The following is a 212,777-nucleotide window of genomic DNA, read 5'->3' as shown; positions in this document are numbered from 1 at the left end:
TGGCTTTCAGTGTGTCAAGGTCGTGGCATATGCTTAAAATTAGATATATTGGCGGGTTTGGAAGTTAACCAAAGATCAGTAGGCCGGTTGGCTTTGGGAGCCCACGGTAATACCACAAATGAGGCAGTGCAGGGTGACATGGGTTGGGCCTCTTTTGAAGTCAGAGAAGCACAGAGCAAAATTAGTTTTGAAGAAAGGCTCAGGAACATGGATGAAAATAAATGGGCGGCTAAAGTGCACAAGTATCTCTACATGAAAAGCGTAGACACAGAATGGAGGAAGAGGTCAAGGAAGTTGGCAACCAAGTACAGGATAATCGAAACTGCAAATAGACAACCAGGAGTCATCAGAAAGAAAGTGAGAGAAATAGAGACCGTGAATTGGATGCAAAGAATGGAAACAAAAGGACAATGGAGATTTACAAGAATGAGAAGAAAGAAATTAGAAGGGAAAATCTGTACGATAACACAAAGGGCAGTGCCTTGCTATTTGAGGCTCGAGCCGGTTGCCTAAGGACGAAAACATATCGGAACAAATATTCGGAACTAGATGAGACATGTGCATGCTGCAGTAAAGATCCAGAAACCACTCAGCACATCCTGATGGAATGCGACGGGATCCACCCAGCGAGAACCGTAGGTAACGTGCAACTCCCAGAAGCGCTTGGTTTCAAAGTGGAAGGAAACATAAACAGATCAGCCGTAGAGATCAGCAAGAGACGATTGGAGTACTGATGGGAAAAAAGCAGGGAAAAGATGGATACGACCTGATCTCTTAAAATCATAGGCAGCGACACAAGGTAAATTTTTGAAAAAGAAAAATAATAATGAGAGGTATACAAAAATGCTAGATAAAGAACATGTATAGTATACCTGATTAAATCAAGCAGGCTAGGTGACTATTTGTCGCCGCCCCGTTTCAAAGGGGATGCCAATAAATCATCATCATCGTAGGGTGCCTCGATGCCAGCGCCGCCGTTCAGGGTGGTGCCATCCTTTGACCGCACCCGCGCCGCCGCTTTCTCGCTGCGATGCCATCTTGAGTCACAGCGAGCGGTTGCGAGTGCTTGGTGCCGGTGCTTAGTTCGAGACACAGTGCGCGCGGATGCTTCGCTGACGCTTCTACTTGCTGGACAGTGTTCAGCTGCATGAATGACAAGCTTGTCAAGTGCATCGAGTCGACATGACGGGCTGTTGTGTTCCCAAGTACACTGGATTGACGCGTATAGGGGCTTCGTTGTTTACGCTTCCCCCGGGACCCAGAGCGAAGGAAGAGATGGGAAGCCCAAGTAAAGCGGTATCACTGGAAGGCAACGGATAGCTCCTACATTTGCGAGGTAAGTGTCAAGAAAGTTTAGACTATCGCATCGTGTTTTTCATAAATAAGAAAGTATTCTCTGATCCTCGCTCACGTACCTACGTTCGCTCACGAACTAAGCACTGCACCGATGCTGAGTAGCCTATGGTTTGCGAGCGCGCGTCGCATAGGCTTTTGCCGTTTTGATCAGCGCAGTCTATGCGAGTAGTACCCTTATTTCAAGAACTGACGAAAATGCTTCGCCGCGAAATAGCCTTACATTAGCTACAAATCGTCATGTAAACCACCTATTTTACTTATTCACGGGAAGCACGCATGGTGTGTCTCCTGTTTCTTTTTTTTTTTTTTCCATCAGTTTCTTTTTTCGCTACTGGTTATTTGGGACTAAAGAACGCAGTGCTGCTTCTGGGGAGAGCGGCTGTTGTTTACGTGGCAAGCGAAGCATTGTGATTTTCTCTATTCTCAGCAGATATCTTGCGGATATCAGGTTGTTACGTTATATAGCTGATTTTTTTTAGACGAATATATTTGTAGCGTGGTGCTCGTAAGCCGATGGTCATTCGTGCTCATTCCCGATCGTAATGGGTACTGTGACGGTCTTTAAATGTCTGTGCACGGTATGCGGAGGTGTAGTAGAGTTAAGGGGCATCATGGGACCAAAATGTTTCGGCGCTTTCTGGCATGGTGTCTGTTGTAGCCTGTGCATTTCTTCGAAACGTGTGAAGCGAGGTAATACAGCATTACTTCTGCGAAAATTTATTTTTAAGCACTGTAATGGGTTCTCTAGCTGTATTTACAAGGCAACTTTTCATATCAATAATCACTTTTGTTGTTTTACTTGTACTTAGAAACACTTTGAAGAGGACCAGTACGAGGAAAATCGACAGGATGGGCGCCATCTGTTAAAGTCAACAGCCTTACATCATCATGGACTATATTTTGGAAGTGAAAAACATTGCTAATCTGTATTTGACTGTCTTAGTTTCATTTACGGTTTTTGTATGCGATATGTATGCAGTGTTTATTTTTTCAATGTAGTTATCAGTGTTATAATGGTTATTTATAAAATGTTCTGTACTCGCCATCGATGTGTTTGGCTGATGCGACGTATTCGATGGTAGCTGATGCATTCTGGCTGGATATCTTGATTAATATTACCCGCGGTGCGTTTTCTTGTTTGCATTCTTGTTTTCAATTTATATTGTGTGTAATAAGGTTGATGTACTCACTTGAACCCCCCCCCCCCCCCCCCCCCCCCCATGTAATGAATAAATTAAAAAAAAAACTCTCACTATCCCGAATTGTGTGTCGAGCCTACCTTGCGAATTTTTTTTTATCTCGTCTTTCAACATAACCTTCAGGCGCCACACAGTACATATAATTTTTCATGTACATATCTCTTTCATGATTGATTGTACTAGACATTATAAGTAAATGTATTTTGTGCATCGTTTGGTTTCTTGTGTGTACTACGCAAGATTGACACAGACAAGTTACGTTACATGTTTCTCTACAGCACTAACTAAACCTTATTTTCAGATCGCAGTTATTTTTACACCAGCTTAATCCTGTCAGCACACAGTTTTGTGGTAAAAAAAAGCAAAATTGCGCGTAGATATCGTCAAATAATTGCAACGAACGCGAAGAGCACGCGCAACGCAAGGGAAACTAACCGCCGTGGCCGAGTGGCTGGCTACGGTAAAGGAGGCGTGACGTGTAAACCAAAATACAACAGCGAAAAAGAAAAACTTCCACACACAGGGGGTCGCAAACCTTATATACCAAGCATCTAAGCGCAAAAAAAAAAAAAATAGTGCGTATTTCAAGCATACACACGGCATGTTAAATGTAAATTGAATTAGGCAACTTGGGGCATGTTCCCGGCGCCATACATTTACGTCTTGGACCTTCGACGAGTTAACGGCTATTTGTTATAAAGATGTGCAGATGCGATACCGATAAAAAAATCCTCATCAAGGCAAAGCACTTGGAAGTGCGCCGCGAGTAACACTATTTATGAACGCAAGCGTAGCTGAGTCTCAGCTCGTGTGACTCAATATGGCGGCGCCAGCGGGGTTGTCTCCACCCTGGACGGCGGCGCTGGGCATCGAGGCACCCTATGGAGTCGCGAATAGTTTCCAGTGTGGAAGATGGCTCACGTCCGTATAGGAGAAAGAAAGGGGAAAATCTAGTGGTGGCTTGTGTGGCTGTATTGTAGGCTTATGTCACAAAAGGAAGCACCAAGTCCCAATTAGAATGGTCGGAGGCTATGTACATGGAGAGCATATCACCAAGTGTTCGGTTAAAGCGCTCCGTCAAGCCATTAGTCTGTGGATGATAATTTGTAGTGGTGCGATGAATAGTATTGCACGCACTCAGAAGCTCTTGGACGACTTGCGAAAGAAACGCACGCCCTCGGTCGCTCAGCAGCTCGCGTGGCGCGCCGTGGTGAAGAACGAAGCTGCGCAAGATGAACAAGGCAACATCACGAGTTGAAGCTGTTGGAAGAGCAGCGGTTTCGGCATAACGAGTGAGATGGTCGACGGCCACAATAATCCACCGATTGCCCGCAGGGGAGGAAGGAGGGGGCCCGTACCGGTCTATGCCGATTCTATCAAACGGGCGAGCGGGGCAGGGTAAAGGTTGTAATGGGCCAGCGTGTGACAAGTTCTCTTGCGGCGTTGACACTCAATGCAGGAGCGAATGTGCTTGCGGATGTATGTGCACATTCCCCGCCAGTAGAATCGCTGGCGAAGTCTATCATAGGTTTTCAAAACGCTAGCGTGCGCGTTTTGTGGGTCGGCGTGGAAGTGGGTGCACAGATCGGAGCGTAAATGGCGAGGTATGACAAGAAGCCATTTTCGACCATCTGGCTGATAGTTGCGGCGGTACAACATGGCGTCCCGGAGCGTATAATGAGCTACCTGGCGACGAAGGGCACGAGAGAGCCGTGGGGCAGGTGTCGTCGAACGCGCAGCTAGAGCGTCGATCAGCGAGGCGATCCAGGGATCCTTGCGTTGTTCGGAAGGCATGTCAGATATTGATGCTGGCGAAGGAAGTTGCGGAAAGGGAAACAGGCGCAACGTCAGAAGACACCGGCGAGCGGGAAAGTGCGTCGGCGTCGGCGTGCTTGCGTCCGGAGCGGTAAAGAACGCGAATATCAAATTCTTGTAAACGTAGCGCCCAGCGTCCAAGTCGACCCGACGGATCCTTCAATGAAGCCAACCAGCAGAGCGAATGGTGATCGGTGACGACATCAAACGAATGGCCGTACAAGTAAGGGCGAAATTTCTGCAACGCCCAAACAATGGTCAAACATTCCTTTTCGGTAACCGAGTACTTGTACTCTGCTTTCGTGAGGGCACGAGTAGCATATGCAACTACGTACTCAGAGAAGCCCGGCTTTCGTTGGGCAAGTACAGCGCCAAGTCCGATCCCACTAGCATCCGTGTGTACCTCGGTTGGAGCGGTAGGGTCGAAGTGACGTAAAATGGGCGGTGAAGTCAAGAGATGACGTAATTTTGCGAAAGCCTCATCACATGCCGTCGACCAACCAGACAGAGAGCTATCGCCGGTGAGCAGCTTCATTAGTGGTGCTATAATAGAAGCGAAGTTCTTCACAAAGCGGCGAAAGTATGAACAGAGACCAATGAAGCTGCGAAGCGCTTTCACGGTGGTAGGCTTCGGGAATTCAGCAACGGTACGAAGTTTCTGCGGATCGGGAAGGACGCCGTCCTTCGAGACTACGTGGCCCAGGATGGTGAGTTTGCGAGCTCCGAATCGGCACTTCTTGATGTTAAGCTGAAGTCCTGCGCGCGTCAAGCAGCTCCGTACTTCGCAAAGACGATGCAGGTGGCTATCGAAATCAGGGGAGAAAACAACGACGTCATCCAGATAGCACAGGCATGTCTTCCATTTTAACCCACGCAAGACACTGTCCATCATCCGTTCGAATGTGGCTGGGGCATTACATAGACTGAAGGGCATGACATTGAATTTGTACAGCCCATCGGGAGTTAATTACGAAGGCACTTTTCGGGCCATCGGATGGCGCCATAGGGACCTGCCAATAGCCGGATCTTAAGTCTAGTGATGAAAAGAATTCGGCTCTTTGCAAGCAGTCCAGGGCATCATCGATTCGTGGCAGAGGATACACATATTAGCACGTAACTGTTTAATCGGCGGTAATCGATGCAGAAGCGTATCGAGGCGTCCTTTTTCTTGACGAGGACAACAGGCGACGACCAGGGACTGCAGGAGGGCTGAATGATGCCGCGCTAAAGCATGTCGTCGACTTGTTCGGAGATCACACGACGCTCAGCAGGGGATACGCGGTAAGGACGCTGTCGGAGAGGCGCTTGTGAGCCGGTGTCGATCGGATGGAGAACAGTGTGCGTGCGGCCTAGTGACTTCTGCTGGCAATCAAACGAGCCACGAAACTGGTGTAGAAGTGCAAGAAGTTTCTCGCGGTGCGCCTCTGTAAGTTCGTTGTCGATGGCGGAGCCTAACATGCTTAACGGTGGGCGATAGGCGTACCAGCAGAAGGTGTCAGGACACTAAGTTTAAAGTTGTCGTCAAGGCAGAAGATGGAGGATACATCGAATGCCTGAAGTGTGCCTATACACTCTCCACGGAGTAAGGTTAAGGGAACTGGCAACGGATTCATAACAAACAACGATGTAGCGCCGTTGGGCATGTCGAGAACGGCAAATGGCAATGTGAGATTCCTGCGGCGTTGAACGGTCTCGGAGGGGGTAAATAGAACTGTGTATTCACCAATGGCGGCACAGGACACGGGGACAAGGGCTGCACTATAGGGTGGGATGTTCGTATCATCGGCGACAAACAACTTCTCCAACCTAGGGGCAGACGACGCGGAACACAACGTAGAGAACGCCACCTCGGCACGAGCACAGTCAATAACGGCATGATGGTGAGAGAGAAAATCCCATCCGAGGATGACATCATGCGAACAGGCCGGTAACACAAGAAACTCAATGGGATCGATACACAACATTTTGAATGACGACGCGGGCTGTGCAGGCAGCTGATGGCTGAATATGGTCTGCGCTGGCGGTACGGAGGGACAATCCCTTTGATGTCTTTGTAACTTTCCTAAGCAAGCGGCAAAGTTTCATGTCTATCACTGAAACTGCAGCACCAGTGTCCACAAGCGCAAGGGTATGAACGCCATCCACAAAAACGTCGATGAGGTTGGCCGGAGAAATGCGAGGACTTGAATTGATCGACGACGACGCAGTTCCTGCCGCGGGAACTGCGGCATCTAGTTTTCCGCGTCAGAAGGGCAGGGCCGACCGCGCATAGGTGACAAGGAGCGACGTCGAGGGGATGGAGATCGGTGGGTAGCGGACGGCAGGGGCTCGGGCAGGCGCTCGGGCGAAGAAGATTGTTGGAGCCGCGCTATGCCACCAAAGCGTCTAGAATCGTACGCAGACGGTCGCATGGCGTCCATTTGAACAGGATGGCGACGGCGGCAGAAGCGTGCCACATGTCCTGCATAACCGCAAGAATACATGGCTTGCACTGACGTCACTTCCGCCAATGCTGGGTTAGGTTTCCGCCATACCGGAGCACCCGGAGCACCACCATATGGCACCACGCTGTTACTCGTATACGAATGGCACTGTTTTGCAATGGCTATTTGCGCAGTTGTTGGGTGTTGCAACCACAGTAAAAGCAGCTCGAGGAAGGAGTCGGCAAACACGAACCTTTTTCGGCTTCCGAAGGTTGTGGAAAGGCAAGACGAACGAACGAAAGCACTTAGCTCGAAGCGGCGCAGCCTGTCGCTTGCGCGTATCAAGCGTGCTGATCTCAAGGGCGATCTCCCAAACATTCGAGTGTGCGGCGCCCACTTCGTAACAGCTAAGCCTGCGCAATATTACACAATGCGCACTTAACGCTGCACTAGAATCACATTTGTTTGCATTTGTAGGAAGACCGTCCAAGCTCTGTGAAGAAACGAACCCGGACTGGGCGCCAACGCTTTTGCTAGGCTACAAAGCAAATAATGAAGACACTGCGCGCTACGAGCGTGCTACAAGGCGATGGTTTAAACGAACGACTCCCGAGGTCGACGCGGTGACCGCTGCACCGGCAAGAGCTTTTGGAGTCGGCGCAACGCCACCTGAAAACCGCTACGACGACGGTGACGACGACCGCACATACACAGACAGCCCGTTGAAAACTGTTGAAATCAAAACATACATGTAAACAATGCAGAAATATCGATCCAAATAAAGCATGGAAAGTACGCACATCATTCTCCCAGCCACAAAACACTCGCGCAAGCTGCATATCCTGTTTGAACATTTTCAGACCCTAGCACATAAACTCCGCTTTTGCGTGATTGTTAAATGGACAGTATCAGTTCGTTTCTTCTCTGCACCAAGCTCCAATCTTGCGTGTCTCCTGCACGCACCACTGACTAACCAAGGAATGCCTCTGAATGTTATAAACAAAATGCGGCATGGAAAACGGGGCTGCAGCCTGCATCTCCTAGTAGGAGCACCTTTTCTCCTTGCAGCCGCTTCGCCGACAGTGTTTTCACCCAACCGCTTGTGAAGTAGTTGTGGGATTCAAGCGATTTATAAGCCTTCATTTCCTCCACTATCGCGAAGCTTGAAGAGAAAACTAGGCAGTTTACAATGCATCCGTGCGAGACCTCGGGGAAAGCGCTAACGTCCATCGTCGTATCCGCACTCAGTCGCAACGTGTACGGGTCCACATCGTCGCACAGTTTCACTTTTTCTTGATATCGTGCACGCGCCGAACCGATCAGTCCTGCGTAAAATGCCTCGTTAAACGCAGGCCTATACTGTAAACGGGTGGCATTTCTCGCGAGGAGCGGTGAAATCCGCTTAGAAAACACAGTGAGACCGCATAAGCGCACGCGATCAGATGCGAAGGCGGAGCGGAGCGCGCGGTGCTCCGGCATGGCGCGGACGCAGCGGCGCGGGCGGACGTGACGTCACGTGCAAGCCATGTATAGCATATAGGGCGATTGCCCGCAGTGCGCCATGGATTTGAAAACGTGGGGACTGCTCGGCTGAACAGAACAGGTGGTGGTCGAACGGCTGCCGGCGCGGAAGAATAGGTTGGCTGATGATGCGACCCGGCAGCGACGACTTGCGCGTACGTCAAGGGGGCAGACTCCGGAGGTGGCGGACGAGCGAAAGGCAAAGCGTCAGCGACCTCTTCCTGGATAACCTAGCGTATGACTGGGGCCAGACGTTGTGCCTGTGCTGGCTCGGGCGTGCTTGATAAAATAGAGAGTTGTCTGGCGACCTCCTCACGCACGAACTGCTTGATCTGAATCAACAGCGCACTCTGGTCACCCAGAGTCAAGGCCGCGATCGAGTCGTGCTGTTCCAGAGTGCGTCAAGTTTGGGCGCGTTGCTTGCGCAATTCGTCGAAACTCTGGCACAAGCTGACAACATCTGCGACGGTTTGTGGGTCTTTGACCAATAACATCTGAAATGCGTCATCGGCGATTCCTTTCAGGATTTGTTTGATCTTATCCGACTCGTGCATCGACGGGTTGATACGCTTACACAAGTCGACGACGTCTTTAATATAACTGGTGAAGTTCTCGCCGGGTTGTTGAGCGCGTTCACGAAGTCGCCGTTCTGTGCGGAGCTTGCGCACTGCGGGGCGACCGCAGATTTCTGAAAAAGTGGTCTTGAACGAGGCCCAGTTATGAAACTCCGCTTCGTGATTGCGGAACCAGAAACTGGCGACGCCGGTCAAGTAAAATATGACATTGGTCAGCCTAGTGATAAGTTACCAACCAGTCCTCGACGTCTTGGTCGTCAGTCGCGCTGAATATCGGCGGGTGACGCTGAAGCAGCACGCCGGGACAGACGGTGGGTTGAGTCTGAGAGGGGCCTTGGGTGGTGGTTTCTTCAGCCATCGCTGGCACTGGAGGCAGGGTACGGCTTCGTAGTTCCAGGTTGGGAGACTAGGAGACTACCCAGCACCTTTCCACCAAACTGTAAGGGGGTTTATTTACAAGCACGGGCTACGTAACAACAGCCTTTGCCCGAGAGCGTTGGTCGCTGTCTCGCGCTCTCCGGGCTGCCGGACCTCGTCGTCCTCTCTCGGTAGTTCTTGACCCTCTTCCCCACTACACTTTATATATTTTTTTCCCGCCTCAGAGCCATGTTGAAAGTCACTCTGCGCAGCCGCAGTCGCCGGCGGCGGCGCGCGCCCGGCCTGAAAGCTTCAACGTGGGCTTTCGAGGAGCGCCACCGTCGACTTGCTTTCGCAAGCAAGAAGTAAAGAAAAAAACAAAACAAGCGCTTTAGGGGAGGATAGAGTAGATGGCGGTACTTTTACTATATATGGACTAATAGGGACTTTAGGAGCACGTATACAGCAGCACGCAAACTTCGTGTTACTCCACTCATCCGACTGGAGACTGGGGAACGTGACATGGCGGGTGTTACGGACCGGGGTTTGGTGAACCTTCAACAGCGTCTGCTTGGAGCTCGAACCAGGGTGACCATCGGAGAGGGTCCGGCAGGGAAGACGATGCAACGTAAAAACAAATAACACAAGTTTAATACATATTTACGGGTGAGCGGTGTGCTCCAAAGAAAATATAAAAGAAACGTTCAGCGAGCAAGCTCCTGCACGCTATAGGGCAAAGCAAAAATGTTCTCCGCGTGGCTGCTTGCTGGCTTTCTTATACCCTCCACAATCCGGGCACTCTCCCCCTCTCCTGCCCCCACTGCAGGACAAGGCAAATCAGACGAAATAGTGAGGGTGGGTGACAACAGTGAAGGTTGGTGGTGGTAGCGGAGTGAACGTCCCCAGAGGAGGTGAGCTGGCCGCAAAGCGGCACGCCAGGTTTCGCACATTTCTCGAACCAACGCGACGGACACGTCTGTTCATGTTGATCAGCGAGATCGTTAGGCACGCCGTTTCCCATGCGTTTGCACGTGTTCTGGGCATGGCCGCTCAAAGTGAATCGTAACACGGGGCAGTGACACGAAAACGTACCAGTACGTCAGTGACACTGAAAGAGTTAAGTTAGCCTCCTTGCAGAGCCCGATTGAGCCCCAAAACTCTCGTTCACGGACAACAACCCTACGTGAAACTGAAATGCAGAACTCTCATGGTAAAAACCTGCTGCGGCTGTCGCGATGCCTACGGTTATTATTTGCTTTCTTCGCGTACTATACTGGCTGTCGCGGCTTCGCACACGGCTGAAGTAAACATTCGCAGATACACGCAAAGTCATCTCCTGTTGAGAGGTGTGGGGATCGAGGTGCCTTCCCGAGCCTCGTCCCCCAGCTCGCGCGTGGCGCTTAGCTCGATCCCCGGGAACCGCCGCCGTAACGGCAACATGGCGGACATGGCGAGCGCGCCGGACTTACTTTCCCGCGCAAACCGTGCTTCTCCCCCCCCCCCCGGGATTGGACTTGCCCCGCGAGACACGTCACCGGGACGCGCCCTGATTGGCCTCTCGCGCGGCGGCCCCCGGGCACCCTCTCCACCCGAGCTCTCGTCCGCTGAGCGCTTCCTCGCCGCGGCAGAGGGAGAGAGGCTCACAGGCTCGCAACGAGGTGGTTACATGAGACCTTTGTTCTCGCGACTCCTCGTTATCGCGCTTGGCGGACCGCTACCCGGTTAGCCCTAGCGCAGCGGGCGCGCGTACTCGATCGGTCTTGCGGCGAGCCTTGGCCCGTAAGCGCCGTGACTGTAGCACTGAGCTGTACCTTGGGTGAATAAACCCGTGTTTGTTAGCGATCTGACTCCGGAGCCTTCTCTGCGCCGTGTCGGAGAGTCGACGAACCCTGCCGTAGCGCCTTTGTGCGTTGCGGAGTGGAGGAGCGTCGTGCCCTTTCCTGACCGTCGCTCGGGGGTAAGCCTTGTGCAAACCCATCTCCACATAACTGGCGCCCAACGTGGTTTCGGCATGGCATCAGTGCAGGCCCCTTCACGGCCCTCGTTCCTGCCTCACCCCCTGGCTGCGGACTTATCGTCCTTCGGAGCGAACGACACCGATAGCACGAGGTAGGTTCGCCTTCGCGACCCTCTGCTTTCGGCCACCGGGAGCGATCCCTTCCTTGGAGCGCCCTAGGTGATGTCGACAGCTCGGATGTGTACGCTAGTCCTATATAGCCACTCCAGTTACGGGTTTTATCAACTGTGTGAGACGCGCGGGGAGCAGGTGCCTACTAGCCCCTCCGGCGTGCTGTCTCCGCTCGCTGGCCTTTGTCCCGAGCTCAGTTGTGCCCAACGTGCCGCATCGCAGCCACCCCGCTTAGATGCCGGTACGAATACGCTCGCCGGCCTCCCTTTGTCCCGAGCGTCGTTCGCCGCGCCATGTGCCGCATCGGAGCCACCCTGCTTAGATGCCGGTACGAATACGCTCGCCGGCCTCCCTTTGTCCCGAGCGTCATTCGCCGCGCCATGTGCCGCATCGGAGCCACCCTGCTTAGATGCTCGCACGCATACGCTCGCTGGCCCACCGTTGTCCCGAGCGCATTTCTCGGACGGATACGCCGCGGTGCAGCCTTCCCGCTACGCCGTAGGCGCGAGCTCGCTCGCTGGCCTTCCTTTGTCCCGAGCGCAGTTCAGTGTCCCGTGCGCCGCAGCTGAGCCTCCCTGCCTCGCTGTTGGTGCAAATTGCTCGCTGGCCTCTCCTTGTCCCGAGCGCAGCTGGGAAGCAATGTCGAGCGCGAGCCACCCCGCTCAGCCGACAAAGTCGCCGCGTTTTCCGCCTACCGCTTGTCTCACGCGCATCCGAGCGACATTTTCGACGTGCGTGAGTCACCCCGCTCCGCTGTCGATCCGTCTGCCGGTCATGTGAGGCCTCATGCGCCTGTCGGAGCGGCAGCCCAGCTCTTCTCTTTGCCATTTACTGCCCCCATTCGGTCGGTCGTGCATTGAGCGGACCACCTGTCCGTTGGTCCTTTTTGCTCTCCGGAAGTTGGCGTTAGCGTACGTGCTGTTTGCCGTGGAGACGTACAATCCGGCTTAAGCGCTCGTGCGAGCCATCGGGCCGCCTCGCGCGCTGGGCGTTGACATGGCAGTGGTACCTTGTTATGCGCTACCGGAAAGGGAGTTCAAACGTGGTGGCGGACGCCTTGTCGCGAGCCCCCGTTTCGGCGTTTGATCCTTTGGTCCGCCACTCCCGTGAGCATTCGCACCAAGTAGAAGCCGGAGCCTCAGTCTCCAATGGCTCAAAAGGCGCGAACCTCATGCACTTAGTAGAGACCGGAGCCTGTGTCTCCAATGGCTCGAAAGGCGCGACCCCCGACGGCGAAGCGATCCTCGGATTGCCAGCCCCGGGAGAGGACGTTTACCTGGTGGATCCCGTTACCTCATCGGGTATTGTCTTCAGCAAGCAAGAGCTGCTAAAGGCTCAGCAGAGCGATCCATTTTGTAAATAGCAATCGTTGACGGGCTCAAAGAGCCGAGCTCCCATGAGGAGCGGGGCGGCAAAGCCGCCGGGCGCACCCGGACAGCTTGTATTGCTGTTGGCGCCGAGTGTCACGCAGCTTGTATTGTTGCGGGCACGTGGGATCCGTATCTGCTTGAGCAGAACGAGCCGTTTTGTAAATAGAAATTCTTGACAGGCTCCAAGAGCCGAGCTCCCAAGAGGAGTGGGGCGGCAAAGCCGCCGGGCGTACCCGGACAGCTAGCATTGCTGCGGGCACGTTGGATACGTATCTGCTTGACGCCGATAAAGCTCTCATGCGCTATATCCCATCTGAGGAGGCTCCCCAGGAGTCTTTCAAGGTGGTGATACCCCGCAGTCTAAGGAAAGCCACCCTGAGCTATTTCCACGACTCGCGGGTGGCCGGACATGCGAGTGGCCTTAAGACTTTCCAAAAGTTGTGCCGCTCCGCTACCTGGCCAGGCATGAAGCGTGACACTCGGGCGCCATAGTTGGGCGCCAGTTATGTGGAGATGGGTTTGCACAAGGCTTACCCTACGAGCGACGGTCAGGAAAGGGCACGACGCTCCTCCACTCCGCAACGCACAAAGGCGCTACGGCAGGGTTCGTCGACTCTCCGACACGGCGCAGAGAAGGCTCCGGAGTCAGATCGCCAACAAACACGGGTTTATTCACCCAAGGTACAGCTCAGTGCTACAGTCACGGCGCTTACGGGCCAAGGCTCGCCGCAAGACCGATCGAGTACGCGCGCCCGCTGCGCTAGGGCTAACCGGGTAGCGGTCCGCCAAGCGCGATAACGAGGAGTCGCGAGAACAAAGGTCTCATGTAACCACCTCGTTGCGAGCCTGTGAGCCTCTCTCCCTCTGCCGCGGCGAGGAAGCGCTCAGCGGACGAGAGCTCGGGTGGAGAGGGTGCCCGGGGGCCGCCGCGCGGGAGGCCAATCAGGGCGCGTCCTGGTGACGTGTCTCGCGGGGCAAGTCCAATCCCGGGGGGGAGAAGCACGGTTTGCGCGGGAAAGTAAGTCCGGCGCGCTCGCCATGTCCGCTATGTTGCCGTTACGGCGGCGGTTCCCGGGGATCGAGCTAAGCGCCACGCGCGAGCTGGGGGACGAGGCGCGGGAAGGCACCTCGATCCTCACAGAGGAAAACTTGATTCGCTAGGGTGCCTCCGCATCGAGGCACCCTAGATTCGCTGTGGAGGTAGCGTTCCCTGGTGGTGCAGCGGAGAGGCACGTACGGCTGTTTCTTCCTCTTTCGTATCCTGCTTATCGCATGCACTGTACCTCTTTCAGCCCATCATAGCAGCTAGCGGCGTGACCGCACTCTCCAGGCGCAGCATTTCTCTCTTCTGTAGCACTAAAATGTAAACCTGTACATTTGTGTTCATGTATGTGATATATATATATATATATATATATATATATATATATATATATATATATATATATATATATATATATATATATCGAGCTCCGCCAACAAAGAACAAAAAAAAACAGAGTGGCTGAGATGCAAATTTCCGAGTGTTATTCTCTGGTACCATAATTCGAATCCACTCGGGACACTGCGCATTTTTACAGCATAGGTGTATATGCATAGGCTGAAACACTCGTGATCCGACCAGAGGAACCCTCCTGTTGGAAATAAACCTATCGAAAACCTATCGAAAACTCGCGCTTCGTTCACCCAAAATTGACATGGAAGGTCATGACATCAATAACATCACATGCTCGTCAGTTACGTTGCGATTAACGATAATAAAATCACGTATGGCGTATACCCGCTTTGGATATGCGGGCATGAGTCAGGTATATGAGGTTATGAACCAGGGACAAGAAAGGAAGAAATCACGTGTGGCTCATACCGGGGCCGCACATTTCAGCTTCGCTGGTTTACCATCTGTACGGGGTACATGGGCGGTGAAATTTTTGTTCATTTCCTCATGAACTGGAAAGTACTTTAGGAGTACAGCCACCAGTGTAAAACGCTTGTGCCGTTATTTGAGTGCACAATAAGGGTCCCCAGGTGGTAAAAATAAATCTGGAGTCAGATGGCTTGCAGTGACGTCATCCTATAGGCACCATGTTAGTGAACCTACACAAAGTGAGCAGCTGCGTCCGTTGGCGTCTCGCTCAACTTGAGTTAAGTAAATGCAGATTAAGAAAATCTGTTTTTAATTTGACTTTCCAGAATACTACTAAGTTACACGCCAGCTGTACGAACTAAATGGGGAGCAAAGTATAACCGAGGGCTTTACGCAAACGGTGCCCACTCTCTATGTTGATATAGGTTTTTGTCCATGCTAGACACGAGTATTTTTTTGTTTTTGTGCACCGATAACTAATATTTAAATTTATTTTGCTAACTTTCACTGACTTACTTAATCGACAATTTGTCAATGCAAAGGTTGCTAAGGGCGTCGAGTAATTATCGATAAAAGCGTATAAAGAAACCTAGATCTTGAGGGGCCCGCTTTATCTTAAAATAAATACAAAACAGGGCCAGCTAAAAATAGCAGCCATTCCACTCAGTGAATGTGGGCTACTAGCGGAAGCTGTTCTTCGGCAGTACGCACTACACGCGGCCTCCCCATACCAGCGCCTGCAGCATATTAACTGCCTATTCGGTTCTTTGCGCAGGCGCGGAAATGCAGCAGGTGGCTTGTTAGCGTGGATGAAGGAAAAAGATAATAGGGAGCATACCGCAACGTGATTGAAGCCGAGTGTGGTGGCCCAACACGTGATGAAAACGTCAGAACATGGAGGATACGTCAGAGCACGCGGTAGGTTTTAGTATACTCCCGGTGGATTTTTTTTCGATACCCATTCGAAACCATTTGAAACTCTTCAAATAAACAAAAACAAAATCAATGAAAAAAAAACTAGGAAAACCGAACGCGCTCCGAATAAAAACTACCGGTAACCAAACATCTCAGTACATCTCGATTCTCCGTGATCACAACGCAAGAGGTCACGTGTTGGGTCACCACTGCTGTACAGTATTCTAGTACACTGTAACTGCTGGCTACACGGAGCGTTCGCTTGCCAAGGCTGGCTGCGTGACGTAATGCTCCCTCCTATATTGTTTTCCTTCCTCCATGCTTGTTAGCAACCACCTGTCACACCAAATGATCGAAGGCGCTAAGGCCATTAGCGCTCCCTCAGCGCAGCCAAACCGAACAGCTGGCTGTTAAGAGCTGGGATAGCTGTCAAAACCGCATCACGTTCACGCTTCGCGACATCTCGAACGTTACCAGTCACTACCAAATCGTTCTCGTACCACAGTCTGTCGCACACCGCACAAGTGAATCCGAAATGTCTGTCCAGAAAATCCCTATGAAATTTCGCAAACGCACTCTTGTGCTCGTCCAATTTACGGACGTGGTACCTGCGTCCCTTCGCCACATTCTCCGCTTTGCGGCACCCGTCTTCCTGTAGGGCCCGCCGCTTACGGGTAGCCTCTCGGGCAGGATCTTCGCTGCTACTCGCCGCCACGAGCATATCATAATTGGATTTCTCCGCTCTTTCTGCGCATGCGCGATGAGCAGTGGTTGCGAGAGAGAAATGTGGGGACTTTCGGTCCTTGAGATTTCTTTTCGCCTAGGTACTACGGGGAAGAAAGTTGTAGTACCTAGGCGAAGAGAAATCTAAAGGACCAAAAGTCCCCATATTTCCCTCTCGCAACCACTGCACCTCGCGCATGCGCAGAAAGAGCAGAGAAATCCAATTATGATGTGCTCGTCTCGCCGCCCGTTTCCTAGCTTTCCTTTTGCTACGCCAGGTGTCAGCACATGCCTTACTGGTTTGCTTTGCCTCCTCATAGAGGGCGCGGGAGTTTTGAGGCATTGAAAAATATACTACAGCTCAGCCCATACCGTGACGTCATCCCACGGCAGTGACGTCGGCATTGAGAAGATGGTTTCCTCTGACTTTACACCTGCTCAAGCTGAAGCCATCTGCCGCGTTCTTGAAGGCTCTCGCGACATTTTTTACTTTGACAATCGACCCTTAGGTCACACGTCCGTCGTGACCCATCGCATAAATCCTGGCGATGCGAACCCTATTCACCGACGTCCATACCGTGTCTCTGCGTCGGAACGAGCTGTTATCCAACAGGAAGTAAAAAAGATGCCGGAAAAGGACATTATCGAGCCTTCCTGTAGACCCTGTGCTTCTCTCGTCGTAGTTCTCAAAAAAAAAAAAAAAAAAAAAAGGATGAGACGTGGCGCTTTTGTGTAGATAATCGCTCCCTGAACAAAATCACAACAAAGGACGTTTACCCTTTGCCACGTATTGATGACGCTCTAGACTGCCTGTACGGTGCCACCTATTTTGCTTCTATCGACTTACTGCCTACTGGCAGATATCCGTCGACGACATGGACCGAGAGAAGACTGCATTTGTTACTCATGACGGTCTTTATCGGTTCAAGGTGATGTCTTTCGGTCTCTGTAACGCGCCCGCCACCTTCGAACGAATGATGAACTCTTTGCTTCAGGGGTTCAAGTGGTCCACCTTTTTGTGCTACCTAGACGACGTCATCGTTCATTCGCCCACATTCGACACGCATCTAGACCATCTTTCGGTGATTCTTGACGTGTTCCGCCGGGCCGGTCTACAGTTAAACACGTCAAAATATGTCACTTCGCTCGCCGCCAAATCACCGTCCTTGGACACCTCGTGGATGCCAGAGGCGTTCGACCTGATCCAGACAAAATTGGCGCCCTTACGAATAGAGATGGGCAAAACGGCTCACTTCAGTGAGCGGCTCGGAACGGCTCAGCTCAATGAAATGAACCGGTTCATTTGAACGGCTCACCGGTTCACTTAAACGTGTAACCTGTGTTATGCCTATTCTATAGTTATCTGGCTTTGAAAAAAAAACGATATATACATTAATTAATAACGTGTTATTGGTATTTTCGCTATGTTTAGAGAATATTTTGCATATATGAAAAGCGTGAATTTTTATTTGTAATGAAACTTTCTTTTCTGATATTGGGGATAAAATGCTTATGATACTGTGACAGGCAGAATGCGACGTACTTTTTTCAGAAAAAAAAAATAATATGTAACTTCATCGTTATTACAGAAGCTTGTCTGTTTTTGTGGTATTTTAAATCAACTTTTGTCAAAATAAAAACACAAAATGATTGTACATTAGGTTTCAACTTTATTCATTTATTCACATACGTACGTTCACTATAATATGAGTAAGCTGTAACGCCATGCAAAATGAATGTAGAAATCATTTCTTGAAGTGATATACAAAAATCATACGAAAGTTCCACAATACTGCCGCACGTACCTTTCGTTTTTTTTTTTTTTTTTTTTTTTTCTCTTGAGTGCACGCGCGATACTGGCGATCATGCCATCATAAGCCAGGACAAAAAAAAAAAGAAAAAAAAAAAGAAATGAAGTTCTATTACAACACAACAGATCATTGGCCTCGTTTTAATGACGTGCTAATGATACACGCTCAGAACATGCACTGAAGTGGATGTCATAGGCAACATTTTCATGACTACACTAATTAGCACAAATGAAGACCAGGACGTAAAATGTACGTTCACCTGTTGTCTTTAAAGACACGGAAGACCATCTTCGAAGTGTTATTGGACAAGCGCACGATGTGCGATCGGTGAGAGTCGTGAGACATCGTTCGAACGGCAGCAGGAAACGAACGGTACCATCCTTTGCCAATTAAGACTTCTTTCCTTCTCCCCTCGGTGGCATCGGGTGCCACACCATAGGACGCACAAAAAACCAAAGGGACTGCTGCTCACACCACACACTGCGAGCGAGTACCCGTAGCGCGAGTCTGCCCACACCGGCCACCATTCGTCGGTCAGAAATCGAAACCTCGAAACCCAGCAGAAGACCCAGCTCTGACGGAACGGTTCGGCATGGCTCATTCAAGGAGAGCGAACCGGCTTCCTCACTCCGAAAAAAACGCCGCTCACTTACTGAACCACGGCTCAATCGCTCTTCAAAAGAGCGGCTCGAAAGATCCGGCTCGTTCCTGAGCGCTTTCTATAGGAACGGTTCCTCACGCTCACTGAACGAGAGAGAGCCCAGCCGGCTTCCTCTCTCCAAAAGAACCGCCGCTCACTTACTGAACCACAGCTCCCTCGCTCTTCAAAAGAGCGGCGCGCTCCTGAGCGCTCAGGAGCGAGCCGGATCTCTTGAAGAGCGAAGGAGCCGTGGCGAAAAGGGCCGCGCGCTCAGGAGCGAGCCGGATCTTATGAGCCGCTCTTTTATTGCGATAGCAATTATATGGACACTTCAACCGAATTTCTGCCGTCGGCGTCGCCGTCAGGTTCCCTATAGATAAAATCTTCGCCGCGCGCCGTATGCCCGAGCGGAAGCGTGCGGGGACGCGCGCTATCACGGAGAGCGAACGCACTCAATCTCCCACGCGCAAGCAAGGAAGCAGGAAGCCAGCGCCGGAATAAGCAGGGGGGGGGGGGGGGGGGGCGCACTTCTACTCCGCCAACAACCGCGCTCGTCCGCACCGTCTCTTATCTCCACATGGCTCTGACCTTTATGCGCCGTGCATTCGCCGCTCAGTTTCCGTTGAAGCGATAGACCGCACGTACCTTCGCCCGCAGCGGCGTATGCTTGCTGCCAGCGTTTTGACAGTCGTTGTCTGCAGTCATTCAGTGTGATCTATTCGTGTTTGTTTGTGCGCGCTCACACCACGCTTGTTCATCAGTTAGTAATAGTAGGGTCACATTTTCCAACGCACGCTACGCATGCAATGCTGCCCGGATTGGCAGTGCAGCACTACAGGTGTGTCCCTTCGCACGCGCTGCCCACTGGAAGCGCTTCTCATCAACACCACCGTTTCACACGCGCCTTCTCGTGGTCATCGAGCCTCTCTTCATGTCGGTCTACTTACGCCGCAGCACACCTGCTTACTTAATCAGCTCATGTTTACTACAATTCATATTGCTACCAAAGCCGCTCACCTTACTTCGTATGACATTGCTGTGTTGCTATCGCATTCATTGCTTCGCCCTTAGGGCGAAACTGTGACATTTTTTAAGAGCGAGGGAGCCGTGGTGAGCGGCGGTTCTTTCGTTCTTCAGCCGAAGGCGAGGGGGTGAACGCGACTCTTGCGAGGAAGGGTGGGAGGGCAGTTGCTTTCTCGTACCGCTAATAGATATAAAAGAGTCCAAGGTACTCACGAGGAAAAACAACTACGGCAACTTCGCGACACCACACCCCTACAGAAGACAGCTAAAGCTTGTGAGTGAGCTAGCTTTACTTCTACATGGCTGCTACCACTGGTACTCGCGAATACTTTTGGAGAATGCTGGTGGCCATATTTTTTGCAACAGGGCCATCACCCTGTCAGCGAGGAGCGATGCGGAAATCTGAGGGGGGGGGGGGGGGGGCGGCAGCGGTGAGGAGATCCAGCTAGATAGCCCGCCCCCTGGATCCGCGCCCGATTGTAAAGAGCCTTAATTGGCCATCAGCTACACGTAACAATATGATAGGGTAGACATATTGGCCCTTTTCGCGGAGCAGTTTGTTCTATAGAAACGAGATGGCGCTTTCGGCGGCGCACCGTACGTCGCCTCAGCGACCGCGCACGAATACGAAACCATTACCGCTTCTACCATGCTTCTGTGCGATCAGCTGTCGGAAATGCAACCGAGTTTTCGCTAACGCACTGTGCTCCAGTCATGCTGGCTTGAATCATGTGGATTGAAGACGTGTGCAGTAGTTGGCTGCAAAAACAGTGACTGGCATATTAAGGAATGTAATGAATATGTGTGGCCAAGTTCGCGGACCGCTGCTGCAACTGTCCGTACGTGTTTCCGGCACTTCGAGATGTACGGCTACCCTCGAGGATAAAGAAATTTGCCCATCCGCCAGCGTTGTACCCTTCATAGAAAGGGCTTCAGCCCCGGTACGTCGGCAAGAGTACCGCTCGTTAAACAATGATAAAAGGAGTAGCGCCGCTTCCTGTCATAGTGGGTTTCGCGCACAGTATCTACATCTACCCCAACTGGCGCGGAAACTTACGCCCACTCTTTCGCCAACGTATCAAGAATAAGTGAATGGGCGCACAGTTGAATATATGCGCACTGTAAGCACAATAAATGACGGTACTACACCGATATCGCACGAATGGCCGAAGCTGAATGTTTCGTGATGGTTCACAATAGTTAGCGAGTTACTAGCGATAATACGTCTTTGCTACACGGTATTACAATGTACGGAATAGCTACGTTTCAAGCCTTGTGCGCAGCAAAAACAATTCTAACGGAACTGAGCACACACTTGCGACTAGGCGAGGTCGCGCGACCAAGTTAGTCGCAAGTAGTCGCAAATAGTCACTTTTCTCGAAAGGCGACAGTTTCGTTTTAGTCGCTCACTGCTCGATTTTTCAGTCGCGTGACCGCAGTCGCAGAACAGCTGAACCAATCAGATGCGAAGGAACAGGACGTCCGTATACGCTGACGCTTATTTTACGCGGCGATGACATTGCAAGCAGACGTGAACGGCATATCTCGAGACATTTCGGTTTAGCGACTTGTCGGTCGCATTTGTCAGTGTGAACATCGCTCGTCTTGAGTAGCTTTCTGGTCGCCAGTCGCAATCGGTCGCGAGACGCCGTCGAGTCGCAAGTGTGAATTCGCCCTTACTGAGTGAGAAACATGATAAGCTGCTGCTTCAAAGTATTCCCAGTCAAAAAAATAATAATAATTAACTACAATTAGCTTTTCCAACTGGGAAATGCTTACTTCCAACTGGTTACGATTGGGTCAGAGGAGAAACCAATTGGAGTTGCCAGTTGGAATGAACTGAACTCAATTGGAACCGATTGGAAAATCCCTAGTTCCAACTGGTTACGACTGAGTCAAAATGAAACCAATTGAATCCAATTGGACTTACCAATTGGGAAATCATTACCGCCAATTGGTTACGATAGAGTCAGGGATGCAACCAATTGAGTACCAGGGGCCCACCTTACATACTCAACTGAGTCTGATTGAACTACCAATAGGAATAAACTAGAGCGTAACTAACTGGGAAATCATACAGTTTATGAACCCATTCAAAGAAACTGCAATGAGTTATAGCTATACGAGGTCTGTTGGAAAAGTATGCGACCTTTGTCCGAAGAAAAAAAAAGAAACTGGCATAACTGGAGCGTTGGAAACCTAATCACCCTTAAAGTAGTCTCCTTGGGACCCGACACACTACTCCCAGCGGTGCTGCCATTGTTGGAAGCATTCCGAGAAGGCCTCTTTCGGAATGAAGTTTAGCTCAGCTGTCGTTGCAGCCATAATGTCCTCTCTTGCAGGGGGCCATATCAGGAGAGTAAGGAGCCTGTTGAACTACAGGAGTCCTCTCTTGTCTGAAATCGCGCTCATTTCAATGGCCTCTGATTTTGGGAAACAGCCAGAAGTCGCAGGGGGCCATATCAAGAGAGTGAGGAGCCTGTTGAACTACAGGAGTCCGGTTTTTAGCAAAAAAAAAAAAAAAAAAAAAAGAAAAAAGAAAGTCTGAATCAAGTGCGAGGCATGTGCAGGAGCATTGTCGTGATGTATGCCCCAATTTCCTGTTGACCACAACTCCGGTCTCTTGCGCCGCACAGCATCACGTAGGCGACGGAGGACATCCCCGTAGTACTCTTTGGTGATTGTTTGACCCTGTGATGCGTACTCGTGCTGTACCACACCGCCGGAGTCAAAGAAAGCAGTCAGCATCACTTTGACGTTGCTGCGCACTTGGCGGGCCTTCTTTGGTCTTGGTGACGTGGAACGCTTCCACTGTGACGACTGGGATTTGGTTTCCGGGTCGTACCCGTACACCCAGGACTCGTCGCCAGTGATTATGGTGTTCATGAAGTCGGGGTCACTGTTTGTGGAATCCAGTATGTCCTGTGAGACATCTGCTTTTGCTCCACCGTGAGCAGATTCGGCACGAATTTCGCCGCAACTATTTTCATGGACAAATCTTCGGTCGTAATGGAATGTGCAGAAAAAAGTGCTGATGCCCACCTCTTCCGCAATTTCTCGGATAGTCACACGACGGTCCCGCATCACCTCTAATTATCTAACTCGATAAGTACTGCCTTAATTATCAAAGTGTCAATGAGAAAATTGTAGAGCAACATGAAAAACTCCCGATGCAGCTTTCTGTTGCTCAATACGTGCCACATAAATGTGTTTTTCCGAGTGTGAAAGGAGCCCGCGAATACACGCAGAATTACCGTGCGACTGGTCGCTCGAGGCACTTTGCGTGTATTCGCGGGCTTCTTTCACGCTCGGAAAAACACTTTTATGTAGCACGTACGGAGCAACAGAAAGCTGTATCGGTAGTTTTTCATGTCGCTCTACAATTTTCTCATTGACACTTTGATAATTAAGGCAGTACTTCTCGCGTTACATAATTACAATTAGCTAATTAAATCTCAGCAACGAAAAAATTACTGGCGGCTACTCCAGTGCACTAGGAAACAATACGCACTAGGCTTGCTTCGCGTAACGCCGTTCCTTTTTTAAATCGTGCTGCGTGAAAGCTGGGACACCCTGTATATGTGTATTGGTACTGCTTATTGGTGCAATTGGTTATTTCAACCAATTGGTAACCACTGGGTACAACTGGTCACTCCAACAAAAACCAATTGGTCACGTTCCAGTTAGTCCAATTATGTACTAATTTACGACTGGCAATATTTCAATTGGTGGCAATTGGAAATTTCCCAAGTGAAGTCTACTTTTTTTTTTTTTTACAGGGTTTAAAAAATAAAGAACGAAGAGCAACACACGCTAATCCTGATTCATGAGTGGAAAGTTTGGATAGCTTGGAATACATATTTAGCCCCCCCCCCCCCCCCCCCCCTTCCTCTAGAGCAAGCACCATATAGGTTGCTCGCGCCATTTGGACGCAGCTTAATCAGCTCCGAAAGCGCTCTTACATGTCCTCTGAAGCTGTGGTCAAAGCTTCGTGTCGTCCACCCAGTTACCGTCCACGATATCTCGCGAAACAGAGGTTTGCTAAGCCGCACCGGCGTCATACTCATCCATGGTAAACAAGGAGGCAGTTGAGGCAAGCAATGGACGTACGCGTCACCACGTGATCAAACATGGCAGCGCCCACGGGATCGCCGCGAGAAGGGTCAATAGTGCGGTCTTGCTGCGAGAACGTCTACAGTTCGACGCACTGGCGCAGCCAACGTAACCGGACGCGGCCAACGCGCTCCGACTTGCCCGCCGTTGAGATGCCTCTTGCGCGTTGGTCGCGCCGACCCACAATGCATTGGGCGAAGTGCCTCGAGCGGCTAGTCGCGCGGCAATTTTGTGTATTCGCGGGCTTACTTCACGCTCGGAAAAACACTTCTGTGTAGCACGTATTGAGCTACAGAAAGCTGTATCGGGAGTTTTTCATGTAGCTCTACAATTTTCTCATTGACACTGTTAATCTAATTATAATATTTTAGAAGTTGATTAATTAAATTATGTAATTAGGCGAAATTAAAAAAATAATCCGAGTATCTCCAAACGACGGCAAACAACATTACCTTGGCTAAACCGGCAATATATTTACCCCCGAACCAACCGACCATATGCAGCTTAGTTTACCTGGCCTCCGCACGGAAGGCCCATATCATTGTGCCGCCACTGTGGCAGCCACCCCAATACTACTAACATTTGAAGGCACCGCTCCCACACACTACACCCCATACCTGCCTCCACATCCCTCAGCTCTAATCACTGCAAAGTAGATGACCACAGCCATATCATACCAAGAACAAGACCAAAGGTATCGGCTGCTAGAGCCTGCCCGTCCGCGTATGCCCGTCCACCCTCCCAAACGCTCGAAATGGCGGTCGTAAACCAGCGTGCGTGACCCATCGAGTTTGGAATGACTAGCCACCCTAGGAATGACCTACCATCGTCGTCTGATCGTCCTAGTGCAGCACAATGTCGTCCGCTTTAAGCGTATTCCAAATGGTATGCTGTAGGCGAAATGCGTGTGACGCGATGCGCATTGCGCGTGACGTCACCTCGCTCGCGGCAGGAGCGCCTCCTCAGAGAAGAGCGGGCTTTTGTTTCAATATTTAGCTGTTTTCGCGGCGTACATCGGTGTTTGCAGACTCTTCACTTCGTGATCTACGCACCATGATCGTCTGTTTCCAATGGCCGAACCTGGTGAGGCAGATTTTCAGCTTTGCACTGCAGGAAAAAGCAATGCCCTTGTAGCAAGAGTTCTTTTCTCACTTTTCAGGGAAGTCTATGTGCTTCACTTAAATATTTCTTGCCGCTCTAATTGAATAAATTTTCGCTGAGTTATTCACAGTATACTGTCTAAGGCTATCAAAATATGTCAAAATACAAACTTCTCACCTTTGTGCTTTCAACATGTGCTTATAGGAATGGTGTGTCAGACTCTTGGACTGCACTGTCCCCATGTGAGAATGCAAAGTCTTGCCAAAGCTCTTTCGGGGCAGCTGCCCCGTGTGCAGTTGTGTTTAGAGTACGCGAAGGGAGCCACAAAGAAAAGGTATTTGAATCTGTTCAGCAATGACAGTACATGGCTAGTGGTAATGTCTCTGTGCGGAGAAAGCATGACATATCAAAAGCGCTAGATTGTGTAGCATTATTGGCAATACACAAGCCACCTTTGATAACCTAACTGCTGGCATGACTAAGTCACTGGAGTATCATTGTGAAATTTCATGCACTTGCATAACAAGCAATGTCCCTTCCAGTGACAAGTACAATCCAGTAGCATTGCATTTACCACTAGTCCACTAGCAAATGGAAGGTTATCTTAAAAAAGTCTTGCTACAGTACTGAAGTCAGTTACATGCTTTAGTGATGAACTCTCAAAACACTCCCTCTTTAATTGAAACAGTGAAAGTTGATGCACACCAGCTCACAACATGCCATGTAACATTCTCCAAATTTCACAGGCTGTTGTGTCTTTTTCACAAACTTGGTAGAAAAGTGTTATGGAAGAGCCATGTGCCCATTTTACAATCAAGGACTTAACGTGGCAAGAGACTTGCTGCAGAATGTGCCTTTGACAGGAGCTTGCGCACGACAGACAAGAACATAATAGAAATTCAGAGGAATGGTGTGGACACAAAGAGTCAATTTTAGTGCGTCATGGAGCTTGAAACAAAGGCAAGCAAATGTTCTTAAGAACAAACAAATAAGGCACTAATACAGTGCCACACACACACACACACACACACCAAAATAAAGGCATGCAAAGCATTTACTCACAATAAGTTTGTTCAAAGTTATTTACAACAATGAAGCTCCTTGATTTTGCAGAAAGCAATGACAAGCTTTTGGCAAAAGCTACAAAAATGTGCCTATTACTAATGGTTATGTAGCACTGGACGGGCCATGATGTGCACTAGTCTTAATATATCACCAAATGATCTCATATTTATAGACCAGAGCTTTTTTCCAACCACGTGCAAAGTAAAGAGATTTTATCTGCCACAAGTTGCTACCAAGCACAAAAACAGGACTTGACTGCCTACCCCTAATGATGTAATTTTCAGAAAAGCATAAACCAGGCCTAATAAATGAATGCGGCAATACATCTAACAGGGGTGCAGTAGCACATGCTGAAAATGCTAGACTAGATTACAGCATGAAACAGTTTTCAGAGATGAAATATTGCTGCTAGTCTGTTCCATTTAAGTGACATGTAATACCAACAAAAACGTTGACATGGTCTTCCAATTATTCAATATGTAGCTCTAATACAGCCGTAATTCAAGGCATCAAAGAAAATATAGATACTATAAACTATAAAAGAGTTCAAAATGTTAGCTAAAAGAAGCCAAAAGTTTAATAAAGCAGTTAGAAAAACTCTGCATAAGGTAGCAAGAAATCTAGTTTTTAGAACTTCTGATTTTAAATTTCATTAAGTTAAAAAAAGTATAAAAATGATACCACACTGATTAAATATCCAGCACTATGTGCAAGATTGCCACACAACATACGTGTATATTAAGAGTATATAAAGTATACATGTACAGCCTCCTGCATTTCAGCTATATCGTGCAAGAACACTATAATATGGTCGTACGTCGTCCTGAAGGAAACATCGCATGAGACAACTCTTGCACAGGAGAGTACTTCTGCCGGTCTTGCTGATTATTGCCACTTAAAGGCGCTAAAATGACACGTGGTGGACGCTCGCGCGATATAGCTAGAAATGCGGGAGGCTGTACATACATGTATACAGTAAACATGTACATATATAAAAACACCAACAAAAGATGGTGACAAAAAAAGGTGAAGCAGGATGGCTCAACAAAGCTAAACATCCTGCATTTGCGAGATATTAGAAATAAGTGATGCACAAATTGATTGCACACTGATTCCGAGGTCTTCTGTAGTGTGCCCTAGGATGACTTGGGGAAACACACCAAACGAACAGAAGACATCGAGTGACAATAATAAACACAACAGCAAGAAGAACAAAAAAGATAAAAATGCAGCTTTGGTAGAATGCCCACCAGGGTAAGATATTACTTCAGTGATGGTATCACTCTATACAAAGCACAAATTTACAAAAAAATATTTTAAAACCATGTAAACATTCCTGACCACCAAGCACTCCTTCAAAGCAGGCTAACTCATTTTCTACGACTTCACAAAATGACAACATTAAAGAAAAAAAAAAAGTGCTGAAGAAGACAACCAACACAATCATAGACCATAAACATAGCATGTCGACATTGTGGTGCTCAATCAATTGTTCATACGAGTGACACAACTAGGTTTGACATGGCAACAGTGGTGGAGTGGGTAGGAAGGCCTTTGTTCTCACAAAACTCATCATGCTGTTGCCATTAAGCATGCATGAATGAATCTTGCCGCAAAGGTAGCTCCAACAGTGTTCACGGGTGAAACTTTGGCTTGCCTTTGATAAGGCATGTGAACTTCACGGTGGATTTCAATGCTGCAGTGACTCCAGTAACGTGGAGCTATGGTATGGTCTCTCAGCAGGCAGACTGCACCCTTTTCTTTTTTTTTTTCACTCTTCGTTGCCCTTTTGCTTCCCCACTTGCACATGTCATTTGTTCTTGATGTTTGCTGGAAGTCTCTTGGTGACACGGCCACAAAACAATCCCCCTACAAAGATGATGCCTAATACACCCATTGCAACCACTACAAAATAGTTCCGTGAAGGAGAGTTGGCAATTTGTTGCACTACATCTCGAATGGACTCCACAGGGGCCACCTAAATGAGAAAAAGTAAGGAAGCCAAATCAGAAAGCCCACCAAAATTCAATTTGGCATCTCTATGTCTTCCTAAAACAAATGCTTCTCATTTTTTTTTTCCTACGTAAAAGTTTACTACTACTACTACTTCTTACAGCATGCAATAAAAACTTTCAAGATGAATAAAAATGGAAACTGTGGCCAAGGCTCTGGTAATAAAACAAACACACACACAAACCAACAAACAAACAAAGGAACATGCACCCCATGAACACCTTCTTGTTATACATATTCCTTTCATCTGCAATTTTTCGCACAGCCTTGACTGCTGTCTCATAATATGCAAGTCATTCCAGACCTACCTGAGCGGCATATTCAAACATTTCCACTCGTTTTGAAAGCAGGGTTCGACACTCCTCTGTCAAGGCAATTGTATCCGACTCTAAACCCGTCAGAAGGCAGGAAAGCACTAAGGAGGAAATGAGAAACAAGTGCCACAGTATCTGTAATTCCAGGCATGGCCAAAATTTCAATGCGGCATTGGACATATGTAAGGAAATGTAAATAACACACACACACACACACTTTTGGAGCAGTTTGGAGCATCCAGACACAGATTTCGGAGCACTTTGGAGCTAATAAATGCCAGATGCTGGACGCGTCCTAAGCTATTTTAAACACTTAAAATTGACAAGCGTTATTCCAGCAAGTATTTGCTTGCTGTAAAACAATGTTGCTCTGCCTCTAAATACATGAGTTTCCCTTTAATTTAAATGAAGACAACAAACCTGTTCACACAGTGTGCTGTAATTAGTATATTTCAAGTTTAATAAAGCTGCTCAGATGTTGGCTCTTACGTCGTACGATTTTTTTTCATTACAGCTGACACTTTGTTATATTTTCAGCAAGGCTCTAGCATCAGTCAGAAACACCTGGCCAGACAATGTCATCAATGCTTTTCTGAGCCAGGCCAGCCTTGATGAGTCCCTCGTAACGCTCAGTCATTGCTTCAAACGACAGCAGCTACTTTTCAACGGTCTGTTTTTCCTCGTAAAGCTCTGTTCCGCCTCTCGGTTCGGAAAAGCCTCAAAGCCTCTATTCGGCAACTGGCTGATTCACAACTGGCGTCGACCGATTATTCCGACACCAGCAATTCAAACAAGCTCGATTATTCGGACTACTTTGAGGCACCATCACTGGCCCATAAACTTAAAGTATAAGTACGACCGAAATTTCGGACACCTTAAGGTATGCCATTCTATATAATTCGGATTCTGCCTGCACGACTGCGTGCTAATTTGACCGCCGAGTTGAGCGGAAATAGCAATAATTTGGCGTTGATACGTCGCTGGCATCGCCACAGCATGGTGGTCGGCCATGTTGCTGACACCTCCTGGAAACCGAAACTTGCGAAGCCTAGTTAATCCAGCACCGACCGCGCCCAAACCGTCGGGCAAGCGAACTCCGGCAAGCCATTCGGGAGTGCATTCGGGTTGGCTCCACACGTCCACCGTTTATTCATTGACGTGTTAACTAGCGACACGGTCGCGGCGACTTAAGTTGTTTAAGTGGCGCCGACTACACCCTCGATGTCTCCGCCGACGAGGACAGTGACTGTTTCAAAAAAAAAAAATAATAATAATAATAACAAGCGCCGTCATTCGGCTATAATAGCGTGGTCGACTCCTGCGGTGCAATTTTGTAGCCATGCATTCCCCTCGATTCTATCCGCCGTCCTTATCATCCATCGTTCTCTGCCGGCTGATACCATATAACGCAGGCGGAGCTACCACTGAGGAGCCAAGGAGCGGCAGCGGAAAAGGCATCGCTACAAAATCGCGGTCCTGTTGCCAAATGTTGAAGATTCGGTGCATGCATTAATTGTACTTTCGTCTATTTCTGGCGACAGCATAACAATGGTAGAGATACCGACTGACCAGATCGTAGGCAAACGTACCTGCGCGCAGGACCGTGTTGACAAACTTCGGCTTTATTTTTGGACGATCCCCTTCCCGGGATACTTTCACTTTCGCGATATTTCGCACAACTAGCACTGGACACATCGACGGATGATAGCTTTCCTGGCACACTACCGAGTATGCCGACGCTGACGCGAAATCCCGCGAAAGTGAACCTATCCCCGAAAGTGGTCAATCGAGAATAATGTCTTTTTTAGCCACTGGGGGAATTAATCCAGTTATTTTCTTGCGAATTTGGATATTTCCGGCTCCTAATTATTTGTACTTTTAGGCGGTCCTGATCAAGCCCGAATTATCGGTCGCCATTTGATTTATGAAGCCGCTTTAGTCATGCGCGCTACGCACGTCTGCGGGCCACTGCGGCCACACACGTAATGCGCAGGTGCTAATTTTGGCTCACTTAGGCGCAAAATCGTGTGTTTTTATCAGGATGGCGCAAGAAATCTCGTATGGCGCAATCGGCGCAGGAGTGGGAGCACTGATATACATACATACATACATACATACATACATATACGAGGTGTGTTCAAAAAGAAACCGAACTTTTAATATAGCGCTTCAACCGGCAGAGGGACCCCGTGCTGTGGCTACTGTGCGCACGTAGTGGCATGTTTAGACAGCAAACTTCCATTTTCCACGTTTCGCTCTGACCGTTGGTGAGCTACAGCCGCTGAAGTGAGCACATGCACAAGCTTCTTCTTCTTTCGTCTTCTTTGTAGGGTTTTACGTGCTAAAACTAGTTCTGATTATGAGCCACACTGTAATAGAGGGCTCCGGATTAATTTTGACCACCTGGGGTTCTTTAACGTGCACTACAACGCAAGCACACAGGTGTTTTTGCATTTTCGCCTCCATCGAAATGCGGCCGCCGTGGCCGGGATACGATCCCGTGATCTCGTGCTCAGCAGCGCAACACCTTAGCTGACTGAGCCACCGCGGCGGGTCGTGCACAAGCTGTTCGTCTGGTTAGTGCCAAAGTGACAATGAAAGAGCTTGCAGAACAATGTGTGTGTGTGCAATTTTGCTACAAACTTGGAAAGACTTTCACAGAGACATTTCAGTTGCTTAGCTAAGCATACGGGGAGGACTGTACAAGTCGCACACAGTGCTATGAGTGGTTTAGGCGCTTTTATCACAGCAGAATGTTGGTCAGTGACGACCCCAAGCCTGGACGACTTTCCACATCAACAGATGATGAACATGTTGAGAGAGTTCATGCTGTGATTCGTGGAAATCATCGTTTAACTGTTCGAAAAGTTGCTGACGAAGTGGGCATCAGCATAGGATCATGCCATCAAATTTTGAGTGACAAACTTGAGATGCGTCGTGTCAGTGAAAAATTTGTGCCACGTTTGTTGACTGACAATCGGAAACAGACCCATGTTGAAATCAGCCAAGAACTGCTTGCCACTGCCAAAGACAACCAAAACTTCCTTAAGAATGCCATAACAGGCGATGAGACATGGGTTTATGGCTATGATATTGAAATGAAGGTGCAGTCGCAGTGGGCGGGCAAAGGGTCTCCTCGTCCAAAGAAAAGCATGCAATGAGTCGGTCAAATATCAAAGTAATGTTAGTTTTTGTTTTTTAACTGCAAAGGCATTGTCCAGGAATTTGTACCACGTCGTCAGATGGTAAACAAGGAAGTCTACCAGGGAATTCTAGTGCATTTGAGGGATGCTGTACGCAGCAAGAGGCCTGAATTGAGGGAAAACCAGACTTGGATGTTGCATCTTGACAATGCACCGGCTCGCGCATCGCTACTTGTCTGCAGCTATCTAGTGGAACATCACTCCCATTGTGCTCTATCCACCGTATTCTCTGGACCTAGCCCCAGCAGACTTTTTCCAGTTTCCTAAACTTAAAACCACGTTGAAAGGACATCGTTTCCAAACCATAGAGGAGACTCTGGACACTGTGACAAGAGACTTGTGCACCATCCCAGAAAGTGCATTCCTAGAGGCTTTCCAAAAACAGAAGAAACAAGGGGAACAGTGCATTGCCGGTAGAGGGGACTACATTGAGGGGACAGGACTTAAATTGTTGTACAATAAGCAATAAAAATTTTAAAGCAAAAGGTTGGTTTCTTTTTGAACACACCTCGTATATATTAGCGGATCTCCCTTTATGTGGGAATCTGTGTTAAGTGAAGCTTTCTTTGATGTTTGCACAAATGTCAAAGGCAATGTTATTCAAATGTAACACTAAATGGCCGTTTATAGTCGGAAGTTCGCGAAAACGACCCCCTCTATAGTCGGGTGCACCAGCGCAGCCAGCGTAACGGGCGGCTTCCGACGCGCCCCGACGGGCCCGGAGCCAAAATGGCTCCTGACCCATTTGCGTGTTGGAGGCGACGGCACCGTCAACCCATAATGCATCGTGCACGAAGAATGAAATGCGCCCACACCGCTTCGCCCACGATCACACACAGCTGTTTAAATTGGCGCGAGGGTTGGGGATCATTCTGCACATGCTCCGAAGATAGTTGCGGATGGTGCGCATGTTGAAGTATAGAGGGGATGGCATCTCGGCTGGCGCAGCGCAACTGGCGTAGCGTGACTGGCTGCAAACAATGCTGATCCCATTTTGTTCACTTTGGTTCTTTCTCCACACTTCATTTCTATGTAGCTCAGCGCTCCTTGATCAATGCATTCTCTGGTCCTACTTTGTTGTTGCCCATGTTAACTTCTTTCTCCACACTTTTTCGCTTCTTAGTAGCTCAATGCTCCTCACTCGATGCATAACTCTTGTTCCATTTTGTTCACTTCTCTCTCCACACTTCTTCGCTTCTCTGCAACTGATAACTGATTTCTTAAATTTTTTGTTGCTGACTTCTTCGCTTTTCTGTAGCTCAACGCTTCTCACTCAATGGATGCTCTGGTCCCATTTTCTTCACTTCCCTTTTTTTTCATACCTGGCTGCTTCTCTTGCCGACTTCATCACTTCTTGCCTCTCCTTGTCTATTCAGGCATATACCTGTCGAGTGCGTATTGTGCTCGAAGAGAGGGAGCAATGAGGCAGTCTCTACAGAACATAAACACACATTGCTTTGTTTCAGTATACTTTGACAAAGGCTTGCATAAGACAGCACCGCTGTGTTATGTGAGAACATGTTATGTTGGTGGTTTTAAGCTGGCACTCCTATAGTATTGTTGTTCCAGGCCCTGTACACTACAAATACCTAGTGGAACATACCATTCTGGGGTATTGGCCAAGAATGGACACATACCCAGTCACACATACCCAGTGACTCAAGTTGTCTATCGGCAAGACAGCACCCGCAAAGTGGGGGGGGGGGGGGGGGGGGGAGGCAAAGAAAGCTTCACTCTAAAGAACTGCTTTTGTTTTGTGCTGTTTAGAATGTGCTCTGCAGATCAACCCAAACACCAACTCCCTAATTCATGCAAACAATGCCCCAGTGCAGTCCCATAACACACAATGCCAATAACACATATTACATGCAGCTAGATGAAATTTCACTCTTAATTGCTGGCTAACAAGTCCAGTTAACAAGATCAATAACAAGTTAGACATTAAAGTGGCCTCTATAATTGGGTATCTATTCATAATTGACCCAATCCCCATACCACAGCAATTAAAGAAATGACAACAGATGTCCCTCAACTAGCCCAATAGCTTCAAAATATCGGCAAAAAATTCAGCATATAGAATCGACAATAGCACAACTCTTTTCAATATATAGTCATAGAGAACACAGCCTTTAAAAGTAGGTTATGCTAAAGATAAGAGGGCTGCATAACTTTGTCTATTTATTTCACTAAATGGTTTCAAGAAATTAAAAAAAAAAAAAAACTGCTTACTGAAAGGCATTCAGTCATAAGTTCACTAATGCAAGTCCCTTGAAGGTGCAACAAAGGGGCCCACTCCTTGCACAAAAACAGCATTTCACAAACCATAATGCACTGGCAATGCAAGTCAAATACAGACTGTTCAACTCTAAATAATGACACTAAAATGCAGTAAAGGTAATAAGGACTTACAGTGGCCCTGGCCAGGTGTGAGATCATGGCAGAAATGCTTGATGTCATGCAAACATGCTTTATACAGAATAGGATCGGCCTGAACGTCAGCCTTGCCTTCATGTATGAGACGAGCAACTTCCTGTAAACAAAATGAAGGAATGATTGAAGTCATCTCAGAAAAAAAGGAAGAATGCAAACAATGGAATTTTGGAAATCATGAGCCATACCTTTTTACAGTCTGGATTTTTGATGTCACGGTTTTGAAAGTGCGATTTTAAGCATTCCTCTATGTCACGGTCATCCTTGCAAGAACTCTGAATCTGAAAGTAAACAACAAAGCATCAGACTTGGCTGGAAAAATAGTACAGTAGAACCTCATTGATACGATCCCATTTCATACAATTGAACACAAAAATTGACCCAATACAGTTAAGGTTCTTTTTTACATCCCTGGAAAACGATATATTTTGGCACCAACATTCAGTACATCGCCAAACAGTGATCACTGTTTGGCGATGATATGCTTTCTGGCCGCTAGATCCCATGTGTGCAAGAGAAGGTACGAGGCACACGCGATTGAGAGCAGTAGACGCCTGCCACGGCATCTTCCCTGCAGCACTCGCCCGCCCATGTCATGTGGAAATAATGCCAGCACTCACTCACTTTCCTCTCCCGGTGGCAGCAAGTCTTCTTGCGGGTCATCGCATCTGGCATTCACAGCTGTCACCGCCAACCCTATTGTGTTAAGCATCTTCATCTATCTAGCTGTTTCACAGTGCATGTGGCGTAGTGCTGTTGGAAGCATATACTGTGTTTGCAATTTCCTTAAAAAGAGCCATGAATTGGATCAATGTTTTCACTGGAAACTTACAAATTTAAATTTCTAATGTTCATCAGGTGTTCATAATTAATGAACTTATTCAGTAGAATTAAATATGTCCTGCCTCGCAGAAATGTCACTGCACATGGCACAGTCCTAGCTTTTGTTTTTTAAATGCTCAGAACATTAAAAAAAAAAAAAAAAACATGGTTTCCTTAAGTCGTGTTTAACATATTGTATTAAAGCAAAACTTCACTTTAATTGGCTTAATGGAGATACTTTACTTATCTGAATCATGTGTACAACAGCATTTTATCAAAAACAAAAGCATATGAAGAACATACAAATTGAACTTAAAGTGTTCATTGAGCCTTCCATTACAATTTCTGTGATTTTCAGACTCTTTTCAGTGACCCACACAATCATGTGAAAAAAGAAAAGTTTTTTTGCACTCTCGCTTTTAACAAGACTTTTCTTTTCTGCTCTTGTGTTAGGAAATAGTTCTTGAAAAAAAAAAGCATAAACATGTAAGAGCTAGTTTCACTGAGCAGTATTACTGCCGGGAACTTCATAAACCAGGTCAGATGACCTTGTACAGGTGTCAATGTGGCAAACAAATTTTGGAAAGTACAAGCTGTCTTATGGTGAGTTTGTTCATCTGAAACTTTTGTGCACAAGATGTAAAGCCAGGAGGAAATTTTAGACATTATTTAACTGAAGTATTCGTTAAAGCAAAGTTTTAATGTATGTACAAAGTAAAAATAACCCTACAAGCCTAACCATTTCTTGTCACTTAGGGCTGAGCTGTGGTCTTTGGCATCACTGATGATGCACTAGCCAAATAGCCATGGGGGTGCCATAAGCATGTGTATTTGGGATTTATAGACAAAGCAGATAGTTCACACACATTTCTTGGCTGAGCTGGGACAAACGCACATTTTCCAATGAGCTCCTTACAACAACAAACAAGAGCTGTGGCCTAAAATGCTGCTGATACCATATAACGCAGGCGGAGCTACCACTGAGGAAGCGCCAAGGAGCGGCAGCGGAAAAGGCATCGCTACAAAATCGCGGTCCTGTTGCCAAATGTTGAAGATTCGGTGCATGCATTAATTGTACTTTCGTCTATTTCTGGCGACAGCATAACAATGGTAGAGATACCGACTGACCAGATCGTAGGCAAGCGTACCTGCGCGCAGGACCGTGTTGACAAACTTCGGCTTTATTTTTGGACGATCCCTTCCCGGGATACTTTCACTTTCGCGACATTTCGCGCAACTAGCACTGGACACGTCGAAGGATGATAGCGTTCCTGACACACTACCAAGTATGCCGACACTGGCGCTAGTGACGCGAAATCCCGCGAAAGTGAACGTATCCCCAAAAGTGGTCAACCGAGAATAATGGCATTGTTAGCCACTGGCAGAATATATTCAGTTATTTTCTGACGAATTTGGATATTTCCGACTCCCAATTTGGACCTTTAGGCAGTCTCCATCGAGCCCGAATTATCGCAGTCGCCGTTCGATTTATGAAGCCGCATTAGTCATGCACGCTACGCATGTCTGCAGGCCACTGCGGTCACACAAGTAATGCGCAGGCGCTAATTGTGGCGCACTTCGGCGCAAAATCGAGTATTTTTATCAGGATGGCGCAGGAGTGGGAGCCCTGTAAAAGACATAATTAGGAAGAGGTACAAACGTGAAGAGTACAGTACGCCCCTTCAGCAAAATAAGGACTGACATGAGTGAGCTCAATGGTCAAAATGCGTGGTTATTAATCATTATTAGTCCTGAGCACTGAATGGTACATCAAATTTCTGGCTATAACTAGATAACATAGTGCAGTCGGAGAACAAGAGAGTTTATAAGTGGAACTACCTACTCTTTAGTATGCAGTCATGACCATTGTGGCAAGGCTTGCACAAATGTTCCCTAGCAAAAATTCTAATAGAAGTTTCTATTACTCTAATACAGTTATGTATTAGTTGTATAAATTTTGTATTAGACTAATCGAAATTTCTATTCATTGTACTGATTTACATATAAGACCAATAGACACTGTGTATTTATACGAACAGTGTTGCGTGCCTACTAGTTTCTCTATTAGACTAATAGGTCCTATTGGTCTTACACAGATTTTTGCTGGTCTGTTAAACAACATGCATTGCTGGAATCCGCTGCTCGTTTCATCATCATCATCATATTTTTTTATATCAGGACGAAGACCTCTCCCTGTGATCTTCAATTACCCCTGTCTTGTACTAGCTGATTCCAACTTGTGCCAGTAAATTTTCTTGTTTTCCCCATTGGCACCCATTCTGTAATTCTAATGGTCTACCGGTTATCTATCCTATGCATTACATGGCCTGCCCAGCTCCATTTTTTTTCTCTTAATGTCAACTAGAATATCGACTATCCACGTTTGCTCTCTGATCCATACCGCTCTCTTCCCGTCTCTCAACAGTACGCCTAAAATGTTTAGTTCCATCGCGCTTTGCACAGTTTTTAACTTGTTCTCATACTTTTGTTAACCTCCAAGTTTCTGCCCCGTATGTTAGCACTGGTAGAATGCAATGATTGTACACTTTTTCAATGACAGTGGTAAGCTCCCTGTCAGGATCTGGTAATACCTGCCATATGCACTACAACCAATTTTTATTCCTCTGTAAATTTCGTAAGGTGGCTGACTGGGCTAGTTGGTTATCCATACTTGTAATACACAGCACAATAAGAAACACGGAAACGAATAGCAGATACGGACAACACGGAAATGAATAGCAGACATGGACAGCGTTTAGCAGACACGGACAGCGCTTGTCCGTGTCTGCTATTCGTCCCCGTGTTTCTTCTCGCGCTGTGTATTACCAGTGTAAATTTCCTTCTCATGCTCTTGTTTGCTGCTTGCTTAATGCGAGGGTGAAAGCTGATGAAAAATTACACTTGGGGAGCGTTTGTTTGAATGGAGAGTGTTTCTAATAGCTGAATCATTAAGAATTCTGCTGTACAAATGTGCAGCACACTGCATTCGCACGTTTGTATTAGTTTCAGCACACTAGGCTAGTGAAACTGGCCCCTATTTCTCAGCAGCATACATGAAAGTGATGCGCGCCTACATGTTCTTGCCAATTTTGCTTCGCTGACAACATTGCCTAATTAGGCCTCTGTTCAGCCTCGTTGTGAAGGAAACAGCTAGTGTTTCCTCAACGACCCATCAAAAAAAGAGAGAGAGAACAACTAGCCGTATTCTGCAAGGCAGAGTCGCGGTGCCCGGTGAGCTTATGAACCATAGCGCAACAGCGGCAATCATATATGTTTACCGCCACCACTGAAGTTTCGTTAGTCTCGTGTCTTCTTTTGAAGTGCGAATATAGTAATGTTAAACTTATAACCTAAATTTCTAACTTGCTACCACATATAAAAAGCCTTAATATTTATTGACATCAAGGAGCAGCATTTATTGACATCAAGGAGCAACATTTATTGACATCAAGGAGCAACATTTATTGACATCAAAGAGCAGCATCACAGAGATGGAAACATGGCAGGCGGGAAGAAAATAAAACTGTGACCATAGTTAGCCGTAGTTGCATACAGCATGTGTGCATTGGCGGCTGCCATGTAAAGGCAAGGCTTGCGTGCTTGTTAGTGAATAAACGATGTAGTTTAAGGAACCCATGGTGTTAGTGCCTGTACAATCTCCTTCGTGCAGTAGTATACTTGGATAGCTTCATCTATGGATGCCTGTTGTGACTTCAAAACAACACAACGCAACTGCTTTTACCCCTGTGCTTCGTGGCTTTGTAGATCCATCAGTGCGCATTAATACAGCCAGTCAACTATTTGCTCAGTGCAATTTTAGAGGCAGAACTGGCACCCCTGCTTTTAACTGTTTCTATATGTGTATTTTTGTGGCCAGGCTTTCTTAACCACTTCCTCAAAAGGACGTCCTCTGTTCTAGGTGGACCAAAGGCTCTGGCAATCAAGATTGCTGACCTGATGAAGATCTCGAAAGAAAATGTGTAAAAATACATAGTGTGCTAATAAATGCTTCTAGCAATTTTTGCAATTCTACCGGTTTTTCATTTTTATGTATATTGCCACCTAGCGTTTTGGGGAGAAAGCACATGGAGAAGACGAGAAAGTAGAGGATCTGACTGGACGGTTTTGAGCCAGGACTAAACCACCTTGTCATCTTGTTCTTGTCGTCCAACCGCGTGACAAAACTGGTGGAGGCGCTGGGTACGATGATGACGACGCATTTCATGCACAAGACCCCGTCTGGCAGCAGGAACACGAGTCCTACGCCTGTGAACACCCCAGTTCACAGAGCAAGCCGTCGACAACAAGGCTTACCACCAGAGACACCAGGACAGCCTGCTATGACGTCGTCTCAAATGACCACGGAAGTTCCGACGCTTCTTCCTCCGACATATTGTACCCTTCAGAACCCGCTGCTGCCCCCTGCCTTTCACGGAGATTTATATGAGGACATGGATGACTGGCTGAGCGAGTTTGAACACGTCGCTGCGACCAACTGCTGGGATGATGCCACAAAACTCCGGCGCGTGTACTTCAGCTTAAAGAACGCTGCCTGCACGTGGTTCCAAAATAGGGAAGACGCGTTAACATCCTGGCGTGAATTCCGACATCACCTTCTGGAGTGCTACAGGAACACCGACTGCCGCGAAAGTGCTGAGCGTGAACTACAATCCCGCGTTCAGATGCCGAATGAGTCCGTCACTATGTACGTCGAGGATATGACTCGACTTTTCAAACGAGCGGATCCTGCTATGCCAGAGGACAAAAAGTTACACCACCTGATGCATGGTGTGAAGGAGCAACTTTTTGCTGGTCTGGTGCGAAGCCCTCCAAAAAGTGTGGCCAAGTTCCTCACTGAAGCGGTCATGATGGAGAAAGTTCTTCATCAGCGGTCTGCCCTCTTCGACCGGCAGGTGAATGCCCCGTCAGCTCCCGAATTGTTGGCCACCTTCGGGAGCAGTAGCACCGAATGGGTTCGCAAAATTGTTCGCTCTGTCGTCCGCGAAGAAATAGAGAAGCTGTACGGAGTGAGACAGCCAATGGTTGGCTCCATCGCCAGTGCTATTTGCGATGAGGTTCAGCAAGCACTGCATAGCCACCGATACCCACAGATGCCCAACGTGGTGCCCACTGATGCGGGACCGCCCCCCATATTCGCAGATATTCAGCCCTGCACGTATGCGGACTGCTTGCAAAACTCCATGCCTGTTTCTCGCCCCGCAGTCTCAATTCAGACGACGCCGCCAGGCGCAATTCAAGCTGTGCACGCTGGCTTGGACGTCGACGGTCGCTGTGCACCCCCGCGGAAGTCTGATCTCTGGCGTACGTCAGACAGATGACCCCTCTGCTACCATTGCGGTGAGGCCGGTCACGTCTACCGTGAGTGTCCGTATCGACAACTTGGGCTGCGTGGTTTCTCCATCAACTCGCCTCGTCCTCAGGTTGGCCAGAGACTAAGGGAAATTGATGAGTATCTGGCCCAGCAACGGGTACCTTTCACACGACGACAATTGCGGTCACCATCTCCGAGGCGACCCTCACCCATTCGTCCACGTTTCGGGGCGACGGCACAGGGCCGCTCGCCAAGCCCCTGTCGAGAAAACTGAAGGCAGCGTCCTTCAGGGGCGAGGTCGCTGGAACTCAAAGTGCGGAAGACCTCTCATCGACGCTTGTACGGAATGTCGCAGATTCACTGAAAACGGCAAGTTCTACGCTTGAGGAAGACAACACATCGGTCACATCCCCGTATGAGTGCAGTGGCAAAGAATCGCCGGTTACCCCATCTGAACTTGGTGACCGAGTCTCGCTTGACATACCTGTGCTGATAGACGGTCTACAGGTCAGCGTATTGGTGGATACAGGTGCAGATTATTCAATTATTAGAGGGAAATTGGCAACGCTTCTTAAGAAAGTTATGACCCCTTGGAATGGAACACGCATTCGCACAGCTGGAGGTCACGTTGTTATTCCGCTGGGCCGCTGTACTGCAAGAGTTAAAATTCGTGCGTCGACGTTGGTAGTCACCTGCCTCATCCTCCAAGAGTGCTCGCGTCAACTCATCCTCGGTATGGACTTTCTTCGCGTGTACGGCACAATGATAAATCTTCGTGAGCGCAGCGTGACCTTCTCGACACTACGTGCCACAGAGCAAGACATCGATAGCTGCCGTAAACCTGCGCTGTGTGTTGCTGACGACAGCGTGACATTGCCGCCATGAGCGACTGTTCCAGTTGAAGCCACGTGCGAGAGCCTCTGAGACGGGGACGCGGTCGCCGAAAGCAACTTCTCTCTTTTGCTGCTTCAAGGTGTATGCGCTGCCTGAAGCCTGGTTCGTGTCCATGACGGACGGTCGCAAATACTCCTCACAAATTTGGCAGATTTGCGAACCATGGCCATATTGTTGACATTTTAAACATCTTTGGGGATTTGGGATGTAAGGTCTGACTCGAATTCTTGTGTATCCTGTTTCTAGGGTTTCCGGTAGCTCACTCGACGCAAATGTGAGGTTTAAATGTTTAGTTGGAATATCCTGGTTGTCCCGCTTGATCTTTATCCTTTGCACTTGAATCACGTTATGTTCTTTCCAGCCCTCCAGGAGCTCTTCCTCGCTTAGGCTTAAGAGATCTTCATCAGAGATAACTCCTTTACTTGTGTTCAGTGATCGATGCGGGCTAACAGTGATTGGCACATTACGGAATACTACAAGATTCGAGAGTTTGCCATGTTGTTGAGTGTTGCGAACCTCCAGAAGAAGGTCGCCACTGCTCATTTTCATCACTTTGTAGCCAGCACCTAGTGTGTTGGTGAGACATTTGGCCACAGTGAAAGGTGAAATAGTTCTTACTGTCTTTTCAGGATCTTGACTATGTATCACGTGGAAGCGGGGGAATGTTTCTTTGCGCTGGCTGAACAGTTGAAAGGTTTCTTTGGTGCGTCCTCTTTTGGAAAGAGGACGATCATGAAGTGGGGGGGAATGACGTCTTAGCCATAGAGAACTTATTTGATTTTGGCAGCTAGGCCTGCCGCCCACCATCGAGCCCAACATGGGGACGCTACGAGACCCGAAGGAAATGCAGACACCAGCTGTACGTAGCTACTATAACCAAATATGGTATACCCAAGGTTGGCTACCCACACAAGGTCAACCCTTGCTGCCTGGGAAATTGGAAGTAAAACGAAGCGGAAGAGAAGACAGGAGAGATGGAAAGTGAGAGAGAAAGACGAAGGTTGGAGGGAGAGAGAGACAGGAAAAGGCAACTACCGATTTCCCCCGGGTGGGTCAACCCGGGGGTGCCGTCTACGTGAAGCCGAGACCAAAGGGGTGTGTTGCCTCTGCCGAGGGGCCATAAAGGTCCAAGCACTCAGCATTGGCTCAACCCCCAGGATCCTCATTTCCCCGGACACGGCTAAGCCACACACGGTTAAGCGCGGGAGGGTTCAACCCTCGTGTGCTCGGGTCCGTGGTGTCGCCACACACCAAACGCCTGGTGACGCACACGCCCCTGCAGGGATTTATGGATCTCTTAGGTACTTGGTAAAGTTGTGAAGAAGTCACAATAATAGAGCCTGTGTCAGACATCAGGCATCTTAAAAATTTGTTGGCAACTGCTTTCTGGGCCCATCTGTTACACTGAACTTCTAATCCTTCAATTACATTTTCTAATTATCTCGATATCCCCGATCACTAATGCAAGCATGTGCTAACAAGATGCTGCTATGCCAGAAGCACAAAGGGCATACAGACCTCAGAAGAACAGGCTCTTGCCAAGACAGGATCTAGCTGATAGTCAAGTGCTGCATCACGCACTATGCCCATCACCACAGGCTCGCACGTTTTTGTCAGCTGATGCCGAACAAATTGTGCCTTGAGGCACTGAATGACCTACAAAACCAGGATAAAATACACACTCTTGTTATATAGGTCTGGTGTACATCATACATAATCACTAGATATGCTAAATGGAACAGCAGACTCGCAAAGCAGACATTGTTGTACATGCTATAACTGCAAAGGTAAAATAAATCTGCAGAGGTTTTCAAACACTCAGAACTCATCGCAAACATTGATATGGTGCATTATCATATAGAGAGCAAAATAAATGCAAAATTTCGTATACTTTATTTTAGTGGGCATTTTGCTGCTGAAGCAAAAAAAAAAAAAAAAAAACACACACACACACACACAGGATCCTTAATGTGCAAGTTAGAGCAACGAAATATTATGTTTGTGCTTTGTCTTTGCAAGTTATACATGCACTCTTCCAAGAATGTGAATTAGCTGACAAAAAAAAAAAAAAAAGTGGGCATCTTGCGCACTCAAGCTGCCCACGAAACAAAACACACGCTGTCAATACTATAATGCATATGGCATCCAATATTAACACGCTGTGCAACACCTCAGAGGTCAGCCATTGCCAACAACATGCAAAAATTATTTCCAAACAGGTCCTTAGACTTAATGGACCAACATTATGAAAGTCTAGCTGCATTGCACAGTGATAAGCTTTGATAAAGGAGAGGGTAGAGATGAAAATAAAACCTGCAGAAAGCTCATGATGGTGAAAGCTGTGACATGGTGTACACAAATCAGGACCAGGGAAAAAGCAAAAAATGGCATTCAAAGTTTCAGTCACACTTGTGGATCTCTTAGGTACTTGGTAAAGTTGTGAAGAAGTCAGAATAATAGAGCCTTTCAGACACCACTTTATCCTGTTGATTGAAAACTTGAAATGCAGAAAAGATTAAGAATTTTCAATTCTTTAGTGAGTTTTGTCAACTTTACAGAATGTGGACTCCACGCGAAAACTCGCTACAGGAACATCAAATATGACATCAACTATTTCGTGTATTGAAAACCTTGAAAAACACTTACCCAGCCGCTTGAAAATTATGCCTGGTGCATGACATTGTGAAAAACAATGAAAGAGGTGATCCCGCTACTTGTAACGACACACTCACACTGAGCAATAACACACAACCGTCTACCTTCCCACTCATTTTATTAAAACATTTGGCACATATTATCCAAAATTGCAGCACAATTCCAATCACAAGTGTTTCAAGATATAGGCGACACACTTTAAATATCATTACTTTCATCAGTGCTTTTACTGGTGATGCACTATCTTGGTGTACACAATTGTGTAAACAGCGTCTGAAAGGGTTAATACGACTCTGTTTCATCAATGCTGGAGACTGCAGTTGCTCCCCATGCTTCAGAGCATGGATATTGGATATGAAAAATGCATGTTTACTACCAATACTGCTTTCCTGTAACAAGGCTTGATGGTATTCCATTCAGGGTTTGCACAGAACATTTGCCTGAAAATTCAAGGACAATTCAAGGATGTCAAGGATGGCGAAGGCTGAAATTCTAGGAGGGGGAAATAAACCTTGATCCCACTCATTCAGTCATAAATAGTGAAATCTCTTAGCTGCAATTTCTTGTAGATAAACAGCTGCCGAGCTGGGCACGCTTCAAGCTCTTCAATTTGCTTTTAGGTTGACTTTCCCACTGTAATGATGTCAATCACCTTCTGGCATGGTGGTTAGTAGTGCCCGACTTCAGCCAAAGATACTCGTCGTGTTAAAGCCAAATAGCTGAACGTCACTTTCTGCCAGGCATTTCTAGAGCCTCGGTCTCAGAAATGGAGCCATGATGGCTGCGGTATGAACCAACTAGCAAAACAACAAAAATTGTCACATGGCCTGGTCGCTTGATCTGACTGTCTAGCTCCACCAATGCAACGGTGATTTAAACAAACTAAACTTTGGTGGCTGTGGACATGCCACACTGCAATTGTTTAGCGACACTCTCAGAAGGAAATATCTAGAATTGTTTCCCGATAGACAGTGTCTATGACATGAAGTCTCTGGGAGAAGAAGGCTAGTGGGCTGCTCGGCTCATGCTCAGCTAGCTTCCTGTCCTGGCTGCTGCAGGCGGCATGCCGTTGGAGAAGCTAGCCGAGCTCGCGGATCGCGTTGCGGAATGCTCCCGTGCTGGCCCTACGGTTGCGGCAGCGACCGCAGTGACACCGGATACCCAAGCGCGGCACTCTCGCCTCGAAAGCCTCAAAGAAAAAATAGAGCCGCTTGCTGCCTCCATCGCTGCGATGCGGACTTCGGCCCATAGTCGCTCTCACGGCAACACACGTTCGCGTTCTCCTTCCCACACTAGAAGCAACTGTGACGGCTACTGCTGGTATCATGCCCGTTTCGGCGCCAGCGTAAAGAAGTGTCGGGAGCAATGTCGCTGGCAGGAAAACACGGAACGCGAGTCACTAATGGTGGCGAGTGACGTGCTTGACCCCACAGCGACACGCAGCCGCCTGCTATACGTATCAGACAGAATAACGGGACGTCGTTTTCTGGTTGACACTGGCACTGAGGTGAGCGTTATTCCCGCCTCACGTCTCGACCGACAATGTGCTGAAAATTCAGCTGTAAATAGTTCCACAATCGCCACATTTTGACAGCGTTCGTTCACCATCGACTTGGAACTGCGCTGCACATTTCGATGGAATTTCATCATCGCGGATGTGCGCTTCATTATACTTGGAGCGGACTTTCTTAACAACTCCGGCCTGAACGTGGACATACGCTCACGTCGCCTTGTGGACTGTACGACCAGTTTGCCCGTGCAGGCAATCCTCGCGCCTGTGTCGACCCCTGTGCAAACGGCTCCGAACTTACAAGCACGCTCGTTTGGCTCAATTCTGTCCGATTTTCCTCAACTTACAAAGCCCAACAACTTAGAACTACCGGTGTGACACACAGTCACACACAACATTGTCACAACCGGACCTCCCGTGTTCAGCAAACCACGACGCCTCACGGGTGACCGCCTTGCCATGGCAATCAGGGAATTTTAACATATGCTGCAACTAGGCATCATTCACCTATCATCAAGCAGCTGGTCATCTGCCCTGCACATGGTTCCAAAGCATGACTCAGGTGATCGGTGCCCCTGTGGTGACTATTGTGCACTGAACGCGCGCACTCTCCCTGATCAGTATCCGCTTCCCCATAGTCACAACTTCGCCATCACACTAGCTGGTACGACCACATTCAGCAAGATTGACTTGGTCAAAGCTTATCACCACATTCCTGTTAAGCCATCGGACATACCAAAGACTGCCATTGCAACACCTTTTGGCCTCTTTGAGTACGTCCGCATGCCTTTCAGGTTGAGGAACGCCGCCCAAACGTTCCTAAGATTCATCAATGAGGTGACCCACGGCCTACACTTTGTCGTCGCCTACCTCGATGACTTACTTCTGGCTAGCTCTTCACCTGAACACCATGCCAATCATCTGCGATTGCTTTTTACACGCACCAGGAACACGGCTTGACCATTAACACAGCAAAGTGCGTTTTCGGCGTCAACAGTATCGCATTTCTTGGCCACCTCGTCACACCTGAAGGAGTCCAGCCCCTGGACGGCATAGTTCAAGCACTGCACGATTTTCCTCGTCCAGCTTCACGTCGAAAGCTGCGCGAGTTCCTAGGACTGCTAAACTTTCACCGTCGCTTTATACCTAATGTGGCTCGTATTGCGGTGGCTCGTATTTTTCTACAACTAATCGATATGCTCAAGTCAACTCAAGCACCATGAGCCCCTCTCGAGTGGACAGGTGCAGATGACGCAGCATTTGAGGAATCCAAGAATGCTCTGGCCAATGCAACAATGCTCGTGCATCCCTTACCCAATGCTTCCTCCAACGCCGTTGGTGCCATCTTTCAGCAGTTCCAGCAAGCCTTGTGGTGCCCGCTAGCCTATTCTCCCAGAAACTAAAGCCTGCCAAAACTCGCTACAGCACGTTCGACCGTGAACTTCTCGCCGTCTACCTCGGAATTAGGCACTATCGCCACCAACTGGAAGGTAGAGTATTCCACGTGCTGACCGACCATAAGTCACTGACATTCGTTTTCCGTGGAAACCACAGTGCTTATACATTCCGGCAAATTCGGCATCTAAGTTTCATTTGAGTTCACTGTAGAACTAAGATACATCGAAGGCCCATCAACGCTGCTGCCGACGCCCTTTCCCTGCGTAAGTGTCATAACATCTGATCCTGTGGACTTCGAGGCAATTGAAGAGGCACAGCGTAGTGAACTTCGCGACTTGCTCTAGTTCTTTCTCGCTGTCTGATGTGCCGCTGCCCTTCTCCTCTGGTACAATTTTGTGTGATGCGTCTTCTGGCCGCACGCGCCCTTTTGTGCCATCCACATATCGACGTCAGATCTTCACTAAGCTGCACGAAACAAGCTACCCTGACATCCGTGCCACTGAACACCTCATCACCTCTCGTTTTGTGTGGCCCGGCGTCAACAAAGACATCCGCCGCTGGGCTCGTGAGTGCTTACAGTGCCAACGTGCGAAGACGACGCATTACACCAAATCTCCCCTTCAAATCTTCTGCTCGCCAGACTGTCGTTTTGACCATGTGCACATTGACATCGTCGGTCCACTCCCGTCATCGCGCATAAAGCGCTACATACTCACTTCTGTAGATCGCTATACACAGTGGCCCGAGGCGCTCCCGCTTCACGACATCACGGCATCCACCGTAGCCTCATATTTCATTGTCGGATGGATCTCTCACTTCGGCTGCCCCAGCACTGTTACTACGGACCGTGGCCATCAGTTTGAGTCCGAAATATTCAGAACACCGACATGTATCCTCGGTGTACAACACGTCCACACAACGGCATACCACCCCTCTGCAAATGTAACGGCTGAACAACTGCACCGACAGTTGAAGGCTGCACTCATCGCTCGCGACGCCCAAACTTCATGGCTTGATGAGCTTCCCCTCATGACGCTTGGAATTCGCTCGGCGATTAAAGACGACCTCGGGTGCACTGCAGCTGAAATGGTGTATGGCACCTCCCTTCGCCTTAATAAATAATCCAACAAACAAACATACAAACAAATAAAAACCAACCTTTCCCTGGAGCTCTGTGCTTTCTGCTGCTTTGTCAAGCACAAGGGCTGAGCAGAACTTGGCAATGTCCATGCGACAGGCATGCTGTAACTGGGAATTGAGCCTGTAGTCTGTGTTTTGTTCCACCAGGCGGCGCTGCACCATAGTGCGGCACCGAACATCCATTGTTGGTTCTTTCCGATGGTCTGCCAGGCAGTGAAGAGCACGGGTGGGTTCGACCTAAAAAAATAGCATAGCTGCTTTATTTCTTTTAACACTTGCAATGACAGGTAGTGAGAACATAGTGCACAAGAGAAGCTGTTCTACAGAGGCAGAGAAAACATGTAGAGGCTTCTCTCACAGATGTCGACTAGTACTAAGCACTTCAATGCGTTAGCATCAGGAGTGTGAAAGAGTGTGTGTGTGTGTGTGTGTGTGTGTGTGAAGTGTGGGAAGCTGGTCAGTCACGTGGAAGAAGTAGAGGCGCGGAGAGCTTAGAAGAGTGTGCATACTCTTCTAAGCTCTCACACATACACGCGCACATGTGTGCATGTGTGATCAAGAAGAAAGGAAACCGAGGGGCCCAATTTTTATTAGTCAAATCATAAGACGCTAACAAACAATGACACAAAGGACAGCCTAGGGGATTAACTGTAGCTCTTAATTGAAGTGATGGCCATGAGTGGTGGCACTGGCTAACACTCCCAGGGTTAGTTCTAGTAGACAAACATAAATACCCAAGAAAGTAGATGGGAAAATGGTGCCGCAGTAGCTCAATTGGTAAGAGTATTGCAAGTATTGCATGTGTAATGCGAAGACGTGGTTTCATATCCCACCTGTAGGCAGTTGTTTTTTTCATCCACTTTCATTTTCATTTATATTTATCATTTATTTACTAAGAACTGCAGTTAATTTCCTCCATACTGTCCTTCGTGTCATTGTTTTTTGGCTTTCTATGATTTGACTAATAAAGATCAGGCCCCTCGGTTTCCTTTCTTCTCGTTCATTACATAACGAGGTCTCGAATCCAGCGCCTTTAATGCCTTCAGGTAGCATGTGTGGGTTTATTGACCAGTTGCCTTCACCCGAAAAGTTTGCGTACTATGTGACACCTGCGCTAGATAGGATGTTTTACATCCCCTACCATGACCATACACTCCCAGGGTTAGTTCTAATAGACAAACATAATTATCCAAGAAAGTTGAAGGGAAAACGACGCCACGGTAGCTCAATTCGTAAGAGCATCACACGCATAATGCGAAGATGTGGATTCGTACCCCACCTGCGGCCAGTTGTTTTTTTCATCCACTTTCATTTTCATTTATTTATAATTTCTTTACTTAAATAAGAACTACAGATAATTTCCCCTATGCTGTCATCCGTGTCACTGTTTGTTGCCTTATGATTTGACTATATATATATATATATAGAGTGCAACTGACGGTGATCTGCTCTGGACCACTGTCAGTTGCACTTCACTCCTCGAAGAGGCAGGATGTGTGTCGAGTGAGCACTTGAACAATACTATGCAGCGTGATGAACGCAGTTTAAATCATGGATCCAGGAGCTCAAGAGGTGCGGCGTAATGCTAACGTATTTCTCTCACATTTGCCGCTAAATCGCCACTGAAATACCTTGGCCACCCAGCAGGCATCTAAGACAGCAAACGGGAAGTACAAGGATTGGCAAGCAGCCTTGTACTGAGAGCGAGCACTGTCACTTCAGAAAGTTGCTTCACGAACGCCAATTGGTTGTCAATGTGCAAGTCACTTCAAGCACCAGAACTGAGACTTGGCATGCCTCGATCCACATGTTTCAACTGATCACTTCAATCCAGATGCTCCAAGTTGTCCCCGAATATTTCCAGGAGACCTTGCGCCAATTAACGACCGTGAAAATGCTCTATAATGTTGAGGCTTTATGTATATTGTGTACTTACGTGTTAGGAATATGAAGACTTGTCCATTTTTATAGACAGATACACAGATTCAGTAAATGAGGCCTGAACCATGGTAACATGGCTCTCGAACAACAAATGTTGCATTGGTGAGCTGTTAGCTTTTCGGCGAGTTTTAAAACCCCATCTTGGTTCGATATTTCTCTAAGGTTTCAAGAAACAATATGGCAGCTGACATGTGCCATGATGTCCGAAAACTGCACTGTTTACTTTTCATCAAAACTAAAGATACCACAAAGGAGACAATCACAAAGCTTTCTAACACAAGTTTTCTAGATTAATGACAGTGTTCTGGCTAGTGCTAGCAAGGTGCATTATGCTTTATAAATGCACCTGTCTGCAAGTAGGCTATTCTTGCAGGCTTAATTGATGCCTATCCACTGTCCCAAGATGTTTGGATGCCATAGGAGAAGCCACCGAACAGCACAGTTGTGCCAATTGGAAGGCAGAGGATACTCGGCTAATTCTCGCAGCTGTTTGCCCTAATACCCATTACTCATGGGCAGGCAAATTGCAAATGCAGCACTTTGGTGCAACTGGCCCAGCTGTCTCATCTCTGCTTAAAACTGAACATTAAATGTACAGTGTAGACCGCTTATAACGTAAGTCACCGGAGTCACAAATATCCGCACTATAAGCGGTACCGCACTATAACCAAAGAAACGGTTTTATTGCAATAGCAATTATATGGACACTCCAGGTGCATTTCTAGCTGCCGTAGCTGTTGCCGCGAGGTTCCGTATAAAGTCGAAGGGCAATAAAATCGTCGCAGCGCGCCGTATGCTGTATGTGCGAGTGAAAGCATGCGAGGGTGAGCCGGTGATCACATCTCAATCTCGCACACACAAGGGAAGAAAGCGGGAAGGAAGCGCACTGTCTTCCGTCGCGGGCAAGGCTCGGGGGGGGGTGTTTACTCTAAGCGCTCACGCCTGGCCACAGGGGCCACTGTATCTTGAAAGCCATCTGCGACGGGGACACAGTCCACCGTGCACTGTGTTTTTGCGGCTTAGTTCACTATGATGCGAGCGGAAGCACAAAGGTCAATTCGTTCACTGCTGCTGCCGCGCTTCGTCACCATAGGGTTCTGACAGCAAGTTTCCACAGTCATCGAGTGAGATGTGTTCATGTTTGCTTGTGCGTGCGTGACACCATGCTTGTTAATGCGCAGAGAGCCACAGCGACGAACGTGCTTTCGCGCACTCCCGCCATTGCATCATTCTGCCCGCTCCTTGCGAGGAATGCTGGGATGCGTGGCCGGCGTGGCTTGGTGCGCCGGGCGAAAAATATGAACGGAGCTATTCATGCGCCAGCAACGTTGGAACACGCCCGACGGCGCGAGACGCGCCGGTTGTTCACCACCATGACGTCACGGAGCTCGACGTGCGCACTCACATTACGTTGGAGTACATTTGCGGCTCGAGGGGAGCGTTCGCCGTCTCAGTTGAGTGCCGAACTTCCAGCCAGCCACACTGTAACCGGTACTTCGTCTCCCGCAACTGCACTATAAGCAATACGTGTATACCATTAAACCTGCTTATAACGAACCTCCATTTAAAGAATTCCTGGATATAACTAAGTTTTTCTATTCCCCGCCGTTACTCCATAGAAGCACATGTATTTGAGACCTCTACGTAACGAAGTGGCAGCGGGATACCCCCTCGATATAACGAATTTTCCCCTTCGACAACCTAGAGATTACGCCCCAACTTTTGTAATTTTTGTGCGAGCAGCAACCGGAAGCACCTTCTCCGCCGTGACGGAATGCGAAGCGAGCGCACGTGCGCGTGCGTGCGTGTGCGAGGCGGGCCTGCATCCCTCGACCCGGCAATCTTGCCGCCGCGGGCGTGACCTTTCCCCCTCCCTTCATTCAAACCTGATCCTGCCGCTTGCTGCAGATGGCCTAGCCCGCCAAGCCGGCACTCTCTCCTTTTCCCGTTGATGTTGCCGACGCACGCTGACAAACGCTGGCGGCGTGTGGAAGCGCCACTGGAGAAGCGAGCGAAGTGACCTTCATGCTGTTGTCTATCGCTTCAACGCAAACTGAGCGCCGAGAACACACAGCACGCACAAAGCTACGAGCCGCCGACGCACCTACACTGCTAGACTCTGCCCCAACGCAGAACACTTTCAAGATACGGCCCGCGCGACCGCGCGCCGCCGCGCAGTACGCAGTTGATGCCAGAGTACAGTACAACGCCGCCTCATTATCCCTCGCCCCTCGCCGGTGCCTCGAGCGCAACGGAAGAAGGCGCGCTTCCTCCCTGCTTTTCTTGCGCGTGCGAGATTTAGACGCGGTCTCGTTTTCACTCGCACATACAGAATACGGTGCGCGGCGACTGCGTTATTGCCCTTGGACTTTATACGGAATATCTGTGAGCCAAAACCAATTTTAGGGCCACAACGCGTCATAGATACCATCTTTATATAGTAAATACGGATCTCAAGGGTCATACTTTTGCTGGCGGAAACCGAAAATACGTCATAGTTGTCGCCCCCGGCACTTTGGGCGGCTAATGCCATCGTCAAGCCACCAAGCCAAGCAACATGAAAAGTCAAAATGGCCGCTCGGGCTGGCGCGGGGTGGCAGTTCGCAACGTATCATGCGGGAATGGTCCCACAGTTGCGACGCAACAGCGGGGTTACCAATGCATTGGGTTCTATGGGAGCTGTGCCGGGACTGGCCAAAAACAACGTAACAGCCGGGTAAACGCAGCCCCCGGGAACGTAACAGCGGGGTTCTACTGTAACACTATACGACGCTACGACGCCATCGTGACGCTCGCTCTTCGTTTCCGATGCCTCGCGCTTGTGCGAAACGACACGCGTCCACGCATCCGGTACCTGGTGCGACATTCCAAGGATGAGTGCTGCGACGAAAACGGAAAACGGGTGCGCGTTAGAATCGAGTAAATACGGTAAGCATTTCTTTTTCGAATTTTCGTGCCGAACCTGCATATAACGAAATCCTCTTTATAACGAAGTTTTTCGGGAATTTGTCAATTTCGTTATATTCAGATTTAACTGTACATGGAGTGCTATGGGAAAATTAACAGGAGTCTGAAAAGACCGTACTATATCCGGTCCTGCATTATAAGCGGTTACGTTATAAGTGGTCTATACTGTACTTAGTTTTAAAGATCATAAATGATAGGAATACCAAAATATTTTAACGACATATACAGAAGTATACACGAAATGATCAAGGAGGACCAGTCCGCAATTGACTTCGGCTTGTTGAAGCTTGCTGATGCAGCTGTTTCCGTTATTGCCCCCGTCATGGACGCTGAGACTATAGATGCAGCATCAGGTCGTCCTGATGAAGAGCTGGCAACAGATCAAGAACCTTGGCAGATACTGACAACGGCGAAGACACAGGTGTGCTTGGGTTTGCTTCGCAACAGAATTGAATGCAGCGGTGGTGACTATAGACTTGCACATTGGTTGAATAAATTGGAAGTGGCGTTGCGTGCACCCGGCAGAAACTTACAGGAAACTAAACTGACCTATTTTTTTTTTTTTTGGCGGAAGAAAAGACAAGGATGGCTGTCCCTGAGGTGGGAGTGCATGAGCATCTTTTTCTTTACTTCCACGGTGTTCTCAAACAGCTGGCACGCCATTATCAAAGCTTTTATGGGGCATCCGCTTTTATCGAAGCATCACTTATGTCGAAGTTTTTCGCCGTCCCATTCACTTTGTTATAACAAGGATCTACTGTACTTTCGGATACAACAAACCATTTTTATTTTGTTTGGCGTGCTGCCTAAATTACCCCTGCAACAAATTCTACTTTTAACAAGCCTAGTCATAACAAACTATCAGCTACAAGGGACAGAATTTTATGCAAATTTTGTCTAGATGGTGCATATACAACATACTTGCTGTGGCGATGCATGGAGCAGGGCACTGCATGCAACTTTTTCGAACCACTTGCAGAAAGTGCGAAAATACACTTCTTTAAAAAAATTAATGAGCACACTAACGACATGCTTCTCGCAACGGCGTACCACACATACTTTACCAGATAGTTTTCGGGCCGACCACGCAAGTGGATCACTACCGCCCACCACTGTCAGCTCAGTGCCAAGGATGCCATTAGGCCTAATCCGCTTCACTTTGATGGTGTAGCATATGGAGCTTCAAAAACAACCGTTGACGATCCCAAAATGCATTGTTTTGAGAGCACTTTATTTCTCATTGCATCAATTTGCACAAAAAAAGATAGGCTGCTATTCGTAAAATCTAGCAAGACTGCACCGTCTCGTGACTTCAGATCGTACATCTTAAGTCACTAAAACATTTGGCAGTCTCAACTGTAGTTGACATCTTTGTAATGCGAAGTGTTGTGCAAATTTTTGCAGTACGAGATGCCGATGCATGCAGAGCTTGCAGGCCCAAGTGGCACGAGGCGTGCATTGTCATATTTACGGCTTAGGCAAGCTTACGTTTGCGCTCCTTGAATTCGGTCTGGGTCAGCAGCTTCTTGGGTGAGATATTGAGTTTTCGCGGTTAGTATGTTTTTTCTCATATTTTTTTCCCAAGATGTATGCAAACGGTTCTTCCGTATAGGCATCTGGACAATGAGTCTTCTGCATGATAATGCAAGGTCATGCACTGTCCTGAGCATCACAAAGTTTCTCACCAAGCACAGCATAGTGCTTGAAATGTAGGGTGAATGCAGAAGCTGTGGAAGCACAGCTTCTGCATTCACCCTACTCCCCTGACTTTTCCACCTGTATTTTTTGTTTGTTTTATTTTACCTTGCGAAGAGAGCACTAAGAAGACGCTAGACGGAGAACTTTCAGTCCATTCAAGAAGCCACGACAAAGGAGTTAACAGCCGTGACAAAAGCAGTGTTCTCTAAATTGGTTCCAAGACCTCAAGAAGCATTGGAAGCTTTGCATAGAATGCAAGGAAGACTACTTCGAAGAGAGCTCCACAAATTATTTAAATGTTGAATGCCATTTTTTATGGACTCAAGACTCCAAACCTTATAAACAAAGGTCGTACATCACAACTGCTGACAACACCAAATGACATTAGAGGAGCAAACAAATTTTGCAGCTGCAAGAGCTACAGCTTCACTACTTACAAGGATTACCTCCATCAAGTAAAAGGGAGAGGAAGTCACTTAAAATTTTCAGGTATATTTATGAATTTAAGCTGACTCAAACTGCTGGGCCTGTAGTAAATGTAATTCTTGCACAGGAAATAATGTGGTGTAGCAAGTCCAAGGGCAGATGTATAAAACCTAAAGCATGACAGAATTTTGCCGCGTCAGGGTTAAGTAAGGAAGACAAACACTGATCACAAGAGTTAGTAGGGTTAATATTTTGGTTCCCCAACATAACTTTGTTCACAGCAGGTTGTGGTCAGTGCTTGTTAATTATAAATGCAAATGTGTGCCAGCTCGTGGTAGTCATCCTTTCTGGGCTACTTCACTTTCATTCTACACGCAACAGCTATGAATGCAATTAAACACCATGCTTTCAAGTATTTAGAGAAACAGCTGCACAGCAAAACTTTTCTTTTAACCTCTAGGAGGCGGTGCAAAATGTCCACTACTACAGTTTGCAAAGCTTTACATAGATTCTACGGTTCAAGAAATGAAAAATGTACAAATCAAAGCAGTTGTTGTACAAATCAAAGCAGTTGTCAGGCCGAGTACCATACCTCTGGGCAGAATTGGCGCAATGCGGACTTGCATGCCAATGTGAGACTGTAGTCCAAACCCACACTTTCTGCTTCTAAACGTTCTCGCTGGAATATTGCAATGTGGCATTCTCGAGTTAGCTTATTCTTATGTTCCTTGAGGCACTCGAGCATCTGAAAAAGAGGCAAACAATTAAAAAAAAGACAACTTTTGGGATGATGATTGATTGGTGGGGTTTAACATAAAGCAACATTTGGGCAGAACAGACAGTGTAGTGCAGCCCACTGAATTGATTTTTACCACCCTGAGTACTTTATGTGAACTGAAATCTCAATACACAAGCCATTCATGTACTGCCCATTCATAATACAGGCACTGCTGCAAAGAACCAAATCCATACAATGTACTTGACAGAATGCCACTTGCTCCCAAGCCACTATGGCATGTGGATTTTGGTGTAAAAAATATATATAATATACACTTGTACTATAAAGTCTCGCACTACACTTTTATTTGGTAGAACAAAGCTCTTGCAAAAAGACGTTGATAATGCATGCAGTCCGCTTTTTGTAAAATGCCACTAAAGGTGTCATGTCATGTCTACAGCACTAACTAAAGCTGAACAAATACCTGCACCACATCTGAACAACTAGTTACTCCTAGACATTAGCTCAACGGTGCAAACCCGCCGTGGCTGCTTAGTGGCTATGGCGTTAGGCTGCTAAGCACGAGGTTGTAGGATTGAATCCCTGCAACAGCGGCCGCATTACAATGAGGCAAAATGCGAAAACACCCGTGTACTTAGATTTAGATGCACGTTAAAGAACCCCAGGAGGTCCAAATTATTTCGGAGTCCACCACTACAGTATGCCTCATAATCAGATCGTGGTTTTGGCACATAAAACCGCATAATTTTTTTTTTCAACGGTGCAAGTTTGTAGCATTTATGAATAGTGATAAATAAGCGAGCCTGTCAATCATTTGGCTGTTTGAAAAATCTAGTTAAGGAAGGTTCAATGGCTAATAAAGTCTCCCTTGAATACTACAAACAAGATTTAGAACTCACTGCGCCTTCACCAGGATGAACATTGCCACACAGATTACGTTGGTCAGAGACACAAGCAGCATCCAGTTTTGGATCTAGCTTGATATTTTCTTCCTGTAAAGAATATCAAACACAAAACTTAGAATGCTTTATTAGCATTTACTGCAGGAACTCTAAAGGTGCTATAAGTTGACTTCATATGACATCATACTGGGTGTTTCATTTTAGCAGCACCAAATTTAAAAAATTGCCTGTGGCAGATAGCACAATTATAATCCTTGATCTAAACTACTCGATGAGGCGGTCATTACTTCAATGAGAAATCAAAATGCCTAATTGAATAATTAACATGATTACACTAATTAACTTTTCAATTAATTATTTTATGGCACATCTTTCAATCTTTGAATTATAGCCACTGAGTTCGCAAGGCGATACCCACTTGGAACGAATTCTCAGGACTGAACCAGTTTCGAGATATTCATTTTCAAAGTGTCCAACGAAATGCACAGGCATTCCAGTTAACTTTGTGCTTCAATGCATAAAACAGTGTTTTCCTCAATAAAACTAATAAAAAAAAAGCTTAACCTTGCACTTGGCCGCGCAACGCTTGAAACAGCGAAGCTGGGCGATCATAGCCCAGCATTTTCCGGAAGTGCCACGCGAAGTTTTCATCTTATTACTTTTCATAATTTTTTTTCGCGCGTCTCGGACTTACGGCCGTCACTGTGCGTTGCATAGCACAGTTTGCAACACTGACACCGCGTTCCAGGAGACCCGCTCCGTGAATATGTCTCTCTCTCTCTCTCTCGCACTCATAGCGCACAAAACCTCTTCACCTCGCAGAGCACGAGCGTACGAACGTGCCAGCTCTGGACAAAGATGACAACGCTCTAACGCAATCATATAGTTCGCATAAATGCATTTTCTGCAAGCATGGCTGTATAGCCTAGTGGTTACGATGCTCGCTTTGGGACCGGGGGTATGCGGGTTCGAATCCCGCTTCGGCAAGGAAGTTTATTTTATTTTCCTTCTTGGTAGTTTCTTGATATGCACCACAAATTACGGCTTGCTTAAACAGCTTCGCTGTTAAAATTATACACTAATGCTGATATATTTGATACACTTAATGACACCTATGCAATAAATGATGGTAAAAATTAACAGTAATATCGGAAAAAATTGCCTTTATTGTCTTTATTGCATAAAACTTTTTTTCAGTTCTTACTCCCTTTTGTAGAAATGTTGAATCATGAAAATTTTAATCGAAAATTGGCCCCTCTGTGCACTGTACTCCTTCCCTATCAGTAGATTCCTGCAGCACTATGGACGTTATAAGTATTGCTTGAAAATAGAGAGGGCAAACACCACCAAGAATGTGTTCATCCATGCCCCTTTATCTGTTTGCACCAGCAATGACTCTCTGCACGCAACATCAACACTCATACGTTATCTCTCTCGCAGAAGCTGCGAATGACATGCTGCAGCACCGACACAATGTAGTATTCAAGCTATGTTATGCGCTTTCTGTCTCTGCCGCCACGCCAGAGCTTTTCCCAGCTTGGTCGCGTCTGGCAACATAATGGTATATGAGCGTTCACTCACATTTGTAAGTTCTGCTGTCTTCTTGGTGACTGGACTAGTGGCTGCTTTGCTCCTGAGCTTTTTTCCAGAGTTCCCCTAGCTCATTTAAAGCTACTTGCTTAGCTGCCTTAGCATAATAACAGACTTTCGAGTGATCTCACACAGGCAACACTGCGGGTAACACACATGATGCTGCCATATTGCATGAGGTGATTTACTTAGCTGCCAACCGCTACTGCATGGGTTCTCAAAGTGGGTTCTGCAGAACCCAGGGGTTCCGAAAGCCTCTGCTCTCGGTTCCGCGAGCCACTAATAAATTTTCCCTGGTTCCGCGCTCGCCAAGTGGCTATAACGGCGAACACGAGGTGCGCTCGATCCAAAGAACCTCCATTACCCATACCCGAGTGTCAAAGAGCACATCACAGTACGTAACAGCAATGCGCAAACTGCGCAATAAATCTGCAACTAGCTTATAGCCATCCAACCTCCGAAAACGGGCAGCGCGCCTAAGCTTTCACAAGTGAATTTGGGAGGCTGTAATTTACCACCATGCGCCTTTCTCCCGCTTGTAGATAGGGTAGGTGCCGATAACGTGCACACTGACGTATGCGTCGGAGGAATAAAAAATAAATGCACGGAGCACCACAAGTGCGCGCCACAGAAGAGCTGAAATGGCGCTAGCATCCAACCCAAACAAAGCGGCGCAATCTGCGTCAATGTCCTCGCCAATGTCTTGGAAAGTCGGAAAGCACGACGCGTTGCATAATGCCGGTTTCCAAAAGTCAGTTTCGCCTCAAGACAGCAGTATTACACAGTGAAGCATACGTGAAGTATTGCGGTGAAGCATATCAAGAGTGAAAAGGAGCAATTGACACGGGACATGGTATGTATTCTTTTATTATACATGCGTGCACCCGCCGCCTCCTAGCACAGTATGAGCTCTGATACGCCTAATAAGTGTACTGGCAGGCTTTCATAGCTATTTCGGACGTTTTTGCGGCCCCTAGGGAGTCCAAAAAATCAGACGTTGACTGTAAACTATTTATGATTAATCTTTAAATTCATACTACCGTCTTTTTATCTCATACTATCATTTTCTGTTCTATTGCTTTGTTGAATGGTATTAACTTCCTTCGAAGTTCCTTTGTTAACCTACAAACTTTGGCACCACAGATCAGTACTGGAAGAGTGATATACTTTTATTAGTAAGCTGCCATTCATATGCCTTGAGATTGCTTGCCAAATAACCAATTTTTATTTTTCTGCTGATGCCCTCTTCATGATTTGTACCCCCATGCTACTAATTCCGAAACTCGTTTCCTCGCCTGGACATGGTCGACTGATTTCCTGCATAACAATTAAGTTTACCCTGTAATTGTATAATGGTGGTGAACTTGCCCCCGGCGGAGAGAAGGTTAACCACAATTGCACAAATTGGGCCATTTGCATAAATCTTACCAACCAAGCAGTGCTAATCACTGAACAACAAAAAATCTGCACCCTCCAATGAAGCTGCAGGAAGCTTGCAGTGCTTCAAAAGCATAAGTCTTCAGAACAAAATACTAACCCTTTGGAAAAGTTCTGCACGCAGCTGCTGCCTGCAACGTGAAGAGACTCGTGGTGTCTTCTCATCTGTGACATCATCCAGCACCAACTTGCTAAGACAGCTCACAACATCAGCACTGCATTGAATGAAGCAGTCACAACCGATTATTTCCCATATAAAAAAAAAAAATTCATAGCATAGCATTCCAGAGACACACAAGCAAATATTTGTCTTTAGAAGGGTGCCAATAAACTTAAAGAAGAAGAACAAGAAAAAATAAGAACACTGAGCTTGCAGTTTGTATGAATGTTCACAGATATGCAGAAAGGAGGTCGGAGGCTTAAAACTTCATAATTAGTGTACAGAATATTTATTGGAGAGGTTTATTACACAGCAATGCATTCATTAAAAACATCTTCAAAGCAACACAGCCGCCTTGATTAGTTCTGCACATGTTGCTATTTTAAGTAAGCAGTGAACAACAAGGTATATTTGTAAAATGCCAGCGCTGCCACATAAGTGTGTATTCCCCTCAACAATAATGATGTCATGCCATGCATGCAACTCTACAAATCAACAAAATCCACAGTGCTCAGTGCTCTATAGCAATGAAAATGCAATGATATGCACCCACTTCTAGGGCTCCAACAAATATAGAAGACTACTATTCAGAGCTGGATTTGCTACTATTATCTACAGTAGGTCTATAAAAAATGTCAAAATATACATCAAACTGAATCTATGCTAAATACAAATCACCGCCAATATATCCAACACCGCTTCCTGCAAACAAAATGATGTTCTTGTACCAGAATGTGCAAACATCTACAATAGCAAAAGAATCGTTCACTGAAATGTTTTGAAACCCTGTATACTATGAAGTGAGCTCATGCTTATAGTATTGTTCAGCTTAATTCGGGTACATATATAATTTACCCAGAAAGCAACTGTTTCCATTAATTGTTTTCAGTGAGAGGAAGCTTTGTGTCAAGAAGGCACAAAAATATAACTTGCTCCTTTCATGAGTGTATCAACTTTAGCGTTCTTTAAATGGATGCCAAAAACCAAGAACTTGCACTACTTCTTTCTGGGGTTTCACGTTCCAAAACCAATACTGATTATGAGGCATGCCGTAGTGGAGGGCTCCGGATTAATTTTGACCACCTGGGGTTCTTTTACGTGCACTATAACGCAAGCACACGGCCGTTTTTGCATTTCACCTCCATCGAAATGCGGCCGCCGCAGCCGGGATTCGATCCTGGAACCTCATCAAGAACTTATACTAAGTTTAAAAGTGGGCAAAGTTTGCCCTTGGACCTGTACCAAAAAAATTAACACAGATTTTTGTGCAGGTTATGTTCAATATGAGTAATAATCTCTAGCATTCAAGAAAAAAAGAAGTGCAACATTCACATATTTCTGAAAGTCGTATGACACTTGTGCTAAATGAGAGGTGCATTAATGAGGAGCTGGAGATGTACTAACTTAAAATCAACTAGAATAATGAGAGAACATGTTCATGTTTGAGGGCTCTACATAAGTACCTTCCCTTGATGGCTATGCTGCATGCTACTCCCTTACCAGACATATTTATAACACCTTAAAACTAGGTGGAGTGATGAAGTCAGGAATTTCGCAGGCGCAAGTGGGAATCAGCTAGCGCAACACAGGGGTAATTGGAGATCGCAGGGAGAGGCCTTCGTCCTGCAGTGGACATAAATATAGGCTGATGATGATGATGATACTACACAAATGCTGACAAACAAAAATTGGCTTTCTGAACTCAATGCAAAACATCAAGCAAGAACATGCAAACTTTCACACCTTGTAACCATGCACAGGGTGAGTACCAAAGTAAAATGAAATAAAGGTGTATAACGCTACGCATTGATTAAAACTGTAGAACTCTCAACCAACAGCTGACTTTAACAAGTTAGTATTTTGCTACTGAAAGTAGAGAAAAACTCCACTTAAAGCTGGAGCTGCTGGAGTGACACATATTCACACTATAAGCGATACTGCACTACAGTGTAGACTGTGTATAACGTAAGTCGCCAGAGTCGTGAATATCTGCACTATAAGCGGTACCACACTATAACCAAAATAGCGATTTTCAAGCCCTGCACGTATGCAAAACATGTAGACCAAGCAGCCGCGCGTATCCGCGAATCGAAGCGTGCGAATGGGAGTTTTGCATGCGTTTAAATTTACAAACGCCGAAAGGTCCAAGTACCCACGATCTTCGCATGAAGCAGACAAAGTAATATAATTTTAAAAATGTCTCAAGTTTCTCCCGAAACGCGAAGCATCAATTGCGATAGCAAATTGGTAGAGAGCTATAAAGAGTAGGGATAGTAGTTTTATCGGCTGCATAAACTTGACACATTCGCTTACTAACTGAATTAACAAGCGTGGTGTCAACGCGCACAAGCAAACATGAATAGACTCGATGACCGCAGACAACCACTGTCAAAACGCAGGCGTGGGGAAACGCGGCCGCCGCACCGAGAGAAGGTGCGTGCGGTGTATCGCTCTATCGCTTCAACGGAAACTGACCGGCGTAAGCACAGCGTATACAAAGGTCAGAGCCGTGTGGAGATGGCTTTCAAGATACGGTGCGCCCGACAACACCGACAGCCGGCACAGGCGCGAACGTATTTGTTGGCAGAGTAGAAATCCCCCCCCCCCCCCCTCCCTCCCTCCCGTGCTGCCTTCCCGCTATGCTACTTTCGCGTGGGAGATTGCGTTGCCAGTTCCCCTTGCGCCGGTTGCAAGATACGCATTTGGTGCTGCAGCGAAGCGTCCCCCCCCCCTGCGCGCTTTCACTTGCACACACGGCACACTCACTGCCTCGCTTGTCCTATTATAACCATAATTCGTCTCGTGCGGCTGCACAATAAGCGGTATGCATATGCATGGAGTTCTATGGGAGGGCAAATGGGAGCCACAAAAGACTGCGTTATAGCCGGCGATGCACTATGAGTGGTGACGTTAGAAGTGGCCTGAACTGTACTCACAACGTGAACAGAACACACAATATGCTTAAAACAGGAAGGCAATGACTGGATGAAAATAGTGTCAGCAAGCTTGGCATATTCAAGCAAAGCACACATGCCCTAAAATGTAATTTCTGAGCTTTCCTTCACTGCTTGGAAAAGGAAAACACTCTTGATACAAGCATAGTCCCTTAATACCTTTTTCTGGTCACGAAACTCCCGCCTCAGTTTAATATAAAGCCAGCGCCTGCCGCTAGGGGCGCCGTAGTAAAATAAAGGCCACCTAGCCGAGCGGCCGCCGCGGGAGGCAGCGGTATTTTATCTTCTCTGGTCATGTTGCGGCAGAAAGCCCAGCTTCTTTTCGATTTTATTTACATTCTATTTTGTCGTAGCAGTTACAGTATCCAAACATGAACATCTGAGAGTGTTTTCTAACCGAAATCAAGGCACGTACAAAAAGTAAAGAATCTCAAAGTCAGCTGGTGGCTCCCGTGCGTCAGCAGACGACGTGCATAGAATTCTTCTTACTGATAAATCTGTCGTTAGTTGGCCCAGCAGGCTTCGATTAAAAACTTTTAAGCGACATTTATGCACTGTACAAAGAATAAGACAGGGGAGTGGCGTTGCCAGTAAACAACAACCTGGGGTGGTATTCTGTAAGAATCCAATTAGTAGACTGTCCATTTTGGCTGTCGCTGATTGGCTGCTGCTTCACGTGCAGGAAGGCGACTGGCTGGCACCTTCCTGCACTTGAAGCAGCAGCCAATCAGCAACAGCCGAAATAGACAGTCCACTAATTGAACTCTTACAGAATACCGCCCCTGACTTCAATGTCGTGTGCTGTTACCGAATTCCGATTGCACTCGAGCCATTCAGACGATGGTGACGGATTCTAATCACACGTACCATAAAATGTTCTAGGATGTCAGAATTAGTTTCGAACAGGTACATCGGCAGATCGTAGCCGTGAATGAAACGCTTGCTTGAAGGAAAGTATTGCTATTTTCATGCATCGCAAGCTTTGCTAGTTTTCGTGCGTATTATTCCATATGTGCGACAAAGTTTTCAAACCCGATTGTCATTGCCAATATACCCTATAAATACACTAACGGACTAACATGCCCGACTGACTCAGCACTGCGCTTATTAATCTCTAACTTGCACGAGCAGAGTGACGAGGATTGACGGTCCGTTGCACTCAGTACCATGTATACCTCCTTGATGAACTGCGACGCATAATAGTATTTGAATCGCGAGCTTTATTTGAAGCAAATGTAGAATCTTGCATGCGCACGCGTGCACACACACACACGCAAGCACGCACGCACACACACATGCATGCACACACACGCACGCACACACATGCCTACACACACACACACACACACACACACACACACACACACACACACACACACACACACACACACACACACACACACACACACACACACAAATACAGTATAGACCACTTATAACGTAACCGCTTATAGTGCAGGACCGGATATAGTGCGGTCTTTTCAGACTCCCGTTAATTTTCCCATAGCACTCCATGTATACGCGTATCGCTTATAGTGCAGTTGCGAGAAACGAAATACCGGTTACAGTGCTGCTGCCAGGGAGTACGGAAGTCAGCGGAGACGGTGAACGCTCCCCTCAAACGGGCGCCCCAAGAAAGAGAGACGAAGTGGAGGAGAAGGGCGCGTGGTGCGAACGAACAGCCAGTGAGGCTGAAACTAGAATCTTGAGTGCGAATCGTGAACTGTCACGGCGCGCATAGCGAGCGAGGGCCATGAAACTGCCAATGCCGGCCAACGCTAGCTTCACGATAACGGCAGTAAACGAAACTTTAGGGAGCGGGCGGGGCCGGCACGGCACGGCCAAGGGCGCTCCAGCCGGCCCGGCGCCAGCTCTCCGAAGTTTCGTTTTCTGCCGTTATCGGGAAGCAGGCATTTGCCGGTGTGGGCAGTTTCGTTGGTCGGCCTGGGACAAGGCCGCTGCTTCCCTCTGCGCCGTAGCCGCACCGCGCAAGCCCAACATGAGACTAGAAAGTAGAGGAAGTATAAGGAGAAAGAAGGTTTCACTACCATTTTCTACGCGTGGCTACGGTAGCATGGCTAGACGTCGGCACGTACACGCATGTTCCGGCGCAACGCAGAATCGGCGACCTTGCCATTTGAGAGAGGGTGAAATTTCCGCCGCGTTTTTTTTCCTTTTTGCTCGCGCGCGACATTGAGGGGTCTCTTCTAAGCTTTTACTCTATGGCGGTGCCGGAGTAATGCCGGTCGGAGGCACCGCCACGTGATTTGGTTCGAATTAACGAGATTCGACTGTAAATTGAATGCAAACGTTCTAGCTGCATTCCTCGACTGTAGCATACGCGTGGCGGCTCGGTGCACATGTTTTGCTTATGTGCGGGCCTTGAAAATTGTTGCTTTGGTTATAGTGTGGTACCGCTTATAGTGCGGATATTCGCGACTCCGGCGACTTACGTTATAAGCGGTCTACACTGTATAGAGTACGCATCCAAACTTTCAGCCCGCGCCGGCCGGATCTGCAGTCTCTCTGGGTTTAACACAGAGAAAGGTGGCCTCTCAGCTGCGGTGGCGCCGCAGCGCGGCGGCTTCATGCGCCATATCAAACTCTCCCATAGAGTGACAGCGGAGTTTTGTGACCAGAAAAAGTATTAAGGGACTATGATAAAAGTTAGTATTCTTTTTAAACATGTAGTACAATCAAGTGTTTCATTTGATGATCTACAGCATGGGTTCTCAAAGTGGGTTCCGCGGAACCCTGGCGTTCCGCAGGCCCCTGCTCGGGGTTTCACGAGCCACTGATAAATTTTTCCGTGGTCCCGCTTTCACCAAGTGGCTAAAACGGCGAAATCGAGGTGCGCCCGATCCACAGAACGTCCATTACTCATGCCCAAGTGTCAAAAAGCACATCACAGCGCGTAACGGCAACACGCGAACTGCACAATAAATTCGCAAGCAGTTTGTAGCCACCCAACCTCCAAAAACGGGCAGCGCGCCTAAGCTTTAGCACTTAAATCTCGGAGGCCGTAATTTACCAACATGCGCATTTCTCCCGTTTGTAGATAGCGTAGGTTCCGATTGCGTGCACACTGGCGTATACGTTGGAGGAATAAAAAAAAAATGAAGAAAAAAAATGTGCGGAGCACTGCAAATACGCGCCGCGGAAGAGCAAGAACAGCGCTAGCGTCCAACCGAAACGAAGTGGCTCAGTCCGCATCACCATAGTCCTCAGCGCGTCGTGCGCGGCACGTGATTGACAGCTACGCCGAAGCGCTTCGTGCCTAATTGTGCCCTTAAAGACTTTATTCTTGCGTTTATCGCCGCGCGTAACACAGCGTTGGTGGCATGCCGCGTGCCTTCATAAGTGCGTAGTTGTCATCCAGGACCGCGTCGATAACCACCGCAGTTTCGTCCGCAGCGGTTGCGGCAAACAGTAGTTTCGTTTTCACTCGGTGCGCGCATCGGCTGCGTGCCTTCACAACTGCGTAGTCGTCTACCATGGTAGCGTTGACAGCGACTGCGGTTTCGTCCGCGCTTCTTGCAGCGAACGGTAGTTTCGTTTTGACTTGGTGCGTGCGTTGGCCACCTGCCTTCTGAACCGCAAGGTCGCCTTCCATGATCGCGTCGATAGCGGCAGCGGTTTCGTCTGCAGCGGTTGCGGCAAACAGTAGTTCTGCTTGGACTCGGTGCAAAGCTGTCGAAGATTAAGAGCACCAGCTACATTGCAATGGACGGACGATTTGTTGGCGAGCAGCTGACTGGCGAAAAAATAATCGGGAAAATAATCGGAAAAAATAAGCGCGTGAGGCCTTCACCGCTGCTAGCACTATTAAGTCATGAGATGACGCGAATTTCAGCTTCCGCACTGGTCTTGTGCTAAATATAAACAGGATTTGCTGATTCATTGAGTAAATAAAAGCCTGTTGACGTAGTTAAGCATTTGTTTATTGTTTTCTTGATACCCTCAATAATTCAACATTCGGTTAATTAGGACATTTTAATTCGGTTAATTCCGGGGGGGGGGGTTCCTTGGTGCTTCATGGAGCTTAGCAGGGTTCCCTGGAACGAACTTGCTTGAGAACCCCTGAATTCTACAGCTTCGTGATAATTTTTGCTATATCCCCAATAAATCTATGTAAAAAAAATCAGAAGACATTAACTAGTGAACTCAAGCTTAAAGGTACTCCTATTGGCACCAGACAGGTTCCAATGCATTTAAAGTTTGCAGAATGCAAGTGTCATTACACAAAGCCTTGTTCTGCTTGAGTGTGACAACCAGTATAAAGTAAGCAAGTCAGGAAGTAACACTCAATATACAGACTGCCAGATGCATCTTCGCAACAGTTCTCAGCAGCTCAGTTAAGGCAGCATATAATGGTTACCACTGAAAAAGCTTACCCAGACTTTGAGTTCCCACAGTATGTCTGAGCGTCCTTCCGGCAGGCTTCCTTAAAGGCATAGCTGAATTTGTAGTCTTTCAGTGAAATCTAAAAAGATATAAAGCATGGGTATGTTTTTTTTTTTATTTAAGAGTGAATAAAAATTTAGTTACATGCAAAGAAGCAAGCAGAAAACCTACTCACCAGCTGGAAGTGCTCGAGAGCAGCCCTGCAGCGTTGGTCCTCTTTCATGCGAAAGTCATTTTTATGTTGAACCAGACAGCCAAGAAGGTCTCCCTGATCAACATCCTTAGAAAGTAAGTCCTGCAAGAATGTGTTAAACTCAATTAAATCATAAAATCGAGAACAGATAAAGCTCAGTTGATTCATAGAACCATAAAAATGTGATCATTATGTAGACCACAACTTCTTTACTCAATAAGTAGACTTTCATTAATTCACCTCTGGCTATTTCAATTTTTCAGTTAATTAAATCCTGAGTGAAGGTCTGGGGGGTACCCATTGATTTATATGGGCCAAACCTTTTATTTCAACCCTGAATTTGGCCCTCACAGGATAAACTGAACTTGACTGGTCAGCACGAACACACTTAATCCCAATGAAGACCTCAATAGCTACAGTGTCCACCTTGACAGCAGTGATATTTAGTGACTCGAAGGCAGCACTGCAGTCTTTGCTATCAGCCCTGCGACGTGGACCACACGAACAACTGGTATTTGAGATTAGAGAACTAATCCACACCTTGACTGAGAAAGGATACCACGTGACATTTCAGTGGCTTCCAAGTCACTGCGGCGTCATAGGCAACGAACACGCCGATAACGCTGCTCGGTCGGCTCTTCAAGGCGACGAAGAGGAACCAATACCGCTATCAAGGACAGATGCCGCTCGAAAACTTCGAATGCTCACCCCAGATATCACGTTCTCCCTGTGGAATGCAGGAAGTATTCAAAGCAACCGGCTGCACAACTTAGACTCCTCTCTACGCCTTTGCATCCCAGCTGGACTCTGCCGTCGAGAAGCTACCCTACTTTTTCGAATATGGCTAGGAGTGGCTTTTACTAAGTCTTTTGCATTCCGAATTGGATGGGCCGACGACGCCATGTGTGATGACTGTGGTAGCGAGGAGACTCTTCAGCACCTTCTCTGTGACTGTCCTCGCTACATTTTACAGAGACGATCGCTCGTACACGCGATAGCACGTTTTGACCAAAGACCTCTAACAGAGGAACTTATTTTAGAATGCCAACCTCACAAGCCATCACAGCGGAGGGCGACGAGGGCACTGCTGCAGTTTTTAAGGGCAACAGACATGGATAAGCGGCTGTAGCCCGGACAGATGTGTATATAGTGATGCAAGTGCAACTGTGCTGTGCCACCTGTGACCGATTGTGATTGTGTATCTGTGCTCCTTTCTTTCTCTATCTCTACTTTCCTGTCACTTTACCTCCCCCTCCCCTCTCTCCCCAGCATAGGGTAGCAAACCGGATCTTCCCATCTGGTTAACCTCCCTGCCTTTCCCCTTTCTTCTGTCTCTCTCTCTTGACAGCAGTATTAAGAAACAGAATGCATTAAATACACGTCAAAAAAAAAAAAAAAAATCTCCCACCAAGAACAATTATTTTTAGCCTGCCCTAGGAAGATTTTCAAGTTAAAACGGTAGTTGATGAAAAATTATTACACTATTTACCCGATTCTAATGCATTCCTTCTTTCCAGGAAACTGGTCTGAAAATTGTCTACGCGATGCAATTGGATACGAAACCAAAACTGTGTTTCAGAGCCAGCACAAATGGCAAGAAAACAAGTTCTCGAATGAATGAATGAATGTGTGTGGTTTAGTGGCGCAAGGGCCAGGTATGGCCAAAGAGCGCCATGCCAGTGTTTGTTAGTTCACAGTGTAGTGATGAATTCTGAGAAGTAGGTGTGACGGGGCTGTAAAGGGGCCTAAAATAGTCGCTGTAAAGTGCGTAAAATCAACATACAGTAAGATAATGGCAATGACTAGTGACGTGTACTATGAACATAAAAAATGCATTGCTAAAGAATGATAATATATGCAAGATATGGATATGCAAGAAGCACTACTACCTGAACAGAGCCCTTGAAACACAAGGGCCTGGAGGCATGTGCTATACAGAACTACTATCACAGCGGCATCCTCTGGAGAGAGGATGCGCTACGAATGTATTGGGCTAAAAACATGTAACACAACTTCGTTCAAGAAACCGAGGACTGCTTTGGTGTTAAACAGTGGTTCTTCACCAAGAAACATAATGGGATGAAGAGGGATATGATATCGGTACGCTTGTGGAAAATATTTCTGTCTCTCTGTTTCGGCTTTCCGACACTCTAGAAGGACGTGGAGGACGGTCAGCCTCTCACCACATCTACCACAAGTTGGTGGTTCATCACCGGTCAGTAAAAAACTGTGGGTGCCATATGTATGTCCTATTCTGAGCCGACAGCAGAGGACATCAGTTCGCCATGTTTTTGTTGCGGACGGCCAGAAACCTATCTGTGGCTTTATCATGTGAAGCTTATTATTTGTTTCAGTGTCCCACAGGTGCTGCCAGTGGCCTCGCAGTTTCCTTCGCAAGAAAGGCTTCAGATCTGTGGACGGAATAGCAGCGGCAGGATTAATAGCTTGCGATTTAGTTGATGTGGCCAACTGGTCTGCTAGCACATTGCCCTCGATGCCTCTATGGCTAGGCACCCAGCATATAATGACATGCTGGTTTGAAATATACACTCTGCATAGAGTGGAATAGAGCTCAGTGAGTATAATATTTTTGTGTTTGCCGAGTGACACCAGGGCTTTAACGACGCTTAGGGAGTCCGTAAATAGAATTGCTTTTTGAAGTTTTGATTTCCTTATATGATTAACAGCCGACAATAGTGCACGGGCCTCAGCCGTAAAGATACTGGTTTCCGGGTGGAGTACACCGGATTCCGAGAAGGAGGGGCCGACGGCTGCATAAGACACCCCGGCACGTGACTTGGAAGCGTCTGTGTAAAACTCAGTACACGAGTACTTGGACTGGAGTTCGAAGAAATGCATTTGAATGTGTGCCTCTGGCGCGTGTTTAGTCACCTCTACAAACGATGTATCACAATCTATGAGTTGCCACTGCCACGGCGGTAACAGTTTCACTGGAGCCATAGGACGATGATCAAGCAGCGGAACACCCATTTCCTGACTGAGGTTCCTCACACGCAAAGAGAATGGCTTTCTCGCTGCAGGTCGATTATGGAAGAGTGTGGCAGCGGTCACGTAATTTATAGTTGAATAAGAAGGGTGTTCAATGTTCGCTTGGACTTTCAGAAAATATGTGAAACTCTACGTACAGGCTCTGGATTGGACTTGTTCTGAAAGCACCGGTCGCGAGACGGATACCCAGGTGGTGGATGGGGTCTAGGATTTTTAATGTACTTGGCGTTGCAGAATTATAAATTATAGACCCGTAATCAAAGCGCGAACGGACGAGACTGTTGTACAAGTTCAGGAGGCATTTTTGATCACTGCCCCAGGTTGTGCGCGAGAGAATTTTTAAAAGGTTCATCGTCTTCAGACATTTTTCCTTCAGATATTTAAGTTGGGGGATGAAGGTAAGCTTAGAGTCTAGAATTATTCCCAGGAATTTGTGTTCACTGCTCAAGGATAGTTTCTCTCGATTGATCGTGAGATTTGGCACTGGTGTCACACCTCTTTTGTTAGAGAAGAGAATGCATGTACTTTTCTGTACATTTATTTTAAACCCATTTACATCTGCCCACAATTTGTTTAATTCAAGCTGCACCTGTCGTTCACAGATAGCGATGTTACATGATTTGAAAGCTATCTGTACATCATCGACATACACAGAATAAAACATGCTATGTGGAATGACTGTATACAGCGAGTTCATTTTTACCATAAAGAGTGTGCAACTAAGCACACCCCCTTGTGGCACGCCAGCCTCCTGGGTGAATGTTCTAGATAAAACATTGCCCACTCTTACACGAAACGTGCGATGAGACAGGTAGCTTTCGACTGTGTTTAACATATTTCCACGGACCCCCATCGCGGCAAGATCTCGCAGAATCCCGAAGCGCCATGTAGTGTCGTATGCTTTCTCTAGATCTAGAACGACCGAGAGTAAAAACTGCTTATGTATAAAAGCATCTCTAATATAGGACTCAATACGAACTAGGTGGTCTATTGTCGATCTTCCCTTTCTGAAACCACATTGAAGGGGGTCTAGTAGGTTGTTATTTTCTAGGAAACAAATTAAGCGCCGATTTATCATTTTTTCAAATACTTTGCACAGACAGCTTGTTAGCGCTATTGGCCTGTAGCTGCTGGCTAAGGACAGGTCTTCGGCTTGTTTAAGTAACGGGATGACTATAGCTTCTTTCCATGCAGATGAAATATACCCAGCATCCCATGTGGCATTGTAGAGAGACAGGAGTGTTTTCAGTGTTTCAGAGTGTAGTTGCCTAATCGTTTCGTAAATGATATGATCGCCACCTGGCGCCGTGTTGTTGCAACAAGCTAGAGATGCCTTAAGTTCAGCTAAGGTAAATGGGCAATTGTAAGCCTCGCTCGAAGAACCTTTGCAGTCAAGGGGCTGCCGCTCTTCTCGTTCTTTGAATCTCAAGAATGTTTGTGTGTAATGAGATGTACTGGAGATGTATTCAAAGTGTTTGCCCAGACAATCTGCCTGATCTTCCAGGCAATCTCTTTGGGTACTCACTAAGGGCAGCGGGTTCGTCTGACGGCCTTTTAATTTATTCACTCTATTCCATACTTTCGCCTCGTCTGTGTAAGAATTTATACCAGAAAGGTACCTCTCCCAACTCTCTCTCTTCGCACGTCGACGTGTTCTCCTTCCTTGTGATTTGACCTGTTTAAAATTAATCAGATTTTCGGCTGTTGGAGAATTGCGAAGCAATCCCCAAGCTTTGTTCTGATTTTGGCGTGCTTTCCGACATTCTTCGTTCCACCATGGGATACGACGCTTATTAGTCAATCCGTTAGTTTGTTTAATACATTTCTTTGCAGCGTCAATAATAAAACCTGTTAAATATGCCACAGCGTCGTCTATACTAAAAGAGGCAATATCATCTTTCTTAAATATGTTAGTTCTTGGAAAAGTTCCCAATTAGCTGAGTCAACCTTCCAATGGGGAACGTGTGGGGAGCATTCATCTTGTTTTGTTAAGCTTATAATTGGGAAGTGGTCGCTTCCAAAGGGGTTCTTGAGAACAGACCACTCCAGATACGGAATTAATGTACTGGATACTACAGTTAGATCTATGGACGAGTATGTGTTATACGCCACGTTGTAGTACGTTGGCTCTTTCTTATTCAGTAAACATGCTCCTGAGGAAAAGATAAAGTTTTCAATTAGGTGACCTCTCGCATCGCACCGAGAGTCTCCCCACAAGGTGTTATGTGCGTTGAAATCTCCGAGAACTATGTATGGCCCCGGAAGTTCATTTATGTAGTTTTGAAATTCAGTTTTATGTAGTTCATAATTGGGAGGGATGTATATAGAGCTGATAGTGATCAGCTTGTCAAACAACACCCCTCGGACAGCAACTGCCTCTGGGGGCGTACGAAGTTTTAATTCCCGGCAGGCAATACCTCTATCGACTACAATAGCCACACCACCGGAAGACACGACTGTATCATCGCGGTCTTTATGAAAAATGGCGTATTGCCGGAGAAAGTTTGACTTGTGTAGATTTAAGGTGTGTCTCATTGAACACACAGCACCTTAGGATTAAACCTGTGTAGGATTTCTTTGACGTCATCGAGGTTGTGTAGGAGTCCTCTGACGTTCCATTGTATTATTTGTGTATTCATGTTGGAAGTGTTTTTATGTGCTGTGTGTTTAAAAGAGACTAATTTAACTTACAGAGCCCTTGTCGGGCCCTGTGATGCGGGCTTTTGCTTTTTTGGAGCGATCGCGAGATTCTCGCGGCTCCTTTGGCGCTTGCGGCGCTGTCTGGCAGGTTGTTGTGTCCATCGCCTCTTGCGAGGCGCTGGACACGCGCTCTTGCGAGCGGTTGGTTTGACGGGAAGGCCGCGTTTCGAGGGACGAGGCCCTTGAGGCCACCAGCCCGGAGGTCGATGGCCTCTTCTTGTGAGTTGGCGGAGCAGCGCGAGCTGCAGCCGCCGGGGGGGCGGATGGCGTCACTGCCGGCTCACTGTGTGTGGGCCGGACAGCCGCCGGAAGCCGTTGCGACGCTGCCCCCTGACACGCCACTTCGGCAAAAGTTTTCTTTGGCAGGTAGGATACCTGCCTGCGTGCCTCCTTGAACGTTAGATTTTCCTTTACTTTAATTGTTACAATTTCTTTTTCTTTTTTCCAGGATGGGCACGACCGCGAGTATGTGGCGTGCTCCCCATCACAGTTCACACAGTGGAGAGAGTTTTCGCATGATTCAGAGAGATGCTCAGTTGCACTGCATTTCGCACAAGTCTGACGGCCTCGGCAGTTCTGCGAACTGTGGCCGAATCTTTGGCATTTGAAGCATCGAAGAGGGTTTGGCACGTATGGCCTGACACGTAATTTAATGTATCCGGCTTCAATGGTCTCGGGTAGAACACTAGAACCAAAAGTAAGGATTATATGTTTTGTCTTTAGCTCCTTGCCATCGCGCCTCATCTTGATTCGTTTTACAGTCAAAACATTTTGTTCTTTGAATCCTTCCAAAAGTTCATCTTCGGTGAGCTCCAACAGGTCGTCATCAGAAATAACACCGCGAGTGGTGTTCATTGTGCGGTGCGGGGTCACAGTCACAGGAAAGTCTCCAAACGACACTAGATTCTGTAGTTTATCATGCTGTTTCTTATCGCGGAGTTCCAGGAGGAGGTCACCGCTGGCCATCCTCGTCGCCTTGTAACCTGGTCCTATAGTCTCTGTCAGAGTCTTTGCAACGATAAAGGGTGAGATCACTCTCACGGTCTTTTCAGTTTTCTCACTGTGTACCACGTGGTAGCGTGGAAAGTTCTCAACTTGTCGGCCAAAAAATTTAAAAACTTGTTCGGTGCGCCCCGTCTTTTGGGGGCGATCAGAAAGCGCGGGAAAAGAATTAGCCATGCAAATATTCATGTTTCGGCAGAAACGCCAGCCACCCACCATGGAGTCCTACTAGGGGACGCTGCAGTGCCTGTAAACATAGGCCCTGCAGACACCAGCTGTATGTCACCACTATAACCGAATATGAAATAACCTAGGCAGGCTACTCACACAGGGCTAACCCTCGCTGCCAAGAAGATCGGAAGGAGTATAGAAGAGAGGAGAAGACAGGAAAGATTAAAAGTAAGAGAGAAAGACGAAGGTTGGAGAGGAGGATAGGAAAAGGCAACTACCGATTTCTCCCGGATGGGTCAGTCCGGGAGTGCCGTCTACGTGAAGCCGAGGCCAAAGGGGTGTGTTGCCTCCGCCGAGGGGCCATAAAGGTCCAAGCACTCAGCATCGGCTCAACCCCCAGGATCCCCTTTTCCCCGGACACGGCTAAGCCACGCACGGTTAAACGTGGGAGGGTGCAACCCTCGTGTGCTCGGGTACGTGGTGGCGCAACTCACCAAACACCTGCTTGCGCAGACGCCCTTGCGGGGGAAAACAAGTTCTCGCATAGCATGAACACAATGCAGTGCTTTCAGTGTTTCAGCATTTCCGACTGCGTATCCGTTTTGCCAACAACCAACACTGTGGCAAGCAGGCGTGTAGCTCCTGTTGTTCAGTTTCTAAAGTCTGCTGGGTTGCGACTACTTCTGTCCGACAAGGAAGGTGGCTTCGCCGTGTTCAATGCCGCTGACTACCAAAGAAAATCCCAAGAAGCCGTAACAGAGAATTTTTGTCGATTCAAGGGAAAGAAACTGGAGGCACTCAAGAAGGAAGGTGTAGCAGTTGTGCAGCAGGGTGGGGTTGACCAAGCTCGCAGCTTCTTTGAAGAAAAGCGAACGCCTCACCTTTGTGGGGATTGAGGGTTGCGCCGGCATGATTGCGCGGGCTTCACTGCTCTGCCATCCCTCGCCATCGTTCCCTGCTGGCCTCCTTCTCCGCCCGCGCCGCCTAACCGGTTCCCGCGGTGGCGCTGCGCACGCGGCGGTTTGCGGTGAGGGCGGGGCGCTGACGTCACTACGCGGCCGGTTGTCGGCTGCTAGCGGCGAAGTGTGGACTTCTCTCAAGGACCAGCGCCCGGTACGTTCATGCTTTCCTCTCGTCCGCCGACACCTTTGTGACTAGGACTGAGCTCGCGCACGGTGCCTTTGCCCGTGCGGGGAGCGCGTACTTTGTGCTGGTCCGTTCCCGACGCTAAGCCAACGAGCAGTGCCATTAGTGCTCGCGCGAGGTCGTACTCCGCCGAGCCGCACTTGCCGAAAGCCTAAGCCGAAGGATATTGCCCGTGCTCTCGCGAGTTGACCCATTGGTTATTGCCAGAGCAAGTAGCATAGCCGCCGGGACTTTTCCTAGCAGCGTGTCATAGCTTGAGCCTGTGCTCTCGCCGCGACGTGCTATAGGTGCCTGTTATTGTATTTTCGCCCTGGTGCGGTACCCCTTTGGCTCCCCTCCGCGCGGGCGTTTGTGCAGTGCTGGTGCCGACGGTTTCAGTAAACGGTTTCCGTCAACTCAGGGCTTTACTGTGTTTTTTGCTTGCGTCGCTCGGTAGCCCCTTGCGGCCTCTGAGCTCGCGCGCGAGCGGTGCTGGAGGCGACGGCTGACGCGGCCCTGTGGCTCGCTAAGCTCGAACCCGCGGTGGTTGGTCTCCTGTGAGACACCAAGAACCCACATGGGCGCCCAACGTGGATTCAAAGGCTCATTAAGCCTTTGTCTGTGCTTAGCCGAGTCAATACGCCTTAGCGAATTGGACTCGCCGCGTTATGTCTGCTAGGCGTAGTGACCTTTGTCCTTTGTTAGTGCTAGCAGACGCCGCGTTGCTCGAGAACGGGGCCAGGGCCCCCCTTGAGCAGCGCACTCCTGCACCTTCGCTTGTAACGACCCCCTGTGGGGACGGCAACGCGAGGCGCTACGTACCAGCTCCCTTTGGAGCAGTAGCGTTGTGTGGAAACGGGGCCAGAGCCCTCTCCGAACAGTGCACACGGGCACATTCGTCTGCCACGGCTCCCTTTGGAATGCCAAGCAGTGCGATGTCGCAGCGCTCCCGATCATTGACTCCTTCGGGAGTAAACGAAGCGCAGCGCGGAAACGGGGCCTTAGCCCTCTCCGACTTTTGCCCGTTAGCTGCTTCTCAATTGAACAGCCAAAACCAGTGGTATGCCGCGGCCCCCTGTGGGGAACCTTCAATCACGGCGACCACGAATTCCGCTCATACGTCTCCCTTTCGAGTACACTCGGTGGCGCCCAGTGGCACACCGATCGAGCACACACCTGTTGTATCGACACTGGCTGCTTCTCAATTGAACAGCCAAAACCAGTGGTATGCCGCGGCCTCCTGTGGGGAACCTTCAATCACGGCGACCACGAATTACGCTCATACGTCTCCCTTTGGAGTACACTCGGTGGCGCCCAGTGGCACACCGATCGAGCACACACCTGTTGTATCGACACTGGCTGCTTCTCAATTGAACAGCCAAAACCAGTGGTATGCCGCGGCCCCCTGTGGGGATCCTTCAATCACGGCGACCACGAATTCCGCTCATACCTCTCCCTTTGGAGTACATTCGGTGGCGCCCCGTGGCACACCGATCGAGCACGCGCCTGTTTTGTCAACACTGGCTGCAAGCGGCCTAAGCAATTCACGTATAGCTGCCTCAAGTGGCAGCTGTGAACGACAGCAGGTGCACCCCGCTAGGAGCCCTTTTTGCTCTGGGGACGGCGGCGCGCCAGCCGGTATCCCTGTGGAAACCGCGCCACTGATCGAGCTAGACGTCAGTTCATCCTTGCTCGATCGCACCGCTGACGCGCCAACGGCTCCCTTTGGAGCAGGCGCACAGATGCTGTTGCATAACGCCGCCGAAATTATCCAGGCGCTCTCTGGGGCAGTTAAAACGCTGTCGGCTGTTCCGAAATGCGCTCACCCCGCTCCTACGCCTATTTGCTGGATCATGATGGGCTCCTGCTGAAATACATAGCCACCGATGATAACACTGTGGACCCGTTTAAGGTGGTTATCCCCAAAAGTCTGAGAAGCGCACTGTTGCGATGTTCTCATGACGAACCCTTGGCCGGTCACTTGAGTGGCTCTAAAGTTTTTGCGAAACTAAGCCAAACTGTGACCTGGCCTGGCATAAAGCGTGACATTTTTCGCTATTGCCGTTCCTGCCATGTCTGTCAAATGGTGAAATCAAGGGGTGGCAAGCCGCCCGGGCTGATGAAACCAATCGACAGTGAGCGTCCGTGGCAAGTGGCCACCTGCGATCTTATGGGGCCTTTCCCCAGGAGTAAGCAGGGGTTCACACACCTGATGGTAGTCGTTGATAATTTTTCTAAATGGGTGGAACTGTTTCCGCTTCGTAAAGTGACAGCGCGAGCGGTGCTGGAAAGGCTACAGGAAGTGCTTTGTCGGTTTGGCTTTCCGAAAAGACTGATTACGGACAATGCGTCCTATTTCACCGCTCGGGTGTTTGGTGCTGCGTGCCGTTCCCTGAGAATTAATCACTGCACCACTTCGCCCTACCATCCCCAGTCCAATTTGACGGAGAGACTCAATAGAACTCTTAAACCAATGTTAGTGGCCTTTGCCGAACGTCAAAAGGATTGGGCAGACCACTTGAGTGAGCTCGCGTTCGCAGTCCGAACCTCCGAGAATCGCTCAACTGGTTTCTCTCCCGCCTTTCTCAATTTTGGAAGGGAGTTGGCTAATCCGGTGACCAGTGTCATGCAATGCCAGCTCGGGGACGAGGAAGCGCCGGCAGACTGTTCTGCTTACGCTTCAGCACTTCGGGACAGGCTTTGTCGGGCTCTCTGTAGAGCAAGGCAGAGTTTGGCGTCGGCCAGGGCCCAGCAGAAGGCTCAATACGACCGGAAGCATCGCCATCTTTCATTTAAGGTAGGTGATCTTGTCCTGAAGCGCAACCACGCTCTTAGTGATGCGACCAAGGGGTTCTCAGCCTCGCACGCTCCTCAGTGGCCGTAGGAGAAAGTTTGGTCTCCACTCGCGTACTTGCTGAAGCATCCCTCTTCGGGAAAACTCAGCCGTGCCTATATCGCCGACCTGAAGGCCTTTGCGTCACGGTCCGACGAGCTCGCGCCAGTGCCCAGTGGCATTGCGCGCAAGCAACGGGGCACACCCGGAGCAACAGACCGCATTCGGACCACGCACCGGTACAATCTGAGGAAGCGGTCACCTGTGTGATTTCGCGCCGGACAACGGACTTTTCCGCAACCGAAGGCCTTCAGTAAAATGCGTAGCCTCAGTGGGCTAGCTTCTTTGCGGCCAGTGCACGAAAAGAAGCTAGTCCCAGCCCAGCGTATTGCAAGTGTGTTTAGGTAGTGTTTTAACAGTGTGCATTTTTCCCCCCATTTTTTTTAAGTACGTACGTTGAGTGTATTTTTTTTTTGAAAGTGTGTTTAATTTTCGCGTGTACAGCCTTATAGTTTAATTCATTACGATTTTATTTATTTTTTTCTTGTACGTAGACGGTGAAGATTTTTGTTTTTCTTGTTCTTTTCTTTTTCCTTTTTTTTTTCTTTTTGCCGAGGAGGGGGTTGTTGATTTGCGCGGTCGTCAGGCGCGGGGAGGACAATGGTCCGATTGACTCGTCGGTGTGAGGGGGGCGAAGGACGCTTTGCGCCTTCTATGGCGCGGCGCGTTGTGGACGGCGAGGAGCATTGCGGTGTTTGGGAGTGTTGCGCAGCCATGGAGAAAACCTCGAGGAGTGTGTGCGTGCGTGTGTGTGTGCGCGTGCGTGCGTGGTGCCTTTTGCTCTTCGAAGCAACCAGAAGTCGCACCAACTGCAGCATCGGATCGTCGTGGACACTGAAGGTGGACGGGGTCACTGACCCTCTGACGACAGACCGAGAGCCCGGCTCTCTGCGGTCGCCGCCGCTGTGCAAACGCCTTGCAGCCACGTTGGTGGCTGCCCCTTTTCATCTTGGCTCCGGCGGCGTGGCGAGCTGACCCGGCAGTGTCCTGCCCCATCCGGCTGGAGTTCGGGATCGCCACCACCACGAAAGCAACAACTCCGATCTGCCAACGGTGAGCCCGTTCCTGCTATCAAGACTGCCCTCGAGACTCCTACGTCTTCGGCCACCGCCCCTAGCCACAGAACTTTACGCGCCGTTTCCCCTTCGCACCTTGGACACTGTCCCGCGCCAGCGGCCGACTTTTTTTTGTTAATATTTCTTCCCCCTCTCGCGGCTTTTTGTATTATAGACTTTTTGTATTATAGAGTGTAGAGTTATATGATCCTTGTATATAATTATTATTATTATTATTATAGCGCATGAAATATGTAACGCGGTGTTTTAAGAGTACTTGCTGGGCTGAGGTTAGCATTTAGCTTGTGCATGAAAGACTCAATTGTCTTTGATGCATAAGCCCCTACTAGCTGTTTCGCCAGGCTGGTAGGGGGGCATTTAAGGAGAGGAGGATGTGGGGATTGAGGGTTGCGCCGGCATGATTGCGCGAGCTTCACTGCTCTGCCATCCCTCGCCATCGTTCCCCGCTGGCCTCCTTCACCGCCCGCGCCGCCTAACCGGTTCTCGCGGTGGCGCTGCGCACGCGGCGGTTGGCGGTGAGGGCAGGGCGCTGACGTCACTACGCGGCCGGTTGTCGGCTGCTAGCGGCGAAGCGTGGACTTCTCTCCGGGACCAGCGCACGGTACGTTCATGCTTTCCTCTCGTCCGCCGACACCTTTGTGACTAGGACTGAGCTCGCGCACGGTGCCTTTGCCCGTGCGGGGAGCGCGTACTTTGTGCTGGTCCTTTCCCGACGCTAAGCCGACGAGCGGTGCCATTAGTGCTCGCGCGAGGTTGTACCCCGCCGAGCCGCACTTGCCGAAAGCCTAAGCCGAAGGATATTGTCCGTGCTCTTGCGAGTTGACCCATTGGTTATTGCCAGAGCAAGTAGCATAGCCGCCGGGACTTTTCCTAGCGGCGTGTCCCAGCTTGAGCCTGTGCTCTCGCCGCGACTGTGCTATAGGCGCCTGTTATTGTATTTTCGCCCTGGTGTGGGACCCCTTTGGCTCCCCTCCGCGCGGGCGTTTGTTGTGCAGTGCTGGTGCCGACGGTTTCAGTAAACGGTTTCTGTCAACTCAGGGCTTTACTGTGTTTTTTGCGTGCGTTGCTCGGTAGCCCCTTGCGGCCTCTGAGCTCGCGCGCGAGCGGTGCTGGAGGCGACGGCTGACGCGGCCCTGTGGCTCGCTAAGCTCGAACCCGCGGTGGTTGGTCTCCTGTGAGACACCAAGAACCCACACCTTGAACATCTTTTTTTCTGCAAAAACTCACAAAGAAGGTTGCTCTTTTTGCGCTATCGTCTCCGGGTGAGGCACTTGGCAGCGGTTGCTGGGAAACTTTCTGCAGAAGCACCTAGGTGTACTTCCTGTTGATGATCCTTTTCTGATAAGGCACTCATTGACCGTCTCTGATTACTTGGCTAAGCAGCACACTGGTTCTTTGAATTTCTTCTCGATCGACGTCAAGGACCTATATTTTTCATTGCCCCAGGACATGATCTGCCAGGTCGATGAAGATGCCATCGACACGTATGGCGTCTTGAGATTTCAAAACGAATGTGCCATTTCTTCAACTGACTTCCTCGAAGCCCTGAAACTATACTTGTGTGCGACGGTGATCAACTTCATGGACCAACCACACATTCAGAAAAAGGGAGTTTGCATAAGCTCCTGTATTGCCCCCTTATTATGTGATCTGGTCTTGGCTAATTTTGACCGGCATTTGCACGCGTCGCTATCGTCTCTGCAGGTGTCTGTTCAGAAGGTTTTTCGTTATGTGGACAATTTTCTAATTGTTCTTGAACAAGGCCATCACGATGCCCCACTCAATTCCAGGAAGTTAACGCCAAGTTCTGTGAAGTCCTCAATGTCTTCACACTGACTAAGGAGTATCCTGAGAATGGCAGCCTTCGTTTCCTAGACCTCAAGCTAACGTGCAGGCAGGATCACGTTTGTTGGGAGTATGCTCCTAGCTCAAAGATGGGCCTTCTTCCGTTCAGCCTAGCCCGCAGCACGCTCATCAAGAGAGGTGTTGCCTCAGCCCCCCCACGCTGGGAAACGCTCTTCAGGGCTCCTGCTATCACCAGGTGCACACCAGCTTCTGTTGCCAAGTGGAGAGGCTGCTCAGTGCAGGATACCCGCGTCCACTCCTCACCGGCGTCGCGGAAAAACTTCTTGAAAAGTGTGCAAAGCTGTCACTCATGAAACAGCCAGATGGTGGCAGAAGCAGGTATGCCGTCATACCCTACATTCATGGCGTCTCCCACAGCATAAAGAGAATCCCGCAGCGTGCAGGTGTTCGTGTAGTTTTGTCCGCGCCTAACAAGCTAGGTCGACTTAGCCGTCAGGTCAACCAGGACAAATCCGAACAACCAGCTTGTAGAAAGAACCATGCCACACCATCCGTCCAGTGCAAAGCAGGAATGGTGTACGAGGTGCCTCTTCCCTGTGGACGCTCCTACATTGGACAGACTGGTCGTTGCCTAAACGTTCACTTAAGAGAGCATGCCTACAGCCTTCGCTCCGGTACTGGCAGCAACTTGGCCTTACACTAGAGTGTGTGTGATCTGTGCCGTAATCCAGGACTTGACTTTTCACAGTGCACGATCTGCAAACGCTACCATGACGCGTGTGCCCGAGAAATCTTTGAGGCTGCTGCCATTGCAGGGAATGGTGCGTCTTGCGTCAAGTATTCCGTCTGTGGCTTTGTCTGACGCAGAACTAACATATCTCCGGAACCGTCATAATTAGGGGGAAATCCAAATCTAATCGGTGTCTATTTTTTTTTTTTTTTTTTTTTGCCAATGCACAGTGATCTACCATTATTTTCTCTCTTTTTTTTTGGTATATATGTGTTCCTTTCTGAATAAAGAATTCAGTTGTCAGTTAGCGCTGGCGTGTGTCTCCCTTGCCTTCTTGTCGTGTTTTTTTTGCGCTGTTTCCCTATCGAGTGGTCCTGTCAGTTTTATATGCAGCTCTATGGAAAAAAATTGCTCGATAATTCGAAGTTAAAATCTCATAATATTGGTTAATTAGAAGTTCCTTTTCAATCGAGAACCTCGAGGCTACCGTAATATTTCAATAAAATGCGCAATTTTTCACGTGCCAAAACAGCTACCTGACCACGCTGGTGTCGTCGCCATCGCAGCTGCCTGCAGCGCACTGTTGTCACCATCACCGCTGTCCGCAGTGCCACATCTCTTGAAACGGCAAGATTGTTTAATCAACGCCGGCGTTTCGTAGGCTTCGTCCAGTCTCTTGTTTTTCGTCGAGTGCAACAGCCACGCGTTGGGTTAATTCCGCGCGTTTCTTCACGCTTCTGATTTTTGAGTATCGTAGTGGTGACGATTAATAAAGCAACTCGCGGTTCTTACCGAACACTTGACTTGGCAACGAAAGTTGAAGTCTTGAAAGAAGTTGACAAAGGAGGCACCGCCAAGCAAGACATCTCACGCAAATATGGCATTAAGCCTAACACATTCTCGAACTTCATCAAAAATAAGCGTTCAATAATGGATGCTTTTGAAAATGACAAGTTCAAAATGTCACGGAAGCGAATGCGCACCGGCGCCTACCCGGAGTTGGAAAACGCATTGCCGATTTAAGTTTGCTGATTTGCTGATTTGGGAACAAACTTCGCCTCAGTGGTGAGGTCGTCACGGCGAAAGCCTTTTATCGCTTGCAGCAATGTTGGATATCAACGATTTCGCTTCGTCGGATGGGTGGCTGACGCGCTTCAAACATTGGCATGACCTGATTTTCAAGAGCGTGTGTGGAGAAAAGGGGTCTGTCAACCCGGAAACTTGCGCGACATGGAAAGCTGAAAAGCTTCGCGAGTACCTCAGCAAGTATCAGCCGGTTGACATCTTTAACGCAGACGGGACTGCGCTTTTTTACCGGCTGCGACCAGACAAGACCCTGACATTCAAGGACGAAGACTGTGCTGGAGGCAAACGGAGTAACGAAAGGGTGTCGGTTCTGATCGCAGCAAACATGACTGGCACCGAACGATGTCGCCTGCTTGTGATCGGGAAGGCTGCAAAGCCTAAGTGTTTTAAAGGCGTAAAGACGCATCCTGTGGACTACGCCTCAAACAAGAAGGCGTGGATGACGTGCGACATTCTCCGAGAGTGGATCACCAAACTTGATCGCAATTTAGCGTCGTCGAACCACAAGGTGTTGTTCCTTGTGGACCAATGCAGTGCCCACATGAATGTACCAACCTTCAATGCTATCCGTCTTGCATACTTGCCTGCAAACACGACGTCGGTGTTGCAGCCGATGGACCAAGGCATAATAAAGAATGTGAAGGTCCTGTACAGGCAGCACCTCGTCGAGCGCATGATTTTGTGCATGGACAACTCCTCGAAATACAAAGTAAGTGTACTTAGTGACATCCACATGCTAGCGCGAGCTTGGGGCCGCGTGAAAGATGAGACTATTGCCAAATGCTTCCGGGCTTGTGGTTTCGTGGAAACTTCAGGGGATGCTTCTTGTCCGCCGGCGGAAGTGCAATTAAGTGAGCTCGACGACGGTAGCTTTGGCGCTGCTCTCGGTGACGTTCGTTTTGAAGAGCACGTCACCGTGGACAGCACTGTGGAAACATGCGGTCCACTGACGGACAGCGAAATTGTGCAGATCGTTCGGCCCCATGAATGCATTCATGAAAGCGACGCCAACGCTGACGACGACATCGAAAACGAGCCACAACCGAGGGCTGCCGATTTAGCTGCGGGTCTGCGGGAGAAAGCAACGTCGAAGAAGCACTTGGACACGTCTACTGCTTACAAAACATGCTTGCCACAGCTAGATTCGGCAAGCAGAAGCAGACGAAGATGACAGACTATTTTTCATAAAAGACTTTCGGCTTTGAAATTAATAAAGGTGCTGTTTTTTGTGCTTTTCTTTTAATTGGAAGTTCGTTTAATCGGAACTTTTTTGCGGTTCCTGTGAACTTCGTATTAACGGGAGTCGACTGTACAAGGTTCGTCCGGGTCAACAGGACCCATCGAAATGATAATGCAACACGGATAGAGGAAACAGCAACAAAAACAGTGTGTGTTTCGTAAAGTGCGAAAGCATGTGCGAAGATCGAGTCGATTAGCTGCCGACAGGCACGCAGATTGTGTTGGATACGTGGCAAAGAACTTCAAGCCACTTCAAGAGCTGTCTAACCCACACGTGTGATCTCAGGGCCGATCACTGATGAGCCGCACGTACAAACATATTAGCGGCAAGCATTCTGCGATGGCTTGTCGACCATTACCACATTGGCCAGTGGTGAATTTTCGTCACGACCACACTGCATAAGCCATTAGGTCTAATCAGTGCTGCTTTGTCGGGCAACGGCGATTGGAGTTACGGTTTGGTGCGGAATCGACACACATCTATTAGCAGCAGCCGCGCGACACTCTGAAAGTCGTCAAACTCGTTTGCAAGCGAAAGCGAGTGTACAGGATGGCAACAAAGTTGTTCACAGCCGCCATTTTTTGCAACACATTTAACGGCGGCCTCTCGTTCCTGACGCCGTTGGAAAACACACATCGATCTCTTTTTGTAGCTTCGAGCAACCCGTCACACGACTAACTTTGGATTTACACAGCGGGCGCGAAAGTGTCAACACAAATGTATTGTGCCGAAACTGACTTTAAGAACCATAAGGCAAAGCTGACTTCAGGAAACTGGCCACCACTGTGCAGCACTTATTTCCATTATGTCTATTTTAGAGCGGAGCTCTTAGGCACCTGTTCCTGCGTTGAGCATCGGTGTCCCTTGGCATAACCCAGCGATGGATGAACGAGCGAACGTGCTGCGCAACGGGGGATGAAAGAGGTTGATAGCGAAAAGAGCACGAGGAGGAAAGTATGGCGAAAGGGTGAAGAGGAAAGCGGAGTGCAGCACGAGACGTGCTCATAGATGGCAAACAGGCATGTGTCCACTGATACCACAAATGGAAACAAAGTGCTGGCGTGGGCTACGGACCCACTGCGCATGTGCTAATTCTCCTGCGCCGCCGCCGCTAGAGAATGCACTCGGCATGAGCCACACATCCCCATGTTCACGCTTTCTTTCTGAACAATGAGCAGCGCAACTGGTGGAAATGCTTCGTCTGCCATTGCTGCGAAACGAGCTGCCTGAGCTTAGTGCCGCCGCTGAAAGGAACCTGTCATTCAGAATCAAATTCTATGTCATTTCTATGGTTATTTTTTACTTTGGGCACACAGAAAGTGGGTGCGTGGTTGATTTGGGGGTGTGTTAAAATTAGGCAAATACTGCAAAGTAAATCAGCAGTGTACTTGGCGTTTTTTTCTGCATCTTGTTTAATTTGACCCCTCGGATAATTCAATTAATTTCATCAGTCTCGTCAGGGTCGAATTAACGGAAGTCGACTGCTTTAACAAAAGTATTTTCGTGTCGAATACGACTTCGTAATAACAAGGTTCAACTGTAATACCCCTCAGCTCAAGGTACAAAATGAAGACATCAGATAGATAAAGTCTAACCATTATTAACATGCAACTGCAAACCAATCATAAGATGGCAACTTTAATTGTGAGACTAACAAACATGTTCCTTAGAGCCACATAGCTTCAAATGAATAGGTAATATGCCATGCCCACCCAATCTAGATATCACTCACCATCTTGAATTGACGGAACTTTACAGTGATTGTTATGAGCAGTTGTATAACTGCACAGCAATAACTTACTCTGAAAGTGAAATGTAGCCAAACAAGCTGCACAGACAACTGACTAAATTGTCCCCACTTTCCAATTAGATATAGGTCACTGGCTCATATTCACTGCTCTGAAGTTGTAGAGACATTGGCCGCACACACCACAATGGCACCAGGGCTAAAGCTCTAACTACAACTACAACAGTAGCTCCCAAACTATTTTGTTCATGAGAGCTCCGCCAGCTTTCAAGTGCTTATGTTAGTGCAAGAGGTGCATCAGGCTTTGTTTAGGCAGAGAGTGTAGTGACACTTAGCTGCCATGCTTTCAACCAGTTCAGTAAATATTTCTTTTCATAGGCCAGGGCCGAGGCTGCTCACTCCCTCAAACATGCTGTTCCAAAAGGAAGCAGCATATCCACCACTGTCAAAATTCGTGTGTGAAAATGGGGGCCAGGCATACACTGATTTGTGGATTGTGGAACTTAAACATGTTGCCTGTGAAAGTAAAGGGTTTCCCAGAACTCTGTTGGGAAACACTGAACTAGCATCCGATGACTGCACAATGCCAATTCCATAGACTCAATGAACATGCACAATAAACTGGCACACGCTCCTATTAGACGCGATGAGCAATTCAGTGTCAATGGCTACTATGAACAAAGATTCTTCATAAAAACTGCAAAATGCAAATTGCTGCTGGTGACAATTTTTGCCTTATTTTTTAGATGTGGTTTAGACGAGTAACAGGCCAGCGGCGAAAGAAAAGAGAAAGACAATTTGAACGGAGCGTTCTGAACGGCGCGAGCACGCGAGGCGCATGAACCGAGGTGTGGTCGAGGCAGAAGCGAGGCCGAGCTGGCATTATCGACGTGGCTCTGGGCCAGGAAGGTCGCATCGTCAGCTACGCTCTGGCGACGGGAGACTCGGAGGTTCGGCCGAGTTCGTGGCGCGGGCAGTCCGAGGTGCAGCCGTCGACCTCAGAAACGTTCGAGCGAGGCTACTTGGACCAGCTGCCGCTTCACATGGCCGGGCACTCCAGAGAGGATCGATCCCCCTTCATCGGCAGACCCAGCGCGTTTGATAATCCCCGGAACGCCACGTCGGCACTAGAGAAGAGAGCTAGACGGAAGCAACGGGCGAGAACATCGTTAGGCATAATCCGTCGAGCCTCCCTGCCACGTCAGCAACAGCGACCGGGTTACACAGGCTTCGGAGGCGAACAAGTTGAAGGACCGACTGCAAGGCAGCAACAACTATGTGACAGTCGGCGAAAGCAATGACATTGAGAAAGGACCAACGAGATTCCGGCCGGGAAGATACGAGCAACAACATCGACGAACTTTGTAAGAACGACTCTTTCTTGTATCATCACAACAGTAGGCCAGTGATGCCAGACTTTAGTGAAGAAAACGCCTAGAACTATCGTAGACAGGATTAAGGGCATGTTTATCGATTGAGTAGGTTGTACATTTATTAGTATTTATGCCTTCAGTGTGTTCTAGTTTGAGTGATCTTTGTTTTGAGTTTTGGATTTGTGTGTGATTAAAAATCTGCTTGCTGTGTTGCCATGCGTCTTCCAATCCCATCTCTTTTACCACCCGCACGCCCCCGAGATCAGTGACAAACGAAAAACATCACACTCATCACCTGACTAAAACTAAAATTGTAGGTAAACATACAGTACATATAATCTGTGCTGCCATACACACAAACCTGCACAAGCACAATGGTAGCATCAGAACTATGCACATGTGCAAAAACAACCAAACAATTCTAGGGTCAGCCTTGGAGGTATGCGCATCCTAAACAACCCTGATGCAATAATTACAGCCTGTTTGATACAGTAGAACCCCGCTGTTACGTTCCCGGGTGCTGCGTTTTCCTGGCTGTTACGTCGTTTTCGGCCGGTCCCGGCACAGCTCCCATAGAACCCAATGCATTGGTAACCCCGCTGTTACGTCGCAACTGTGGGACCGTTCCCGCATCATACCTTGCGAACTGCCACACCGCGTCGGCCCGAGCGGCCATTTTGACTTTTCATGTCGCTTGGCTTGGTTGCTTGACGATGGCATTGGCCGCCCAAAGTGCTGGGGGCGACATTGATTACGTATTTTCGGTTTCCGCCAGCAAAAGTATGGCCTTTGATATCCGCTTTTGCTATCTAAAGATGATGTCTATGACGCGTTGCGGCCCTAAAACTGGTTTTGGCTCATAGATGTTCCGTATAAAGTCCAAGGGCGATAACGCCGTCGCCGCGCGCCGTATGCTTTCTCTTGCGCGCGAGACGCAGTCGTCGGCTCCCCTCGCACGCTTTCACTCACACATACAGCATACGTCGCCGCGCGCCGTATGCTGTATGTGCGAGTGAAAGCGTGCGAGGGAAGCCGCGCGGCCGTGTGCTGAATGTGCGAGTGAAAGCGTGCGAGGGGAGCCGCGTGGCCGTATGCTGAATGTGCGAGTGAAAGCATGCGAGGGGAGCCGACGACCGCGTCTCGCGTGCGAAAGAAAAGCAGGGAGGAAGCGCGCTTCCTTCCGTTGCGCTCGAGGCACCAGCGAGGGAGCGAGGGGGGGGGGGGGGGAGATAGCGGGCAGCGTTGTGCTAGCCACTGTAGTTGTGCTCTAGCATCATACTGCGCGGCGGCGCGCGGTCCCGCGGGCCGTATCTTGAAAGCGATCTGCGTGGGGGCAGATTCTACGCAGTGTAGGTGCGTCTGCGGCTCGTGGCTTTGTGCGTGCTGCGTGTTCTCGGCACTCAGTTTGGGCTGAAGCGATAGACAACAGCACGAAGTTCACTTCGCTCGCTTCTGCAGCGGCGCTTAACTGCGCGTGTCCGCGCTCATCGAGTGTGATGTGTTCATGTTTGCCTGTGGGCGCTGACACCATGTTTGTTAATTAGTTAATAACCGAATGTTTACAAATTATACAGACTATAAAACTACTATTCTTACTTTGTATAGCTCATCGCAATCGATACTTCGGCAGTCGGGCGAAACTACTTTTTGTCGCACGTAAGAATTAAAATAATATTGTGTGCAGTTCAACACTACTCCCATTTCTCAATTTTTCCTGTTTCCTGGCTCTTGCGTTTCCCGGCTCTTACGTTTTTTTTTTTTTACGGTCCCGTGAAAAACGTAACAGCGGGGTTCTACTGTAGCAAACTTAGGCACAGGGTCAGCAAATGCTAAATCCATAACAATCTGGCAATTTATTTAAACAATTTGTACTTAAGTTGTATTTCATGCTGCAAACAGTGACCAAGCTATCACCACAGGTTCCCGCTCAGGCTGTTTGACTAGCATAGTTTGACTAAAATTTTTTTTTTTAACGAACCTAAAGTGAATGTTCTATTCCGCTTCTATTCTATTCCGCACAGCGGCTCAGCTGTGCAACACCACTGTCTATGACTCTATGCCCTTACACTGCACAGGTCCTTCAGCACAGCCTGGCAGCTGTGGTAGAGTGGATAGTTCAGCTCCAGATGCTCAGCTTCTTCCTCAGTGTAGTTGGCCACTGCTGCCCGGCAATCCCGGCTCAGTTTTTCCAGATTGTCCTGAAGGCACTGCATCTCCTGTGACACAAGCAATTGTCGAACGAGTCATTCTTCTCCCACTTCTTACCATGAACAATACAAGTGCAACACATACTTAGAATTAAAGCTTGCTCTATGCCACAGTGCAAAAAACTGATATACTCCACATATTATAGTAAGGCCTTGTCGATGCAAGATCATATTACAGTAGGTCTTCGCTGACATTCTCTTCCAGTTACAATGTTGAAAAAGCCTGGTTTCCGTGACACTAATAGCATGTTAAGCATGTTCGTCCAATACTTACAACACAGCTTAGCCGATCAAGTTGTCAATGGCCTTGCCCAAACCACAGAACAAGCCAAGTCAAGCCACTAAGGCTGCATTTGCAGTCTCCTGTGCGAGTTGCAAGTTCCGCACGTCCAGAGTTTGTTTATTTATGCTTTAAATAGTGACACGGTCCTGGGCGACTTCATTGATAGCTATTATGAATTTTCATTGCTCGGAATCATCAACCAGCTTCAAGTGGCGCCAACTCCACCCTCAATGTCTGAGCCGACGACGGCAGCAGTTAAGTGAGGGAAGTGCCTAACAATGACTGTTGTGAAGAAACCTGTGATTAATCAGTTATTACAGTGTGGTTGAATTTTGTTATGTTACCAGATGAAGGAGATTCAGTGCGTGCATTGACTGTACTTTTGTCTATCTGTAGCAACCGCATGAAAATGGTCGCAATACTGACTAACCAGGGGCGGTATTATGGAGTGATCACTTTCATGGATACAATTATATTTGCGAGGTTTCGGGTGACTCAACACCGGACGTATCTACAGGAATGCTGTTGGATGTACACTTCCACCTATTTGGCATTAAGTCACGCAAAATCTCGTGAAAGTGATCGTATTCCCAAAAGTGGTCGCTCGAGAATACTGCCCCATGGTGCAGGCAGCAAGATATTGACAAGCTTTTTTCAACCACTTGTGCAATAAAGCCACTTATTTTCTGGTGAGCACAGTATTTTGGACTCCCGATTATTTTTACTTTTTGGCAGTCCCAGTCAAGTCTTAACTCTTGGTTGGTGACTGTGCTACATCTTTTATAACAGGCTAGCTTGACAATGAACGTAAGGCCTGTCCTCAAGTAAGCTATAACATACATAGGAAAATTGTCATAAGCACTAAGCACTTCTATAATTTCTTGTTTTCAGTCACTCTGGTTCATTATACTCTGCTAAAATAAAGAAGCAAGGCCACAATAGCAGCAGCTATGTGCTATGTTCCGAACAGTAAGCAGCAATTACCTCCCCGCGTCCCAGATGGTCACTGCACATGCCAGCTAGGTCAGGCATGCACGGCTCCTCAATTTCAGGATGGAGATCGATGGAGACAGCTCGTTGTCGCATTACTCTTCGAATTTCATAAAGGCATTGCTTTGAAAGCTGAAAAAAACAAGGGGGGGGGGGGGGCAGAGAAGGCGTGTTTCTTCAAATGATTCTATGTCTCCTGCTGAAAACCATGTTCTAATGTTCAAAATCATCCTTACTAAACATTGCATTGCTGAAACGGAAGCATATTAATATGGGAAAGGAGAGAGACAAAAGGAAAGGCAGAGTAGGTGGAAAAGAAGTGCATGTCCTTTTTTTGCCAATGTTTAAAGGTGTGCAGTAAGAGCAACCGCATTTACTGCACATTTTCAGGGTGCATGTATACATTCACATGCAACATTCAGATACGTGTTTATGATGTGTCGTGTTGAATACTATATCATTAAAGTGCCATTAAAGATCTCATATGTTGCAAATGGGCACAAATCCTTAGTGGAAAATCATGCCAACGTCTACCTCGCACCTCATGACTGTACTGCCTGGCTGCAGTCGAAACCTCCTTACAACCAACAGCAGGAAACACAAAATTTGACACATACAGTAGACTTACATTAATTCGACTCTGGTTAATTTTATTTTTCGGTTAATTTGATCCCGGCTGATGGTCTCGGCCAGGACCCATACAATATTATGGGCCTGGCCGAGACCATCATTATTTTTTCATTATTTTCGTCTTGAAACTGGCCCTCGCTGGATAATTCAAACTTGACTGGTCAGAACCCACACGTCTGACCCTTATGGTGACCAGAATTGTGACCGCAACGGCTGCAGCATCTGTCTTGGTGGCTGCTAGGAGACAGTGAATGCGTCGAAGACATGTTAGCTCCTGCAAAAAATGCTGGTATTTGGCCTGCAGTCAGTTCATGAAAAAATGCTAGCTCACAATGAAAAATTACCGTATTTACTTGATTTTAAGGCACTCATTTTTCCCCCGAAAAATTGGTATGAAAGTTGCCTGCACATTACAATCAGATATAAAACCGTAACTTTTTTCGTGGCATTAGCAATTGATTACCGTCAGAGCCAACCCCTGTCACCACAAGATGGTGTAAGTTTTTGTGTAGGATGGCTATGATGACATGCCACTTTTAGCACATAATAAGAAAAGCTCATTCAAAAGGTAAGCTATCTTACATGCTAACCTTGCAGCAACAGAGTTGTGTCACGTGTTTACAGAACGCCAGAGACTTTCAAGTGTCACAGGATAAACTGGTGATGAGGTTATTGAAGCGTGGGCCACCATACTATTTGCGATGGCTGCAGAGTGGTTGGAAAAATGCGGAATATAAATTCAGCAGAGTGCAAGGAAGTGTGACATGTTGTGGTGAAAAGAAAGAAATAAAAAGCGGTCTGCGATTGACAATGATGGACATAAAGCACAAATAAATTTTCACTCTGAAAAGGTGGACTCTACAGGTCTCATATGACTTCAGATTGCCAAAGTCAAGAAACAGGCAACTTTTTTCTCTTCAATAAAACTGGGTGCACGTCAAATCTGAGTGCCCATTGTTTTCTCCTTAAACACATAAAAACTGTGCTCTAGCTTTGGGGGCATGTTAGATGCAAGTAATGCAAACAAAGAAGGCAGCGGTGTGTTTAAACGTTTTCTGGCCTCTTTTTTTTCATTCGACCCACCGTATAATTCAACTGATTCCATCAGTCCCATTAAAGTCGAATTAACAGAAGTAAACTATACAATGACTGGGTATACAGTGACTTTTGATGATGAATGTTCATACATCTTGTGCACAAGCATCTTGTTATTCAATGCTGTGATGATAGTGTCTGAGTCCTTTATGAAGTGCAGTACTTTGTTGATGCTGGGGCTCAAAGAAGGCGCTCCCAGTAGGGCAATGAAAAGGTGAGAAAATCTTTCATAGGTGATTTCCCGACATTAATTTTCAAAGTGGCCACCACTGTAGATCCAGAGCAGCAGCGGTTCAAATCGTTGGCCAACAGATGTTGAGGCATCAAGATTAGGAAACAAATACTGATGTCCGAGTTTGCAGGTCTGAATATGCACACCCTTGAGGTTACAGCACGGCACAACCGCAGACATTCTACTGTAGTTCCCAGAAAATTCAAGTTGTCAAAGCTAGGTCACCTGTTGCAGCTTGTCTCATTAATAAAGTAACTGGGTACATGTAATTGATTACTGAAAAAAGTAAGTGAATTACAGTAAGCATTACCTAGTAAAGAAAGTAATTGATCAATTACAAAACAACCAAAAATGTAATTGTATACAATTAATTAATTATCTGTAATTTGTTAGGTACAAGTCTGCTGTTGGCACAGCTAAACTATGGTATTATATATGTTGAGCGTTTTGTCCTGCATTACCCTTTTCTATGCCAATGGAAAGGAGTGCACATAACAGTGGTCACTCTTTTTTCTCCATGAAGCAAGCAAATGCTAATAACAAATGTTTTACATTAAGATGTAGACCATAGAGTAAGACCCTGGCACAGCATTTGAGCACCAGAAAAGCAGTAATAAATGCAGAATGTTCTTTTTAAGCTTGTTTAGATAAATATGAAAACCTATACCATGCGTGCAGAACTTTTGCTAGATCTTCACTACATGTACTTTCAATCCTAAAAATAAAATGTAAGATGACATCCTCTGCAGCCTTTAATGGCTGTGAAATTAAAAAAAAAAACAATAAATAATGTGAGCAAGCTTTGCAGTTTCAGTATGGTTATCATAAGTATAAATTCAAAAGGTACATAACCTTAAATGTGTAAGCAATAAGAAACACCTCAAATATGCAAGGAATCAGTTGGTTAGAAATAACATAAACAATGCTTTCACACACAGAGTCACGTGTGTAGCACATAACTGTTACCAACTGCTTTAAGGCACCAATGACTTATGCCCACCAGTCTACAAAGTTACGAAATGCACCCAATAGTGTGGCTTTCACTTGAAAGCAGTACATCAAGGTGCATTAAGAATGCAAGTGCCTAATGTTCACTCATTAAAAATTGTAAAAAAGAGCTGTCATGAAAGTGGGAAGGATGCATGGGCAAGTGATAAAACGACTTCCCTGTGATAAGGATGGGAGTTTAACACTATTTGCCAGATATTTGACTTCTGCTTCACAGATGACAGATGACCTTGCTATCACAAAGTGGCGCAATCACATAGGTCACATAAATGCTCCAAACAACTGTCCTTACCTTCTCCATGTGCCTTTGGCAAATTCTTCAAAATAAAGAAAGAAAAACAAACAAAGAAACAAAAAAGTGCCCTTACCCGAACGCTGTCATCTGGATGGTATGCGTAACGGTACAAACAAGGAAGCACTATTGGGCCTCTTTCTGGGTCCATGCGGGTAGGGTCATCATGCCATTCCTTCTTGGCTTTGCAGTATGTCACTGCATCTGCCCTGCACTCCTTGTACAAGACAGGGTCCAATCTGCACAACAAAATAGTAAGTTAATCACAAGAGACTACTTTTAAGCACTAAAAATGCGGCTTTTAGGCATCTAAAACAGGCACCTAAAGCGTCATTTTAGGCAACATAGGGGCCAATATAGGCCCTATAAAAATCTTCACAAGCTGCGACTTGTTTTCTGGATTGAATGTTCACTGCTGATTTTCACGGTAAGAAACGTGAAGTGACATTCACTTGTGAGGTAGCAACCTTATTGTGCAAGTAATCGATTCCCAGGGCTTTGATGGGCACAAGAAAGGCCACTTTTTTTGTTAACTTGCATACAGCAACCAACATGTTTAAAGCCCAGACCACACGCACGCTTGCAGACACGCGCAAGCTCATGTCCGCACACCCACACATGTGCAGATGGTGCGGCACGGCTTGTACGCATCAAAACGCGGCGTGATCCTGGTCAACAGCTCCTCTCCGTTATCGTGCACTCGGGCTGCCTCACGTCGGTGCGCCTGGCTATGTAGCTACGATGTGGTACAATCAATTCTCGGTAAGCAGATTTATATACTGCAAGAAAGTGCTTTTTTCTTTTCTTTTTGTGCTGATCTAACAGCTCTAAAAATATAACAATTACGTTTATAGATACTGAAGCATTTTGAAACACTGTCAATAACAAAGTACAAAGTGGCGTAAACCAAGGTGTCTATGAGTGAGCCGCGTGAACACACGCTGTCGCGCGTCGCTTGTAGATGCAAACCACCATTCCTTGCGAGGCACAGCAGGCGCAAGGCGCGCAGATGCGAGCTTGTGTGCGTCGGCAAGCGTACGTGTGGTCTGGCCTTAGTACATCTGTTCTGACACAACGAGCAGGTAGTGTCTCTAGAATAGCCAAACTTTCCTCTTACATCGCATTAAGTGGAGCAGGCATAAAAAACACAAAGTATGCCAAAAAGCCATTAAAACAGCTAATGAGAACTAAACAGCTAAAATTTGTGCTGAATGGATTGAGGTCAACAAATGTTCCAGTAAAAAAAAAAAAATTTAATATTGTACATTAGTAGCACATGATTATCGTTTGTAGGTTCTGAAGATCAAGACTTGTGCCTCTTATCACCCACAATAACCTTATATACAGGGTGTTTCTTTTTAGCTGCACCAAATTTTTTAAATTAGAAAAATGTAAATCTTGGTCACGTTATGTTTACCATTCGAGTGTATGTATTGGCGGCCTCTAGATACAGAGCAAGTTCCGCACTTACGTGTGTAATTAGCGAATGTTATGCTAATTAACTTTCTAATTATCAACAATAGGTGGCTATAGCAAATGAGTACTTTGGGACCCGTCCTCGACACTACCTAGCCCAACGATCAAATTTTGAATAGCGGAGTTCATGTGGGAGCTACACGAACAACTAGTCCCCCTTGGCAGGCTGCTTGAAATTGAAACTGGCCGCAAAAAGAACGTCTGTGTCGTTGATGTCGCCGCCCCCCAGTATTTCGTCACGTCTCCGACGTCACCACTGGCCCGGCCTAACGAGCAGCTTGCATTATCTCCTTGCTGTTTGCGGCATTGGCCTAACGCTTCAATGCCGGCGGGCCGCCAAATTTACTTCGTCATTCCGTCGGGCGCCACGTTGCGCTGTAGCACGAACCCCGCGCTCTTTGGGCTTTTAGATACTACAGGCACGGCGCCATATCAGTCTGTAGCGTCGACGACGAACGCCGCAGATAGCAAGGAGATAACGCAAGCTGCTCGCGGGCCGGACCGGCGCCTACCTCGGAGACGTGACGAAAGGCAGGGGGGTGGCGACATTGACGTCAACGACGCTCTTTTTGCGGCCAGTTTCGGTTTCAAGGAGCCTGGCAGGGGGAACTAATTGGTCGCTTAGCTCTCACATGAACTCTGCTAGTGAAAATTTGATCGTTGGGCTAGGAAGTGTCGAGGACGAGCCCCAAAGTACTCATTTGCTATAGCCACCTATTGTTGATAATTAGAAAGTTAATTAGCGTAACTTTGATAATTACGCACGTAAGTGCGGATATTGCTCTGTATCTAGAGGCTGCCAATCGGTGCACTCGAATGGTAAAGATAACGTGAACAAGGTATATATTTTTACAATTTAAAAAATTTGGTGCAGCTAAAAAAAACACCCTGTATGGATCAAAAAAAAAATTATGGGGTTTTACGTGCCAAAACCAGTTCTGATTATGAGGCACGCCGTAGTGGGGGACTCCGGAAATTTAGACCACCTGGGGTTCTTTAACGTGCACCTAAATCTAAGTACAAGTATGGATCAAAACAAGCACTCAACATGGACAGAGGTGAATGGAGCATTTTTATATTCCCGCATTTTTGAGGGCATCACACTCCCTGGGATATTTTAGTGTTCACCTGTGAGAACCTCAGAAATGTTTTTGGAACATATGCTTCTTGTTTAACAGAGCCTGCAATTTTGCACAAACGTTTTCGACAGCTCCTGCAATACACACGAGATGCATTAAAATTATGTTATGGTACGATAGCTGTGTCACGACTCGTGAACTATTCACAAGAACTGCTCCATAAGCACTTTTTCTATAGCACTGTGACTTTATTCTTGGCAAAGTTTAAGTTTCTTGTTTTATTATCCCACATTGGAGCACAGCAGTGTGCTCCAATGTGGGATAATTGGAGCACACTGCCATAGGGTAGTTTTCTCTGTATAACCACGAAATAGCGGAGGCGCTAAAAAAGGGTATTGCATAACTAACACACTTTGCCTACTTTCACTTAAATTATGCACAGTGTGCTCTACAGTCCACACTCTTTCCAAGCTACAGCCAACAGTATATCTCTCTCAATATGTTGTGCATTTTTCTCCCAAATCCCTGCCTGCAGTGTAACATAGATTTGCATGTTCTCTGCCGAATAAACATGCTTTTCATCATCTTTTCCTCTGCCATTGCTAACCAGTGTCACGCAGATGGTGAAAGACCCTCAAAAGATCATTAAGTGTTGCAACGCAAGCCCTTATTTGCTAGGTCACATTTCCAGGGGAGTTGTCATTAGCAACAGCATCTGCAAATGCTGCGAGGTCTTGTGGAAAGAAGAATGTACCTTTGGAACAGACTGAATACCTCACAAAAAGCATTTTCAGGCGCTAAAATCAAAAATAGGAATACAGTCAACAACCGATTTTTCGGACAAGCTTGATAATTCGGATGAATTCGCAGCACTGCCACTATATAAGAGCATCTGAAATTTTGGACGGTGAAAGCTTTCGCCATCCCGATTTTTCAGACTTTTTGCCATGACCACAGGTCCGAAACAGCATTATTTGAAGTCACCACCACCGCCATTTTGAATATCTCACAGCCTCAAACCAGTGCTCTCGCATGCCGATCCGCAGTCAGCTGTAGTAGTCGTTTTGGCCTAGCTGCTTCGTCGCTTGCTATCAAGCTTGTTGCTGTTTGGTGCAGTGTTTTTCATTTACCTGATTCACTGCTGTCAGCAATGACCTTCTTATTTGGAAATGAGAAAGGTCGATGTGAAATTTGTGCCTCAAATTCTGACAGACCAACGATTGTCGAGTAGAAAGATGCCGTGCTTCTAAAGAACTGCTCCAAAGTGACCCAGACTTTCTTTCCAAAGTCATTACTGGTGATGAGACATGGTGCTATTCTTACGACCTTGAAACTGAACATCAATCAAGCCAGTGGAAGATGCCATTGTCACCTCACCCAAAAAAAAAAGCCCGTCAAGTGAAGTCAGACATCAAGACCATGCTCATTTGTTTTTTTTTTTTGTTTTGTTTTTTTTATGAGAGGAGGATAGTGCATTAAGTGTTCGCTCTAACAGGTCGGACTGTTAATCAAGCTTTCTATTTAGAGGTACTCAAAAGATTGCGCAAAAGTGTGCGACAAAAAAGGCTGAATTTGTGGCTGTTGAGGGACTGGTTTTTCCACCCCGACAATGCACCAGGTCACGCAGCCACCTCAATGTACCAGTTTTTGGCAAAAAATTGCACAAATCTTTGCCCCACACCCCTTACTCACCTGACCTCACTCCGCGCGACTCTTTTTGTTTCCTCGAACGAAGAGGAACATGAAATGACTGCGATTTTACAACGTAGAAAAGGTGAATAAAAAAACTAGAGAGGAGCTATCATCCGTCGAAACAGATGAGTTTGAAAACTTTTTCCAAGACACAGTTTAGACAAATGTACTAAGTATAATGGAGAGTACTTTGAAGGTGATAAGGTTGTTTTGTAAGAAAAAATAAAACATAGTTTCTGAAAAAGTTTTTTGTTTTTTGGGTACTCCCTCAAATATGAACTGAATAGAAAGCAAGAACATACTTGAAGTCACGTGCAACAAAATATTGGATCTGCAACAAGGCTTCTCGGCAGGTGTCCTTCATGGCAATGTTGCTCACTTGGTCCATTAGGCATGACAGCATCCTGAAAACCCAAGGGTTTATCAATGGGTGTCCTGATGTTGAAATCTGTGAATGTATCTCTATTCCTTGTAAAAGACCAAAGTTCTTACATTTTAAGTTCAAGTGTCTTTTCACATACTATGAGCAAATAAGTGACTAATTTACAGCCATAAAGTCTGAGCATTATGAACAGAATAGCGTGTGATATTAATTTCAAGTGCAAGAATGAATGTTCCCATTACAGCATACATGGATGCAATTTCAACAGATAAGTGGCAATCGTCAATTTTGCAGGACTCATGTGTTAGCTGAGAAGCAACATAGTCCAGTCCTAAATTTAGAAGGAAACATGATGAACAAATGCAACAGCTAAAACAAATGTGATGCAATGTACAGAAATCTTCCAATAAAGGTACTGGTGCCTGATTTTATATGCAGTTCAGCTCTAGAAAGACAATACAGTCAACTTCCGTTAATTTGATCCTGACAGGACCAACAAAATTGATCGAATTAGTATCTGGCGGGTCGAATTAAACAAGATGCCGAAAAAAAAAATTCAAAACACACCGCTGATTCATATGGCAGTACAGGTAAACCTCTACATAACAAAGTCGGTAAAATTTGCAATTTGCTTCACTATAGTACGAAATTTTGCTACAGTATAGACCACTTATAACGTAACCGCTTATAGTGCAGGACCAGATATAGTGCAGTATTTTCAGACTCCCGTTAATTTTCCCATAGCACTCCATGTATACACGTATCGCTTATAGTGCAGTTGTGGGAAACGAAATACCAGTTACAGTGCGGCTGCCTGAGAGTACGGAAGTCAGCGGAGACGGCGAACGTTCCCCTCAAATGGGTGCCCCAAGGTGTGCTCGAGGAAGAAAGAGAGACGAAGTGGAGGAGAAGGGCACGTGGTGCGAACGAACAGCCAGTGAGGCTGAAACCAGAATCTTGAGTGCGAGTCATGAAATGTCACGGCGCGCATAGCGAGCGAGGGCCACGAAAATGCCAGCGCCGGCCAACGCTCGCTTCACGATAACGGCAGTAAACGAAACTTCAGGGAGCGGGCGGCGCCGGCACGGCACGGCGAAAGGCGCACGCGGAGACCAGGGAATGTGAGGGAGGAGGGCGGCAGGGAAGCGGATTTCGCCTCGGCAACTCCGCCGCTTCAGTGGCTCCCCACAGAACGGCTCCCCTCGCCCTCCCTCGTAGCTCCCTCACTTTCGACTGTCACCGTGCGCGCCCGCCGCCGTGCAGGCGCCGCCATTTCAGACGGCCCGGCGCCAGCTCCCCGAAGTTTCGTTTTCTGCCGTTATCGGGAAACGGGCGTTTGCCGGCGTGGGCAGTTTCGTTGGCCGTCTTAGGACAGCGCCACTGCTTCCCTCTGCGCCGTAGCCACAACGTGCAAGGTCAACACGTGACTAGAAAGTAGAGGAAGCATAAAGGAGAAAGAAGGGTTCACTGCCATTTCCTATGCGTGGCTACGGTAGCGTGGCTGAGACGTCGGCACGTACACGCATGTTCCGGCGCAACGCAGAATCGGCGACCTTGCCATTTGAGAGAGGGTGAAATTTCCGCTGCATTTTTTTTTTTTTGTTCGCGCGCGACATTGAGGGGTCTCTTCTAAGCTTTTACTCTATAGCGGTGCCGGAGCAATGCTGGTCGGAGGGGCCGATGCATGATTTGGTTCGAATTAATGAGATTCGACTGTAAATTGAATGCAAACATTCTAACCACATTCCTCGACTGTCGCATACGGCTCGGTGCACATGTTTTGCATATGTGCGGGCCTTGAAAATTGTTGCTTTGGTTATAGTGCAGTACCGCTTATAGTGCGGATATTCGCGACTCCGGCGACTTACGTTATAAGCAGTCTACACTGTGAATTGAAATTCGACCTTTTGTGCAAATAAGTGCAGTCGCCAATGAATTTTTATTACAAGGCAGAGGCTGCAAAATTTTACGAATTATCGGGCAATTGGAAAAAGCAAACTTGAATGAGAAAAAATTTCATTTTGTTGAATTTGAGAGTCGGCGACGAAAGATACGGTTTCATGCCATGTCGACGATATCTTCACATTGGCAATACGAAGTGAAGCTAACCATGCTTTCACGTCCACTCCGCCCTCACGGCTGATAGTGTTGTCCACAGCGGGACAACGCTATCATGAAAAGCACTGACAGCTGGGAGCGAATGCTTCTTCTGCCCTCTGGCATCAACAGCGCTCCAAAACTCGAGGTTACGCAACCTCCTGCACTAAATGAGGGGGAAGACAGTGCACATGATGCCACGCCATCTCGGCACACTCTTTGCACATGTACAGGGTGTCTACCAAGTTGACATTTTCAGATTCCCTGAATTTTCCAGGTTTTCCCTGAGTGATTTTGCTAAATTCCCTGAGTGAAACGGAACTTTCTTTTACATCAAGATGGGCTGACACCATGTTGCCTGATGCTGTCACTCTTTAGTAAGCATTTCAAAAAAAATGCGAAGCATCAACTGCGATAGCAAATTAGTAGAGAGCTATACGGAGTAAGGATAGTAGTTTTATCGATCAGCTGTATAAACTTAGACATGCAGCAGCACCAGCAATGCGCCGAACTGTTGTCGACGCTGTCGGCAGTTTTGCCCGCGTTCGCACCGAATGCGCACGGCGCTGCTGACTGTTGCCTGTGCCTCTGGGGGCGGCTCGGAAGTTTTCGACGAGATCAGAACGGGACACTCGTCGAGTAGCATGCCGAAGTCTTTACCACCTTCTCGCCTCACCACATTTTTATATGAATACGCATTTGGTGGCGCAGCTAAACGTCGCCTCCCCTCCCTCCCTCCATTACCGCAACTTTCGTTCCCTTTCAATTAAATTATAGCTAATTTAGGGACGGGCGAATAGTGGATTTGAGGTTCGAAGCGAGTAGTGATTTGGTCAAATAATTTCGAATCGAATAGTTTGAACAGTATATATCACATATTACAGTAAAACCTAGTTAATTCGAATTTCACGGGATTTAAAAAAAATGTATTATCAGGGTATGCAGAAAACAATGAGCAAATGCTTACTACGTCAGCACGATTTTATTAGTAAAATGGATGAGCAAATCCTTTCGCTATTTAGCACAAAAGCAGTGCGGAAGCTGCAATTCTCGTCATCTCGTGACTGATTGGCTCTCGCAGCGGCGATCGAGGCCTCGCGACTTAAAGCCCCTAATATAAAAAGTAGCGCCATTCTTAGATTTTGCCGCCACCGCGCTCACCCCGGCGTTTCCTCCTTGCCGCCTTTTGTCGCCCCAGCCTCCTGCGCTCCCCCATTGGCCAATCCGTGTCACGTGGAAGCACGCCCATTGCGCTTTTCTATATTTTTTTTTCTTTCCAGCGCACTCCGACTGCCATTCTCGGGCCTGTGCGACGAAAGTGACGTACGCACAAACGGATCAAGCGTCTTAAGGACAAGAACTTCGCTGTCATGACATGCTGCTGCGCCTTAAGATGCCGCAACCGACAAGCCGAGGGCAAAAGGCTTTTTTGTTTACCATCCGGCATGCGCAAACGCTTGCTGCACACTTGATACTTGCGCCGTCTCGCATCGTCGCGTTGCAACTTCCAAAACGCCATTATTAAGGCCAGTTACTGACTGACGAAGCAAAATCGCGCCACAAAAACTTCTCCGCAGGGCGCGATCGAAGTTTTCCTCGGATTTCCTCTGGTAGCGCGTTAGCTGTCGTCTGCCACGGCAGGCCCGACGTAGGCGGCGCCACTGTCGATATCGCGCCTCGATCGCGCTGGTCGCGCCGAGCGCGAAAGTGGAACGGAGGAGGAGGGAAGTGGATGGCGCTACTTTTTATATATAGGGGTTTTATTGCGACTTCCTTCGCAGCACGGCTGCGGCGCGCGCCATCATTTCCGACACGCTTTGCACTACCGCGCGCACATCCCGATAATTTTTTTCGCCAGTAAGCTCAACACCAACGGATTGCACGTCCATCGTGATGTAGCCGGTGCGCTTCATCCTCGACAGCTTTGCCCCGAGTCAAACCGAAACAACTGCTTGTCGCAACCACGGCCGCTATCGACACGATTATGAACGGCGACTTTGCGGTGCTTAAGGGTATGACCACGATAGCGGCAAAAACGCCCGCGTCATGCCGCGAGCGGCAACGCATCATGACGCGTTGGGGGTTTTACGGCTTGCCGAGGAGAGCGACGAGGGTGACGTCACGGAGCCAATGGCAACCGGACCTCCGCCGCTCCGCGCCGGGTTATCAATCGACGATTGTCGTCTCTCGCGGTTCTATAGAGGGATTTCTGGACGCTGTCCGATCGCACCCTTTTCGCTCACGGTGATTCCGCGTTCCGAGAGCGCGCGAGATCATATCGCGCTGCCGCGCGGCGAGACGCGATTGCCACGGTGGACTTCGCGGCAAGGCGCTGACGCGGGGCAACTTGCCGCTAGTGTGACCGTACCCGGCCGACGCACGCACCGAGTCAGAACGAAACTACCGTTCACTGCAACAACTTCAGACGAAATCGCGGTCGCTATCTATGCGATCATGGATGGCCACTACGCAGCTCTTTAGGCACACGGCCGACGTACGTATTGAGTCAAAACGAAACTAAACGAAACCACTGCGAAAGAAACCGCGGCAGCTATGGACGCGATGATGGGTGGCGACTATGAAATCCCGCGGCCAACGTGTTGTTATGCGCGGCGGTAAACACAATAAAGGCACAAATAGGCACGAAGCGTTCCGTCGTTGCTGTCATTCACGTACGATTTCCGCTGCTGACTATGGCTATGCGGACTCCGCCGCTTCGTTTCGGTTGTGCGCTAGCGCCGTTTCTGCTCTTCTGCATCACACATTTCAGGCTCTTTAATGCAAAAACATATAGCCTTCGAGATTTACAGTTGATGTATGGCAGCCATGACGTGAAGCATAGCCTCCGAGATGTGCACCGACTGTCCTTGGCTTTTGGCTGCCTATTCGGGACCGCTGAATAATTCGAAAATATTGAATCCATGAATTCGAATCGAATAACGAACATAGAATTATTCAATGAAATATTCGACAATACCCTATATTCGCCCATCCCTACAGTAATTTTCCCTGATAGAGGCACAAATTCCCTGAGTTTTCCCTGAGTTTTTCCAGAATATTTAAAATCCCTGAGAATTCCCTGTTTTCCCGGTTTTCCCGGTTGGTAGACACCCTGCATGTAGCAGATTACCTCTAAAACTGGGCATGTGGGCCTCATATGCGCTAAGCCACTCTGACAGTCACGCGCAGCCACGCGCCAGAAAAGGCGTGAAAACCTGCCCCCCCCCCAACTTACGCGAGCGTGATCACGTTACTGCGCTTTCCTCCTCCCCTTTACCCCTAGCTTACATGGGAAGACGGTGCTTATCAAGCCACCATACTTCCCGGCTCACCCTCGCAAGCTTTCGCTTGAACCCAAAGCACATAGCGCACAGGGCGCGATGGGATCTTATCACCCTTGGACTTCATACGGAACGTGACGCTGCTCCGCTTGGGCGGTTGCTCTTGGTTGCGCGGCACGCTACTTGAGAGACGCATTCGCAAGCAGCCACTTGTAATTAAACAATTTCAGCATCTGTGACTGCCGAAGTTTCCATTTACAGTCGAATCCCCCTACAACGAATGCCGCTACAACGAAATTTCCGCCACCAATGAAGGTTTTCCGATTCTCCGTCAGCTGCCCATAGAAAATAATACCTTCATAATGAAGGTGTTTTATTCGGTATTTACGCTTCAACGAACTTTTCGAGAACGAAACTGGGACTGAATTGAAATCGGAACTGCCGAGTAGTCAAATTAGAAGGCCCTTCCATAGCTGTGACGATCGTATGTCCGCTTTACAGGGTTTTCGCGAATGAAATCAAATTCAAAGTACCGATTTAAGCCACTGCAATCCATAGCCACGCGTGGTCATCATGCGCCTGCGCGAGACATGGCGAGACTGCAAAGGATCACCGCAATCGCTGCCGTTTTCTGTGGTCTGTGCCCTGTCGAAATGGCTACGCCAATGAAGAAGTGTAAATTTATCTCTTTTGAAGAGAACGCACATGTGATCACCGAGGCAGAAAACAGAAGAAAAAAAATCTCACAGTTTCGCCCGAAAGGTGAAGCATCGATTGCGATAGCAGATTAGTAGACAGCTATATGAACTAATGATAGTAGTTTTACTGGCCGTACAAACTTGTAAACATTCGCTAACTAAATTACCGAGCACGGTGACACGCGCGCACAGGTAAACATGAACTCATCTCGCTCGATGACTGCGGAAACTCTGTGTCAACACGCTGGAGTGAGAAGGCGCCGTCACTCGCTTCACCGCGAACTAAACGTCGAAAGCACAGCGCATCAACTCTCTACAGGCACTTTGCACTTTGCCCACATCGCAGATCGCTTTGAAGATGAAGCCCGCGTGGGCGCTCACTTTGTGTACGTCGCAGATTGCTTTCAAGATAGCGCCCGAGCGGCCGCGCCACAGCCACTGTTGTCAACAAGATGTGAACGTCTCGTCGTCTGGGGAAAATGACAATGCGCTTGACACACCGACTCTGACGACTGCTTTGAAAGTAATGGATCCTTTTCACCTCATCAGAAAAGTTATCAGAGCCCACGACAATGACATTGCGATGGCTCTTTTAACGGACTGTGAGACCCGCGTAATGCCTTTGCTTGCCGTGAAGCGTAAGAAATCCAGGCTGACCGACTTCTGGAAATAAAACTTCCGGTAAGCGCAAACTTGCCAAGCTTGTGTGATAATTGAAACCGCTTCGTTGCGACGGTGCATGTGCTGTAAAATGAGTGTTTGGCGATCGGCCGGGCACGCGCGTTGGGTTAGGCGTCGGCCACAATGTACGAAAAATGCTGTAACAGCGGCGCGAAATGCATTCTCTCGTGAAGCTGACACTTTATCGACTGCCTAAACCTTTGCCCCGCGCCATCGCAAACATTTCCCGGACGATTGTTTCAGTTTCATTCACGGCTTTGCCCGTTTGGCATACGTACATACATACCAATTTCGCGTCAACGAAGTTCTGCCACAACGAAATTTTTCGCGTGTCCCGTGAATTTCGTTGTAGCGGGACTTGTATATAAACACACTTTGTTATATTGAGGTTTTAAAGACATGGTGTTCTATGGACAAGTAGTCATAAAAAGTTAAATTCTTCATTATATTGAGAATTTTGTATACTGAAGTTCGTTATATCAAGGTTTAACTGTATTTGTCTGGTTCTAACATGCCCCCAAATCAAGTGTGCGGCTGCTTTCTATGTGTCCAAAGTAGAAAACTAACGTAGAAATGACGGCTGAGCTCCTAAACAGAGAAGAAATATAAGGCACACCTTATTTACCTTATTTTTAGCGAGAAAAATATGTAAGGGTCTTAATATGTCTTGCACAATGATGCAGTTTCCTAAGGTCAGCTTCGCCGCACGGTTTTGATCAGCTTTGCCGCAATACAGATGTGTTATGCGGTAAAGCATACAACTGCAAACGTGGTATTGGTTTCGTATTCGATTGCACCACACAGGCAATTTTAGATCCCCCCCACCCTCAAAAAAATTTCTGTGCGTTAGAATCTGGTAAATACTGTAATCAGACAATGTGAGCTACCGTTATTGCTTGAAAAATCTTCTAAGGGCAGGCCGTAAATGGGCGTTTACAACAAGAGACGATGTGTACGCATTCACTGTCCCCTAAGCTCCACCGAGACATCCCGTATGCTGCCGCTAAAGGGGCTGCTATTGGGCCCACCATAGGGGTCAGGCACATGAATACTGACTGGTCAAGTTTGAATTATCTGGCGAAGGCAAATTTTAGGATCGAAATGAAAGTTCAGGCCCACAGAAATGCATGGGCGCCAGCCGGGAACGTTGATAAGGACCTAATTACCCAAAAATCTAATTAATCAGTCAAATTAACGGAAGTTGAATGTATCACAAAACAGCAAAATGCTCAGCACGACATAATACTACCGTATTTGCATGATTCTACCATGCCCCCGATTGTAACACGCAGTTACATTACCACACAAATATTTTTAAAAAATTACTTCGCGCCGATTCTACCAGGCACATCAAATAAATAAACCTGAGTCAACACGTATTGCATTCAAACAACTCTAGTAGTAGTAAACGTTTATTCCATGAAGGGGATTGAAGGGGAGGGGGTGGGGGTGGGGCCCTCAGTCCAGAGCTCCACTGGCCTTAGTGGCTCACCGGGCTTGGTCGAGGAGAGCCAGTTGGCTCTCCCATTTCGTGCTAGCAAGCCAGGTCTCCAACTGCCTGTTTCTGGGTATTTGCCCTAATTTGGGGGAATTTATATTTGGGGGCCGCAAATTGCACTCCCACGTAATGGGGGCAAGAGTGGGCCGCTCTCCACACCATGGGCAGATGTCCGCATATTGTGTAGAGCTTATACCGTGTTGTCACTATAGATTTGTGTACATGTTTGTTTGTAGTCGGCGCCAGTCACGAGCCTGTTCCCCAGTAAGGTCCGGGTGCGGATTACTAAATTTTTGGCCGTCACGTTGTCGGTTTTCCACGACTTCACGTGAGTTTGTTAGAGGTTCGTCGATAGGACTCGTCGGAGCTCGGATGTGAAATGCATGAGCTAGCCGATCCGCCCTTCCATTTCCCTCCAGTCCCGTGTGTGCTGAACACCACATGATGGCATGATGTTCTTGTAAGCCATGTCCCAAAATGTTTAAGGCCGCCTTGAGGATGTTTCCAATTAAATAGAGGCGGCAGGCTACTTGGGAATCTGTGAGTACCAAGGCTGACTCTCCTCTCCGGTCTTTGTCCTTGATAGCTAGGGCGATTGCTACCGCCTCTGCCCTACTGGCTGATTTTGCTTTGGTAGAGGCTGTTATCGTCGATTGTTGGGTTACACCTGCTAGGCAGTATCTGTTACTTTGTATTTTGGCTACGCCCGTGTAGATCGTTCCAGGATGCAAAGCGCTTTTGTAGATTCTTAGCCCTTGCCTGCCTTCTAGGTTGATGATATTTAGGATGCATGTTTTTTGGTATGGGAGAAGCTATTATTCGATTCTATATTTCCACGGGCATTGGGGTGGTTTCCTGGTATAAGTACTGGGGTCGTAGGGGATACACGAGCAACAGGCAGGGCTCGGATACCCAAGCCCTGCTTGTTGCGGTGATATTGAGTCATTCTCTTTGAGATATTATCACCGCGGCTTGCTCTTCGTACGAATTGTACAAACCTAGGGCCTCCAGTCTATCTGTGGCAGTATATTTAGGTAGCCTCAGGGCGGTTTTGCATGCCCTGCGTATCAGGATGTCGATGGCTCGCATTTCAGTGTTTGTTGGGTGCTGGTAAGGTAGGCTGTACGTCACCCTGCTGATTACGAAAGCTTGTATCAATCTGATTGTTTCGTCCTCTTTAAAGCCCTTCCTGTGGAAGGTTACCCTGTGTATCATTCGGGCCACCTGTTGTACTGTAGATTTAAGCAAGAGAAGGGTGTGATCTACTCTGCTGTTAATTTGTAATCAGAGGCCTAGAATTCGCAGTTTTTGCACTTCCCGTATCGGTTGGCCTTGGAGTGTTAGCCGGACCTTTGGTTCTGTGCGCATGTATTTTGCTTTGATTCTAATAAATTCTGATTTCTCCGGCACGCAGAACATGTCCGCCATGTCTGTGAAGGCTTCGACTTTGTTTATTGCCTCCTGTAGGGTGTTTTCCTTATGCCCACTTGAGGCTGTCGAGACCCATAAGGTAATATCGTCAGCATACAGTGCGTGACCTAGATCTGGTATTGTCCTCCAGGGACAGAGCGAGCCTGCGCATTGCGATGTTAAATAGCAGTGGATGCCAAGATGGCACCCTGCGGTGTGCCTCTGCCTGGTACCTGTATTTCTTCCGATCGGAGTGAGTCGACACCAATGGTGGCCGTGCGCTCTTGCAGAAAAAGAGCATATGTAGGCGTATGTTTTCTCACCACAACCTAATTCTTGCAGCTCTTTATGAGCTGGTGCGATATGGTGTCGAACGCTTTCTTAAGGCCTAGTGCTAAAACTATTCTATCGGAGCTGCCGGCCGACGGGTTTAGGACTTCGTCTTTTAGCATGAGGAAAACGTCTTAGGCGGATAGATGGGGCCGAAATCCGAACATTGATGGTGGGAACAGTTGGTTGCTTTCTAAGTGAGCGGTTAAGCGCTTCAGCACGACTTTCTCAAATAAAAACTTTATGGAACATACAGAGGCACCCAGACACGCTTAGCTGAATCTTAGCAGCTAGTCGCTACCGGAATCTGATGACACCTTCTTTTCGCTGTCTACCGACCACTGAAAGCCATCTTCAGTTCCACCTAATGCATTAGAAATGCCACAGGTACAGCAAACTGGAAAATGGCGACCACAAGCCAACACAGAAAAAAAAAAAAAAGACATCCATTCGATGGCAGCGTTGCGAGCTACCTTGTATTGAGCTTTTCTTTTTTTTTTTAGTAAGAATAGGTTCCATTTTTGATTTTGAGCAGAATTAGTTACGATTGTAACACGCATGCAAATTTGAACGCACTTTTTATGCAATAAATATGCGCGTTAGAATCATGCAAATACGATATATTATCTTCCATAGGAAAACATTTATAAAGCTCAGTGTAGTTTATCTCTCATCAGCAAAATATTAATGACGGCTAGCAAAGTGATTATGTGCAAGCTTCAATAATACAAAAAAGCCTTTGGCACACAGTTCTTTCATATATTACTGACAACAGAGTATTGTCGCAGCTCAGGAGCTGTGGAAGAAGAAGAAGAAAAAAAAAAACATTTTCCATAGCACTTGAATGAATTACAAAAGCAAAAGGAGCAATCTTCATATGCATGTGCAACTACCACAGATCCTCACTTAATTTCAGGTTGCATATTTAGGCTGCTAAATAATTCGGTTTTCTCTAGTACTCTGCAAAATACCAAAGTGTGGATAAATTTATGCAGCTATATAGCATTACTTTATAGCATATAATCGCTGCACAAGCTAGATGCCACTAAGAGAACGCTCTTACAGTCATGAAAGAAAACTACGCTTAGTACCTTCCCCGCCCTGGCTTGACATCCTGACAGAGGTGTGAAGCAGTGGATTGGCAGGCTTCTTGGAGAACAGGGTCCACTCGCCAATCTTCTCCAGCACCAGAAACCTTCAGCACGTGCTCCACCTTATTTTACAAATGTGTTAACCACAAAAAAGGATGGGCTCACATTTTTCACAAGATTTCAGCATATACAGTAACGAGCCATAGTTACAGCACACATTTTATAACAGCAAAATCAAGTGTTGTTCACGACTCCAAGTGCCTCACCACGTGTCAAGTTCCACAATAGCAAGCATGCAAATGCTTGCCTTCAATTTAGTAATATCAGATGGTAGATATGTACTTTTCTCTGTCCTCAGTTTATTCCCCACAAATTCCAAACAACTAAGTTGCATGTTCAAGACAATGACTAATATGATAATTAGCACAAACAGTGCAAAATGCCTATGCATACATACATTAGTGTATGTGCATGTACTCAGAACCACATAAGTTTACAGTATGAAATTGGCAAAAAAATAAACTTTTGTCACAGCCAACATATCTGCCCAAGAAGTTAAAGGCGCTGTGTACACAAACACCACGTTTTGCTCTTGAATTGGCACTCTTCAGACCCGCAAGTGAAATTGCAAGGGAATTGTAACTTTTGTGCGACTTTCCTGATCTAAAAATTTTTGCAGTCAGCTGTACACAATTGCGTCGATCTTACACACATACACAGGAACATTACTGCTCTCAACCATATCCCACACTTTCCCAGAGAAGCACAGTTCAAAGAAACAACAATAAAAACATGGTTATTAGACATATCCTTATCACTTGGGAAAATTTTGAAGTCAGTTGTAGCTAATTACATAAAATTCACCAAATGACATTGGTTTCAATGCAATGATAGCAGTGGCAATGTGTCGATAAAATACGCAAGAAAGGTCACGGTGTAGGTACAAAGCATTCTTAATTATGTTTTTTTTTTTCACTTAACTTGCTCAGAGCATTAAGATGATCAATTGAGATTTTTCTATTGTGCTTATATAATTACCTAGAGATAGTTATCCATACCAAGTCACAAAAAAAAATGCTAATACATTTCCAATAAACTGCCAACCAGGAACATGGCAGAAGTCTTGGGGCTTGAGGAAAGTTCAGAAATGCAGTCACAGGCAAGATGAAAAGCACAGTTGCTTTGAGCGAGTAGCATATGGGGAGCCAAGGGGGCTTGATTTTTAGTAGGAACTGTAAGACGCCAACAGACAATGAGGCCAAGAAAGGAACAGGGGATATGTTTGATTTTTCTTTAAACTATATGATTATATTTTAACTCTATTACTATTTAAGGATGAAGCCAAATTTACAATAAACTTCATATACAGCCAAATATCAACATAATGACATCAACGTCAACATCAATTATTGTATATAACAAAGCAATCTAATATTTTCTCAGCAATATCAGAGCAGTATATGCTTATAACAAATGTCAGATATAATGAAGGTGTCGCGGTCGATGCAATTTCGTTATTAATGAGTTTCGACTGTAGTTAATAATGGAAAAAGCAAATGAAAAAAGAAGAAGAGACAACTTTGTCGCTAGTGGGAGTTGAACCCACAACCTTCACATACCGTGTGTGATGCACTACCAATCAAGCTATGGTGACAGCTGTCCCTCCATCTACAGTTAAACCTGCTTATAACGAACCTCCATATAACGAATTCCTGGATATAATGAAGTTTTCCTATTCGCCGCCATTACTCCATAGAAGCACATGTATTTGAGACCTCTACGTAACGAAGTGGCAGCGGGAGACCCATTCGATATAACGAATTTTCCCCACCGACAACCTAGAGATTTCGCCCCAAATTTTGTCATTTTTGCGCGAGCAGCAACCGGAAGTACCTTCTCCGTCGCGACGGAATGCGAAGCGAGCGCACGTGTGCGAGGCGGGCTTGCATCCCTCGACCCGGCGATCTTGCCGCCGCAGGCGTGACCTTTCCCCCTCCCTTCATTCAAACCTGATCCTGCCGCTTGCTGCAGCTGGCCTAGCCCGCCAAGCCGGCACTCTCTCCTTTTCCAGTTGATGTTGCCGACGCGCTGGTACACACTGTGACACAGCACACTCGATGAGTGCGGGACACGCGCTGTCAAACGCTGGCGGCGTGTGGAAGCGCCGCTGGAGATGCGAGCGAAGTGACCTTCGTGCTGTTGTCTATCGCTTCAACGCAAACTGAGCGCCGAGAACACACAGCACGCACAAAGCTACGAGCCGCCGACGCACCTACACGGCTAGACTCTGCCCCAACACAGATCGCTGTCAAATACGGCCCGCACGCCGCCGCGCAGTACGCAGTTGATGCCAGAGTACAGTACAACGCCGCCCCACTATCCCTCCCCCCTCACTCCCTCGCCGGTGCCTCGAGCGCAACGGAAGAAGGCGCGCTTCCTCCCTGCTTTTCTTGCGCGCGCGTGATTTAGACGCAGTCATCGGCTCCCCTCGCACGTTTTCACTTGCACATACAGCATACGGCGCGCGGCGACTGCATTATCGCCCTTGGACGGATATCTATGAGCCAAAACCAATTTTAGGGCCACAACCCATCATAGACACCATCTTTATATAGCAAATACGGATCTCAAGGGCCATACTTTTGCTGGCGGAAACTGAAAATATGTCATAGTTGTCACCCCCGGCACTTTGGGCGGCCGCATTAATGCCATCGTCAAGCCACCAAGCCAAGCGACATGAAAAGTCAAAATGGCCGCTCGGGCCAGCGCGGGGTGGCAGTTCGCAACGTATGATGCGGGAACGGTCCCACAGTTGCGACGCAACAGCGGGGTTACCAATGCATTGGGTTCTATGGGAGCTGTGCCGGGAGCGGCCGAAAACGAACAGCCGGGAAAACGCAGCCCCCGGAAACGTAACAGCGGGGTTCTACTGTAACACTATACGACGCTACGACGCCATCGTGACGCTCGCTCTTCGTTTCCGATGCCTCGCGCCTGTGCGAAACGACACGCGTCCACGCCTCCGGTACCTGATGTGACATTCCAAGGATGAGTGCTTCGACGAAAACGGAAAATGGAAAACAGGTGCGCGTTACAATTGAGGGCGCGTTAGAATTCGAGGAAATACGGTAACCGTTTCTTTTTCGAATTTTCGTGCTGAACCTGCATAAACGAAATCCTCTTTATAACGAAGTTTTTCGGGAATTTGTCAATTTCGTTATATCCAGGTTTAACTGTACTTTCTTGGGCCTACGTGTATTTATAACCTACACCTGGGCCGGTATTTTGTAGCGATGCCTTTCCAGGTAATAATGCCTTTTCGCACTTATCGCGCTTTGTCAGTGGTCAGAGCGACGGTCCGCTGGCGTTATCAACGGGATCAGCCGGCCGTGAGCGGTGAATGATAAGACTAGTATAGAATAAGTCATAAGTCATCGCTACAAAATTGCGACCCTGGGAATATTTCTTCAGCCTCATTGTATGTTGGCTTCTTTTCATTCTTAGATAAACAACTGTTTACAAATTGAAATACCATAACTTGTACAAAGTGTGATTTCTTCTTAATTCTCATACTAGGTGTTCATTTTGTAATTCTAATATATTTTTAAATAATCATGTGCAGCAGCTAGCAGAATTACACTCCTTGAGCAGAATTACTCGAAGAGATGGAGATCACTTGCATGAGAAATCGAAATGCATAATTGAAGCTAATAAAATTACAGTAATTAATAGCTTTTAACTAATTGCTTTAGGGCACATGATGCCAGGTACAAATTGGAGTGAGTTAGTTCTTAAAGCACATCCACTTTTTTCCACAAGTTTTCCACATCCAAATTTATGCTATCCACATCCACAAATTTTGAAACAAGCACCAGTTTTCAGACAAGTGATATCGAATTTGTGGAAAAATGCACTGTTGATCCAATTACACTTTCAACAAAATGCCTTCTGAAGTAGTACAGGGCAAACTTACTAGAACACCAATGGTATTTCGTCACGCAGCTTGAAAACGTGTCTCGAAATAGCTGCCTGCCTCAGAATTGCTTCTAAGTAGATATGCCATCCAAACTCACTGACTCTAATACATAAATTGCAATATGTGCTGTAAAGTAATTAGTTAAAAACATAATTAGTAATTACTATTTAATTCTGGCATAAGCAACAATTTAAAAATGCTGTTAAGATTAAAGAAGTTATGTAGATCCAACGCCCATTTGGACTCTTGTGAAGCGAAGTTTTCGTGAAGCAGTTTTCTTGTGCGCATGCACTTTTGCACGCATGTGCTACACGACATGATGCACGCACCAATCATCTAAAAATGCTACAGTGGAACCTCGTTGGTACAATTCTACATAATCCATTTTTTTTCTACCGTAAAATTCCGAGCAAGAGCCCCCCCCAGTGCAAGCGCCCCCCCCCCCCCCCCTAACTTCACGTGCCAATTTCAAATTACCGCGCCGTTCCGGGAAAGCCCCCCCCCCCCCCCCCTGCCCTCTACGCTCCGCACCAACACTGGCCTGCCACATCCAGCAAATTCGGTGCGCATCGGGGTGCCCCGATGAGCCATTTCATCAAATCATGGTTGCACCCAGCGCCCCTAAAGTCCCTAAATATTTTTTTCTAGGGACTTTAGGCGCCCCAGTGGGCACACGTCCGCATCGGGGCGAACTGCGGCTGGCGGTCTGTAGTTCACGGACCGCTGGCCGACGGCGAGATCTGCCTCTCACGCGGCACAGAGGATTTCCCTGCGGCACAGCGACGTGACCACTCGGCGACAGAGGAGTGGTCGCGGCTACGCTTTGGCGTCGCGGGCAACTTTCCCGCTGCTAATTACTCGCCATCGATATCGTCGCTAGGCCTTTTCCAGTTGACTTCGAATCTGTAGCAGACGGCGCTTCAGAACGAACCGCCGACGCTCCCAAGCAGTAATGTTTTGTTACCGTCGTTGCCGCTTTACCCTCTCCTCGCAATAATTTTACACGATGAAGAAAACATGCTGATATTTGCGGTGCTACCAGCTGCGATGCGAGCTTGGCCGAGCCGCGGTTCGCTGTCCGCCGTCGGTAGCCATGCACTGCAGTGAGCTTGACTTGTATCGGAACTCTCATTAGTGCTAAACGTTTCACCGTGGCTATGGTTATTAATAAAGTGAACATTACGTGTCACTCTACTCTAGCGGACATAATTTTGCCTGGAATAGAAGCTGCATAACCAATGTTCGTTTCACCGGTCGGGGCGACGCGTCGGTAGCAGTGTCGATGCGCTCTTTCTGTAGTTCTTTCGGTGGTTTTGAGAGTGATAAACACCACTAACAAATCTTTGGCTTAATAAAGTTCATGTTCGATAAAATTTTAATGCCATTCCCACTGCGCTTCTTTTTTTTTTGGCGGGAAAATTTTGTCGTTGCCATCTTGAATTTTGGTGCCGTTCCGGGATAGCGCCCCCCCCCCCCCCCTAACTTTGCCGGTAATTTCGACTTCCTTGAGGGGGGCGCTTGCTCGGAATTTTACAGTAATATGTTTCTTTTTCTTTTCCCAATAATATGATTTGGTTGGATAATACGTTTTATTTTACGGTTCCCGTGAAGATCGTATATACCAGATTCCACTGTACTTGGTATTGGCACAAGAGAAATATGCGTGTGATTGTGGCCTAATGCTTAGAGCAATGAGCTGTCGTGCGAGGAGACAGAAGATTTATTCAACCATTGGACACGTAATTCTTTCATTGTCTCTGTGTTAGCTATTCGGCAACAAAGCAGCAGCAACAGCCACAGTCAGCAAAGTTGCCGAGGGTTCACTAAGAAAGCTTCCCTTTAAAAGGAAAACACCTGGTATTTCTTTTTCTGCTGTTTTTTTATGGAGAGTACACATTTGGTAACTAAATACTAGCGTTGTGCGAATATTCGAAACTTCGGATATTCGATTTGAATTGGTTAGTATTTAATTAGATTCGAAAGACACTTCCACTATTCAAAACGTTTGAACCACCGAATATTGCTGTTGTCAGTTCTTTAGGTCCGCTTCACCACAGTACAGCCGTGTTTTGCGGCGAAGCATACAAGACTGTATTACAGTGAAGCATATTTTCCGTGCAGTGAAGCATGGCAAAAGTAAAAAGGGGGCACTGCTGGTGCTTATGGCTACCTCAGCTCAAGTACCCACACTGTGCTGCCTCTTCATGCATCTGGACAACCCCAGCCTCCAGTCGGAAACCTCTGTGTCTGCTACTAATCTGGCTAAGTGCCTAAAGACACAGTTTCTAAACTACAAATTTGACCATGGTAGCAAGCTTGGCGATGTTTTTAGACCCTTGTTCTAAAGTAGCTGAATACTACCAGGATGCTTCAATAGCAAACTGGATTAAAAACTTGGCTTTAGAATAAGCAAGAAAATCAGACATGCCTTAAGCAATGAAAACATCTGAAGAGGCTCCTTCCACTTCAGCACTTTCAAAATACCTTTATAAGCTCATCAACCAGCAGTAATTTTCACTTGCTTGTGGCAGCAATTTTGACTGCCACAAGCACAGGTTGAAAGATTTGTGCATGATGAAATTTTGGGTCAGAAAAAAGATGTGTGTGTGGTGGTGTAAGCATGGTGCAGACGGTTGACTCAGTTTGCGAAGCGATACCTATCAATATGAGACAGTAATGTGTCCAGTGAGCAGCTATTTTCTGTGTCTGAACAAATCGTAACATGCAGAAGGGTGTCTCTGCTCCCCGAACATGCCGAGCAGCTATCCTTCCTTCATAACAACATTAGGTACCTGCAGTTATGATACTGTCAAGCAAAAGTGTTGTAGTAGTAACTAGAGAATTTTGTTGACCATAAAGCATAATTTCCTGTCTGTTATTCGCTGTGCAATCAACTTGCTTTTATTTATCGTACCTCTGGTTGGTAAAAAAAATTGAATTTTTTTATACGATTCGATTTGCCCTTGTTTTCGTTATTCGAATTCACTTTGAAATTGAAAACTTGATATTCCCACACCCCCTACTAAATATAGTAAAGCCTGTTATAACGAAGTTCAATAGGGACCAGAATTATTTCGTTATATCCATTATTGCATGTACTGCACTATGAATCCTTATGAGGATTTCAAGAAGAATTTCACTCACTTCATTATATCCTGATTTGTTATAACAAGGTTTAACTGCAGTACATACAAATGAGTCCCCCAAAATCATTAATTCTCAAATCATTCATCTGTCATGAAATATCCCCTTTAAGGGAGCCCCCAGCTACTGACATTAAATGTAAATATAATTCAATGCAAAGACATTTAAACTTCCTGTGTGACAGTGACAGCGGTATTACATGTACAGAAGCAAAGTCTCGGCTCACTTTCAGTTTTGTGGCTGGGGGCTGCTACTACTTTTGTAGTGTTGGTGCAGGTCAGAGAAAGAGCTTCCAAACCATAATGCGACACCGTTAATTTCGACTTTAGAGCATTGTGATTCCTTCACATTGCCAAGTAATGAATTTGAAATTCTATATAGCAGTTCGGTATCAGGTATGCAGCTAAACTTAGTATGCCAACAAATGTGCTGACCTGTCGACGGCACTGGTCTGAGAGACGCTGGCTGCCTTGAGCTGAAGGTCTTGCATGCCTCATAAGGCAGTGGAGGGTCTTGCCATTGGGCTCAAGACGCCGCCGGCAGAAGGTTGCAATATCCTGCTCACATGATGATGCCAAGTCTGGTGTGAGTTGGTAGTTCTCAAGAAGGAAGCGACGGTGCTCCAACATTTCCTGTTGGCATTCAGCTCCCACTGGATAGTCTAAGAATCAGACAAGGCAATGTTACCACATATAAAAAATTACACTATACATAATTGCACACTGCAGAAATAATACCAGGCAGCACAGTATGGTCGTGAAAATCAAGGAAAGTGCAGGGCTTGCTTATCAAACAGCCTAACCTAGTCTAGCCTAGATTAACCTAATCAGCACCCATGTGTGTGTTGGCTTCTTGTTTAGTGCCGTGTCTTTTTGCCCCACGGCAAGACATTCACCATAACCCAAAATCAACTAACCCACAAACAAGCCATTACTAACTGTGGGGAAAGGACACAATATTTTTTTATATATATATTTTTTACGTGTACTCCGAGACATGTGGACTCAGTAGAAGTGCCTACCGAAGTGAAGAAGACGAGCTGAGGGCAGGTGGCACGGGAGCTGGAAGAAAAAAGAACAAAAAACGACGAAAAAGAAGTGCTACGTGGCGAACGTGCGGAGGAGCTCGAGCGGCGAAGCCACGGTGGCAGCAGATCGGGTGCGACGCTCGGGAAGAAGAGCTCGGGCCGTGGTTCCTGCTGCGTCCGAGTGACCAAGGCGTGCCTACCCGGGCCAGATGCGGAGGCCTGTTCCGGGACCAAGGACGAGGCCTGCTGAGCGGCTCCTGCCAGGGCGCAGTTGCTGAGGGCTGTTCTTGGTCGAGGCCTACCGAGGTGCTGTCCGCGTGGGCCGACCCTGGGTCGCGGTCCTCGTGAGTTGCGGACGGACAACGCAGTGGTGTCCTCAACATAGCCAGGCGCCGCACACGGTAGCGCAGCCGTGTGCCGGCGGCGGTTCCAGCAGCAGCAACCGTGCCACCTCTGCCTCGGCTCGCCTCGGCGACCGTACCGCGGCAACAAGCGAGTCGATCGTCACGACCGAAACCGTGAGATGGTTTTTTCGGAACTCTTGTCGCGCCGAACGGTGGTGTAGGACTGAGCGTCGCGTACATCAGTGTGCGCGTGAAACTCCTCTGTGACATTATTTTGTTTTCATTTCCTTTCCTTGCCATCGTGTGTTTGAAAGAAAAACATTTTTTTTTTGCCAACTGGCGTCTCTTGTGCGTTTTTCTCGTCTTAAGACACAAACAAGTGACGAACGTCCATAATCATCACAATTTCTGGCGTCCGCGAACAGGACGAAGCTCTCTTTCTATCTTAGAGCCTCACGTTGTTTGTGTGCAGTAGACGAGAATGGACGAGAAGAGAACGCTAGTGGAGCTAGGGAAGGAGATGGGGCTGAGTGGAGAGGCGTTAGTGGCATGGGTAAGCGCTGAGCAGAAGGAAATGAGGGACCAAAGAGCGAAAGAACGAGAAGAGGCGCGCATAGCAGCACAGGCAGATCATGAGCGGGAGCTAGCTCGCATGGAGGCTGAACGAGCCCTCCTTGAGGAGCGACGTCGAGCTGCAGAGGCGCAGCGTCCGAATATGAGTTTGGTAGGCGACGGCACAGGTGGTGGTCAGAGTTTTCGCAGCCCGCACAAGATGATTCCGCCCTATAATGAGGGTAGAGATGAATTGGATGCTTACATACAGAGATTTGAGAGGGTGGCCTCAAGCCAAGGTTGGCCAACAGACAAGTGGGCCTTGTCGCTAAGTTTGTGTCTCACAGGAGAAGCATTAACGGTGGTAGGACGCATGTCTGCTGAAGACTCTACGGACTACGCAAAGCTGAAGCAGACGCTGTTACAGCGGTTCCGCTACACAGAAGAGGGATACCGCGTGAAGTTTCGGGATGCCCGGCCCGAAAATGCTGAGACAGGACGACAGTTCGCAGGGCGCCTCTTGGGATACTTCGACCATTGGCAAGAGCTAGCGAAGACGTCGAAGACTTATGAAGCTCTACGAGACAAGATGGTGGCCGAACAGTTTATAAGACGGTGCGACGAGAAGTTGGCTATCTTTCTGAAGGAAAGAGGATGTCGTAATCTGGATATGCTGGCTACGACGGCAGACCAGTACTTGGAAGCCCAGGGAATCGTGAATCTCGCTAAGGGTAAAGAAGAAAAAGGGAACTCTATGGTCACTGGTAAAGTGGGCACTACAAACGAAAGCAAAGGAAAACTGCTTTGCTTTCTGTGCAACAGGCAGGGCCACAGAGCTGCGGATTGCTGGACAAAATCCCGAGCACCGAAGTCGCCACAGTGCTGGACGTGCAAGAAGACAGGACACAGATCTGATAGTTGCCCCTCTGACTCTGGAAAACGAGGGGAAGCATCATGCTCTCTCTTAGGATCCGAGAAAGCGCAGCATGAAGAGTTAGTGGAACCGGGACATGATAAGAAAAGGGTAACCCAGGGTCATGACATTTGCGACTGTACACAAAGCAATGCGACTTGTGATGGCGGATCGAAGCAAATGCCGACAGCAAAGGGCTACCTGGAAGGAAAATTAGTCACCATATTACGGGATACCGGATGCAATACAGTTGTGGTGAAACGGTCGTTGGTTCCCGACTCCAAGCTAACTGGTAGCATCCGCACTATCCGCTTATTGGATCAGTCTACGAAGAGTTTACCAGAAGCAGAAGTGTGTATTGATTCTCCGTTTTTCAAGGGACAAGTTCTTGCTGTTTGCATGGAGAACCCTTTATATGAAGTTGTGCTAGGCAACGTTACCGGAGTACTATCAGATACACCCCATATCCCGAAGCCGGAAGAGCGACCTCGGTCCGCACTGGTCCGCACGGATCAGGTTACCCATCAGGACACAAGTGAACGCCTAATTTCCCCGAATAGAGGACGGAAAGAGAATGTGTCAGCAGCTGTAGGAAAGGAAGACAAGCAACACAGAGAACTGTCAGTTCCATGGATTAACCCATTGGACATCAGCCCGAAAGAGCTGCGGAAATTACAGAGCACCGATCCCACGCTAGAAACTTGTTTCGCAGCGTTGGGGAAGAAAACCACATCCAAGAAATCAGCAGTCATAGAGTTTGTGCTGATACGTGATGTTCTCTTCCGGCGATACCACACTGTAGAACGGCGAGACTTGGAGCAACTTGTGGTCCCCAAGGATCTCCGGAACACAGTGATGAAAATGGCCCATGAAGGTCTTCTGTCTGGTCATCAGGGGCAAAGGAGGACTACAGACCGTGTCCTTGAAGAATTTTATTGGCCTGGTGTACAGGCGGATGTCACACGTTTTGTAAAGTCGTGTGACATATGTCAAAGGACAGTACCAAAACACCTCGTTGGTCGAATCCCTTTGGGGAATATGCCCATCATCGACACACCATTTCAACGGGTCGCCGTCGACATTATTGGCCCCCTGTCCCCAACTTCAGCTAAGGGAAACAGATACGTGCTAACGATGGTGGACTTTGCTACGCGTTATCCGGACGCGGTAGCACTGCCGAGCATTGAGACCGAGCGGATAGCAGAAGCACTGTTAGAAATGTTTTCCCGGGTTGGAGTCCCACGAGAAATAGTGAGCGACCGTGGAAAGTCGTTCACATCCAACCTTATGCAAGAACTCGGGCGACTACTGTCATTTCGTCAACTTCCTACAACTCCCTATCATCCCATGGCAAACGGACTGGTGGAAAGGTTCAATGGAACTCTCAAACAAATGGTCCGCCGCATGTGCCAAGAATGCCCTAAACAATGGGATAGATACCTGGCTCCCTTGCTTTTCGCATACCGTGAAGTTCCCCAAGCAAGCCTTGGATTCTCGCCATTCGACCTACTTTACGGTCGATTCGTCCGGGGACCGATGTCCATTCTGAAAGAACTGTGGACAGGCGATAACGTTGATGCGGAAACGAAGACAACTTATGGATACGTTGTAGAGCTCCAGGAGCGCCTGCAAAACACCTGCAAGGTAGCCCATGAAGAACTACAGAAGGCCAAAGTCATACAAAAGAAGTATTACGATAAAAAAACGAGAGTTCGACAGCTATCGCCAGGTGACAAGGTATTGCTGCTCCTACCATCAGATAGGAACAAGCTGATTCTGACATGGAAGGGGCCTTTCACAGTCGTCGAAAAACGTAATGAATATGACTATTTGGTAGACCTCGGAGGTCGAATGAGCCTATTTCATATCAACCTCCTAAAGAAATACGAGGAAAGGGAGTCCACGGCTGACGTCCTGCAACACGCCGCAGTTACTGTGCAGACGGACAACACAGGAGAGCAAGAAATGCCTTTTGTTGCACTACACCAACGGGAAACATACAAGAATGTGTTAGTAGCAACTGACTTGAGTAACGAGCAGACAGTCCAGATTGATGATCTCCTGAAAGAGTTTCAAGATGTGTTTTCAGATGTGCCGGGCAAGACAAACGTTGTCGAGTGCAAGTTACGCCTCACAACAGAAACGCCGGTAAATGTACGTCCGTACCCTATACCATTTGCCATCCAAGAAGCTGTAGAACAGGAAGTCCAGGACATGCTAAAGCAAGGTATAATTGAACCCTCCGACTCTCCTTATCAAGCACCTATCGTCGTGGTGAAGAAAAAAGACGGGAGCATGCGGCTTTGCATTGACTTCAGACAGCTGAATCGAGTTGTGGTTACGGACAACGAACCCATACCTCGGGTGGACATGATGTTTGCCAAACTGGGTCAAAGCCAATACTTTTCGAAGTTCGATTTCACAAAAGGGTATTGGCAGGTGCCTATGCACGAAGCATCGAAGCCCCTCACTGCGTTTCAAGCTTCTTCTGGGCTGTACCAATTCAGATTTATGCCTTTCGGCATCAAGACCGCACCTGCGGTGTTCACTCGACTCATGAGACGAGTGGTAGAAGGAATACCGAACATATATCACTATTTTGACGATGTGCTAATAGCCACACAAACCTGGGACGAGCACATTACCACTCTCACCAAGTTCCTGAAACGTGTTCGTGCAGCTCATTTGACCATAAAGCCCTCAAAAAGTGAGGTTGCCTTTGCTTCGGTAAAGTTCTTAGGACATATCGTCGGGAACAATCTTCTCCGGCCACAGATTGAGACATTAGAGAAGATTCAGGCTGCAAAGCGACCGCAGACGAAGAAAGAAGTTCGCTCCTTTCTTGGCTTAACGGGTTATTACAGAGATTTCATCCCAAACTATTCTGCTGTGGCAGCACCTCTAACAGAACTCACCAAGAAGCGAGGTCCGAATAAGGTCATCTGGGAAGAATGCCATCAACAAGCTTTTGAAACGTTGCGACGCGTGCTATCGTCTAGTCCGGTTTTACGCTCACCGGAGTTACAAGAGCCCTTCATATTGCGCACGGACGCATCTTCGTCCAGCGTTGGCGCCGTCTTACTGCAGCGTCACGACGGGGTGCTACATCCAGTAGCCTATGCCAGCCGTAAACTCCTCGCACGAGAAACCCGCTACTCAACCATCGAGAGAGAAGCCCTGGCACTTGTGTGGGCTATTCAAAAGTTTCATGTGTACCTCTTCGGCAAACGTTTCGTGCTGCAAACGGACCACCAGCCTCTCGCTTACATAAACTCTGCCAAACATATGAATAGCCGAGTGCTCCGCTGGAGTCTCTTGCTAACGGAATACGACTTCGTGGTTGAATACATTAAGGGCGCCGAAAACATAGGTGCCGACTACCTCAGCCGCGTTTGACTTCTGGACGTCTCATCCTTTTCGATTCATCATTTATAAATGAACTCATTTGTGTATTTTTTTTCTAAAAGTTGTTTTTTTTTTTAACAACTTTCTTGAGCGGGGGGATATTGTGGGGAAAGGACACAATATTTTTTTATATATATATTTTTTACGTGTACTCCGAGACATGTGGACTCAGTAGAAGTGCCTACCGAAGTGAAGAAGACGAGCTGAGGGCAGGTGGCACGGGAGCTGGAAGAAAAAAGAACAAAAAACGACGAAAAAGAAGTGCTACGTGGCGAACGTGCGGAGGAGCTCGAGCGGCGAAGCCACGGTGGCAGCAGATCGGGTGCGACGCTCGGGAAGAAGAGCTCGGGCCGTGGTTCCTGCTGCGTCCGAGTGACCAAGGCGTGCCTACCCGGGCCAGATGCGGAGGCCTGTTCCGGGACCAAGGACGAGGCCTGCTGAGCGGCTCCTGCCAGGGCGCAGTTGCTGAGGGCTGTTCTTGGTCGAGGCCTACCGAGGTGCTGTCCGCGTGGGCCGACCCTGGGTCGCGGTCCTCGTGAGTTGCGGACGGACAACGCAGTGGTGTCCTCAACATAGCCAGGCGCCGCACACGGTAGCGCAGCCGTGTGCCGGCGGCGGTTCCAGCAGCAGCAACCGTGCCACCTCTGCCTCGGCTCGCCTCGGCGACCGTACCGCGGCAACAAGCGAGTCGATCGTCACGACCGAAACCGTGAGATGGTTTTTTCGGAACTCTTGTCGCGCCGAACGGTGGTGTAGGACTGAGCGTCGCGTACATCAGTGTGCGCGTGAAACTCCTCTGTGACATTATTTTGTTTTCATTTCCTTTCCTTGCCATCGTGTGTTTGAAAGAAAAACATTTTTTTTTTTGCCAACTGGCGTCTCTTGTGCGTTTTTCTCGTCTTAAGACACAAACAAGTGACGAACGTCCATAATCATCACACTAACCTAGGAAAGCTCACGGTCACCGACGCCTTGGGAAGCATAGAGGAAGACTGGTTTTGATTTGCAAAAGGGAACTGGTTTTATGTTGGCAATTTGATTAAAAACAGAGTGAATTAAAATATGCATAAATGAAGAAGTGACCCACCCCTAGTGGGGATTAAGCTCATAAGCTCTGCGTGTCGCATGTGCAGCTTTCCTATGTTCCTTGGCATCAATGACTGTTGGCCTCAGTGTAGCATGCTAATTTTGAGGCCAAAGGTTCCTACAAATCAGTGTGGCAACTTAGCCCAAATGCCATAGTTCAAACTTATGCACAATTGCAGACAAAATATTTATAGCTCAGACCGCCCACAGTTGTATGTATATGTTGTATGTGTGACACATGAAAATAAACAGGTAGCAAAGTGTAGTTTTCTGACATCCTTAAAGAAATCTAGAACTGTATCAAAGGATCAGTTTCTAAAGTGCAGAAAAAAGATTTATAGGAGCACTGACAGAAAATATGCCTCATTTCCTTTTTAAATGGATAGCTGTCAAACTATTAAACATGGTTATAAAGCTTAAATTCCTCAACAAATAATGAATAACATCACATTTTAATGTAATCAATTCCAAATGCACAAACTGAGTACAGTTTGGCTTCGGACTCCTTGTTATACATCAATTTCATGGAAATCAAAAGTGATGGTCTTGTGGTATACAAACCATTGCCATATGGGTCAGTCAATCCTGTTCAGTGAACCTCTACAAACTTTGTAAAAGAGCAACATCTCTCTCTCCCTCTGCTCACCTTCGTCTCTATCTCTCCCTTATCGCTCTCTTCAACCGTGATGCCACCAACTTCACTGCAGTGCAGCAGACAACCTTTTGCCAAGGGTAGGCAGGCATAGCACTTTAAGCATTGGTGTTGACATTCTACCTCCGACCGCCATTAGAAGAGTTACTGAAGCTTTGTAACTGCAACATTTTTGTTAAACTAAGTATTCCACAAAAAGCTACATAAAATGTGTTTATTGCTAGCCAAGAGCGACCCCAAATGCATTGCATACATTGCAAGTACGCAACATTTTTCCCGCTGGCATCGGTAAATGCTGGGAATGGTCTTAGACGAGTTCAGAATCGCTACTGTCTCAGCCACTAGTAAACCCTCATGTAAGCTAGAAAGCCTGCACCGCCCTTGCCAAGTTCATTTGTGACGCTAAAGAAGTACAGCCACGGTGAAATGGGAAAATAGCATGCATTTAAAAAAATGTTTGCCTTGAGCACATACCTTTTGCGGGATACACAGCCAGTTTATTAATGATCATTTAACTTTAGATACAGAACACAAGTAGCAGCAAAGTTGGAACAGCAGAGAGTGACAAGCTGCACATAGTTTTTAGATCACAGTGACTTTTTAAGCGGCTTTGCTCCTGGTGATTTCGGCTGCTTTAGGAACTCATCTTAATAAACCAGTTCAAAGCAAGTACCCCTCTTGCATATGGCATCTTGCGCTGTAACAAGAGGCCAAGGGTGGCACAGGTACCATCACAATTCATTTTTTCTATGTATTTCTTGCAATCTTGCCTCGTGCTATCTTTCAACACCTTTTAACCTTTTCCGAAAACAGAATTTGTAAGCAACATTTGTGAAACCATAGAATGAGCCCAAATTCGTAAACTTTACGAAATGTTCAGGAGAGCTCACAGTCATGAAATGGCATAAAGAGGCACCACTTCATCTATTTTCAACTATGATGGTACAGACACCGTGGCGTACGTCATTTCAGAAAGCAAGGACAACATTTACAACTGAGATTAGCCATTCTTGAGATGAAGAAGAGGAAGGCTCACAGGAAAACATTTTGAGTGCGGCACACCAGTAGACTAAGATTGATGTAAACATCATCTTCAAAAGGTCTACTTCGTTTCATTTTTCAGCGGTCCTTGAGTAAGATGTTGACCTTGCCTGCTAAATAGCTGGCATATATTTAGTCTTCTCTCAAAGAGAAAATTTTGAGGATAGTCAATGAAACCAGTTGGAACGTCACTGAGAAGTTGAAAAGTAGCTGCCCCGGCAATTAAGCCTCAAAAGTGGGTGCCAGTGACCTAAGGGAGAGACAGAGTTTTTGTCCCTCCTACTCAGACAGGAATTCATCAGCTGCAACAGGGTTCATAACTGATCAAAGAGTAGGGTTTTTGTTCACGCCCATTTTACAGCGAATCTTTTAGTGCAACTAGAAGCACTTGAAAACATTTTATGCATAGAGAAAAATAAGTCGAGCAATATGAGTAAATTGCGTGTCTACAATAACAAAAATGGCACTCTGGCCATGGGAGGAGGCTTCATAAGCCATAAATGATTCGAAAACGAGAGACGGGTGGCAGCAGCACTTCGTAGTTCCCACCATAGCTCGCAGTGACGTCCTGGATTTTGACGGCATCTGCTTGCATCTGCATTTATGGACTACATTGTATTGCAAACAAGGCAAAGACTGAATTTAGCAAGTTTCCAGTACTTTTACTGTGCCACAACAGCTTAAATATAAGAAAATACACTGAAATACACGACTTGACACTGACGTATTAGCATTGGGGTTTCAGCATGAAATTTTGAAAAATTGAAGTTTGGCCTTCATTTTCTACAGTAGTGATCAACCTCTTAAAGTAAAATTATTGAAGATTGAGTTTTGAAGCAATACTTCATTAGTCAAAACTGATTAAGTGTCTCTCATTAACGTATCTTCAAGCTGGGCATAGTTAGTGGCTTTCCTACATCGTCAAGTAATTATGTGACATAGGTGCTAAGAGCATGATTCTTGGACATTGTTTACTTTCACGTTTACCTTTGTGCATTGCATTCTCAAGGCAAAGGAGGATCTGGGCCAAGCGGAACTCCCGGCGATTTGAGGTCTTTTCACGACAGCGATACATGCGGATGTCCTGCAGGCATGCTCCACTCAGACCTTGGCTCACCCGGAAGTCCTGCATCGTCAGCTGCTCCCTCTGGACCAGCTTCTCACGGCACTGCATGTACCACACACAACACATATATGGCAAATGAACAAAACAGTGCTTACTGTGCTCTGCAATAAGGAAAAGAACCATGGGCCATCATTCTGACCCATGATTTTGATAGTCTCCATTTTGAATGCTTGATGGGGCAACATAAGCCCTGAGTGATTCCTTTTTTTCACGGGCTGCACTTACCTATACTCACTGTTATTTTCTTCGGTAGAAGGGAAGAAGGGGACTACCTGACACTACATAGCATCCAGAGAGCCTTCTCACACACAGTTTATAAAGTGCACCACAAGACGTAGACTGGAACTAATCTTTTTACTGACAGCTGCATCATTTGTATTGCACGAACAACCATCCTCACTTCAGGTTCATTTCATGGCAATGCCTGAGTGAGGCGAAGTTCGAGGACATAAATAGCAAGGAGATTGAAGGAGAGGTAAATTCACGTGAGGTGATTTGCTGGCATATTGTTCTGTTGAAACTGTTACCCCCCTTACTCAATGCCCTTCATTGGACCTGTAAGGTATTATGAATAAATAAATAGAAATATATAAATATATATATATATACTGCATATAGTGTAGCAGAATGGACAGCTGGGCTAGTTGGTTTACTTGCATCTTGACTACTGTTTTAGCACAAGATGCTGGATGCTGGCATATACACATGCTCCCCAAAAGGAACATATGTCGCTGAATTCTTGAACTGTCACTGACTATAGCTGTCACATTTTCCAAGTTCCAAGACTGCAGAACACAACTTTCACACACACATTTTTTACAGAACACCCATCGTTGCTTAAGGCAGTAGTTAAGCATGTGTACAGTCGAGCGCCTCTTCAATGAACGCCTCAACAACAAAATGACCTGTATAACAAAGGAATAATTCTGTCCCTGTTCTATTGTGGGCTGTGCAATGCGCGATGTTTACAATCAAGTAACCCGTATAACGAATGATTTCGGAGGCCCCAAGCACTTCATTATAAAGGTGTTCGACTGTATTTGAGTGCCAGTTTTCTATACCATGCCAGCATTTAAGTGCACCAACAGAACTTTATTGCACATGCCACAATTCCAATGTAAACATTTTCTTTTTCAAGAAAACATGGACCAACAATGACATACATGCTAAAATCAAGTACAAGACCAAGACAGTGCTAGCAACACCATATCACCATCAGCATAACAAATGGCAGTGTGCTATGCTTGATGCATTGTTGCATCACTGCTAATATTAGTGGACAGAAAGATGCTTCTCATACTGTGTGCAGCAATTTTTAATTTTATCATGGATGCTCCCCCATTTTCATATTTTTTTTTTTCAGTGCTGCAGTACTTCAATAATGTCATCAACTCAGAGCCAGCAAGTATGTTTAATGCATTAGGTGTGAAAAACAACAGGAAGACATGATACACAGAGTTGACTATAATGTTGGAATCAAAAGTAAAAAGCTTCCTTGGGCAGGGCAACAAGTGCCCTGACAAAGACAACTCCACTTATTGAAACATTCACTTTAGAGATCTCTCCTGTTCGAACACTGTTGATTGACAAAAATTAAGTCTCTCATTTCTTTCCTTTTGTCTCGACTTGTAGTTGTTGCTGAAGCCAGTGAATTTTCTTAAATATTCTCATTTTACAAAGATTGAATTTTTTCTATTTCTACAGCTCGCTAAGAATTGACAAAAAAAATGATCAATTTGCACTTGGGTCACAATAGACATACAAATTCCATATGGCAAAGTTTAGTACTCACAAATTAAGCTTATGACTGGACCAAAATGTGAATGAAAAGTTTGTAAGTGAAACAGGTATTCTAGGTAGTACTTTGACTGATGCATTAATACCTGCCCCCCTCCCCCCAGTGAAAACCTTCAAAACATTATTCAACAATTTGAGTGCTTACCTTATGATGTCATGGCCGTCAATTTACGCCAATTCATAATGTATACTACTGCTCCCCTAAATTGACGTCAGGTAAGTACAATTTGTGAAAGCGACAGTGCACTTGTTTATCAGACTCTGATAACATGAATAAAAGGATGATATGCGAGACTATGGCCATCCTAGCAACTGTACGAAGAACGAATTCTCTTCTCTAGTAACTGTCACTGCTCATTTCAAAGAAGACAAAAAGGCCACAGGAAGATGGAGACTTAAATGGATCAACAGTCCTAATGAACACAAGTTCCCTAGTTGCAAATGTTGGCTGTGGGCTGTCCCTTGTTTGGCCAATGGTGAACTGTTCACTTTAGTTATTTATCAAACTACAATAATACAAAACCTGCATCAACCAGTTTTATTGCACACTCTCTTAGCCCTATACGAGATCTGGAGAAGTGTTTCGCCACACCTCCCTTCCCAATGTACTATCGCGATGAAAAGAAATGCGAACAGCGGAGCGCGTGGCCGAAGCATAACTGAAGGTATAGTGCGCACCCCGTCCAGTCATCACCATTCACAGACGCGCACGTCCAGTTTGATCGTGCTGTGCGATGATGCACCTCCCTATACTGCAATACTGACAAGGAAAGCTTATCTGCCAGTCATGTCTGACACTCGGAAAGCACATGCGGTGCGTTAGCGCCAGCCGGAACAAGATTCTAGCGTGGTGGCGCCGACTGAAAGCAGAGATTCACCTGCGACAGTCAAATCATATCAGAGTTGGACACGTACCCTCGCACTAGTGGACTGACACTAGGTTGCGCCGACTGAGCCAAAAGCCACGCTTTCCGCTCTTCGTGTTTCTTTTCATCGAGATAGTACAGTTTGCGCTGTCATCGTTACTGCACCGTCACCTTTTCTCGTTTTCAAATAAAAGAGAAGCAGAACAGAAACAAATATATCCTAGTATAGAGGGTGCATCACCGCAGAGAGCAAACAAACCGCAAGTGCGCACATGTCAATGGTGATGATTGAACGGCGCGCACTATACCTTCAGTTATGCTTCGGCCACGCGCTCCACTGTTCGCGTTTCTTTCCAGCGCAATAGTACTTTCCAATGCCAGCATGCTTTTGCAGGTAGATCAAGCTAAAATAAAGCCCTTTCTTGCATAAATGGGACTGACAAAAAAGAACTTGAACAAACGATGGCTAGCATCATTTGACAATGAACTCAGGCTCATATCCTGCACTAATAATATGTGCCAGACTCACCTGTTCACTCATTTCTCTGCTGGAGCGGTGGCGCAGAAGGCAACGATAGATGCGACCTTCCCCTGATGCCACGTGAGGACACAGGCGGTCTCTGTCTTCCTGACACGCAAAGAAGAGGGGCCGATCCAAATGAAAATCCTCCCCTTGAAGTCTGGCCAAGTGCAATAACTCCCGACGACAATTATCTTGAAGCTGGTTAATTACACGTGATAGGCACTCAAGTGTTGCTCCCTGAGAGTGGCGCTCCTGGATGAAAAAAAAGAAAACGCCATGAAACAGAAGTCTAATAGTACACAACATCAACTTCATTAAAAAATTCTGCATTATCTACAGTGGTGCAAATCATGGTGAAATAAGATTGATACAGTGCACACAAACTGCACCATATTACACTGCCAATACTCACATAGAAAACAGTCAACATTTTCAGACACATTTCCCACATGCACATTGTAAAAAAGCACAAGTCACAAGGACACAATAGCTCAACCTTCTACAGAAAAACATTATTTTGATACAACCAACTTCTGCTGATTCAACCTTAACACGGCGCACGGAACTCATTTGAGTGATCTAAAGTTTGAGTTAAAGGATGCTTCTAAACTTCATTCAAATCAAATATTTACTGGAAACATCCATATATATGGCAATCTAGCTGCGCTCATACAGAAATGCTATGCAGACAACACTGCAAAAATTCACAATGCTCAGTGATTCAAAAGTGAGTGACCGCATGGCGGCTGGTGCTGTTTGAGCCACCAGTGAATGCTGGGTGATGTCTGTGAGACCAAATGCAGTCAGAATGCATCACAAAGTCTCTCAATCTTATCGTATACCACAATACATAAGCTCGATGTCACCAGCTCACATCAGTGGCACAAAAACCGCTGCCATCCATGTGCTAAGCCAGCTCTACTAAGAGTGTGTAGTCTGAATAAATTGTTACGTAGCGGAAGTCACATATAAATATGTATTTACACTATTTACAAGAAAGGCAACAATATACAAACAAGATGGCTGTCAAGACCGATTACACCTCGACACGTCAAATCGTCGTCTTCTGACTTTGGCGTCACTCTTGGTTGCGCCATAACGATATCTTTAAAAAAAAAAAAGAAAAAGCAATAAAAAAAGAAGAAATGAGCCTACAACCTTTTTTTTGGGATGTAAAAAAAAATTTACACTTACATCAGAAATCTTTGGTATCCGGCCACAAGTGAAGCGATCAATGTCTGAGTCACAAGCATCCGTAAATTTGTACACAAGCCGGTAGTCCGAGAAGACCACTGACTGCATGCGCTCCAAGAATGTGTGGCACTCCGGTTCTGTTGCATTCTCACTGTGGTCTATAAGGCAGGCCAGAAGCTGGCCCTTATCACCTGGTAAACACTGAGGAAACTGAGCAAGAGAAAAACCAAGCAGGGTTTCCTGTTAGAGCACTCATCATAAACATAATAAAAAATTAGGACACACTGCCACATAGTAGCAATCGTTACAATGATATTCCCTTCAAGAAAGGAAAAATTGTCATCCACCCAAACTGTAGCCAGAAGCTACAAAAGACAATTTTCCCTTTCATGAACCTTTCTCCACCTTGTGGACTTCTGCAGAACTGTTATTTCAATATTACCTCATGCATTACTTTGCAGTTCTTTCCTTTTACAGGTAATAACCGATTAGTGGAACATTCATGGTTCAGTTGCAGCAATGACTCGCAGTGGCATAACCACAAACAAAACAAAAAAGAGGGGGTGGGAGGGGGAGGCACAAATTAGGAAAGTCAGTGCAACATGAAAATAAACAAGGAAAAGACAGCACAATGTTGAAACAGGTTGCGGTCAGTGTATCATGGAAGTAAAGAACAAAAAGAGGGCCGAATGTAGAAGCATGCCAATCTGACACACCTCAAGTACGCAAGACAAGGAGGTGAGTGAGGGTCGGGTGTGAAAAGATGGACCCTGCCACGCTCCGTCAACGCCAAGTCATCGCCAAGAACTGGACCTCGTTCACCACTGTACTCGCGGGAGTAAACCTTGCACATGGTAGTGTGCACGTGCTCGAGCGTGAAAACATGAGGTAGCTAGTGTCGCACATGTTTTGGAGAAGAAGGAGAAGAGCACAAACAGACGGAGCTGAGAAGCAGAGGAAGACGCAGTAGCTTGGGTCGGACATCAACGTTCGGGATGCCAACAGATGTCGGAGGGACCCGGTCGAGCGCCAATGCATGAGGGAACTTCTAAACAACACGTTTTCCGCTCCCATCACCCAGTAGATGTACAAGAGTCTGTGAAAGCTCACCTGCCATCTCCTCTCGTGTAAATCATCGAGCAACGTACCACGCCAGCTTCATGGGACACCAAATAAACTGTGAGCGCACTGTGTTACTCAATTGGAACGCTTTGCAGGGGCGCTTGGATATATTTCTCGCTTGCCCCATGCCCAGCGTCCTTCTATTTGCACTATTTATGTTTGAATTATGCGGACCATTAGAGTTACAGAAAGGATACCAAGAGAAGGAAAGCGCAGTCGAGGACGTCAGAAAACTAGGTGGAGTGATGAAGTTAGGAAATTCGCAGGCGCATGCTGGAATCACCTATCGCAAGACAGGGGTAATTGGAGATCGCAGGGAGAGGCCTTCGTCCTGCAGTGGACATAAATATAGGCTGATGATGATGATGATGATGATGATGATGATGATGATGATGATGATGATATGTCTGTGTGCCTTGACTGTCGCAATTGCTTTCTTGCTGCCCTCAGAGACTTCTCTGACCCTTACATTTAAGCCTGCTCCACAAAACAAATCTTAACAATGGGTATAGATAAAAGGTGGTGCAGACACCAGACACACATCTGAAGTGTGGAGTGTCAATGCAGTGGGGAGAAAAGTTAAGAACATGCACACAAAAGGAGATAGGAGGGCTATAGAGTATGAGAACAGACTATGTTACAATTTATTGCTACATTTCCAAGAAACATGGTCAATAGTGGCCCCCTTTCCAACTAACCCGAGCAAGTCCAAACTGACCCTTCTTATCAGTTCTTCCTGCAGGGCCATGTTTGTTATTGTCAGGTGAGTGAGTGAAAAAAACATTGCCACAGTGGGCAAAATTGTGCATGAGAACAATCAAGTGTCATTTAAAGACATTGAAGTTGCCCTAAGGATTACTTCGTCAACAGTTTAAAAAATTCTGCATGAGCATCTGCGAGGCCGGAAAGTTTCATTCTGATGGGTGCCTCGCACTTTGACAGATGGGAAAAGCGCATACGTGATTGGTGCAAAAGAAATGCTGGTCAGATTTGACGGAGGCAGCTCAAGACAGATTTCTGACATTGTTACAGGTAACAAGACCTGGATTTGTCAGTTTGAACCGAAGTATAAGCAGCAGTCAAGAGTATGAATTCTTCCCGACAAAGATCCACCAACAAAAGCAAAGCAGCCATGAGGAATGTGTCAGCAAGAGAATGGTGGTGACTTTCTATGGAAAAACTGGTGATGGCTTCCAGAAAGTTTCAGCAAGCCACAAAAACAGCAGCCAAGGACAGGACAAAGGGTGATCATGTTGCACCATGACAATGCACCCACACAAAGCCAACAGCACTCTTCAGTTCCTGTACTAAACTCATGACTAAAAAGGCTAAACTCATTACTCATCCACTTTACAGTCCTGACTTGGCCCCCATACGATCCTTTCCTGCTCCCTACGCTAAAGGACTCTGCATGCGGTAAGGGGTTTCCAAACCCTGAACAAGCCGTTCATGTCTACAAGAGCACAGTTGCAGCACTCAGAGAAAATGAGCGCAAAGAATGCTTTCAAAAGTGGTTTGCAAAAATGCAAGAGTGCATAGAATGTCAATGGTGAGTATTTTGATAAAATGTAATGGTATAAAAAACTGAGCCTCCCCTTCATTTTTCATTACCTCGAAAATTTCATAGTGCCCCTCGTATGAAAAACCACGTGGGATACTTCAAAACATAACATGCTGCACAGATGCACATCATTTTACAGCAGACAACAGTAGGACCACCGTTTGGAAAGCAACACTTGTCTAAAAAGCCGGCAGATCACACACCCTGTGAGAATCGATGTTATGCGAAGCAATGCGCGGGGGGGAGCCTACCACATTCACAAAACGACCATGAGAGCCCCAAAACGTAAGCAGCTGTTTCATGACTTACATGACACGCATGTCATGACTTTCATGTCATGAGTCCTCAGGAGTCCCTTTAGCTATGCCTAAGAGACCTTAAGGCGAAAGCCTTAGTCATGCTCATGACTATGATTTCGACCATCAACCTTTAGCCTTTACCTTCACTTAGTATCACATCCGAACTCATTCCGTTGGTTTTTGAGTGTTAATCTTTTATTACTGAGTCATAGTCATGGCTATGACTTCTACCACCTTCCTTCAGTGTTTCCTTCACTTAGTACCCACGTCCGAACTTATTTCAGTGGTTTTTGAGTGTTAATTTTTTTTGCTGAGTCATGAGCATGCTCATTGCAATGACTTTTACCATCATCCTTTAGTATTTCCTTCACTTAGTACCGCCCCGTCAGAACCCATTTCAATGTTTTTTTTAGTGTTAATATTTTTTCGATGAGTCATTGTTATTGTTCCTGAGTCATGCTCATGACTATGACTTCTAGCACCATCCTCTGGTGTTTCCTTCACTTAGTACCCGCATCCGAACTTATTTCAGTGGTTTTTGAGCGTTAATCTTTTTTCGCTCAGTCATTGTCATTTTTGCTGAGTCATGCTCAAGACTATGGCTTCCCCACTCATCATTTAGTGTTTCTTTCACTTAGTGCCCACGTCCGAACTCATTCCACCTGTGTTTGAGTGTTAATATTTTTCGTTGAGTCAATGTCATGTTGCTGAGTCATGCCCATGACTATGACTTCTACCATCATCCTCTAGGGTTTCCTTCACTTAATGCCCCCATCCGAACCCATTTCAGTAGTTTTTTAGGGGTAATCTTTTTTTTTTTTTTTGCTGGATCATTCTCATTTGTGCGGCTATTTCATGACCTACATGACATGCATGTCATGACCTAACATTCAAGTTTGTCATACACTCTTGTTCTAATATGCCAATTTGGTACCTACCAAGTTAACCAAACGACCACAAGAGCACCAAGACGTAGGCAGCTAGATAGATAGATACTGTCAAAGTGGCAAATGTTTGCCAAGAAATGCTTCGCATTTAAAATGGTAGCAAATTGCAAAAACAAGCACACACAGAGGAGGGAGGACAAGTCAATTTGCTGATGAGTGGACCCAAATGCACGTGTTTATATGGTAGGAGATGAAAAGTGAGTGAAGGCAAATGAGTGCTTGCATATCTATACAACTTCTCTTTGAAATTAAATTTCCCTTGCATTCTTAGATTGCAAGTGACTAAACCTGGGGTTAGTGGGGGATTCTAGTTCAAACGAATTGCTTAAACAACTATGTCTCTGCTATGCAACCGGCTTTGGAAGAACATGAGGCTCAGCAGGCTCTGAGCCGCTCAACAGCATGACGGCGCCAGAAAACACAGTGGTCACACAGTGGTCGCATAATTCATGCTGTTATGCCTCCCAGTGCAAGTGATGTACACAATAGTAGGCTATGTATCAGATTGGTTTCGATGACACATGAAGCATATAATCATACTATAAACAATTACTGCCCCTCCCAAACCTGTTGACTGGCCAAGTTTTACCTCTTTCTCTTTATGACAAAAGGGTTGCTCATTTTGAGCCACACTATCCTTCACCTGCATCAGCATTAGGGCAGCATCCTCAAGGTCAGATCTAAATGCTTATTCTTTTAAATTGCTTTTTCACCTTCTTTTGTGCTGCCTTTCTTTCACCATGGTTTTCACCAAGAATCCTACATCAGCTATTCTGACAGTTCTCTTAACAAAAAGAAAGGTCATCGTTGTTATTACCATATATAGTATAGACCACTTATAACATAACCACTTATAGTGCAGGACCAGATATAATACAGTCTTTTCGAACTCCCATTAATTTTCCCATAGCACTGGATGTATACACGTATCGCTTATAGTGCAACCGCGGCAGACAAAATATCGGTTGCAGTGCGGCTGCCTGGAAGTTAGGCAGTCAACCGAGACTGCAAACGCTCCCCTCAAGCCGCAGATATACTCCAATGTAATGCGCGCCTGTGTCGAGCTCCACGACGTCACGGTGGCGAACAACCGGCGTCTATACTCTGATACAATGGAACCGGCGTGTCGGCGCGTGAATAGCTTCGTATTTTACGCCCGCTGCACCGGCCACGCATCCCAGCATTCCTTGCGCGAAGCAGGCAGAATGACGCAATAGCAGGAGTGCGCGAAAACAGGTTCGCCGCCGCGGCTCTCTGCGCATTAAAAATATGGGGTCACGTGCACACAAGCAAGCATGAACACATCTCACTCCATGACCGCGGAAACTCGCTGTCAAAACGCTATAGTGAGGAATCACAGCAGCAGCAGTGAGCGAATTGACCTTACTTCGTGCTACGCCTCGCATCAAAGCGAACTAAGCCGTGAAAACACAGCGAACTGCACCCCCGTAACAGATGGCTTTCAAGATACAGCGGCACTGGCGGGCACGCGTGGCCCCCCGGAGCCCTACGCGACGTAAGACGGCACGCTTCCTTCCCGCTTTCATTCCTTGCGTGCGCGAGATTGAGCTGCGATCGCCGGCTCACCCTCGCACACTTTAACTCGCACATACAGCATATCAGCGCACGGTGACTATTTTATTGCCCTTGTACTTTATAAGGCTCATTCCCACTAGGCTAACAGACTGTTGCCGACAGCATTTTCCTTCCTTTAAACTGTTGGCCACAGGGTGTTCCGTCCTGTAAACTGCTTTCGCCAACAGTCGGCAGACCAAGATCGGTGTTGTGTCGGCCTAGTGTGAATGAGCCTACAAGAAACATCTTGCCAACAGTGACGGCAGAAATGCACCTGGAGTTTCCATATAATTGCTATCGCAATAAAATAATTGTTTTGGCTATAGTGCGGTACCGCTTATAGTGCGGATAGTCGTGACTCTGGCAACTTACATTATAAGCGGTCTACACTGTATCATATTTGCACTAACATTACATCAATGAATGTTCCACCATGTTAGCCAAAAACATTCATTATAAGCATACTACACTGCATACAAACATGTTCCAAAAAGCCTGTACAAAGAGGGGAGCAAACCATTTCCATCAGTCGTTTGCAAAACTTTGATGCTGCATCATTGAACCGGTTGTCTTGAGTGATATCACGTCGATATTTCCAGAGTAACTGAAATTAAATAACAAAATGGTATCAATAATGCTACATGTATGAAGAGAAAATTTCTCAGGCATAATAACAAACTTTGATTCATTTCAATGCAGTTTACAGCAAAGCACACTTAAGTAATACAGCAGTTAGTCAACAATGTAACTGGACCACAAGAAAGTTAAGGAAACTTGCACAGATGAAACCCTGTGAATCCTGTACAGAATATGTTAATATGTGCTTTGCCAGGAAACGAAAGTACACTAGTGGCAAAGACTTGCCCCAAACAAACCGAACATCTAAAATTTATTGTTTATAATTGATCGTAGATGGCTACAGCGCGGAACTGACGAAGACGAAGACAGGAGAGGCACAAAAAAAAAAAAAAAAACACAGACACAGCGCTGACTCTTAGCGAAATGTGATAGACACAGCGCTGATTTATAGCCAAATGTGATAGCAATCTTAACACCCAGTTGCGTGGTTTAAATGTTCGTAATTTTAGATATGTTGATGATTCCAAATAACAACAGTGATCTTTCAGTAGCAGCAGAAAGTGTGTTTAACGTTTTTAAAGATGTCTTAAGTCCACTAACCGTTACGCATGAGCTTTCTGAAGAAAATAACATTCGGTTTTTAGACCTGCGCCTTTAGTTTTCGAGACAACACGTGTGCTGGATGTTTGAGCCTCTGGCTTAAATAAGCCTTTACTTCCATTTGGGTCTGCACACTCAAAACTCGTGAAGACAAGTATCGTTGTCTCTTGCCTCACAAATACCTTGAAAAAGTCCTGTGTCCACAAGGCGGAAGAAAGCTTTCGGTCGCAAGTCTCCCGCCTCAGTGCAGCTGGATATGCCTTATGTTTGCAGGTTAGTGTCGCGGAAGGCATACTTAAGAAAGTGAAAAGACCTGGTTGCCCACGGACACAGGTTACAGAAGGGCTAAGTCTTGATAACGCAAAGAAGGCAGTTACCCCATATTTTCACGCAATTTCACACAACCTTAAGAAGGTTGGCTGGCGTGCAAATGTTAATGTTGTTTTTTTCCGCACCTAGAAAGCTGGTGTCGCTAAGTTAAACAAACTTGCGCGGTCTTCCAAGAGAAGGCCCAGTCTAAAACCATGCATCATATATGAGTACGTCGTATATGAGATACCTATCTCATGTGGTAAAGTCTACATCGGGCAAACCGGATGATGCATTAACGATCGGCTAAGAGAACACCACAACAATGTTTACAACAAAATTCAAGGTCATCTTGGTGTGCACTGTCGCGACTGTGGGTGCAGACCTATCTTCCAAAAATTTTAAATTCTATCTAGAAGCAAATCCAGCCTTACTAGAGAAATTATCGAGGCTGCCGCAATTGCAAGTGCGGGAAATAAGTGCGTCAGCTGTCCATCAATAGCATTGTATAAAAAAGAGCTGACCTTCCTAGATTGAAATGCCAGGGTACGATAGCATTATGAGCAGGTTCTGTGCGCATGTGTGATCTTGTTTTTTTTGTCAAGTGTACAGCGCTGTGTCTGTGCTTTTTTTTTTTTTTGTGCCTCTCCTGTCTTCATTTCTGTCGGTTCCACGCTGTAGCCATCTACGATGTACAACCAACAAGCCCAACTGGTTACTCTACACAACTTATAACTGATGTTTCCAATATTATGCAGCTTAATTTTAGTGAAAACTGTCACATGTTTATTAGTCTTTATTCATTTTAAAAATCCAGAAATTCTGGTGGGATGGTCTGCAAAAATGTCAAGCAATGATGATTTTTGTAAAAAAGAAAATGGTGAAGGGCACTGTCAAGTGTATTTGACCCATACGATACTCTTCTGATGACAATTCTTCTCCCGACCTACGATTAGCACTCAATTTCCCATTTCCTTCATAATTCATTGACAACACATCATCATGCGTCATGGCACTTTTCGGTCATATCTGGCCCTTGCGCCATTAAACACCACACATCATAAGTTCTCACGAGTTAAAAACTCACGACAAGCTAGCTACAAGCATAAATGGCAGGACATGAAAAACATACACAAAAGAACTGAACAGGATTGAACCAGTCCAGAACAGGAGCAGCCATGTTCAAAGGATCCCAACCATCAGCTATGCATAAAAAGGGCAGAGCCCAACCACAATAATGGAAGATGCTGATGCTCTACACACAGTCCAGGTTGGTTTCAGCTCCACTGTCAAGATTGTTATTGGCATGATCAATTTTATCCTAGTCCAGTGAGAATTCACCTACTGAGCTGTCATCCAGTTGACCCCCTCTGCACAGCCAAGGTAGCATAGTCACTGGGACTCACTCCAATGAATACCATAAGACTCACTCAAGAGCCATATAAATATGTGCAGAACCCTTCATCACTTTTAAGCTTGTAGCACAGCTCAGAACGAGCACAAAGGGAGGTAGAAGGGCTAATGGAAAGGGCCAAAGAACAGAGTGAGCACTAACTTCCAAATGATGGTTTATTTCGTGACTCAGATGGCTACTTACCTATACACTCAGTGAACCATGTGACATGAAAAGACAACAACCAAAAAAACCAAACAACAAAAACTGAAATAACTATGTAAAAATATATTCAGACAACATGTGGCGGCAGTCTGAGATACGCCAATTCATTGCTGGATAGCTTCAATGATGGTGAGCTTACACCATGCACGGCCAAGACCTACGATAGCTTTCACTTCAATGATTTCTCTAATAAGCTGATTGTGACTACGACCTAGAATGACGCATTCTTCTGAATACGGTTTGCAACCACACGTTTTGCAGTGCTGTGTAAGAAACCCCCCGGCTGTAATGCAATTCCTAGCATTGTAACACTGCAAAACATGAGGCTGCAAACCGTATTTACAAGCTTAAAAGTCACGACATACCAACTCGCCCAAACTGCTACGCTTTTGACCTTCATCACTTACCTGGTCGGTCTCAAGGAAAGCACTGAGCGCTTTACAAGTGAATTATTTTTACCAGCCTATATTTTGTAGTGTTTTCAGTTAAGAACTAATATCTTTATAACCCTATTGTAGCGAAGGATACGAATGCCATAGTGGGTCATGCTCTTCAGCCCTTTCTAGTGGGTCGATCCCTCCTGTGCTGTCCTCGAGAAACGCCGCTCGTGCTGAGAGCTCGGGCCTTGAACTAACGGTCGGTCCAAAAGGCTGGTGCCTAATAAACGCCTTTACACTATGTCTACATAATGTGGCAAAAGCATGGCAAGAGTGGCCAGCAAGAGTGTCCATTCTTGCACTATAGTGGGCAGCTGCATGAATGGAGCAGATGTAGCTAGAATGTGAGGCAACCAGAAATTACAAAGCTGGAATATGCTGTCTAATAATCAGAAAAAGACAAGGTGCCAACTAGTAATTAGGTAAACTTGATTAGGAATGTAGTACTGTATAAACATTACTTATAAGGCATGGTTTGTTCAACACACGAAAGGTCAGACTCACTATGCACAATGCAAGCCTTAGTACTGAATTTCAGAAAAATAATGCCACCATCACAAGCATAATGAAAATACTCAAAAGGAGCCTACTTCTTACAGTAGCATACTATTTGTGGGGAAAACATTTCGAAAATAGGTACAAGAAAGGAAACTCACGTGATGGCAAGCGTTAGACAGCCCTTCATCTTCTTTTCGCTGTAAAAGAAAAGTGTCAGCCAAATGTATAATTCAGAACTCAATTTTTAAGAAATGTTTAATATAAGATGACAGGAAACAAACAACTTTCATAAACACTACTTTTGGTAGATTATTATTTGACATCAGCATCACAAAACTTTCTGCCAGTAACTTTTAAAGTGAAACTCAGTATGATCTTATTAGCAGGTGGTTCTAGTACAGCAGGCTAAAACATTGCACAGTACAGTTGCATGTTGCAAGAACCCCAGATGGAAGGGGCAGTTTTATAGATTACAGATATATTAGACAAAAAGAAGCGAATATATTATCACCGAGAACTAAATTTACCCCTACCGAGTAAAAAATGCCTTTAGTCAACTTGCGATAATTTTCAACTTGGATCATTCAAAATTTTGGTTGATTCAACCTTTTGGTTTCCTGGGGAAGGACAATGTGGCCACAACAGGTGGTGAGAGGTCAGTCTAAGGAAAAAAGTCTCAAAATGTGCCCAGGCTCTATACTTAGGTAGCTGATCATGCTGATGGGCTTGATAATAAAATGATGTAACCAATGCAGTTGCATGTTCATGCATTTGATAGCAAGGTTGGGCATACGTGTAAGAGACCCTCTCTCTCCAGTCCTCTCTCACAAAGTTACCATTAGCTTGTTTCCTGCGTGTATCTATTTGATAACATATTCTGTTTTGGCCCATATTCTATGCAATATTAAATGATTTAACGAAATCTTAGTCACTAGCAAATTAACACAAGTCTACTGTAATTGCTGGCAGCCTTTTCCTTAAACTAATTTCAGTGTTCAGCAGACAAACAAGTTATGCACTCATGGTGTAAAAAATGACAAAACATAGCCATGCAAAGATCCTACACATCCAAGCTTGACCTGGAAATCTGTACTGGATTTTTGTTTACTGCAATAAACAATTTGATTATGAGAATTAGGAGTTGAACACCAATTGTGGAGTGTATGACAAGCTACATCTGATAGAAACACAGACATACATATTAAAAGCAGTCATTACCTTCCTCACTACTCCACAGATATTCTCAACAGCATTACAAGCAAACTGAGATATCAGCAGTATTACATAATGCTCTTGCAGTGCTTGCTGCTAAGCTATTTTTATAGTACTGGATGCCACACATTCTCATTGTCACCCTCTTAGGTATACAAAAATAAGTTGGAAAATTTTAAATGCCAGGCAGTCAAGCATGAAACTAAAAAAAGTTCAGCCACACAAGAAAGCCTGGGATGCAGTGCAGCTGGCAACAAAAACCACTGGTGTTCACCCCCACTTCCCCAAGAAAGCCTTGAGCCATCATTTAAATATATTATTCTCTCTATATTTATAATACATCAAGACCTCTCTCATAAATCTACTCTAGATAATAAATAGAACTTGTCATTATTATTACAAAGCTACATCTTCCTCAAAGATTATAAAAAACGCAAAGACACTACAAAACTTTGCAAATGATAACATGTGCCCCAAGATGACAACTATCTATACTACACCCAGAAGTAGGTACAAACATGAAATGCTTCACATTGAATCATCTCATTAGTGTCTTTCTTGCTGCAACGAAATACTTAAATGAACATCAAAGAAAAATCAATAGATCCCATGCATATGTGTGAATTGGCGATAAGTGAAGCTTTCTTTGATGTCCACTGAAATGTCTTCAGATAGCTCAATGCTCCTCGCCTGATGCGCACTCTGGTCACATATTGTTCACTTTTCTTTCTCCACACACGGTTACTCCTGTTGCACACTTCAATTTTCTGTTGCCGACTTCTTCCTTTGTTGCCTCTTTGCTTGTCTATAAAGCAACTACCCAATGGCACATACCCAGTGGCACATAGCCAGTGGCAAATGGCCAGTTTGCACATACACAGTGGCTCGAGTGTCTGTATACTCGGCAAGACAGCGGCCAAGAGCCAGAAGCCACAAGGTGGTGAAAAGAGGCAAGGAAAGCTTTAATATTATTAGGTTACGCTGCATTGGTAAGTTACATCTCTGGGGAATAACAAAAAAGACCATCCTTAATGCGCGCGACTGCTTGGTGCACAGACATGAAAATGAAATCCAGGTGGGAAAGCCACCTTGAAGTTCCCACACTAGCGCCCAGTGATATGTCACATATTTTGAAAGCCCCTGCTTGGGACTAGGTAATTGTTTATCGATAAACAAGGACTACATTGCATTCTAAAGGGAGCAAAGACTGAATGTAGCAACTTTTGAGACCTTTTTTAAAATGAAGCTTTCTTTGGCTCTTCACCCCACTTTGCGGGAGCTGCTGTCTGGCCAAATAGACATCTGAGCCACTGGTAATGTGCAATTGGGTATGTGGCCAAATAGGCAACTTGCTGCTGACTGCTGTCTCACTGAGCATGGAAGCTGCCAAGTAAACAACAATGGCCACTGGGCAGGTGCCCTAATAGACAACTGTGGCCACTGGGTGTGTGCCACTGTGACTCAAGGGGTATATAAGCCATAAATGTACTAAGATGTGTTGTGCTTCTCTGTGCATGCACCCCTTCCAACATTCTTCTCTTGACAAGCATCATAGATCGCCTTCATCCTCGTGACACAGACAGCGGACAGCTACAGGTGACGAGGCTGTGATCGTGCCATCCGCTACTGCTGTAACCTCGCTAACTCAAACAAGCTTTGTGTCATTTAGACTCTAACAACGCACTGGATCTGCCCGTTTTTCTGGACAAAAAGGGCCCAAACACGCAAAAGGGCTTCTAAATCTGTGATGCTACTATGACGAAGTGGCGCCACGGTTAGGCGACAAAGTTCAAAAAAGAAACTTCAGCTTTCATTTTCTCTACCTTGCCAAATAAAATAAAGCACCAAAGGAACACCTTACCACCTCACCAAATAAATGAAAATATAGTCTCAAAGAACACCTTACTAGTTGAATATTGACTAAGTGTTGCCCTTTAGTGACCCTTACAATTGCATAATGTATTGTGTATTACATATTGTGTAATGAGCCATTTTCTCCTCCTCCCTTGGTCAACACCATCAGTGTCTCCTCTTCACTATCAAAACACTTAATACACAACTTCCTATATGAGCTGCATGTTTCATAATTAACAGTAGCACACGTGAATGTACGCTAACCGTGATAAGCTCAAAGCATAGATAATTGAGCCTCACTCTTGAAACAACAGAAAGGTGCTGCATTTGATCTCCAGCTTAACCAGTGGATTAGAACTTTATTTCACTTCACTATGTTGTCTGATGACCAGTGATAAGCAATGTTTGGCAAGATATTGTGAGATCGCTCAAATAAGACTGCCTATGAAGCCCAACAGAATACAATACTTGAAGAAGAACTCCATGAAATCTATGAAACCTCTCTCTGTGAAGTCCAAAACAGTTACCAAATTCAGCAAACATGCTATGTCACTGAGTGACAGCAAGGCAGTATGACCGCCATGTTGCTTCACGCGCTGTTATTTTTATTGCAATAACAGCAAAAAATCATCACATTTAGGTGACAAGCTGTCTTGGCATGGTTAAGTGCACGACAATGGTGTGAAAAAAGTTGGGATTATTTTCAGGGATAAAACATTATGTTTTTTCCGTTATTTAAGCAAATAATGATCGCTACCTTACGTCAAACTAACGACATACTAAGGAGAGTATAGTAATAGCCAACAGCAAATCAGTGTTACATGACATCCTGCCTCACACATGATCATCATATAATACTCTATTTCACTTTCATTTTAAACCATAAAATCAAAGTACTAAAGTACCACAACTCATTTAAGAGGCAAAATGATTTCTTTGTAGTGGGATCAGAACTACCAAGTAATTGGGCACTATAAGCAGATAAGCCTAGCAGCATAACCATTAAACAACATTCATGCAATCATACACCAATGATCAAGTGTATCTCACGATATGATATAAGCACCTAAGATATTTTTTCTACTGTTGACTGATCTTCACGTCACTTCATGATTTGCGGTGTCACAAATGCTGCAGAATCACCAACACATCACAACAAAAGGTCGCTAAAGCATTGCGGTCGGTGGTCTCGCTGCGACACATTCATTTGTTTGGAATGACACAATTTGTTTCTTCTGATATGCTTGAAAAACAAAGCAACAACGAAACTGAAATGATTGTAGGGAACGGAGGCTTAGACAATCACATATTGCGCATTTGACACGCGCAGTCACTCATCCTAATACAGCACAAAGACTAAAATGCAAGGCCAAATGTGTCTGTGCATCACCAAAAAATACATAACAGCGTTTACAACTGTGCTACAACCATGGAACAAACAGCCTTTACGCAATATGGAAGCTGTGCACACACATGCAAAGATGCAGTGGCTAACAGGCGATGCGACACGCCATTCACACTAAGCCTGGTACAGCAAGTGTCTGCCAGGCAGTGACTCCAGTCGACCTTGCAACCAATAGTGCAGTGCTACTGACACAGAAACTATTTAGTCAATGACATAAAATCAAGCAGGAGCAGAAAACAGAAACTCAAGCAACGAACTTGTACTCGCAGATATTTTCTGCTCGCGAAGGCAAAGCCATGGGGGTTCAATGAGCCCACAGCTAACTAGGTGTAAATGTTACACACCACTTGCTTTGTCTGTTTAAATAGCCATTTGTTCCTGAAATTTATTGAAGCCTCTCGGGCAAGCTGAGCAGTGTGTCAGCACACAACAGATATCAGAATCTGTGAATGCCACTGTGCTTTTTGGGGGAACTGTAAAACTCTCAACAATCAAGTTTGTAAAAACTAAAAAAATCAAACTAAAACATGAAATGGCTATACTGACGCACAAATATGAAGTGCCTCTTCAAATCACATGCTACAGCAGAAAAAAACTAACACGCTTCATATTTCCGAAGTTCAAAAATGTTTCAAAAAATTACAGGACTAGTATTTCCAGCAGCGCTGCAGCATGCAAGATTTGGTTTTGCAACTTTGCCTTCACATTACAAAAAAAAAAAAAAAAATACTCCACAGGAATAGCTATTTCCTTCTGCATCCAAGAACCGTTGGCAGGCATGCAGTAAAACCATTGCATACATGCAGTGTACAGGTCGCAAGAGAAACTGTAACACATGTTAGAAGGAAGTGAAAAAGTAGCCAATTACAAAGTGCTGTAGTCGGTGCGTGAAGTTGTTTCTTGCTTAAAATAATCAGTGAATGCATACACTGGCTGGCAATGTGCATTTTAAGTATTTCAACTTGCACAGCAACACATTTTCCACAAGCAGAATGGCATCAATGTCTTGTGAGAACTGTTCATGTGCTGCTTTCACAGGATTTAACTGAAGTACTCAACCATTATCATACATTTGTCCCTCCGATTATCACACGTCATCTACAATGACCAAGAAGGATAAGGGAAACCGACATGATCAATCTTTAGTAACAACTATTATTATAAAGCCAACATACAATGAAGCCAAAGAAAACACAGAAGAAATGAGCTATTGTTTCTTTTTTTCATTGAATTGTATAATTTATTATAGATGAGGGTCAAATATGCAATCAACTTAATAATCATAACAAAGGACAGTGGAAATGAACTTGTACGAAAAGACAACCTTTCAACTGACGGGAACTCGCAACCTCTGCAGAATGTGTGCAGTGCTCTACCAAACGAGCTATGGTGATGGCTACCCCTCAGACTTTCTTGGTTATTTATGTACATGAATTTATAATCTAGCTTTCGGGAGTGTTAACCAAGCACCACTTGAGGCCATGGCAGATGTAGAACATCCATTAAGCCACGTGTGTCACATAGTAAGAGACCATAAACCAAAGCTGGCTGGCCAAAGCCAGCCAGTTCCATTTATTCCATTCATTGTATAGTGAGCAGCCCAACTCTGGCAGTTTTAATGCCTTGAGGTTATATGCAAGTGCTTATTGGCCTGTTGCTTGTTTCCAAGACATGTGTTGTGTGTGTCCCAGCATCCATCAAGGGATGTTTCCTTTATATGCCATGTGATGCCTGCAGTTGACTGGATGTCTACATTCGTTGCCATGGCCTCGAGCCGCGCTGGCTAACACCCCCTCGGCTAGATTATACATCCATGTAAAGCCCTATCACAAAAAACTATCACAAAAAACTAAAGACTAGCAAGTCATTGCCAGCAACAGCCAACTGGCCCGCACTTTTTGCAATAGGGTGCACATAACAAGGTGACCTAGCTAACTTTAGCCAAGGTTTTAAAAATATGCTGCAGCACTAAAGTAGGATGCGACTAAAGGAATTTGGTTGGCTGGTTTTAGAAGCTAGTTTCACGATCTTGGTACTCTAATTGCATAATTAGTGATGGCTTTAGTCAAGTTAGTCAAATTAACTTCACAGGTTGTCTTAAATTTACTAAGAAACTTCCATTAAGAAGGTTGTAGAACATGCTATGAAGTGTCTAATTCAGCACTATTTAACCTTCGAGCTATTATGCAACAATATTTTTCCACATCATAATAAAAGCACATAAAATATTGGTAAAAGAAAATGCTTGACTACCCATTTACGCAACATGACCTCAGTGCTGTCAATCGTGCTGCACATGAACTAATAGCACTTTTAACCTAGTGCACTGCTGCTGAGACATTGGCAGGATGGCATTTCAGGTGCTGGCGGCGAGATTCACAGCAGTGATCAGTTTCATTTGTGTTACTAAAAGCAACAGGCACGGTGGCTCCTGATAGTGATAAGCTGACTGAAGAACCTGTCGATGCCCTGTCACATTCTTCGTGGCAGCACACTAGGTTAAATGCAACATTCATTTATGCACTGTGATCAAGGCACATAAATAGCCAGTCACATGGTCTTTTTTTCATACTTTGCAGGTTTTTTTATGAAGTGGAAAAAATTACTGCATAACAGCAAGAAAGTTAGAACATGCCGGATTGAACATTTTTTAGGATGCTTTACAACCTTCTCATTGTAAGTTTTCCTTAATATTAATGTAAAGTTTACGGCATATTTTTGGCTAATTATGCAATTAGACAAAATTCCGAAAAATGGTGTGACTTGCTCCCCACCCTCCAATAACATGCCAACAACATGCTTTCAGCCATTTCCTATAATGCAAGAAAACAATTTTAAAACAGCTAAAGTTAGCAGGGACATCCAGTGTATCTAAGAAAGTAAACAGCAGGTCTGGAAGTGCCATAGCCCCATTTCTAAACAATTGCATGTGTCACACAGAAGTTATGGGTCAGGCTCGTACAGGCACCAAATAGGTTTTCTTTTACAGTTGTATTTCCCTTTCTCTTTATAGAATATACAAAGCTTACTGCAAGTTTTACTCTACATATAATTACACAGCTCATTTCTTTTTAAAAGGTTCATTTCCCCTCATGGTTTTCTTGCCTTTATTGTCTACTAGATTCACATAGCTGCTAACTAAAAATATGGCACCTAGGTACCCTTTATTCTTCACTCATTGCATATGTAATAATCAAGGCGCTGTCAATTGTTTCAATTGAAAGTCCTTTGAATCCCTTGTACTTCATTTACACACAGAAGATGCAGTGTGCACTTTACACTACATTTAGCCTGAATAATAACTCAAATATAACAAATGGTTAAATATACAGTGAAAGGAGTGAATATACATGACAGTAAAATATTTTCTATTGTGCCTTCTGCACTACTTAATCTGGTGGTTGAACATCACTTTACTAAAAAAAACTGCAAACAAAGGGCATGTCCTGCTGCTATGTAACAAACTGCCATTCAGTAAAAGGAACAAATGAGTCTCTGTAGAAGGTTCTTCTTTCTGGGGTTTTACGTGCCAAAACCAGTTCTGATTATGAGGCACGCCGTAGTGGAGGGCTCCGGATTAATTTTGACCATATGGGGTTCTTTAACGTGCACTACAACGCAAGCACACGGGCGTTTTGGCATTTGCCTCTATCGAAATGTGGCCGCCGCAACTGGGATTCGATCCCGCGATCTCATGCTCAGCAGTGCAACACCTTAGCTGACTGAGCCACCATGGTGGGTAATCTGTAGAAGGTTAATCAACTTCAAAGTATGCAGGGGAAGTGCCTTTCTTTATACTGACAAGCACTACGTCCACCTTCCATTTATGCCTGCCAACTCCAGTGAAAAGTGCTAAAAAGGCATAAAGTGAAGAACCGTAGCCAGTTGGGCAAGCTAGCAAAACACATACAGAGCACAGGAGAGAGAATACACCTTGTGTGGTTACACTTGTGTGGTGCATTCTGTCTTCTGTGCTATATTTTACGTCCAAACTGTAGTTGAGGATGCTAGAAAGATTGTACTGCACACACATGCTTGCGTACTTGTCCATATGGTAGCAGCAAGCCATCTATTTTGATGACCATGTGACATTTTCCAGAGCCCCAGACCAAGAGCAAGAATATATGGAAGCCCCATTTTTCTTGCATAGTCACAACCTGTCGTTGTGAGTGTATAGCCACTCACAATGAACCCGAAAAAGTTTGATTTTTCTTCTCATCTTTTCCAAAACTTCCAGCTAGGATACGTCACACAATTCTTTCATTATATGCAACGCTTTATGGTTTTCTCTTGTGCTTGCTTGAAATGATGTAAGAGGCACAACGGGGGATTTATTTAAGTTTTAAAAAGTTAATCAACATTTATCTTCACAAGTGTATATTTTCCTCATTGCAGTTCCAAGTAGATAGTCAGTACAAGAAAAGGTCTGCCAAGCCTCTTCTTACCAGCTGAACAGTTTTTAGTTTCGCTAATGGGAATAAAGCAGAGAGACAATGAATCACCCAGTGGCACTGCGAAATGTTTTAGATGCCAACACTGATGAGAAATTTGTAAGATGCATTGTTCTTTGGATAAGACCAGAGTACCATCACAAAAGTTTTATGTACTGCTTGTCTTACTTTTTTTCGGTAGCTGTCAACTTCATAGTTACGACATGAAGCCTCAATTCCCCAAGCGCACCATTAGCAATTGATTATGACACCTTTTAACACAGTCAGTTAAAAACACACAGCAAGTGCAGCATGGCTTCAGACGTGAAGCAGGAGACTATTCATATCTTCAAACACAAGGTGGCCAGTGACATGGTATCGCAAATAACTCAAGGGCATGCCAGTCAGCTCCGTGAAGTGGTTGAAGAGAAGGCCACACAATGAGCAATACCGTGTCTCTGAAAGCTGCCAAACTGGCCCTTCCTATTGTGTCCTTCTTTTGGAAATGCAGGAAGATGCGCTCTTCGCTCTTATGACATCGAGTGTTGCATGGACTCAGCTTTTCAGCACAGTCATAGAGTTTCTGTATGCATCAGTGGCGTCCAGTATGCCTAGACTAACAAGTCAGGTTTCGGTGACATGAATAGTCTTCTGCTACATGTCCAAAGCTGCACTGCTTTGGGCATGCGTTTTGAACTGGATGCACTAAAAGGCAACATAATTATATGTCGCACTTTCGAGGGATTGAGCCCCTCTAACATGATTACTTGGCTGACATATACCCAATAAATAAAAAAAGGAGATAAATTTTATATCAGTGCTCCTTGGACTTGGGTGACACATAACAGCATCAAAGATGGCTTCTTGCATCATGCGCACTAGATGACAACTCCTGGTACAAACTAGAATTACACAGCATGCCTAGGATGACTAACACGTTAACATATTGTGAAAATATGAAATGGGATCCTCGAGCAAGTCACGAAGTCTCATGGCATGGAGGGATATATAGAACACCCAACAGTCCTCCAAGCATAGAGTTTTCACAAATATAGAGGACGTTTTCATCATGCATGAAATGCCACTTTCATGCACCACTTCTTTGTTAGTAATCATTTAATGTTTGCTGGGTATAAAATTGTCCCTTCTGACAGAGACTGGTCCTCCATGCAGCACTAAATTAAGAAAATATTACATAGCATCCAGGTAACTTTAGATATCTGGTACGAAAGTGCTTGTTTCTGCCACACTACAAAAATTATGTTTTAGGTTGCAAAGCTCTTTCCAGCTTGACTATAGCCTAAACTCCCTAACTGCCTTTTTTGTTGCTTCCAACTTCTTTAAAAAGCAAACAAATGAACCCAAATAAAAGAAAAGATATAAAAAAACATCTGCAATAATTTTCGACTTCATAGCCATGGTAATTTTTCGCAACTTCCTATAGACAAAGCAAAGTAGACAAATAACTCCACCAAGCCACATGATATTCACACGACGTGCAAGAGGACTTAATGCTTTTTTCTTTTTCCTTAATGCTTTTTCTTTTTCCTGCTCCAAAGTGACATAATCTGATATATGATGTTCGACAGCACTTCTGACATTTGTGCACCTTGGTTACCCAAGAATTTTTTTTTTTATTTTACATAAATTTTTAAATCCTTTACAGGCAGAAGCCAGAGACATCAAACATGCTAAATAGCTAAATGTAACATAAAGCATATAAGCCATTCTCTTATTTTGGATATGAAAAACCACTATGCGACTGAAAGAACCACATGGCAAGTGCAGCAGTTTGAGCTAGCTGGCATTTGCAAGCGTGAAGCAAGTAGCACTAATGGATAAGCTCTGTGCTGTCTATTCTAATAAATCATCAGACTGCCAAATTTCACATTATACTGGCACAATAAACACACAAAGTTCAGAATTCTCAATGTCCCTACGTTGATGAATTTAGTAGAGAAGCTTTTGCTTTTCAATCTGAAAGTATTAAAACAATAGCAGTCAAGAATTTATAAGTCTGCAGCAGCTGAACTATCTTGATCAAGTAGGGCAATCTTCTGAATTAGGAAAAACTTGAGGCAATTACAAGGAGCATGTCATATTTAGTGTTATCACGGCAGTCTATCAACACATTGATTGCTCCATGACATGTGCAGTGGTGAGGATAAATTAGACACACTGCGTCATCAATTCTCTCATCCATCATGTGTGACACTTCATTCACATCATAACATATGAGCGAAGCCCCTTGCTATGCACTTACATTTGCAGACAAGAATTATTATCTAAATGTACTTTTTAGTCACTTTTTAATCGAATAGTTTACCTCATACTGGTGCATAATAGCATCATTTTAGATTTTTTATTATTTTTTTTCCCTTCATGTGGAGCACCCTCATGGAACAGTACTGGCATAAAGGTTGTTAGCCTGGCATATTGCCATTGTATGTACAGCTGTCATCTATATGAAAGGGAACACGTGAGTGCATTGCAGATAGCCTGAAAGCCCACATGTGGCACGGTGCCCCGGCAAGATGTGAAACGAAAAGGAGAGAGCGGTGCGATTCTTTCTATTGTCTGCACCCTTTGTTGCAGTTTTCCTTCTTTATTATCACTCTATGTTTTATGGCAGACAACCGGACAAGAAAGCTTTGTTTGTAACTGATAGCGTGATCAAGGCATCGCATCTTCCAGAGTGATTGAAGAAAACTACGACGATAGATGAACCTGCGTTCAGCTCACGGTTCAGTTCAACCTGCGTTCAGCTATCGCTATATTTAAAAATATGCATATGCCAAGTAGCTGGACAGAACAAAGGTAATGTTGTTTGATGTAATTTGGATACTCGGATTATTTTTACATTCCGCCTAATTATGTAATTAGTAATACTTAATTAATCAACTTCTCAAATATTATAATTAGATGAAAAGTGTCAATGAGAAAATTGTAGAGCAACATAAAAAACTCGCGATACAGCTTTCTGTTGCTCAATACGTGCTACATAATGTTTTTCAGAATGTGAAAGAAGCCCGCGAATACACGAAAAGTGCCTCGAGCGGCTGGTCGTGTGGCATCTTCACGTAGGATGATAAGAGCTCTTATTATATGATTTTTGCTTATATCAACAACACGCGAGATAGTAAAAGCAAGTCTGGTCTGTGGAAATTTATTATGCATTTCGTTGCATAATACAACGTGACATGCATTCTCCAATGAAGTGGCACACCAACGGGGGGGGGGGGGGGGGGGATTCTACCCCCTCCTTGAGGCCACGACCGCTTGTTAAGAGCTTCAACGGATGACCATGCAGACCGGCTTCTTGGTCCTATCAAGCACTTTCAAGACTTTGAGTAATCGCTGAAGAAATAAACATCATCATCATCCTTGGTGTCATTACTATTATAATCATGAGGCATTTTATTTGCTGTTGAATTCCTCTGGCTAAAGCAAGGAAATTGCATATTATGCAAAGTACTTGCTTCCCCCCCCCCCTCCCCCCTGGCAGAGATCCTGGGTGCGCTACTGCTCCCATGTGGCCAAAACTTGAGCAAGATAGAGCCTGGACCTCTAGAGGTGGCAAACATGAATGTGGCTGCATAATTTTTTTAAATACCTCACAAAATAAAACACCCTAAGCAGTTCAGTAGTAAGTGGATGATAGAGAGCACCATTTTACTCACGACTGGTTTATTCGTGAGTAAAATTGTGTTTACAGATATGTAACTTGGGCACCAACCACATGCCACTAACAAGAACAGTGAATATGGTTGCGGTCGTTAAAAGGCATTTGTGATCAGTGGCATTGCCGACGAGGCTATCCATTTGGTGATTAGAACCCTCCCTTCTCCCCTCCTGAAATGTGGTGGATCTCGTTGAAAAAAGAAAAGTCTTCTCTTAACGTCTAGCCGAGACGAACATAGTTTTCTACTAGCTCCACTACCAGAAAATCTTGGGTTGTTAGATTACTACCCAACATTCTTACAGCTTTGTGTTAACACCGTGTTCAGTCTGCAAACATAAACCGTCGCACACGTTTTTGTGACAAGGGATAACCACTGAAACCGTTCCATTCATTTTTAAAATGTGTCCATAGTAATTGTGTTAATAACCAAAGTCACGACTGTATACAGGCGTGCAGATTTCCCAGTAGCAGCTATCACACAACCACGTCTTTTTGCGGACAGAATGAATGTAAAATAAAGAAAACTGTGTTAAGGTGCCGCGCGCATCGAGACACCCTAGCACGGGTCGAACGACGACGCCCTCGTCCAAAAGTTTACTCGGATAGACTAAAATCACCAATGTGCTGTTGTATTGGTTGTCATGTAAATATTCACCAACGATTCACTCAGAAGCAAATATTTACCGACAAATATCGCAACAGCTGAAGGCGTAGCACCCATGTTACGTCATGCTAGATTCAATCAGCGATGTGCAGGAACAGAACCACTTACATGGGCGTTCTGAACGCAGTCCAAGACATTAAAATTGTTTTTCAATTGGCTAGGGGAGCACAGATGCTGCAATTCACTAGCACATGCAGGATCTTCAGCTAGCTTCACAACAGTCGGCTGCTCAACACGCCTTGATTTGCTGTCACCGCCAGGAACCACGTTATTGTTCAAATTGTCATGTTGATCGCCAACACTGGCACAGCACGCGAAAGGCGCATGCTGAAGTACGACAAAAGTGAACAAAAACGCAAACACACAACACCACGCGTCCCTTTGCCAACACGCCATGCTACTATGCGGCGTCACCGAAACACGACCGTTCGTAAACGCCATGTTGTTGTTGACGACCCGCCTGAAGTAACGACAACCCTGTCGCAACTCGCAGGGTGGTGCGCTGACCAGCCACAATACCCACAAACCTACCACATGCGCGCAGCTCGCGAGGCGCCGCGCAGCGCGCGCGAGCTCGCGAGGAAGCGAGTCGCAAACGCCAGAGCCCGCATGAGGGCGCCCGCTACAACTCATCGATACGCGGTACATGGAGGCTCTCTACTCATCGACGGCTTCCTCGAGTCTGTCGCAAAGACCATGCAAGCACAAATACAAGGTTAAAATATTTTCTGACACTGTTCAACAACACAATTAACAGAGCTTATATTTATTAACTTGTATATTTGAGTAATGGGACTAACACCTTGCGAAACTAACGGCGTCTCTGGGTTGTCTCTGGATTGGTTTTCGGCTTGGCTCACTGATTTATATATGATGGGACTTGATTGGCTTTGATTGCCATTAGGCCTTTATTTTTTATTTTTGTAAGGTTATACTGGCGCTTCATCTATCGTTGTCGGAGTACACCAAGCATTAAGGTATGCATAATTCATGAAGCATGCTCACGAGAATAATGAAAATTAGAAGATGGGGGCGTCAGAACGGAAGTACGTCTAGGCGCGTACTTTCAAAGGGGCCTATTTGAGCTCAAAATAGCTGTGCATTGTTTAGGTCGAGCCTGAACCGCCTTCGTATCGGCTCGTGTAACCTCTTTCCCATATCAACTACTGAATGTTGGGAGTAACGTATGTGTCAGAATGCAGGCAAGGATGGTTATCCCATGCTGCGGAACGACCGTAGCGCGCGAACTCGGCCTTCACTGCGCGGATGGTGTTCCAACGATGTTGTGACTCCACGCACCACTGAAATATCGCTATATCTTCTGCGGCTCTTACAAGGAAACTGGCGTTGAATTTTTTTCATGCTGCTAGATTTGGTCGGGACCCGTTAACAATTATTTTGGGACCCGGAGAGTGTCTAAAGTGCATTGTACTGTTCAAGAAAGTCTACAATATAATTTAACGGCCTAGCGTGCAAGTCTGCAGCACCATCAACTTCGCATTCTTCTAAACTCTCGTTGAAACTTAGTGGTGGATCTGTTTGTACCGATTGATGACTTGTCGTCCTGTGACAGGCTTTGCGATACGGGTAATGTATACGACCGAGAATCGTTTATTTACCACATAAAAATTCGACTGTATGTGTTTGCACGTACCTCATTCCACTTTCTTTTTGCTGATTACATATGCGGCTCGCTTTTGGACTGTAGGCGCCGCACGTGTACCTATGGTACAATGAATAGAAGTATTGAAAGTAGTGAATCTTGCCTTCAATCTTTATGTTAGATTCGCACCTGAAACCATCTCAAGTAAAGGATATATGCTTCCAATCTGAACTTGATTGTCGGGATGTTGGGCATTCGTGTCGTGGAAAGAGACGAATAATTAACTATTGAATACGTACGCGATAAGCCACCAACGGTAATACAGTTTTTTTTTTTTCTTCCACAGCACAACTTATTTGCGCGAATGTTTGTTGCAAAAATATTTAGTGCAACCCTTGCCTCGCATGCCCGCAATGCAAATTTGACACCGGCGGCGAATTAATTCAGGAAATGCCACGAAGTGAAAATAAATGTACGGGTGCATTTCGTTAATCATAGAACACGTACGTATAACAATTTAATGCATGTAGCTGCATTTTCGCATTGCCAAATAACACAAAGTCAGCTTCAGTTTTTCTAGAAAGTGCATGAATTGATCCATTTTTTCACGCACGTGCATGCGTAAACCGGGAACTGTATGTAAAGGCTGTTTCACATGGTGCGATTTTGCACTGCGATTTTCGCAGCTGCGATTTTCGCAGATGCGAAATTCGCAACGGCCATTTCACATGGTGCGAGGTCACCAATGCGATTATGCGACGCCCAGGGTTGCTTGCTGCCAGATTTTGTCGCACATGCCGCATAAATTCGTTTAATGTAATGAAAAAGACGTGCGCGTTATAATATAATTGACCTCTCTTTATTAGGACCAAATAATACGTGCTTTTTGTAATTTAAAAGCGCTTCAAAGTTTAGTTTGTTTTGGAGTGCGCAACAGCGGTTTGTGAAGTTCAATACGAGGAGAAATGGCGGACGTAAACAGCTGTTCGCAGGTGGTCGTTCAGCGTTGTGTGCTGTCTCTGTGTGTGTTTTATGCCTGTGTCTTTCTACCTGCGGTTAAACAAATTACAAGAGGACCTATCAACAAGCCCTTATAGCTGTTGTCATCGCATATGCAATATTCGGGATTCGGCGGAGTCGTCATGTCAACGCAGAGACCCTCGCGCTACCCGTGATTAACGTCAGCTTCTGAAAAACGGATGTGTGTGTATTGCTCGTGATTGCGAATTAGTGGTTCCTGCTCCTAGCAATATTCTTGCACCAAACTTAGCAGCAAGCACCAACCCAAAAGCTCACGTCTGCCCCTGAACAAAGCCGCAAATGATCTGTGTGTAATTACTGAACGTGCAATTGAATTTGTGTTGTGAACGTTTATCTTAGCGCCAGCCTGGCTCGTCCGTCTCGGCGCCTGTGCTGAAATTATTCATACAAGTGCTCTCTGAATATTTCGAAAGGCGTAAAAGCCGACACCACATTTTTTTTTTAGGAGCTGCAGTCACTTCTGTACGTAGTATCGTATCATTCTGGCAGACATGGGCGTCGTTTATTTTCTCGTCCTGTTTCTTGCGCTGTTAGTGTGCTGTGAATCTGTATAAAGAAGCTTAAGTTAATATGCTGCAGTACTTAGCGCAGCCGCGCAGCCACACGGCTAACATTAAAATACCTTGTTAGGAGTACGTTTGTTTGTTTAATAACAAAATCGAACGCTAAAATTTTGTATTCATGGTGGCAAGTGTAAGGTATGAAGCTATCGAAACTATCCGCTAATGGAATGCGTGTGCTTCTACCTGCTTCAGCACGTTATCCTTAAAGTGAGGCTGAATACCCCTGATAACCAAAAACATATGCAACTGGAGCAGGTGCTATGATTCCTCTCCTGGAAATGAAAGCCAGCATCCCAGTCTGTTAAGCTAGTCATGTACTTAACCTATATTAGACCAATGTTAGAGTATGCTAACTGGAGCCATTTAAAACTGGGTTATTTCACCAAAATAAGAAAGTGCAAGGAAAGTTTCAAGGTACAGTCTAATCTGGTATTCCCGAACCTATTGTATTAGCAAAACTTTATGCCTCCCTGAATTGCCTGCATTAACCCAATGCTGAAAACAGGGGAAGCTGATTCCCTTTCTTGCTGTTGAAAAGCTGCTAGAATCTCAATAACAGACCACTTATGTTCTGAGAGAAAGTGAGGGGCACTGACAATATCTCTAATCTTTTGTATGAGCCTTCACCTTGAACGAAAATGGAATAAAAATATTTACCTTTGCAAGCCTCAGAATCCAAACATTCTCAAAATTTTGAGGAGCCACATGAAATTTTTGAGATACAGACAATAAAAAGGGTGCCTAAGTACAAGTGCACACTGAACACACTTGAGTGGTTGAGTGGCCAGCTGCGAATGCAAAAGCATCCATAGCTGCTACCTCGAGGTAACTGCTAGGTTGCACGTGTGTTTCTCCTATAGCCCATGTACCTGGCAAGCGGAATGGTTATACGTAGTCCTGGGCTTTTTCTTTTTTTTCAATAGGTGGTGGCTAGCTGATTCCATCTGTTTATGTATTTATCATTTGTGTGCATCTTATGTGCATGTGTTTGTGTCATGTTCTGATTGTTATACGTGCAGTGATGCAAGCAACTTTTTTTTTTAATATATTGCACTACAGTCATTTATTAAACTTTGTGTTGAAATGTACAAAATGTGGCCACCCAGTAATGGTTAGGACAGACAGCAGGATTGGCAAAATATATGATGCAGATCCAATGCACTTGCTTGAATCGACATGAGGCGAAGCTTTCACGCAACGGTCAGTTGAACTCTAGAAAACTAACTGCAGTGTTTACAGTTGTCCTTATTTCACCCGATGCAACACGTACTCATAGACAATGTTTGCTTATTCACCGCACAGGTCACACAATGTAATGTATACATAGCACGGTGAACTCACTCAAACGTCGGCTCACTAAGACTTCGAACTAACCGTGAGTCTGAGTTCGTTTCAGCCTGACTGAGTAGAATTTTGGTGAATACGAGTAAGAGCAAGCTCAGTTGAGTAAACTTTTAGTGAATATTGTCATGTGGTAGTCGGGGAAAGCTGATCCAAGTATAATTTTAGTGAATATGAGTCAAAGCAAGCTCGGCAAGTAGATTTTTGGTGAATATGACTCAGTGCAAGCTCACCTGAGTAGAATTTTGATGAATATAAGTCGGAGCAAGCTTGGCTAAGTAGATATTTGGTGAATATGACTCGGTGCAAGCTTGCCTGAGTAGAATCTTTGTGAATATTAGTCAGATCAAGCTCGGCCAAGTACAATTTTGGTGAATATGAGTCAGAGCAAGCTCGGATAAGTAGAATTTTGGTGAATATGACTGAGCAAGCTCGATTGAGTAATGATGGGACATGGTTATACGAGTTTATGCAGTAATACATGTAAGTGCAGACTCATTAGCAACATTGCCTCCATCTTGATGGGCTATACCTACGCCTCATGATGAGTCTGCACACTTTATGAGCTGTGGACATGCAAGACCCACCCACACTTGAAAAGATACTATCATTCATACGAAGAAATGCAACCAGCTGACTTCAGTGCACAATTTTGATCTGCTTTTGTTTAATGAGTTATCTACTGCTTATAAAAACAAGGTGTTCGCCTGCTTTTCGCATTATTGCATGTGTTTTACAGGAAGTAGAGACAGAGAAGCAAGAAAAGGCAAGGATGTTTATGGCTATGTAGTTTCTTAGAGTACTGCAATATGTTACAACCAGCATAAACAAAAGTAATTCGATGCACTGAAGTAAGCGAAATGTGCAATTACCTTTTAATGTGAGGGTTAATACAGATGCAGTAAGGATACAAAGTCTGCAACACACTGAAGGTTTATTGGTTTTTTTATTCAGGAGACAAATGATGCATCAGAAAGTGAGAAAAAGAAACTGTTTAAATATTGCTTCGAAAATAAATTGGCAATACTGCTTATTCCCAGTCAAAGCGTGAAATATGCTATTGTAGAACATTCATTACGATATCCAGTTTGCACGTTCGCTTTGCGTCTCGCAGCGGTAGTAACAGAACCTTGAAATGAGATAATTCATTGGGGAAAATGCGCATGAAAGCCCTAACCAACCGACTGCAACTAAATGGTCGCGCGTATAGCGTGACCTATTGACCACAGCATTTGTCCGTAGTTGCATATTCTTTAAATTGTTCCGTCCGTAAAAGCATACGGCGATAAAACTGTGGCGTTTTCGTATATCGCGAGTTGTCTCCAGAACCAGAAAATTGGGACGACATCCGAAGGCCATGCCTTCCCGTGAGGGACACCTCGTAGTATTTACACACTCGCAGCGCGTGTGAATAACGGAAAATCACGCAAAAGTACGTACTATCAGCACCCGAAGCCAACCTAAAAAACAGCGTCGCCAGATTAGCAACGTAGCTTGTCAACAAACTCGTAGAAATAACAGAACCGAATCTGACCTACGAGTTTTTATCTGCACTGTTCGCGTGTCGGTGCTGATGTTACGTACCGATTGCGTAATCCAAGGCTTCACTCAATTAGTTGCACTGTTCGAGGCTCGTTGATCCAATATTTATAGACAAAAAAGTATCTATAAACGTTGCGTTGAGCGACCGCCGCCATTTTCCAAAACAGACCGCGAAATACCTCTCGGCGCAATTTCGACGGAAAAATCGCAGCGATTGCTGCGACGTTGCGACGCTGCGACCAACCGGTTGGTCGCAGCCGAAAATCGCAGAAACGGCCCTGCGACTGCGATTTTCGTCGCATGCGACGGAAATCGCACTTCCGGTGCGATAATCGCAGTGCAAAATCGCACCATGTGAAACGGCCTTAAAGCTTATGCCAGGCGTCTTACCGTGTCGCATAGGCGCCGACTACGGAGGGGGGCGGGGGGGGGGGGGGGGGGGGGGCGAGCGAGCCCCCTCCGGAATTTTCCTGGGGGGGCTGAGCTCCCCCGCCCCTAAAATGTCGTTACCGGAGTTCTGTTACCCGCATAATTTGAGGATGCTCTTGCGTTGCCTCCACATTTTCACTATTGTTGTGGATAAAAGCTTACGGCACCATTGTTGGCGCGGACGTGCACGTATTTAATTCATAGGCGTATCTACCGGGGGGGCAAAGTATGCCATTTGCCCCCCCCCCCCCCCCCCCCACTTTTGAAATCGGGCCCTTTCGGCAGCATGCTGGAAAGTCCAACAAAACTACAGCTGAAGCTAGATTTTCTTTCGTAATAGAGTGGCCATGTCAGTAATGCTTTTCTTTACTACGTATCAGTAGCGCACCCAGGATCTCTGCCAGGGGGGGGGGGGGGGGGGGTTGACAGTTTGCCAATACCATCTAAACAGCGCTAATTTCACTTTCTTCGGGGGAAATTGTCAAAAAATGCGCTTTTTGCGAGTGTGCAGACGATTGGGCGTCTTACATCTTAGTTGCAGTACTGAAATGCGTAAGGGAAGAAAAGGGGTTAAACAAAAGAGGGGGTTAAGTCGGCCTCAGGGGGGGGTTACAACCCCCGAATCACCCCCCGTCGGTGCGCCACTGCTACGTATCCCCTGCTTGGACAGCGAGGATTGTCTTTTGTGTCTCCTCGGGACTTGCTGTAGCGGACGACACGCGGGATACTCCATACACGCTCGCGTTGTGGAGAAGGCCTGGCGCTGGGCAGTTGCAGAACTAACAAATGTCAGCGTGCGCTACTTGCATCATGCCCAGTGCTTCGGGATCACTATATCCGTATTTGAAAACACAATCAGCTTATTTAACCTGCGGGTGAGGGGGAGGTCAGGATAACGTATTATAATCAGCCGCGTTCAACGACTGGTGTAGTTTACGGCATGAAATCGTTGGATTTTCAAATGCTGGAACTATTTAATCGCCGTCTGGAGACATGCTACATAGCGTTGCAGTCTAAGTATCTTATCACCATCAAAAAGTCTAATCAAACCTCTAACAGGTATAACTGTCGAGTTTCACTGTCTAATCACGACCTTTTGTAGATATGTTTGTGAAAGTGACCTTAGTCGAACGTGCAGAGCCATTTAAACACCAATAGAACATTTTTTTTTTTTTTCTAAAGGCATGGTCTAATCGACGCCGTCGCTTCTCACCGTGTCGATGTCATTTTCAGGCTGTTTCTAAATAAGAGCCACACTGTTACTTGTATCCCAGCAGGAGCAAGAACAGCAGATGTTTTATATTTTGAAAAAAAGAAAAAATGAGGGCCGCATTTTGGTGGTGTGTATCGAAAATGTGCACTGTGTAGGTTGCTTATGTGCTCCGAAAACAGTTCCTGAATAGTCTCTTTCTCCCAATTTTTATGCGTTATACACGGCATTTAGTTGTTTTCCCCCGGTATCCTCGGTGAACTATGCGGGGCATCGTGTTTTTATTTATTTGAAGTGCGAACAAATGTTCTGAGTAGTGAGCGATAAATGTTTATCCTGTCTAGGTTCATTACGGTCTTTGTAGAAAATTATTCATTGGAGCGTTCCAGGGAGTCATACTGCCACTAATCGAAATGTTTCCCACACTCCTAAAGCAACGGCATGAGATAAAGTGTAAATGCCGTGAAAATAGAGTTAATTTTGAGCGTAATGCGTTGCGAAACATTCACGTTCCTGCTTTTAAGTGTTGCAGATTACTAGACCCTCGTTTTTTCATGTGTTTTTGTCCATCATGTGAGATTCGCAGTTGGTTTCTCCGGTGTCGAGCTCTCTGAGCTAAACAGGGTATTTTGTTTACATTTGGGGATAATTAAGCGCATGATATGAGTAATCTGTAGGCAATGCTCCATATGCGTGGGTTAAATGCGCATTTTCCAGTAGAATACGTATGCAAGTGGTCCATTGTGTTATTAGTCTGTTTTACGAGCGGTCTAAAACTTAGACGGCTGCGCTGGCATAATTACTACTATAACTGAGGTGAAATTTTGCGAAGGGGACCAATACGCCAAGTTTATTTGCGATGGTAAATGCGTGTTGATCAAAAGAGGTTAAAAAAAGTGTAATAACCAATTGTTCGAAAGTATCACGCTGCTGCTAGGTTTCCCAATGTCGCAAGAAAACTCGGGGTTTCAGATATTCTATACTTTGAAGGAATAGGCAGATTTTAAGTGCAATGTGTCGCGTAGTTTTAACGTTTCTGGCTTATTTAGAAGGGATACCAATAAATATTGAACCCTCATATTTTATTTATTTTTACTTTTTCATGCATGATATACTAGGTTCGCCTGGAGTCCTCATTGAACTAAAGGAGGCAGCTTCGTTTTGTTTGGTGACTGTAAAGACAAGTTAATAGGTGATGTGTAGGTGAAGTTCAGAGTAGATGGGTAATTGGGCCTTTCGCAATAAATTACGTATGCAAGCACTCTAGAATGTTATGAGCGTGTCTAACGAGCGGAGAAGGATTGAGCCCACTGCCGTGGCAGAACTATATAAGCCATCAGGACCAAATTTAGGGAAAATTGGTGGAATGCTATGAAAACTCTCTGTGCAAAGTTAAATGTAGCTGGATCATACACAGCCTTTGTAAAATGATTCTTATTCAAGTGTTAAAGCCTGTGCTATGGAAGCTGTCAGCTATGCTTCCCAGCGCCCCGACATAGCTGTAGGTTACAGCAGGTTTACATTTTGTGAAATGGGGAGGGGGGACATGGTAACTGCAATGTGCGACAAAAGTTTTACGTTCGTGATCCAGCTAGAAGCGTTGCAAATAATTTTTGAGCCGTCATTTTTCTGTCCCTATTTTAAGGCGTCACAACGCATTCAGACTTGGTTTCAGCGATGTCCTCTGTGAACTAAGCAAGATATTTTGTTTATATTTGGCGAAGATAAAGGGCGCTTTATGGACATTATGTAGGTAAACTATAAGGACAGGCGACTAATTATGACATTTGCAGTGAATTACGCATGCAAGCTATCCGGAGCTTTATGAATGTGTTTTGCGAACAAAAAATTCATCCCGTTGCTCTGGCAGAACTGTGAACTCAACCGATATCAAATCTAGCGGAATTTGAGTAAGGAGGGTGAGGGGGAGGGAGGACACCATGGTAAATGTTATGGCGAAGTAACATGGGGTGTGTTGATGAATTACTGGCTTTTAAAAAATTCCCAACAAGAAGTGCTCCAAAGGATTACATGCGGGCAAACTTTCAAATGGTACAGTCATTTACGGTCAACTTTTTAATGTATACGATATAATTACAAGAAATTGAAAGTTTTATTGCAACTGTTTGAAAGAAACAGCTTCGCTGGAAATCGGGTTGTTGCACACATCTGCTGTAATTTTTTCTAGTGAATATTGCAAGTAATTTATATTTATTGTACTTCGGTGCGTAGAACCTAGACAATACTATTACCTAAATTAGCGATACATTTAGGCTGTAGACTAAAATGCCAAGTACAATTGTTTGTTTAATTATTAATATTGTTTGTAGCAAATGTACATTGTTTATGTGCGCTGTGCTGCTGCTACTGGGCGGGACCCGAGACCTCTGTGAGACACTCGATATATAAATATATATATATATATATATATATAGAGAGAGAGAGAGAGAGAAGGAGAGAGGTCAGATTTTTTGCGATTTGCCCCCCCACTCAAGAAATAGTTGGTACGCCACTGTTTTAATTTATACTTTTGCTTTATTTCGGCAAATCCTGACAATAAAAGGACAAGCGCATTAGAAGCACCAGCAGCGGCTACCTCATCCGTGTTTCCTCACTTTAAATTTTTTTTTTAATTTCTGCTGAGAACACCACGCACAGACACAATATGTTTAAATATATATACAAAGGACAAAGTTTATTCTATTTTTTAAAGAGAAGGAGGTAGTCAACTAAATGGATAGCATATGCCTAGAGAATGAATATGTTGATGTATGTTCACCTCACTTCAAATTACTTTGCGTGCTTTTTTGACCCTGAAAAAAAAAAAAAAAACCCTGCAGACTTCAGTGACCCCTTCGGCAGGGTCTTCTATCAACGGCCTGTGAAAAGCACGCGAGTGATATGTGTCTCAATATTAATTCTCTTTCCAGTAGGCAATGCTAACGACGAGCAAAAAAAAAAAAAAGATCTTCTAATTATTTACAACATTTACGCATTAGGGATAGAAACATCGCCTCTTGCATGCAGAGGCCATAAATACGGGGTGTTTCAGCAAACACTTTCAAAAAAATTTTAAAGGTTGCCTGTGGCAGATAGCACAATTCTAGTTCATTCTTGTCTACTCGAAGAGGTGGACATTACTTGCACAAAAAATTGAAATGCATAATCGACTAATTAAAAAATCACCAATTAGGTTTTTAACATATTAACTTATGGCCCTTGTTGCAATTTACAAATTAGAGCTGTGGAATTCGCAATCCGGATGCACTAGGAACTAATTCTCAGGATAGCGCCAGTTTCGAGATATTAGTTCCTGAACATTGTGGAGAAATGCATTGGCGTTTCAGTTACTTTTGCGCTTACCCGCCGTGGTTGTTTAGTGGCTATGGTGTTGGACTGCTAAGCATGAGGTCGCGGGATCAAATCACGGCCACGGCGGCTGCATTTCGATGGGGCGAAATGCTAGAACACCCGTATACTTAGTTTTAGGTGCACGTTAAAGAACCCCAGGTGGTATAAATTGTTCCAGAGTCCTCCACTACGCCGTGCCTCATAATCAGATCGTGGTTTTGGAACATAAAATCTCATAATTTGTTCTTTTCATACTTTTGTGCTTTGATGCATAAAACGACGTTTTGTTGAGAAAGTGACTGGCACGCCAATGTATTTCTCCGCAAAGTTAGAGAATTAATATCTCGACACTGGTGTCAGCCTGAGATTTAGTTAAAAGTGGATCCGCACTCCACGGCTAGAATTTGCATATTGCAACATGGGCCATAAGGTAGCTAAAAACTTAATTGGTTAATTTTGTTAATTAGTCGATTATGCATTTCAATTTTTTTGTGCAAGTAATGCCCGCCTCTTCGAGTAGACGAGCTCATGAACTAGAATTGTACTATCTGCCATAGTCCACCTTTAAAAATTTTGGAAACTGTTCGCTGAAACATCTTGTATATAGAATTCACTCAGTAACCGAAATGATGCCAAGCCGGATTCACTCGAAATCAGAATAAATAGAAGTCTAGAAGTCATGCGCAGCAGCGCTTATACTCGGACTCAAAGTACTAAAAAAATAAAAGTAGTAGTAGTAGTAAACACTTTATTTAGGTCCTGAGAAGCTAGGCAGGGGGGCCTGCTAGCCGTTGGCTAGTCCCATGTCGGAACAGAGAGGCCGTGCCTCTCCGCTCGTTCACGGGCCCTCTGGACAGCCAGGAGTTGGACGTCTTGTCTCGGATCTGTGATGGCCTTCATCCAGTCTTCTTCTTGGTTAAAATCCTGTAACACAGGGCACTGCCAGAGCATGTGATTTAATGAGCAAAATTCAGTGCCACAATCTGGGCAGAATGGATCGATGTTGGGGTGAAGTTTGTTCAGAAAGCCCCTAGAGGGGTAGGACCCCGTCTGGAGCATGCGGAGCGTGCTAGATTGTGATCTGTTGAGCTTATTATGGGGGGAGGGAAAACTCTGCCTATCCCCTCTGCAATGTGATGTGATTTCTTGAAAAGTAACTAGAGGATCACTGTGGAAGAGCTCTCCCGAACTCACCCGAGACACCATCCCGTCACGGCATATGAAACCTCGCGCACGGTCGTGAGCTATCTCATTGGGGTTCAGGTGACCCGGTAATACGTCTGATCCCATGTGTGCTGGGAACCAGATTATGTGATGAATAGTGTCTGAGGGGGGTCTGCCGTCGAGAATCCTGGCTGCCTGTTTGGCTATCAGTCCCGATGCGAACGCTCTAAGTGCCGCTCGGGAGTCCGTGTAAACTGTAGTGCGTGTTGTATCAAGTAATGCGAGAGCTATAGCAGCCTGCTCCGCCACGTCGACCAATGAGGTCTTTAGCGAAGCTGCCGAGAGGAGATCTCCCCTGTCATTGACTATAGCTACGGAAAACTTGTCGGAGCTCGTGTGTCGCGCCGCGTCAACAAAGGTCTCCGTTCCGGATAAGTTCTTTAGGAAAGCCCTAGCCCTTGCCAATCTTCGACCTTTATTGTGTTGTGGGTGGACGTTTCGTGGAAAAGGGTCTACAATAAAGGAATTCATTGTTTGATTATCAAGTTGCGTGCAGAAAATAAAAAGAGTGCAGTTTGGCCGGGAAGGCGAAGCAGTATTAGTGATAACGAAGTAGAAGACAATTACACGAAGGAAGATTCTTACCGTGTAAATCCGTGTAAGGATCGCACCCGTGTAAGGGCCGCACTCATAACTTGACAGCCAATATTAAAATAAAAAAAATACATCCAACCGAGAAGCAATCGGTCGGGTTCTGATCGGGTTCAACAGCGAATTGTCGCGCGCAGCATACTTTCGCGCGTCCCTACTGGATGTCGAGAGGAGGCGATCGCGGAGGTTTACAGCGGATTTCATACTCGTAGTAGGAAAAATGAGGTCAAATGGCCCGGTCCCATGAAAGGCTCGTCAAAATCGCGACAGAAAAGTGTGGCCCTTACACGAGTCTATATGTTAGTTATAGTGGCCATATAAATTGTAGTAAACATTCACCTAAAATTAAAATAGTAAGCATAGTGGACATAGTAAGCACGGACCATGTAAACCTGTAAATACAGCCGCGCGATTCACCGCAACTCCGAAAATTAGATTCATCATCATTATCTGCCTATTTTTTGTCCACTACTGACGGCCTCTGTGAGTGATCTGCAATGACCTCTGTCTCAACTCTGCAACACTAGGGGCGCAGAAAGACAGCCCGGCAAGGAAGACAGCGCGCATGAAGTTAGCAGCCATCCCTGGTCGCCCTTTATCATTGCACCCACCAATGATTACCAACAATTAGATATGGCACGCGAGCCCCATAAGCGTCAGCCGCGCACAGTCATTCACAGCTACGAAAGGGCTAGAGGAGAAGACACGTTCTCTCCTTCCCATTCGCGTTTGATTGCGTGACCGACAACTAACCCGAATATTGAGCGCGTGCACGGAAATAATGGCCCTCAAGCCGCCATCCTTTTCGGCTCACTGTTACGTGCTTTTCTCGCACCTACAGGGTATGGTTCGCTCATGTATATGGCTTTTGGATTTAATGCGGAACATCACGGCCACGACAACCGTGACAATTTGCCTGAAGTGTCGATATGTAATTGCTTTCGCCATCAAGCTAGAAATAGAAAATTGTTAGCAGAGGGTATGTGTATATATGTGTGTGTGTGTGTGTGTGTGTGTGTGTGTGTGTGTGTGTGCGTGCGTGCGTGCGTGCGTGCGTGCGTGCGTGCGTGCGTGTGTGTGTGTGTGTGTGTGTGTGTGTGTGTGTGTGTGTGTGTGTGTGTGTGTGACGTAGCGCACAAGGATGGTGCGGTGCAATAGCGTGAAAAGGAGAGGAAGAGGAAGATGACGATTAAAGGCAGTGTTCGGGCGACCATGTAGTTCTACGTCCGCAACCTCCTGCTCGCGTCACACTAGTCGACAGGATAAAGACCTTGCAGCCACCGCATCGTTCTCACATCATCATGCAAGTATTAAACACCACGCCGTGAACCCGAAGCGCACAGCTCCCCCACCGACCAGTATCATGACCACATCACCGCAACCCTTGGACATACCCAAGTACACCGGATCAGTGGACGATGGGCCCGTGGAAGATTGGTTCCACCTTTTCGAGCTCCACGCATCCGCTGCATCATGGTCGGAACGGGATATGGTCTCCAACTTCAATGACTACGTCACTGGTGAGGCATTGAATTCGCTTCTACCTCACGCATATCTTCGAAAACTACGAATCGTGGGACAAAATCAAAGAAGAGATGATAAGTAGATTTCACGTATACGTTGCAGACAACAGTTGCATTATGCAACAGTTGGAGAAATCACAACTGGGTCACCGTAATCACTCGCATTCTCCACTTAGCAATCATCATCAGTGCCAACCAAAGCCGCGCATGACTACATCATCAACAAGTTTGTCATGTAGTAACCCTCCTGAAAATACGAAACAGAATCGCACGCCTGGCATGATTTCAGCACGCACAAGGGACAAAGTAAAGCCTCCTTTCGCTGAGCGATATTCACGTCGCATTCCTTCAAGACCAAACACTCCATCAGGTTTCACTTCCGTGCAGGAATCGCCAATATGTGCGCCTTCATCACACTATCGAACTCCTGCCGTCGCTAATGAATCGGATACGTTCACTGCGTCTTATACGTGTGACCCGCCGCCTGGTTTCAAGTCACGCCAGTCTTCTGTGACGCTCATTCCGCAGCCCGTGCTTCACAGAATCGCTTCGTTCACAAATGAAACCTCGACGTTTAGAGAGACAGACCTATCACTGGAAGCACGTGTTGAAGCCACATCCACTGCGGCGTCGTCCAATAATTTACCACCTGGAATTTCAGGCTGCATGGACGCAATCAACAGAACGAGTCAAACTAAGCCACCTTATTTTACACCAGGACACCACAATCAAACTACCAACTCCGTATGTTCACTTCGCGACATTTTACCTTCATCAGCAGCGGATGAACAGCTTGCACACAGAGTTCAAGCTGCTTTGTATATTTCGAGCGCTTCCGTGCACTCTGAACCCCAGCTAACTGATGAAATTGCACAGGCCTCGAGGGCACCAGATATCACACATTACCAACTAACAGAAGGCTCTGCTCAGCACGACGGCGCATGGATGGCAGCCTTAGAAGTGGCTTCTCAAGAACCTCCTCACAGATTGACCTCGCCGTCAGATAAGCTACACGAAAGCAAGCAGTCTGTCAGTTGCCTGCCGCTGGCGACACAAATTTGCCAAACAGACACCAGCTTTATTCCTGAATCAGTGCTACATCATCAGCTATCGCAGTCATGTCAGAAAGGTCCGAATCAGTCACTCCAAGATCAACTTCAACTACCTCGAAGACGACTTCGACATAAACGACGACGAAGAGCGTCGCCGGAAGAACAAATGCATCATCAGAAAAGACGTGAACCCGCAAGCCGAGAAAACCCAAGGCGAACTCGACGAATACTACGTTTTGCAAGAAAGAAACGTCGCCGAACACACATTCAACACCACCTATCAGGACTGCTCCCACTCCAAGGATTCCTGCGACAACGCTGTGCACGACGACGGAAAAGACACGGGCAATTTCTTGGCAAACCGGACGAACGAAGACTTCGCCTCGACTACTCAGTCCATCGAACGTGCGAGCAAGACACACCGCGTGTCTACAAGTCGCGACGAATCAGTCGACACCCAATACATCCGATTTCCCACTGCTGCAATGTGTCAAAACCTTCCTTCATCGGGGCATACATATGCCGTCCGGAGTGCCACAGCCAGCCTCGGCCACCCGAGCTACGCTGGACGTCACCGGACTGCCACACATTTCTCGGAAGTTGGAATGAGTTTAAAGCCAGGACGTTGTAATAACTGCACCTTTTGATATTTTGATTTATCATCACCTTGCTCCCTCTCATGTTGTTTGCAGCACGCGCTCTCTCGGGGGGAGGGGGAAGCGTGTGACGTAGCGCACAAGGATGGTGCGGTGCAATAGCGTGAAAAGGAGAGGAAGAGGAAGATGACGATTAAAGGCAGTGTTCGGGCGACCATGTTGTTCTACGTCCGCAACCTCCTGCTCGCGTCACATATATATGGGTAGGTTTCGGAAAGCTGGTCGCCCCCCCCCCCCCCTCCTCCCCGGAAAAATGAAAACTTTCCGCCTATGCCGTGTCGTGATTTACATAAAGGCATGCAGCAGTGCGGAATTGTTGATTGTGCTCATTTTCTTTGTCGTACCAAGTGCATACCCACGCAAACATCACGACTTGGCGCGAGCAGACGACGGCAAAGTTACACCCGGAACTATATACCGCTGCGCAAGGATATTGCCTGTGTACGCCTCGCACCTTCGGCAGTGCTGCAAAGCTTGTGAGATGGAGTATAGTGGGTTGAGTGCGACCATAGAATTCGAAGGAATAAACGGTATGGATGCGGCTCACCTTGGTGCTTCGATCGGTTGCCACCCTGTGTGCGCGCTCGTATGCGCTGTCAATAGAGCCATTAGTGTCCATTGGCCTAAGTGCGTGACCACTTCCTTGTGCCCCAGCCTGGGTCCATGCTATCCTAATTTGAAGAAAATGTTGGGAAGGTCGGCCTCGACCCCCCCCCCCCCCCCCTCCCACCTTTTTTTTTTCCTGTAGAGGCACCCTTGCTGAGATTCCGCGCGTCTGATAAAATTTTTGGTTCGCGCAGATTCAAGAAATCATGAGCTCTGATTTACTCGGATTCCTGAAACCACTGGCTCACACTCAAACGCACTTCATTTAGATTTTCAGGGTCACAACTCTCCCGGACTCCGAATTATCGGTTTATCGTAAGAATATCCGCTCGCTTAAGAGTGAGGTACGTCAATGTGCTGAAGCCACAGTCGGCGAGTTGCAGTGGAAGTGGCGTGTGGATGGCGCACGCCGATAAGTGCTGTGAAGCAAATATATATATATTGTTTCAATAACGTTTCTTAATTGGCGTGGTGAACGTCCCGGGAGACCCTTCCACGAGGGTACACTCTGATAACGCAGCCGATGTATGAAACGCACGTTCGCTTCTTACCATGCATGCAGCGCCGGATTGCTTTGTCTGTGTGTTGGAGCCCACGGCGACGATGCGTTGGTGTTCCGCGTGTCATTTTCCCGCAAAGCCTTCCTCGAGCATTGCGAGAGAAAACGACGCGGCACACCAAATAACTTCATCGCTGATTTTGGGGCAAAGCTCTCGGAACCGCTGCTAGTCTCGGGATTCTTTTAAGATCAAGCGCTGACCGGCTTTAATGCTGCTAGTGCAACTCGTGCGCGAAAGTGAATGAGATTTTGCTAATTAGCTTGCTGGAGATTATCGCATAATTTGTGATGTCTGCCACTGCTATAAATTTTAGCGCCAAAAAAATAATTTCGTCTCGATTCCCTTTCGTTTACTGGCGTTGCTGCTACTCTTTTCGCATCCTCTCCTCCCGTGACTCGGCAATGGCAAAATAGGCCCCGCAATATACTGGGCAACGTATTGACGCTAGGGAGTTCATTATGTCGGTGTCGCCGTGAGGTTTTGTTTAAAGTCCAAGTGCGATAAGATCCTATCGCGCACCGTACGCCGTGTGGGTGCGAGGGGAAGCGTGCGAGGGTGAGCCGAGAAGGATAGTGGCATGATGAGCGCCCAATGTGGATGTCATGTGATAAAGCGCGCGCTCGGCTCGAGGGTAGGGGCAAGTGAGCGCGTGTCTCCTCCTCTGGTAAGCCCCCTGCATAACTCCTCTAGCACGACCGTGCGCCGCCCGCGCGCTGCCTTGGAGGCAATCTCCGGCGGATGCAAAGTGAGGCGAGACAAGATGGCTGGTGGTTCCCTGTGCGCTGTCTTCGCGCGCACCTATAGTGTTGAAGATCGCGTAACCTCAATTTTCGGAGACGCGGTGAAGCGAGAGGCAACACGAAGCGTTCGCTCCCCGCTGCGGTCGCTCTTCATCACGCCACCGTTGTGACAGTGAGTGCTAGCGGTCATCGAGTGAGATCTGTTCATGTTTGCTTGTGCGCGCGACACCATGCTTGCTAATTTAATTAGCAAAGGTTTACTGCAATTTATATGGCCGATAAAACTACGAACCTTACTTCGTATATAGTTGTCCAGCACTTAGCTAACTCTACCAATGCTTCGCCTTTCGGGGTAAACTGCGACTTTTCATTGTTGTTGTTATTATTATTGTTAATTACTGTTGTTGTTCTTTCATAGAAAACAAATAACGTAGGCTTGTGGGAATATTCGATCGAATATTATGCTATTCGATCGTATACTCTGCTCGTATAACCCACGGAAATAATTGCACACTACGCCCGAATCTTTTTAAAAACAATCTCCATTCGCGGATACACGAATCGTCGGGGTCGTATCTTCGGCCAGCGGCTATGTTCCCCACCTCTTCGGCGACGCTGATGGCAGAGAACTTTGCCCTAAAGGTAGTTTCACGGCAGCGTGGGCCGCACTGCCGTGAAGCCATGCCTCGAGGCCAAATTCGCATATAACCCGCTCCCAGACATTATTGTCAAATTTTGTAATTTTGGAATAACGAGTGATTAGCGCTCATCAAGAGTGCATACCGTCATCTAATACACCGGCGGCGAAGCCTTCATCGCCTCTGTGGTGCCTGCGACAGTCTCAAATGAACCTTGCTGTTCCCAGAATTACAAAGAAGGCCAATCATCCGTCGCCAATTCTGATGCAACTGACGCTGGTATTACTGCACCAGACATATGATGATATGATGACGGCATACATATACAGGGTTGCAAGAGCTATTACCATTAGCTTCAGGACTGACCACCCAACGACATCGACATCTGCGGAACTAGCTGCTCTTCGCGCTGCACTTTGTTTCGTCAATCGGGAACCACCTCGACAATGGTCAATCTTCAGTGACTCAAAGACAGCCTTACAATCTGTGCTATCAGCTCTGCGTCGCGGGCCATACGAACAGCTCGTATTCGATATTAGATACCTACTCCATACATCACATGAGAAAGGACACCACATGGCATTTCAGTGGCTGCCAAGTCACTGCGGCGTCATAGGGAACGAAGAAGCCGATAATGCCGCTCGGGCAGGTCTTGACGACACACAGGAAAGGCCATACCAGTCTCACGGTCCGACGCAGCCAGCAGACTTCGAGTGCTTGCACAGGAGATCACGCTCTCTCTATGGTGCACACCAAGCAGCCAGACCAACCGGAGCAACCACCTGCCCTCTTTGATGCATCTCTGTATGCCAACTGGACTCCGCCGAAGAGAGCCCACTATACTTTATCGCTTATGGCTAGGGGTGGCATTCACAAAATGTTATTCATTTCTCATTGGAATGGCTGACAATGCTTTTTGTAATGCCTGTCTTTGCGAGCTAGAACACATTCTATGCGACTGTCCTGAATATAATGTTCCTAGACAGTCCCTGGCGTCCGTTCTAGCGCACCTTGACAATAGACCAATGTCAGTTGAAACGATTCTCACATGTCGTCGACAGAAGACATCGCAGCTGCAGGCGACGAAGGGACTACTTAGGTTTTAAACAGAAACGGGCTTGGACAAGCGGCTGTGACAGTGATGTCACGTACCACGAAAGAGTGACGGACTGTGACTGACGATATGTGTGCTGTGCTATGTGCTCTCTCTCTCCTCCCCATCTTTCATTCCACTCATCCCGCTCCCATGTGTAGGGTAGCAAACCGGTTGTGCTAAACTGGTTAACCTCCCTGCCTTTCCTTCTCCACTCTTTCTTTTCTTCCTTCCTTCCTTCCTTCCTTCCTTGCTTCACGTAACTTGAACCAAGGATTTGAAAAAAAAGTATTTAACCGCAGCTGGGTGAAACCAACGATATTTGGTTTGCCGTCATGTGGCCCTCCTCAAAATATTGTTTATATTCCGCTTAATTAGTTAATTAACTGAGATCAATCATTCATTTTTTATATTTAATTCAGGTCCAAGTGCATTTCGTTACGTTGTAGAGGTGGTTGAGTAACGACCAATCCAATTTTTTGTGGCAACGTACATGCTGCGTGATTTTTTTTTTCGGCGTCTAGAGAAAGCCCGCGAAATATGAAATAAAACCACGTGACTGCGCTCATGCGCTATCGTATTGCAACGCTCTCAACTGTACTCAGAAATACTCTAAGGAGCGCCAAATGACGGCAAACCATATGTCGTTGGTTTTATTCAGCTGCGGTTAACCACTTTTTCAAGCGAAGCTTGCATGTATACGCTAGCCTGCGCCGGCGATGTAACGCTAAAGAAAGCCGACAGATCTCACGCCCTGTGGGAATCGATGTTAAGTGAAGCAGTGTTGTCCGGGGAGCCTACGAAGTTCAAAAGAAACGACCATGAGAGCACCAAGACGTAACCGGCTGTTTCATAACCTACATGACACGCATGTCATGACATTCAGGTCATGAGTCCTTTTTTTAATTGAGTCTTTGCCGTTTTTGCTGAGTCATGATCATGACTATGACTTCTACCACCATCCTTTAGTGTTTCCTTCCCTTGGTACCCACGTCCGAACCCATTTCAGTGGTTTTTGAGTGTTAATATTTTTCGCTGTGTCATTGTCATTTTTGCTGACTCATGCTCATGAATATGACTTCTACCATCATCCTTTTTTAGTCTTTCATTCACTTAGTTCGCACGTCCCAACCCATTTCAGTGGTTCTCGAGTTTAAATTTTTTTTCGCTGAGTCATGCTCATGACTATGACTTCTGCCATCATCATTTAGTGTTTCCTTTCCTTAGTACACACGTCCGAACCCATTTCGGTGGTTTTTGAGTGTTAATATTTTTCGTTGGGTCATTGTCATTTTTGGCGGCTGTTTCATCAACTACATGACACGCATGTCATGAAATTCATGTCATGACCTATCATTTATGTTCGTCATACACTGTTGTTATACTATGACAATTTTGGTACCTACCAAGTTAACGAAACGACCATGAGAGCACCAAGACGTAAGCAGCTGTTTCATGACCTACGTGACACACATGTCGTGATATTCATGTCATAACCTATCATTTATGTTCATCATACACTGTTGTCATACTATGCCAATTTTGGTAAATATCAAGTTAACGATACGACCATGAGAGCACTAAGACGTAGGCGGCTAGATAGATAGATACTGTCAAAGTGGCAAATGTTCGCCAAGAAATGCTTCGCATTTAAAACGAGCTGCTCTCGGAGCTGCACAGGTGGCTCGTTCTCGGCACGCGCTCGTGCCACTGCTCCCACATTCGTCGTCGTCTGCTTCCACAGCTGGCAGCGTTGCCGCTAATCATTCCAGCGTAGAACTTCTCTTCTGTTGTCGTAATGGGGAGGCCGCGTTTACGGGGGTATGAGCCATTGCTTAAGGGGGTATGAGCCATTCAATGTCTTACGTAACGGACAGATTATTTTTGAAGAAATTTCATGGAAATCCATCCAGAATGAACACGCTCGGCAAAGGGCTCGTTGTCAACGTGCCGATTCTAGCGTGAGGGCTTCCGAAGCTCAGGCGAAACGTCAGCGAAGAGCCGCGGACCCTGAGTTGAAGGAGCGCTATGTTGAGGCCAAATGTCAGCGTCGTCCAGCCCTCCAGAAACCCGACAACGGTGGTGCACGCCTCGGCAACGCTATTGCGCCAACTTCCCCGGTGTGACGGCCAGGTTTCAACGTGAGTTTCTCAACTGGAACTTCGGAGCCAGCTGCAGTGCGTGTGACCGGTTGTGGTTCGAGCACAACGTGGTACTCGTCAGTGCAGTGCGTTCGGGGGAGCACCGAAGAAACACACGACAAGCTTCGCTTACCCCATCTCCTCGACATGGGAGGGGCTACTGATTTTTTTTTCAATTCTTGGTTAAATTTACGTGAAACACCCTATATATACGGACAGTACGACCTTACCTACCAGCGCAACTGCAGCTTTCGTCGTTCCAGCTAAGCAGATTACAGTTAAATTCAAATTGTCACACATGTCTGCATCTACGGCGGCAGAACTTGCAACCCTCCTTGCCGCTATGGGCTACGTCACCGAAGAGGCGGCGCAGAAATGGGTCATATTTTGCGACTCTAGGCAGCTCTTCACAGTATCAAGTCAGTCTTACATCACAAAACATAAGAGCAGATGATATCCGAAATTAGGGAAATACACCACCATGCTCTGGAAACAGGGCACAGCATAATCTTTCAGTGGATTCCTGCTCACTGTGGCATCGTCGGCAACGACTTTGCTGACAGGCCTGCGCGGTCTGCGCACGAAGACGCCCAGACGCATCTAACACCTTTGGCGAGGACGGACGCTGCCAGGGAACTTCGTCTGCTTGCACTCCTATCGTACGACTCCTGTATAGGTGCGAGGAAGCCATCTAGCATCTATTGTGTACCTGTCCTTGCTACGACGTACAACGCCTCTCTCTCCAGACAACTTTACACCGACTCACGGTGTAAGAACCGTGCACCGACTGCACTCAACACCGTTCTCTGAATAAAAGATACTCGCACCGTGGCCACATCCGTCACGGGCACAAAAAGCGATTCATGCCCTACTACAGTATACATGAAGTGCACTGATTCTAGAGACCGCTTATAGTGCCCCTGTGCATCCTCCCACGTGCACTCAGTGCTCACTCTCTTCTTTCTTTTCCCCCTTCCCTTACCACCAGTGTCGGGTAGCAAACCGGACGCTCTTCTGGTTGACCTCCCTGCCTTTCCTCTCCTTGCTTTCACTATCTCTCTCTTCGTAAATTTTTGGTGCGTCTTATAGGCGCAAAAATATGTTAAAATTTAAAACATATGCCTAATTGACAGCTTCAGTTTTGGTGAGCAAGTCGCATCGCATAGCTCAAAGCCAAGACAAGGCAAAAATAAATTCCTTTACAGTCGCTTACTGGTTTCTGCCCTGCTTTATCAAACATATTATTCAAACATATTCGCAGAGGCCGTACGGCTTTCGGGAAGCCGTGCTGCGAATATATGTTATTCGACGCGACACTTAACCGTTACTTCGGTGGCCTACACCAGGCGAAACAGCGGAGGGGTGGGAATGCTGCGCCAGTGGCACCGTTTTGATACTCAGGCAAGTTTCTGCGCGAAATTGCTCCGAAAGCGGGAAAATGGCGTAAATTGCACCACGCTGCGCCAAAACAGCTTTGGCTCCGGCGAGCGTCAGCGAAATATCGTCGGCGCAGTGCAGGGTGTTGTGTGGTTGGCCTCGGAGTTCTGGTTAAAACAAGCCATGTTTTTCTCATTAAACGTAAATTTATATTTTTAATTAGTCACTAAAAAGTCGCGAAAAATTACCTTTGGCGCCCCACGCGGCAAAAACATACTTATGAGATCTACCACGTGACCTAGCGTACGCGGTTCCTGGTCTTTTTATTAATATTGAAATACCGTACACTTTTTGCTGTTATAAGTTTTTTCTAACTTATGATGTGCAGATAGGCCTTTGTTTGTAGCGAGTGGAAAAGTGGCGCCGCTGCCTTCGTTTTCGATGAGTTGGCTTGGCTCGTCTATCGACAGAATAGCGACGGCGGGGGCCAGCTAGCCATAGCGTAGGCGTGTACTTGGGGAAAACGCGATACAAGTGTAATGAAGGTCTGTAGGACAACGCAAACTTATTGTACCAGCTTTATATTTTCAAAAGTGGTTGAAAAGGTCAAAACGCGGGTGGTTAACCACAGTTGCACTCACTCCTGTGAAAGCTGAACGATGGGCGGCTTTCACAATTTGCGAGGCGGGCTATCGGCATCGCTTTCACTTCTCGGCGTTGCTGGAGTAGGACTCTTATTTTTTTTAGAAGCTGCTCAGGTCGAAAAATTCTGCTTACAAAATATTCACGCGCTTTTTGAGGAAACCGCTGCAGGTGTAAACACCACCGAGGGTGAGCGTTGTGTTGCGCCGTAAAAAACTGGGTCCTTAAAAATCGGTTGTTAGTCCCTTTAAAAAAGGGGGCAAAGCTTCAAGTCAAAAACATGTACTATATGCTTCATATAGACTTCAAAGCCGAAAAGAGCTCTTCCTCAACTATGGCTGAGTCGAAAACTTCCGGCGGCTCAGCTGGTGTAACGAATGGAAGGACAGCTGGAGTGGCAGCTGGCTCGGCATATAAATTCTTATAGAACTGCCTCGCCAGCGCAAGGACTCCATCTGGGGAATCGGCTATACTATAGTGGTTAACGCTATACGATCAATCATTTCATCTGTAGAACGAAGAGGCGGGTTTGGTACTGCCCTTTCACGATGGACATCTTTAGTATACCCAACATTTCGCGAGCGAAGCAGGCAGCTACACCAATTAACTTAAGCTCGCGTCACGAGTCATCATACTAGTCATCACGTTTAGCGCGTGTATCATCCCCAGATTTAAACAATTCAAGTGTACATTGTCTGCTTCTTCACGATGAGCTGTCATGATTATTTTTTTTTTTTTTTGCTGCGCATAAATGCTTTCGCGCTGCAGATTCAGGTAGACGAATTTTGCTTTTGTGTATTCTCACGCACGCCCCACGCACGCACACACGCTACCTTACGATTTGGATACTGCGGTTCCATACTCCCTTTGAATGAAAGGCAAGCATCGATGGCTACAGATTCCAGCCGTGTTTTCATGGGCGCCGCCATTGCGTAGGCAGTGGCGCCATCTATGAGCAGTTGGCATGCTGTTGGGCGAACGCCCGTGTTGTATGTTGTGGTCTTGAAGCTAAACATTTCGACAGAATTACCTGTCTAGTTGGGAAAATTGATTAAGACTTAGAGATTGACTCCAACTAAATAAGGTAATTATTAGCCCGACGTTTCGGAGCCAATTCGGCTCCTTCTTCAGGGGGTATTCTTCGTAGGTGGCGGTGTCTTCTGACGAAATAAGAGCGCTGAGATTACTGAAAGAAGAACATTGTAATCCTACCAGCTGACAAGGGCAACTCAACCGTCGTGTTGAACATACAGGACTACGAGGAAAAGGCGTCCACCCTACATAACAGCCAAGACTACGAAAAACTAAAAAAGTACCCCACCACAAGGACCCAATCAGTACTGAATAAGACGCTAGTCGAAATATTCCGAAACCACCCAAATTCCTGAAATCTTTATCTAAAATTAATGTGCAGGAACGGGTCCGCATCAGTCTTTTACGGCTTGCCAAAACTCCATAAACCCGGAATCCCCTTATACGGCCAATCGACTTTTCGTGCTCCCCACTTCGATCACTATCCACATACTTGCACCAGATCATACCACCCCTCACCGCAAGGACAGCATCCCACGTGCGCAACCCCGAGAACTTTATCAAGCTCATATCAAATGTACGCCTCGAAGATGATGAATGCCTGGTCTCTTTTGATGTGATCTCTTTGTTCACCATAGTACCCATTCAGTTAGCTATATCCGCAACAAGAGATGCCCTCGAACGCGACGATACACTCGACGAGAGAACCCCCTTGAGTGTAGACGAGATCTGCCGCCTTCTCGAGCTATGCCTGTCAAATACCTACTTCACCTTCCGAGCCAGCTTCTACAAGCTGGCGATAGGAACTCCCATGGGGGCCTCAATTTCCGTCACCATGGCTAACCTAACTATGGAGAATATCGAAGACAGAGCTCTGAGTACGTTTTCCCCGAAGTCAAAAGTTTTCCTCAGGTACGTGGATGATTGCTTCTGTATCGTGAAGGAGTCGCAAGTCGAAAACCTGCAGAGCCATTTAAATTCCATAGACCCTGATATACAATTCACGTCGGAGCGCGAACAAAACGGATCGCTACCATTCCTAGATGTACACGTTACATGAACCGACGGCAATCTAAAATTTTCAGTCTACCGAAAACCAACCCACACAGGCCGCTACCTACACTTCGCATCCAACCATCCGGCAAACCACAAGGCATCGGTCGTAAATTCTTAATTGAAAAGAGCCGAAACTCATTGCACATTGGAATCAGATCAAAAGAAAGAAATGATAACAGTTCTGAACGAACTCAAAAGGAATGGCTATACAACGGAATTCATTCAAAAAAACCACCCGAAAAAAAAAAAAAAAAAACTACGAGACCTCCAATCGTTGACTTCACCTCGACCACAGAAACAAGTGTCCATCCCGTGCGTCAAAGGTACCAGCGAAGCTCTCAGCAGAATATATATATATAAAAAAAAAAAACGAAGGCCTCAAAGTCGCGCACAAACCGATGAATACGTTGAGTATCCTCATTCCTAAACCAAAAGACCGTCCACCAAAAGAAAAAGCTCAAGGCGTCGTCTATAAAATCAGCTGTGCCTACTGTGCGGTGTCGTACATAGGGGAAACCAAAAATCTAAAAGAAAGAATCAGACAACATGAATATGACGTCAGCACATTCAACCGAATACGCAGAGCCGTCGCCGAACATTCCGAAGACGCCGACCACAAGATTTATTTCCAAGAAACGCAAATCCTTCAAACAGAGACAAACTGGCGAAAAAGGCTACTACTGGAGTCATGGCACATTCAGATACGGCGGGTAATATAAACCGCGTGAAGGGCATCCTTCCGTCTTTGTATGTTCATGGCCTTGCAGACGCGACGAAAGGAAGAAAGGCCCCCCGCTCTAGGTCACCAACACCAAAACATCTCGTCCCCCTTCCCCCCCCCCCCCCCCCCGCCCCTCGTCAACGGCATTCCCGCAAAGCTCCCCCAGGATCGGTCAACCCAGCCGACCAGCAACGCCGCAGCCTCCCCCCCACCTACTACCTCTTACGTCTGTCACGAACAGGTGCCCTGTCAAGCAGGCGCGTAGCCAGGGGGGGGGGGGGGGGGGGGGGGGGGGGGGCTGATGGGGCTTCAGCCCCCCCCCGAAATTTTTTCGTGCCGGCATGCGCCGCCGACCAAAACTACCACCGACGCCGGGAATAATAATAATAATAATAATAATTTATTTCCCATGAAAATAATTGCATGATGGGGATCTGGATAAAAAGTTGCACGCAGGCAACTTGACCAGCCCAAAAACCCATCAAAGGCAACAGAGGGCGTCGGGTGCTCACGTGTGAGTAAACAGATGGGAAGGTGTCAATTTACAAAAAAAAAAAAAAAAGTGTATACGAGACAGGTAGTAATACACTTTAACAATTAGAAAAACAAGTAGTCTGCATTAACAAGGAAATATTGAATTTATACATGAGCAATATAGATTACATATAGAAAGTCTTATTATACGAAAACAGGAAGAAAAATAAGGGAAAAAAAAACATAACATAGCACTATGTTCAGTGAAGCATAAACTAAAGCAAATAAAGGGGGGGAAAGGCATACAGTATTGCATATGAACAAACTCATTAAACAACAAGGATTAGTTTGACTGAAAGTAGTTTTGCAGGCTGCATAAGGACAGAAGGTCTATTTCTCGTAAGGCGAGGTTATTGAGTAAAGTCGGAAGTGTATGTCGAAGCATTTGTTGACCATATTTCGTTCTTGAGTGCGGAATGTTTCATTGTTCAGGTGTCCTAGGGTCATAGGCTGCGACATGTTCGTGTAGGTGAGCTATGTTCAATCATTCTGCATTCTGTCTACAATGTCTTTTTCACGCACGAAAGACATTTCGGCACGAACATTGCGAACTCGGGCTGGATTTCGTGGCACCTGGGGTCACGTAACGCAAGGAGCCCCATCTGAGCACAAACTTTGAAGGGCTTTTCGATAGCGAGCGGGCGCGTTGCGGCATCTCGCAGCGCCCGCGGAATCTACGGAGCGCATGGATTTCAATTCCGAAACTGTATGGGTGTAACCTTCTCATAAACTTTTGACGCGAAAGGTGCACTGACATTTCCAAAGGCGTGCTTTAAAAGATTTTCAATTCTGGAACTTCATGGGGTTAATGCTGTTATAAACTTGGACCAACATGCGTGCACTGGAGCCCTCGTGTCCAAGCCGTTCCAGAAATGAAAGCACGCGCTCGCAATCTTCCACACACACGAAAATACTAAATATTACCGTGACTGTGAGCTAGCAGCTGATAATCTTCTCCAAACATTTTCAGGACGCGTGCCCAATGTGATCGATCAGCTGGACCAGGGCAGGCAAAGTAAAATTTGAGAAAACAGGAGAAAGGAAATGGCCTATTATTGAGGAAATTGTTTTTGCGGGCTACAAGGTCTGGCTCTCGTTGGCCACAGGGACAGTGACCCTATGGATTTAAGCACAGGCCCCGCTGAAAATACAGGTATTTTCACAGCGCTTCTTCGCATGCGAGCTGATTGTGGAGATATATATCTGAAGAACCATTTGGAAAGTTGTCCCAGTAATGCCTCGTATTTAAGCCCAGATGCACAATACCACTTATAGAAATTTGTGGCGAAATTATCAAAGAAAGCCTAGTTGCAAAAGCAGGCTGCTTCTCCATACTTCCTGACGAAACGACGGACATCGCTGGAATCGAACAGCCTACTGTTTGTGCAAGGTACCTAAACAAGGATGCCAACGACATCGAGGGAGTGTTTTAGATTTTAGCACCGGAATAGATGCCCTCTCCCTTTGCGACTGCAGGTTCTATGTAAATGTGTACAAACTGTTCCAGATTCTAGTCACCCTTCCAGTGACCACTGCCAGCGCAGAGAGAATATTTTTTAACAAGAGTTTACTAAAAAACTACTTGCGCTCTACGATGTCTGTGGAACGCATGGTTAGAACGGTGCTTCTATACACCCACAGAGACGTCGGCATCAACGTGTGCGAAGTCATTGACCACTTCGCTCAACTTCCCCGCCGAGAGAAGTTTGTCCTTTAGATAGCGAAGCAGCAAAAATAAATGCAAGTAAAAATCGCTGTTCCTTCACGTCCATAAGCTCGTAATTATGAAAACGTATGACTGTTCGTTAGCTTTTAAAACCGCAGAAATTTTAGCCGTTTATTCTAGCAGTTAGCATCATGATCTAAATTATCATGCGAATACGGAAATTACGAGGACATCAGTAACCAATTTTGACCGACCTTGCTCATTGAAAGCCCGGCCCACGCGGCGTTTGCCAAAAACACACTCGAATATTGGGTAGTAACTTGCCGCATCATCTGTGGCTTTCGTTTGTCCTTTTCTTTCCTTTTTAGCTACCTGCTTTTATTTCTTTTTTGAAACGAAGCAAAACCCTCCTTTAATTTTGGGTGCAGAATAGTTGTTGCCGCTGTGCAGGCAGTTAAATTACACATTTTCGTACTGATTTCTGCTTTATTCCTGTATTATTCTACCTGTATGGTGCTGTCGCGACCGCTGCATGGCCAGAGTACATATCACGATTTCTGCGATCATAGTTTTGTTCTTGCCTAGATCATCTGTCTTTCTGTGCGCAAAGTTTACTATCTCTGACTTCATAACGTGTTTATTTGTCTTGTTTGACGCATAATATACAGTGACGTTTGCTTAAATACGTAGATTTATTGGAGACTTAGACGTATATATATGTTTAAATATCTTGTTGCGAGGTGTTGTGTATACAAGCAGTGAACTTTGTTTCCAGCGGCTCTTTTTTGCCCTTTAGTGAGTTGTATCTTCGCATTTGTATATTCCATTCTATATTCGCATTTCTAATGTATATTTTTCAGAACTCCTACTTTTATGTGACTTCCACAGATACGAAGATGAGAGGATTGCCCTTCGGACGGCTTTGGGGCACTTAGGCGACAGGCCTTTTACGGAGGAAAAGATCTTGAGCGCGTGGCCTCGTGCGTCTGCTATGTGCAGGGCTACAAAGACGCTGCTGTGCTTTTTGAAGTGCGCAAGCCTGTATGAGCGCCTGTGACGAAACTCAGCGATGAACGCTTAACTGTAAATGTGCAACGTGTGAACTTCTCTCTTCCTTCTCTTTCAATCCCTTCTCCCCCTTCCCCCGTGCAGGGTAGCCTACCGGGCTCAGCATGGTTAACCTCCCTGCCTTTCGCTTATGACTTCTCTCTCTCTCTCCTACTTTTTATTTGTACTCACTGTTGCGAGTATAATCTCGGCGTAATTACAATATACGACCGGTAACAGCTGCTCCGGCGCAATCTATTGCAACGAGGGACAGCGTCATTGAGGTTTTTTCCTGGCCGTTGCATATGTGCAAAAATGTAAACAAGGTTCTTGAATGACGAAGATTCATCAAAATATTTGCCCTCAACTTATTCATTTCATGGCCTTTACGTTCTTCATATCAGCTGTATACACTGCTTTGCTGGTTTCGATATAGTTCTAAAGTTCGCGTGATATTTTCTTTGCTTATTAGATAGACAAAAAAAAAAAAAAACGCGGAAGCATTGATATCAGTTATTTCTGCAAGAATTTTTAGGACATATGAATATATTCTTTTATGAAAAAATACTTATTTTACTTGACAGTGCGTAGCGTTCAATAATTCGTTTGCAGCATCTAATATACAATGGCATTGGCAATGCAGTTATTATTCATGTATTTGATCCCTCGACAACTTCTATAAGGAGGAGGCCGCGCTGCAACCTGAGCCCCCCCCCCCCGAACAAAATTTCTGGCTACGCCACTGCTGTCAAGTGTCTCCCCACCTTACGCTTTCTCCCCCTTCCTCCTTTCTTACAATGGACCTTTTAAAAGCGGCACACCGCCACCTCTGAAGAATACCCCCTGAAGAAGGAGCCGAATTGGCTCCGAAACGTCGGGCTAATAAATTCCTTTATTTGGTTGGAGTCAATCTCTAAGTCTTAATGTATGCTATCATACGCTCGGCGGCAGTTTCTGGTGTTTTTTTTTCACACTCGCGCCGTCTATTTAGCACGACATGGCGTCTTCTACGTGTGGAACGGTCCTGCGAGGAGTAGTGAAGGGATTTAAGTGTGAATTAATTAAGCGGATGGAGTTTCTGCTGTCGTTAGGCTGGATGGAGCACCCAGCACGATGTGGGCGCGTTTGTTTGAGCCTTGTTGCGTAAGTCGAAGTCCGAGCGGCCACGAAGGTTCCATGTATGGTGCCGTGCCAGGTGCCAAGAGGAGGAGTTATCCAGGGAGATTAGAAAACTGTTTTATATACACTGTTCATGGTGGTATATTACAAGATGGGCTCCATGACATTGGAGCCGTCTACGTGCTAACATCTTTGCATGTGTTAGCGTTTACATCTCCGAGCGTTCTACATGGTCGAGCGTTCTACATGGTCGAGCGTCTCTACATGGTCAAGCCTTCTCTACATGGTGAAGCCTCCCCACAACACTCAAGTCCCCTGTTTTATCCCTTCCGTTTCCCTCTTTCACTCGACGAGGGAATACACTTTAGTTCCATTAGCCAATGACAGTTTTTGATCAGGTGGCCATATCCCGCACGTGATTTGTCGTCGTTTCCCGCCGGGCTCCGCCTCCAATCTTGCTAGGTCGCCCCCGAACACAGGCAGCGGTTGACACCCTGGGAACCGAACGTTGATGTCGTTCCCCCGGGATTACCAGACACTGGCCCCTTTCAAGATTCGCCTCTCCATAGCGGTCAGTTCGCGGAACCAGGGAGGGCGGTGGCTGTCTCGAAAGGGCGCCAGGTTACGTCGCAGTCGGCGCCGGGCCTCGGTGTGGTTCGGGCGGCGCTGGTAATTCACGGAACCGCACCAAAGGGCGAAGCCGCCGTTTAGCGACGCATGAGGTAGCCTGGAGACCAACTGCTAATCCCTCAGTCCCAGGTGACAATTCTCGGCCGCGAGAAAGGGGCGCCAGATTGGCGCGTCTGAGTCGGCGCCGGCCTCCTTTTGTCCCGAAGGACCGCCAGACACAACAGCCTACAATCAGCCTAGAAGATCAGTTAGGTATTTTTGAAAGTTAGTTTTACGATTGTTACCTTACTGCAGTATTCTCATCACTGTAATTCTAAGCTCTGGTTTAGCAGTAATGCGTAGTTACGAAACATATGACGATCCTAATAGCGTGGGTACTGTTCTAAATTATGGGGTTTTACGTGCCAAAACCACCATCTGATTATGAGGCACGCCGTAGTGGGGGACTCCAGAAATTTGGACCACCTGGGGTTCTTTAACGCGCACCTAAATCTAAGTACACGGGTGTTTTCGAATTTCGCCCCCATCGAAATGCGGCCGCCGTGGCCGGGATTCGATCCCGCGACCTCGTGCTGTGGGTACTGTTCTGCTGGAGAATAAGTTGTGCTGTTTACTTTGACAAGCGTTCAAGTTATTATCTGTAGATACATTGGGCGACTGCCTTGTTTACTGGGCAAGGTTTCCATCCACAAATAAAATAGTTTGGTTTATAATAACCGTATACCGTATAGTGTGAACCACACTGTTCGAGTGGTCGAACGACCAGCTGCAGACAGCGAAGGTCCGAGGCAGTAGTAAATGCTGTTATAGACCTGTTTGTTCTATACAGCGCATGTGCCAAGTGGGCCAAGCATGCGGCACGACCATACGAAGTCTTATTGCAGCGTTATCCCGTGTTCTGTTTTATTTTGTTAATCATTGTTCTTTTTCTTGTTTTGTTTTGGTTTTTTTCATACATAGCTTTGTTGTTTCTTACATTATTGCGCTAGTCTAATCAGAATGTACCCGCCCCCTCTGTAATGCCACTTAGGCCTTGAGGGTATTGCAATAAATAAATAAATAAATAAATAAATAAATAAATAAATTTTTCCGCAAAAGCAGGACATAACAACTTTTTTTTCTTTTTTTTTCGGTTTCGCAAAAAGGCGATGCCGATCGAAGCGCAAAGCTCTTGTGTATCATGTTGGTTTACCAACCGCATTGCTCGCTGTGGTGAGCAATAAAGCAGACCGTTTTTTCATGGGCGCCGCCATTCCGTAGGCAGTGGCGCCATCTATGGGCAGTTGGCATGCTGGCTTGGGAACCTAGTGGAGATCAGTGGGCTTGGGCGAACGCCCGTGTTGTGTGCTATGGTTAGGGCTCCGTGTTTTCGGAGTTTATTTTTCTTGAAATTCGGAGGGTGTTTTTCGGAGTTTATTTTCTGGCGGCAATTCGGAGTTTATTGGAGCTTATTTCTCGTAAATCCCCAATTCTCCGAAATTCTGAGTTAATTTTTGCATTATTCTCAGTACTCTAAATCATAGATGAAATGATATCTGAACACGAAAACATCAGAACACACGAAGCGTATTTTTGTTGTCTGGAAGGTTTGGACGCACAAACACATATACACACAAGCACAAATACTTGAATTCAAAACACCTACGTTTGTGCGTATTACAAGCTTAAAGCTTGTTGTAATAGACGCAATCATACTTTACGAGGTTGCTGTCACTGATGGAAGCACGTTCCTTTCTATTGGTGATTATCAGCTTTGAAAATGCCCTTTCAACGTTTGCGCTAGAAGACTCCGCGCGCAGCGAGAAAGCACTGACCACTGGACAGTGTGAAGTCTCCAAAGCGACAGAGGTTAGAGCACTGCAAGGGCCGATTTTTTCAGCCCGGGCCCGGCCCGGGCCCGTTTTTACGTTGGCCTGCCCGCCCGAGCCCGATCAAAACATTTATGGCGAGACCCGGGCCCGGAAATAATCTATGTTACCCGCCCGGCCCGGCCAGCCACCCCTTTACCTTAGGCCCGAGCCCGGGCCGAGGCCGAAAATTACATGTTTTTCAGAGTTGAGACACCAGAGAATAACTCGCTGAACTTTACACGCACACCACCAGAAAGCCCGAGCCCGGCCCGGGTCCGCGTCAAAAAGCACACGCCGTGCTCGAGCCCGGTCCGAGCCCGTGTAAAAACTGCTGTACCCGGCCCGGCCCGGCCCACGGGCCGGCCCGGGCCCGTGCAGTGCTCTAACAGGGGTTCAACGATGTTACTGATTAATTAGCTCTGATAGTTCGCAAAATCACTCATGAGTTGGCTCATGTCGTCAGTTTCAAGAAACACTAACTTAAAAATCGGCGAATAGGTTTCGCACGCGCTGGGTAACTCGTGCTTCACATTTAGATTCACAATTTGAACACTACCAAAACGATTCGCTGGTGTACTGGAGTGTACCGAAAAGGTTCCTCTCAGCTGTCTGTCTCCACTTTTCAGCGACAGGTCCATGAAGGTCTGCGGCAGTCGTTGAGCGGTCATACGTCTCTCACTCCGTGCGTGCCAAGCCTTTTGTTAAATGTGCGATGGGTGTGGTCTACGAAATACTGTTGACGTGAGATAAAATTCACATCGGCCAAACCGGCCTATGTATCAATGACTGCTTAGAACATGCCCTTTCTATATAGAACGGAACAGGGTTATCGTTTAAATCCGAATTGTCAAAAATTTTACCGGTGAGTGTTTGTCGGATTTTTTCGGATTTATCCGAAGACACGGAGCCCTAGCTATGGTATACGCTCGGCGGCAGTTTTTGGTGGATTTTTTCGCACTCGCGCGGTCTATTTATCATGAAATGGCGTCTTCTACGTGGGGAATGGTCCTGTGAGGTGTAGTGAAGGAATTTAAGTCTGAAATAATTCAGCGGTTGCAGTTTCTGCTGGCGTTAGGGCGAACAGAGCACCCAGTGCGAGGTGTGCGTGTTTGTTTGGGCTCACAATTAGCCTCGGATATGAGTTAGGTATTTCTGATAATTCGTTTCACGAATTTTACCTTACTGCAGCATTCTCAGCACTGTAATTCTAAGCTCTGCTTTAGCTGCAACGAGAAGTTACGAACCATTTGACGATTCTAACAGCGTGGGTACCGTTCTACTGAAGAATAAGTCGTGCTGTTTACTTTGACAAGCATTCAAGTTGTTATCTGTAGATACATACATTGGACGACTGCCTTGTTTGCTGGGCAAGATTTCCGCCCACAAATAAAACACTTTTCGAGTGCTCGAACGACCAGCTGCAGACTGCGCGAGCGTTCGAGGCAGTACTAAATGTTGTGTTATAGATCTGTCTGTTCTATATAGCGCATGGGTCAAGTGATGCAAGCCTGCGGCACGACCATGTGAAGTCTTATTGCGTCGTTATCCCGTGTTCTGCTTTATTTTGCCGCAAAAGGAGGGCATATTAACTCTTTTATTTTTCAGTCTCGTAAGTTCAGTCATCTACGACGCATTCACCCATCTTACGGAAATTGTGCCCTTACAAATAACTGTTGGATTCTCTTCACGCGATCCCCTTTGTATATTGTACCTTACATGACAAAACGGCAATGCCGATCAAAGCATGAAGTTTGTGTGTATCATGTTGGTTTGCCAACCGCAGTGCTGGCTGTGTTGAGCATAGCCTTCGGTCTCTTGCAGGAGGCTAACGCAGAGATAGTGATTTGAAGTCTACTAGACTTAAAATGCGTGAGAACGATGCCGGTGGCTGATGCAAATGTTTCATAACAATTGGCCCTTAGATGTTTCGGGGTTGAGTTGGCCGTACACGAGCACACTCTTATGTTTTAGTTCCCATATCAAGCGATCTTACAGTGAGAAGATTTTCCAATTCACGTTGGCAATTCACAGACGCCGGTTCTCTTCGTCGAGTGAAAACCGATACACCCAAAACACATACACACACCGCGGCTGATGATGCGCGTCGCATTTTCGCACAGCCAAGAGAAATTTCCAGATACTGTAGCTACTGCTGTACCTAAAGGCTACACAGCTGTTGTTCGACGACCTCGTAAGAACTTACATCCCGTAAATTGTACTCAGAACCAACTAAAACATCTCCAAATCGTTCCGCAGCGCGCGACCACCAACACATCAACCAGCGCCGCGCCGGCTCGCACAAGCCAGAGAGGAGGAAAAAAATTAAAATTATATTATGGGGTTTTACGATGTGATTATGAGGCACGCCGTAGTGGGGGACTCCGGAAATTTGGACCACCTGGGGTTCTTTAACATGCACCTAAATCTAAGTACACGGGTGTTTTCACATTTCGCCCCCATCGAAATGCGGCCGCCGTGGCCGGGATTCGATCCCGCGACCTCGTGCTCAGCAGCCCAACACCATAGCCACTGAGCAACCACGGCAGGTAGAGAGGAGGAAAAGCTCGTCGCCCGCCCTTTCCTCCTCGCCCAATGAAAAGGTCTGGGTATGTGACGGCAACGTACCCCCCCACCAGCGGTGGTCCCGCCTGACAACCCGTCACAGTTCCGAGTGGCGGCGTCGGGGCAGTGTTTCCGGAAGCCAGTGCCGTTCGCGAGGGAAAAAACGTGCATATCCGAACACGAGCATTGTTCGGGCGTGGGAACGTGTAGGCATGTCCTTTATGAAAAGAGTTAAATTCAAAGTAGTGGCTCCTCCAATGGCTGCAGTCATGCCCTTTGGCAGCCGACTAATGCCTAAAGAATTGTCCTTACCTCGAGTGGTAATGAACTTTCAATCAGTTTTTTTTTCTTCTTTTTTCCATTTCTTTCTTTATTATTTTTTCATGCCGGCAGATAACATTAGTCCATAAACGAAACTCCTAAGCGATCTGATAGCTGAGACAGCTCAGGGGAGAGAGAATGGTGGCTTCTTTCGGCAACACATTGCTGCAGCCGGTGGAAGTCAAATTTGCTAATTACCATTTTTTGGTAACCTTAGTGCTTCAACGCTAACTCATGTCAATTTGGTAGGAACCTCTACACTATCACCAGTTTCGATATATATGCACCAAGAAACGGTCACGAAATGCCAATAGGCGTTAGTCCGGCGTAGTGGACCGAGAGTTAATCGCGCAACCCCAGCAATTCCGGACGCCGCCTTTAGTTCACAGCTTTTACACCACGTGGCGTACGGACCTTCAAGATTTGAAATTCGCGCGATGACGCACGAAGTGTACTGGACGAAAACAGAATACACATAATAACAATAAAATAGAAAAGAAAACAGGACCACGCCAACAGCTTCCACCGTCGAGCATGGCCGAGCGTGAATCGGGAATGGCTGATCCGATAGCCGCCGCGCGTATAAGGCGAGCGGCCAGCTAGGAGACTGCGAATCAGCAGTTTTGCTGCTGTTGATAGGCGTTTAGAGGCTCAGTCCCGCTTCAAGAAAGCGGGTGCAGAATCTCAAAAGAGCGGCTCCCCCCCTTCCGTCTATCTTATCCTCGTCCAACTTCTTGTCCGATCGAATTGTCGTACGGCTTCACCGGGCGTCTTACAAAAGCAAAAAATGCCCTTTTGTCGCTGCAGTTCTCGAAAGCTGATTCTCAAAGAATAATGCAAGCTTGCTAAATGGTGGTGATGGGCGCATGTCTCAGGATATGCAGTCGTATGATTGACGTCCTTAATCTGGGTTGGCTTCAGTTTACGAGTCCATTTGCGCATTTGCGTGCAGGTGCCTGGTCGCGTTATGTTCACTGCAACAGAAATTTGTTTTTCTAAGGCGAAAGCCTCAGGTGGCTATATTGGTGGTGCGCCCTTGGCGGTGACCTTGGCGAAACCGCGCCGTGACGAAAATGGCCGACGCCGCAAAGAGTAAAATCACGTCAACTCTCGGATTGATGTCAGCTTTCTCAGGGAGGTTCCCGTAAACAAGGTAAATTCGTGGCTTAGAAAAGAAAATTTGGTTATTTCAGCCGAACACCTTTTCTGAGGACTTGGTAAGCGACGGGAGTAAATGCAGGAAATTATCCGTAACTAGTCAAGGTTCAAAGACCTGCTTCACTGCGGCTTCAAGTAAGGCGCATTAGTTTGAACCTGGAATAGTTGCGTTCTTTTCGCAGGCTCATATTAAAGGAAGACGTCCGAAGTCATTTATTTCATTATGCACGTGGCACGTTATGCCGCGCCCTTGCCTCTTAGCTAAGGATTGGTGAAACTGTTATGAAACCGAATATAGGCCGAAACTCGGAGAAACTCATCGCGTTGGATCAGTGGCTATAATGGTCCGCTGCTTTGCATGAGGTCGCTGGTTGAAACCCAGCTATTACGGTCACTTTTTTTGACGACAAACTACTGGCACGTGTATCTTTACGTTCTAATGAACATTATGAAACCATAGATCAAGATTATTCCGTACCCTTGACTACGGCATCCCCCATTGCCCCCTGTTCAGATTCGGGTCGTTAAAATCAGTCAGCGAAAACTACCGATATTTTACGCTGAGTAAACAAGTCAAGCAATTGATTCTCGTGGTGTCTGTGTTTTTTTAGCCCGCCTCACAGCCTGGGAAATCCACAGCAAGATTAGGTGCACTCTTAAAAATAAACTTAGTAAATAGCTAGTAAATGCACGTTTTTACTAGGTTACTGTGTATTTTACTACCTTCTGACTAGTTCTGTACTAGCCAGTGGTTAGTAAAGCTAGTAAATGCTACCTTTACTAACCAGAAATGCTTCTTAGTAGTTTTTACTAAGTAACTACTAAGCAACTACTAACTTGTCTGGCCTTGGCCTATTTTGCGGTGATCGTAACAGTCTTATGCGAAATTGAGATTAACTGCAGTGTTGTTCATTATGTTGGATTAACAGTTATATGCGACGTCGTATCACACATATGTAGGCTTTAGACATTTGAGCACAAAGGTTTGATTATTTAACCAAATACATAGGTGCTCACCGGTGCCACATGTGCTCCCTCAAACTAGGCCTATAAATACTGGTGAAATTGCTCTTTCAGTAAGTGTTGCGTAGCGCCTTGGTCGTTGTATATATGTTTTCTTGCTTGTCGTTGCTTGTTGGACATATGTAGTATATTCTTACCCGGAGTCAGTGCGGCTTCATGTCCTTGGCAAATTTACATTACGTATATGCCACCAATTAATGCCGTAATATATAGCAATAGGACGCGGTTCTTTTCATGTATATTTATTATTTTACTTTTTTATGCTTTTACAATACCATGGACTTCATAGGACAATGCAAGCGGCACTTATAAATCGAATTGTATTGTATTGCTGGTAATTATATTTCAGTTGTGTTAGTAACTGCACTACCGAGGTAGTATTTAGTTACTACTAAGTTAGTGCTTTTTGCTAGCTTCAGCAGGTAGTGAAAAGTACTAACCATCATTTTACTACGTGCATTTACTAAGAAGGTAGTGCTTTTTGGGACTATAGTAACGTGTTAGTATTTACTTAGTGAATATGACGACCTTTTTTTTTTTTTTTTTTTTAAGAGTGTGCTTAATACGGGTGTGGCTAATGTTGCTGACCACGTCGCACCGGTGCTTTCCGAGTTCTCTCTCTCTCTCTTTTTTTTCAACAAAATAGACACTAAACCATTACAATACAAGCAGCGTGCACTGGCAATTACAGCATAAACAGTTGAAGTGATATGGCTAATTTCACCTTAGCGTATGGCCTAAGAGTCTAGGCCATGTGAAATCCAAATAAATGGTTATTCAATCAGCTACCACACTTTTCATCGCTCTGTACTTAGCCCTGCTTCCAGGTGTAGAAGAGACACTTATGTTAACGCCAGAAACAGTAAGAATGCAAAACAGCCAAACGCAGCTCAGTTAACATTTCAGATATACAACCAAGATTATTTTCTTTCTCATCGCCATTGTGCTTTGTTTTGTTTATGTAAAGTTATCCGACACATTCGTTTCGTTTGCTGCGAGCTACCTATCCGCAATAGTAAATTATTTCTGAAGGCACGAAACAGCGCCACACATCCGCAAGCATTTCGCTGCGATTTGCAGTAGATCTGCGCATTTGTGGCATTTTTCACCTTGCTAAAATATATGTGCAAGTCCTACGACTGAGACAAGAGCTCCTTGCGTTTTCGGAAACCTGATGCAAACGAATAAATTCCCTGATCTGCGAGCCAAATGTGACGGCGAATTCACTTTTCGAGTTTATAAAACGCGTTTGCTACTCTTAACGGTAGGAGAAAGCGGTCGTTGGCACGCTCGTTGAGCGTTACATCTATGTTACTTCTACAACCTGTGCTGCCGCCCTCTAATTTCGTGTTCCATCTGCTGAAAATTGAGGTAGCATAAAAGTTTGTTACGCTAGAACGTTGCACTCCCAGAAGTGCATTGCTTTTCTGCCAGTCATCTGTAAAAGAAGCCGCGGCGCCATAGGAGCCGATCAACAAAGAGCGAAGTAATCGTAGCAATTTATTGATTCAGGTGCTCCGGTGTCTCCTTTTCAAACTTGCGTCTGTTTCGTTTCTTCTACTTCATCCATGTCAACTCTTGTCTGTCGTTTTCGCTGAGCAACAACCACTGACCAGCGTGTAAAAACTAAGATGACAACGATAATAATTACTTAATTACTACTACTACTACTACTACTACTACTGCTACCCTTACTACTACTACGATTACATTATTATTAATTAATTATTATAGAGGAAGTAAAACAACAATGAAAACATTACATGAGATCCAACATAAGCACAAAATCGCGGCCCTAGCTGGGCCGGTATTTTGTAGCGATGCCTTATGACTTATTCTATACTAGTCTTATAATCCACCACTCACAGCCGGCTGATCCCGTTGATAACGCGAGCGGACCGTCGCTCTGACCACTGACAAAACGCGATAAGCGCGAAAAGGCGTTAGCACCAGAAAGGCATCGCTATAAAATACCGGCGCTGCTGCTGGCGCAAACGTGCATGTACTACTGAAGAACAAAGAAAGTGGTAGCATAGATAAAGGAATAAAACAAGAGCGGACACTCCCGTATATAGAGCCCAACGGCCGAATTGACTGCAGCGCGCCAAGCGGTCGGAATCAATCACTTCCGTTTTCGATTTTGGGTGCGCTCATCTTGAACGCTATAGCTAGCACGCCGGCTGCGCCCTTTTTTTAAATTTTTTATCATTTTTGCTCGACCGCGCACGGTCTTCGAGCGGAATCGGTTTATTATTTGGTAACAATGATTGCGAACAATCTTGTCAAGTCACATCGAATCTGTACCACGTGCAATTTCACAAAGTAGACGCAAGACGCCTTGTGAAATGAGTAAATATTTATTTTGCTCTATATAAAAGATCGTTCCGCGCTTTTTGTGCGTCCATCCAACGTTGTGACCCCAGCAGGCAAGCAGTAGTTTCCGTATGAATCTCCACCGGACGGCATCAGCTGAAAAAAAGTAAATTACAAGCATGTTACATTTACAAGCATGTAACAGCATATTACAAGCATGTGTTATTTTGGTATTTAGACATAGTAATACTGCGTGTAGAGACGAAACGTGCGAAAGCGGTGAATGGGCGGCATTACAAACAAAAGCAATTCGCTTTTACATACATGACCTAGAAAATACCCGATTTATCCTAAACAATACCATAAAACATGAAAACATCTCATTTCCAAGCATTCCCCATTTCCGGGAATCATTTCCTGCACTTTAGCAGCAGAAATACACGGGCGACTTCGTGTTTCCAAAACGTGGCCTCGGGCGACGCGACGGTATACGCTACATACACAGAGACGGACGCAACAGAGGCTCCCAGCCGGACCATGCTAGACGTTCGCAGAATGCCTTCTATACTCGCACTCAAGACAAATGCGTATGTGCAAAGCCTGTTTTCAGTACTTTAGAAGACGGAATTTTCGAATTACAAGTTTCTGATATGTTCCTCGGCGTTATCTTTTTCACGTTCTGCCGGCGCCAGCAACACACTCCCATGTTATCACTCTTGGCAATCGCCCATCGCGTTTTCGACAGGGGTGAGTACCGAAAGAAGGTATACGCCTTTTCGCTCGCGCGATAATAGCAGCGATAGTGCGCTCCCAAGAAACTTATGAGCCGCTATTCTGGACATTCCGCCATTTTCTTCGAGGCGTGACGTAGGCGCGACGCTTACAAAATGGCGCTGATGGCCCCGTTTTGCTTTCGTAACGTGACGCAAATTTGACGTTTTGCCTAAGAAACTGTAATGTACGCATTAAACCTAGCGTTCTTGATAAAGCAAAACAGTTTTCCTCCCCAGTAAAATAAAGCAGCTAGCTCAAAGCGTACGATTATTCCATCAAAATCGTTTCTCGCTTCCGTCGTCTGCATGCGCACAAGCGTCGTCTGCTTCATTAGCTAGGATGCGTGTCCTCGGGAAACGGAATGAGTCATCGTATATTGGCGCCCACGCGCTTGCTTTCTACCTTGAGACAATATACGCGACCTGCCAGTGATGATCAGCGCACGCTCTAGGCCGCGTTATCGCTATCTCGTGATCCGCAAGTGACTCAGCCCGACTCGTCTGGCTGAGAAGCGACGGAATATCATCGATAGCGTTGCGCGCGCCACAGGTATCCGCTTGAGTGCCGCAAACGCTGGCACTGCCATCTCTTGTGCACTTCGCTGCTTACTCGCACCGCGAGAGGAAACCACTGATCAGAGCCGCTATTCTGGACATTCCGCCATTTTCTTCGAAGCGTGACGTAGGCGCGACGCTTACAAAATGGCGCTGATGGCCCCGTTTTGCTTTCGTAACGATACGCAAATTTGACGTTTCGCCTAAGAAACTGTAATGTAGGCATTGAACCTAGCATTCTTGATAAAGGAAAACAGTTTTCCTCCCCAGTAAAAATAAAGCCGCTAGCTCAAAGCGTACGATTATTCCATCAAAATCGTTTCTCGCTTCCGTCGTCTGCATGCGCGCAGGCTGTCGTCTGCTTCATTAGATAAGATGCGTGTCCTCGGGAAACTGAATGAGTCATCGTATATTGGCGCCCACGCGCTTGCTTTCTACCTTGAGACAACACACGCGACCTACCAGTGATGATGAGCGCACGCTCTAGGCCGCGTTATCGCTATCTCGTGATCCGCAAGTGACTCAGCCCGACTCGTCTGGCTGAGAAGCGGCCGAATATCATCGATAGCGTTGCGCGCGCCACAGGTATCCGCTTGAGCGACGCAAACGCCGGCACTGCCATCTCTTGTGCACTTCGCTGCTTACTCGCACCGCGAGAGGAAACTTCAAGGCGCCGTCTTGCGTACATTTCTTCTTGTAAATTAAAAAGTCACCGTTGTCATAGCCTTTGATGACGCGAAAAGTCATTAATATTGATTACAACACAAACACAATAGTGTAAAGTGCGAAATGTCGCAGAAAGTTTGCTAGTTTCAACCAATATTATTTCAAATAAACGTGTTTTTAATAGAAATGATGGTTCAAAACACAAATGCCAACACCACCCGAGAGGGATGCAAATGCTATGAGCACGCGTTGTGAACAAAGGATTTTCATGGCCCCAAATGACAGGGAAAATGCGGCGATACGCATGCCTCTCGACTGACACTGCATATGGCCGCTCATTACCATAATTCGCGCGGCTCGTCGCACCACAAATTATGGCGGAAAATCTGTGCAATGGCAGCCCAGCGCAACGTCACGCAACGTCAAATTGACGTTTACGAAACGGCCCTTCCTGTGACGCTCTTCACGGGATATTCTTTCAGCCAATCAACAACTGACATGCCGGCTATCTTGAAACGCCACCACATATTCGCGAAATTGCAGATGCATTCCACGGGCTTCTGCACGCTACCGTACACTTTCTTTTTAAAGCGCTAAAGTCGCAATATAGGTGCTAAGGACCACACAAAAGTATTAGTCGATAAAACTGGCCGCTCCACGTCACGCTTCGTCATTCTGACGAAAACGCAAAATTGCATTTTGCAAAACTTCCGTTTCCCGGCACAAATTTCAAAACACGTGACCTCTGGACAGCCAATGAGACAGTCAAGATGGCGGATAATGGCGGCCGTGCAGCCGCCATGCGTGTCCAGAATAGAGCCCATGGTCACGGGCCTTATCAGTCTACTGTGCCGGATCACAAAGCGCACGCCTGCTAATCTATATCACCTCCACTGCCTTTCTTGCTCGCTATAGTTAGCGGATTACGTCATTGATCCAAACCGGAAGCCGTCCGGGGCGCACGTTTGTAAACAGCGAAAAGGTCTACAGTTGCGGGGCCACAAAAAACGTCACGAACTTGTCCCTCTAAGATTCATTACACGCCAAACTAACTTTGTCACCACGGCCGAACTGCTTATCGCTAACTGCGTCACAGCGCGCTGTGCGGCCTGCCTCAAAAGTACATCAAAAAGTAACGAAATTACTTTTCAGTAATGCCTGGCGTCAGCGAAAGCGGCACTAATTTCACCTGACAAGATGCACTAGACTATGCACCACGCGGCCGAGTTGGTTCTCGCTAACTGCGTCACAGCGCCCTATGCATGCGGCCAGTGTGCCTCAACAGAACCGCAATAAGTTACAATATATTACCCTACGAAACGTCGGAAACATGTCCCAGCACGATTCATTAACTCAAATTAACTGCGCCAGGAAGGCCGAGCTGTTTTTCGCTAACTGCGTCTTCTCGGTCCCGTGATGTAAGCCTAATTGCTTCGTAGACTGTGAAACAAAATTTCTCACCTTGCCGTAGTCCATTAGTGCAGTGGTGTCTTATGTCCCAGTGCAGAAGGAACGCGAGAATACGCCGGGAGCCCAAGAAACCAGGCTACATAAAAAAAAAAAAAGGAGACAGACGGGTCGCCGCGGGCGAGCGCTCAAACGCGCAGCCGTCCTCGTTCGCTTCGGTGGAGTGTCTGGCGGATGACGCATCCATCTGGCGCGTCATTGGCCTGTCGCTAGGTAAGGCAAGAAAAATCAGCCACAAAGTTTAAATTCATTTATACGCAAAACGTTTTAGTTTTCGCGGCAAACAATTAAAAAAATAAAACAATGTCTGTTAACTTAATTTCACTTTCTTTTTTTCGATGCTAGCGGCAGCTAACGTTCGGCATCAATACTACAGCGTGACGTGTTTCCTGTTGCCAGTTTTTGCCGAGTGTCCCCTCTTGTTGAATTTCTTTCTCTATGGTGGTAGTCTGGCGCTTACTTTGACAATGTGCGTCCTCGTAAGAGCTTAAATGGTGTTGCTTTGACTGAAGCGCATGGAGACTGCATGTAGTAGCAGTCGTATACTGATTATAACCTTTTTTTTTTTAATGCGTAGACTAAGTGAAAAAAAAAAAGAGCTGCAGTTCAATTATCCCCAACCAAGCTGAAACTACGAGTAGACAGAGCCATAATGTTTCTTGTTTGTGACGATGTTGCAACGGTCACGCGTGGTCCTCGGCGGCGACGAGACGTCATTCCAGGGCCCCCGCATCTTCGTTCTACATGGGGGAAAAAAAAACTGTCACGCGGAAACGTAAGTGACGTAGGACCCTGAGAAATGTCTGATGAAACAAAATTATGCGGATCCCACGCACTGTGGAAATCGATGCAAGCGAAGCTTTGTATGCTGTTTGCTTTGACTGACGTTAATTAGAGGTGGTGTTGACGGCGCATGTTTAATTTCTTCGGCGTATAGTCCTATATATACGAGAGTGGTGAGTTTGGTTTGATTGACGATAATTAGCGGTGATGTTGACGGCGCATGTTTAATTTCTTCAACGTATAGTCTTATACGAGAGTGGTGAGTTGATGTTAAGCGTTGCTTTGCGTGCACCACTGCTGTTTGCGTATAGTACAGAACGCACAGGGACACGTGTTTGCTTGAGCCGTTGTTGTGCGTCATTGTTCATAACCTCCGAGAGGGTTGAGCATTATCATTGCTTCATATAGCACATCGCATCGCGGCAGAAGTGTTAAACTTTATTGAATTATGGGGCTGTACATGCCAAAACCACAATCGGATTATGAGGCACGCCGTAGTGGCGGACTCCGGATTAATTTTGACACCCTGGTGTTCTTTAACGTACACCTATATCCAAGTGCACTAGCGTTTTTGTATTTGGCTCCCGTCAAAGTGCGACAGCTACGGTCAGGATTGAACCCGGGACCTCGAGCAATGCCATAACCGCTAAGTGTTGATTTGACGTGCGACCACTTCCTACAGTGCATTAATGCGGCTTTGCGTCTGCTCTGCACGCCCTGCGTCAGTTCTCCGCTTGACAAACTTGCATTGTGTTTATTTTTCAGAAATATCAGAAATGTACCGTACCTTGAACCTAAATCAAGTTTGTCCGCAACCGTTGTCGTGTTTATTAGTAGCGTTTACTCGCTTTTTCCCTCTCCCGTGCGAGCGAAGAGTGGCAAGGCTGTTACTTGTTTCGTGACTGTGTCTGTTCTACCCATTCTCTGTCTCCTCTCCCTACCTCCTCTCGACCATTGTATCTCCGCTCCGAACAGTTGCAGGTTTGCACAAAGGTAAGCGCTGCAGTTTCTGCAATGCTTTTGTGGGAGGTCACGAATAATTACAGAGCCAGAACCGGTCGTGGCGCCGCAGGGATGGCTGCTGTGGTCTCGATGGTTGCTTGCCTTGACCTCGTTTGTGCTGAGGCAATCCTAGGGTCTATTGCACTCGCTGCCCTGACGGCCTATATGGCTGTTTTCGTGTTGAGCGCAGATACTCGGTTTCTGCTGCTCCACAGCGGCCTACTTGTCCGGGAGGGACCGTTGGCCCAAACCAAAGCAGCTCACCCAGTCAACTTGGATAGAGGGGTTAATGTACCGAATGATGCTGGGTTGATGAGTACATGTAAGCCAGCTGGGACGCGGCACCTACGGGCGCCAAGTCCTCTTCCCATCTAACAACGGCACAGCAGTCGTAATGATGATGTTGGGGATGGTTTATTGGCATCCCCTTAGAAGCGGGGCGGTGACAAATGGTCACCTAGCCTGCTTGAGTTACTCAAGTATGTTATACATGCTTTTCGATCATTCTAGCATTCTTGTATACATCTCTTTAATCTTTTTTTCTGATTTCTTTCCACCAATATTCTAAACGTCTCTTGCTTTTTCTCGACTGCTGAAATATTAGTGCTTCCGTCCACTTTAAATCCAAGTATACTTCTCGAAGGTGTACGCTATACCTACCGGTCTCACTGGGTGAATCCCTTCGCATTCCATTAGGATGTGCTGAGTGGTCTCCGGATTTTCGCTGCAGCATACACATGCATCATCTAGTTGCGAATATCTGCTCCGGTATGTTTTCGTCCTTGGGCAACCAGCTCGAGCCTCAAGTAGCAATTAAGGCACTTCCGTTCGCATTATCGTACAGATTTTCCCTTCTAATTGCTTTCTTCTCATTCTTGTAAATCTCCATAGTGTTTTTGTTTCCATTCTTTGCATCCAATTCACTGTCTCTCTTTCTCTCACTTTCTTTTTGATGACTCCAGGGCCGCTATATTGTACGCGTTCAAAAAGCCGACGTCCGGTTTCGTCTCACGCGATTGCCCAGGCTGCGCGCCGACATCACGGCCTAGGCCAATCTAGGCCAATTGCGTGAGGCGAAGCCGAACGTCGGCTTTTCGAACGCGTATAAGATAGCGGCCCCTGGTTGCCTATTTACACTTTCACTTACCCCGTACTAGGTTGCCGACTTTCTTGACCTTTTCCTCCATTCTGTGTCCATGCTTTTCAAGTACAGATACCTGTGCACTTTTGCCCCCCCCCCCCCCCCCCCCCATTTATTTTGAACCATATTCCTGAGTCTTTGATAGCTATCAAGATAGATGTTTTATATAAAGTGTTCCTAGCTATGTAATTTGAGGGGCATCTTTCGAGATGGGCTTTGGCTATCTATTACGTGCCAGTCTTCTCTCGCCGAAGCCATACGGTGTGCGTACAGGTCCTTGAAATCCTTGAAAACTCTTGAAATTGAAAAGTGCATTTTTAATGCCCTTGAAAGTCCTGGAAATTTTTTTTTTCCTTTCTTGAAAATCCTTGAATTTCGTGAGCAATGCACTCTGATATCGACATTGCGACCTCCTTTCTGTGGTAGAGCGGCATCGATCTGACATACTCCCCATTTCAGAAGCAATACGCTGGCACGAGCACACACGGTTCCGTTTTGCAGAACTGCGGGGAAAAAATGAAAGGCTCCACGGCGCCAAACCGTGTACGTAGTGAGAGATGCGTGCCGCGCTTGGGTGCTGGCTCGGCTGGCAGTGTTTACGCTGCTTTCCTCATCCTATCGTTCGTTTCACTCCTCGCCCGTCGGTCTGCCTTTTCCCACTTTCCCTCTTGCGCACGAGGTGAAGCTAAAGAGAGCTATAGTGGAGCAACTTTACCACTGATGCTGCAGTGCCTTTGTGCCTTCGGGTGGAGGTTTGTTATATTATCATAAATAATATTATAAGTGCAATAACATTGTGCTGAATGTTTGGGAAATGTTTGATGAGCCAACCCAGCTAATACTGCAGAAGCCTGAAAGCTGTTGTGAGTGTTTGTTGCGTTAACTTTTAATATTGCGGACTTGAGAAATGATCAAGACATGTTTTACAAAATTGCAATATACTGTACATCTATTTTTATAATATAATGGATAAGTAGCAAGACTACACTGAACTGGTTTGGAAATGTTCGGTAAACTTGCCCAGTTAATACTGGAGAAGTCAGAGTAGCTGTTGGGAGCATTCAGTGTGTTTTGTGAACTTTTTTTTTCTTCGGTATTGTTGTAAACTTGCAAAATGACCAAGGCTACACAATATTAACATCATTGGGATGTACATTTATTTCGTTTTACTTTAGCGCAATAACCCTATGCTGAATGTTTTGAATATTTTTGGTGAACTTTACCCAGCCCATACTGGAGAAATCTCAGCCGCTGTTGTAAGCATTGATTTTGTGTTGTGATCTTGAGAAGTTATCAAGGCTAGACGTTTTATTATAATTGTGATATACATTTATTTATTTATTGTAAGTGCAATAAAACTAGTCATTTATGGAAATGTTAGAGTAAAGAAATCCTACTTTGGATGCTGCTTTGAGTCCTTGAAAAACCTGTTACAGGGCCTGGAAAGTCCTGGAATATCCTTGAATTTTTGCCTTGGAAACCTGTACGAACCCTGCGACACCGTCGGTCTCTGCCGCGTGCAATTTACAGCTCATGCCGCGCGCCGTTTCCTTGCGCAGATGCCGAAACACGTCGCCGGGAGGCTGTGCACGTTCCTGTTCCACCACCTCGATCGGGCCACGTTCGGTATACGCCTGCAATGGGTGGACCGAGCGTCGGGCGTGTTCCAGCTGTATTGGAGAGATGGCCACCAGCTTTCTCACTCTCCGGAGAAGGACTTTGCCCTGTTCATGGTGGCCTCACCTTACCTCCCCCCCCCCCTTTTTTTTTTTTTTTTCGTTTTCCTTCTTTGTCATTTTGCTCGCGTTTTTCAGTGCTCGCGGGTAGTCGCAGGTTTGTTGGGCTAGTCGGTATGGTCTTCACAGTGTCTGAAATATGATACGCCGTCAAAGGGTCTGTTTTTCTCAGAGGGGCATTGAAACAGTCTTTAAACATGGTAAGGAAACGTTGTAGAGTCCCAGTGTTGCCAACCGTAGTGCCCCACATGTAGAGGTTTCTCGCCAATTTTAGTGCTCCGTATAGGTCGTAGGGCCGTATGGTCATTTTTCCTCGAGGTGTAAGATTTCCCCCCTGAAGTTTCACTTCTCTGGAGCGTAAAGTCATGGCTCTAAAAACGCGCCCCAACGGGCACGCACTACACAACAGCAAACCCGTCATACTAAAGTAGGAAACGCTGTTTTTCGGATAGAGGCGCGGCTTTTAAGCGCCCGCGGCATCGCGTGCGCTTCCACCATGGAGGTAGGAAAAACAAAAACTAGGAGGGAGTGTCACGTGACAATCTCGAAGCCTAGTCATAAAAATTTAGAGGAATGTGATGATGGGAAATAGGCCCTCACGTGATAGGCAAGCGGCAGATTTAGCCGGCTCGCTTTGGTTGCGTCTGCAGTGGGGGTTTCGGAATATGCGCACATATATAGTAGGCGTGGCAAACGCACGCCGAGATTGAGTGAAGGAATTCAAGTGTGTGAAGCAGTCAAGTCTGTGTTATATCAGTCAGGTAACGCACCGAACCACCACGCGGATCGCCGCTTAAACAGCAGACAGGCGCCAAGACTGTAGCGAACGAAGGCGTCGGGTACAACCCGCGAGGGCCACCTCAAGGACGACTGGTCGCGTTTCGGGGCGGTTTTAGGGAAACTAGGAAACCTTTCGCCCTGCAAACGTGTGAAGGCAACCAAGCCGCCCTTCCGACGGCGATTCGACGCGTTTGGGGGCATCTTGTGGGAAACAATGATGTATTTTGCCCCCGCAAACATGTGCAAGCGACCAAGCGAGCGTGCATGGTCCGCAGCGACTGCTTTCCCGCGTGAAAAAAATTCGTCCCGTCTTGTGCCCAACGATGGACTGGCGAGCCGTGAGGACCCCGACCATATTTAAGGTCGTGCCGGCCCATTGTTATGGCAGACGATCCCAGTCGATGCTGTCTGCTCAATGCCTTCTGCCTCTCAACAGACCGGCGCGAGCTCAATAGGCGCGTCTCAACAGCGTAACGACGTCGCACCACACAATCTTACAAAATCGTGCACGTAAATCTCAAGGAAAGGCGACGGCTTCAGCTTTTAGAGTGCAGGCCAATGTTATTATTTATTTATTTCACAATGCACAGCAGAACCTTTTACCAGAGTCCTTAGGACTCTGCTTTTACTAAGCAAGCGCGCCACAAATAACTATCCCGCGAAACATCTCGTCTCATCCTATATAGATGCAAGACAGCGGAACAAAAATATGCAAGAAAATACGCACCGCAGTTTAAGGTACACAACAGCTGATTTGACGAAACAGTAGACCACACTCGGGGACGGGTTTCGAGGTGAGAGTGCTGAATAACTGCGGTGGTAAGCGCAAGTGATGCTTTGAAAATTATGTCGTCATCGGTCTGGCTCTCTGCAATCTTTCTCCACATTTCAAGGCAACGCATTTGAAGCAAAGAACGACGCCCGCGGTAGCAAAAACCCACCCTACGTGCCTGCATGCCTTTGACGGCTGGCGCCACTAATCGTTACCACGTACCAAATAATCACGAATGGTCCGGCAACCATGTGGGCCTATTCCTACCCAAAAGGCACCGCGCACAAGGCCCCGGAGAGCGGAAGGGGCGGCTTCAGAGGAGATTGGCTTGCCGAAGCTAGCGGAATCACGTGACGCTCCCTCCTAGTTTTTTTTTTTTTTTTTCCTCCATGGCTTCCACGAATCAGAGTTAAGAGTTCGTTCACGTGACGCAAAACTATGTTACCTGCAACACCAACAGATGGTGTTGCACTCCGCACGTTACGGTCACAAGAAAGTTGGCAACCAAGTACAGGGTAATTGAAAATCTAAATGTATAACCAGGAGTCACCAAAAAGAAAGCGAGAGAAACATGGACAGTGAATTGGATGCAAAGAACGTAAACAAAGAAGACAATGGAGATTTACAAGAATGACAAGAAAGAAATTAGATGGGAAAATCCGTACAGTAACACAAAGGGCAGTGTCTTGCTATTTGAGACTCGAGCTGGTTGGATAAGGACAAAGACGTACCGGAGCAAACATTCGCAACAAGATGAGGCATGTGTCCGCTGCAGCGAAAATCCGGACACCACTCAGCACATCCTAATGGGATATGCTTAAGTATTCACCCAGCGGGACCCGTAGGTAACAGACACCTTTCAGAAGCGCTTCGATTTGAAGTGGATGGAAGCATCAACCGGTCAGCAGTCGAGATAAGCAAAACATGTTTAGAGTATTGGCGAAAAAAAAAAAGCAGGGAAGAGATTCATACGACCGGATCTGTTACAGGCTTAGGTAGCGGTACAAGGTAGATATAAAATTTTAAAGAAGAGAAAAAAGGATAATGAAATGTATGCAAAATTATATAATGAAAAGCATGTAGAGCATACTTGATTAACTCAGGCAGGCTAGGTGACTATTTGTCACCGCCCCGTTTGAAAGGGGATGCCAATAAATCATCATATCACTGAGACAATGTCCACCTTCCAGAAGTGTTGCGATTCAAAGAAGGTGGAAGGATCAACTGATCAGCAGTTGAGATAAGAGACGTTTAGACTATAGGTGGACAAGGCAGGGAAGAGATTGATAGAACCGGAGTCATTGCAAGCGTAGGGAATGGTACAATATAGTGATAGAGGTTTTATATACGAAATATAAGATCGAGATCAGATAGGCAAAATGCTAGATTTTGATAAATGTGGCAAACCTGAATAAATCAAGCAGGCTAGGTGACTATTTGTCGCCACCCCGTTTGAAAGGGGATGCCAATAAAGATCATGGAAGTTTTGTCGCGGCGCGGTCATCTCTACCTTCGTGAGTCAGTGGCAGCGCGGGCGTTTGCCGCCCCATCGCGTTAAAGGTACGTCCACACTAGCGACAAAAACGCGCGCGACACGCCGCGCGCGGCGAGCAATGCTGTCGCGCGCGGCAAGATTCACGAAAAGCGGCAGCAACGCGCGGCAAACGCTCGAATGGGTGCGAGACCCATTTTTTGCGGCAGCCGCAAAACGAGCACCAATCAGAAGCGAGCCACGCAGATGTGGCGCCACCTGTCGCACAAGCAAAAAATCATAATGTATGGGCTCTGAGATCGAACAGTGACGCGCACGCCGTAAAATCTCAGAGGCCATGTCCAGTCAATGAGGTCGTTTTCGTTAAGCCTTCCCATACCGCTGTCCGCTTTCTGACACGTCGGCGTTGCGCCATGGTCGCACAAGCAAAGAACACGCTAAGATTATAATGTTCACAGTCACGAATACGTCATCCAGATCTGACCTCCCTGAGCTTGAGCGACTCCCAGTGAAACGCCGAAACAACGAAGCAACTGCAACGGAGAACGGAGCGCGCGCTTTCACGAGAAGTCTCGGGAGGGAACGAGGCGAAACGGGACGTCAAGTGGTGTCATGTGACTGCCGCGTCTCGCAAAACGCGGGTCAGTGTGACCATCGCAACGCTTTCGTGCCGCTCGCGGCGTGTCGCGCGCGTTTTATTGCGATAGCAATTATATGGACACTTGAACCGGATTTCTGCCGTCGCCGTCGCCGTGAGGTTCCCTATAGACCTACACCACGGCGCTACGTCACGAAAATGCGGTGGCGCTGTCGTCGGAATTTAGTTTCGCTTGGTAGGCACTCCGCCGCCGAGCCGCCGCCCGTGTCGCGCCTACCTGGGTTTCGCGGGTGGTTGTGCAGTTCCATCTGTGAGGTCTTTATTCTACGATTTTACAATGAAAGAAACGCAGTATGTGGATGAGCTGAGTTGCATCTAAATGCGCAAGAGAATAAAGTTTTCATAGGTTTCCTGTTGATGAAAACAGTCGCAAGCAATGGGCCGCCGCGGTAAAAAGCGAAAGTTGGATTATGATGCCAGATCATCCATTATGCTCAAAATATTTCGTAACAATTAAGCTTCTCTTTTATTTTGATTGGCGTGCATTAGCCGATCTTAGGATCCTTATTAGCGTGCCATTATAAATGCTTACCGCACTGTGGGAAAGCTAGATTAGGATTAGCATTGAATGTAGGTCGAGCGAGCAGATGCCCCACAAAACACGTCACATTCGAATTTGTTTTCATCTCAAAGAATTGAGCCACCAGCACTGTAAATATCCTGTCACACGTTCACATACGCAGGCAGCAGGGTCACAACTGCGTTTATTGCAGTGTGGAAGTCATAAACGCGCCTAAACGTTCAGTGTACAGTGTTAGTACAGAGTTGGAGCGATCGGACGGCCGCGTACAACAGCTAGCTCACATTGCGCGGGCCTGCACAGGCGGCGTCGCCGTAGGGCCGGTACCTTGCCGGTCCCATCACCGAGGCGATCACTTCTATCGCCGCTCACGGCGACGTAGAAATCGGCTACAGCTTGTTTTTAACATAATATAGTTCTTAATAGAAAAGCCATCTCGAATTTGCGCGTGTTTCGTAAAGCAGCGCCCAGTACTAAATAAACCACTGGCGCGATCCGGAGCAACGACCCGACGGCATTTCGTCTCGCAGACGGAAACCGAAGCACCGGCCGTCTCAGCGAGGCGGCTCGGCTGGCTTGCAAGTACTAAGTTTCGTTTGTTATTCGCACCAACGACACCGACAAAACCGATTCATTTAAGCCCACATTAATCGTGTTGTCGAAAATAAGCGCACAATGATGAGCAGCAGGCCAGGCCGCAAGCGCTGTCGGCCGTCACTGCGGCGGTCAACGAGCTAGGCCTAGCGTCTCGTTCGGCCGTATCCCGATGGGGGCGAGATGCAAGAACGTGCATTGGGTGCACATTAAAGAGTCTCACGTAGTCAAACTTAATCCGGCGCCCCCATTACTGTGTGCTTCATAATTAAATCGTGGTTTTAGCTCCCCCACCCCATTAAAAAAAAAAAAAAGAAGAAATGCGCCATCCGCGCGTGCAAGCGGTGGCGGCGAACGGGGGCGGAGCCAAACGTTGGGCGGAGCCTACGCGACGTCGCTATAGGGCCTAAAATATATCGACGGTGCCTACCACTGTTTACAAACATGGTGTAGGTCTATAGATAAAATCTTCGCCGCGCGCCGTATGCCCGAGAGGAAGCGTGCGGAGACGCGCGCTATCATGGAGAGCGAACGCACTCAATCTCCCACGCGCAAGCAAGGAAGCAGGAAGCCAGCGCCGGAGGGAGGAAGGGGGGGGGGGGGGGGGGCGCACTTCTCTGCCAACAACCGCGCTCGTCGCTCGCTCGCACCGTCTCTTATCTCCACACGGCTCTGACCTTTAAGTGCATTCGCCGCTCAGTTTCCGTTGAAGCGATAGACCGCACGTACCTTCGCCCGCTGCGGCGTATGCTTGCTGCCAGCGTTTTTGACAGTCGTTGTCTGCTGTCATTCAGTGTGATCTCTTCGTGTTTGTGCGCGCTCACACCACGCTTGTTCATTCAGTTCGTAATAGTCGGGCCACATTTTCCAACGCACGCTACACACGCAATGCTGCCCGGATCAGCAGTGCAGCGCTACAGGTGTGTCCCTTCGCACGCGCTGCCCACTGGAAGCGCTTCTCATCAACACCACCGTTTCACACGCGCCTTCTCGTGGTCATCGAGTCTCTCTTCATGTCGGTCTACTTACGCCGCAGCACACCTGCTTACTTAATCAGCTCATGTTTACTACAATTCATATTGCTACCAAAGCCGCTCACCTTACTTCGTATGGCATTGCTGTGTTGCTATCGCATTCATTGCTTCGCCCTTAGGGCGAAACTGTGACATTTTTTGTTAAAACCCCTATATATAAAAAGTAGCGCCATCCACTTCCGTCCTCCTCCGTTCCACTATCGCGCTCGGCGCGACCAGCGCGATCGAGGCGCGATATCGACAGTGGCGCCGCCTGCGTCGGGCCTGCCGTGGCAGACGACAGCTAATGCTCTACCAGACGAAATCCGCGGAAAACTTCGATCGCGCCCGGCGGAGAAGTTTTTGAGGCGCGATTTTGCTTCGTCAGTCAGTAACTGGTCTTAATAATGCCGTTTTGGAAGTAGGAACGCGACGATGCGAGACGGCGCAAATATCAAGTGTGCAGCAAGCGTTTGCGCACGCCGGATGGTAAACAAAAAAAGCCTTTTGCCCTCGCCTTGTCGGTTGCGGCAACTTAAGGCGCAGCAGCATGCTATCACAACGAAGTTCTTGTATCTAACACGTTTGATCCGTTTGTACGTACAGCCCTTTCGTTGCACAGGCCCGAGAATGGCAGTCGGAGCGCGCTGGAAAGAAAAAAATATACAAAAGCGCAACGCGTGCTTCCACGTGACATGGATTGGCCAATGGGGGAGCGGAGGAGGCTGGGCCGACAGGAGGCGGCAAGGAGGAAACGCCGGGGTGAGCACGGTGGCGGCAAGATCTAAGAATGGCGCTACTTTTTATATATAGGGGCTTTAGTTATATATATATATATATATATATATATATAGTGTGGGCGTACCCTTAACCGGATCGTGCTTACAAGAGCGCCGGCGGCGGCTCGCTCGGCGCGCTGCTGCAATATAAAGCTGGCGAGCACTCGAGCATCTGAGAGGAGCGTAGTAGTTCAAACGAGAATGCTATAAAACATCATTTACACTGAGCTGTCATGGATGAAGCAGAACCTTCAGACCGACAAGCCATGGGGCGAGCTCAAGACGTGGAGCGAAAACGCCTAGCCTGCACCACAGCTATAATGACATGTTGCACACTCGTAACCGTCGCGTGATTCTTTTCCACTCTGTTTGTTCTTAACATCATGTAGTACCGACTAGCCTAACAGGAAAGTCTCCAAATTGAGTCTTCTAGCTGGATTAAGAAAATTGGTACATTTTCATAGCGAGCCGTTTTAAAGAAACTGGTGGAAGCTGTGACATTGCAACGAGTCGGCAAGTGGATCGTGCTTGTCGATCATGGAGCAAGAAGAGATAATTAAACCAACTGCTTGCACTGTTGAAGAGAAATTGTTTAGACTAATGCAGAAATATAGCTTCACGTGTGCTGCAAGTTGAAAATCACGAAACAAGAGAAGCAACATAACACAAAGGGAATTGGAGTGTCCCGTTGTGCCCATTTTGCCCAAAAGCAACAGTGCTCTAAATTACCACATATAAATGCCGACGTAATCGTGCTGCTTATTAGTGATTGTTACCCAGTACGTTCGATGACAACACAAAGAAAGTTGATAAACTGTAGGACGAAGTCCCCAATCATTTTGTTATATGAAAAATTCATATTTGAACATGAACATGCAATATGGTAGCATGTACAGCGCCACATTATACAGGACCAGCAAACATATAGGATAGGGTACTACAAATGAATGTATAGGAAAGAAAAGAGCGCATGATTGCATTTGTGCGTTCATCGTTTGGTATGAACACATCAAACGTCACATAAGGACACACCAGAGGTAACTCAGGTTACCTCTGGTGTGCCCTAAGGCACCGTATTAGCACCTGCATTATTTCTAGTTTATATTAACGATTTGCCCTCTGACATTCAGGTCAACATAAGACTCTTTGCTGACGACTGTATACTGTATAAAGAAATTACTTCACCAGATGACCATGTAATCCTAAACAATGCTCTAAAATCAGTCTATGCGTGGTGTACAAAGTGGCAAATGACACTTAATGCTAAAAAATCAGTTCTTTTGCGAATAACAAGAAAACACCATATACAGGAGTTCCCTTACACCATAAACGACGCTCCCTTAACAGCAGTCACAGAGCACAAGTATCTCGGTGTAACACTAACGTCTGACCTTAGATGGATCTCCCATGTTAATCATATTACTTCAACGGCCCTAAGCCGACTTTTCTTTCTTAAGCGGCGTCTACGTCAAGCCCCACGAGAAACTAAATTACTAGCTTATAATGCCCTTATCAGGTCAACCTTAGAATACGCTATCTTAGCTTGGTTTCCATCGACTAACAAATTAATTAATATGCTAGAGGGAGTACAAAGAAAAGCAATTAGATTCATCTTCAATAAATATCGACTTACAGATTCTCCAAGTGCTCTGCTAAAAACTGCCGGAATACTCACAATCCAAAACCGAGCGACACTCGCTCGATTGAAATTACTGCACCAGATAATTCATAACAAGTTAATGTTAACAGCTCCAAGTACGTTACCATCGCAAACACTAGAATAACAAGGCTTAAGCATTCGTACACCCTACAGGAATATCGTTTTAAAACTGACTGTTTTAAATACTCTTTTTTTCCGCTAGCCATAAGGCAGTGGAATGGTTTACCTTCCAATATCACCAATAGCTTGTCAAATACACATTTTTTGTCACTTCTTGAAAATTACTTACTAGATTCTCAGTTATGAAATCTAACTGTTGCACACCTTATTCTCTGTTGTCACTAGTGAATTGCTAACCTTCTTTGTAAGGTTGTAAACGCCTTTGTAAAATACTGCTGGACTGCATAGATATACATATTACCCCTCTTTATACTTCTCAGTTTGATGTTGCTACTTACTATGTTTGTTAAACTGAGATTTTGTGTTTCTATTTTGTATTTTTCTACATTACTACTATGACTTCATTATGTTTATTGTTTGACCTTGTGCCCTACCTGCAATAATCCCTTATGTGTTTGGCAGTATTTCTAAATAAATAATAAATATAGATCACTTGCTCTTTCCTGCGGCTTTAGAAGCTCGCGGTTTTTATATTATTTTTTAAACTTCGCCCTATGCTACATTAGCGATGGCGTTACATCCGGCTTTGTCACTATAGGCCACCTTTGTCAGATCATATGCCAACCTCAAAGGTTATGCATGCACCATGGAAAGAAGAGAGAAGCGATGGGCCAGAGCTCTGCTATCGGCACCGCCACAGCCGTGAGGAACCGGTGAATTTATAGGGGAATGGGGAAAGTAACCGCAAGGACGTCTTGGATAAATTGAAAATCATATAGTACTGACTGCAGCATGTTGCTCATGTTTCTAGAAAATGTGTTTCAGGGCCCATTCAGCGTGGGCGATGATGTGATTGTAAGGAGGCCCAAAATAGCGACGTGGCATGTGAGGAACGCTGAGAGTGATAAGAAACGTAAGAGCGATAAAATAGACTTGAGCTAGACAACGCAAGCGCCTGAGACAAAGGCAGCGAGGCAACAGTGTATAGATGAGCAGCGCTAGAAGTACACGTCGCTGTGTGTGTGTGTTGTTTCTCTGTGTCGTCTTTTAATGCGTAAGCATTCTTTGGCGAGTACCCCAGCTCCGTCACGCGAAGTGTAATGCTTTGTATCTGCACAAAAACACGTAATTTGCAAAGTTCAGACATTTAATCGTTATAATGGTGTAAACGTAGATGTTTGGCAGCTTTATAAGCTACGAGGAACAAATTAAACAAAAAAAAAAATACTAGAGAGATACATAGGCCTCCATAGAAAATGCATGGAGAAGCTTATAGTAGGGGTGAGCCAACTGAAGTTGGGGGTGGGTCAATTTGAAATTTGCAAGAGGACCAACTGAAATT

The 212,777-nt window shown here is 46.4% G+C and overlaps 1 protein-coding gene across 1 annotated transcript; it reads right to left on the bottom strand.

Moving 5' to 3' along the window:
• Nucleotides 1-25,606: 25,606 nt before the first annotated feature.
• Nucleotides 25,607-154,471, bottom strand: LOC119436163 (Golgi apparatus protein 1). The gene is made up of 23 exons (XM_037702929.2): nt 154,078-154,471; nt 140,881-140,919; nt 137,199-137,285; nt 131,178-131,387; nt 129,990-130,235; nt 126,659-126,839; nt 117,086-117,312; nt 109,532-109,653; nt 98,366-98,467; nt 93,893-94,055; nt 90,554-90,691; nt 89,146-89,295; nt 67,104-67,223; nt 66,919-67,007; nt 59,511-59,625; nt 56,381-56,473; nt 55,335-55,487; nt 47,729-47,947; nt 42,526-42,663; nt 34,148-34,240; nt 33,939-34,059; nt 28,321-28,427; nt 25,607-27,977 (listed from the first exon to the last, which is right to left on the bottom strand). Exons 1-23 carry the CDS (start codon nt 154,408-154,410, stop codon nt 27,810-27,812), a joined length of 3,414 nt encoding a protein of 1,137 aa, XP_037558857.1. The 5' UTR covers nt 154,411-154,471; the 3' UTR covers nt 25,607-27,809.
• Between the last annotated feature and the right edge of the window lie 58,306 nt (nt 154,472-212,777).

This window comes from Dermacentor silvarum, chromosome 1 (assembly GCF_013339745.2).
Source record: "Dermacentor silvarum isolate Dsil-2018 chromosome 1, BIME_Dsil_1.4, whole genome shotgun sequence".
Lineage (NCBI taxonomy): Eukaryota > Metazoa > Arthropoda > Arachnida > Ixodida > Ixodidae > Dermacentor > Dermacentor silvarum.
This window is presented reverse-complemented; position numbering and strand designations above follow the sequence as displayed.

Bases quoted from the DNA above. Each gene is read 5' to 3' on its own strand.
- LOC119436163 (XM_037702929.2), bottom strand. From the start codon at position 154,410: ATGGCGTTTACGAACGGTCGTGTTTCGGTGACGCCGCATAGTAGCATG. The intron at 55,488-56,380 runs GTGAGTTCTAAA...CCTCTTTTTCAG, and splicing joins TTCATCCTGGTGAAGGCGCA to ATGCTCGAGTGCCTCAAGGA. The intron at 34,241-42,525 runs GTCTGTATGCCC...GTTTACTTTCAG, and splicing joins CAAGAGCCTGTTCTTCTGAG to ATTCAGAGTTCTTGCAAGGA.